The sequence below is a fragment of the Macaca thibetana genome, chromosome 7, assembly GCF_024542745.1.
Source record: "Macaca thibetana thibetana isolate TM-01 chromosome 7, ASM2454274v1, whole genome shotgun sequence".
Classification (NCBI taxonomy): Eukaryota; Metazoa; Chordata; class Mammalia; order Primates; family Cercopithecidae; genus Macaca; species Macaca thibetana.
In genome coordinates this window covers 94905175-95193532 of record NC_065584.1, presented here as the reverse complement: position 1 = coordinate 95193532, position 288358 = coordinate 94905175, and the positions used below count along the sequence as shown (strand labels likewise).

At 37.8% G+C, this 288358-nt stretch overlaps 1 protein-coding gene and 2 long non-coding RNA genes across 5 annotated transcripts; 1 reads left to right on the top strand and 2 right to left on the bottom strand.

Moving 5' to 3' along the window:
* Positions 1–52267: 52267 nt before the first annotated feature.
* On the bottom strand, positions 52268–63685 carry LOC126959368 (uncharacterized). Of its 3 annotated transcripts, none has more exons than XR_007727502.1 (4): positions 63610–63685; positions 60947–61036; positions 55619–60620; positions 52268–54814 (listed from the first exon to the last, which is right to left on the bottom strand). It is a non-coding gene; the product is annotated as an uncharacterized LOC126959368 (long non-coding RNA). The 3 variants fall into 3 exon arrangements; XR_007727503.1 differs by having other exon boundaries at positions 52273–54814; positions 60257–60620; XR_007727501.1 differs by lacking the exon at positions 52268–54814 and having other exon boundaries at positions 57783–60620; positions 60867–61036.
* Positions 63686–121149: 57464 nt separating this feature from the next.
* Positions 121150–257062, bottom strand: LOC126959367 (NF-kappa-B-activating protein-like). The gene is made up of 4 exons (XM_050798303.1): positions 257000–257062; positions 192587–192697; positions 121348–121405; positions 121150–121282 (listed from the first exon to the last, which is right to left on the bottom strand). Exons 1-4 carry the CDS (start codon positions 257039–257041, stop codon positions 121194–121196), a joined length of 300 nt encoding a protein of 99 aa, XP_050654260.1. The 5' UTR covers positions 257042–257062; the 3' UTR covers positions 121150–121193.
* Positions 157301–202230, top strand: LOC126959375 (uncharacterized). The gene is made up of 5 exons (XR_007727510.1): positions 157301–157521; positions 171336–171418; positions 197881–198103; positions 198394–198477; positions 201629–202230. It is a non-coding gene; the product is annotated as an uncharacterized LOC126959375 (long non-coding RNA).
* Positions 257063–288358: the final 31296 nt, after the last annotated feature.

Genomic DNA, 288358 nt, shown 5'->3' with positions numbered 1-288358 from the left:
CAATTTTGCCATTTTTCAGGCTTCAATATATCAGAAATTTATATGAACTTTTTTAAAAATTATAATCTTATTGACATTCTATTGCTGGGAATAGCTATCATTTATTCAGTACCTACTATGTGCCAGGCCCAATGTGTTTTCTCATTGAAGCCTCACGAAAATCGAACAGAGAACTCTCACTACCTCCATTTAACAGATGAGTTAGTTTAAGCTCAACAAGGATAAACAATTCACAGGAGGATTCAAAGCTTGGATGATTTGACCACTTGATTTTGCCCATCGCATTGTCTGTATAAGCTTAGATAACTGGATGTCTGACAAGCTGTGGCAAGTATATCCATACAGAGAAGAAAAGATTAACGTCTTTTTTCCCTTTCTACATACAACAGAAAGTTCACCAAGGATCACACAATCCAGTTAAGCAAGATACTAGATCAAAATGGTGTCCCTCTTACTGAGTGGTCTTATTATCTTCTCACTTACTTAAGATCAATTCTAGGTAGGGTTAGATGGTTTGTATCCATAATCTCTGTAGAAAGAAGCATAATGTTGATGAAACACACTTATGGCCAGGTCAGGTAATTCATAGCAAGAAGAATGGATTCTAAGAGGAACTAAGAGTTTATTCCTTGTTCTCAAATATTTTCTCCCTTCTTCTCCTTCTATAGCTGACTACTGGTACATTCCTGAGAAACCCTGCTCCACTCTATTTCATTATCTGAAATGGACACAAAAGCTATCTTTGGTGTATGATCTGTCACAATTTTCATAGTATAAGTTGTAGAAAATGGCCATTTATGAAGTAAAATCCTTAAATATATCTGGCCTAAGAGTAGAATGTGTGCAAAGAAAACAAAACTCAGGCTCAGCTGGGGATGATCACCATGCTCCGTGCCCTGACTTCTCAACCCTGGATGCCCCTGACATAGTTCTCCGTTGTGATGGATTCTCTGTGTACTGACTCACTAGGCTGGAATTCAGCCTTCTCTTGAAAAATAAAACCAGGGATTGTAAATAAGAAATTTGCACAGCAGTCGACATGCAAGAGAATACTCATTTAATAAGTGCCAACATTTAGTTTTCTAATAGGCCCAGGAAACAAAAACCCAGTGGCCAGCTACCTTTTGATTCACTTGCCTCCAGTGGTTCTGAGAACAATATGATCAAACAGCCAGCAACTGATGGGAAGTGATGGCCTGTGGATCTGTTTGTCCACATATCTATTGATATATTATCTTCAGCAAGGGGAACATCCTGACTATTGGTGGTATTGGACTGCCAGGTCATCAAATTGGAAACTAGCATATGTAAAAGATTGTATCGAAACCAGGACATTTTTACATCTCTTCTTCATATGTTTTTCAAATTAGTGGGCCTGAGGGGATTTCAAAGAGCAGTATTTGATTTATTTAAAGAACTTTCTTGGTTGTAGACATTGTACACTCAAAAATCAAACCAGCTGTGGTCAGACATGGAAGCTCATGCCTATAATCCCAGCAGTCTGGGAGGCTGAGGTGCAAGGATCACTTGAGCCCAGGAGTTTGAGACCAGCCTGGGCACATAGTGAGAATCCCCTCTCTATTATTAAAAATAAATAAATACATAAAATTAAACCAGCTGATTACTATCAACTTCATAACTGCAAGGGTCAAAATTTATAGTGAGGAAAGGAAAGCTCTCAACGTGAACATTTGCCAATGCCAGTTGGAAAAGCATCCTGAGAAGCTAGTATCTGCATAGTGAATTACCCAGGTATATGAATACATCTGTTTAACTCTTAAAGATGAAATTTCTGTAGTTGATTACAAAGTATCTCAGTGAAAACACATTATTTAATCGAGATAAATAACTTGATCATCTATAGTTAACTGATCTAGTCCTAAAGTTTATATTCCTGAATATTAAAGTATTTTCTTTTTTTGTGGGGAGAAGGGAGACACCTATAAGATCGAGAGTCTGGAAATGTCACTTTCTTGTTCTCTGTTTATCACATAACACATGATTATGGTAAGCAGTTTGCCCTCTTTGAATTTTAGTTTCTGATCTGTAAAATGGGTCTGAAATGGTACTAAATGGAAGATCAGAAAATACAGATTATAATGCCAATATAACTAGCAATTCTTATTACGAGTAGATATATATTTTTAAAACTATTAACATTGGATTTTAACATTCTTATTTTTTATTTTTTAGAGACGTGATCTCTAGAGATGTTGCCTAGACTGGTTTTGAACTCCTGAGCTCAGGCAACCCTCCTTATCCCAAAGTGCTGGGATTACAGGCATGAGCTACCACCCCTGGCCCGAAATACATCACGTAACTTCTCTTTGCATTATCTTTTTCGTCTGTAAAATTTAGTTTGTGGTGGGATTGGAGTTCAAGGGCTCTCAGTCTGGAATCTGTGGACACTGAGAAAAATATTAAGAATGTCCTTGAATTCACCACCTAAACCCAGATATGCTATGTCAAAATGATGGCTGATTGTGCCTGCAAACATTTTCTTCTGGGAAGAATATCCCTTGCTTTCATAAAGATCTCAAAGGAATCTGTGTCCCACAAAATGTGTAGACCCACCTGACTAAACATCTCTATAATTTGTTTTCTCAGTAATGCCATTTGATTCTGTGAATGCTAAGTGGTAAGCTCTTCAGATATGGCATTTAAAGGTTGCCATCATTTGTTTCTCTTTCACAATGTTTTGAAAATGAGCTAATAATTATTTTTAGGGTTTATTAACCCAAATTAATACCTAAAGGGACTATGGAATGAGCATCTTTGGGATCTGTGGATTCCTGATAACAGATGTAAAATACTGTATGTGCTTGTTCTAAGAAAATCTATAGCTTTCATCACAGTCTCATATTCACAATTAGATAAAGATCAAGAATCAAGTATTTTTACTAAAAATGAGTGATCAACTAACATTAACAAAGCATTTGACTTTGTTTCTTGATTGGCTATTTTAACTCGTCAGGAAATATGCTGCATCTTACACAGAGAGATTCACTGTAAACTGAGTTGATAAATGTAAATGTTAGAAATTCAAATGGTTTCAGCTTTCTTCATTTTTTTTTCTTTTTCTCCTCAAACTTTCCCTGTTTTTATTAGTCAGAGTTTTAGAGAGTACAACCATTGGTTCAAATATGTTATAATCTCTCCCCCTCAAATAATTATTTCTTACACTGGAAATAATTTTGTTGTTGTTGAAAACAACTTAGCATTGTTAATGAAAAACCTTAAAAATCCCCATACCCTTTGGCCAAATAATTAAAATCTTAGGTGTCTATCATATGGAATGTTTACATTATAGATAGAAGAGATGTTATTTAAAATTATTTTCCTTGTAATATAATTAATGAAATCAAATAACAAAGATACACATATTGATTAAATAAATTATGGTATATCCACATAATGCTATATCATGCAGCAATTAAAATGAAGTGTGTTCAGGGGCTTATGTTGTGATAGTGAGAAATATATTAGGAAACATGTCTTTATAGTTTGTATGAGAAAAGCTAATAGGGTTATATGCAGGTAGTGGGATAAAGAGTAACTTATTGTCTTTATAATTTTCTTTCTTTACACATTTCTGAAACGATAATATATTGATATACATATATTTATGTTTATGTCTTGCATTTTAAATGCTAACATATCACGCATTTTTACAATGATAATTTAATGTTATATATATATATTATTATGCTGTTCTATACTTTAATATAGAAATGTAGGGGTAAAGATATTTATTTCAGTCACTCCGATGTTCAGTGCCTCTATACGTTTAAGTGATGTTGAAATGATTCACATATTTCTAAGTGAGTTTCTGATTGTCCTAAATTCTAAGCTTACTTGATGATAGCATTTTTTGTTTTCTTTTTTCTTTTGTTTCTTAGGCAAAATAAAGTTGTGCCATTACTTATTTTTCTCAAATAGACCACAAATATTCTACGTGAATTTAAATATACATCTTGAGGAGGGAAAAACAAACACATTTATTTAACCTTACCCTGAGATGGCAGGAAGGTCAAAAATGTTATGACTTACCAATTTCCATAAATATATTCTGCTTCAGAACCACCTTGAACATCCAGTCTGACCAGAAAATATCCTTCTAAAGTTGAATTGTTAAAAAAAATAGCTGGTTCAATTTTGCAGACTTGTGGGACAAATGTAGATAGAAGAAGGTCACAGTCAAACTTGCAGCCTCATCTGAGCTATGTACAAACTCAAAATTCTTTAAAGTCACTTCTGCTAAACTCAAGCTCTCTTGAATTATCAACAGCAACTTATTGGCCTTGGACCATCATAGGCTCATGCTGTGAAATTTTGAAAGCCATTATTTTATGCACAGTATTTAGAGGGAAATGAAATCCTGCCTTCGTGATCGTACCACAGATGGCAACTGCAAACACGTGCAGCCTGATGAAGCACACGTTTTGTGGATCTAGTATTTTATTCCTTTGCAGTTGCTACCTTAGATAATGGAATATTTCGTTGTGTTGTCACTGGGGCATTTTCATTTCTCAGTGGCTATTTCATGCCATCCTGAGCATTTAGCGTAACACCAGTACCAGAATGTCAGATTAGGAATGTCTTCCTATCACTGAACATAACCGTTTGAGATCTGTTTGAGCTTAGGACAGGAGAGGGCAGCTGGGAGGCATTTTGGTCAAAGAGCAAAATGACACGTTTCTGAATTGGAATGAAAGATTAGATCTTTGTTCATGATTTCTTCCTGGGAGAAAAAAGGAAATACCAACTAATTGCCACAACTAATTAAAAACGAAGCTGATGGACTGCTCCCCCACACTGAATTTACAGGGCAGTGATAATTCCAGTTAACTGTAAACATGCTTTTAAAAACCCAGTTCCTCTGTTCAAAAGGCTTGAGCGGCTGAGTATCAAAAACTTCCTGATATATAAGTACCAAATATACAGTTGCAATAAAATTCTTGCACTAGGTTAACTACACAATTAGCTAATAACATTGGCTGACACAATCCATGAAAATCACTGGCAGGCTGAATTTTGGCCTGTGCACAAAGGTTTTATTGAACACATGCTGCCAATGAAACATGTCTTGCTTATTCATGACCAGGAAGCCATGCCCTATATATGTATATATCCCCCTAGTTTTCTGCAGTCTTTCTGATAACTATCTCACAAATCATGAAGACGCACATTCTCAGTCTGTTTTTTTTTCAGCCAGATTTTATTTAGTGTCCCCTATTTGTTGAACGAAAACAACATCAAAACTTACTTCATTTTGCTGTGTTAAAACTATGTGTCCTGAACTTGTCAGCTTCTCTAAATGCTTCTGTAATCTCACACCACAAATAGGTTGGGGTCACCACCTCTCCACTACATCAGGAACTGCAGTGTGACACGAGTGTAAACAGCAGTTTTAAACAGCAGCAGAACAAATGCATCTTGAACTTCCCTGTGTGATTGTTCCTCTAGAAATGGAGCTATGGAGGAAGGCATGCACAGAATCATGGAAGATGATGTTTTGCTAGACGAAATTTTTTAAAATTTATTTTGATTTCATAGTTTTAAAATGTATATTAGGTATGTTTTATAATATCCATATATATAACTTACAAGTAAACACATGTGGGTAGTATTTAGAAAACACTTACTGATGAAGCTCAATCAAAAAGTTTAGAGGGCCAGGTGCAGTGGCTCATGCCTGTAATTCCAGCACTTTGGGAGGCCAAGGTGGGTGGATCATGAGGTCAAGAGTTTGAGACCAGCCTGGCCAAGATGGTGAAACCCCGTCTTTACTAAAAAAATAGAAAAATTAGCCAGGCGTGGTGACACACGCCTGTAATCCTAGCTACTCGGGAGGCTGAGGCAGGAGAATCACTTGAACTCAGAAGGCAGAGGTACAGAAGTAGGGAGCAACAGTAAACAGGATCCCTCCTATCTCAAGGTTAACCTCTTAAGGGAATGTCAAGAATAAATAAAATAATCATGTCAATCAACTGAGAAAGAAGTGAGGTAATTCTGTAGGAAAATGTAATAAAAGAACAAGACCCATGACTTTTTGTTGGGGAAAGTACTACCCAATACTATCATTTTAACATCATGAAATTTGCAAAATAGCACCAGCTATTCAAAATTGTGACCCTAATTCATGGTTCCATGTATTCTGTGATTACATAATAATCATGTTGATTTTTCATGTATGAGAAAATAGATATAAAAACAAGAAAGGTCACAAGAACCATTTAGAGAACCAATTCGATATTACTCATTCAACAAATTGAATATAATTCAACATTGAAAAACAGATGCATTTATTATATTTATTCTTCTCAGGAAGCTTATAGTGAGATGGACATAAAGCAAATAAACAATATGATTCTAAATTGTGATGAGACCCTAAGAATAAAAAGCAGAGTGATATTGATAAGTAGACCTGGAGAGTCAGAGGCTGTTTTCAATTGGATGGTCAGGAAGTGCCTCTCCATGGAAGTCATCTTTGACCTGGGACCCAAGAGATAAGAGGGACTGAGGCACCCAAGTATTAGGGGAACAATATTCTAAGTAGGGCATGAACAAGAACAAATGACCACAACATCCTTCAGACAGAAATAATCTTGGCTGAAGAACAGGAATCCACACGATCTATAACCTTCTTCTGTGTCATAGGTCTTGCCCACCACCACCCTTTCTTTCCTATATTTGGAGGTAAGACAAAAGGTCAGAGAGGTACTGACATCGATGCTGATATAATATCAGCCACCAACCTAGGACGTCCTATAGTCTCAGGAATCAGGGGTATGATTGGTCTATGAGTGGGAACATTACTGAAACTGTAAGAATGGGAGATCAACTGGTTTTGCTACTGGAGAGATAGAGAGCTAAGGAAACAACTCATGCTGAAAGTTGTTCTGACCAGTTGGAAGAGCCATCAGTGAAGAACACTCCTGTAGCCTGGACATCATGTCTAGTATGAGTGGGTAGAAGTTGCAACAAGAGTGTGTTTAGAAACTGCCCCTTCCAACAGAGAACAACCCAATGAGGGCATTCGGCCAACCTAAGGGAAGAATAGGCTAAGTGATTCAAGGTGAATGTGCTGATGAAGGCACTCTGATAAATAATGGGCAAGAGTTGGGGGAATTCCATATAAGCAGTTTCGAACCACATGAAATTGTGCTTTCAGTTTTTAAAAAACCCCAATTTATTCCAGCATTTGCTACCTCCACTTGAGTAATTCCAAAGGATATTGCATCCATCACTCTGAGAAATGCTGGGTTTTGATAACTGGAGAACGATTGCTGATTTCTTCAAAGTGCAAGGCTGTGAAACCCCAGGGGTTATATTTATCCCTTTCATATCTCTGCTGACAAGCAACATGGACCATGTAGAAATAGTTTAAAATGTTCACACGAAGAAAACATCGTTCCTGAGTGATAAGCTTCACATACACTATTCAACGGAATGTCATTTTCTCCCAATTCCTCTTCTTTCCCCAACCTCTTACTAATTTGCCATTAATATCTGATCCTTCCCCTTTTCTTTTTTTTCATTTCCTTTGATCTTACCCTACTGCACAAATTTGTAGGGAGATATAACATCTTTCAATTCTAGCTGGCCCTGTTACTTCTCTGTATGTACATGTGTGCGTGGTGTGCATGGATACACAGACCTTGGAATCAGAGAGACACATTCAAATCATTCAAATCCAGATTGGGTCACATACGCATTAGAATTGAATTTACTACTCAATTTTTCTGATTTCCAGTTTCCTTTCAAATAAAACAGTGAAAATGGTACTGTTTCCATTTTGGGGGGACAGATAAATTATGCATTTGAAAAGACTAAAATGAACCAACACCCAACAACAAAGCAAGATATTCTAAGGCTTTGGCTGTGTTGTATGTCTTACAACTAAAGAAGATGTCTAATTTAAAACTTTACATAAATTGGAGGTTTTATTCTTTTACTTTTTCATGTTCCATGGGATCTAACAACCACACACATGCTGAGATGTTGTAGTTTCTCGGTGCCAAGAATCTGAGAAGGTGCTCTCCCTAGGTATGTTTTTCCAGAGCTTTGGTAGACAAATAAGGCTTAGCACTAAATGAAATCTGTGATTCCGGGAATATACAGAAATAGAACATTCTATTACTCTGAGTCATTCAAAATCTTTGCTTATTAATTGTGCAGTTTTTACTCTCAATCTTAATTGTTCTGGAATAAAAAGATGTAATTGTGACAGAGATGGACCCCAGATGGAAATTTGCTGACTTGTAGGGGCCCAACTTAAAAATTGTTTTCTAGGGAGGGAAGAGATGTTAGTATTCATATTCAGGCAAATAAACTTTCTCCAAATGTTCAAAACCTATCTTTAGAACCTCACTGATCCAATGAGAAGGATGTGATCACACCAACTTCCTCTTACAATTTGTAATAATTGAATGGCTATCTGTAGATCTATTTATTTGCATCTATATCCAAATTCCTTTCCCTTCAAAAATGCATTGGACACAGGCAAAACTATATAAATCCAGATTAGCCTGTAGTTGGGGGATGGCCCTAGTGAGAAAGCTGAATAGGCTGCAATTTAATTTGCTTACATTGAATGAGGATACTTAGCATCAGGGCAAATACGAAAGTAGGTAAAATATCAAATGTAAAGCATAGGTCACAACTTTGGGGGTACAGCGCAGTGGAAAAAATACGGTATTGGAGTTCTTAGTCCTGCATTTGAATTATTGATGGGCTGCTCTGCCATTTGATAGCTGAGTAAGCTACATCATCTCTCCATGCCTCAGCTTTCCTATTTTCAAAATGGAAGAATGATAATACCAGCACTATGGAAGAGGGGGAGAGTGGCTCATAAAAGATGACTGTAGGTTCCTGTCACTTGGAATATGCCATGTAACTGAAGCCCCTCCAGAAAGACACTCCTGCCTGGAACTGCCAAACATCTTAGGACAGGCAGCTGGCTGACATGGGTAGAGATGATTGGGGGAAGCTGCTGCTGAGTAATGTATTCAGAGCTCCAAGGCATAAATCCTGTATTCTAAGGACACCACTCGTAGAGGCGATCCTTAGGTGGCCCTTTCCCTGGCAGTGTCTTGGCTGTGCCTTGGCTTCTTTTGATCCTTTCTGAGCTCAACTTTGACACCCTTCCCCTTGAATCTGTGACAAATAAATACCTTTTCAGTAAGCTCCTTTCCACTAGAGTTAACTAATATCAATTTCCATTACTTGAAATCGAGAGCCCTGACTAGTAGTTACAGGTCTACCATTTATTGAATATTCATGGTTTTCCAGGCTGTATTCTAAGTGCTTTAAAATATCATCTGTGTTAGTGACCTTGTGAGAAGGCATCATTATTGCCACCTTTGTCAGATGAGGAAGTCAGAACTCAGAGTTGTTGAACAACTTGAATGATGACAAAGGTAAAATGTGGTAGAGCAAGTCTAGAATCCAGAAATCTGATTCCAAAATCTATGCTCTTATCCAGTACTGTGTCCTCCCATCACTGTGTCAGGTAGAATTATCTGTGAGTCATGAAATACAAAATAGTGGAATCTAGATTTGATACCAGAACTGTCCAACACCAAATCCCATGACTTTTTTCTTTCTATAACAAAGGTCAGCAAGGGAGTTCTGGGTCTTATGAGGTCATAAGAAAGGACTCACTAATTGAATCCTAAATGCTTCTGATTAGAATGTATAAGAATTACATGTTTGAAATTTGTTCTGCAAATAATCATATACATTACAGATCTACTTATTCACTCTGAGAAATAATAATTACAATGATTTGATTTAATGGGAAAAACTATAAATCGTAGCATGATATATTCTCCAGGACATTGTAAGAAACATCAAGATGCCTATCAATAGTTGTTCTTAATAAGCTGAAGTTCCTTTGCAGCTCATGTGGATGAAACAGCATTAGGGAACAAGGGCCTCAGTTCTCCTGTGAGGCGGTGGGATAAAAAGATCTTTCGACTCCCCTCCAGCACCAATGCTTGATTCGTCTACATGATTATCGCTGTCTTCATTTCAGTCTGGCCAGCCCAAGATCACAGTTTTCTCAATTTTAGGGGATGCATTTACAACTAAAAATGCAATTGGGAGAACCAGGAGAAAACCACAGGTCCTGAGGAAATAAATTAATTCAGAATTTGCACTCAGCAGCACCCATTAATTACTTCCACCAGGGAAGAGACAAATTTCATGTTGTTCTCTGTTATTCTCAGTATCTATAACAATCCTTTGTACATAGTAGGTGATCAGTAACTAAAATGAGCATCCAGTGAATGAATTTATAAAGTTTTATTGTTCCTTCTTGTCTTTGAGGCTTAAGCCATGTACTAAAACCTCTCTTTTTACTATTTTTTTTCCTCGACCCCTAGGGAGTATTCAAATCATCTGTTGAGAGTATTCTCAAGTATTCTCATAGGAGAGAGAGAGAAAAAAAAATAATGTATTGGAGAGCATTGTGCACCCAGCTTAGGGTGAGGAATGTAATAACCTAAATTTCTAAAAGAGTCATCCTTCATTCATCTTGCATTTATTTAACAGGTATCTTCTGAGAGTTTATTATGTGCCAAGACTGTGCTGTATTCTGGGGGTGCAGATAGAACTAAACAAGAACCAGAGGGCCTGACCTCTTGCTTAAACTTTAGTTTAGGCAACAAGTACTGAGCCAATAATCTCACAAATGAATGCATAATGACTCAATGTGATAAGTTCCTCGAAGCAAAAGGAAAGGGTAGAATAGGAGATTACAAATGATAACTCATACAAGTTGAAGAGAAGATCTCTCTGGGCAAGCACAATTAGAACTAAGGCCTGAAGGATGAGTTTGAGCTCTTCAGGGAAAGAGGCCAAGAGAGAACATTCCTGGTAGAAACTGAAGAATGTGCAGAGGACCTGGAGTGGAAAAGTAAGGATCACAGTGAATGCCAGGAGGCTGAAGTGTACAGAGGGACGAGGTGAATGGGCTAAGTCGCTGTGAATGTAGCCGGAAATAAGGGTCCCCAAGATTATGTGGACTTGCTTCATTAATTAATTAATCATTCATCCATGTACTTAACTAGCAGTAACTTATCTACTATCAAATATGTAAAAATTACACAAACCAAGGAACACGTATTTATGGTGCAAATCTTTCAAATAATAAGAACGATATGATTTCCATTTCTTAGATTTGTAGTGAAATTGAACAGTGTATATTCACAAACTGGAGGAAAACGTTTTCAGGTCCCATCTGAGGAGACTGGAATCAATAGACTTTCATCATTAGGTCTTTGTGTTCTCCAGAGTGGCTAAGCCTTAAATACTGAGGGGAGAAAAATGCTGTTCCTTTCTGTGTGTGACTGAACTCTCCACATACCTCTGTCTCGCTTATAAATATCACAGGCAGCCACCGAGTTGCTGCCTGCTTGAATGATCCCCTTTACAAGCCTCTTTCTGGGTTTCTGAGTAAAGGTTTCCCTTATTAATTTTACTAGCCAGCATTCACTTAGCATTTGCTTTAAGGCATAATTGACAGGCAGGGTGACACCCGCCTGAGAGAGAGCCATAAATCAAAAATAATTTCCAAAATTGGCTGAGGGGCTGAAGTGTTGAATAGGCAAATACAGGTAAAAATCTCTTTATTAGGGCTGACAGGGACAGCAAATGTCAGTGAAGTGTTTCCTAATGTACCAGGCGAGATTAATTTCAGGGCCCTTCCTGAGTTGATGCTACCTTGTGTGTTCCCCTAACAAGTCTATCGCGCAGGGCTCCCTAGGAGGGGAGAGGAGGGGCTGTAATTGAAGAAAGAACTAACTCCTGAAAGGCTGGGAACTCAGTTTCCTTAGCATTCCTTTGCTCCTGGAAAATCACTCTTCTGCCTTAAACTCTATTTGCATTTTGCATCTTTAGTGGAAAAGAGCTATAAGTCAAGACCCAAAGAAGTTGGCAAGATAATGAAGCCAAACAAGATGTCCAAGAGGAAAGAAATGATCTACTGCACAGAAGCTAGGGAAAACTTTCATGAAAAATGGGGATTTGGGAAGGTGGAAATGAAAATGTGTATAGTCTATTCCATTAAAAAATAATAATAGTATGAATTAAGGTCACTTTTTGAGAAAAAAGAATAATGCCCTTTTCCCTACTAATTCCGTTTTATGGAGATTCAGGCATAAATCTTCAGCAATCCAGTTCCATAGGCCTCTATTAAAAGGATAATGCTTGATGACTTTGTAAACTGTGTAAACAGACACCACAGTTTTTTTAAGCACAATACTTTTTTTGCTCCAATATCTATTTAAAGATATTTTCCAAGTTAGAGTTGACAACAGCAAGATGAAAAAATAGAAAGCAGGATGAAAATTATATGCTGGGAAAAATTACACACCAGCACATTCTTAAAAGTCTACACAGCAGGAAAATATTAATCCCATCCTGATAGATTCTTCTCCTAACAGTTTGTAAAGGAGATAAGGCTACAGAATTTAATACATAGATGACATTGAGAAGGCTTATTTTTAGAAACTTAAGGAATGAAACTATTTACTAGCTAGCACTAGGAATGCAGTCACTTTTGAGAGCTGCTTCATGGGGCAAGCAAAAATATCCAGATAAGAGAATGCTCAACAGCTGCTATAATAGACATCAGTGCTATGCCAGACACTGTGCTGGGTCCTTTGCATATAGAGCCTTCCCAAAACCTGCAATGCAGCCGTTTGCATTACATTCAGCACAAGTAACAGAAGCTCAAAATAATAGTGATTAATTTAATATGTAGAGGTGGGCAACCCCGAATTGCCATGGTAGCTTTGCTCCTCAAAGTCTTGCCAGATTAGGAGCCTTTAATCTGTTTACTCCACTCCCCCTAGGCTATGATCCTCTGCCTCCTAGTCCAAGATGGTGGGTAGAGCTCTAGCATCTTATGCACATTCTAAGCATCAAGATAGAGGAAAAGATGAAGAGGAAGGCAAGATGTCTGTCATCTTTCTTTTCAGAAAGTTTGGGAAGTCACTACGTGACAATTTACATCTCATTCATCTGATATAATGGCAAGAGAGTCTGGGAACTAGTCTGGGAACTGTAGCTTTTATTCTGGGCAGCCACGTGCCCAGCTAAAACCAGGGGTTGTCTTTCTATAGTAGAAGGCAAGAATGAATATTGGAAGATAATTTGCAGACTCTTGCCAAGTATTATTTTCCCTATTTTGCAGGTTAGGAAACAGAATCTCAAGGAGGTAAAATAACATTTCCCAAGTTTTAAAAAATATAGTAAGTAATGCTAAAGCCTGCTGCATTCTTCTCATTTTGCCATAAGGCATAAAAAGGATAAGAACCAACCCAATTAAATTTTTTACACGTTGTCAATTAAATTCAGTCCAATCCAACTAATTCTAAAAGCTCCTATCTTGTGCTTACCATAAGTCAGAAACTATTTTAGGCATAGGGCACTGTGCTGGTTAGGAGACGATTTATGGAACATAAATATGGATGAAAATATAGATTTTTTTAGTATGTGTATAGATGACAATATAGATGAAAACATAGATACAGGCAAAAATCAGAGGCTGATTCATGGGAAACTGATAAAGCTTAAACCTTAGGACCTGTCACTTGTTTAAGCTTTGGAAAGCCCAGAGAGGGGCCTCAGCATGGGTTTGCATCTGATTTTGCAAAATTTGCAAAAGATATGTTAAATGTAGTGAGTTAAGACTTTTGTTGCTTTCCTCTCTGATTGTGCCCTTTTCACATTTTTCCTTATGTAAATAACACACTGGAATATCCTCAGCATTTTTAAGATAGCATAGAAGATTCCTTGGGAATTCATTTAGTCTGGTTTAGTCTGGCTTTATGGGATAAAGTCACATGGTTCACTATTACTTCTATGCCTGGTTAATTTATTGTTAGCAATCCCAGGGAAGGAATGGCTTCAAGTATGCTCTTATAAATAACCAAAAGTTGCGAACTACATCAATACATTGGAAAAAATTCTATATTTGGGGATTTGACATAAAACATTCATGTTGAAAAAGCTATGAATGATGCTTCACTTCCCTTGGAGGCAAACTCCTTGCTAATGAGTGATGTCAAAGAATATTTCACTCCTCCAGAAAAACTGAAATTCCCTGAAATCTCATAGCTCATAAATGAAAAGAAATAAGAAAAGTTTCCCCAAGTTTGATAATAATTCTAAACTTTAATATGAAATTGCTAATCATGCCAATTGGGGAGTTTACAAATATGTTTTAAATGTTCAATAATGGAAAAACACTATTTTTCACCACATTGGAAAGAAAAACTAAATTATTTTTTAACTTTCTCCATAGAAAGAGATGTAAAATTTTCATATGAAGAGACACTAAAGTGTTCTAGAGATGACAGACTCCTAATTTGAAATTTATTATGGTAATTTTTGTTTGTGTTGTTTGTAGCATTTAACTTTATAAGTATACAGTTTGCTGTGACTTATTTTCTCATTAAAAATAAATATTTTACTTCATATCTGATGCTATACTATTTTTTAAGAAGACTCCCCGAATTGTTGAAGCTTCAAGTTTAACAAAACTTGTCCACTTATGGGTATAATTAACGATGAGTCAGAACGAGACTGTCATGGCTTTTGATGACTTCACAGTGAGATGGGGATTTGCACATTTTGAGTAGACAGAACAAGGATAAATTGCTTTGCTTGGGAAATTGAAGGCAGCATCAAGAGAATAAAAGACTGAAGCTTGAAAAATTGAGTTACAGAAATGAGATGAGGAAAACCTGGGTTCTTTGAGGCTGAAGAAGGAAAAAAAGGATTTGGGAAGAGATCATTATTAGGGATGTTATATTTAATTTCAAAATGTAGGAAAGGTAAATGTCATAGGTGCATGTATTTGGAAATGATTATATATGGTACTTGTATTCATCCATTTTTACACTGCTGGTAAAGACATACCCAAGACTGGGCAATTTACAAAAAAAAAAAAAAAAATTACAAAAAAAAAAAAAAAGAGGTTTAATTGGACTTACAGGTCTATGTGGCTGAGGAAGCCTCACAATCATGGCGGAAGGCAAGGAAGAGCAAGTCACGTCTTACATGAATGGCAGCAGGGGATGAGAGAGACCACCTTGTGCAGGGGAATTCCTCCTTTTAAAACCATCATATCTTATGAGACTTTCATGATCATGAGAACAGCAAGGGAAAGCCTTGCCCCCATGATTCAGTTACCTCACACCTGGTCCCTGCCACAACAGGTGGGAATACAAGATGAGATCTGGGTGGGGACATAGACAAACCATGTCATTCTTCCCTTGCTCCTCCCAAATCTCACATCCTCACATTTCAAAACCAATCATACCTTCCCAGCAAACAGTCCCCCAAAGTCTCAACTTATTTTAGCATTAATTTGAAAGTCCACAGTCCAAAGTCTCAATGGAGACAAGGCAAGTCCCTTCCATCTTTGACCCTGTAAAATTAAAAGCAGGTTAGTTGTTTTCTATATACAGTGGGGATACAGGCATTGGGTAAATACAGCCATTCCCAATGGAATAAATTGGCCAAAACAAAGATGCTACTGGCCCCACAAAAGTCTGAAATCCAGCAGGGCAGTCAAATCTTAAAGCTCCCAAATTATCTCCTTTGACTCCATGTTTCACATCCAGGTCATGCTGATGCAAGAGATGGGTTCCCATGGTCTTGGACAGCTCTGCCCCTGTGGCTTTGAGGGTACAGCCTCCCTTTCAGCTGCTTTCACAGGCTGGTGTTGAGTGTCTGCAGCTTTTCCAGGCACACAATGCAAGCTGTCAGTGGATCCAGCATTCTGGGGTCTGGAGGACAGTGGCCCTCTTCTCATGGCTCCACTAGGCAGTGCCCAGTAGGAACTCTGTGTGGGGGCTCCAACCCCACATTTCCCTTCCACACTGCCCTAGCAGAGGTTCTCCATGAAAGCCCTGCCCCTGTAGCAAACTTCTGCCTGGACATCCAGGAATTTCCATACATCTGAAATATAGGCCGAGGTTCCCAAACCTCAAGTCTTGACTTCTGTGTACTCACTGGCTCAACACCACGTGGAAGCTGCCAAGGCTTGAGACTTGCACCCTCAAGTCATGGCCCAAGCTCTATGTTGGCCCTTTCAGCCACCGCTGGAGCAGCTGGGATGCAGGGCACCAAGTCCCTAGGCTGCATACAATACAGGGACACTGGGCCTGACCCATGAAACTACTTTTTCCTCCTAGACCTTTGGGCCTGCATGGGAGGGGCTGCCATGAAGACCTCTGACACGACCTGGAGACATTTTCCCCATTGTCTGGGGTTAACATTGGGATCATCATTACTTATGCAAATTTCTGCAGCAGGCTTGTATTTCTCCTCAGAAAATGGGATTTTCTTTCCTATTGCCTTGTCAAATTTTCTGAACTTTCATGTTCTGTTTCCCTTTTAAAACTGAATGTTTTTAACAGCACCCAAGTGAGCTCTTGAATGCTGTGCTGCTTAGAAATTTCTTCCATCAGATACCATAAATCATCTCTCTCAAGTTCAAAGTTTCACAAGTATCTAGGGCAGGGGCAAAATGCCACCAGTCTCTTTGCTAAAATGTGACAAGAGTCACCTTTCCTCCAGTTTCCAACAAGTTCCTCATCTCATCTGAGACCACCTCAGCCTGGACCTTATTGTTCATATCACTATCAGCGTTTTTGTCAAAGCCATTCAACAAGTCTCTAGGAAGTTCCAAACTTTCCCACATTTTCCTGTCTTCTTCTGAGCCCTGCAAACTGTGCCAACCTCTGCTTTTAACCCAGTTCCAAAGTTGCTGTCATATTTTTGGATATCTTTTTAGTAATGCCCCACTCTACTGGCACCAATTTTCTGTATTCGTTATTTTTCATGCTGCTGATAAAAACTTACCTGAGACTGGGCAATTTGCAAAATAAAGTGGTTTAATTGGACTTACAGTTCTGTGTGGCTTGGGAAACCTCAAAATCATGGTGGAAGAGCAAATCACATCTTACATGGATGGCAGCAGGCAAAGAGAGAGCTTGTGGAGGGGAATTCCTCTTTTTCAAACCATCAGATCTCATGAGACTTATTCACTATCATGAGAATAGCAAGGTAAAGACTAATCCCCTTGATTCAATTTTCTCATACCTGGTCCCTTCCACAACAGGTGGGAATTCAAGATGAGACTTGGTTGGGGACACAGCCAAACTATGTTGGTACTATTTAGTGATTTCATGAGTTGTTACAATAACTAGAAAATGTTATCTAATTTAAAGTACATTTTGATGATATAAAAATGAAAGGAAGTGAAAGTTAAAAACATCTAGTCAACACTCCTGTTAGAAGGACCAAAATTTGAAACACTCATAACACAAAATGCTAGGGAGGTTGTAGAGCAACAAAAACCTGCATTTATTACTGATGGAAATGCAAAATTGTACAGCTACTTTGGAAGATACGTTTACAGTTTCCTACAAAACTAAAGATACTGTTACCATATGATTCAGCAATTGTAATCCTTCATATTTACTCAAATGAATTGAAAACTTATGTCGACAAAAGACCCTGCATATAGATGTTTGTAACAGCTTTATTCATAATTGCCAGAACTTGGAAGCAACCAAAATGTCCTTCAAGAGGTGGATGGATAAATAAATCTTGGCACATCTAAACAATGGAATACTATTCAGTGCTAAAAAGAAATGAACTATCAAGGGATGTAAAGACATGGAGGAGACTTAAGTGCATATTACTAAGTGAAAAAAGTCAATGTGAAAAGGGTACAGACTCTATGATTCCAAGTATCTGACCCTGTGGAAAAGGCAAAACTATGGAGACAGTAGAATGATCAGTGGTTGCTAGAGGCTGGGAGGAGGACTAGATGAATAGGCGTAGCACAGAGGATTTTTATAGTGATAAACTTACTCAGTATGATACTACAATGGTGGATGCATGTCAACGTACATTTGCCAAAATCCATAGAATGTATCTCACCAAGAGTGAGCCCTAATTTCAACTATGGACTTTGGGTAATAGTGATGTGTTAATGTAGATTCATGAATTGAAACAAATATACCACCTGTGTTTGGGTTCTCTAGAGGGACAGAACTAATAGGATAGATAGATAAATAGATAGATAGATAGATATAGATAGATAGATATATACACACACACTACTTAATAAACTCCCATACATACATATATATACACATACACATATGTGTATGCTCTGTGTCTTGATTGGAGTATATATACATACATATATAATAAACTCCCATATATATGTATGTATATGTATATGTATGTATAGAGTATCCTTATGTATGTATTTATGTATGGAGTGTCCTTTTCTACTTTAAACCCATATATATATATATATATATATATCGGAGTTTATTAAGTAGTATTAACTAACATGATCATAAGATCCCACAATAGGCCATCAGCAAGTTGAGGAGCAAGGAAGCCAGTCTGAGTCCCAAAGCTGAAGAACATTGAGTCTGATGTTGGAGGGCAGGAAGCACCCAGCACAGGAGAAAGATGTAGGCTAGGAGGCTAAGCCAGTCTAGTCTTTTAACATTCTTCTGCCTCCTTTTTATTCAGGCTGAGCTGGTAGCTGATTGGATTGTGCCCACCCAGATGAAGAGTGGGTCTGCCTTTCTCAGCCCATTGACTCAAATGTTAATCTCCTTTCGCAACACTCTCACAGACACACCTGGGATCAATAATTTGCATCCTTTAATCCAATGAAGTTGACACTCAGTATTAACCATCACACCACCAAAATGCAGGGTGTAAGTGGCAAGGAAGCTGTGTGTATGGAGAGGCAACTGGGAGGTGAAAAAGATCTGGAAAAAAACAAAAAGTACTTTTGCCTCTAATTTTAAAAAAAATCAACTTGAGGAATGACTTGCATGCAATAAAATGTACATTCATTAAATGTAGACTTACATAATTTTTAACAAGTGTAAGTTTCTATCTGTGTATCCACCACTCCAGTCAAGACACAGAGCATATTAATCCCCACGAAACTTCCCTGGGACCCATCCTAGTCAATTTCCTCCACCACTCAGAGGTAATCAGTAGATATTCGTCACCATAGCTTAATTTTACTTCCTGAGTTTCAAATGAACATATCATACTCTATATAATCCTCTGTTTAGTATCCTTCACTGAACATAATGCAATGATTTTTATGTGTTCCTATAATAGTAATTCATTATTTTTTATTGAGGATAGTATGTCATTGTATGAATAACTACAATTTGCTTATCAATTCTCTTTTTGATGGGTGTTAATTAGGTCTCCCACCTCCCAAGTTTGGCTACTCTAAATAAAGCTACTATGAACATCCATGTATATATGATTTGGTTTTCTTAAGATACCTAGGAAACTTGTTCATGAAGTGTGTATATGTTTAATTCACTTTATTTAATAGTTTTCAAAGTTTCCATATGTACCATTTTACACCCCTACCAGCAATGTATGAGAGCTCCAGGTGTTCCTCATCTTCACCAACTCTTGATGTTGTCAAGCATTTTAATTTTAGCCATTCTGGTGAAACGATACCTCATTATGATTTTAATTTCCATTTCCCTGATGGTCAATGAGGTTAAGACATTTTTACATAAATATTAGCTACATATATGCTCTCATCTGTAAAGTGTGAAGTGAATATATTCTCCCTGTTTCTAGCTTGCCCTTTAATTTAGTTTTTTTAGTGATCTTTTTTGAAGCACATACATTTTTGGCTTTAAAGAAGTCTAACTAATGAACTCTAATTTATATATACATTTTAATTGTTACTGATGTTGTTTCTTGTCTAAGAAATGCTTGCCTACTTCAAGGTCACAAACATACTTTCCTATTTTGTTTTCTAGATGTTTTAAAGTTGTAACATTTCTATTTAGGCCCATGACCCATCCTAAATTATAATAATTTTTATGTTTCATGTGAGGTTTTGAACAAGATTTATTTATTTTCCAATGTACGTGCAATTGCTCTAGCACATTTTGTTGTATAAAGTATCCTTTTCTACTTTAAATGATCTTCGCAAGTTGGTGGAAAATTAGCTGATTGTATAACTGTGGATATATATTCTCTGTTCCGGATTGTCTAATCTATTCCATTGATCTACATGTCTTTTTTTTCTTTTTTTCTTTTTTTCTTTTTTTTCTGAGACAAGATCTCACTCTGTCACCCAGGCTGGAGTGCAATGTCATGATTACGACTCACTGCAGCCTCAACCTTATTGGCTCAGGTGATCCTCCCTCCTCAACCTGCCAAGTACAGGCACATGCCACCACTCCTGGCTAACTTCTGTATTTTTTATAGAGATGAGGGTTTGTCATGTTGCTCGGGCTGGTCTCAAACTCTTGGGCTCAATTGATCCACCAGCCTTGGCCTCCCACTGGGATTACAGATATGGGTCACCATGCCTGGCTGTTTTAATTTTTGTTATACCTTTATACTAAGTCTTGAGATTAAGTTATAAAATTGGAAAAATTTTCTTCATTTTTAAAATATTTTGGCTTTGCATTTTAATAGAAATTTTAGAATCAGCTTGATAATAGTTATTTTTGAATTCTGTGGGACATTGATTCATATTGTATAGCATGTATACTTTAAGTTGGAAGAAATCTGTCATGTTAAAAATATTTCATCGTCCTATCTGTTGACATGAGCTATGTCTCTAGTTATCTCAGTTGATTTCCCATTAAGTTTATTTACATCTTTTTTTAATTCTCTGCAATATTTTACTGTTTTCACTATATAGATCTTGGGCATCTTTCATCAAATTTACCCCTAAATATTTTGGTTTCTTTTTAAGCTATTATACATAGCAGCATCTGAACATTTTACTTCCCAATTATTTGTTACTGTTGTATAGAAAAGTAATTTTTATTTACTGACTTTGTATATTATGACATTGCTATATTCCTTCTCTAATTAATTCTATGTATTGTTTATTGGGGGAGAGGGTAGTTTCCTTAGGATTCCTTGTGGAAAAGTCTTGTTTTTATGTGAATAATGATAGCTTTACTTTAAAAAAATCTATATGCCATTTATTTTTTTCTTACACAGGTGAATTTTTAGAAAAAATAAAATAAAAGTGATGAAATAAAAACTTTCTTATCTTGTTTCTGATCTTAGATGGAAATACTAAACACTAAGTGAATTTTTTTGTAGTTACACAGGTAAATTTTTAGAAAAAATAAAATAAAAGTGATGCAATAAAAACTTTCTTATCTTGTTTCTAATCTTAGATGGAAACACTAAACACTAAGTGAAATGTTTTTGTAGCTATCTTGTTTATTAGATTGAGCATACTCATACTTTTCTGAGAGTTTTTATCATAAATGGGCAAAAATTTGTTTTTTGTCAAATAATGTTTTCTGTCTCTCTTATGATAATCATGTTGTTTTCACCTTTATTTTATTAATGTGGTGAATTTAACTTATGAATGTTGAACCAACCTTGAATTCCTAGGACAAATTATGTGTGGACATAATATATTACCATTTTTATATATTGGTTTATTTTATTTCCTAATATTCTGGAGTTAGGATTATGCTAAACTCACATACCAAATTATTATGTTTTCTTTCTTTCCTATTTTATGAAAGATATTATGTGATATTGGTATTTATTCTCTTTTAAATATTTCAAAGTGCTTGGCTTCACCATTAAAGTCATATGGGCCTGAGAGGATTTTTGTTTGTTTAGTTGGTTGGTTGGTTGATTGGTTGGTTGGTTGGTTGGTTTTCAGGATAGGAGGAACAAGATATATATATGTAGATTAACTGAATATTTGTGTCCTTCCCAAAGTTAACACATTGAAGCTCTAATCCCTTGTGTGACTATCTTTGGAGATGGCACCCCTAAGTTAAATGAGGTCAGAAGGGTGGGCCCTGACCCCATAGGATTATAAGAAGAGAAACTAGAGAGCTCTTTAACCTCTCATCTATCCCCCATATACACACACATGCTGGAGAAAAGTCCATGTGAGGACACAACAAGAAACTAGTCATCCAAGAACGAAGAAGAGAGCCCTCACCATGAACAAAATTGGTTCCTCGAAATATTAAAAATGGAATGATGACTATATCATCCAGCAATTCTACTTCTGGGTGTATATCCAAAGGAAATAAAACTACTACTTCAAAGAGGGATCCACACTCCTATATTCACATTATTTACAATAGGTAAGATATGGAAACAGCCTAAGTGTCCATGAACAGATGAATAGATAAGAATACATAATAAGTATACACAATTAGCTCATGGTATTCTCAGGTTCTGCATCCACAAATTCAATCAACAACAGATCAAAATAATAAAATAACAATATGGCAATAAAAATAATACAAATAAAAATACAATAGGGCAATTATTTACATGGCATTTACATTGTATTAGGTATAATGAGTAATGTAAAGATGACATAAAGTATATGAGAATGTGCACAGGTTTACATCTAAATACCTACATCATTTTATGTAAAGGACTTGTGCATTTGTGGATTTTGGTATCCATAGGGATTCCTAGAACCAATCTTCTGCTGATACCAAGGAATAACTTGGTATCAGCAGACAAACACAAACACACGCCACATAAATAATATGATACACACACATACACACACACACACACACACACAGAGTAAAATATTATTCAGTCTTAAAAAAGAAAAAAATTTCTTCCATTGTGACAACCCAGATGAATCTGGAGAACATTATGCTAAGTGAAATATGCCAGACACAGAGAAACAAATACTGCATCATCCTGTTTATGTGAGGAATCTAAAAAAGTTAAATATATAATAACGGAGTAGAAAGGTGTTTGGAGCTGGGGAATAGGGAAAACGGAGATGTTAGTAAAAGGGTACAAACATTAGTATAAAGATAAATAAGTTCTGGGAAACTAATGTACAGCATGTGGCTATCCATAATAGATAATAATGTATTGTGTAGTTAAAATTTGTTAAGAGGTCAGACGCGGCAGCTTACACCTGTAATCCCAGCACTTTGGGAGGCCAAGGCAGCCAGATCATCTGATGTCAGGAGTTCAAGATCAGCCTGGCCAACATGTTCTGTCACCCAGGCTGGAGTGCAGTGGCACAATCTTGGCTCACTGCAATCTCCGCCTTCCGGGTTCAAATGATTCTCCTGTCTCAGCCTCCTGAGTAGCCAAGATTACAGGCACCCACCAACACAAATGGCTAATTTTTATATTTTTAGTAGAGACGGGGTTTCACCATGTTGGCCAAGCTGGTCTCAAACTCCTGACCTCAAGTGGTCTGGCTGCTTTGACCTCCCAAAGTGCTTGGATTACAGGCTCCATGGTATATTTCTTTCCATTAAAATTTTTTTCAATTTACATGTTGTTTTATATTTAAAGTGCATCTCTCTTATAAAGGATATATCTTTGAGTCTTTAAAAAACATTCATTCTGAAAATCCTCAAATTTTTACATGGAATTTGTTTCACCTATTTACGTTTAATTTACTTATCTAAACGTATGTAAGTATAATATTTTGCTACTGGTTTCTTCTTTGTTCTATATTTTGTTGTGTTTTCTTTTTTCCTCTTGTTTTCTTTTGGGGTTGATAATTTTCAATATTCCATTCTATATCATCTATTGCCTTTTTAACCATACCTTTTTGCATTATTACTTTGGTGGTTGCTCTAGAGATTGCAGTGTAGTGTACATTTCAATTTGTCAGTCTTTCTTGACTTAGCTTAATATTATTCTGTATCCAGTGAAATAACCTTATAATAGTATAATTTCATTTACATTTTCTCCAACCTTTTGTGCTAATTTTATTACTCCATTTATTTATGCATATTATAAGCCCCATAATACTTCATGATTTTTTTCTTTAACCAATCTTTTGAATAACTTTTGACTTTTAATAATTTAAGAAAATAGTATGTGTTTATCATTTCCTTGAGGCCCAGAGGCCTGTGAGACCACAGACAGTGAAGCTGTGTGATGGTGGGATTCCAGAGACATATCAGGACACTGAAATTCTGACAACTCTGGGACTGTGAGGCTGTGAAATCTTCCTCTCTCCACTCCCAGCCTCTGCTTAATCATCTAAATTCCCCTGTAAGTGACTTCACTAGAGGATTCTCTTTGCCTTTGGGGCTCCTGCAGATCCACTGCCAAGGCATCCCATGAATTCATCAGAATGTCTGGTTTGTTTCTTCTAGTTTAAGCACAGATTGTTCTTTTCTGACAGCTTTGCTCATCAGCCCACCTGCCCCCAACTTTTTGCAACTGACCACTGGCTTTGAATGTGTCCTTTATTTTTTACTTACATAGAAAAGGCTTGCCTTTCTGAAGTATAGTTCTTTTGAATTTCATTGTGTCCACAGATTTTGATGGCATTAAAGAAAAGTAAGATTATTGTGTTGTTGTTCAACTGGAGAGATATTTCATTGGAAATTAAAGTCTTCATTTCCTTCTACATCTCAAGTGAAAGGCTCTAATATTCCCCTTCTTTCCTTCCTTCCTTCCTTCCTTCCTTCCTTCCTTCCTTCCTTCCTTCCTTCCTTCCTTCCTTCCTTCCTTCCTTCCTTCCTTCCTTCCTTCCTTCCTTCCTTCCTTCCTTCTTCCCTTCCTTCCTCCCTTCCTTCCATCCTTGCTTCTTTCCTTGGTCCTTTCATCCTTTCTCTTCCTTCCTTCCTTCTTCCCTTCCTTCCTCCCTTCCTTCCATCCTTGCTTCTTTCCTTGGTGCTTGCTTCCTTTCTTTCCTCCCTCCTTCCCTCCCTCCCTCCCTCCCCCTCCCTCCCTCCCTTCCTTCCTTCCTTCCTTCCTTCCTTCCTTCCTTCCTTCCTTCCTTCCTTCCTTCTTTCCTTGGTCCGTCCTTCCTTCCTTCCTTCCTTCCTTCCTTCCTTCCTTCCTTCCTTCCTTCCTTCCTTCCTTCTTTCCTTGGTCCGTCCTTCCTTCCTTCCTTCCTTCCTTCCTTCCTTCCTTCCTTCCTTCCTTCCTTCCTTCCTTCCTTCCTTCCTTCCTTCCTATATATTTCTTTCCCACACCTCATCTTTCCATAGTCCAAAGTCTACCAATCCTCTAAAGACAGCTTTAAGATTCTTCCCTCTGTAAGATTCTTTCTCACAAATACACGCACATGCCCAACTCAGATGTCCTTCTTCTTCTGACATGGTCTCATTTACCACCTCTATCACTCCTTTGGCATTTCAAAGACTGTGTGGTTAGTTGTTCTTTTCTGTTTGAAATACGTGTATATTAAGAGCTTCAGTCTAAGAAGAGTCCTTCCTTGAATGTAAGGACTATAACTTTTGCTTGTTGGTGTTGTTTTATTTTTAAAATTTCATCACAGTTCAAGAACTAGTAGAGTGGCCACCAGTTAGTTTATTGGAAGATAATAGTGGACATAATGATGACAATAATTTTCTTCTTTGAAATGGTAGAAAATAAGAGATAGGAAGTTGTCTTTTCCACATAATCCATCTTCTTTGGTACAATAAATGTAATGAAGCTCTCTCCAAATACACATACACTTACTGTGTATACATTATGTTAACATAAACATCAGTATCTATAAACATAATGTCAGGACGTCAGACTCTGCCAAACATAAATATACTCAAATGTATTGATAACCTTATGTGCTATGACCATTTGTTTTATTCTGTGTTGGGCACAAAGATTTAGTATAGGCTTTAAGAATTTACAGAACATGGTAATTGAGAGCATTCAGTTATCATGAAAGAACTGAATTCAATTCAAGTAACTTAATCATCAATGTAAGACACACTAAGAAAATTTTCAGTGAAGAGAAATTTTTAAAAATATTCAAAACAGAGTTCAATGTGTCTTCCTCTGAAAGAAAATCTCTGCTTCTCAGATGTCCCTCCTTTTAGTATCTGTTAAATTGTAATGATTGTTCTTCCACTTCAGAACTACCATGAACATATTTTTTTGTAAGAATGGATGTTCATGAGTGATGACTACAAACTAGAACAATAACTTACATTTCTAAAATATACAATTATATGAGCATTATTTGAGAAATGTAAAGCATCATTTGTGTAGAAAGAGTACCTAAAGAAAAAGTATATATAAATGCTGAGTAAAAATTATTTATCACAACAGAGGGGGCAGCATGCAGAGAAAATGGCTTCAGTCAACCCACAGGCAAGGTCATGGCCTAGGATGGGCACTCTGGCAAGGTTTCCGACAGAATTTATTATCCAGGCTTCTGCTGATTACTTTCCATGTCCTGAATACAAGTTTTTTTAAACCACCTTAAGTGGTCTCATAACTCGGCTCTGACTCTGAAGATTCACCAGGTTCTGTTTTTGCTCATCCCCCTCTATAGTCCCGTTTCCCCAGCTCTGTTTGGTCCCCATAGAGGCTGCCTTATGTCACCATTCCTTCACCTCCATCTCTCTCCCTTTGGATCTCCAGGTCAACAAGAGCCAAGAGAAAAATAACTACTAAGTAACTTAAAGAAGCAAGCTGTCTTAATTAAACCTTTGGCTTACAGTATCTTCTTCTGAAGAAGGTTAAAGAACTTTAATTAGGGTTTTGCAAGTCAATCTCCCAAAATTAATTCACCTCACTGAAAATAAATAAAAATCATATTTATTGTGTTTGTCCTCCGATTATATTGTGCAATAACGCATAAGGACAATTATTCATAATTGTGTCACCAGCACCTCACACAAGTCATGGGTAAATACTGGCTAAATTAACCACGAGAAAAAGGAGAAGGCAAGAACTTTTTGATAAATCAATTATAAATTAACGACTTGGACTTAAAATTGCTTTAGTCTGAATTCTAGAGCAAAGAAATCATGTATTTTAATTCAAAACATTTCCTGATGTTTTTGGAAGCCTATTACTCAACTTTTCACAAACCTTTTCCAATCTTGGTTGAATCTCTCAGTGAGTTGTCTTGGCTCATATGGGAATTATCCTGTGCTCTTTAAGTACAAATCTGCAGGAATTATGTGGACTGAATACTAACTGGTATTCTGGGATGCCAAAATACATTTGTCTCTAGAAATTTTCTCCTTAGGGGCTGCCAGATGTTGTCTTCCTGTACAGAAATTTATTTTCATCCATAGACCCTGTCAGAAGGGGTAACTTAGTCATTCATGTGTGTTCTCAGAAACACAAAGCCCAATTCAAACTGGTTAAATGATCACAGAAATGTTTAGAAGTGGGTGGGCTTCAAAGTTAGTCAGATTGAATTCTCCAATGATGCTATTAAGCACTTACTTTTCCTCTTACCTTTCTACTCAGATTTCTGTAGAATCAGCTCTATCCATGATTTCAAAATGGCAGTCAGCAACTCTGGGAGAAACATACTTTTTATTTTACACTGAGAAAAAGGCAGAGAGAACACTGCATTTGAATTGATTCAAAAGCAAGAGAGAGGTTAAGAAGTGAAACGGTGAGTATGAATAAATCTTTTGAGGAGTTTGCTGTAATGGGCAAAGAGAAACTCAGTGGTAATTGCAGGAAGATATGAGGCCAAGGAGAAATAAAAGAGGGAGTTAGACATTACAATTATGATGATGATGATAATATTTTTTCCAGTGGGTTGGGAAAGAAATAAAAATGTGTTTGAGTATGATTTCCTATCTATTCACTATTTGTGTCTCTTTTGCTGTGAACTACCTGTTCTTTGCCTATTTTAGTTATTTGTCTTCATACATTCTTGATACTAAATACTTTTTATACATATTATCATTTTTTTCCAAATTGTCACTTGTTTTTAGTTGGTATCTTACTGAAGAAAAAGTTGAGGGATGAAATCAAATGGTTATTCTCAGAGAGGATTTAAATCTGGTCTAAACCCAATAAATTTTTTTAAAAACATTCTAATGCTAAAATTTAAGATTGCAACATGTAGTGCAAAATACCATTCTAATAATATCTTATGTCTTGGAACACTTAAAAATAGCTACTATTTGTCAATGTTGTAACTAGTGCTAGGCATTATGCTTAAAAGCTATATGCATTATATTGTTTAATTCTTACAATCCTGTGAATGAAACATTGTGATCTCAAGTTTACAGATGAAGACAATAAACTTCAGAAAGTTCAAGTACATCACTCAAGGTTAGTCATTAATAACTAGGAATAATGAATAATCATGAATAATCTTGAACTGTCCTTCCTATGCCTGTACTTGCCATTCAATTCATTCCAATTGTTCTTGCCATGTAAGGATTTGTTCAGTTTCTTCTATAGATTACTGTCTTTCTTTTTCCCCTTCCTTTCTTCCTCCTTCATTCTTTTTCTATGAATCTTGGTTTAAGTAAAGTCAGTTTTTGTAGTTAGCATCTGATCGAGGAAAAGTCAAAAGAAAATTGTTGGCACATGACATTGTAAACTCAGTCCAGATTTGAACCCTGGTCTAATTCCAGACCACTACTCTAAACCCTTGAAGTGTGACTTTCAAAATCAGTGATCATTAGAGTTTAAACTGACCCTGGAAGTCTCCCACTGCAACTTCCTTAAGAAGTAATATAGGATGGTTATTAAAAGTTTGAAGTTCAATCCTGTCTGTGTTATTTACTAGCAATTTTCTTGGCTTTATGGTTTGTATCCGTAAGATATGAAGAATATCATCAACCTCAAAGGATGATTGATTATTGGGATAGATGAGACAGTACAGATAGCAGTGCCTGGCATTTAGTAAGTACTCAGCAATTATCAGCTGTTATTTTTCTCTTCCCAACTGATACCCAAACGTCTTTGTCTGTGGGTCTAAGTGATTACCTACAGTAAAGATAAGTATTTCCTGTTAAAGGGAATGCATTATCTGCTATAATGGTCCATTTTATCTTTGGAAAGTTCCAGTTATTTGAACGTTCTTCCAAACAGACAGCTAAAAGTTGTCCTTCTCAAAATAATTGTTAAAAATCCTTTTTAGGATGGCACACAACAGACAACCAACCTTTTGAAGATTATTATTATATTTCTTTAAATTGTCTTCTAACCAAGAAAATATTTACAATGGTTATCTTCTGTGTGCCCAAGCTCATCAATGACCCCCAAAGTTCTGAATAGAACCCTCTTCTACAAATGTGATTGGAAGAGCCCACAGATAGGCAGGATTATACTCCTCCTTCCTCTGGGTCATCTATTATGTGGCCAAGTCCCCTTTGCTTACTTATATAGTCATCCAGCTGACACATACACTACTTAGAAGTCAAATTATGTTATTTTTGTGCAACTGAGGTTTTGAACCCAGATGTAGAATTTATATTTGGCCAAAAACTCAGGCATTTGTAATAAGTGACTATTTCCAAGATGTTATAATTTCCCTATTCTTACAATATAATTACCTCAGAAATAATCAGAAATAAGTGTATGAACTGGCATTTCATAATAGAGACCATAAAAATATTTTTAATAGCTTTTTCAAAAGGATTTTAATTCCAACTATTTCTTGAAGGATCATCAATTGTTCAGATACTACATATAAAATGATATCATCCTTTGATTATATCTACACACTCATGTTTCAGAAAACAGCTTGATTTCACTTCTTATTTCTTCCTATTAGGCCAATGAGTAATCTTGGACTATACTTCTTCCTACGCCTGTACTTGCCATTCAATTCATTCCATTTGGTCTTGCCATGTAAGGATTTGCTCAATTTCTTCTTTTGATTACCGTCTTTTCACTTTTCCTCCCCTCTTCCTTCCCTCCTTCCTTCCTTCCTTCCTTCCTTCCTTCCTTCCTTCCTTCCTTCCTCCCTCCCTCCCTCCCTTCCATCCATCCTTCCTTTCCTTCCTTCTTTTTCTTCTTCCTTCATTTTTTTCTCTAAATCTTTGTTTAAGTAAAGTCTGCTTTTATAGTTATATGGGACAATAAGCATCCGAGAGAGGAAAATTCAAAGAAAGGCGCCGGCACATGACATTGTAAACTCAGCCCAAACCACTGCCTAAATTGATTAAAACTCAACCTCTTGACACCAGTTACCAATAAGCTATATTTCCTCACCTTCTTATTACTTTTTAAAATATTTGCATCCCATTCCTTTCCTACCAAATATAGTTTGAGATGCTCACAATAAAAGAATAATGCAATCAGACTGAACCATTGTTGTCAAGTAAAAATAATATCAAGCAATGGAAAAGGAAGTTATTCAAAGATACACATACCAATGGCACCAATAACATTAATGACTGCCTTTCCTTCTTTCTCAAACATTTCCACTTATCATGCTAGAATTCTCATTTTGTGACCAGAAAATTCTTTATCTTCTGTTTTTCAGAAAATTCTCTTCTTTCCTTCCCTTTCTTCAGTTATTCCCAAATGAGTGTGCTCATTAAGCTCATAGGGAGAGACTGAAAAAAAATGCTAATGTTCTGTAGTTTCCATCCACCCAGTTAAGTAAGTATTTGTAGAAACAGAATGGATCTTGAGGACACTGTCCCCTCTGCATTCTCTTAAAAAAAAAAAAAAGATTTTTTTTTTTTTTTTTTTTTTTTCCCTCATTTTTAAATTCTTCAGTGGCAGAATGGTGGTCACTCTTCTTTTTATCATCATCCCCCCAGGCTCTTCTAAAATTTCCGGAACTGACTCTTCACCTTCTCCTTTTTTTCTTTTTTCTTTTTTCTTTTTTTCCTACAGATATCCTTATCTTGCACCCTAATTCACTAAAAATTTTGGAATCCAGATTATAATTTCACTTTCCACATCCATACTATCATTATAATTCTAGAAAATTCAATGTAGTCAATACAAGAACAGGTTCTGGAGCCTCTGTTTCAGCCCAGCTCTATCATTGCTAATTATGTTGCCATGGAAAAATTATTTAAACTCTCTTTGCTATAAAGTGGAAATGATACTAGGAGTAGCAGCCTTAAATGCTAGGAATCAAAGAATACAGATAAAACTCTCAGAACATTGATGCGTAATAAACACCTTATATATGCTACTTAGGATTCCTGGCAATTTTTATATCCATGAGAATGAACCCATCTAGCTCCAAAGGTTCTTGGTTTCTTGATCTCCTAATCACTAGTTCACCTTTTCCTCCAATTTGTGGCAGTTGGCTAATCCCAGGGTCACACCCTAAGGCTCAGTATCAACAGGTCCTATTCCAGCTCCCAAATCTCAAATTCAAAAATCTTGCTCTCCAAACACAAATTGTGTTTTTCCAATTGACTTTGCTCAGCAACCTCTAGCACTATAATTTTCCCATATCCCTAAGAGCTCTGTTTCTGTGGTCTTGCACTATGAATCTATCAACTCTTCTTGTTTTATTTTATCTTGCATTCCATGACCTTCGAGTGTAATCGCCTCCTTGCAAATATCACTGTTTCCCTCTCTCCTCTCTCCTATTCTCTGAGTCAAGTAGTAGAATCTCGGTTCCAGGTAAACCAACCAGGAAGCCCTTTTTCCTTCTTTCAACCCCTTTAAGGAGATTTTCCCGCAGGAAATTTCATAAACAGCTTGAATGGTTGCCAATTAAGTACACAATCACAAAATTCAATCTGGTACTGGGCACTGCTCAGGCCTTCTCTGCATTTATCTGGCTCTACCTGTTCTCTGAATGATTACTTCATTTCTTTTCTTTCTCCTTAAAACTCCTACTTTGCTGGGCGTGGTGGCTCGCGCCTGTAATCCCAGCACTTTGGGAAGCTGAAGTGGGTGGATCACTTGAGGTCAGGAGTTCAAGACCAGCATGGCCAACATGATGAAACTCCATCTTTACTAAATATACAAAAATTAGTTGGATGTGGTGGTGGGCGCCTGTAATCCCAGCTACTTGGGAGGCTGAAGCAGGAGAATGGCTTGAACCTGGGAGGCAGAGGTTGCAGTAAGCTGATATCGCTCCACCGCACTCCACTCCAGGAGACAGAGGGAGACTTAGTCTCAAAATAAATAAATAAATAAATAAATAAATAAATAAATAAATAAAACTTCCGACCTCTATTCCTCCTGACTCTCAGTTGATGACCTCACCTCGCACTTCATTGAAATATTCTCGTTTTCTGGGCATTCTCTCACCTACTGACAAGCGAGCGCAATTTATGCCTGTCTTCACTCATGCTTTTCTTCTTCTCTCTTATTATGAAGTGTGGGTGAGCATGGGGGCTGTGTCTACGCCTACGAAAGACAAATTCCTCCTCCTGGTAGCAAGAACTTCTCTTCTGATTATCACTCTTCTGTCCTACATTTACATTTCTCCTTTATTTAATCGTTTCCATCAGCATAAAAAGTTGCTTCATTTTCCGCATCTTAAAAAGTAAAGCCTTGCATTGACGCCTTCCTTTTAGTTACTACTTCTCTCTGCACCTACACATGGTCAATCTTGAAATAATTTTTCGTTTCTATCGTCTCCACATTTTTGCCTTCCATTCTCTCATTGGTGTGTTTTGTGTACATTCAGTGTGCAGTGTGTACATGTTATTGGATGCAAGTATTGAACACGTATTGCTTGTCAGGTACTGCAGAAAGAGGCTTGTATGAATCTAATTTAACTCTCACCACAATGTGATATGGTAGGAACCACATTTATCCACATTTTCCAAATAGGAACCCCCAGATTTAGAAAGGTAAGTTGTCCGAAGTTACGTAATTAGTGGCAAAATCAGGCCTCAGCCCAATATTTCCTTAACTCTAAAGGCATATTCTTAAGTGCTTTTTTATTAAGTGTTGTTCTTAATCCTCCTGCCAGCTTAAAACATCTACCATCAAAGCCAAGAGATGGATATAGCAGACGTTAGCTCTTGGAAAGGTCCTGGTAATGGGAGGGACAAAAAAGCATGGTCTTTTCCTTTCTGAGGCTCTCAATTTGGTGAAATATATTCATATGGAGCATGAAATAAATTGTGTCTAAGCCTCAGTACAACTTTATGTTTAAACATTCTCTGTTGTGCATGTCAATTTCTGTAGATAAGTGATGAGAAAAAGATTTGCTGTCTTTGAAACTTGGAAGAAGATAAATAATAATCATCTTAAAAATGCCCAATCTACCTTTGTTTTCCTGAAAAATAAGCCAGAGTGTAGAAATAAAAAGGAAAATATAAATACCCTTATACCTAGAAAGTAGTTGGTTAATTGTATTTTTATAAAAAGTACTATACTCATATTTGTTTAATTTCATAGTCACCACATTTGTTGTTATGGGTTATTCAGTTCATATCACGCTTTGCTTGGCCTATTACCATCAATGACCTATCTGAATTCTCATCCCTTATCAATTACCTTTTACTTTTCACAAATAAAGATCTAATCATATTACTTCCTTGCCAGAAACCTCCCCTATTTTTCTAGCTCTTATAAGATACAATACAGTTCTCTATAAACAGCATATAAAGTGTTTACTGAGCTAGTTTCCAACAAAACTTCCAACTGTATCTCCCTTAGCACCTTTTTTTCCTTCTTTCTCATTCTGGTCATATATGTCATGTAACCTATAGATAATAGTTGCAAGTTTTTAATCCAATCTATCATTATCAAACTTTATAAATATGTGGGCTTGTACTTTTGGATACGTTTTGCAAGCTCTCTAAGCTTTAGAAATATTCTCAGCTATAAAATTGGAATAATAATAATACTTACCTTGAGGGATTCTGTGAGCATTCAACATTTATTGGACCATACATATTTTCACACCTATACACATACACATATATTTACAGATCCATATGCATCCAAACATATTTACAGAAGGCACTTGCCCACGAAGGGGTTTACAAAAATAGCAGCAACTCTTACTAATTTTGTCATAGAAACTGTTACCTTTCTTGTAATTACTACATCATAATACTCATCACTGTATATCTCTTCCATAAAGCTTGTCACATGTCCCCTCTGGATCTTCCCAGCTCTTCCTATTTATGGCCGTGATAAGGCATTTCCTCCTTGGTTGTGATTGCTAGCTTATGTAACTAACTATCCCACTAACATAGCCAGAATCTGATCCCTGGAAGGAAAGTGGCAAGAGTGTTTCCCTCAATCAGATTCGCAGAGTGCTTACACTAAAGAGTTTTGTGTTCCTCAAAGTCATCAGGAAGAGTGTGAATTAGCTGGCCCTAGAGCACCTGAGACACACAAGCTGTCTGCTCTTGCTCAGCTTTCTGTAAAAACAGGAAAACTGCATCGTGGAAAGGTGAGTGACCCCCTCTCCAGGAAGCCCTCTCTCTGCATGCCACCCTCCTTCATTTTGCCACACCCTGAGCTGCTTTTCTCCTGAGTTCCTCCACTTGTGTGTATTTCTCCTTAAGACCCTCTCTCTCCCTCTCTCTCCTTCTCTCACTCTGCCTCCTTTTCTTTTCTTTTTTCTTCTTATATTCCTCCACCCTCCACTCTTTCTGTCAGTCTTATCCATTTCTATACCATTTCCATGGTAAGGTCCTCCCCATCTACTGTCTAGCCTGCACTGGTCTGGCCACCTCCCTCTGCTCACTCACGGTCTCTTGCTAATGGTAGTCTAAGGATGATGATCTAATTTAGAATTCCATGTTTTAGAAAAGAAACAGGATCGCTGGGTGTGGTGGTGCACGCCTGTAGTCCCAGCTACTCAGGAAGCTGAGGCATGAGAATCACTTGAACCTGGGAAGCAGAGGCTACAATGAGCCAAGATCACACCACTGCACTCCAGCCTGGGTGACAGCGAGATTCTGTCTCAAACAAACAAACAAACAAACAAACAAAAAACAGAAAGAAATGGTAAGAAAAGAGTACAAACTTTCTCTCCCAGCACATCGTAATTATAGCAAGTTATTTCTGTTAATCAGCTCATAGAACACACACAAGTGGTTCAGGAGAGGCAAGGTGTGTTTGGTCATAAAAGGCTGGGGTTCACAAGGTATCCAGAGAGGACTTTATCAGGTCACACCATCAGACACATAACAGGGCAGTTGTTTCTCTTTCTTAGCCTTAACCCTCAAATGGGAGTTAGTGTAGGGAAGGCCTTGCTCTTCACAAACACTCCAGGATAAGGTGATAAGAAGATTACAAGTAAAGCCTCTCTTTAGCTATTCCACATCTCCTGTCAGACAGAGCAAGTTAAATTACAGTGCAGGCCACAAATGCATTGATCATCCACTAGGCTTGTACTACCCAGGGTTTTAAAGATCCATGCCAAGGATAAGTGATGTCATTCAGCAAAGTTTATTTTAGCCAGGAGGGTTAACCAAGTTCAAGGAGGTGAGGTTCTGGGAGACAGCCGTAACTCTCCAATGCTGAGTTCAACTAGTATGTAATCTTCATCAGTGAATATTTCCTTACAGCCCATGAGAGGTGTTGAGAGAACACACGGATGATATAGCCTGTGCTCTGAAATGACTTACATATGTCTCTCTCAGCCCCCAGCCCCTCCCTCATCTTATAAATCCAGTCTCAAAATACAGAATACATCCCTAAAAATGGCGTATTTCCTACTTAGAATTACTCTGTGAGTGTTCATGATGAAGCATGGCCTAAGTCATGAAATTTTAGATTCTCTATTTTTTATGCATAAAATGTAAAGTTTCTCTGTTCGGACACAATGTTCTCTTATAATAAGCTTCAGTTATCCTCTTTCAGCCTATAAAACACATCGTGTACTTTAATAAAGATATAAAATTCTTTAAATGATTTTGATAGTCCATTCATACAAAGAAGATAGGCCTTTTTGAGGCTATAACAAGAAAAAAAAAAGATAAATCATTAGAAACACTTAAAAATTCTGTACATGACACTCTTCTTTATTAAAAAGACCCATTGTAAATTGGAAAGTTCCGAAGTCTTTGTGGTGAGGGAGAATGAATTATAATGACATCACTGGGTCGTGAACTAGGCCCACTGGCTACTTTCCAGAATGAAATTGACTAGGAGAGATCAGATGAGCCCATTCCTAGCACAAGACATCTGGGAGGCAGCCAGGGAATCGAGGTTCAAGCCCCCTATTTAGGACACACTTCCTCTTCCTCTTCATCATCAAATACGATTGTGATTTCCCAGGCAAGGCGGCTAGCATAACAATGCATTTCAATTCATATTCTAAAGAACACCCAAAAAGTTCTTTGTACTCATTCCTCAGTGAAAGACCTCATGAAAAATATTAACATGTCAACATCTGGCTGACACCTTTGGTACATTTTCATCATGTTGCTGATGGGAAGCATTTTGCCTTCAAATAAGCATAATTTGCCAGTCTTTTCCATCTCCTTTTTTGTCTCTCTCCCAGCGTAATAAATGGTGTCTGAAGCCCAAGAGAAACTCATTTCTGTTAACAGATCATTTGTAAACCTTTAAGGGCAGCTGGTGAGGAAGGGGCATTTTTTTCTTCTGTCTTAACTTTCCTGGTTGTCTCTCTAAATGCAAAATGACACCTCATTCAACGCTTTCTGGTGTCATCTTAATCTCCCTTATTTTACACTTTCTACCTTTTTGATATTGCTGTAGACTGCATGGAAGCTTTTTACCTAATACTGTAATACCTATTATCTGAGACATTTAGGTACATAGGCTCTTGCCAGCTAAGAATAATGCAGATCAATTGGATGTCAGCAGTCCAATAAAGTCAGATAGTGTGTATATATATATATGTATATATAGTGTATGTGTATATATATATATATGGTGGGAAAAAAGCTACCTACCCACCTGACCTTACAGCCAGCACATTTCAATATTAATATATTTTATGCATGCATATGATAACGTTTTACTTTCCTTATGGTTCTATGGGGAAGTCTCACTTCCCTCTGCAGAGGATTATTACCTATTCTGAGGGGTTATGATTATAGATACTTACTAAGACAAGAATAATTGACCATAAAAAACCTTTTATATTCCCACAATTATTTTTGCATTGACTAAAAGTGTCAAGAAAATCTGATTTTATTAGCAGGCCTCTAATTTTGCCTTCATTTAATTTTTTATCTGGCTTTTTCCCCCCAATATGTTTTTAGTCTGAGATATCTGGCAATTGTACAAAAGAACAATTTGTTACAGAACCTTTACCGAATGGAAGTTCTATAATCCAAGCATAACATCAAGTATCAAATAAAATAAAAATGTATGAGATCAGCAAAGGGGGCATGCTCCAAGGTAAGGAACTGATCTAGGGCCTAGAAAAAAAAAGAAGTTTAAATCAAAATGTGAATGCTCAGCTATGAAGTAAGTCTGTGGAACAAAGGGTCAAATGCAGCTTTGACCTTTCATTCCCCTCCACCCACCAATAGGTCAGATCCCGTCAGCACTGAGCCTATTTCCAGTAAGGCGCAAGGAGCAGAGCTGTGTGTATTAAGAAGCAGTGTGGAAAACTCTAGAGGACACTTGAGGGGAAGAAGGAGAAAATACACTGGCTCTTCCGGAAGTAGGGATGGAGTGGGCACAAGAAGTAGAAGTGACATGGTACCCATTTGACCCTTGAAAACAAAACCAGCTCTGGTAACCTCATTTGCTTGTTTCCCCGCCTCTGTCCCTCAAATATTAGAAACAAGACAAATCCAAGATCACAAATGGATATTGTGGTTAAAGGCATGACTGCAACTGGAAAGAACTCAGGCTAAAACAAGGAGGAAAAGTGTTCCAGTTCTACTACTAATTGGTGGAAGATTGTTGGCAACTCCCTTCTGGCACCAACATTGTGATTTTGGAGATTCTAAATGCATTCACTTTTCAGATGACAGATGATGCAGTGGAAAGGAGAAGTGGGAGTGATATTGTATCCATTTGGCCCCTGCAAACAAAACACATCCTGGTTAGCTCCTGTATATACATAGTGAGTCTTAACATTTTAGATTTCCCTGAAATAAACAATCAGAACCTACAAAAAACAAGAATCACTGGAACCTTATAGTCTGTCTCAAGACACTAATGAGCCACCTGTAGGTGGCTCATTCCCCAAGTGATGTGAATGGAGATCTGTGGCCATTGATCACCCATTCTCAGCTTTATATCTTATTTCTGATCTACCAACAGAGGGTATCATGGTGAAGAAACTATCTCAGCTCTTTGAGGAATGCATGTTCATGGGAAGAGACTAATTCCTCTTCATTCCAAAGTTAACAGAGGGCCAGAATGGGGACTTCAAGAAAATAGCATGTATAGCTTGGGGGCCCCTTTGACAAAAGGAAACTGACTTCTTGCTCCCCCTCTAGGTGCTTGCTGGAGTCAAGAAGCTATAGCACATTCCAGTGTTGCCTTGACAGAGAAGAGGATCATGATGAGGGAGAATTTTGCATGACTTGACAAGTGCCTACTTGAGTTTCTAAGTGAAGTGTCCATTAAGACTGTGCCCAAGATTGGTCAAAAGAGGTCATCAGACATAGGAAGTCCACTAGGAAGCCAATCAGATCAGCCTATGAGGGTGAGACTGCTGGAGCTGTGGTGTGAAATGTACCTGGGAAGATGGTGCAAGAATCTTTTCTCTTTACCCCCCAGTGGTTTCCTTGTCCCTCAGAATGTGCAAAGAGGACTCAGTGGTTCTTTTGTTTCCACCTAAGAAAGTGGGGACATTAAATGGGTCAGAAGGCTGCTAAGCTGATCTAGAGGGGGATAAAACCTTCTGGATGTCAAAGGAATGTGCAGATCTTCAGGAAAAAAGTGCTGGTGGTTAAGCTACACCAACTCAGGGAGAAAGGCTACATCATGAGTGATAGTTGCTGAAGAGAATCAGTGAAGCCAAAGACTCTGCCCCAATCTGACCTAGCAATTCAGATAAATCCTTCCTCTTTCTCTCTCATGCTTGACATCCTCCCTTCAACACTAGAAGGCCATTCAAGGACAGGGGAAGCCAAATGTGCTTTCAATCCTTCCTGGTCCCAGTCAGGTCAGGAGAGCCAGAAGAGCTTGACCAAGAATGGGGAGAAGAATGAGATGACAGAGGAAAACTCTTTTCTCCCATTTCTAACCCAAGCAGCCAGGGTCTAGTCTGTTCTAGAAGCCGTTGGTGGAAAGGAGTAGACAAAATTTAAAATCATTATGAGATGTTAATTTTAAAATAGGCAAATTGGGCCAGGCACAGTGGCTCACGCCTGTAATCCCAGCACTTTGGGAGGCTGAAGAGGGTGGATCACGAGGTCAGGAGATCGAGACCATCCTGGCTAACATGATGAAACCTCATCTCTACTAAAAATACAAAAATTTAGCCAGGTGTGGTGGTGGGCGCCTGTAGTCCCAGCTACTCGGGAGGCTGAGGCAGGAGAATGGCGTGAACCTGGGCGGTGGAGCTTGCAGTGAGCCGAGAACATGCCACTGCACTCCAGCCTGGGCGACAGAGTGAGACTCCATCTCAAAATAAATAAATAAATAAAACAGGCTAAATTAAGTTTTATATCTGTGAGGGACTGGAAAGCTACAGGATAGTGTCAAGGGTTTTTTTGTTTTTGTTTTTGTTTTTTTTTTTTAATGTGAAACGGGATTCTGACATAACATGGTTGAAGGTCAGGTTTGGAAAATGAAATAAAATCACAATCAACACAATAGAACATGTTTTGTTTCATATCCAATTTTAACTTCCTCAATAAACCAGTTACAGGTTTAAGAGTTTAACTACCCTACCTGCCAATCTAACCAAAATAACTGCCTTCTGAACTGTTCAATAATTTAACATAAGCAACAGGAATATATAATTAGATTGATAAGGGATTATTTACTGTATAACCAGTTGTTGATGGTTACGAAGCAAAGCATGACTGCTTTGTCAATTTCAGTTACGTACTTGGGAGGAAAGTCCCTTGCTTCCATACAACCTTATTTATTTAGGAGCACTCATTGTCATTTCTTGCAGGTCCTTCCAATTGTCAGGTTTCATTTAAGAGGGACAATTGTAAGAACAATCTATAAATAAACACACATCACTGGTTTCATCCTCAAAATAGATAAGGAATCATACCTTGCATTATGCATTCTGCTAAGTCTCTTTTGGTACTTCAGGGAATAAAATGATAACTTGACAATTTTATCATGTATAGTCATGGGCTGCATGACAACATTTCAGTCAACAATGAATTGCATAAACAACAGTGGTCATAAAAGATTATAAGACTAGATTTTTACCGTACCTTTTCTGTGTTTAGATATGTTTAGATACACAAATACTTACCATTGTGTTCCAGTTGCCTATAGTGCTATACATGTTTATAGCCTAGGAGCGAAAGGCCATACCATACAGCCTAGGTGTGTAGTCAGCCATGCCATCTACGTCTGTGTGAGGACATCCTATGATGTTCGCACATGGACAAAATAGCCTAATGACGTGCTTTTCAGAATATATCCCTGACGTTAAGCGATGTATGATCATTTAATTGAAGGCAAAAGAAACGTGAGATAGATACTTCAGGTTAATTAGCAGAAGTTTGCTGTGGTCAGCAACTTCGTTAGGCCATTTTCAAAACTCCAAGATATATGGTGGAGTATAAACATGATCACCATCATAACCAGACAAGAAGCTGTCCACTTAGGAGTCCCTAAGCAATGAATTCACTGGTATCAATTCGTTGACACTCATTTATCACACATATCGTATTGAACACAAACCCTGAGGTCATAACCAGGAGCTACCTACATCTCCACCTCCTGCCAAACCCAACTAGGGGTCTAATTGCATACCAACCTTGGTTCTGAACAAGAAGCCATATTTGGTTTCCCTATTCTTCCACTTATATCAATTCAGTGTTCCAAAAGAAGTTCATGCTCTTGCCTACTGCACGCTAGATCTGTACTCCTTTAGAACATTTCCTTCTCAATATTTTACCTGTATTCTTGACCCCTTCTGTCCCTAAATCATAGCCTCAAGAGTGGACCATAACTAAATATGGTAAAGTGACTGATAATGCCCATAGGTACATGGCATATACCATACTTTTATAACCAGAAGGTTTTGAAACCTTAAACAGGAGTAGGGAGCCTAGAGTCGTATTCTTGGGCTTTAGAGTTGGATAGATTGAGCTCTAAATCCTAGTTCTACCATTTTTCTTTTCTTTTCTTATTTTATTATTATTATTTTTTTGAGACGGGGTTTCTTTCTTGTTGCCCAGGCTGGAGGGCAATGGCGTGATCTCAGCTCACTGCAACCTCCACCTACCGGGTTCAAGTGATTCTCCTGTCTCAGTCTCTTGAGTAGCTGGGATTACAGGTGCCCACCACCACGCCTGGCTAATTTTTGGTATTTTTTTAGTAGAGACTGGGTTTCACCATGTTGGCCAGGCTGATCTCAAACTCCTGACCTCAGGTGATCTGCCTCGGCCTCTCAAAGTGCTGGAATTACAGGTGTGAGCCACTGCACCCGGCTTAGTTCTATCAATTTTCGATGTGTGGACTTGGGCAAGTCACTTAAACTCTCTGCACTTTGTTTATAAAATGGGAGCAATGATGTCTTCCAGACTGGGTCATTTCAAGGATTAATGAAATGGCATAAAGAATACATGCCCAGATTTCACAGCAATATCGTTTTTGGTCTGAATTCAGAATCCCTCACTTACCAGGTGTGATCTGTGGGCAAATAACAAATACTTAATTTCTCTCTCCTCCAATTTATCATCTATTAAATGAGAATGCTAATAGTAACCAAGTGATTGAATTACTTTGAGTATTAATTTAGTTAGTATTGACAAAGTATTTACAAAGTGCCTGGCTATAGTAAATGTTCAATAAATGTAAGCCGTTATAAATAATATTCTTGTAATATAGTATTGCTTATATTACTACCCATAATAACCAAGATGATGAGGTGAATATTAACAGTTTCCTTGGCAGGTTTGACTTGAAGCCAACTGTAGTCCATTGATCGAAGGGGGTTAAACCCAAAGGCTGAGGGACAAAATGTCCCTAAATTGGCCACACAACCATAAAGGACCTCAGCCACTCTCCATCCCTGCTGGGAACTTAGCAAATCACAATCTCCTGGAGTTCCTTGTCAGGTCATAGACTCTGCCCAAGGAACTCTAAATTGAATGGGGGGTAAATTGTCTATTCTTGAAAAATCTATGATATTAGGAGAAATCCATTTCTTTGATAGCAAGATCAAAACCTGCTCAGATGGTTTTCATGAATGAAGAAGGAGGTGTTACATACCTACCAATGGTTGGGATGCAATGTGTTGTAACACGAATGGGCTGCATTTCAATATGAAGTTCATATTGAAGTTCAGAAGTATCCAATATGAAGTTCATATCAAAGTATTTCCCAGTATGAAGTTCATAAGTAAACTTCCCCAACATGAATTTCGTAAGTAAAAAGACCAAGAGCCCCACTATAATGAAGGGAATGAGTGTGAAACATATAGGCTTTCTTAAGAAATTACAGGGGTGATTTTATAAATAAAATTTATTTTATATATAAATTTATATACATATAAATTATATATGTATTTATATATATATAAAATTACAGGGGTGAGCCACCATGCCAGGTCTATATAGGCATGGCATGATGGCTCACCCCTGTAATCCTAGCATTTTGAGAGGCCACGGCAGGAGTATCACTGTAGGCCAGGGGGATCAAGACCAACCTGGGCAACGTAGAAAGATGTCATCTCTGAAAAAAGGAAATAATAGAAACAGGGCATGATGGTTCTTACATGTAGTCCTCATTACTCTACTTGGGAGGCTGAGGCAGGAGGATCACTTGATTCCAAGTGTTCAAGTTTACCTTGAGCTATGATTGCACCACTGTTCTCCAGCATGGGTGACAAAGAGAGACTCTGTCTCTAAAAAAATAAAAAAGTAAAATAAAATTTTACTTACTGATTGAAGGGGGTTTAAACCCAAAGGCTGAGGGACAAAGTGTCTACTGTGCCCCCCTAAATGGGGACACTTTGGGAAATTTTAAAATAAATAAATGGAATATATATATATATATAAAAATATATAATATATATATATATATAAAGTTGAAGGTACTACAGGTAATACCAGGATTAAAGGATAAAACAGTCTCTTGTTTCTCTAGTGGTATAATGAAAGTAAAATATGTACACAAATATCTCCAATGCAAAGCAGGAAGTAGTAAATGTCAAAGAAATCCACAGATGTGGCGCAATTAAAGTGCTAAGGCAGTAGAGAGTTTCCTGTATAAGGAACCAGAAAGGGTTCTGCAGAGGAAGCGGCATTTCTTAACAACTTCTAGCTTCTGTTAAACGCCCTTCTGTTGACCACTAACCCTCTCCTCACTACCACAGGGTAAGAGCTATCCCATGCCAAGAATGCTCACTTTCCTTCCCCTGCTTGGCGAGCAAGTGCTCATCTTGTAAGATCTCATCAAGGGTTACTTCCCTGATCCCCTTTCTCCAATAAATTCGGCCCTCCTTTATTTGGGAGCACATGACTTTGTACCAACGTCTCTCTCTCTTGACCTTGTCATTCATGTTAGCTTTCCTGCAGTTTTCACTGGACTGTAATTTCTGTAAGGGCATGGACCATGCTTTGAATTCTTGGTACCAAGAGATTTAAAATTTTTTGGAACGAATGAACTCTGCTTTTTACAATGAAGAAATCTAAAGAAAAGAGAAGAAAAAATCCTGCTCTCGGTGAGCAGAAGGGTGGAAGAAAGGAAGGAGGAAAGAGCTAGTTGTTTGTGATTGCCTGATGCTACGTAATTTGATTTAATTGTCAGGATCCAAAGATTTTTAGTTGGCATTCCTATCCCCTCTTACCCTGTGGATGCCGAGAGGGAGAGAAATTAAAAGTCTTGTCTAAAGCCACAGAGCTGTGAAACTGAGTAACTGGGATTTAAGCCCAGGTGGTTTCCTTCACTGCATGATGCTCCCAAATGGAGAAATCCATCACCATGATGTTACTAGGCTTTCAAAAAGAAAATAGCCACTTGGACACAGTCTAAAAAGAGTCTTTTCTACCTCCCCACAGGACTACCATGGAGTCTGATCTTTTTAAAAATAAAATAAAATAAAATAAAATTTGTCTACCTGGAGAACAGGTATCTGATTCCTGAGGGAAGAAAACCAGTATTTCTTTCTCTCTTATTCTGTCCCCTCTTCCTCAATCTCTCCTTCAACCTCTCTCCCTCCACTCCTCTCTCTGATATGGAAGAGTTTAACTTTCTAAAGTGATGACAATAATTGGGTCAAGCCTCTGCTGGGATATTGGTTTATCCTCTCAGGAATCTGACCTGAGCTTCAGTTCCTAGGATAACATACAATTTAAATTTTGATTTAAATTTTCTGTATAGCGGGAAATAAGCCAAGCTGAAATTTTGTTTAAAAAATTGTTTTTTCAGGAAAAATCAGAGATAAATGATTTATAAGATAACATAGACATTATTTATAATTAAGAAAAACTAGAAATAACATCAACATTCAATAATAGAAGTTTAATAAACTATGGTAACTTATAGGATGCAATATTCTATATTTATTTAAAATGTTTCCAAAGAATATAGAAGACATGGAGTATGGTGGTGATACATTACTAATTCAGACATCAAAATACAAAAAAAGCAAAATTTTAATTTTATAAAACTAATATATACTTGAATATGAATATATTTCAAAAAATATGAAAAGATTGGAAGATGATACACTAGAACATTAACAATAGCAGTTCTGTTTGATTCTACTGCTGGTGATTCTATAGTTTTCTAATTTTCTACAATTAACATGGAATACTTTTGCAATCAGAAAATAATTCAGGTTTGAAAAATGCTTGTTAAGCAGGTGGAATCTCATTTTGAAATTCTTCCTAGAAAAAAAATTGTTTTCACTGCTTCATCCCAACCGTTGTTTCCAGGAAGGAAGTTCTGTCATCCTGAAGCTTGTGTTTATTCACACCTCCTCACTCTTGCTCCTGTCAGTCTGCATTCTAAAAAACATTCTTATACAGTTCAGTGAACCGAAAAGAACGTAAGCTTCAGAATGAGGCAAATCTGAGCTTGAGTCCATCTTTCCATATTTCTTAGCTATGCAATCTTTGGAAAACTGTATATTCTTTGAGTTTCAGCTTCTTCATCTAATGAGAATGGAATGGGACAGCATTTGCAGAACCCACAGAGGTCCTCAGATACAATGTAATAGTAGTCATCAACACGGTTCATTACTTTCTCTTGCTTCTCCTTCTCTGTACCCATCCAAATTTACTCATCCTTAAGGTCTGACTCACATTTTAGTTCCTCTACAAAGTCTTCCATGACTCTCTCTGCCAAATTATGAAGTCTGCAATTTTTAAGAACGTTTTCTGTAGAACTCACTTAGCGCTCATACATAGCTTCATAAATTTAGTGAGTCTATTGGTATGTCCCCGACTAAAACGGACAGGCGCACATCATCCATCTCCTTCATTTATTATAAGCTTGTAATCAGCAGCTAAGGATTGGGAGTTGAATCTTTTGCAGATGAGTTTTGAATATTAAAGTACATTTTTAAATCAGAATACAGAGGAGTAAAACCTAAAGTCTGCAATCACGTTCCCTCTTCATTCACCTAGAGCAGGCTGAAAATCTATCAGTGGCCTGTGTGTGGTACCAGTGACTAGATCTGAATTATCAAGATAGAAGGTCACCATCCCAAGAGACAGGACTGCTCAAAAAGCCCTGGAAGAGTCCTGATTCTTGTCAGACTGTGGAAAAGTGCTAAGAACATAAATTGGTGAGTACGTTTGATAAGCTGAAGCAAAGTGGACGGGTCCTGCAGCTATAATTTCTTCTCCCTTACAAGTCCGTCAGTCAAGTAGATTACTAGGAAACTAGGTTTCTGTGGAATAGAAGCAGGGAAAGAGAGAGAAGGGAAGATACACCCAATAATGCCTCTTTCAGGTGTATTTCTATTAGTATCCTCTTTCTAAAATTATTGACACACCAAATCTAATGACCAAGTTGGATGCTTTCAGGCAAAAAGGTATCAAATGCCTAAAATGTCATTATTTTACTTCTGAGAAGCCACTATTTCTTTTATTCTCATACACTTGCTTATCTTAAAGTGGTGAACCACATAAATACATTTTGATATTTGATCTTTTAAAACTAGACACTTAGCAATATATCTTTAATATAACTTTTTTTTCTAATAGCTTCTTTCAAGATCTTTTTCTTTAAATTAAGAAAAACATAAACTATCATATGTATCCCTTCCTGGTGGTGTCTAGAATATACTAGGAATAAATACATAGGTAGGAATTAAGGGTTAGGGTGTGGGTTGAGATCTGCTTTTTAAAAAAATTTGAAATAAAAAACCCACTAAACAATGCACAGAATAATTTTTTGTTGTTGTTACATTGTTCTCATGAATGAAAGTTTCATTGTTTGGCTTCAGCCAATTTTTTAAGAAACTTACAAATGAAGATGAAGGCAAGCTTTTAAAAAACACCTTTGGTCATAAATATAAATAAGATTTTCATGCCAGAAAGAAATTGGTGCTTTGTTCATCATTTGAATAGCAAAAGAGGGAGATTTGTTGGCTCTTTCTCATTTAATTCTATTGACCTGCCAACATTTTACAGAACTTAGTAACATCCATTATTTCTTTTTTTACATATAGCTATTGCTGTCCCTTTTATGAGATCTTACTTGTGTTATCTCACGTTCTTCCTTCCTTTTCTTTATTTGCATGTCATAAAAATGCTGAATTTGTACAACTTTCAGGTAATTATTTTTATGAGCTCACAGAAGGTTATCTTCAATGCTATCACAAAGCCTTCCAGCGGTCAATGAATCATGCAGATTATTTCATGATCCCTTGTCCAAGATTGCTACAGAGGCATAGGTCTCTTCATGAAAACAGTTTTAAAAATTGGGAGCAAAAGATATTCTTGTAACATTAGTTGTTTCCCCCCCCCCCCCAAATACAAGCAGTAACCATATTGCAAAATATTTAAAATGTAGGAAAAAAGCACAAAGAAGTAATTCCACCATCTCCATAAATGCTGTTAACATTTTAATTCATATCTTTCTATTATATAAAATACATACACACATAAATGTAGAGTTTGTACTCTGATTTATTCCGACTTGCATTAGAAAGGGAACGTTTTCTTTTGTCACCAGTTTTCAAAATCATTTACCAATTATTTATATATTCATTGCCTGAATAAACAATCATTTAAAGTTCTATTGCCTTTTTAGACTATCTTGGATTTTACCTGAAACAAAATTTAATTTGGTCTGGTTATACATATTCTCCTCCAATGCCTGAGTCACACATAATTAAGACTCTCTTCTAAATTCAATCAGTTTAAAAAGTTTAACGAGCCTTTTCTCAAATAACAAAAGATAAGATTCAAATGAAAGAAAAACACCTTTATTCACATGAGATGATAGTTACATGGTAACAGCAGCTGTCACTACACTGAGAGAGAGCCAAGAAGGGCCCTCGGTTCTGTAAAATCTGATTCACGAGCGTGAACTTGAACTTCTGAATTCTAGAGCAAGAGTGAGCAAACTGTGACCGGAGAAGCAAATTCAGCCCATGGCTGCTTTGGTATCACCTGTCAGCTGAGAATGAGTTTTACACTTGGAAACGTCTGGTTAAAAAAAAAAAAAAAAAAATTCTTAAGAATATTATTTTGTGACACATGAAAATTATATGAAATTCATATTTCAAAGTTTTCTTACAACCTGGTCAACACTTATTTTTGTTTACAGATTGTCAGTGGCTCCTTTGTCACACTAGAACAGCGGAGTTGAGTGGATGTGAAGAAAGTGGTATAGCCCACAAAGGATAAAATATTTACCCTCTGGTCTTTTACAGAGAAAGTTTGCTGACCCCTGCTCTGTATAATGAGGTTCTGAGCAGGATAGCGATAGAAAAGTCTATGCTCATTTTCTTTCAGCCTTCAATCCAAATCCCCTTCCTGTTTTCAGCAGGACTATTTGTGCCCATGAGGGAAACACGAAGGATTGTCAGTATTCATTTGCTATCAGAACTGCCTTTGAACTTCAGGGAAGCCGCCATCTTGTTTTTGTTCACTCCTCTAAAGCATAGTGTCTGCAACATGAAACACTAGTAAGTTCTTTAAACTTCTTGTTATCTTGAGACAGGGCAAGACCTTTACCCAATTTATTTAGTTATGGAGGAGGAGGATGAAAGATTGGGTCCTAAGTGTTATTCAATGGCATGACATGGTTTTCCCTGGAAGGCAGCCAGAACTGATGCTTATGAGGTGTTTGTCTGATGAACTGTACCCCTGTGACACTAAGCAGAGCCCGGAGGAGGTGGCAGTCCATCTTTGTAACTCAGGTTTGATTTACAAATCAGAAGAATGTGCAAAGCCCGTAGAAACCAGACCCACCCCTAAGACAGTCTAACAAGGAAATAATGACCCCTGCTTGTGAATAACCACTTGGAAGGTGGGATGATTTGGACTGTTGTTGAAGTATATTATAGCATTTTCATGAAAGCAAAATAGAGCCTGGGCAACTGCTGACTGCTTTAGTAACTGGAAGTCTGGAAAATAATTATTAGCCAGTGTTTGTGGGTTATAGAGAATCCATCTAATTAAAGGAAGCCATTTAGTGAATGTATGGAAGCTTCTAATACAGCTCACATAAACAGAAAAAAAAAAAAAAGTTGGAAGGAAGAAAATACTGTGTCAAAATGTCTCCAGGATTAAATTCCAAATTCAGAAAAATAAGATGAACCCATATATTTGACAATGAAATTCTCTTAAAACAGAATGTCATAATTTCAGAAAATTAGATTTACCATGAGCTATAATACTTCTTGCTATTCTCCTCAACTTCAGTTTTACATCCTGTGTACAATTTCATAAGGCTCTAAGAACTGATTTTAATTTTGTCCAGAAAAATTCTATTAAGATGTCTACAGAATTCTATAGAGTGCTTGGCAGTGTTTACAAAAAGGCAAAATGTGGTCATCTGGGGTCAGTATAAAATGCAATGCATGTACAAAAACATGATTGTCTTATTTGTGTTACTGCATTAATTTTAAGTAATGTTTTATTTTTTCCAATTAAAGAGTGATATGTTTATTACAGAAAATTTTGAGGCTGGGCATGGTGGCTCATGCCTGTAATCCCAGCAATTTGGTAGGCCGAGGTGGGCAGATTACCTGAGGTTGGGAGCTCCAGACCAGCCTGACAAACATGGAGAAACCCCGTCTCTACTAAAAATACAAAATTAGCCAGGCGTGATGGCACATGCCTGTAATTCCAGCCGCTAGGGAGGCTGAGGCAGGAGAATCGCTTGAACCCAGGAAGTGGAGGTTGTGATGAGCTGAGATCATGCCATTGCACTCCAGCCTAGGCAACAACATTGAAAGTTCACCTAAAAAAAAAAGAAAGAAAAAAAGAAAATTTTGAAAATAGGGAAATGGAATGAAACAAAAATAACCTCCATAATCCCTCCACTCTAAGACAACATTACTTGAGGATTTTCTTCAGTCTTTTGCTTTGATATTTTCTTCACAGTGTGACTCTACTCAAAGTTAATTGTAGCTGCTTGGTTTTTTGTTGTTGTTGCTGCTGTTATTGTTCGTTTGTTTTGGCCTTTTTTTTTTTTTTTTTTTTGAGACAGACTCTCAGTTGCCCGGGCTGGAGTGCAGTGGCGTGATCTCGGCTCACTGCAGCCTCCATCTCCCAAGTGATTCTCCTGCCTCAGCCTGCCAAGTAGCTGTGACTACAGGCATGTGCCACCATGCCTGGCTAATTTTTTTTTTTTTTTTTCAGACGGAGTCTCATTCTGTCGCCCAGGCTGGAGTGCAGTGGTGCAATCTCGGCTCACTGCAAGCTCCGCCTCCTGGGTTCACACCATTCTCCTCCCTCAGCCTACTGAATAACTGGTACTACGGGTGCCCACCACCATGCCTGGCTAATTTTTTTGTTAATTTTTAGTAGAGACTGGGTTTCACCGTGTTAGCCAGGATGGTCTCGATCTCCTGACCTTGTGATCCACCTGCCTCGGTCTCCCAAAGTGCTGAAATTACAGGTGTGAGTCACTACACCCGGCCTAATTTTTGTATTTTTAGTGGAGACAGGATTTCGCCATGTTGGCCAGGCTGATCTTGAACTCCTGACCTCAGGTGATCTGCCTGTCTCAGCCTCCCAAAGTGCTGGGATTACAGGCGTGAGCCACTGTGCCTGGGCTGCTTGCTTTTTAAATTAACTATATTACATAATTTTCAGATAAGACATAGCTATCCAGAAAGAGTCCTAGAGATGGATAAGGAACCTGTTAGAATGCTCTGATATTAAGAAAAAAAAAATTAAATTCAAAACCAAAAACAAGTCACAAGGTAAGCAAAACTTTTGTCACTTTCTTTTATATCTTATGACTTCATTTTAGCCATCATTTTATGGCCTGGGAGAGTACTCAAATAAAAGGGAAGGCAGAAGGCTGGGGTGGGAGTACAGGGGGAGAGAAAGAAAGAAAAGTTAAAAAAAAACAAAAAAAGCAAAAAAAAAAACCCCAAAAAAAACGAGGAGAAAAAGTCAGAATTGAAAAGAAAATACATTTCAAAAATACATCTGGTCCTGTTGAAAGTAACGGCACTCGTGTAAACGTGTAGACAAGTCTCTAGGCTGATTTTTTTTTAAGTCCACGTATTTGATATGTATTGCATTCATTCCACAGTACACACATTTGAAATTCAGTAAAGAAAAACAGACCCAGATCACAGTTCATTTTTGAGAGTACAAAATGTCTTTTAACTTAATTTTGCATTTTGCTTTTCATTCCAATGTTGGCAAATTAGATGTAGAGAGAGGGTTAATACAAGAGTGGTGTGGCCACCAGTGAGCAGTGAGAAAGATGTCTCCATCAATGACTTCTTCCCAAGCCAGCTGACGGGCAGCACAGCAAGGCTGTGACCTGTCTTGGAAGCAGTCTAGCCCAGCACAAATATCACAGGCTTTGAAGCCAAAAGGGAACATGTGTTCCTGATGCTTGACCCTCTCCAATTTGTTACAGTGTCCACAATATGTTTTTACCTGGAAGTCTTTTTTTCAGGAAGTCTATGTACTACGGCTGTGTTCAAACATGATACAAAGACCCCAAATGCCACTTGCTTGCTGTCTTCCTGGGAACGGGATGAGGATGTAATCTGAGCTTTTTAGGGTCTGTCTCTACACTGCAACATCATAACACTGAAGTGTAGATTTATAGCATGCTTTATGTATATTTTCTTACTCCCAAGGCCCCCCTTTTTACAGATACATACACAACATGTCATGTAGAAAATATAAATTGTTGATCATACAGGCACTTTCTTCCTTTTTAAACCTTTCCAAAGGTCTTTTTGTTAAATACACCCAGATGCCGTTTGACAGATGAGGGGCTAATTGCTCTGTGAATTACCTCTATCGATTCCTGTTTCATGTTGAGCCAAACAAACAAAAGATATTAATGCTTTGAAAAAAATGAATGATGACCTTTCTCTGCAAACACAGCTTGCGGTCTCTGATTATTGGTGATTCCAGAGAGCAGCGGTCAATCGCAATAGCTGTAACGCTATGATCACTATAATAAGCTTGCCTGACCTTCTCTGCCATGTTAAGTGGTTTAAATTTATTTGCCCAACAACAGAAGAGCTTTCATTTAAAGTCACAGAACATTCAATTCAATTTAAAGATGTAGTGTCTTCTTTCCTCTTCTTCCCCTTCCGTATCTTTCCCTACTTCATACACCTACATGCCAAGCTTACTAATTGTTTTACCATTCTAAAACTAGCCTGATACCTGAAAAGCAAATTCCTTCAGTTCTTAAAGATTCCAATTGCCATTTTCTTTTTTGTTATTTCTTGCTTTAAGACATTTGAAACACTTTGTTTTTTTCTCTATTTAAGTTTTGTCCATGGTTTAGGTTTAATGTGTGCTACATAAAAAGTCAAGAATCCATGAGCTGGGTGGTGCTAAGCACCCCAGCTTGGGAACCAGGGGTATAGTTCCATTTTTGTCCATAATTAATGGGACCTTGAACCAATATATCTTTTTTTTTGCTTAGGGCAGTTTCTTCCAACTTGGTAAATGAGGGGAAAACCGCCAGGTGATCTACCTTAGAACCTCTTTCCATTTGGAACATACTTATGTTTTAGATCTCTCTACTTAATAGTTTCATATAAATGGCAGAGTTATAACTTGGCAGCTAAGATAAAGTGATGATAGGACCTTTAAGGACTTCCTAACTGTTTCTCAACAAAGTTTTATGATGGAGAAAATATGCAAACCACAAATGACTAAAGCCTTAAATGGTTAGGGAGTTGATGCACCTCCCCACCCCCACCCTTGGTTTAAGTGGAAATCTCTTGAAAAGGGTACCCCTGACACTTCCACCAATTTCCTGGTAAGAGGCACGCCAAAAATACCAAGGAAGTAGTTTTCCTTAGAATACTTTAGTTCCTGTGCTATAGGATCAAAGCAGGAAGTGAAGAGAAAAACACCACAAATAATCAAAAGACTTCCTGCCTTAGTTTGACATTCTCAAGCAGTTAGGTCTGAATTCACATAGGATGCTGGGTACCTCTAAGGTGACTTTTCTTAGACATTGTCTCTAGTTTCCACTTAAGACAGTGCCCAATAGTACTGCCAAGCCATCTCTTAACCATACTTGACTCGGCTATGTTAAGTACCATGTTGAGTTAAAAAAAAAAAAATGCAAAGCATCGTTCCTCCTTGTGTCAGACTCCTTACTGCGGCCTCAAAGTACCAGGCTCCTTCTCAGCATGAGGGTATTTGCAAATGCTATGTGCTTTCTCTGCCTAGAATGCCCTTCTACTCTTTTTCTCTTCAAAATCCAATGTCAGTGCCTTCTGAATCCCTATTCACTCTTTAAAATTTTGTGTGGCATTATCCCTCTTCCAGAATGCCTCTTATACCATCCTATTAAGGATTCACCATAGTACCCAAGGCACACTTTTATCTCAGCACTTTGCGCATCTATTTTATTTACTGCTCCATTTTTCTGTTTTCCCTGGAAATTTGCACTTTGTATCTCAGGTCTCTGCCAAAGAACTTGGGGCTTGGGAAGTGTCCAACTGATGTTTGAAAATTAATAAATGAATGGAGGAATACATCTTATTGTAACTGCTATATAACCATTACAAAAGGCAGTGGCTTTAGACAGCTAGGGCTTATGATCACTCATGCATCTGGAGATCAGTTGGGAGATAGCTGATCACAGCTAAGCTTGGCTGGGATGGCTCAGCTGATTGTGTTCTCTGTGTTCTTCGTCTTCCCCTTGGGACAAACGGTGCTGGCCAGGTATGCGCTCGTGGCTAAGCACAATTATAAGAAAGAAAGCAACACCATGCAATGCCTCTTAGGATGTGCTGTCACTTCCACCTTATTCTTTTGGCCACAGCAAGTCATATGGGTAACCCTAAGTCAAGGGACAAGTTTGTATAGTTACCTCCTTAAGTCACACGTGAAAATCACACATCATAGGTCATGGATACAAGGAGAGATAAAAAATTGGTCACAGTAATAAAACCAAACCTGTCAAAAACAAAATACTAACAACCATATTAAGAACAGAAAATTTGAATACTAACAGAGCCATTTGACCAGTCTCCAGTATTAACTACTCTATCTTCATTTCACCAACATATAACCCAGTCACTTTAATGGTATATGTGTCCCATAAATATTTACCAGATTGTGTTAGATCATAGGAAGTAAATAGAGAAATCACAATTGGATGAGTCCTGGTAAATTTAATTTTATGCTTTTTTAAAAAGAAAATATGCACAGCAGACAGATGCAAGTGTTAGGGACACACAATGAAAAGCTAAATGATGTTTATCTTGTATGTATAAAGACGCTTTTACTTTTGTTTACATACGTCACCATGGAAGCTGGTTTAATAATATTTAAGTCACCCTGGTGGTTCCACATCCAATGACTCCCTTTCTCGGGACACCTTCTTATTTTCCTTATAACAAGCTTGGGGAAAGTTCAGGTAGGCATTGCTGGGACATCTTCTTTTCAGAGTTTCTGCTCAATCACAGAGCTGATGTTAAATCTCCAAAGTCGAGGCGTTGATTTACCAGGAAGAACATAGTTAACTTAAAAGCAGAAAAAGTCCTGGTGGTAATCAAGCCCTGTGAATTCCTGGCCCTCTTCCCCAGAGGCCCAGTGAGGCCCACTCAATGGGCCAACCCCACACCACGCATACTGGATTGGTGGTCCTCTTATCATAGAAAATTCCACCAGAGTGGCCAAAACATACAAAAGGAAGCACACAAGAAAAATGTGAATATAATATGCAGGCCCTGGATTGAGTTTTATGAAAAGAAAAAGAAAGAAGGGAATTTTTCTTAGTTCTTTTTCATAGTTCATAGGACAACAAATAACAAGACAGATTGCTTATCAAATGTGAGTAGTTTTACTATTTTTAGTGGCAAATTAGGCACTAAAAGGGCAGGTTTAAAGTCTCTCCTAATTTTGTCCTATAATCAGATAATTTAAATTTGACTATAAATAGAATCATACATTTTCCCACGATCTGCCTTTCATTTCACACAGTAAGAGTTGTATTATTTATTGAAAATATACCAATCCAGGCATTCTCAAAACTTCTTTCTTTCTTGACTTTAGTTTGTGATAATAAAGTATGATATCGGAATCCTGCCCTGTGGCTGCAAAACATTAAGTTCCTTGAGGCAATAAGATGCTTGTTGTTCTCGTTTAATCTACCAGCATTTCAGAATCCTGTACTTCCAATTTCAGAAGGAGTAAAAGATGAGAATGTGCTGTCCTCTCTTGCCTGGCCTGACCCAGTCTCCCTGATTTGTTTCAATATGCAGAGGCTTCCCTATATAAGCCAACTCCAACTCCAGCGTTTGGATTTTTCTGCGTTTTTCCATCTTTACAGTTCCTCTCCATTTCCTTCCAAGAAAAAGTGTGCAAACGACAAATGCATGTTCTGATCATATTTGAGCAACAAAATCTTGACAGCGTTCTCACGACCATCAGGAAAAAAAATTCCTTCCATGAACCTAACCCTAGAAAATGCAAAAATTATTGATAAATATAATGCAGTGGTCAACTTCTTATCTGTAGCCTACAAAACATTAGACATTAGTTTGTTGATGGGAATTAATACGGCCTAAAGTCCTCATTCATTCTTGACAGTTCTATCGTATTACTGCAAAAGATGCTAACATGTTAGTTGCTAGAGGTGGGGGGCAGGGGAGAGGGAATTGACAGAGATGGGAAACCAAGCTGCTTTGCAAATATTCACAGCTGCAGCTTTCTGTAATCATGCTCCTCTTTCCAGTTTCCAGTGGACTTTGAAAAGACAAATTCATAAGAGTTATTTAGCCATAAAAGGGAATCAACTCCTAAGCCCGGCTTCCTGAAGACCTCAGAAACTGAATTACCGCAGCACTCCCTGAGGTCCAGAGCACAGATTTTTGTTCCCCTCCCACATCCCTATCCCGAAGAAAAGAGTTTTCCCACTAGCTAAAATAATTAAAAACATTCTCAGAATAGAACACAAAATGTTCCTGGTTTTAATACGAGCCTATTTTTCAGGGAAAAAAAAAATCAATGTATTGCATATTTACAGTTTGATATTGCAACAGTAGTGAAACTATCCGTGTGAGGACTTAATTGCATATAAAAATAAATAAATAAAATGTGCAAGGGTAGTGTGTTCTTTCTTGATGTTCTTCTGCCTACCTTTTTGACTTGTTAACTAACTTCAGGGGAGAATCCTTAAAAGGAGCAATACACCAGCCCATATAAAGTCACTGGTTATCTCTGAACAGGAACTTAGCTTTTTAAATCCTGTCTAGGTAAATTACCTTTCCAGTGCAGGGTATTTCCTTTTAGGAGATTCCTTGGGAAGAGTCTCCAGGGAACTGACTAACTTTTTAATGGTTCACTCAGATTAAGAGGAAGGAAATGTGAACTCCTTTAGGGGGAGGAGGCACCACTCTAGGCTGTCTGCATCCTGTAATTCTTCCCAAGTCCGTGAATCATACTTTTAAGACTCCTTTTCAAGGGCATTTGTCTTCCTTTAAGAGAAGGCCAAAGCAGAAAAGACGAGTTTTAAAATAGGTCTCAATCAAGCTTTAGCCATAAAAACAATTGCATGATTCTCTCACTGACTACCCAGGAAAGGTTGCACCGAATCCCTTACCTGCATGCCTCCCCTCACCTTGCACAATACTCTTCCTTTCTTTAGTTTCAGAATTAAAATGACTTTTCATATCATCTCAGCATCTTTGAGCTACAATTCTGTACAACTCTTCCGTTTATAGCCAGCCACTGACACTGATTTCATTTATGCCAATGGCATTGGAAGAACTGAGCTACGATAACATTTTTCAAAATCATTTTAGATAGAAATCTGGCTTTGAAAATAATGTCTTCACTTAATAAAATATCTACTATGTAGACAATTATAGACTATTTTTATACCTTTTCCACAAAGTATGAACATTTCTGAGAATAAATTTATCAGTGAATAAAGTTTATCAGAGGTTGAAGCATTTAGATCCTTCCAACTTCTATAGAAGTATGAAGTCACAGGAGCACATTTCTAAAAGGCTACGATGTTACAATACCAGTTACTCAACCAATAAAGTGTATTTATTGAGTATCCGTTAAGTGGTGATTTCTATTATTTTCAAGGTCCTGCAAAGAGTGGAAAAAGCCAGGTATGGTGGCTCACACCTGTAATACCCTCACTTTGGGAGGCTGAGGCAGGAGGATGGCTTGAGCCCAGGGGTTCCAGACTAGCTTGAGCAACATGGCAAGACACCTGTCTCCTATTTAAAAAAAAAAAAAAAAGAGTGGAACAACCCTGTCAGAATGTGCAAATGGACAAATGTATAATGAAATGGAATATCCACAGAAAGTACACCAAGAATGAACACTAACGTAAACTGTGAACTTCGGGTGGTGATGATGTGTCACTGTAGGTTCATCAGTTGTAACAAAGGCACCTGTCTGGTGGAATTGGGAGGACGGCACTACATGTAAGAATGTGAGGGTATATGAGGCCCAGCGTGGTGGCTCATGCCTGTAATCCCAGCACTTTGGGAGGCCGAGATGGATGGATTACCTGAGGTCAGGAGTTCGAGACCAGCCTGGCCAATGTGGTGAAACCTTGTCTCTACTAAAACTACAAAAATCAGCTGGGTGTGGTGGTTCACACCTGTAATCCCAGCTACTCAGGCGGCTGAGGCAGGAGAATTACTTGAACCTGGAACGCGGAGGTTAGAGTAAGCTGAGATTGTGCCAGTGCACTCCAGACTGGGTGACAGAGCGAGACCCTGTCTCAAAATAAAAATTTAAAAGTATATGAGAAATCTCTGTTCCTTCCTCTCAATTTTACTGTAAGACTAAAACTGCTCTAAAAAATTAAAGTCTTTAAAAAAATGTTCAAAATGAATGGATTCAAGGTGAATTTAGATTATATTTAAATTAACAGGATTCTTAGAGTTGGTTTGAACAGTTCAGTAGCAATTCCTTAATCTAAAAGTCTCTACACAACATTTATTTTTGACCTAAATTGATTTCATTTGTAGCAAAATGTGACCCACACCTATGTGGACGATGCAGTCTTTATTTATCCCAGTTAGTGTGTATTCATATGTGCCATTGCATACATATTAATGGATGCCACCCTAGACCCCCTGGTGATGGCAGATAATATTGGGCTTTGTGGCCAAGATATCTTCCAAAATCCTAACAGTTCTGAATTACAGGACACATCTCATCCCAAGAGTTTTGGATATGAGATTGCAGACAAAAATATACTGAAAGAGAGAAAGGAAGGAAGGAAGAAAATAATAGAAAAGAGTTGTGTTCTGTTTTATCCCTTCTCTGATTTCTTGAGAGCTCCTAGTCTTAGATTTCCATGCAGGTCTCCATTATTATAATGGTCCATTTTTTAATTGAAATTTATTTTCAGTACTAAAGTGCAAAAAAACCTAGAAATGTAATTGTGATTTCTACTTAGGAGGACCTCAAAGGTTTTGTATGAATGCCTGTAGCCTGCATTTCGTTTCTATAAGTCTGTTTCAACGGAGCACTCAGAATAGATCTTTCTTTCCTCTCATTCTGGGTAGAAATGTCAGAAATGTGAGGCTAAGGATTTAAAGCATAAATTAGGGGTTTATTGATGAAAAGAAAGAAAGGAGGAAAGGATTGAAAGAAAGAAGAAAGAAGGAAAGAAAGGATGGAAAGAAGGGAGAAAGGAAAAAGAGAAGAAAACAAGAGAAAGGCAAAAAGAAACTTTAGTCTGTAGACTCTACATTAAAATGTTTCTCCATGCTTAAGACATCTTGAAAGAAAAGATGTCAAAGGCAAATTCTAATATTCTAAAACTGCAATCCAATTGCATAAAAACATAAATTTAAATCATTTGGAAGAAAATATTTATATATCCTATATTTTTGTTTAGAGCTGATCTCCATAAAATCTCTTATAATATACAGATCCATATTACAGAGATTATATATACAAATATTTTATTGCTTATGCATAAAACCTGATTTGTTGGGGGATATAAACTATGGCTTTCTCAGGTATCACTGCTACTTGATTGTTCTGAGTATTGGCTTTCTGACAGGGATTGGAATGAAGCCATTTTTATTAATTTAGTTATTTTTGCTGATATAAAAGGCCGTCTATCATGTTAATGATGTATCGGTCTGCGGTCCCACCGAACAATAATTACAGAATGTTCCTAATAGTAAATCATTTGTCACAATCACAGCTCAGTACAACAACCTTTTGTTGAGCAGGGGAAGACATTATCTGAATAGCAATACACCTTTATGCGAACCGATGAGAGGTCTTACACAGACCAGTCCGGCAAATACCTGAGAGTTCCACGTCTGAACTGTCCATCCCCACATTGCAACTTGGGGATGTGCACTGTGATCTGCTGAATTTTCTCCAGTGTTAGCCTATCTAACACAATGAAAACAACACGTTTTGCCCAGGGAAGAACAGATGAGGTTTCACAAGAATGTAAAAGAGACTGCTCTGAAAAGGAGAAGAAATCAAATAATCGAAAAAAGGAAAATATTAAAGGTTTTACTTCCATTTCCCCTTTCAGCAAGAATTGGGCACAGAAACGATATAATACTCAAAAAGAAAAATCGAAGTTAACAAAAAGGCATTGCTATCTAAATTAAATGAAAGCCCCATCATCAGAATGACATAACGGTCAAGTTCTTCTTTGTAAAGATTCACAAATTGCTTTCAGTTATTTTTGAGCACTATTTGTAAATCATAAGAGCCAACATTTTTGGAGTATTTCTACGTGCAGGGAAACTTTTCAAAATAGACTTAATTTTTTTAGAACAGTTTTAGGTTCACAACAAAATTGAGTAGAAGGTACAGAGATTTCTCATACAGCCCCTGCCCCCTGACTGCTGCCCCACCTCCCCTGTTCCACCCAGCCCCCTCCCCCTTGTTACAATTTATAAGCCTACATTGACACACCTTTGTCACCCCAGGTCCACAATTTACATCAGGAACTCTCTTAAGGACTTAATGTGCATTAATTCTTTTCAGGGTTTCAAAAACTTTGATATTAGCTCCATTTTAGAGATAAGGGAACTGAGGCAGAGAAGAGTTAAGTCGCATCAGGGTGATTTCTGAGATTTGGTCAATTTCAAACCCTAACCTGGTTGATTAACTACTTCTCATTATCAAAGTACTCCAGTGAAAATAAATCAACAACATCTGTTGGATACCCATATGCTTGTTGAGATTTTGGTGAGATGATGTCAATCATGCCAGTTTGGCAAGAATATCCCCATTTCATGGACAAAGTAACCCAACTTCAGAGGAGGAAAAGCTAGGATTTCAATACTGGTCTATGACATGAAGCCTGCATCATTATCACATGACCCCTCTGTCCCCATATTCCCATGTTCTGTAGGAAAAGCTGCCCAGTTAATGAGTAATTGTGTCATGCATGGCTTGAGTGACTGTGTTTTTTATAACAATGATACTCAATCTTGAGGTCCATGGATTTTATAAAATCACAGAAACAACTAACTTCACTTTAAGGGTATGTACTTCTATTTTTTATTTTCTACACATATGAATTCTTGATTAGACACTTTATTGAGACAGGAATGAGTGTATGTAAAGGAAGAAATTCTAAAATATTTGTTCATTAAGTCCAGTGACTTGAAAATAACCTCAAGATCAATTAAAATACAGGAAGTAGAGGGAGCCATAAGTTGTGCTATGAATTTAAAAGATCACATCACAGAAAAGAAAAAGATTTTTTTTAAAGCATCAACAACAGAAATTGTTCTAGAAGTTTATGCATGGGCTTCCCAATTTTCTTTGTGTTTTAAAAAACCATGCATAGACCTCTTGCTCTTTGATTGCCCCAAAATGAATTTGGAAGGCTCAAATTAGCATTAAATGGAATAACTTGTAAGTACCCCCTCCCCTCAGACACTTACCCTTTCTTTCATTGTCTAGAATTCTGTTGGAGATACCCTTGGACTCCAACAGGCAAGTCAAATTTGCTTTTCTAGTGTCAAATCCAAAATACCAATTAAGTTGAATAGGGAAATGAATATGCTTATAAATTTTTGACAGCCGCTGATAGCGATAAGGAAGTCCTTGGTCATAACTTGAAATCAGTTATCAGGGGATACCAGAGGAGCAGAAAGTTGTTTCTTGCCAAGCCCTTGCAGCCTCTTTTCCTCACACTGGCCAGATGGCCTGGAGGTGGCACTTCCAGCTGCTTTTGGAAGGAACCTGCTGCAAACACACAGGCATTCTTGACACTGCCACCACACTGCTTTCCAAAGGGAAGAAGTCCTGTTTGAAAAAACAAAAAAAATCAAATGGCTTCCTCTTGCCCCAACCTCGCTGTCCCCTACCCCTATGTTCTGTCCAGAAGAAAAATCCCTCAGCCGCAATGGTTGTTTTTATTAAATTCTCCTCAATAAAAAGCTCAGGCAGGATTTATTAGGTACTCAGGGCGGACGTTTAGTATTTCGCCAGTTATTAAGTGAAAATCAATAGAAAGCAAAGAAAATGGAAGTCACTGCACTGTTAGCGCACCGTTGTCGCCCAGATATTATGTCGGCTGTCTTGTAGATTCATGACAGACGAAAGAGGCCGGGAGAGAACTTTCTGCTTACATTGCACGAGCCAAAGTGGGGTTATTCATTAGAGCAGGCAGCCGGCCAGATGGATTTCCAGTTCAGTTTTACCATTTATCTTTAAAACGCCTGTATCGAGTGAGAAAGAACACTGATATTATGTGATATCAATGGCAGGTTTATGTATCTAAATCAGGATTTATTGTTATTTTGTTCCAAAGACCTTTTTTTCTCAAGAAATACCATTTCACTGGAAGAAAATAATAGCTAAAACCTTGTCAAAGATAACCTTTCATGCTGTCCGTGCACCACTAGCTGTAAAACAAATAGAACCCAGTATATAAATAGTTTTAACCACATCCTTACAAATCATTTCTTCTGAATCTGTTTTCCCCATTTCAATGTATATATTTTTTAATGCCACATACATGATTTTGGGTCATTCAATGTTTTTCTTGCCTGTAGTTTAGCTCTAAATAATGTCAGCAATTGTTTTAATTCCATCTAAAAGCTTTAGCTGTTTTGTGTTCTTCTGTGGAATGCCACATTTCTCAAAAAAATTCTTTGGAAAAGCAAAGTGATCTGCTGTTTTTTTTTTCTTCCCCGCCTTAGAATGAGCTTTAGAGTCAAAAATACTCATCATCTTTTTTCAACTACTTCAGGGCCTTCAAAAGCCAGGACGTGTTTTCTTTTCACTGGAATTGACATTTTTGGTAGCATCCGGGTTTTCTGATTCCCTCTCTTCTAAAGGACAGATTACAGCAGACTTGGGCAGATCGGACCTCCAGTCAATCCTGCTAAGTAAGGAAGGTGGCCAAACACCAGAATGAACCATGGTATCCACTTTATAAGCCGCTCTCAAGAAAATACAGTCAATATATTTGTAAAATGTCATTAGTGACACTTTGTGATTAGGAGAAAAATTACACCTGGGGTTTGACTGAAGTGCTTGCTAATAAAGAACTGTGAATGTATTTTTAAGCTACCTTATTTTTACTTTTTCTCTCCTTTGGGTTTTGGAAAAGAGAAGATATATTTAGCTTTATATGGACCAATATTAGATAGTAGCCAGACAAGGTTATTTAAAGACGAATATGCATTTTTTTCTTTTCTTTCTTTTTTTTTTTTTTTTTTTTTTTTGAGATAGAGTCTCACTCAGTCACCCAGGCTGGAGTACAGTGGCACGATCTCAGCTCACTGCAACCTCTGCCTCCCGGGTTCAAGCGATTCTCCTGCCTCAGCCTCCCAAATAGCTGGGACTACAGCCACCACGCCCAGCTAATTTTTTGTGTTTTTAGTAGAGATGGGGTTTCACTGTGTTAGCCAGGATAGTCTCAGTCTCCTGACCTTTTGATCCGCCCACCTCAGCCTCCCAAAGTGCTGGGATTATAGGCGTGAGCCACCGTGCCCGGCCAATGTGCACTATTAAGTGTCACTAACTTAGAAAAATTATCTAAAAACCAACTGAAACTTTTTGCTACCATTGGACAAAAGTGATATTATACTGAAAAGTAAGAAAATAAAAGTAAACAATAGATTATAAACTATTTGTTCCTTGATAGTCTTCTTTATCTAACTGATAGTCTTATCTAACTAGCTAAATTGCTCAATCAAATTGAAGAGCTCAATTATACCAGAAATCCCTTCTTGTAGTTTTCTATTTAGCAGTTTTTCTCTTTTTAAATCTATGTTGACAATCCAAATGGCATTTTCCTTTTAGAGGGCACCCTCCAATAAAACACAAAAAGTTCTTTATAATTCTCACTTTTTAAGAAAAGTGATTCTAAAGCCCTGTATATATGTATGCATGTGTGTTTGGACCTGTTGATCAGGAGGCAATAAAGAATAGTGGTTAAGAAAATGGGCTCTGAAACTAGATTACACAAGGTCAAATCACAGTGTGTCACTCCCTGGCACTATGATTTGGTGAAGTTATTACAGCGCTGGGCCTCAGCTTTCTCATCTGCATAAAAAAGACGATAACCTTATAGATTTCTTGCCAAGAATACAGGGGTCAATATAGGTGAAGGTCATAGACTATCACTTGCTCAATATTAAGTCCTCAAAGCATCAGGCAGCTATTACTTTGAGTATACCAAATCCAGAACACCAACTCATCCATGTTGATGCTTTGATTTTCCAAGAAGATGGAATATAGTCCCACAGAGATTCAGTTAACCCTCCATTTTCATATTTACTAATGTATTTAGACCCTGCAGAAAGATACAGTCTTAAGCTTCAGCTGTAATGAGAATCTCACTTAAACCAAAATTTTGTATTAAATAAATTTGCCTTAAAGAAGTCTCTTTCTTTGTGGGATCAACATTCAATCTGAAATACTAAAAATAGTCTATGGGCAAAACCACATTATTGATTTACTAACAGCTGTACTGATACAATAGTCATGAGGCTTAATGTCTGATTGGGGACCTATTTATAGACATGTTAATTTGTTGAAAACAATGTCTAGTTATTTCATTCTAACAAATAACATTAGCAACACATGCAGTTATGAGAAAGAAATGATATTACTAATTAATATGACTTGAGCAGTGAGAAAACTAAGACATTAATGCCAAAGAAAATCAAAGTTGATGACTTGGATTCATTGCCCATATGCATCATGTCACTTGAATAGTTGCCAAGGCTATGTCTTACTTTGACTTTATAGTATCAGCCCACTAGCCTTTTATCTTGCTTACCCTCTCTAGACATCAGGATTCTTACTTGTAGAGGGAGTATAATACACCTTCGTTATCACCCTACAGTTGAGGACTGAAAGAGAAAGCATAAAACACTTATTAAAAGAAAATGATACTTTATACAGTCAGGCTGGTGGGAAAATCAGTACAATTAATAAAACAGTGATGTTAGAAAAGAGTGACTACTGTCTACTTTATTGCCTATTCATAGATACTCCTACATGTGTTCAACAAAAATTGTTTGAACGCCAAGGACATGGAGGTTCAGAGCCTAAGTTGACCTCAGCTGCCTAGCCCCACCCTCCCATCTCCCTCTGGGTGTCTGTAAGTGGTTTAAACTCTCTGTGACTCAGATTCCTTGTTTGCAATATTGGAATAACAATAGTGCCAGTTATGTACTAAAGGAGATAAATAGTACTTACTTATGTATTCAGTAAGATCATACATATTAAGTGCTTAGAATAGTGCCTAATAAACACTCCATTATGGTTTCACCATTATTTGCTTTCCAAGTGCACAATATAATGCTGATCAATTCAGAAGACAAGACTCTGACCTCATGAGCTGATCAGAAAATCGGCCTCATCTTAGATCAGAAAATTCAGATAAACATATAGGCAACTTTTATAGGGTGGGATATTAAAAAAGGACATCCTAACTCTTATTGAAGGCGTGAGATGGAGGTAGAAAAGATTTCCTTGTGGAAGTGATAGCTAAGCTGAAAAATTAAAGATGAAGTCAGAAGGTAGAAAAGGTGGCTATAAGCCTGAGGTGTTTAACGAAACCCCTGCAATAAAGGAATGGCCTATAGCTGCACTTTCCAATATGGTGGCCACAGCCACATACAGCTATGGATGGCTTGAAACGTACCTAAGGCATGAGAGGAACTAAATGATGTTCATTCATTTTATTTTTTTTTTCAAATTTAAATTTAAATAGCCACAAGAACTTAGTGGCTAAAGCACTGGGCAGCTCAGCTCTAGACAGAGGGAAAATCATGTGCAAACAGATAAGAGAATTCTTATATTCTGAAGACCTGATAATTTGAAAAATAGCAGATTCCTGAAGGATGCGACTTCTGGAAATTAGCAGAGGTGATGCATGGTTTACTGCAAAGTTCAGGCTTTCACTGAGGCTATGGAAAACCATTGAATAATAATAAGGATAGTGATACAATCAGATTTGAAATTTAGTAAGATCTCTCCAGCTACAGTTGTAATAGTAGCTAGAATTACTAACACTTTATAGTTTACACACTTTTCGGATAACCTGACCTCTCTTAATATTCAAATCCCTTGTATGAGATAAATCTATACTTTCTTTTCTATATCTTATTTATTTTGTCTCCAATCAGCAGCCTATGCTCTTGTCCACACCCCTTGGAAGACAGACCTGATAAAAGGAAAACATTTGTATGATATCAGTGCACAGACTCATTCATTAGGATGTTCATAAATTAATCTGGAAAACAGCAGCAGTTACTTCCAAAGAAATGTTTAAGAATCATTTTCCTCAATGTGACTTGCCTGTAGAGGTACAAATGCATTCAGTCGTGGTCCCATGGGCCGTCCCCCACTCCCAGCACGTTAGTTAACTCCTCTTGCTATTGCCGGTGAGAGCCTGAGCTGCTCTGTGCGCACGGAGTGATGAGGGATGAGCCTGCCTCACCCGGCTTCCTGCGGACTTCCCCTCACTCGCACATCTGTATCCCTCCTTGCCTCGCAGACAAGTTACAGAGAGAATCCGGACTAGGCAGGGGTATCCACTGCAATACGCTGACAGTCTCTGGCTGCTGACCTGAATCTCCATGTCAGGTCTGAGTAGATAAAAGATGGCATTTCTGTGAGTGGAGATGAGGAAGGAGCACAGCCACTCTGCCCTAGAATCAGCGCTTCTTCCCAACACTTGCACACACCTGCAACTTTAACTCAGCATTTCTCTTAGTAAGAAATTTTCAAAAACAAAAGTACGCTAACATTTAATTTGATTACATCGTTATTTTTTCTCTCTTTTTTAAAGGAGGAATATTAATAAAAGCACATTTCCTTAAAAAAAAAAAAAAAAAAAAAAAAACAGGGACTGTAAATGCTGCACTAATTTAATTACACACTGGCACCGTAAGACACTAATGTAAATATTCTGGTGAGTAGGCATAAGACACTTGAAGTAATTACTTAAGGACTCCCTTTCAAAGAATCTCTCCCTTTTTTATTAAATGCCTTTTAACATTAGCACTTTCTTCCTGACAAATTAAATGAAATTTCATTACTCTCCCTGACTTAATGGCATTAGGTTCCCGCCTAGGTGTGAGTTAACCCTCCCAGGACAGCTGACAAGGGCTCCCACACTCAGTCAAAATGGCACTGTCCGAACTCACAAGAGAAAAGAAGCCTCGAAGAATCCTTTGTGTTTTTACCAGAGCTTCCAGAATCCTTCATTTCTTTGATGTTTTTTCAGCTGTGATCCTTGCAAAAATCTAAGAAACCAGAGGTATTGTTGTTTTCCAGTGTTCTTGAGTTCGCCGCAAAAAAAAAAAAAAAAAAAAAAAAAAGAGTATCTTTTACTGAGACTCTAATAATGACAACAAGGATAACAATAATGGCAAACAGTTGCACAGTACTTCTTAAATATCTTCTAAGCAATTTATCTCTTTTAACTCATATTAGCCCCAACAAAACACTATAAGGTAAATACTGTTAATTCCTACTCTCAAATAAGGAAATTAAAATACAACGTGGTTGAGCAATTTAACCAAGGTCACACAGTTAAAAGCAACAGAGCTAGGATTCAACCCAATCAGCCAGCTATTGTCAGACACTTTTATACATATAATGATTGAATCTTCAACCGTGGATTGACATAGACTTATTTCCATATTCCTTTTTACATTTGTGCAAATCAAAACTCGGACATGTTAAGCGACAAGTTCTAGATCATGCAGTTTGTTTCACCCAGGAACTTGTAACCAGCCATTTCTTCTTGACAAATGAGCTTCCAAATTGTTTCCAAAGGGTGGTCTCTGAAAAATGGTGTTTCTATACCTACTTCATTACACTTATTAAGACAAAAAAACAAATGATTTACTTTTAAAAGAGAAAAAAAAGGAAATAGAGATTACTATAAGATTGAATTTATTTATAATACTTTAGGAATTAAATTATAAAGTAACAAGAAAAATTATAGAATAATTGCTCAGGAACTGTGGGTCTGAGGTCATTGTCCTACAAATCTCAGTATGAACTAAAATTAACTATGTGTTAATTTTTGTTAAGACGACAGTTGAGAAAACCTTCACAAAGTGAACACCGCAAGAGTCATTCTGTTTTTAGATAGAACTTGTGCCTGGGAGTATGCCAGAGAGAGACTCCCAAGATACGTGTAACACTGATAAGAATGGCTTGAGTGTGAGTTCCCTAAAGGGTATCCCTGGCATTTTTTATTTAGCTATCTTTTTGGGGATACATGGTCATATTTTCTACCCACCAAGTTTTACCTCTAATAGTTTTAAAGTCTGCTTATTTTCTTCCTTGTTTAGACCTAACTTTCCTTCTTACTCTTATTTGGGACTTAATTTTATTCTATCTTCCAGGGTTACAATACATTTAGAGATCTGAACAACACAGAAGCATAATGAGAGAACATTCTTTCTGGTTAACTTCGAATTTCTGCAGACAGGGCCAACTGTTAATGAGAATGCATTTTTATTTTACTTCCCTTCTCTCTATCTGACCCAGTGATACTTCTCTTTGGCTGAAACTGTTTTCTCTATATAATCCTTTTTCCTGTCTATGTCACCGGTAGCTGGGACTTCCCGATGTCATGTTCCATCTTACCAAAAGGGTGTCCTTTCTAAGACCTCGGGCCATGTGGAAGAAAAATAATCAGCTCAAAGTTCAGAAGACAAATGTTACAAGGGGGAATTTTTTTTTCTCCCCTTGGTTGTTCTTAAACATATGTAGCTTTAAGGATCAGTATGTCAGTGTTTTGAAAGAAGCAAAGACTGAATTTATTTTGGTGGAGCTATCAGATTCTGAGGAGCTGGATCATTTGTTTTCCTCTTGTGAGGTCCAGGTAAAAGTTCATTCCCTCCATGGCCTGGTGCTTCTGACAAACAAAAATCAAGGACCCAAAATAAGTATTTTATCTAAAAAATGTGAACTATCCCAAAACAAACATGAAAAAGCACAGCTGCCAAATTCCACAAGTAAAAAGAGTTGGAGGTTGAGACAGCCCACGATCTCGCTGGGGAGTAATGGGTAAAGTTTGGCCAGCTGCCCTTAAGGCCTTGAGGGACACTCAATCCAATTGCTGTGTCTTAGCGGATGTGAATTTCAAGGTTACACCTGGGTGTTCAAGGGCAGGGCCAAGTGTAATCGGCACTTAGATCATAGATTAATCTTATTTGCCATCTATTAGGTTTGATTCCTTTTCCCTCTCTCCCTCCCTAAAGCCAGGATTATTGTGATAGTTTAAGATAATGGATTCCAACGGAAGAAAGGTCACGCAGGCATGGAGATTTGGAACCTTAAGATAATATGATTAATCTAAAAGCTTCTTTCTCCAAGGGGAGGGCCGCACTTTTCATATGTCTAATTGAGAGAAGAGAGCTGAAAGACCGAGAAAGAGCAACAGCAAAGGAGTGTAAAGGAACTGAGTCCTTGTCAACAACTGCAATTAATTATCATTGTCAGGATGATCTTTCATTAGTTTTCACACTAATAAGATAGATTTGCCTCATGCCTGAGGCTGATAAAACCTTATTGGCAATGTTGATAAGAATATGTCAGTATGGAGAGCAATTCATGGACATCTTTATTTTATTTTTCTAATTTTCCAAAACTAAATGACTACCTGGATATTGCCAAAAGTGACTACATCTAGGTTGTTAAGGCTATGAAATGCAGCAAAAGTCCTTAGCAGAGCAGCATGACTGGCATAATCTAAACAATAGGTAAACGTTAACCATTGTTATAAATGCTATCAATACTTAAGTGCATATTGTATAACCTAAACAATAGGTAAATGTTGACCATTGTTATAAATGCTATAAAAATAAGTACATACATATTATATATTTCGAGGTATATAGTTTAATCTTATCCCTTTCAGATATTTCAAGATAACCCCAACTAACCAACTTGGAGAGACCCATAGAAGGAAATTAAGAGTAATATTTATTTGTTTATTAATCATGATGTGTCAAGATTCTAGGCTTCTGATAAGAAACCATTAGTCTTGGTCCACTTGCAAGAAAATTAGAAATTAAATGCAAATATGGGTTCTCTACTATCATTTTTTTTTCTTTTTTCTAGGACAGAAACTGTTTTACTCTTTATCGTAACTGCTAAAATACATTCATCATTGTGGCTCACTGTTATTTTGGGGTTATTTAAAATGAGTAGAAATATGTATCCCCTTGCTTGAAATACATACATGTATATTTCTTTTCTTATATACATACATATAGTAAAGCCACTTTCATTACATTTAACTTGCCCTGTTGTCCTCATGCTGTTGGATTGTTTAAGACAAACAACAGAGAAGAGGGATGGACCCCTGGGGTTGCCAATTTGCTTCCAAAGGCTCAAATGTGTGGCCTTGGGGAGAGAAATCTGATATTTTAACTTTGATATGTAATTTTTCTAAATCAGATTCTTCCTTTTTAACAAATGGAACTTTCTTGGTTTATTCACTGGATAAGAAAGAGGGCAACGTGTTTTTTTCTTTAACCAAGATGACAGAATAGGAGAGGAGACCATTCCTGAATGTGCAGGACGCAGTGCAAGGACTAAAGAGTGGCAATACAATCAGAATGTGAGATATGCCTGTTTAATATAATCTGTGAGGTAGTAATATATGCCCATCATCATTCAATGAGATTCTCAAGACTCTGAACAGTATTAAAACTATAGGAAATAATTAGTTCTCAGTAAGAACCATGTAGCCTAGCATGAAAACCAGTTGCATCATGAGTGGAAATGCCTGTGTTCAAATCAGGCTAACACACAGTTGCTTCAAGATGAAGTGCAGATAAGGTAGAGCAAATTGACGCTGAGCACGTGCAAAAATAAAACACATTCCTCTGGGTAAAACTTTCCTTTTTGGAAATTTGAAGCTTTTCACTAAATAATGCTATAATTCACTGACTTCCCAACTTGAAAATATACTAGTCAGTCATAAATTTGTTCTGTAACCCAAAGAAGTGAAAAAAATATTTGTAGTTTCTGGGACAGACCATTATTTTCCCATGCTCTAAAACCAAATTTGTATTGAATTTTAAAAGTCTACTTTTTAACATGTGTAAAAATGGGGCACTTGGGAGTATAAGAAGACAAAATATGGGGATTTATACGCCGACCTTTAGTCAATTTCTGGCCAGTTGTTACCAGTGGTTGAGATTGAAATGTTCTGGATCAATGTATAATATCAGCTCTTAAATGTTTTGTTTAATTTCAAAGTTTGATAATGGAAAGGGAAACAAACACTATGTGCTGGAATCTCATTCTGCTCTTCAGAACAACCACCATAAAACACAGCAAAGCAAAAACAAAACAAATACTGGTTTCGCCCATTCAGTTTATTCGGAGCTGGAAAGTTCCAGGAAGGCTGGCGGGGCCCCTGTCTGTCATATTCCTTCCTATCCTAATCTCATTCCCACATTCTGATTTTTCCGGTCCTCAGAAAGAGGTGTTGGCATTCAGCAACCCCCATACATCAAAGCTTTACCTAATATATGATGTGTTTATTCTTCCCAGCCACAGGGCATATCACTCTCAAATGACTGACAACAACTCTAAAATGAAGTGGGCCCAAAGTGAGCTCTAATAGTTATGGGAAGCCTCTCTAGTCAAACATAAAGCAAATTAATGTGAGCCCCCTCCTGCACCTTCAGTCTGGAAATGTCATAAAGGAATAAGCATGGAGACCCTCACAATGTCAAGGACTGGATTTCAATAGATTTACATATTAAAGGCACAGGACACATTTCGTTTGCTCTAACATCAAACTTGCAAGTTTCTAAATTATAACTTCTTTATTTTAAAAATCAGTTCTTATTGTGGGCTGAATGCACAGATGAGTAATGATATAAATGCAATTGTGCATCTATTTCACCCATCATAGTTTAATTTTAAAGGGCGAATTAAGCAAAGACTTAGAAACAACTTGTACGGCTATGAATTACCCGTATTTCTATGGTGTCAGAATGTGTTTGTGTGTATGTATGTGTATCTCAAGACTGCTGTAGAGAAACAAATGGGTGAAGGAAATAGAGAAAAGAACAATATGTATTGACAACAAATTTTTAGTTAATCCTGATTTTGCCTTACTCTAACAGTGCCAGGGAAAGTGCTCAAGAGGAATGCTGTTGATAGACTCCATTGTTGTTTTGCTGTAGGAGACTTAAAACAGCAAACTCAACATTTTTTTTTTCAATCTTTGAACCTCTAATATCCTAAAATATCAAGTCTAAAATATATCACAAAGCCATCTACTCTGTGATTAGACTTCCGGAGAAGAGATAAGCCTTTGTGTCCCTGATCATCGGCTTGCTTGGGTAAATTCCTTTGTTCTCTGGTTATGTTCGAGATGACTTTCCTACCATGTCAGTCATCAGACTAACCAAGTAAGTTACCAGTATGCCGTATGAACACAAGACATGCATATGCACATTTATACACATTTTCTGTTTCTCTCTCTCACGTGTGTGTGTGTGCGTGCGCAAACACACACATGTTTTGCTTGTTTCCTCTGGAAGCAATAAAAAACAACTGAGCACTGTGTATAAAATGGGGAATATACATGAGCACACAAGAAGATTTTGTTTTGTTTTTTAGTTGCTGCCAGGATGTCCTAGCAGAATTATTTCTTTCACATTTCAAGTCAGTTTATGAATAAGGTGCAAGGTAAGCTTTCTTCTGAGTGAATATAAGGCAATTTATCTCTTATTAAAGAAACTGAGTAAGGTTTTCAAATCCTGCTAATTTTAAGGAGGAAAAAGAGCTATGGAAAATACATTGTTTAAAAAAATAATTTAACAGCTTATACCTAGATGGTTTCATTAATTGGATTTTTTTTCTTTTTTCTTTTTTTTTTTTCTGTTCACTCAGAGCTATATCCCTAGTATTAAACAAATTTAAAAAAATGCAATTTCTAAGAAAACTTTTCAAAACCTAAAGACAAACAATTGCATCAAAATATGAAAGCAAAACAGAACTACACCTGGGGTAGGATATATTTTATTAAAGTATTTCTCATATTTTCCTAATTTTTTTTTAATCTTGTGAGCTTTGCTGGTAAAATTAAAAGTTTATAACGCTATTGCTTGGGAAATTCAAAGGAAATCTTTCTTTCCTTTCTGATGTTTTCAGAAACTAAAAAATATACTATTACTTAAGTGTGTTCCTTGTGAAAGAGAGAGAGTGTGTGTGTGAGTGTGCGTGTGTGTTTGGCCAAGCAATCATTTGATTCACTGAACCCAAATACATTCTTTCTTGTGTAGGATGATAATTCAACATCTTGCAAATTACAGGGCAGAGTACAGACCAGAAAAGACACTCTTTAGATAGTGTATTCTATAAAGTCAGTTCTAAATTTCTTTATCTAGTCCCCTTCCATGTGCTATAATAAGCAAACTTTTCTATTGTGACTTGAGTTACATTTTTTCTGTTTTTGTTAATTTTATTAATTTTGTTTTTATTTCAGAGGGCATTTCTGCTCTTAAATAAGAGCTGTTCATGTAAAAAGAGCTTTCGTTTAAATTCTTAATAAAAACTTGGCTTCACAAAGGAAACATGTGTTAAATGTTTATGCCTTTCAAACAAAAATCATCTTGTCTTCTTTGTGAATAATCTTAAAAATTTAGAACACCGTGAAGGCAAAAGAAACAAAATCTTTTCAATATGCCAATTTGTTTAATGCTGCACTACTGAAGCTGCACTACAGTGATATTGTATGACATTCATGGACATGATAAGGTGTTGAGTTATATACCTATAGTTTCAAAATGTTCTAATTAAGTGAAATTCTAGAATCAGTATTAGAAAAGAAGCTGGTAACATCTCACTTATTCATAGAAATAAAAGCCTGGAGCTGCACACTACAGATCCTTACAAGTCAAAAGATCTTTCTCCCTTCAAAGCAAGCAAGAGGAAGAATGATCAAAATCCAAAATGACCTTCTATAAAGGAGAAAACACATGCATATGTTATAAAACATCTTATTTTTAATACATTTTACACTGAAATATATCCGAAAAGGTAATCAGCAAGTGTAGGCGAGTTTGTGTGTATTATATGGGGGGCAGCCACGGGTTTTCTGAGGGGAGGATTATAAATATCATTATTTCTATGAACACACAAATAAAAGATTAGCTCTTAATAAAAAGATGCAACATTTTAAGTGTATATCTCTTTTTAATCAGTCACTCTTTGCAAGTAAGGCTTTATTACTTCTGAGTTCTTGACAGGTACTTGAAAAAAGGTCACATAATAAACTCTGCTTATTTCTCATTGCAGAAAAACAATAAGTCATCTCTGCATCCATTATTTACCAAATTGTCTTCATTTTTCTTCACCTGCTGTGTTTTCAGCAATAAAGATAAATAATATTATAAAACCAGCCTAGATCTTTTCAGAGTGATCCAGAATTTGACAGTGAGCTAGTCTTCTGGAGTTGAGGAGAGTAAAAGAATTAGGAAGAATTTGCTGTCCAAGTTGTTTGCCAAAATATATTAAAGGCTATTTTTCACAAAGAGATCCATCTGGAACAACAAATATATGTATTGGAAAAAATGTTTTAAATAAATCTAAACTGATGCAATAAAATTTTATTATACCATTTCCTTTCAAAGAAATTATATTTTTGTGGGTAAGTAAACACAAACTACTTTCTTTTCCAACTTTTTTTTTTCTCCCTTCACTGCTCTATCATTAATTTCTGGCCTGAGTAAAAGTCCTTGGTGCATAGCAAAGAAATATTTTTAAATGTCTTAGCAAAGAAAATAAAGTATCTAAATGTGTTTCCTTACAATTAGAATAACTTATCAATTAAGAGCCTGTGTTCTAGGGTCAGATTGCAAACCCATGTTCTAACTCATTTATGCACTGAATTGCTTAATGAGTTTCTCTGTGCCTTGGTGGTCTTATCCAAGTAAAATGGTGGTGATGTGGTATATAATATCTGGTTAAGTAAATGGCCCAAGACCATGTAAGAGACAAGTTGAAGCTGGAATTTGAACATAGACAATTTAGATTCAACATCTGTGCTCATAACCAACAGAACCTAGCACATGCTGAGCCCATTAAGGCCCCTTAAAGAGCTTTCAGAAGACAACCTGGTCAGCCCTGGCCAGCCCTGCCATGTGTCACTATTTTATTCGACAGTTCCAGCCTGGTTCTGTCACATTGTTTCATCACAAAATTGGATTGCACAGAACTCAAATGGAGAGGACATGCAAACTCAGGAATGTGGAGCACTCATCATCTGCTGTGGTCAAGGAGACAATCTGTGAAGAAAGTGAACAAGGCAGATGAAGATAAGTGCAAAAACAGAGATCCAAAATGCTCCTAAGAGAGAAAGGAACAGGAATCTCCCAGTTCCTGAGAGCCTCCCAGGTACTCTTCCTTGGTGCTTGTGAGTTTTCCTAACAACTTCATGCACTTGGCCCATAGGAAAAATTTGTGACCTGGATATATGTGTGCATGTGTGTGTGTGCATGTGTGTGTTTAAAGAAAGGTCAGGAGATTTATGTCAGTTTAAGTTAGTTTCTATTCTTTATACATATGAAATGTCTTAAAACATATTGGTAATACTTCACTATTTTAATTTAACTTTGGTGCTTTTTTTCTTGTTTGATAACTTTCTAACACACATGGCATTTTCTCGACTCTTCTTTCAGATCCATTATTACCCAGATCAAGAACACACCAACCCCAAGTCCTCTCTCACTCTCCTTTTTGAGCTCCAGCATCTCTGCCTTTGCTCAACTCTTTCAAACACCTACATTGCCTGCTCCCAGAGCTTCCAGTTAGTCTCCTACTGAAGTTCAAACTCAATAGTCCCTCCTCTGCAATGTCTTCCAAATCATTCAGGAAGAGTTGATAATTTTCTTATTTGTACTCACACTGGCATTGTATACACTGCCTTATACTATATTATGTTTTTGTTAGTGGCTAAAGTGTTTCCCTCCCAAGGTCAGAGACTAGGCAGTCTGTGTACTATTTGTCCTTTTAACCCGATTACTTAGGCTTGTGCCTGGGACATAATAAGTGCTCAAAAACATCAAAATATGTTTCTGTGTGACTGAACTCAGCAATATCACTGGGAGTTCATTTACGTGTATGTGAGATTTTGTGAACTCTCTACATAAATGAACTATGTTATTTTAAAGTAGCATATATGTGTGAAGAACTATATATAGCATATGGTGTTCAACACAATCAGCAAATATAGTGTTTAATGAAAATGGAGGGATATATTTTTAAAAAGTTTTCTGATAACAATAAGATTAGGGTTTTCTGTTCTTTTTTCTAATAAAACTAAAATATTAATTCAAAATAAAGAGTCTGAAGAATTAACTTTTTGAATTAGACTTACTTATTCAAATTGGAAGATTGTTTCATTATTCAAACTATTAAGAAATATATATAAAGAAATATATATTTGTGTGTGTATGCATACAAAGATTTAAAAATGTGAAGTATACATTATTTTCTTTAGTTCTGCCACAAATGTACACATTTACCTCCAATTCTTTATTATTCTGAACACTCTACATTTGGCAGTATATTATTGTTATTTTTGAATCATTGTATCAACATCCTAGCAAGAAAGTCTTTCTTGTTAAAGAGATAATGGTCAAAAGATACAAATTTTTCATTACACAGAAGGAATAAGTTCAAGAGAGCTATTGTGCAACATGGTGACTATAGCTAATAATAATATTCTTGTATTTTTGAAAAAATAAAAAAAGACTTGTGGATGAATTGAATAATCATATATTTGGGGAAACATAGACTTTGTAGACTTGTAGATTCTGGCATGAATAAAAAAAAATTATCTGGGAAAAAGCAAAAGAAACTCTTTCTCCATTAGCCCTTTTTCTATCTGCCTAGAGTAACACTGAATATTCTGGTACTAGCAGCCAGGAAGCCTAGCTTTGGCCCATGAACTCACTTGTGAATAGTCATTTAATGTGTTGCTTCTTCAGTTTACAGCACAAGCCTTCTCCTACATCTTCTCTACTTCAGTCTGAAGGTTGTTGTGGAGATAAAAATAGGACAATGTGCGTGGTAGTGCTTTGAAAAGTATAAAGTATGATATAACTGTAAGATGTTATTGTAAAATGGGATTTAAAACTATAGCATAAAAAGACTTGTTATAAAAATAAAATAAAAGTGACTCTAGTCACTTATTTTTATGAGGCACTTTTCTCTCTTTGGAAAAATATAATTTACTAATTCAAGAGAGAGCTATTAATTTCTAAGTCCTTCACAGCCATTAAAGCAGTCATGATGACTTCAATTCAGTTTACAAATGGAGTGGGCATACTGCAGGGGAATGCTACTCTCAGGTTACATATAAATGGAATTAAATTAAATTAATGAAAAGAGAAGAAAAGCATGTGTAGATAAATAACTAACTCATCTCCTAAGAGGCTCAATGTCTGAAATAAGACATGAGTTAAAATATATTAAATTTCTCACATCTCCTTCCCAGGCTCCCTCAAATATCATTTGAAAGTTATTCCTAAAATACTAAATATTGATAAAAATCATATCTGTGTGACACTTCTGACACTCTTATGTGTAAAATTATCATTGGGTTTTAGATTCAATGGAGTGTGATGTGCTTCTGATGCACCTACAATGATATATCAGTGAGGAAACCCAGTAACTTTGATGGTGTTTCCAAAACTCACTCTGCAAAATCACACAATCTCAGAAAGTCATCTTGGTAAATGCTGAAAAACTGAACACACTGCAATAGGCATTTCTAATTAGATGACAATATTATTTACACTTTGATTTCAGACTATTCTGTTAAACTGCTTTGAATTTTTTATAATTTCAAAATATGATGCCAGACTGAAAGCACGGAAACTAAGAAACGGAAAGTGATTCTCTTAAGGGCAGCCTCATTGGTTGTTTTATTTATTATCTGATGTTTAGTGATATTTTGGTCCTAGCAACAAATCCCACTGAGTTAGAGAAAAGGGAGATATCTGAGTGATCATCGGAACATTTGTGGACCTCTCTGTGACTCAGTTTCTTTAGGAGACAAATAGGGACAATGATGTTTAATTTTCAAGATCTTTGTAATGCTTGAAAGAGTTAATGTTTGTAAACCGAATTATACAATGTCACAAATGTACCTTTTGTTTTCATGTCATGATGTTGTGTAAATACACATTAAATGACAGATTCTAGGTGGGGGAGTAATTTTGACATGCCACAGGACTCTCTAGACATAGTTATCTCTGTTAATATTTTTATAGATAACATAGGAAGATAAAGGAAACATTGAGTTTTCCGATGCATGAAGTTAAATGATATGAAAAATTCAGTAGCTGAATTGATATCCAAAATGAATGAAATCTAAGAAGAGGAAATTTCAAAGTATAAGGCCTTGTACTTGGATTTTGAAATCCAAATTCTGAAAAATAGATTGGGGAAATATGGCTTAGCAATAGTGAGTGTATCTATTTGTCTATCTTTTTTTCTATAGGTAAAAGAGAAAAATGCCTTATGACTTAAATTAGAAGCAAAAATTTAAGTCTTCAGACAGATGAAATTATACAAATGGTACCATTTTTTTCGGGACTCAACAAAGCATTATATCTGAAATGCTCCCACTGGACTCTAAAGTGATGAGGCAAAACTGGAAATATTTTGTACAGCTCTGGGTACCAGTTTTTGGTAGGAACAGAGATAAACTAGAACATTAGAAAAGAGGAAGGAGAACATTGGTAACAATCACTATTAATTATGTGTTAGATCTGTGTTAAGCTTTCATTACAGATTATTTTATTCCTCCTTTACATCAGCCTACCATGGAATATATCATATTTACCCTCAGGCTTGGAGAAGACTCAAGGGAAAGGCAGATGAACACCATCCTAAACGTGATGGCCTATAAAGGTCAATGGGATAAAGCTGCAGGTGGGTTTCTGTTAAATATATACTAGCCAGTCATAGGTCAGAAAGAGAGAGAGAAAGAAGAGAGAAATATTCCAGGGGGAAGTGGGGAGAGATTGAGCATTGGATCTGCAGCATAATTTAAAGACTATCAGATTGGGCTATGGCATCAAACAGCTATCTGTCTGTTTATTGTATACAGATGTACTAGGAAGTTTCTCTTATTGTCATGACATGCTGACAACCAGCACCATTAGTTGACAACCAGCACCAAACTGATATTACCTCTAACTTCTGCTGTGGTATCAGCTGGCATTAAGTTCACCTTGTCTTTTCTGAAGATAAACCTGATTTCCTGAAATGGACAGCTTTCAGCTATCTTTCACATAATCTGCCTCTAATATTTACTGAAAACAATCTCTAAGCAAAAGTTGCTGGATACAGTCTTAGAAATCATTTTAAAAACTAAAAATGAGTAAGCCTTTACCTTCCCATCAACTTCATGTACCTTTAGTTGCTCATGTCTGTTTTATCCCTAATATCTTTAATTACAGAAATATAGATGTTCCCTTTAATAAAAACATGTAGGCACGTCAACAGGGAAGCCTGTCAGTCTCAAATTGCTTAGGTTGAGCCTGAGTAAAATCTATTGATTTCATTTTCAAATCTGGACACCGTTTCAAACTATTATAACTTATTTTTGTTTTATTTGATTTAATGTTTAGGCTATTCCACCAATATTTCTAAGGTTTTCAGCAATTTGGCAATATGAAAATGCATATAAAGAACAAAATGGTAGACTAAGACTTGCCAAACTTTTGTTCTTCAAAAACAATTTTTTTTTAAATGCAGAAACTAAACCAATATTTTCAGAGCTCTGAAAAACAATAAAAGGTTTATAGCAAATAAGTGAGCACCCAATCAAGAAAAACCCATCTTAAAAGAATAGAAAAATGTTGTGGCATTCTAAATTGCTCTCCTCCTGCCTCTCCCGGGCATGACAGTGGTCTTCAGTTTGAGATAGCAGCTGCCTGGTTTCCAGTTCCTTCCCTTCAACTAGAGGAAGCAGAGCAGACCTTATTTGAAAATTATTGTGCCCATCTGTTTCAACCTGCCTGGTAAATGCATGAAGGATTGCCACAAAGTGCTCATCTTTGTTTTGTCTAATTCACAACTCAGGTGAAAAAGTGGCAGATACTGCTCATAAAATGTGCAAGGTGACGACAGATCTGCAGGCACCTGGGCCAAGAGTTTATAGGTAGAACATACAATAGGCCAACTAAACTCTAGAGAAGAAACCAGGCTGAGATTCTTTGGAGAATTAGGACATTCAGAAGCAGCCATATTTACAGGGACATTTAGAAGGCCAAGAACCTGTTCAGGTACACGCATGCTCAAAAAAATCCTGTGAAAACCTTACTCTTCCACCTCAGACTGATCTCTAGGCTCAGAATAGGCCTTTATTGAAGTGTTGGCTCTTACAGAACAGAACCAGTTTGCAAAGACTGGGAGAGCTCCCGGAATTGAAGACAATTTTATCAAAATATAAGCTGAACACAGATCAAAAGAACAGAGACTTCCATCATCACATGCAGTAAGGAATAGCCTTTGCAAAAATAATTTGGAAAATTCTCAAAATAAATTGACCATTATAGCCTTCAACCATTAAAAACAAACAAACAAACAAAACAGGGAAAATCCTGGGGAAAAAGAGATTTTAGTTTCCAGACTTACCACAGTATAATAATCAAATTTCTAATTTTCAACAACAACAAAAAATAAGATATACGAAGAAATAAAAAAACTTGGCCCATTCCAAGGAGCATAATTAACTAACAGAAATCACCTTCTAGGAAGTCCAGACATGAAATTACTAGACAAAGTGTTTAAAACAATTGTCTAAAATATGTTCAAAGAGTTAAAGGAAGGCATGGACATGGGTAATAAAATAAATGAGAAAAAGGGTATATGAACAAAATGAGAATGTCAACAAAAAGATAGAACATCTTCTTTAAAGAAACAAAAAAATCTGGAGCTGAAAAGTTCAATAGTTGTAATTTAAAAATTTACTATGGAAGTACAATAGCAGATTTGAACAGGAAGAGAAAGAACTTGTGAGTTTGAAAAGAGAAAAACTAAAATTATTGTGTCCTAGAAGCAGAAAGACAAAGAAATAAAGAAAAGTGAACAGAACTTAATGGACTTGCAAGACACCCACAAGCTGATCAACATATGCATTTTGGGATTCTGAGAAGGGGAAGAGAGAAATAAAAGAACAAAAAAGATTATTTGAAGAAATAATGGTTGAATATTTCTCAAACTTTATAAAATTAATGAATCTACAGATCTAATAATTTCAATAAACTCCAAGTAGGTAAACTTCATAAGCCCACATAGAGATACATTATAATCAAACCTGTAAAAGACAAAGAATCTTGAAAGCAGCAAGAGATATGTGACTCCTTCACACACCAGATCCAGAAAATCTGTCCTTCAAGATTTGGGGAGAAGTTAAGATATTCCATAATATGCTAAAGCTGTGAGAGTTTATTACTACTAGACCTGCCCTACAACAAATGCCAAAGGGAGTCTTTAAGGTTGAAATTTTAAAAGGCTACACGGTAACTCAAAGCTTCATGAACATATAGTGATCTCCAATAAATGTGAATATAATATATGGAGAAACAGAAAAAGAGCCACTAGTATAGTAACTTTGGTTTGTAACTCTACGTTGTATTTACTATAGGATTTAAAGGACAAATACATTATTATAAATCAATGTTATTGGTCACATAATGTGTAAAGATACACTTTGTGACATCAGAAACATAAAAGAGCAGAAAGAGTAAAGTTGTTGTAGAGTTACTACTTGCAATAATAGTTAATTTGGCATCAATTGAAATGAGAGTGTAACAATTTTAAGATGTTATATATAATCCCAGGGTAACTGCAAATGAAATATCTATAGTCTATATACAAAAGAAAATGAGAAGAGAAGCAAAACATGTCATTACACACACAAAATTTCAACTGAACACAAAATAAGCTAGTAATGGAGGAAATGATGGCAAATAACAAAAAGGCAGAAGTCTTCCCTTATCAGGAATTACCTTAAATATAAATGGGTTAAACTATCCAATCAAAAGGCAGAGATAGGCAAAATGGATAACAGCACAATTAAGCAAACCATTATCCAACTATATGCTGCCTACAAAATACTCACTTTAGACCTAAAGTAATAAATAGGATAGAATTGAAAGAATGAAAAAACACACTTCACATAAATAGTAACCAGAGGAGAGCTGAGGGGGGCGATACTATGGGATAAAATAGATTTTAAGTCAAAAACTATTCTAAGAGACAAAATAAAATCATATACTGATAAAAGGATAAGGTAATATGAAGACACCAATTGTAAGTATATATGCACCAAATAACAGAGCCCCAAATCTATCAAGCAAACATTAATCGAACTGTAAGGAGAAATAGTTCTACAACAATAGTTGGAGACTTCTATACTTCACTTTCAATGACTTTCCTCTTCCCTACTGCCAATCATATAAATCTACCTATATTTTCATCCTTATCCATCCCTTGTTCTTCCTGCTATCATACACAAATGCTCTCTCTCTTATCACATATGTGTGAATTTTCCAGTTTTCCTTCTGTTATTTTTAGTTTCATTCCATAGTGATTTTAAAAAGTTGTACAATTTCAATCTTTTAAAATTGATTACGACTTGTTTTGTAGCCTAAGATACGGTCTACACTGGAGACTATTCCATGTGTACTTGAGAAAAATATGTATTCTGGTCTTGTTGGGTAGAGTGTTCTATGTTTGTCTGTTAAATCTAATTTGTTTAAAGTGTTGTTCAAGTTCTCTTTTCTGCTATGCATTGCTAGTATAAAATATAATAAAATAAAAATTGAATTTAGCTCCACATCCCTTGCCAGATCCCCATTCTTTCAAACTCAATTCTTGAAAGAATAGGGATGGAAGATATATGTGGGTTTGTATGATTGGCAATGGGGCAAAGATAACATTTCTTTGTAAAGCTTTCTGTTCTGAGAAGGAGGATACGATGTCATTTACTTCAGATGAGAAGGAAGTTCAAGTGGTGTATGTGTTAGAGGAAAGAGGGAAAAGCCTTCAAAGCTGTGAAGTTTGAGGGTAAGATTTGACTAGTTTTGATAGTAATTGGAATTTAGAAGCTGTTGCTTTGATTTTAGTAAGCCAGAACTCAATCTAATGTGCTTTAGGTTTCCAAACATTACTTAGAGGTCATTCTCCTAGATAAACTGTGGGACCCTACTCAATTCATGTTTTATTATTTACTTATTACATAAACTTAGATGCTTATAAAAAACTTTAGGCAGCTTAAAATGTTGATTTTATTTATTTTAATTGACTATTTCTATAAAAGCCTAAGGTCAAATGTAAAAAATAAGACAGGTTTAAAACAGCATAAAGAATATACAAATATATGTTTAACATATCTGGAATCATTTAGTTAATTAATATATTTAGCTAGGGGCTTCCTGGCAAACAAAGCAAAAAGGATACACATTGAAACATAGATTTTATATCACCATATAAAGGAAATCTCCTGGGGAAAAATTATTTTTCTGGTACTAAATGTTTAGCACCAACAGTGTCATATAGATCTTCATCTATGGGACATTAGGCAATATGGTGGGAAATGTCTTCAACTCTGATCTTCTGAAAATACAGAACATTCTTCAAAAGGCCATTTCTTGTAATACCCTCCTACGAAGGCTGAGAATATAATGTTAAATCTCAACTCAAAGAAGACATTGCTTTGAAAAGTTAAGATTTTATTGTCCTGGTAGTTGTGGTTTGATGATTTACTTTAATCTGAAGATAAAACTTTGGGTTCTTAGAGGGGAGGACAGATGACTAATTTGTGCCTCCATCCACCACTCTGAAATATTTCCTGTCTCAAGCTGGTCTTTGGCAGGAGTGAATGTAAGATCAATTTCTTGTTGAATATTCAGACAGGAGTCTATAAATGTTAGATAGTCTTCCAGCTCACTAAATGCATTTTTCAGTTGTGCTTCCTGTGTTATTCATTCACAGGATTGAAATTTTATTACTATTTTTATCAGTATTATTGTTAATATTTTTATAATCATAATTTTATTTCTGAACTCTTTAATTGCCTTTGTGGTGGACTACCTAGCTTCTTACATCCCTCTTAGGGTTTTAACTGTGATATTTATTTATTTAAAAGACAGAGTCTCACTCAGTCGCCCAGGCTGGAGTGCAGTGGTGTGATCTCAGCTCACTGAAACCTCCGCCTCCTCAATTCAAGTGATTCTCCTGCCTCAGTCTCCTGAGTAGCTGGGACTACAGGCATGTGGCACCATGACCGGGTTATTTTTGCATTTTAGTAGAGACGGGGTTTCACCATGTTGCCCCGGCTGGTCTCAAATGCCTGACCTCAGGTGATCAACTGGCTTCAACCTCCCAAAGTGTTGGGACTACAGGCATGAGCCACTACCCCTGGCCACCTGTGCTTATTTTCATATATTGATCTGTTTTCTCTGTTTCCCAAAGTTGTGGAGATAGATATCTTTCTTGTCTTTGACCAACTGTGTGTGTTTCTTGGTCATATGCGCTAGTTTATGCATCTAATTATAGAGGCCTTCCTCAGCAATGAAGAGAAAATACTTTTTAAGTATGAAAGTTTTATTTCCAGCCTGGGAATCACCATACTCTGTTTCCTGATCCCTTCAGAAAGTTTAGAGTTGTAAAGGGCTTCATTGCCTAGACCCTCCAGATATGGCATTCAAAGTGTCATTCCATGGGGTACCCTTTCTGCTCTCTCTCTTTGGAGCACCCCAGGACATAATTCTACCCTCCATGAAAGTTCTCTCCTGATAGATTTCTGGCTCTTGTCCCCTTCTTAAGTTCAATTTCACATGCCTTCTATCTTTAAGATAATCTTTTTAATTTCTGATTCAATAGAATTTTTTTCAGGTAAAATAAATTAAAAAAAAAAATCTGTAATCACTAGGTATTTGAGGCAAGGGAGGATGAGGACATTGCCAGATATGTTACATCTGTCATCTTGTTTAAATTCTTGATGGTTTCTGTGGGGTTGAGAATATTAAAGAAATAAACAGTTAATTAAATGGCTCCATGAAAAGGTACTTCTGATGAGTAGAAGTCCCAAAATCTGATTTTAAACATGACCAGATTTTACTTACAGAATAATATAAAGGATTTACTCTATTGATTCATGAAGCTGAAAAATGAACAAACCTAACATTTAAATTATGATTTTCTGTGGCTGAGATGTCTTTTTCATAGCTCATTGAGTATTTTGTAGAGTATAACTGCCTGCACAGAAAATACTCATCCACTGATTTTTATATGGATCTTTTTATTTAGAAAAATAGTCGTCAACTGCTTTTACATTCAAACACTCTGACAATTAAGTTTTATTTTTCAGATAATCTAAATTCTTTTTCTCTTCTACAGTACTTCTCATAACAATAATGCTTACAGCAACTTAAGAGAGATTTTACATTTGTAAACTATAAAATGCTGTTGAGAGGACATACTGTTTTAGTTTCACAGCCGGCAATCTCAATATTTGATAAAGTTGTTGTTTGATCAATACCTGAGCTTAAGAAAAAAACAAATACTTTTCTTTCACAGATAATATGGAAATGCTTATTTAAGGCATCCGTAGTTTTCAAGCATTTCCAATAGCATCTGGGTCGCCACCTCCACAGTATGAAACAAGAGGCAATAGTGTTACTGTTTGTGTCCACTATTCTGGGGATAAGTGACTTAGTTGCATTCATTTTTTCCTCTTGAATCTTTCTCTACTAAGTCCATTTGAAACATACAAACATGCACACGCACATTAAGAAAAATGATGTCAATCACTTTAATACTTTTCCGTTTCTTTTATTTCTTGGTACAAAGGATCACAACCTAAATGTGGATTATTCATAAGACAGATACCATGTTAAACAGGAATGTATGCTTTCAATATGAATAATGGTCTCTAAAGAATAAAAAAAGTGCCTGCTTTCAAACACAGGTGACCTAGTCAGCACTTTCTAAATGACTAGGGGAACTCAGTTTTTTCTTCTGGAAAATGGAATTGATAATATTAAATATTTGGTGAAGGGCTATTTGGATGTGGAAACGCATAAATTATATTCATGATATTGGTATCTGATAATTGCATTTCCAATAGGAATTACAATTAAGACTCTTGCAATATGACATACTTTTGATCATTTTAATTTCCTTTGTGATTGCAGAGAATGATAATTCTTTGGGGGACTTGACTCCAATTTTCACATTAAAAAAGAAAAGTTTGGATAATGGAATAATGCAGAGATGAAGGAAGTCTTGATCTCCAATCTCTTATTTCCCTCTTTTCCATTTCTGCAGTGGGGATGCCACCTGTGTTCTGCTCATTATAAAACTTTTAGCAAGAGGCTAATGAAATGCAAAGCTTTCTATAAGACCAGCACCAGCCTTCCTATCAAATCATCTGAAATATTTATTTGCCCTCTTGAATAATTGATAGGGGCATCAGCTCTCCCGGTCAATTGATTTATTAAGGGACTGTTTGGAATTAAACAGCTTAAAGATATTAGATTTAGCAGTGATCTTGCTTGTTAGCATATTCATTTACCTACGGGAGCTCCCATTAGATATTGTTAATACATGACGTCTCTAGTCACGGCCTGTATCTCCTCAAATTGCATTAACGCCAGGCTGTTTAGCCACAGAATAACAGGTTTGATTGAGTGCTTGGGTTTGATGTAATTAGATTTTCCTAGAAAAGGGGGGACTACTTTAATGCCATATGCATTAAACTAGATATGTCATCAGCATTACTGTAATTGGTGAACAGGAACGCTGGAGACCTGGCTGTATGTGTGAATGTTTGTGTTTATGGCTCACCCGTCCATTCTTATAGATGGCACATAATAGCTATGCTTACTTACATATGCATGACCCTGAGGGGAAAAAAAAAAAAACCTGACCTCTTTAATAAGCATCTCTTTTGAAAAAGGTGGAAAATTCTATCCTGAGTAATGGGATCAATTTTTCGTCTGTTAAAACTGCCAATTATTTCTCTTACTGAAAAGGTCATGTGGCTGGTTAATCAATGATGAAAATAGTATGGGAATATATGTGGGTATATTCATGTGTTTGATTTGCATTTCACTCTAAGACTATCTGCTACAGTTTCCAATTGTTATCCTGATTGGGGGCCACAAACACACCAGCAGAACTCTCTTTCACCAGTGTTTTCTCTGAGGAATTACACCTTTTTATTAACAGAGATGCATAGAGAAAATGAAATAGTTTCTGGTCACTTTTCCCTTTTGGAGCTAATTCATTGTGTGCAAACAAGCACTAACTTTGCACATTAAGGAACAACGTGTCCCCCTGTAACAATCTGTGTACTGGGAGAATCTGGGAGTAAGAATGAAAGTAGTGCTAGACCAATTGAAAGGTAAGCCAATTTTTCTTTCCGATTTCCATGCTCATTTACTCTCTGTCTTCCCTAAGCTGTAAGATACCTTTGGATTACATCTCAAGTATCCACAACTTAAACCGAGAATCCCACTTGAAACTTGCCTTTCTCTTTCTGTGAATCGCCTTTTATACATTAAAGTTATGAAAATGTAATATATTTGGCTGGGCGTGGTGGCTCATGCCTGTAATTCCAGCACTTTGTGAGGCCAAAGTGGGAGGATCACTTGAGGTCAGGAGTTCGAGACCAGCCTGGCCAACGTGGTGAAACTCCATCTCTATTAAAAATACAAAAATTAGCCAGGCATGGTGGTGGGCACCTGTAATCCCAGCTACTCAGGAGGCTGAGGCAGGAGAATCACTTGAACCCTAGAGGTGCATGTTGCAGTGAGCCAAGATCACACCACTAAACGCCAGCCTGGAGAGATATATATACACACAAACATATATACACACACACACACACATATATACACACACACACACACATATATACACACACACATATGTATATACATATATACACACACACATAGAAAGCTTTTATGTGTATATGTGTATATATATAAAGCTTGCATATACATATATATGTATGTATGTACATATATATACGTATATATACACACATATGTATATATATGTCTTCTTCCCCAGTTCCTTAAGATCTTGATTACACACAAAAAATGAAAAGATTATTTCATTTTATGTTACATATATATCAATAAGTAATAATCAAACTTATAAGTAACCTTGTTATCTACAAGGCAGGGACACATAGGTTGTCCTGTTTATGGTGATCATGTCTACGTTTGGTTAAAGACGCTGAGGCTCCGGGAGATGAAGCTACTTCTCTGAGTTCACAAAGCTAATAAAAGCCGATTCAAAATTTGAATCACTTTAATGTCCATGCCCTTTCCACTATAACATGCTGCCTACTTAATGACATTGACAGTGATCAGGTATTTTTTTTGAAGTTGACTTCTTAATGCAAAGGAGGAACCTAGATTGGTTTAATTTTGGTGATCAGATAGGCTAATTTAAATGGCCATCACCTTGGCAGGTGTGTAAGATTGATTTTTAGGGTAAGGAGGAGTTTAGGGAAGGGATAATCACAGTTCACAGACTGATGTCTGATATTTGAGGGAGATGGTGAAAGGGGAATTAGAAAGCTTAGTAAGTGGCTTGGTGTCCTTTAAACTCTGTATAGGTGACTTTGACTCTCTTAACACCAGAAGTATTTTCCTGGAGTTGAAGAGCAGTGGCAGCTCCAATTCTTATATAGAAGGGGATTAGGGTAGCAATCATTGGAAGGAACCTTTTTTAAAACTATTTCTACATAGCCAATACCATGCTTTTACTAGGATTGGAGACCCACGCAAATTATATGTCAGAGTTTAAAGAATGGCCCCAACCCCCACTTCTGATCGTACCCATCTGATGAGAGAGGAGGAAGGCTGGCAAAAAAGCAAGAGTTGCCTGAAATTCAATTCCACTGACAATTTGTAGGACTGACGTGATCCTGCTTGGCTGTAAACAAAATTAGTGTAAAGATAATTATGAAAGAAGTCTGCTCTAAATTTGAGATGACTTTCTAGATCTCCAAGTGAACGTCTCATAGCAAAATGATTCCTCAATTTTTAGAAAAGCTTATGAACAATGAATTACATCAGTGATTACCCATGAGTAAAGGTGAAATTAAATGGGAGTAAAGAGGTGTTTGAAACTATTTTATTCCATCAAATTACCACCTTAGGATAGTTTCAACATTATTTGTCATTTCTCAAACAGATTCATAACGGGACACATTTTCCCTAATAATAGCTGTGTATTGGGTTTGTCTATGAATATAAAGACTAATGAAAATGCCACTTCCTTGAAAGGCAGTTTGTTGGAAATTAGAACTTAGCATTGACATAAATTTATTTCTCTTACTGGAAAAAATATACACACATATGTGCTTATTTGTATATATCTAATACTATATAATATAATATATAAAATAACAGATAGCATCTGGGTGCGGTGGCTCATGCCTATAATCCAAGCACTTCGGGAGGCGGAGGCAGGCGGATCACAAGGTCAGGAGATCAAGATCATCCTGGTTAACACAGTGAAACCCCGTCTCTACTAAAAATACAAAAAATTAGCCAGACGTAGTGGCAGGCGCCTGTAATCCCAGCTACTCAGGAGGCTGAGCAGGAGAATGGTGTGAACCCTGGAGGTAGAGTTTGCAGGGAGCCAAGATTGTGCCACTGTACTCCAGCCTGGGTGACAGAGCGAGACTCCGGCTCAAAAAAATAAATAAATAAATAAAATAAAAAATAACAACAACAACAAAAAAAAACAGATCGATCAATCGATACTATAATTGGATGTAAGGGAAAGTGATGACTCTCAGTGATGAGACTATAAACTGGTTCCCAGATTTGGACAAAAAGAGAGCCATGAATTAGCTTGGCACAGTAGCACCAGCTACTAGGGAGGCTGAGGCAGGATGATCAATTGAGCACAAGATTTTTGAGGCTGTAAATTCTATGATTGTGTCCGTGAATAGCGACAGCATTCCAGGTTGGTCAACATAGTGAGACCACATTTCTAAAAAACAATAAATAAACAAATAAAAATGAGAAGGGCAGCTGTGAATTATTCTGTGTTGTTGGAAATTGTTCATGGCCTCATAAGGGGGATAACTTTCAAAATAGCATTTGTTTGGGACAATCTTGCATGTTTATATTAATTAAATGTGAAAATATTTTTTAAAATTCCCTAGAAAGGTTATTGTTATTTTTGAGGCACACACAGTGGGTTTCATGGACATGCAACTAGAGCAAGTTTCTATTCAGTATAGTCTTTGGCCACCTGCAAGTCCTAGGTGCAGGCTTGGGGAAGGTCAGGATAGGTGTGTGCTGTGCTGTCTTGGGGCAGGGGAAGGTGGATACCAGCCCTGCCCAGCTCCTGCAGCATTAGGGTACATTCAGAATGCCAGTTGGCAGGTACCAATTCAGATACCTAGCACATCCTGAAAGGGAAGTTGCAATCTATTGGGAGTGAGGGTTGGCTGCTCTCCCTGTGTTAGAGTTCAGTCCTTGGGTAGGGGATGTCTGGGTCCTTGTCGAAGTCCCACATTTTAATTTTTCACTGGGCCCTGCAAGTTAAGTAGCCACTCCTTCACAGACACACTCACACAAAGGCTCGCCACGATGATCACTGACAAACATTAACCAGAATCACTACCTCAAGACACTTCAATAACTTTGAATGCTATTAGCACAACTCCCATAAACAAATGCAAACACAATTTAGACTGAGAAATAATAAACTTTATAATGGATTAATGATTTGCCTACGTTTACAGAATTTCCTTAATACATTTGTTGTTAAGAGGGAAACAATTAAATGCTAGTCAAAATCCCTGGAGATAGTGGGCTGGCAAATAAAATAAGTTAAACACCTTTATAGGGCTCAGTTTCCTAAAAACAGCAGCTAGTGAAAAGCAACTCAATTTATCAATGGAGAAACTGTCAAAATCTGTGTCCTCGCCAAATCTCCTGTTGAGATCTAATCCCCTGTGTTGGAGTTGACCAAATTAGAGATTCTTAATGGCCAACAAAGATTTTGATACCTCTGTGAATATTATTTATTACTGTCATTTCTACTGTTATTATTACATTCTGCATTTGAAAAAAAAAAATATCAGGGTCCATGGATTAATTTCTACCTCTACTGCCCACATGGTTGTATATCCATAACTGCACTTACACTCTTCCTTTTCTCTTTCTTCTTCGTCTTGGGCTTTTCCTCAAGTCTTTATTTCCTCTTCCCTTTGCCGTGTCTTGTTTCCAACACCCAGTGTCATCTATGAATACTGATCAGCATTGCTGCAGGGACTACACTTGGTGAAGATGCCCTGTGCCCCTGTGTTAGGCCATTCTTCATTGCTATAAAGAAATACCTGAAGCTGCGTAATTTATAAAGGAAAGATATTTAATTGGCTCACAGTTCTCCAGGCTATACAGGAAGCATGGCTCTGGCATCCACTTGGTCTCTGGTGAAGCCTCAGGAAACTTACAGCCATGGCAGGGGGGTTTCGAAAGGAGGAACAGTCATCTCACATGGCCAGACCAGGGGCATGAGTGAAGGGGGTAGATATCACACACTTTTAAACGACCAGATCTCCCGTGAACTCACTCCTCATCAAGAGGCTGGCTCCTTAAGCCATTCATGAGAGATCCGCCCCCATGATCCAAACACTTCCCTCAGGCCCCACCTCCAACACAGGGGATTACATTTTACCAGGAGATTTGGTGGGGGCACAGACTTTGAGTTTCTCCAACGATAAATTGAGTTGATTTTTACTAGCTGCTGTTTTTAAAGGTGTTTGAGAAATAATCCATACAATATTTGGCAAGTTCCTTTGAGGACTATCATCTATATATGTGTGGACATTAAGTCTTTGAGGGTTGGCCTTTTTTCCTTTTGATTAAAATGTCCTGCTCGGACTCCTCTTCATTCACTTTGAATCATTCCATTTTGAACCAGGATCGAGTTGGGTGGGCTAAGGCTACATGCAGTTTCGTATCGGGGCCTGACAGGGTGCAGCGGCTGCTCAGGAGTCCGCTAGTTCACACAGTCCATACTTCTGATTCACAGTCAGCCTGGGAGTTGCTGCCAGCCCTAGATCCCCATTTGTGGAGTTCATTGGTCTTTTTCCTTGTCTGTTGTGTGACCCTGCACTCAGAAGACCTCATTCTGCTTGTTTCTGACCATTTCTCCAAGTTGTCAGGGTCTTTTTGAATTATACTCCTGTATTCTAGAGTTCCAGTCAACGTTCTCTGCTGGGTTCGAAGCACAGGCACAATGCCTACGCTCCATGTAAACACATTTTCATGGTGAAAGCTACAACATATTTTAAATTATTATGGTTGTAGCATTATATAAAAAAATTAAAAGCATGAAATTATGTAATTGTATTTACATATGACATCTGTCTATATCTATACATAGGAAGATCAAAGGGTACATATATATGTATACTTGTGTATGTAGGATTTATTCTTCTAACTCAAGAAAGCAATCTGATGACGTGACATGTTTCTACTAAACAGCACACATCAAGACATGCTATGCTGCTTCTGTTTATCCCACCTATTGGAGGGTTTAGATTATGTTCTGCACATTGCTGAATCAGACAAATAAGGAATAGATGTTAAATTGAACAACCTACTGCCTACATTCATTGCTTGATGTTTTATTTAGAAAGCCAATTCTCAATGCAAGTCCAAAAAAAAAAAAACTGAGAGAAATGAATATCCAGAAATATTCATTTCATTTTTCAGGAAAACAGCATCTCCCCTTCAAGGAACATGAATTGTTCTTTCTCCTTAACTCTTCAGCCAACTCCCTCTGGATCTCAAGTTTGGCTCTATTGCTTGGTGTTTCTTTTTCTTTTTTTTTTTTTTTTTTTTTTCTGTGTGTGCGTGTGTGTAGGGAGGAGAAGCATGTGTCTGAGGTGGCGACAACAGTCGCAGAGCCAGAGCCTTAATCACTGTTTGCTGATTTAGTCCATTTTACTAGCAGGCAGTGCTTTTCCAGAGAGCTGTTTTCCTGGCGGGGTGCAACGACTGCTTTCAGGGGCAAAAGTATGTGTCTTGAAGTTGTCTGGCTCACTCTCCCTGGCACTCACTACCTTGTCACCCTTGGCAGGGCCGCTGCACCCAGGCAATGGGCGGGCGTGTCCGCCTCTGCCTCTGACGGTGCTCATCTGGTGGTAGTGTTAATGAGAGCTGGATGAAAGCAGGAGGCAGGGCACAGAGGACCCACCGGGGCGACCAAACAATACCAGAGCCAGCACGTTTCACACTGTGCCTCTGCTCCTGTGGTGAAAAGAATTGAAAATGACAGATCGAGGATTTTGCCTTCCCCTCTGATAGGCTTTTTTGTTTGGTTTGTTTACACTGCTTTGGGGTTGGGTGGCTGCTATTGTTGTTGCTGTCTTTCCTCTCTGCTTTTTCCTTACAATTGTGTACTTGTTACACTTAAAATGGTGGCTTAGAGATGAACAAGAAAAAGGGCCAGTTAGGAATTGTTTGTATTTCTTGAATAGTTTGTCACTTTTAAAAATCTCCATCTCTCTACTCCCATGTGTCATGGTCAACACCTGAACTCCTCCAGTGACTTGCAAATTCAGAGAATTGTGGAGGGGGGCTGACCTGTGAAATTAGGTTTGCCGGACAAAAGATAAGTGGGTGATGTGAGTGTTGGAAAAACTCTGTGGGTATTAGTGTAAGTGTGTGAACATCAAAGGTGTCACATGGCTCTTCTAGGTAACTACTCCCAGGACCAATCAAACGGCTGTAATGCATCCCCATTGGCATATCTCATATTAGAGTCCATTCAGGGCAAGAGGAACATTCATTAGACATAGGGGTCTTCGTTGGTCCCAGGCCTGAGAAAATTCGAGGGCGTGGCTGTAAGCTCGGGGTGGAAGCCAGAACTTTGTCTAAAGGGAAACTTGCCAGCAACATGAATTGCTGACATCACGATAATCCCCAAAATAACAAACTCCCTTCCCTCTCACGCTTCTTACTCTTCTGCTGTCCAGTCCAGATGTTTTGGAGGGTGATTTCCAGTCTTGCGCTTTCTGTATTTTTTTTTTTAATTGAAGGAGTTATGTGTGCATCCCAAAAAAAATGTTCAACATTAGATTGAAAAACCATCATTCCATCATTATAACCATTGCAGTCAACTGTAGTGACTGCCATGAGACGCCAAGTGCTTTGAAACTTCCTACACTGGCATCCTCATTCCCCTACAGTCCAGGCTACCCTCCTGCCTGACGATTCACTGAAACTCTCAGTGGTGCCCAGTGGGCCATCATCGTCCTCTTCCTGTCACCTGCATTACCTACCAGAGACTCAATGCAGTTGAGCCATTTCTCCTTTCCAACACTCTCTTTTCCCATTTAATAATTATTCCTATACTCTCCCAGTCTCCCATAAACTCACAGGACTCAGTGAGATTGGGGAATTATATGAATGTCCATGGAGCATCTTGAAAACATTCGTTGTAAACTGTGCTTGCTATCTTAAAACACTCTCTACATACTTCAAGCATCAGTTTAAGAAAGCGTGCTGCTTTTAATTCAGTAGTATTTATCAGGGCCTATGCTAGAGAAAGATTCCTTTCCAACTTCAATAAAAACCCTCTGATTGCTATATAATCATCATTATTAATATTAATAATAATGCAAATAAAGTGTCCCTAATGCCTTTATAAGTAGCCATCAAATGATGACATTTCTAAGGACTAAGATTTGGAAAATCAGAGAAATGTCTGGTAAAGTGAAGTCTCCAGTTTTGCTTTTAACCCTACTTGTCACCGTCCTTACCTGTGTGAAAGGGAATTGATTTCACGTGTGTTGATATTATGTGCAGTTGACAATCCCCCAGGTGTACATAGTCAGAACCTTTAGTGGCACAGAGACAGATACAGAACTGCATTTTCTACTCTCTGTAATTGTGTAGGTAAGGGATACCACAAAAAGGACTCTGCCCTGCCTGGGATGTTGTTACAGAGATTAACATCTTTGCTGGAAAATTCAAAGCAACGTGGATCTAAAACAAACTGTAAACATATCTCAAAAGTAGACACCTCTAAGTGAAGCATAACAGTCATGTGTGACACTGGTCTGGATTTTTGCAGAAGGACTGAATTATCACAAGAGCGCTCTAGTCTTTACAAATCTCAACAACATCGTCTCAACTTCAAAGTTGTGATTTTCTGTTTTTCAACTCAAAGTAGATAATATCTGAAATGAGGGAGAGAGAGTGGGAGAGAGAGAGACAGAAATGAAGTGAGAAAAGGAAAGGAGGAGAGATCACCTTTAAAGCTTTTCTTTTCTCTTTCTTTCAAATGACACAATAGAATTTTTTTTTTTTTTTTCCTAAAGTTGTATTAGGGATTCACTTAAGCAGAAATGAACTGTAATATGCAAATAGTTCTAATTGGACTGCTAATAGAGCGTGTCTCTGTTGTTTTTTTGTAGGGAGTTTTATGCCTATGTAATCAGTGCAGACAGCCGTTAAGTAAATGAAGAGGCAACTAACAATGTCAGAAAAGAGACCGGGCGGTTCCGGCTGACACTACCCTAATCTTCCAGGACCCATTAAATGGCAGTTTCAACGCATTACCTACCATAACATCCTTGAATATCACTGATTTTATTTGCAGTATCAAACATTCCATTTCATGCCCCATTAACAGTGGGAGCCTGAGCTTTTTGACGCAGCTAAACATTTTACTAACTACCTGGACTAAGTAACCAATTAACTTTTGGAGACAATACGGCCAATTAAGCGCAAAAAGGTAAGGCTGTCATCCCCCACGAAAATTGAATTTCCTTTTCCTGATGGCACTTATTGTCGCCGTTCAATTGTTAATGGAGATTCGGTCCCTATTAAAGTATGGAGGCAAAGCGGAATGGAAAAGTTCAGAGGACTTGGTTCCTAAAGAGTAGGTCACAAAGTGTCCCAACTGGCCACTAATTCAGTTAACTTTTCTTCATGCCAGATTACTTATTGGATGCGACTGGAACAGGGCTCTAATATGACATTCTGTGAGAGTACATTGTGCAATCTGGTAGCTTGAGAGGAACCCATAGGCCCAGGGCGGTAGTTTGGGACCCTGTATGGGAGGTTTTTGGGGGAAAAAAAAAGTTATCCATTTTTATTTTTGTTTTTGTTTTTTTTTTGACAGCAGAAATATCAGTGCCCGACAAGATATTGCCCTGGTTATCACTGGCTTGGACTCTTCAGAGAAAAAAACAAATCCATGTATGGAGAGGTGGGCTACAAATTAACCCTCTGTGGTTTGGGAAGTCATTTTCTAAATGGCAGACAAGGTCTCGGGTGGTGATTCTGCTATGTGGATTTGACTCCAGTTGACTGGAATGGAGCACAAGTAATGAACTTGGATATCACATTTTTGAAAGCTTGAGGCAAATTTTATCCCTTTGGTAGACGTCTTTCATCTTTGAAGGTACAGAAGAAAATTTGTCCTGGAGGGCATCTTCCACAGGCCTTGTATAAGTGAGAAACATGAAGCTGATATAGAGTCAGAAACTAAACACTGAACTCAGATTTATCTATCTGTTAAACACACACACACACACACAATCAAACAGCTTTGTGAAAATGCAACTGTTCTCAATAGGAAGAGAAATCAAGAATTTTGAAAAGCAGGTAAAGAATAGACTTCCAATGATGGTCATTTGAATCTGACTTTAATACAAAAATGTTAACGCTTACATATGTAATGTTGTCAAATTATTCCTAGAGCAATACAATTGTTTAACATTTATTTGAAACCTGCTCACATACACTTAAAATCTGATTTGGGCCTGAAAACTCATAAGTAAAGCAGTGATCTAAGTTGTGCTTGAAATTATTAATTTCCTGTATTGTTTAATGGTAGAGGTATTTGATCCCCATAGAACAGCTGTTGAATTGTCATAGGAAAAAAAAATTCATGTATTCCATTGCTATGTTAGTATTCTTGGTTCATAACTTTTTTATGTTGTTTCTGCCAGATTCTGTGATGATGGAAAGCAGGAACAAAAAGAATTAATGTTATATACTCTCAGGTTTAGATATTTTTTGAAGAATTTGATGAGGATTGTTACTTCCAAAGAAGATTTGAATAAGAAATAGTTCTATGTTAATATGGACCAATTAATAACATTGATTGAAATTTCCTTTTGAAATTTTTCTTGGATTTTAATATCTTTTCTCAAGAGACACAGTTTTCTTTATAGAAGTGATTGCTGTGGGCTATTTATTTTAGCCATTTTCCCATGGCAGTGGATGATTTAAAAATGATTACAATAGTTTGAACTTCCTGTTATTTAAGATAGAGGAGTAAAGCCAGATCTCAAATGCTTCCCACTCCCTCCCCCTGACATCCCTACAAGAGAATAATTAAAACAAACAAGCAATGATAAAACTACATCAGAAGTACTCAAACTGTGGAAAGGGCTGGTGGCCAGAAGCTTCCAATCATCCACATCACTAAGTAAAGATGGCGGGAGATATTACACCAAGCGCCAAGCGGGGAGGTGCCACAAAGCCTTAGGGTCAGCTGAGGTGGGCAGAGAGGCATATAGTTTTAGAGAGACCCACATGCGGTTCCTCCCAGCCTTTTGCACAATCAGGGGAGAAGCCAAAAGTCTTTTGCCACTTGAGTTAATAGAAGTGAAAATGAAGAGGAAAGTAAACAATCAGTGCTATCGCTGGTACAAAGTTTCCAGGGGCCCACACTGTACCGCCTACTAGAGTCAAGTAGGTCCCTGAGAAGCCAATCTTGAAAACAGACATTTAACAAGAGGAAAGGGCAGATACTCGTTGTAACCACTGAGGTTGCAGCAAATTCTCAGGCTACCGAAAATTCATCACTCAAGTGTGGCTCTTAGAAGGGGATACAGGAGGGGAGAGGGGAAAGTGACTAATTATATAGCAAAACAAAATAAAACAAAAATCCGGATCAATCAACCAAACTATAAACCATTTAGAAAAAAAATAATGAATTGTTTTTAATCATCTGGGGATGAGTAGATCTTTTTAATAAACACGAAATTCACATACTAGAAAATGCTAGATATATGTGACTAAAAATATTCTGGATAACAAGTACACACCGTCATGTTTAGAAGTCTAAGGAGAGTCAATCCAGGGAAAAAATAATTCATCTTTTCACAAAGGTCTATTATTTTAACTAATAAAAGCTCAAACAAATCAATAAAAAAGATAGAAAACTAGCAATTTACAAAGAAGTAAATACAAATGGCCAATAAATATATTTCGATTCTCAGTTTTACTCAGAATTTTTTAAATTGCAAATTAAAATAACAGCAGGTTACCATTTTTTATCTCTCTGATGAAACAAATGCTAAGGTTGGTTTCTCCCCAGTGCTGAAGTGGGTGGAGCCAGGCTGCCACTTTCTATATAAACTTTCTGAGTGGCAATTTACTAATGCATTTCCATATTTAAAAAGAGTCCTCTACTAGGAGTGCTATAAGTTACACAAACAGAAATACACAGTTATACATATACATACATATACATATATTTAACTTTCATATATAATTTAAATATGTGTTATATGTATTATATACATATCAACTTTATTTATCTAAGACTCACATATATTAATTGTATATATATATTTTACAAAAGCATTAAAAATAATTTTGGCAATAATCAAAGTATCTGCCAATAAAGGGGTGTTATATTATAATAAAGTCCACTGAATAGAAAGATTGCTAGATACATTAAATAAAAAAATAAAGTGCACAATGATACACTTTTCTGAAAAGAAAGATTGCTGATATGTTAAATTAAAAAAAATCAAGCGCAACAGGATTGTTTTCTGATGTGTACATAATATTTTTCATTGAGTATATATATATTTAGATATGTACACACATATTTTTCATATAGACACAAATTTTTCATGTATATTTATTTCTACTATTATAAATAATATAAACAAATCTATGTATATCTCCATGTGTTTTGCATAATCTAATACATTCACGAATGTTTAGGGCCTCTGGAATAAATCATAAGAAATTATGTATGCTAGTTGCAGTTAAAGTCTGGTGGGGGTTGTTATAAAAAAAGGATGTTACTTTTTACTTTGGATATTCTGAGTTTTTAAGTTATGCACATGTATTGTTTCATATTATAAATTAATATCCACATTGTTAATAAGAGGGCTCAGCTTCTGGGCACATTTTGCTTATTTGACTGTTTTCCTCTTGATATTTTTCACTAGAAACAATCAAAATCACTTTTAAAATAGTTTTTTTCTTGCTCCCGATGTGATTGTAGAAAATTTAGAAAACAGGCTTTTCCTATCAGGCTGAGCACAGATAATTTGTGTCTATGGACATTCTGTGAAGGCCCATTGTGTCCAGCAGTGTATTAAAACATAAACATGGCTCTTTCCCCAAGAAACTTACATTTTAGTGAGGGGTATATATATTCCATTGAAGTGTACAAATGATTATAAAAGGGTGTGTTTAATGATCCTTTAAGGGCACTTACAAGATTTCTATGACAAGATATAAATGAAATGCCTCATCGTGTTTGGGCTTGAATTAATATTTAGCTTTTTGAAATAATATTTTCTGACTAATAAACTAATATAGTGCCCATTTACTAAACTTAGAAAAAATGCAGACAAGTCAAAAAATTCCCAGTTTGAACAGTGTTGTATCTTGCTTTTGCAGTGAACATTTAAAAAAGAAAATTAGGTAAACAGCTAAGCATTCAATGAAGGCTCAGAACTAATATAACTACCACAATTATATCTTTCTCGAGACATTGTATCATAAGCATTTCTTTATGGCAATAAATTATCTTTGAAAGCATAACATATATGATTCAGTGATACAATATAACTTATTTGAACAGTTCGTGGTTGTTGGACAATCATTTTGAACTTTATTTTTTCCCATACATATTTTTAGCTGTGACTTACACAGGCCCTTTAATGACACCCTATGTATATATTGCCATCCTAATGAAGTTGTACCTTTTCTGAGAAGGGAAATTATGAGATGGAGGTGGCCATATGGTGGAACTGGAAGAGGCAATACACTCACAGGCCCCCAGTTACCATCCATACATTACCTTTGGCTTCCCAAACAAGCCTCCTCCACTTGGGACATTCTGAATCTCCTGAATACACATTCAGGTGGGAAAACCTGCATTATAAAAATAGTGTAAGAACGTGCTCTGAAACCTGAATGTATTAAATCATTAGTTGGATTTTTGTTTGTTTGTTTGTTTGTCTTAAGACACTTTGGACTGGCAACCATGCACAACGAGGAGAAAGGAGATGAGTTTGCAGGGCCATTCCAGAAATGAGCAGTTAAATAGACATACAGTGGCACGGGCTTGAAGTGAAGTGAACACCATAGGCATAAAAGGGCAGTGAGAGATGTGAACGAGCACTAGGTGGGACCTGTGATTGGCTGGATTGGTCCTAAAGCACAGGGCATGAAGGAAACGATCTAATGGGACTGCTAAGTGTTAGGGCTGCAAACCTTTATAAGATGATCTTAACAAATAGGGATAAATGAGAAGGGTAAGAGAAGTTAAGAAAGCATTTAATGACAAACACGAAGTCACCAATTATTCAGGTAAGTTGAGTTACAATTTGATATAAGAGGCAGGTGAGTCTCTTAACCATTTTCAGCATCCAAGGTAAATAAATATGACCGTTGTAGTTGAAGCAACTAGAGAGCCAAGGTCTGACATCCCAGATGCCTGCCAGCAGACTTCTAATCTCCATCCAGAGAAAGATGACTGGGCTTAACACAAGTCAATACCTGTGGACAAAGATAGAAAAGAGTCTACATGAATGAAGAGAGCTGTGAACATACTGAAAATTGAGTGAGCCAAGGTCTTTACAGTGAAGTATACTTTACAAGATCCCTCAAAGTTCTGAATATGGGGGTAGGGTTATAGAACCATAGAAAAATGGGAGACATGGAAGGGGAGGTTTAGACATTTTTCTGTTATGAGATTGAATTCATTCAAAGTCACTTAGATTGTAATAATGAGGTTCATTTAAGACCTAGGACTTGCTGAAATAATATGGTTAAAGCCATGAGACATTAAGATTGTACTTGCCATAACAGAACCCGTTTGGGCTATTATTAATCTAATCTCATAAGTGCACATAATACCCAAGCAAGCAAACCAAAGCTTTGAATTCAGTTTACACTAATAGTAAGAATATCTCATGGGCTTTTCACCGGGATTCTCTGTACCATTAAGCAATTACTAGTGGCTAGAACACTACTAGCCCACATGTCGCTATTCTGGTTAGGGGATTTTCTTGCCTGCCTGACTAAATCTTCCAATTAAATGCAATGGTAGTACATTCATTTCAGTTCTTCACTCACAATGCACAGTGGAAAGTATTGTTACTTCAAGTAAACAGCTTTAGGAGCTGTTGAACCACAGACATAGCATTTCTGGTTTTTATCATTCCCGCCAGCGGTAGGATATCATTGTGTAACAAGCAAAGGTGAGGCCTGGAGACAAAGACAGTCTTTTTTATTGATATAGCAACATCTTTTATCAACAAAGTTGCTATATCCAATGACTCCTTTCTTTTTCTCTATCTGTAAGTCAGAGACAGAGTTATATTTAAATTTGCTCTATTTAAAGTTTGACTGAAATTTAAAGCCCAAGGAAGGTCAAACTAGCATAAAGTCTCTCCTACAGTGTTCCTTAGAAATAAATTAAAATTTATTTTAATTTTTAAATAAAATATTATAATTAACAGTTATTTCAGTTCTAAATACAATCATATGGTAATAATTATTATATTATGTATATGGATTTTTTCAAAAACATGATAGATTTATGCCTAAAAATTAATACATTTAGTGGTGGAACCAATTCTTGAATTAGTTTTAATTATTTACAGTAAAGATTTTTTCATGATGATATATAGGATCAGCGTACAACCTTTCTGTAAATCTTATAAAACAGTAGAGAATGACTATCTCTGAAACATAGTGTAGTGATTAAGCATGCAGGCTATTAAAATAATAATTTCTGAATTCACACCATAATTCTAGCATCAACTAGCTTTGATTAAATTTACTTATCTTGTCAATGCCTCAGATTTATCTGTTTAAAAAAAGCAATAATAGTACTTACCACACAGAGTTATTGTGAGAATTAAATGAAATCCTAAATTATAGAACGTACCATATTAGTTTAATCATTTATAACCAAGTGCACGTTTTTGAACCCTAGGGACTATAGTAATGGTACAAGATAATGAACACATAAATATTCCAGAGGATTTAGATAAAATCATAGATAATGGTAGCTCCTCCTCTTTTTTTTTTTTTAAAAAAAAAAAAAAAACTAGAGTCAAGGATATATGGGCTATATTTATAGATTTTCATGATATAATCACAGAACTTACTAGAATCCCTGAGAAAGTTCCTCATGGTGCTACAACCTGAGGTGGACAATGAATTTGAAGCCCCATTGATACAACAAAAGACCTCAGTTACTATAGAAAGATTTACTAATCAAAACGTGAATTGGATAAGTGCATAATCCATTTATATGTGAAAACTTCCTCCTGGTCCCCACCTCCATACAACTCGTAGAATATTAGATGTCTCCAAAACTCTTTTATAAATGGATGGTAATATTTTTCTCTGTCTGATGTTTAACTTGATAATTTAAGACTAGTAGGAGTGTCAGAGTCAAATTTGTGTTATTTTCAGCTTCTTGATAATGTAAGTGCTATCCTACTCATAAAAAATCAAATACAGGCCAAGCGCAGTGGCTCACTCCTGTAATCCCAACACTTTGGGAGGCCGAGGTGGGCAGATCACAAGGTCAGGCGTTTGAGACCAGCCTAACCAACATGCTGAAACCCTGTCTCTGCTAAAAAATACAAAAATTTGCCAGGCGTGGTGGCACGTGCGTGTAATCCCAGCTACTCAAGAAGCCGAAGCAGGAGAATTGCTTGAACCCAAGAGGCAGAGGTTACAGTGAGCTGAGATCGTGCCGCTGAGATCCAGCCTGGGCAACAGAGCAAGATTCCGTCTCAAAAAAAAGAAATCAGATATAATACTAATTCTTTATTGTTGCACACACAAATCCTCCAGAATTGCATATTAGACTCCCCTTTCTCTATTACTTTAGGCATGCATAAGGTCCCAGGGTCTCATTGGGGTGGGGCAGGCACAGGTAGAAAAACTAAGAAACAAAAATTCTTCAGCAGTATGATCGTTTTTTAGATTTACCTAACTATTCAGACATACCAAACTAATACAATTAACTCAAACTTTTGCTTCTTTTTTCCTAGGGAGACATTAGTATTACACAGTGTAAATTATTGGAGGGTTTCCTTCTGTTCTGCAACTTTTTTTTTTTTCTTGGTTGAATCTTTAACTTTAAAAAAGAAGCACCAAATAATTATTTCAATCTTGCTGTTCGAAGCCAAGAGTGATGTTCAGTGGTAAAAGTTTTGGGGGCCTAATAGGAGAAACACTATCTCCCATTATGAAATTTTATAACTGTTCCTTCGTACTTATTTCCCAAACTAAAAGCCTTATTCTTTCCCTTAGAGCCTGGCCAGAATGGAAAACTGCAAGGTTCAAATCCTGGAGTGCAGAAGAAGCATTAGGCATTGACCCTGTGTCTTCCTAATAGATCTGCAAAGTGCTTTGTTCCTGGAAATCATCCGATGAGTAGTTCAGTGCTATTGTATATCTTGTTAGAGCAGCAGAAGTGCCACAAAATGAACTAAAATCTCCCTGCAGAGTTGCTGTATCATATGCTGAGAACATTCTGAACTTTCAACAAATTCATGTTACGATCCTGGGTAGCCATGGTTAAATCTGTACAGGGGTTAAATGAGAAATATGAGTCTGCTGTTAAGTGTCTTCTGAGAGTGACAAAGCTCTGGCCATAAGGGATGGGAGAGGAGGGATTTCTTCTCAGCCCTTCCACCTCTTTCCAGCTATATCACAGACAGGAGACATAATGCAAAGGGGCTCAGACATTGACTTCCTGGATCCTTACAGCCCCAGGCATTGACACCCCTCTACCTGACTTTTCCCACACTGTAAAATGAGGATCCTCCTATATTATGGAGTTTATTGTGATAGCTAAATAGCTGAGAGGAAGGACATCTCATTTGTTTTAACTATGCGGTTTCCTGTCTATCTATCCCGTCAATCTATCAATCAATCAATCTATCAATCTATCTGTCTATCCCTGTCTATCTATCTATCTATCTATCTATCTATCTATCTATCTATCTATCTATATCTGTCTATATCTATCATGTATCTATTCATCTATCAGCTATCATCTGTGTATCCCTATCAATTAATCTATCTATCTACCTGTCCATCCATCCATCTCTATCATCTATCATCTATTCATCTATCACTTATCATCTGTCAATCTCTCACTTATCATCTGTCAATCCATCTACCTACCTATCAAAAGCAACACATTTTCTTCCTGACTTTAAAAATATTTAAGTGGACCAGGCGCGGTGGCTCACACTTGTAATCCCAGCACTTTGGGAGGCCAAGGTGGGCAGATCACGAGGTTAGGAGATGGAGACCATCCTGGCTAACATGCTGAAACCCTGTCTCTACTAAAAACACAAAAAACAAGAAAAAAAGTTAGCCAGGCGTGGTGGCAGGCGCCTGTAATCCCAGCTACTCGGGAGGCTGAGGCAGAATGACGTGAACCTGGGAGGCGGAGCTTGCAGTGAGCCGAGATTGCCACTGCACTCCAGCCTGGGCGACAGAGTGAAACTCCGTCTCAAAAAAAAAAAAAAAAAAAAAAAAAAAAAAAAAAAAATTAATTAATTAAAATAAAAATAAAAATTTAGTGATACTCTCTCCACTCTTTTGATTAAGGAAGTCTGATTTTTAGGCTTTGGATTTTATTAGGTCTTCAATATAATAGTTTTTCCACATATCTCTCCTAAATTGCCATTTAAAAAACTGCTTTACTGAAGTTTAAAGTGCACATTTTGATACATTTTGACACACATATACACCCATGAAATCATCACCACAATCAGGATAGTAAATCTATCCACTACCACCAAGATTTACTTGCACTCCTTTGAACTTTCTTCCCAGTCCCCACCCCCTTCCTATCCCCAATCCCCAATCCTCAAGCAATCACTGATTTGCTTTCTGTCGCTATCAGTTAATTCAAATTTTTTAGAACTGTATATAAATAAAATCATTCGATGTGTATGTACTTTCTCTGTTCACTCAGTACAATTTGAGATTTAGCTATGTTTTTGCATGTGTCAATAGTTTATTTTTTTATTGCTCAGTACTAGTCCATTTTATGGATACGTTGAAATGTATTAATGCAATCCCATATTGATAGGCATTTGGGTAGTTTCCAGGTTTGGACTATTACAAATAAAGCTCCTATGAACATTTATGTGCAAGTCTTTTTATGAGTATATACTTTTATTTCTTTTGGGTAAATACCTAGAAGTGGAATGGGTGTATCACATGGTACGAAATATTTAAATTTTTAAGAGAATGCCAAACTGTTTTTCAAAGTAATTGCACCATTTTATATTCCCACCAGGAATATATGAGAATTCCAGTTCCTCTACATCCTCACAGACATATTGTATAGTCAGCTTCCCCACCTTCAACCTGTCTCACCTCATTTCAGGCATTTGAATAGGTATTAAATGGTATTTTATTGTGATTTAAATATCATTTCCCTAATGACTAATCAAATATATTTATACGTTTATTTTACTTTCTTTAAAGTATTTGTTAAACTCTTTTGTACGTTTTTAATGAGTTATATTCTTAATGAAGATTGAAAATTCTTCATACAGTCTAGAAACAAGTCCTTTGTTTTGCAAGTATTCACTTTCCAATCTGAGAAAAGAAGAGGGAAAGAGAGAGAGAGAGAGAGAGAGAGAGAGAGAGAGAAATCTTTGTGGCCTTAAAGATTTCTAAGGAATAATAAAAAAAAAAATCGTGATCTTTAAAGGAAAAAAAAATTAGCTTAAAACATGTTTTCTTCAAAATACAGTCTACAGATCTCTCCTCTCCTCCCCTCTCCTCTCCTCCTCCTCCTCCTCTCTCCTTCTTTCCCCTTCTCCTCCCCTCTCCTCTCTCTTCTCGTGCCCCCTGGCATCTCTGGCCCACTTATGACCATTACTTGCCCCAGAGTTTCTGATACAAAAAATTTCCCCTTGTGACTTCATGCAATATTCCATTAAAACAACAGCTGCTGCCTACCTATTGGGCTCTCCTGGAAACAGAGGCTTTCACAATCTCCAAGCCTGTGACTGTATGCCAAGTTTCCCGTCATGCTTTTGGTAATGAAAACTGCACTCCACGAGCTCAGTACAGCTACTGAGGCTTCCCTAGGACATGATGGAGCCAAACTTAGGCCCCCTGGCATATTTTACCTGCAAGAGTGGGTAGCTTTGTCTATCCTCAGACTTGTGGCACATGCCAGAGTGCCGGAGGAGGTCACCCCTCTTACAGAGCCCTTGGCTATCTGGAAGCCCTTGGGATTCCCCAAGTGAACAGTAATGGGAGTTCGCAGACTGTGTGGATGACACTGCTGACCATCCTACATGGTAGAGCTCAGTGAAATGTTGCTGTTTTTCATCCCTTAACCAGGAGATCCCTGGTAAAGGACAGTACCCAAGGAACAGACTTGGCCAAGCTTCAGGCAGTCATCTTAGCCCTGGATGCCCTGGCCAACAAAAGGTCTCATCTTCACATTGATTAGAAACTATTGGGCCAGTGTGTAGAAATTGTCCCATTCAGGTAAAAACATCTGGAAATTTCTTGCCTCACAGATAACCAAAATATAACTCAAAACCATGTCTGCATATATACTATGGCCACAATAAAAGTTCTTATCCCAACACTTTATCCTTTTTGGAGTTAAAAACATTACTCATAATAAACAAGACACATTTTATTTTTCAAAACACTTAATCTGGGTTCTTGGAGGAAGCATTCAATAGAAGTTTCATATCCCTAATATGTCCCAGAGAGCCAATTTATCTGAGAGATATCATGGTCTCCTCATAAACCCCTTTTCAAATTACTGTCCGATAGATCTCCTACCAAATGAGCCTCTATGTTGCCCCAAACCTTAACCTGGCTTGATAAGTGTTCACTCTTACCACCATCCCACAAGGGCTAGAGGCCAGATTGAGGTACATGCTGTCTTGGGATGCATTGACTATAGATTGTCCCATAGGCCAGATAGCCACTCATCTGATATGAGACCAATTTCAACTTAAACTTCCATCAATAAACAAAAACCAAAACCATGTGAAATGCAGCTGCACCCCTATCTGTTGACTGTCTTATTACAAATGTTCTGAGTGCCTTAATTTGTTTACAATTGGGAGGCCCAAATCCTCCAAATAAGCCATTGTTTCAACCAAGCACAGAAAATGCTGAGACCCACCTCAACCTGAGTGGGTATCCACTTGAGAAAGGGTATCTCAAGCTCTACATTCCAGATGGTGTCACCCTGACCCAGGAGAGCTCACTGCTGGAGATGCCATAATGTCAGATGACATGGCCCCAACCAACAACCCAACCAATGCAGATGGCTTCACTTCCTGCACCAGAGATGACTTCACCTGAACAGTAAAATCTCCACCTCTGTGATACCCATCAACTGTCTCTTGAAAGGCACCAACTGGACATAGGAGACTTTTGCTTTTCTTCCTTTAACTTAGACATTCCATTATGTTTCTGAGCTTGCTGTCTGCTCAGTCCATGATCCTAGCATACTGCTTGCTCTCTGCCAAGCATATACACTACACTCCCGTGCCTAAAGAGAAACCTGGTAGAGATTACTACTAACAGTGCCATTCTAAAAAATAACAGAGATTATTGCTTTCCCCAGAAGGTACCTGCCTTATATCAGTCAATTTCTTGACCCTTAAGGACAGGAGTAGTGCCTTCTCCGACTACACTCCTCCATTGTGAATTCCTGCCTTGCATCACCAGCCATTACCATTCATTCCCTTGGATTACACATAAATATCACTAATCTTTATTAAATTAGGAGTCCATGCTCTCCAACAACATAACTGATGGACCTGCCACCTTGATCTTAGCATATTTCTAACATGTTTTACAACTCCATCAAAATATTTTTAGAGACTCCCCAAAATTTCAGCTCTATTTTCCTGGATAATGCCATAAAAATGGGAAACTTAGTTATGGGGTGAACAACAAAGACTCTTTGTACTCCTACTTGTATTCCTTCTTTCCATTTTCATGATAAAATATTTTCTATACTGTTTAAAGAAACAAATGTCCTGCTTTCTAAATGTCTCTATAATCATCACCCCAAAGCTTCCTTAATCTGTTGTCAAAATTTCAGAGGACCAACTGCATTATTCATGTTTTTTATTTTCTATGTTTTATGTTGTTTTGACATCCTTAGGAGTCCTTGCTGGCTGGGGAGAGAATGTCCCTCCTAGGGCTAGCAGATTCCTAGAGAAGGGAAACAACTTGTCAGTGAGCCTGCCTTTTATATACAAACTACACAATCCAGAATCAATACCACAACCACCTTCTTCCTCTAACTCTCACACATCAGGCCAATAGTTCCCCTACCTTATGTCAACCCAGGGTCAGGTACCAGACAACCTGGGGTAACCCCTACTTCCCAAAGCCTGCTGGAATTATTCAAACTGGCCAATCTTAAACTGTTGACTCTGCCTTGCCCTGCCTTTCCTGCAGAATATACCAAAACACTGTGGCCTATGACTTTTCTGCCTCCTAACCGACACTAGTGCTTACCCCTGTGAATTAATTCTGGAATGTTTCTATTGCTGTATCTTAAAATCCATTAATTGTTTTCTCTACGATATCTAATCTGCTGTCAATCCCACTGCTATGGGCTGAATATTTTTCTTTCCCCTCAAAATTGTACGTTGAAACCATAACCTTTAATGGGTTCTTTCTAATCCAATGAGATGGTACTTAAAGGTAGGGCCTTTGGGAGGTAATTAGGTTTCAAGTCACAAAGGTAGAGTCCTCATGATGGGATTAGTCCCCTTATAAGACAAGACCAGAGGGTTAGCTCCTTCTCTCCTCCATGTGAGGATACAGCAAGACGATAGATGTCTGCAAACCACAGAGAGATCCTTCACCAGATACCAAATCTTCTGGCTCCTATATCTCAGATTCTCAGTCTCTAGAACTGTCAGAAACAAATGTCTGTTGTTTAAGTCCCCCAGTCTATGGCAATTTGTTATAGTAGACTGCACTGACTAATATACCCAGCCAGTGTATATTTTATCTTAGACATCGTAAAATTGTTCTTAGAATTTAAATTTGGTTCATTTTTATATCTCCATGTTTCTACTTACCATCTGAACATATGGAATACAGTATAATTGTTTTAATGTCTATGTCTGCCAATTCTAAAATCTGTGTTAGTTCTCGGCTGGTTTTAATTGATTGGTTTTTCTCATGATGATACTTTATGTTTTTCTGCTTCTTTGCATTCCTGGTAATTTTTGATTAGATGCCAGACATTGTGAATTTTACCTTGTTGGGTGTTGAGTCATTTTGTGTCACTATAAATATTCTTGAGCTCCATTTTAGGATGCAGTTAAGTTACTCAGAAGTAGCTTTTGTGTGTGTGTGTGTGGTTGTCTTGTTTTTAATATTTGTCAGACAAGGCCAGAGCAGTGTTTAGAGCCAATCATCCCCCACTAATGCCCTTTTTAAATACTATATTCAACAATTTCTTAATTATGAAATTTCCAACCTGGCAATAAAGGACAGACACTCTCCTCAATCCTGTTCAAACACTGGGTACTATTTCTTCTGGTCCTTTTTTGTAGTTCCTTTCCTGGCTTTGAGTGGCTTCCTCACACACATGCACTGAAGAAGAGTCCTCTGCAGATCTCTGGAATTCCCTCATGGTTCAGCTCTCTACGGCTCTTGCCAAATTACTCTCTCTGGGCGTTCATCTCTGTCTCAGCTCAGGAAGTAGGCCATGGTCTGCCTGGCCATGGTCTGCCTGGTTTATGCCCCCTATGCCACAGCCACAAAACTCTCTCAAGAAAGTAAACTGAGGCTGTCACAGGACTTATCCTCTTTGTTATTTGTCTCCTACTAATTACTGTACTTCATTGTCTTGCATCTGATACCATAAAAAACATTGTTTTTGCCTATTTTATCTAATTGTTCTGGGTTTCTTTTCCAAGGAAGAAAGTAAATCTGTTTCCTGTTACTCTCTCTTACCTTCCTTCTAACATAACTCAACAATATTTCTATTTAAATATTATTACCCCACTTATTTTCTTTCCTTGGCTTTAATTATATCATAACCTTCTTTTATAAAGTCCCATCAAATACAATATTCTGTCTTTAATTTCCATGTGTTTGGACTGATTTTCTCCTCCATTTGTCTCTTTAATTATAGAGTAAAATTATTTTTAATAAATTTATTTAAATTTACATTTATTTAATTTAAAATTATTTTTTACTTGCCTAATTCTAATTCTCCACTTTTCCTATTACTTACCCAACCGGCAAGTTAATACATCAGTTAAGGCAATCCCTTTCTCCTTTATTCCCTGTGTGTATATACAAACTAAGATAAATATGTTTGTACTCAATTTGAAGTTAGGTGATCAGCCATCAATACTACTGATTCTACTCTGTGCATTGCACTAGTACAGAGCATGGCTAGCATATAGATACCATTTTCTAGGAACTTAGAATCAAACAAGGAGCTTAGACTCAAACATAATAGCTATGACAAAATATTAATTTTCTGTCACTACTACAGTAACTAATTAGACGCATGAAGTGGGAAAGTTACTTTTAAAATGGAAAATTGCTGGAATTAAAGGAGACAAGAAAAGTACCTAGTAGATTAGTTAAATAAATAATGGCATAACCATAAAGGGGGATATTTCTGAGATTTAAAATGATATTACAGAAAAAAATGTCATGACATGGAAAAGTATTCATGATGTGTGAAGCAAAAATTCAGTCTAATTGTTTATATGATGTAATTAATATGTAGTGATATGCCACTAGCACAGGAAATTCTGAAAGAAATGCCTCATGTTCAATGTTAATGTTGGCTGATGTTTAACTCTAGATAGTGAATTCACAGATTGGATTTCCTTTATTCTCATATGTATTTTCTCAATTTTAAGAAATGTAATAAAATTATTTTTTATTGTGTAATTAAAAATATTTTTAAGTTAAATTTGCCCAACACAGAATCTGCCACTAAGTATGCATCATATAATTTTGGTCATTTTCATCTCTTTTATATCTCCTTCCTTCTATTCTATATATTATTGCTTTATTACATGATGCCTTTATTTTTAAATGTTTCTTATGTATACATCTTAAGTAACTAGCAAGACTATAAACTACTTGAGGACAGGGTCATAGTATTCTTACTACTCTTGATTTTAATTAGTGTAGTACTGGACTTCATAAAGAGATTAAATATATCTACACACACACTGTGTGTGTGTGTGTGTATATATATATATATATATATAGAGAGAGAGAGAGAGAGAGAGAGAGAGATTATTTGGAGAACTTTTTCTTATTTTGTCCTTAAATTATTTTACATTAGGTATTAAGAAGAATCCAACAAGAAACAGGATTTTCTTCAATATTCTGTAAGCTTTGTAGAGATGGAAAAATTTCTACTGATTCCTTTTCTAAACTTTTCAGAAACTTGCCACATTTCAGAAACTTGCTTCTATGTGAATATGTTTTTTACTTATAATATTAGTTATAAATACTTATTTTTCCTTACTTTTCTATACAAGTCATTAGATTTAGGTTTGAAGTTGTCCTAGGCATAAGGCTTTTAAAAATCTATTGACAAGATTCCACTTCTGCCTGCCCTAATCCAGATGAAGGAAGTGAAAATACAGGAGGAACTTGCCACTTCATGAAATAATTTCATTCTGCAGCCTAAACTCGTTACTAACGTCTGTAACCCTTAATTAATTAAAATGACTCCAGCCATGGGATTCTGTGGTGAAGAGGTTCCTAGTAGTTACATGTATTCAACCTGAAATTCAGTTAAATGTGAAAGATGCTTAAACACACATCAATGAATAAAAAATGAAAACCTTGTTGAATTCACTCAACCATTTGCCTCTTTGTCTCCTATATCTCGTTTCTTCCTTTGGGATTTAACAATATTTTTTCCTAAATAAAACTTTAAAAATACATTTGTTAGGTAGATTTAAAGAAGGTGTCAAATGTTGATGAATTTTTGTCCTGAGATAATTTTTTTTTTTTTTTTTTTGAGATGGAGTCTCGCTCTGTCACCAGGCTAGAGTGCAGTGGTGTGATCTTGACTCACTGTAAACTCTGCCTCCCGGGTTCAAGAGATTACCCTGCCTCAGCCTCCTGAGTAGCTGGGACTACAGGCACCCACCACCACACCCAGCTAATTTTTGTACTTTTAGTAGAGATGGGGTTTCACCATGTTGGCCAGGATGGTCTCAATCTCTGGACCTTGTAATCCACTCACCTCGGCCTCCCGAAGTGCTGGGATTACAGGCATGAGCCACTGCGCCTGGCTGAGATAATTTTTTTAGTTAAAAATTTCAAAAGGGCAATTCCAATTTATTTCATCAAAATGACATCATTTGGAACAATATCACGCTAGTCTGATAAATGTGGCTATTGAGAGGAGCAACCATATCACTGATATGAGATTCTTGCTTAAGTAGCGCAGTTCACCAAAGAGTAAACTCATTTATATCTAGCTCCTGATGAGCTAGATCATCAGGACCTCTAGAACTTAGACAAGATCTAGTGCAACAAATGTTAACAAGGTAGCCTTAGCCCTTGAAATCTACCACAGCATCTGAAAAGAAGTGACTGATATTTAAAGATGGAGGCAACACCACAGTAGTATTTTGATATACCTTTGGTAAGTTCTCATCCATCGCCTCTTGAATTTTTATTCCCTCATCTGTAGCTGTGGTTGAGGCCCTGTTAACTCATGTTAGTGTCCTGGCTTCTTTCTCCTTCAGGACTTACACTTCTTTCCCCCTGATTAATCTTCCTAAAACTTCACTTACATCATCCTCAATAAACATTTAGTGCATTGGGATGAAGTCTGGTGAATTTAACCATCATTTAAGGTCTTCTCTCATCTTTTTCAATCTTTAATTTATACCAAACACTTTTCATTCCAATCAATTTGATTAACTGTCTTCTCAAAAGACTTCACACAAATATTCCACAAGTGCCTAAAATCATCTGGAAACCATGCTGAGTCCTGGAATTGTATACTGTAGGTGGGAAAACAGTCCCCAACTTCAAGAAACTTACAAAGTAAAGTAATGGAGAGGTAAATCAGTAGACTGTTTCAGCACAAGGTGATAGGTTAGTTCTACGACTGAGGTATACATGAAGCCTGCAGTTATAGATAGGACAAATAAGTAAGATTTGGCAGTGACAGCACAAATAAAATCTCTGGTGAGATTTTGTCATTTTTCTCAATCAATGAAAGCAATTATAACAAGTACATGAAGATGGGTGTAAACCCTTAATAATGTAATGGGGAAAATGGCAGTAATGGGGAAAAGAGCAGTGTAGATAAAACAAAGTTCTATATTCTTTAATTCAATAAGAAAAGTGACTTCTTACACTTTCCACTATGATCTCAAGTGAACACACAAAACAGGCGAGGCTTTATAATCATTTTCTTAACATGAAGAAATAGAGTAGTTGAGGTTTGACCACGGCCATCCAGCTTTGTACATGTGTAGCCAAATAGGCTTCACACTAAAATCTTCCTGCTATGAACCCATTATTTTTCGATCATACCAGTAGATGCAATTCTCATCCATTGCCTCTTGAATCTGGAGACACTTGATTGGACAGTGGCAGCTGTAGATTTCCAAGATTTAGTGGTTATACTTTTATTCATGTTTTGATCAATCCACATTTGAGATGCAAAATAAAAGATATGTGGAACTTGAGTATTAAGATTTATATTGTTGATTGAATATAAATAATTAGTGTGATCTTGATTTGAGACATAGATTTGGTTGCCTAGAATGATGATCTGGATATAAACATTGATTGTATCAGTGAGTTTTGGATCTTATCTATGTATATACGTCTACGTGTATATATTTCATAATGCTCAATGGAAAGTACAGCTGTGTTCCATTTTATTCAGTCTCTACTATGCAGTTTTATTAGGACCACTGAACAGAAGCTGAAGCCATTAGCAGTGGCAAGTTTTCCCAAAGTCCTCCTGCACAAATGGAATCAAAGAAAGGCACACGTTGCAGGCAGTGCTAGTACCATTCAGTGTCTGAGCTGCACAGAAGGAGCGACACTGTGGAAGGGAACTGGCAACAAGATACTTGGAAAACCTGGAAGAGCAGCCAGGTGCCTCTAAAAGAGCTCGGAGTCGGTTTTCTTTTTTTTTTAATTTCTCTTTTAATCCAAATAATATTCACAGATTATACATAATAAAGTGATGAATAAATATAATGAAAAGAAGATGATCAATATATTTCACCCATCATTCTGACACTAGCATCAATTAGAATGCTTTAAATAATTTTATTAAAATTATAAATTAATATAACGGTATTACAGAAACTTTAAGAGAAATCAAGAAAAATTGTTCATTATACAATTAACCTACGAATACACTTAATCTGTGTTTATTACCTCATATTTTCTTATCCTAGGCATATATATTTTATAATTGTAATTATAGTGTATTGAGAATTTCATATTATGCTTTTTTCACATTTAATTATATGGAAGTACTTTTACAAGATGCTAAAGTGTTTTCATAATTACATATTTAAACAGTTGTATGATGCTCAGTTAATTCTTTCCATTTTGCTAAGTTTAGGATTTAAGCTGTAGTTTTTGTTTTTATCACTTTTTTGGTTTTGAAAATCATAATGTCTTGTTTTACACACAGTTTCTATCCAAATTCATGGGTATTGCTTCAGGATAGACCCTCAGAAATGTATCTGCTTTGCCAAAGGGTGTAAATATTCTACAAACAATTTAAATATGTGCTGCCAAAATGATACCTAAAAAGAGTTGTTGGTTTATAGTGTATGCATATATATGTGTTTATTTACAGTACAGATGTTTTACAACATAATCGCCTTCAAATTAAAATTCAAACCATTATTAAAAGCTAAATCACAATAAGTAGCAAAGATAGAGAAGAAAAGGAAAGTTATATATTGTTTTATTACAAAAAAAATGGCTTAGTGAAAAGCAAGGAAATTAACAACGATGACTGTGATTCTATCACAAGAACTCAAGGATTTGTCCTGAAGAGGCCAAAGACAATTTGTGAATTAATAAAACAAGTACAAAGTGGTTGTTCTGTCCTTCCCTGGACCAAGATCTAATCCAGGACCACTCATGTATCCTTGTAACCTCTGATAATTTTGAAGAGTCCTAATCAATGGTTGCATGACTTATTTTTAAAATTTAAAAAATGTTGATTAAGAATTCTCTTGGGAATTTAGAATTTAGTGTACAAAAGTCACTTTAGAAATTTGAAAATGCAAGTCCGGGCAATAGCTCTTTGGCAAAACAAGAGTTTTTTATTGCTCTGAGATAAACATCATTGGTTGTCTATTTGGACTGCTCTGCCATTTAACCCAATCTACATATGGCTTTATGATGTTGCATCTTATAATGAATAATTATGCTTAAATGCATGACATCAAAATGTCATCTCCTAAGGAACCCAAATTGCTCTGACTTTGTTCTAGTGGCATTGGAGACAGGGACAGTAGTCCTGGTGTTGAGATCTTTCCAGGCCTCCTACTGTGTGCTGTCCTGCTAGCTGAAACATCTGGATTCCAGAGTGATTCTGAGGACTATAGGACATGCAGCGCTGGCCTCTGATAATGTGTGTAAATTAGTATGTGCAGAAAAAGCCGAGGGTCTTATGAAAGCACAGATTGTTGGCCCCCATGCCCAAGGATTCTGATTCAGTAGATCTGTGATGACCTAGAAACTTGCTGGGGAGAGTATAGATCCCTGAAATGATGAGTCCAGTCATTTGTACTTACTTGTGCAAAGCCTTCCATGCAAGAATTGGCATTTCTAACAAGATGCCAGGGAATGCCAATGCTGTCAGTCTAGGGACGACAGTCTAAGAGACAACAATGGAGGGGAACAGAGTCTCTAAATCAAATGAACCTGAGTTCAAATCCTTATTCTGCCTCCTACAACTTACATAATTTGGCTTTCCAATTTCTGTGTGTGAAGAGGAAATCCTAGTACATACTTTGTTGAGAATATTATGAAGCGTCAATGGAATGAAGTTTCTAAATCTCATGGCTCTCTGAAAGCAACTGGTGCGTCTACCTGGCAGTCACCCTGGGGCTGCGGTGGGCATGACCTGCTGAATTTGGTATGAAATCTGAATATTTGTCATGATCTCAGGTCATCATCTATGTTCAATTCCTGTTTTCAAAACACAGCCCAGAAATAGTTCAGGAAAATTAGCTCACTTACACCAAGATACAGTGCCACCTCAGCTCATTCCAGGGCCTCATCTCCAGAAACTCAGCTAATATTTCTGTTTCTAGGGGCCTCTCGAGGGTCCCAGAATACCCTACTGATGCAGAGGCATGAGCTCAAGGATCCCACACGGACACTGGCAGGACCACTAATTGAGCAGAGGCGAGCTGATATTTGACCCATGCATTACAATCAAAGGTAAGCACTGGCCAAGTCTTTCCTTACCATTTGGTATTTAAACCAACTGCAATGAAACCGTTGTCTCTCCTACATGCTTTCTGTGTCTTTCAGTTCGTCTTAGAGTTTTAGGACCAATCGTGCCTTTCTATTTTTTTTTAATGTTGTTGAATTATCCACTAAGCTCAAACAATAACATGTTTGCAATAACATAACATCCTTCTCCACTTTCAAAAACCTCCTCATACCCACCTGTTCTTCAAAGCACTTCCTTTTGCAGTAATCACCTAACCCTCTGTGTATGACTACCCTGCATCCGTCCCCATTGTTTTGGCCTGTGCAGTCCTATGTCTTTCATCTGGAAGTTCCCCGTTGAGAGCTTTTGTTGTTTGGACACATTATAATACCTCTTACATAGCTTGGGGCACATTGCTGCTGTGGATAATAACAGTGATCTTAATAAGGACCAACAGTAAATAACAAACACGACAATAGATACAATATCATATGACAACTCAGATCACAAAATTGGCCTTGCAACCAGAGTCCTTTGGGAGTGGTCCAAACCACTTTGTGAGAAATGGCAGCGGTGGGCTGTCTCCAGGCTTTTAATCCGGCCTGCACCAGAGGTCTCCGACCTATCTGTGATGTGGCAGAAATGCTTGGCTCTGCCGAAGACAAATGCAAGGCCACACTCTGTGTTAGGAAACGCTCTTGGCTTGGTGCTATAAATAATAATAAAGATAAATAATAAAAAAAGTGAAATGTTTTAAATGAAAGGTGATGCACTGTGAACTTAACACACTGACCCTCTAGCCTTTCTGTTAACAAGGTAATCTGATTGCCATTGATTTTTTTCACCTCTGTTACTAAGAAGGTGATGAAATGGTGTCTACACAGATGTATTGAATCAGATACTAAACAAAGAGCAACAATTATCAGCAACCTTGCTTTCAGCCTGCTGATTATGACGTTACTGAAAAGACAAGGTCTGGGTGACTTAAAAAATAAAGCAGCAGGGAGGGGTGTGCAGATAAAAGGAACGAATGCAGGTAAGTTTCTTCCCAGTACTTACATGTTCATTTCAGAAGAATTTCACAAGGAGGCTTTTATCTGCTCCATAGCTTTAAAAGGGGCCATTGGTACTTCTGCAGTTTACTGACAGGCATTCTAGTGTGATCTAATTAACTACTTTTATTATGCCATGGAGAAAATAGCACGGTGGAGATGAGTCACTAATGCACATGTTTTTGTGGTATAGATTGTGGCAGGGCATTGTGCAGAAAGAATTGTTTATTGGTCTATTGGGGCTTTCCAAGTAGCCCCCATGAGTGAGGTAAGACCTTAAATTATTCTGAAAGGAAGGCCACACTTCTGACCTGTCAAAGAACTTTCTAGATGGTGTGTGATGAATGATTAGGAAAATTGTTTTGAAATGTATGATAAAGATGGAATTAACCTATGAATACTGACTTTGTGGACTATGCCAGATTAACTTTCTAATCTCAAATATTTCCAGGTTTTATTGTTTATTTCCTTTTCATTAGCCCAGTTGCTAAAAGGCCATGGTAAAGATATGTATGCCTAAGCAATTTTCATATCTTTGAGCCTGTGCTTTTGCCTAAATACGGATGCCTCAGTTATCTTACGACCTTTGATGACACAAGCTTCTATGGCAATATCTCATCATGGCATTTTCTCAAGGGCGGTGCTCCAACTCTTCTGCCTTGCCCCACATTGGCAGCCATTACTAATTGACTGTGAAAGGGGAAAACGAAATAGTGTGACAAGATCTCTTTTTAGAAACTTCAATGTAGTTTGGGGAAGGTAGTCAACTAGAGTGAAACAAGCTCAACAGTGTTATTCATATGATGAATCTAAAACACTGTAAGAAAACCTGTAAAGGAAACAACTAGTCACCACGATCGATGACTATAATTTCAAATAAGTATTGAATGTGTCAAAAACAATATCAGAATTAGGATTAATCCAGAGATTTGCTAAGTATAAATTATTTATTCAAGTTCAGAAGTGAGAAAATGGCAACACTGACATTTTTGACCAAACCTGTACTGTCTGAACAAATGTGATGAATGATTAGGAAAGCTGCTTTGAAATGTATGATAAAGATGGAATTAGCCTTTCCATAGAACTTTGTTTATTCCCCAAGACCTAGACACCTGCAGTTCCATCAAGGAGGTGATCATAAAGGAAGCTTAGTGTATTATGCATACCATAATACACTATTCCCTTCAGCCTCTGTCAGGTAAAAGTCTTGTACAAATCAAACTTAACAATATGAAGAAATACAGAAAGAGGTATAAGACCTCAGAGGTCAATGAACAAGGGAATGAGTGCCAATAATTACAGAGTTTCTTCGCAGGTGACAGAAATGTACTAAAAATGATTATTGTACAATTCTGTGAATATCCTAAAAACCATGGTGTTGTACACCTTAACTGGGTAAATTGTATGTCATGTAAGTTATATCTCAAATAAAAACATTGTTTTAAAAAAGAAGAAATAAGAGGAAAATTGGAGAAATTCTTAAAAATATTATCTAAAGTCAGGTTAGAAGCAAGATAACCTTACATTTGACACGAAAAAATGATAAAAACACTTTGCCCTTACTCAAAATGAATACAGATATGCACATCACCACATTACTGGCTGAGGTTGAGGGAGGTGAAGTGGAGGAAGTTTTTTGGGAGACCATTGGTTCTCAATCTTAAGCATACCTCAGAATCACTGCAGGATTTGTAAATGGAATTGCTATATCCTACTCTCAGAGACTTGCATCTGTATTTGTAACAGCTTCTCAGGTGTGATCAAAGCTGATGGTAGTAGAACAATCTTTGCAGTATCTGTAAATTTTAAGGCTCTTGCCAGAGGAAATATCTTTGAAGTCCATTAATGTGATGCAAGTTCAAACAGTACAGGTTTGGTCAAAAATGTCAGTGTTGCCATTTTCTTGCTTCTGAACTTGAATAACTTATACTTAGCAAATCTCAGTGTACTCATCTGCAAAATGCAAGTAATACTTTCCATGCAGATTAAATGAGATAACTTATGTACAGCCCTGCACTCTGATTCTAGTAAGTGCATAATACACAAAGCTTCCTTTATGATCACCTCCTTGATGGAACTGCAGGTGTCTAGGTCTTGAGGAAGAAACAAAGTTCTATGGAAAGAACCAATACTAGTAGATTGGTACACAATTCAGAAGATGATAACTCATTTCACAAGTATTAATAAAAATTGTTTTCTCGGCCAGAGCTTTCCCTGGAAAACTGAGAGTGGCCACTGGAATCCAAAGGTCATGGAACCCCAGTAATTATTAGTAGGCTAAATACAGTTGGGGTTAATTGTTGTATTGTACTTAAAACTTATTACACTAATGACATTAGTGGTAACACATGTACTTTTATTTCTCATGGGGCATTTTTAACCATCTTGATCACCTGAGCCCAAGAGTTTGAAACCAGCCTGGGATACATATGGAGACTCCATATCTACAAATAATAATAATAATAATAATAATAATAATAATAATTAGCCTGGTGTGATGTTGCACACCCATGGTCAGAGCTACTCAGGAGCTGAGATGGGAGGATCACTTGAGCCTGGGGGTCAAGGCTGCAGTGAGTTGTGATTGTGCCAGTCCTCTCCAGCCTGAGTGACAGAGCAAGACCCTGTCTCAAAGAAAAAAGAAAAAAAGGAAGAAGAAGAAGAATGTTTAAGCCAATGATACTAGGATTGAAATGGGAAAGACAAGATATAATTTGGAGTAAGATCACAACTATCAAGAAAGATGGAATAGGCTTGGATTCCTGCCCCTATCACTAACCAGGAGTGTGACTTAGAACCGATGGTTCACAACTGGGGCTTGATTTTGCTGCACAGGGGACAGCTGAAAATGTCTAAAGACATTCTTGATGGTCACAACTAAGGAAGGAGTGCCACTGGCATTTAGTGGGCTAGAGATCTTGCTAAACTTCTTACAATGCACAGGACACTCCCCATAGCACAGAATTACTTAGCCAAAAGAGCAGCAGTGCTGAGCCTTAAACAAATTCTGTAACTCCTCTAAATACGGGATTTTTTTCCAATCTAAAAATCGAAAATAGCAATACCTACAGAATACAATTGATGGGGAACTCAATGACATCATTCATATAGAAAACCTAGTTTGACTTTTAGTCAATTCCGTAAGTTAGTTAATATCTTTCTATCTCTCTCTCTTTTTTTTTTTTTCCTGAGACAAAATCTCACTCTGTCACCCAGGCTTGAGTGCAATGGCGTGATCTCAGCTCACTGCAACCTGTGCCTCCAGGTTCAAGTGATTCTCCTGCCTCAGTCTCCCAAGTAGCTGGGATTACAAGCACCCACTACAATGCCCAGCTAATTTTTTGTAATTTTAGTAGAGATGGGGTTTCACCATGTTGCCCAGGCTGGTCTCGAACTCCTGACCTCAGGTGATCCATCTGCTTCAGCCTCCAAAACTGCTGGGATTACAGGCATGAGCCACTTTGCCCGGTCGTTGGTTAATATCATTTATCTATTAGTACTCATTACCATTTTTAGAAATAGGAAAAGGAATGGCGGCTGCTAAGTTACTTTTAGACTTCCTTCAATTTTTTAATTCTTTCCCAAATTTCTCCAAAGAACATGATGAATTATATAAAGGAAAAATATGTAAAATGCTATTTTTTAAAAAGATTGTTTTGAAGTTAATAAATAAAAGTTAATTTTTCTTTTTACTAAGAAGGTGGTATATTTGAGGTCTCATAATATATGGCAAACTTAGCAGTTCTTATTTTCATTTGGAAATTATTCAGATGTCACAACATGCCCAGTGAAGACTGCTAGCATCCCAGACCCAACTAAAATTATTTGTTTTTGAGTTAAACTCTGAGAGAATGAAGAGTCTGGGCATGACAAACAGCTACTTTGAGGCACCATTTTACGAAAGATTATCCTTATTATGAGAATAGCAATTGGCTAATAGTTCTAAAAAAAGTAATGGTCATTTTATTGAGGGCTTACAATGGTCTTGGGGGCCTGCCCTGAAAAGGAAGAAAACAGGGCTGTGGCTGCTGCTGCTTTAGGTTTTCCTCCTCCTCCTCCTCCTCCTTTTTTTTTTGTGAGATAAGGTCTCACTGTCACCCAGCCTGGAGTACAGTGACATGATCTCAGCTCACTGCAACCTCCACCTCCTGAGTTCAAGCAATTCTCCTGCCTCAGCCTCCTGAGTAGCTGGGATTACAAGCACCCGTCACCAGGTCTGGCTAATTTTTTGTATTTTTATTAAAGATGAGATTTCACCATGTTGGCCAGGCTGGTCTTGAGCTCCTGACTTCAAAAGATCTACCCACCTCGGCCTTCCAAAGTGCTGGGATTATAGGTGTGAGCCACTACGCCTGTCCTCCTCCTTCTCCTCCTCCTTCCTCTTCCTTCCTCCTCCTTCCTCTTCCTCCTCCTTCCTCTTCATCCTCTTCCTCCTCCTCCTCTTCTTCCTCTTCCTCTTCTTCCTCCTCCTCTTCTTCCTCCTCCTCTTCTTCCTCCTAGTCTTTTTGTTCCTCCTCCTCCTTGTATTCTTCCTCCTCCTTCTCTTCTACATCCTCCTCCTTCTCTTCTTTTTCTCATCTTCTTCATCTTCTTGTTTTTCTTGTTCTTGTTTTCGTGTTCTTTTTCTTCCTCCCCCCCTTCCTCCCCCTCTTCCTCCTCTTCTTCCTGTTCCTCTTCCTCCTCTTTTTTCCTCCTCCTCCTCTTCCTCCTCCTCCTCTTTCTTCTTTTTCTGCTTCTGCTGCTTCTTTTCTTCTTCTTCTGAACAGAAAGAAAAAAAATACTTGAAACGTTGACTTTGATGCCACAGAGTCTAATTTAATTAAGAATGTAATATAGACTGGTCTCGGTGGCTCATGCCTTTAATCCCAGCATTTTGGGAGGCCGAGGTGGGCAGATCACCTGAAGTCAGGAGTTCGAGGCCAGCCTGACCAACATGAAGAAACTCTGTCTCTACTAAAAACACAAAATTAGCTGGGGGTGGTGGAACATCCTGTAATCCCACCTACTCGGGAGGCTGAGGCAGGAGAATCACTGAACCCCGAAGGCAGAGGTTGCAGTGAGCAGAGATCGTGCCATTGAACTCCAGCCTGGGCAACAAGAGCGAAACTCCATCTAAAAAAAAAAAAAGAAAGAAAAGAAAAAGAGAATGAAATATAAACATAAGCCTTTGTATTAGTCTGTTTTCACACTGCTGATAAAGGCATACCCAAGACTGCGCAATTTACAAAAGAAAGACGTTTAATGAACTTACAGTTCTACATGGCTGGGGAGGTCTCACAATCATGTTGAAAGGCAAGGAGGAGTAAGTCATATGTTTCATGGATGGCAGCAGGCAAAGACAGAGAGAGCTTGTGCAGGAAAACTCCCATTTTAAAAACCATCAGATCTTGTGAGATTTATTGACTATCATGAAGAGCATGGGAAAGACCTGCCACAAGATTCAACTACCTTCCACCAGGACCCTCCCACAACACAGGAAAATTCAGGATGAGATTTGGGTGGGAACACAACCAAACCATGTCATTCTGCCTCTGGCCCCTTTCAAATCTCATGTCCTCACATTTCAAAACCAAGCATGAATTCTCAACAGTCCCCCAAAGTCTTAATTCATTTAAGCATTAACTCACAAGTCCACAGCCCAAAGTCTCACTGAAGACAAGGCAAGGCCCTTCCACCTATGAGCCTAAAAATAAAAAGCAATTAGTTAATTCCTAGATGCAATGGGGGTACAGGCATTGGGAAAATACAACTATTCCAAATGGGAGAAATCTGCCAAAACAAAGGGGCTACAGGCCCCATACAAGTCTGAAATCCAGCGGGGCAGTCAAATCTTAAAGCTCCAAAATAATTTCCTTTGACACCACGTCTCATATCCAGGTCATGCTGATGCAAGAGGTGGGTTCCCATGGTCTTGAGCAGCTCTACCCTGTGGCTTTGCAGGGTACAGCCTCCCTCCCAGCTGCTTTCATGGGCTGATGTTGAGTGCCTGTGGCCTTTCTAGGCACATGGTGCAAGCTGTCAGTGGATCTACCATTCTGGGGTCTGGAGAATGGTGGCCCTCTTCTCATAGCTCCACTAGGTGGTGCTCCAGTAGGGACAATGTGTGGGGGCTCTGACCCCACATTTCCCTTCTCCACTGCCCTAGCAAACGTTCTTCATGAGAGCCCTGCCACTGCAACAAACTTCTGCCTGGACATCAGGTATTTTCATACACCTTCTGAAATCTAGGCAGAGGTTCCCAAACCTCCAATTCTTGACTTCTGTGCACTCATAGGCTGAACACATGGAAGCTGCCAAGGCTTAGGGCTCCCATCCTCTGAAGCCACAGTCTGAGCTGTACCTTGCCCCTTTTAGTCATGACTGGAGTGGCTCGGATGCAGGACATCAAGTCTCTAGGCTGCACACAGCACAGGGACCTTGGACCCAATGCACAAAACCACTTTTTCCTCTTAGGCCTCCAGGCCTGTGATGGGAGGGGCTGCCATGAAGACCTCTGACATGTGCTGGAGACATTTTCCCCATAGTAGCTAGGATTAACATTGGGGTCCTTGTTACTTATGCAAATTGCTACAGCTGGCTTGAATTTCTCCTCAGAAAATTGAATTTTCTTTTTTCTATTACGTTGTCAGGCTGTACATTTTCTGAACTTTTATGCTCTGTCTCCCTTTTAAAACTGAGTGCTTTTAACAGCACCCAAGTCAGCTGTTGAATGCTTTGCTGCTTAGAAATTTCTTCTGCCCGTTACCCTAAATCATCTCTCTCAAGTTCAAAGTTCCATAAATCTCTAGGGCAGGGGCAAAAAAATGCTGCCAGTCTTTGCTAAAACATAACAAGAATCATCTTTGCTCCAGTTTCCGACAAGTTCCTCGTCTCACCTGAGACCACCTCAGTCTGGACCTTATTGTTGATATCACTATCAGCATTTTTGTCAAAGCCATTTAAAAGTCTCTAGGAAGTTCCAAACATTCCCACATTTTCCTGTTTTCTTCTGATCCCTCCAAACAGTTCCAACCTCTGTCTTTTACTGTGTTCCAAAGTTGCTTCTACATTTTTGGGTATTTTTTCAGTAATGTCTCACTCTACTGGTATCAATTTACTGTATTAGTCCATGACGCTGCTTATAAAGACATACCCAAGACTGCACAATTTACAAAAGAAAGAGGTTTAATGGACTTACAGTTCTACATGACTGGGGAGGCCTCACAATCATGGTGGAAGGCAAGGAGGAGTAAGTCACATGTTTCATGGATGGCAAGAAGCAGAGAGAGAGAGAGAGCTTGTGCAGGAACAGTCCCATTTTTAAAACAATCAGATCTTGTGAGACTTACTCTCAGGCGAATAGCATAAGAAAGACCTTCCCTGATTATTTAATTACCTCCCACCAGGTCCCTCCCATAACACGTGGGAATTCAGATGAGATTTGGATGGGGACACAGCCAAACCATAGCAGCTGCTGTCATAGTCCATTTCTGCTGCTATGATACATTACCACACACTGGGCAATTTGTAAGTAATAGAAACTGAATTTTCACAGTTCTGAAGGCTGAGAAGTCCAAAATCTAAGTGCTGGAAAGTTCCATATCTGGTGAAAGGTCACTCTCTACTTCCAAGCTGGCACCTTGAATGCTGACAGGTGAAAGAGCAAAAATGGCCTAGGGCGCTCCCTTTAACCTCTTTTATAAGGTCACTAATTCCAGAGCCCTCATGACTTAATCACCTCTCAAAGGCCCCATCTCTTAATACGATCACATTGCCAATTACGTTTCAGCACATGAATTCAGGGGGCTCATTCGGCCCTCAGCACCCTCCACTTGTCTGGTTGCTGTGCTGTTGCTGAAGCTCCATGAGGCCAATGGGAAGCAGCTGTGCCTAGGATTTGGGCTATGAAATAACACCTCTGATAAGTCAGTGCAAGTCCTGGAAAACAGGTAGGCAGAGTAACAGAAAGGTCTGGGAATTATCTCAAGGAAAGAATGTCTCAAATATAAACCCATGGGCTTGACAGGTACATGGAATAAGCAAGTATGTACTAGACCAGACTCTCCTCTCTCTTCTCTTTCTCCTCAATCCCCATAAAATTGTGCATACCTTCTATGCATCTTTTTTTATTATTCTATCTCCTAAGCTTGCAAATATTTCTAAGTAACAACTATATTGATGGGAAAAATCAAGCCTTTTAATCATTCACTCAGTCTGCTTTTGAAGCTGCCATCTTAATTTTATCCTCAAATTAGCCACATTTACCAAAGGCTTCCTCTTCCTTAGCATAGATTTAAACTCTTACAAGATAAAAATCAAAAGGAAGATTGCCAAAGCCAGTGGTCTTTCCTCAGTCCTCACCCCTTCTGATTTCTCAATAATATACCACACTATTGTCTACACCTTGCCTCATTATATTTTTCATCAGAATTTCATAGTAGACCACCATTCTGTTGTTCAATTACCTGGTGGAATTACCTCTCCGTGTCCTTAGGTGGAAACTCTTGATTGTGTCATTTTTGACTTTCTATAACTTTTATTGTTGTGTCTTGACAATTTCTGTAACATTTGATTTATATGATGAGACACCCAATCTATGTCTACAGTCCTGGTTGTTCCATGTTTCCAATTTGTACCTAGGGATTTTACTCTTTAAGGCCATATTTTCGTTTACTTAACTTGCCAATACCTGCTCATCATCATTCTCTAATTCTCTGTGCTATGATTTTTCTAAAACATCTCTAGGTCTTCTCTCTTTTTTTAAATTTTTTTTTTGAGATGGAGTCTCGCTTTGTTGCCGAGGCTGGAGTGGCAGCATCTCAGCTCACTGCAAACCGAGTTCAAGTGATTCTCCTGCCTCAGTCTCCCAAGTAGCTGGTACTACAAGCGCGTGCCACCATGCCTGGCCAATTTTTGTATTTTTAGTAGAGAAGGGGTTTCACTATGTTGGCCAGGTTAGTCTCGAACTCCTGACCCATGATCTACCCACCTCGGCCTCCCAACGTGCTGGGATTACAGGTGTGAGCCACAGCACCCAGCCTGTTCTTCTCTTTTTCAGTCTCCACAAAAAAGGTAGCATTTGTTCTTTCCGTAATGATTTATCAAGTCTGCCTTCTTCTCTGTATTCTTTCTGCTTTTTATTTTCTTTACTTTTCTCTTGTGCATCTATAATGATCTCCTAACTGATCTGCTGCCTCCAATCTCACTCCTTTCAATCAAATGTATAAACTGCTGTTTGAGGAGGAAAGCAGCTTCATGTTTTGTTGCATAAGAAACAAGTCCAGAATTTCATACCTTAAAATAACAGAGGCATATTTCTTACTTAAGCAACAGGCTTGCAGCTGGGCCCTGCTCATCTTAGTCAATCAGGAACCCCAGTAGATGAAGCACCCACCATCTTAAACATTGTCAGTTGCTGTGAAGGAGATAAAAGCAGGCACTATTGGGTCTTGCATTGGCAACTGAAAGCTCCAGTACGGAAGTTCCATGAATCAGTTCCACTCACAACTCATTGGTTCAAACTGATCATACGACTCATTTAAGCTAATGCCAGGAAGGGCAACAGTGCTGTGGGCCCAAGACATAAAGCTGGAGATATCTGGTAAGCCTGGTAAATGATTCTTCCACCCTATATACTCTACATCTGTGGCTTTCACAGGATATCAAAATAATAGATCATATATTCAATAAGGCACAGATGTTGTGACACGTGTTTAGGGTGGGTGATTCCACATAGGAGTGAAGTATTCAAAATTAGCGTCTTAGGGATCAGAATTGAGATGCTGACCTCATTAGATCTAACCATATCACTATGGCTAATCAGAATATTGATATAGTTTTCTCGTCAGGGCATAATAAACAGATATCTCATTAGTAAAATAAGAACTCGAAGGTGAGGGTTATTATATAAGAAATATTATAATGTTTTTTTACAAGAATATCTTAGCTAACAATTTAAATTAATCTATAGAGTATCTTTGTATATTTCTAATATATGTTTACTACATAGTAATTACTCCCTCATTTATAATCAACTTTAGACATCTACACTGTCATTCTCACTAAAATGATGGTTCATGAAGTTTGTCCTGTTTACCTTTGTATTCCTAGCAAATATCATAGTGCCTGGCACATAAGTAGGTATTTTCATTTGCTTAATGTTAAATAAATCTGTCAGGGACATTAAAGAAAAAGTTGACACAATATATTAAATATTGATACCTCCCGAATAGCTGAAATTACAGGTGCCTGCCACTATGCCCGGCTAATTTTTAGTAGAGATGGGGTTTCGCCATGTTGCCCAGGCTGGTCTTGAACTGCTGAGCTCAGGCAATCTGCCCACTTCGGCCTCCCAAAGTGTTAGGATTACAGGTGTGAGTCACTACACCCGGCAAAAATGTTAGTGTATTAAACATTACATTTTTAAAGACATACACACAAGCACATATTCATACCCCTACAACAAATGGGTCTATGCAAAGACGATAGAAGTATATGCAGTTAGTTTTACTAATTCTCATTTTTAGAATAACAAAAACAATTTTTTTCATGAAGTTTTATTTTAATATTTTGTGACTTATCATCAACTTTTTTCATCAACCAACAAGAAAGTTGGATCATGAGAAAACACCGAATTGGTGTGGAGCATAAAAAGAAGCAATAATTGATTTGAAATCTGCAATTAGTTCCCAGGAGAAACATACCTATATGTGTGTGTGTATATATATACATATATATATATACACATATATACACACACACATATGTATATGTAGTACATGTACACATATTCATACACATTCCTTGGCATCCATGGTTCTAATTGGCTACTGAAAAAGGTGATGATAAAATATGAAAATATAACTTTGATATAAAATTTATTTTTCTAAAAATGTAAATTAAGAAGACAGGTGAGAAAATAGGGAAACAAAATATTTTCACATTTATTTTCAAGAACATCACTTTCTTTTACATAAGTGTTTTATGCCTACACGTATTCTTATATTATTTTTTCTGTATTAGTTGTAGAAGAGATGTGAAGAAATATTCCAGATTATTTATTCTCTTGGCATTTTAAAGTGGACAAAAAACCTAGCAAATACCAGAGCTGAAGAGAAATGGTGCTTGTGGGAGTTTCAGATCACTTTGCTAAGCTAATTAAGCCTGATATTTTGGACCAAGCTAAAGTACTTGAACTTTGGGGTGGTTATTCACACCAAACCTTCAGCCTCATGAAGCGCCTTACTAAATATTAGTGTTAGAAACTGCAGTGTCTTACAGTGGCATTTGATAGAGCAGCTCTGGAAAAATGCCAGTCTAAACTGGGAAAAGCTTTTTATTTTATTTTATTTTTTTAAGTAAATTAAACCCCAGAATGGATTTTCTTCCCAAGATGTGTTTTTGTTTTATCACAATGACCTTTCTAAGAAAAGATGAAGCCAGCCTCAGGTAAAAAGAAATGGCCACATTTCATCTACAGTTAGCCTCCGTGACCCTTGAACTTGGTTTTTCTATCTGAACCTCTTTTCATGCACCATTTCTCCTGGTGTCTGATAAGGGACACTCAAGTGCTTGAGCAAGGCCAGACTGGAACTTTGACTTTCATAAAATAGCCAGTAAACAAATTCTGTCCCACTTTAATTGGTGAGGTTATTCTTCTATGTATTTTTTTTCCAACACCACAGGAGGTTGATAAACTGCAGAATTCAGGGCAGTAAAATGGAGACATTAAATCAGGCTCATTACTAGTTGGAGATCGCCGGTTCTCCTCTATGTTATGTTATATAAGTGTGTGTGTGTGTGTCTGTGTATGCACATCCTAACATACACGCAACCACACACTTCTGTGTGTTTATACACACAAGTGATACCGTCTCATCTTTTTTTTCCCCCTATCTCTAACACAAAAGTCAAGGGGTTTGGGAGCACGCACAAAAAAAGAGATTTCTAAGAGAGCAGGCGATTGGGCCAGGGTCATTCGAAAGGGTAATTATTGTTAAATGTCAGGTTAACTCTGAAGGCCTCAGCTCATCCAACTGAGAGCAGATTAGCCCAGATGGAGACATTTTCAACACGGTGCTGTCTGGCCAATCAGAGACAGCTGGGATTAGCCAAATACCTTCTCTCATCTGCTTGCTCACAGAAAGGTCAGTTTCTGCTCATTGCTTCTCTTTTAAGATGTGCTTTTTTTTTTTTTTTTTTTTCCTTATTTATGGCAGCCGTGTGCAGGAAATCAGGTTCCTTTTATCAGTGAATTAAATATTCAACATCTAAAACCCACTTTTTGAGAGTCAACTTCATTCACTTTCAAGACCACTTTTATCTTTTTTTAAGTGCTGAGGATATACTGGGCACATGTACACACTGCATATTTTACCCCCAGCCCTCCCACCAGGCTGGAGGTCTGCCTGTCATGTTTTGCGTATTTTTGAAAGCTTACTTGTTTCATTTCATGCATTTTCTTCTTTAAGGGCGACGGTTTATGTTTCCTATCATTTTCTTCATAAAAAGAAGAGGGGAAAATGAAACTAACCCTGGAGTGCTCTAAAAGATAATCTGTTTTTATGTATAGCTCTTTCTCCCCCTAAGCAACGTAAATGAGCACATGCATAAAAATCAGTGACAAAATGAACAGTAAGGGAAACAAAAATCAGGGACTTGTGATTCTTCAGACTGTGTGTGTGCCTATAGGTGTGTGCTTACACACACAAACACACATACCCATACACTGTAAATTATCCAGAGGAGGTACGTCAATATTTGCTGAATATAATAATTCATAATTTGTAAATGAATATGTGTGTGTCCGTAGGATAAATATGTCATATCTTTTCTATATGCCTCTTAAAATGTAGTTATTTTCCTATTTTAGAATGCAATCAATGTGAGACACTAGAACATATCTTCTGAAGAGTTTATCATAAAAGCTGGGTAAGGACCTTGTGAGGAAACCCTTGCCTTGCTGTTAATATGAACCCGTTTTTGTTATTCTGCTTCAATCCTGTGAGGTTTAATTCACTCCTGCTCCATCTCCTCCCACTGTTTTTATGAAGGTGAAGGTATTTTGGACGCTAAGATAAAAATGATAGCTAAAACGAAGTCTCTTCTCTAGAAAATTAACTACAGTTTTATAAAACAGTTGCTTTGAACAAAGAATAAGACACATGGGGCAATCATTAATAATGATTATTTCCTTTTAAGAATATGTGTTATGGTTAAGCTTCATTAGCCATGTATTCTATAGTAATAAACAAGGAAATATTTTTAAAACTCTAGAACCTAGCACCCAGATCTTGGTTTTTGATATCATTCTCCAATAAAAAGAATCAGGTTTCCTTGGAGAAATGGCTGTTTCAAGGACTAGGGCACATACAAGATCAGCCTGTAATGCTAGAAAGGAAATACCAAAATACAACCCACATTGGTGGAGGCAGGTCAAAGGGGCACAGAAGCCGACTGATAGAGACAAACAGCCAAAGCTGAAATAATCTGCGAAACGAAAGACATAAAGTAAAACTGGATTAGAACTCAAAGCATAAAATAAATATCCATGACTCTACTGATATAAATAAACAAATAGGAGAGAATAGACCAATCTTCCATGAGGAAGAATGTATGTAGATACTTCACCCTCAGGAAGGGGAGCGTACGTGTAGGTGTGCATAGCAACCTCCTTTCATAAGTGTAGTACAAACATGATGAAAAACAGTAACTTTACAGTGAAGAAGCTTGACAAACTCTAGCCTGGTGAACAAAGTTAACATGAGCAGTTACTAAGTTATACTGACAGTACATACCCTTGATACAATATGATGAGGATGGCAATTTACATCTGTGTTCTTCCTACCAAATTCACACAACTCCACTTTAATGATGAGAAAAAGAACCCAAAACAAAACATTAGAAAAATCCCAATTGAGGACAATTCTATGAAACATTTGACCAGTATTCCTAAAAACTTTCAGGGTCATCAAAAGCAAGGGAAGTGGAGAAATTGGCCTAATTTGAAGGAGTCTGTGGAAAAATGATGGTTAACTGTAAGTAGAACCCTAGAACACAACAAGAACGTTAGGAAAAAAACTGGGAAAACCTGAATAAAGTATAGACTTTAGTTAATAATAATGGCTCACTGTTGGTTCATTGACTATGACAGATGTACTTATATACATAGTCATTCATATAAGATGACAATAACAAGGAACCTGGGAATGAAGTGCATGGGAACCTTATGTAGTAGTTCTTAATTATTCTGTAAGTCTAAAACTGTTAGGAAATAAAACAATTATTAAGTGAAATCTATTTTAATATCTTGATAAATGAATTCAAATCACATCACATGCCTATATTTTCCAGTATTTTCAAAAACACTTAAATATTCACATTGCATTGGAAGGAAACAAAGTATTAGGTTCCTTGGAATAAAAACGGAGGGCTGAAGAGCTATCCTGAGATTTCAAAGGAGGAAATATGGCAAAGATTTAAAAAAAAATCAAATCATAAATCTCTTCATAGATAAACTGACTCAAGCTCCAAACAACTTGTTTCCTCAGAAATGTTGATTCCAGCTAAGACAATCCACTCTCGCCCTACTCCCATGAAATGAGTTTCCCTCCTCCAGTCCACTCTGGGTTTGAACCTGAAGTTTTACCTCCATGGGACTTCAGTCCAAAAAGCTAGACCTAGGAAATGCAGAAGGAGTTAATATAACACAAACATTACCATTAAATACTGGCTGATCAGCCTTTTAAATGTTGGTACTAATAGTACAAAATACATAATGCCAGGAGACCATACAGATAATGCAGAAACGTGCCAATAAACATAAGAAGGGATCTCGATTATTGAAGTAGTACAGTAAAAGCACGTTAGATTCAGAGGACATTAATATCTCAAGGCTTTATTTTATTTTATTTTATTTTATTTTATTTTATTTTTTGAGATGAAGTCTTGCTCTTGTCGCCTAGGTTGTAGTGCCATGGCACGATCTCAGTGCATGCAACCTCCACCTCCCAGGTTCAAGGGATTCTTCTGCCTCAGTCTCCTGAGTAGCTGGGATTACAGGCGCCTGCCACCATGTCTGGCTAATATTTGTATTTTTAGTAGAGATGGGGTTTCACCACGTTGGTCAGGCTGGTCTTGAACTTCTGACTTCAGGTGATCTGCCTGCCTTGGCCTCCCAAAGTGCTGGGATTACAGGGATGAGCCACCACGCTCAGCCTATCTCAATGCTTTACACATTTATGGGTATACGTAATTTTCATGACAAATTTCAACAAAGTATTTCTCATTTCATTAATTTGAGTTGTGCTTCCAATTGTTATACTTGCTTAATTACTAAGTATGTGTTTTCTATGAACTCCACATTTTCTAAATATCTTTAGGTAGTTGATTCTCAAGAATTGTCAAATGTGAATAAATGCTAATGTCTGTAAGACAAATTTATTTCTGACTCTAAATTGTAGTGGATATAATGGTCCTTTCAGTTACCTTTAGTTTTCAGACCTAAAAATGCATTTGGCTGTTTTTGATTTTTTTTGGAAGGGGATGACCTTCCTTGCCAAATTAACATACAGAGATTGAAGCACATAATAACCATGAGGTTACAAAACTTGAAGTCTTTAAGACCTTTATCTTACTGGCATTTGAGTAACAGTAGAAATTCAAAATCTCAGAATAGGAGTTTACTTAGACAATGTCTATAAGAGAGCTGGGTAGGAAGTTCACACAAGAAATAGAAAATTCCTGAGTTTGCCCATTGCTCTTTTGTAGCAAAAGAAAACCACAGAGAAATATCTTTTAAGGCAATAAAAGGAAGGTGTCTTCTAGTAGAGACATATTTCAATTGTTATTGTTTTCTGAACTGACTGGATGATGCCGGATAATAATGGCGATATTTTTCACAGCGTCTTATTTATGTGTCTCTGAGTTTGCGTGTAAGTGTGGGTAAGTGTAGGTACTGCACAAATCAGAGTAACATTTAAGGTTAATATGGTCGAAATGAATTTGTTTACTCCCCAGTTGCATTGATTTCTAGATTCCTCTAAAATGACTAAATTGTTCACCCATTACAGAGCTTATTTACAGAGGCAGCTGGATACAAATAAAAAAAAAAAAAAAGAGGATTACAAAAATGAGAATCTCAAGGAAGAATTGAGGTCAGTTTTATTTTTTGAACCTCTCAAATTTTGCTCGAAGTTGTTGAACAAAATTTACATTAATTTATTGGAGAAATGATTTAATATATAAAAGTATTCAAGCAGTTAGCCTTTGTAATGCTAGTATGTATATCAGAGGAGTTGAATTCACTTAATATGGGAGTCAAATTTCTGCAAGACTTTACTTAAGATTGTATTGGTTTGCAATTTGAGCTTGAAGTAATAATCTGTGAAACTAAAAGGCAGTGGAAACTGACTAGCTTTGACTGGCATAGCTATGCTATTATTTTGATTTCAGAAATTCATATGAAGGCTAATTTATGTAAGTGTCGGAAGCAGCCTGATGGGTCCCAGAGCAAACAGTGCATCTGTCCCCCCAGATTTACTGAACACATAGTATATAGCAAACCACTTACAGCAGCCATCCCTAACCTTTTTGGCACCAGGAATGGTTTCATGGAAGACAATTTTTCCACGGACAAGGAGGGGGAAATGTTTTCTGGATGAAACTCTTCCACCTTAGATCATCCGGCAGTAGATGGAGCGGATAGCCTAGATCCCTGGCATGTGCAGTTCACAATAGGGTTCTATGAGAATCTAATGCACTGCTGCTGATCTGACAGGAGGCGGAGCTCGGGTGGTAATGCTCGCTGGCACACCGCTCACCTCCTGCTGTGTAGCCTGGTTCCTTTGGGTCTGTGAATTGGTACTGATCGGTGGCCCAGGGATTTGGGACCCCTGACTTATAGGTATTGAAAAAACAGAAAAATTCATTTTGCCTCCAAGAGACTTAAAGTGTGCTCTGTGTTTTTGTGCCATTCATAAAACTTGCCATTTATGCTTTAGTTGCTTAATTAATCATGTCATACTTGCCCATCTCTGTAGGTTATATGCCCCCAGATAGCAAAGTTCATTCTCTCCTTATTTCCAGTTCTAGCAGCATCTAGCACATAGTAAATATTTAAGAAATAGTTACCTGAATTAGAAGAAGAATAAATGAATGGGAGATTGCTAGTTGTAAACACAATATATGTTCTCTTTTTTTTTCTTTGCTATTGAAACATTTCACAGTAGTTCACTGGAAATACATTTCCTAGCCTTTCTTCTAGCTTCTAGTTGGTTTGGGAGCTTCTGAGAATCTTCCCTTTGCTCCTTTTTGCCCTACCAATCCTGGTTCTTGCTTCCAGTTTGATGCTTTAGCAACCCAGCTGGCATTCCACAGATACCCGGGAGCTGGATCATGAAAGCCAAGTTCTATGGATGTTGAAATAAAAAGATGAGGCCCATGACCCTGACAGTACCATGGAGCCCTCAACCAACAGGGAAGGCCTCTTTCCAGACTTCTCTAGAATAATAGACAAATAAGCTTCTCTCTTATTTAAACTACTAGTATTTTCTGTCTCTGTTACCAGTAGCTCACCACCAATTCTTCTAGTTCATTCAGACCACCATAAGCTTCTATCGCCAATAACTGGATATGTGTGGCAGATAAATTAATCCAAGTAAGAATAGTGTGTTATATTGTTCACAATAGCAAAGACACGGAATCAACACAAATGCCCATCGATGATAGACTGGATAAAGAAAATGTGATACATATAACCATGGAATATTACGCAGTCATAAAAATGAATGAGATCATGTCCTTTGCAGGGACATGGATGAAGCTGGAAGCGATTATTCTCAGCAAACTAACGCAGGAACAGAAAACCAAATACCGTATGTCCTCACTCATAAGTGCGAGCTAATCATGAGAACACATGAACACAAGGAAGGGAACAACACACACTGGGGCCGGTGGAGCAGAGCAAGGAGAGCATCAGGAAAAACAGCTAATGCATGCTGGGCTTAATACTTAGGTGATGGGTTGATAGGTGCAGCAAACAACCATGGCACATGTTTACCTATGTAACAAACCTACACATGTACCCTGGAACTTTGGAACTTAAAAAAAAAAAAAAAAGGAGAGTGTGTAATAGTGTATTATTTATTTCCCCCACTATTAAAGACCTTTTCTGCTTGGGTTCAATCAGTGGCTTTCAACTGGGAGTAATATGCCCCCAGCCCCCAGGATACCTGGTAATGTCTAGAGATGTGTCATTATCACAACCTGAGGCTGATGTGGGGGTTGCTACTGTCATCGAATGGGTCTCTACCCAGACATGCTGCTAATGTCTTACAGTGCATAGGACAGAGCTTTACAACAAAAAAATCATCTGAACCAAAATGTTAATAGTGCCAGGATTTAGAAACGCTGGGTGAAATATCATGTTAAATAAGTTGCCTAGTTGCCTACACAGTTCATCTAACCATTAACTTTTAATTATTATTTTTTAATTGTAAGTCTTTGTTGACTTTGTCTACACAGAAAATGTAGATTTTTCTCCTCAAATCATGAAATAATGTTTATTAAATAAAGGTATATTTTACTTTGGGTGATTAGATAGGGGGTGGGGATAACAGGCAAAGTATTGGCAGATGAATTCTCTTACATAAAAATAGTGATATGAGGAAACATGACAAAGTGCCAAATAATGTAAATGGATCAATGGTACACAGACCCAGCAGTTGAGAAAATGGTGTTGCAGAGTGAACTAAAGATGGTTATGCAGCTTAGAAAACTTTTGATTGGAAATGAAGCTACAGTTGAATTGGAAATGGACACATTGGAGTAGTATCTCCTCTATGGGAAAGTGAGTGAAGTTGATCCCCTTGGATCCAAAGATGGAAAAGAGAAACAAAGAAAGGGAAGGAAGGGAGGAAGGAAGGAAAGAAACGAAGGAGGGAGGGAGGGAGGAAGGAAGGACATAAAGAAGAAAGGAAGGAAGGGAGGGAAAGAAGGAAGAAACAATTACCTGTTATTAAAAAGTAACTGAACCTATGAGCAATAAAACAAACCAAAATTAAACTAAATAAGAAAAAAATGCACAAAACCAACTTCAAGTATAGAATGACTCTGTACTTTCCAGCAAAATAAAACCTAACCTAGCATTAAACAGTTAATATTTATAGGTAAGTTTATAATCATTGCTATCAGCAGAAAATGCCAAGATAATCCGATTGCCATCACTTTAACCAAAGCCTGTGTCCTAAACCTTGTAATTTTCTGCTGTCATGCTTAGCCACTTTCAACACATTTAAATTAGAAAGGACTATGCTAATTTTGCTTCATAGCCAGGGTAATTGTTGTAAGACATAATTATCTTTTTTTTCCCCCAGTCGTTTTATTCTCTAGTTTTGTTTAAATTCAGTCTCAGTTACCTCATGTCCTTTTAAGCCTGAGCCATCTCCGGCCCCCACCCTTTTGGAAATATTCCTTTCATCTTCCTTAGCTGTAAAGAGCTTAGATGTCCTTTTCCAATAACTGTGTTATTCTTCTGTGATCTTCCTGAGGAATAGTGTGAGTCTAACTTGGTGAGTTAACTCTATATTTAATTTTAAAAGACTGCCCTTTATTTTTCTTATATTAATGCTTAACATACCACAGAATTGACTTAAGAAAAAGTAGTGAATGGATGACATTTGAAACATTTGAAAAGAGATATGGGAAGTGGGGCGGGATTATTGCTGCTTTAAAATACTTGGAAGTTAGATTTCTATAGCTTCAGTGGACTAGACTGGGCAAATGAGTGGAACGAACAGGGAAGAATATTTGGTCTCCAAGTAAGAAAAGAATTCCAGCCGCTGAAGCTGGAGTGGGTTTCCTTATGAAGCAGTGAAGTTCACCACTAGCAATATTAACCCACTGGTTAGGGACTGCCAAACTTAGAGGGAAAAGAGACTGGCAAGCTTCCCGCTTTGTATAGGCCAAGAATAAGGAACTGTACAAAAGTAATGTTGATATTGATTAGATAGAACCAAAACTGACCAAAAGGGGAAAATAGATTCGTGAGGACTAAATAATATTTTACCAGTTCAGTGGGTAGTGTATTAGTCAGGGTTCTCTAGAGGGACAGAGCTAAAAGGATAGATGTATAGATGAAGAAAAGTTTTTAAAGGAGAACTGACTCCTGTAATCCCAGCACTTTAGGAGGCCGAGGCAGGCGGATTATGAGGTCAGGAGATCAAGACCATCCTGGTTAACACAGGAAACCCCGTCTCTACTAAAGAATACAAAAAATTAGCTGGGGGTAGTGGCGAGCGCCCATAGTCCCAGCTACTCAGGAGGCTGAGGCAGGAGAATGGTGTGAACCCAGGAGGCGGAGGTTGCAGTGAGCCGAGATCGCACCACTGCACTCCAGCCTGGGCGACAGAGCTAGACTCCGTCTCAAAAAAAGAAAAAAAGGAGAACTGACTCACAGGATCACAAGGTGAAGTTCCACAATAGGCCATCTGCAAGCTGAGGAGCGAGGAAGCCAGTCTGAGTCCCAAACCTCAACAGTACAGTAGTAGACAGTGCACTCTTCAGTCTGTGTCTGAAGGCCTGAGAGCCCCTCGCAAACCACTGGTGTAAGTCCAACAGTCCAAAAGCTGAAGAACTTGGAGTCTGATGTTCAAGGGCAGGAAGCATCCAGCACGGGAGAAACATGGAGGCCAGAAGACTCAGCAAGTCAGCCTCACCTACCTTTTTCTGCCTGATTTATTCTAGCAGTGCTGGCAATGGATTAGATGGGGTGCCCACTCAGATTGAGGGTGTGTCTGCCTCTCCCAGCCCACTGACTCAAATGTTGATCTCCTAGGCAACACCCTGACAGACACACCCAGGAACAATACTTTGAATCCTTCATTCCTATCAAGTTGACACTTAATATTAACCATCACAGGTGGGTATCTTCTGTGTTAGCACTGGATGTAAGAGAAAAGAGGAGTCTTTAAATGCTCAATCATCTGTGAAATCTATATCAGCTGAATTCACCTCTATTTTTCCAGTGACTACCTTCAAATTCTTGCTAGTGATCTGCGGTGTCCCTAGCCTAAAGCATCCTAGCTCCCTGTCTCCTGGCAAGTAAGCCACCCTCACTCCCATCAGGAAGAAGAGTGTCACTGTTTGCGTTGCTTTAAGATCCTCAATGGGTTGACTCATGGCATGTCATAAATGTATCATTTACATTAATGTTTAAAATAATCACCTGGGCACGGTGGCTTATGCCTGTAATCCCAGCACTTTGGGAGCCCGAGGTGGTTGGATCACCTGACGTCAGGAATTCCAGACCATTCTGGCCAGCATGGCGAAACCCCATCTCTACTAAAACTACAAAAAATTAGCCAGGCGTGGTGGTAGGCACCTGTAATCCCAGCTACCTGGGAGGCTGAGGCAGCAGAATTGCTTGAACCAAGGAGGCGGAGGTGGCAGTGAGCCGAGATCGTGCCACTGCATTCCAGCCTGGGCCACAGAGCGAGACTCTCTCCAAAAAATAAAATAAAATAAAAATCACCAAGCTTTGAGCCTAATCATGAGGAGTCCAAGTCCAAGTGTTAAGTTTCCTGCTATTTATACGTCCAGCATCAAAGGAGGGGCGGACATGTACATGGCATTACTGCTGAGAGCCTCTGCTCCTCAGTGAGCTTTGCCCGTCTCTCTAGTGTTCCTTTGAATGCTGCTGGAGTTTGAGTTGGAGTGAAGGGTACAAATGCAAGGACAGAGGGTCACTGATTAGTCATTGAAGCCCCAAATCAATCACTAGATGGCTCTGAATATGCTAACATATGCCGTTTGTTGTCTCATGGATTTAAGAGAGAACTGGACAAAGGAATTCAGTTCAGTCTGGAGACCTTCAGATTTGAGTAGGTTCTTGTCTTTGCAAAACACATTTAAAAACTGTGTTCAAGTTAAGTTCCACAACCTAAAATCATGTTCATTATACATATGCAGCCAGCAAGCACACATGCACATTCACATGCATTTATTTAAGGCCATGTACATTGTTGGCTCACTATTTAGATAAATACATTGTAGTGAATGTATTTTTTTAAAAAGTGGAGGCATTTTCTGGATCTCTTGAAGTTAGTACTTTATCCCTGTAGATATTGGCAAATAGGATGCAGGCATAAACTGACTTGGAAAAGAGAAAATCTGCTTTTTTAAAAACTGTATGATTAAAGGCCCTGGCACGTTATTCTTCCTCCACTGCTGTACCTCAGTCTCCTCACCTGTATAATGGGGGTGAAACGGTTGCTTTCTAGCTCTCAAGAGTGTCTCGAAGATTTATGAGACCAGTTTTCTAAAGCATCGTGAACTTCTTGAGAAATGGTACTGTGAAAAATAAAGCGTCATTATTCATTTTGTTCTGGGACAGGACCCTGGAGGGGGATCCCTGAAAAAGAACAAATAGAGTCATTCTTACGGGAGACAAGAGAGAAATGCTGTCTTCTGAAATCTCAAATTCAGCAGAAAACAAGATTGCTGAAGACCCTGGTTAAGTTTTGTCTTTAAAACACTCTTTGCATGCACTTTTCCCTGTGTTTGACATCCTGGTTTATTATAATATCAACTCTGTAGGTAACAGAGCACATGCTGGGGGTGTGTGTGTGTGTGTGTCTATGTGTACGTGTGTGTGTGTGTGTAAAGGAGTGAGAAGGAGAGAAAGAATTAAAGGGTTTTGTAAGCAAACATGTTTGAGGAAATCCATCTTGGTTTATCTGAATTCCTGTGGAGTACCCATTTATAACAGCTTCTGGTGCTGCCTAGCTGTCTACTTGAAATTCAGAAAAGGTGCTTTGCTTTGGATGGCTTAATTTTTTATTTTTCTTTCAGTAGAGGAAATAAAAGTTATATGGACCACCAGGAAAACATCGGTATTAAATATATTTCCATTCATGGTAATAGGCAACAACTGCACGAAAATAAACCTTTTTCTTCCTTTTTGATTCTATGATTATAGGGCACTGATAGCAGGCACTTCGGAAAGTAAATACAGCTTTGTGAAGAAATAGTTTGGCAGGATTTTAAACTCCCTATTATTCTTATGCTCGCCCCCTCCCCTGAGGAAGTACCCAAAGGCTGCTGTGGGTTTCCTGGGGTCTTCTGTGGTGGCCTGGTGCATTCTCTTTTTCTCTTTACTTCACTAACTGCTGAACTCTGAAGACTCAATTGTAACTCACCTTTGACCTGAAGTGAGAAAAAGAACCATTAAGCCTCCTTTATATTTGACATTACAAGTACTGTAATGCCCCTTGGTTATTATCCAATCATGTAATAGAACCTTCAACGTTTGGTTTTCTTTCTTAATTTAAAGGCTCCTAACACTGGACAGCTTGACAGTTCTGAGCCTGGAACTGCCCTGTTTAACAGTAGGGCTGTCTGATCTCCAGCTCCCTCTTCCCATGGATGGCCATCGGTACAGCTGTTTATAGGCTTTGAACTCTACATGGGGCTTTATAGGTTATTGATAGCAGAGAGCCTGATTCTACCTACTCCCCGCTCCTCCCCACCCTTCAAGAAAGGAGCTCGCCTGCATAACTCAGTTGGCAGCCTCAGGCAAGGACCCAGCTGCCCTGAGTGGGCCACTTGTCTTTCCTCCTCCCCGGGACATGCCAAATTTGTCATCACTCCACTGCACTTTCTCCTCTCGCAGCACTACACTATTGTGAGCATGCCAGGCTGCAGACATCCTGCCCAGTTCTAGAATCATATAAAGATCAGAATCAACCTCAGGGATCATCTAATGTCTTGCTATTCAAACCATGGTCCTTAGACCTGCAGCATTGGCCTAACCTGGGAGCTCACTGGAAATGCTGATTCCTAGGACCCTTGCAAACCTAGTAAATTACTCTCTGCTTTTTCTCAAGATCCCCAGGTGATTCATAAGCACATTACAGTTTGAAAAGCACTGACCTAATTTAACATGCCTTTTGATTTAATAATTGTATTGAATTCTGGCCTGTGCAAAGAAATAATCTGGAACTCTGAAAATTCTGGTTTAATTTTTTTGCCGGGAAATAAATATATTGGGCATCACTTCCTCATGTGATTACGATGTGCCCCTGGAATTTGGAAACATGGATAGATCTAAAGCAGTGGCTCTCAAAGTCTGGTCCCAGGACCACTAATAACAGTACCTCTTGTTAAAATGCGCATTCTTAGGCCACCCCCTAGACATAGGAAATCAGAAACTCCAGGCTTGGGGCCCAGGAATCTGTGTTTTGACAAGTCTTCCAGGTTATCCTGAAGCCAGTTCCGTAACCACAGGTTTAAGGAGTAAGAATGCCCCAACCCTCACCTGAGAAAAATAGGCCAAGACCTGCACTGTCCTATAGCTATTTTAATGGACATTCATTTAAATTAAATAAAATTAAAGACTTAGTTACTTAGGTGAACTGGCCACGTTTGAACTACTCAATAACCACAGGCCTACTGGCTGTCTGTGGAGCATACAGAGTGGCTAGTGATTACACATGGGAAAATACAGATATAGAACATCTTCATCATCATAGAAAGTTCCGCTGGACAGTACTGATTTAGAATTTGGATTAGAGGAAGACAGATATTAATAACAATAATAACCATAACATAAACAAGAATAGTAAAAATAGCAATTCCCAAATATGGAGTGGTTAGTACAGGTCAGATATTGAACCAAGACAACAGATGACATGTCCCTTTTCCTTACTGATGTCCAAATTATGATCTAATTGTTGTTTTTGAGTCTATGAAGGATATTGTTGGCATTGAAGAACAAAAAAAGAAGAGCAGAAACAAGAGAAGCAAGAAAAAGACTTGCTTTCTCCATCAATAAAAAGACTTATTTTGAGGCATTGGGTTGGCTTTCAAGCGAGAGAACCGTTGATGGAATACAAAGAAAATGTCAAACCAGGATTGAGTTAAACCAGAAAAATATCACTTCTAGAACCTTTCCTTCTCTCCAAGACTAGAAAGTGCTATGGAGTGCTAGACCCCAAGAGTAATTAGTTAAATTGTCCATTTGGAGATCTCTTGGCTGGACCCTTTTGGAGTTTTGCATCTGGGGTTGAATCTTTCCTCAGTTAATCTCCTATAATAGCTGTATATCCACCTGTGACTAGGAAATACAGTTGCTCTCCTTTTGTGCTCAATGTGGTACCACACAAGTCCACCTACATTAACTCCCCTCCACTTGTCCCTTAGTTCCTTCTGCAGGCTTCCACGTTACTGACTCACCATGCCATGTGGCAAGTCCACTCTGCCACCTCATTTTGTTGCAAAGCTTTGCCAACTCCTGGCATGCAGGCAGTCAGTTCATGCTCTCTGAGACCTTTGAGAGCTAAACATGCAACTGTCAACATGGCAGCCCCTTCTCTGTGCTTGTGACCCCTATGCTCTGCTGATGACCCTTACCAACAAAATTCCTTGGGCACAATGGCTGTCTTCTCTGGACTCTGGGAAGGCATGCATACCACTTTTCATAATCCTTCATATCACTTTTGAGACTTGATCAGGCATTTACAAGCACCTTACCAAGACCCTGGGGTGAAGGATGAGGATGGAAATGGTGATATCAATCTAGAAGCCACAACTGTTATAGAAGTGGTGATCCACTTGGGCTTTTTCTGAGACACAGCTTTACCAACCCTCCTGATTTTCATTACTAGTCAGGGAGCTTAATATCTCCTTTGTAGAACTGAGGCTTCTCCAAAGATCAAAAGGTTAACTCAAAGGTCTCATGAAAGCAGCGCCTTCCATTATAAGCAGCAGGTCTGTCAGAAAGGCAAATTCCAGTCTCCTCCTAGAAGGCACAAACTTCTGGAAAGCCCCCAGGGTAGTTTCCCAGCCTCCAAAAATTAAGGTTTGGTTTTAATTACACTGGCGTTTTACCTTTTACCTTCCACTCATCCACTTTTCCTGCTCCATTTTATTTTGCCTTTTCACAGTGAGAAGTGAAGACGAGTACACAGGGGAAGTGTGGGGGCAAGGCAGCTTCCAGGCTCCCAGGAGAAACTAACAATTGCTCCTACCTGTGAATAGGAGAGTATGTGTCAACCCTCCCACCCATTTTTATATATATATATATATATATATATATATTTTTTTTTTTTTTTTTTTGGAGACGGAGACTCGCTCTGTCGCCCAGACTGGAGTGCGGTGGTGAGATCTCGGCTCACTGCAAGCTCCGCCTCCCGGGTTTATGCCATTCTCCTGCCTCAGCCTCCAGAGTAGCTGGGGCTGCAGGCCCCGCCACCCAGCCCGGGGAATTTTTTGTATTTTTAGTAGAGACGGGGTTTCACCGTGTTAGCCAGGATGGTCTCCATCTACTGACCTCGTGATCCGCCCACCTCGGCCTCCTAAAGTGCTGGGATTACAGGTGTGAGCCACCGCGCCCGGTCATATATACATTTTATCTTCTGTTCCATGTGCCCATTTCCTGGGCGCCTAGTAATAGACTCATAGAAGTTTCAAGCTGAAAGAAAGGGTTCTTGTAGCCCAGTGGATTTTCAGATGTGCTTTAGTGGCAAAAGTCTCCCTTCAAACAAAACTTTACACAGACACATATAAAGCAGAATAAAAAATAAAATAAGCATTGTTTAATGCTTATCTATGTAATAAATGCCATGTACTCTGTTAGGTGTTTTGCATGCATGATCTCATTTGTTCCTCCCTACAATAGTAAGAGAAGGTTGAAACAAGGAGGGTCGGGGAAGCCCTCCCCCTACTCACTCTCCCCGGGACAGACTGTTAGGCTCTGTTTAAATCATTGATCTGGCCCAGCCCTCATATCACACATGGGAACTCTAAGGCTAAGAGAGGTTAATCCACTTGTAGAAAGTAAGTTTTTGACAAGCCTAAAACTAAGGCTCAGGCCTTTCAGTTACCCATCCTACTTTCTTTGGGTTGCCTCACAATGCTTTTAATAGAGAGGTTGTTCATGTCCTCAATTAGGAGGTCTCATGAATAAACAGTTCCTTAGCTATGAAACTGGAAAACTCTTGACAAGATCACCCAAAATCAACTACTTACCTAGTGCTGACTTTCTTTTCTTTCTTCACCCCATAAGATAGGTTGCCATAGAGTCTTTAAGCTTTAGGATCAGAGGAAAATTTGTAGGTGATTGTTCCTGTAACTTGGGGTAAATGTCATTTTTTTTTTTTTTTTTTTTTCCGAGACAGAGTGTCGCTCTGTAACCCAGGCTGGAGTGCAGTGGCACGATCTTGACTCACTGCAACCTCCACCTCCTGGATTCAAGCGATTCTTGTGCCTCAGCCTCCAGAGTAGCTGGGGCTACAGGCACACAGCACCATGCCTGGCTACTTTTTATACTTTTAGTAAAGACGGGGTTTCACCATGTTGCCCAGCCTGGTCTCAAACTCCTGGCCTCAAGCGATCCACCTACCTCAGTCTCCCAAAGTGCTGGGATTGCAGGCTTGAGCCACCACACCCAACCAATGTCAAAATTTTTGACTGAAAATTTTGCCTTGAGCTACAGAAAGACTTTGGGAACCCTGTAAGTCTCATCAAATGCTTTCACCTATTAATGAAATGGTAATACTTTCCTTATATACACTAAATCGTATACTCTATGGAAAACATTCTGTATGCATTTACTATGTTAAGTGTCTTGCACGCACTATCTAATTTGTTCCTTACTACAACACTATGAGAAGGTAGAATTATTTTCCCCATCTTACTGATGAAATAATAGAGGTTCAAAGAGACATTCATGGTCAAAGGCATGTGGCCAGTAAGTGAGATGGATATAGAGATATAGATTGTCTGGCTCCAGAGGCTGGGCTGTTGCTAACTTTGATATGCTGAAAATTGGGATACACAGCTTCTGAAATGTTATCTGTATGATCCTCATTTAAAGCAGTGGCATAGGGGGGAGCTTCCTTGTTCCCTCCATCTTTACCCATGCCATCAGTTCTGCAGAATCAACCCACTGGTACCGTGGATAGATAGTCTACATTGCTTCAATAAGGAGCAGCAACTTCTGCTGTTTCTCTTTTCTATGACCTAGACTTGCAGCTTCAAGTTGGATGAGGAATAGTGAGACTACTCTGTCCTCAGACTGAATGTCAAGCTGAGCCTCTTTGTCATCAAGGATATCATTTCTATCACCAGGACTGGCTCATTAACAGGTTTAGAAAAAGAGAAACCATAGGCATTGGTAGGGAACTATATATAGCCAAAGAATTGGAGAAAGCCACTGGTTATAACAAAGCTTGTAGACAGATGTTCAAATAATGCATGGCAACAGGTAAGGAAGAGACTCAGTAACTTTAATAACTCTTTTAGAGCACATTTTGATATATGTCCCCACTCTTGATCCCACATCTCTTTGTAGTTTTAACAGTTTTTCTGCTCCCCTGACTACAAAATACTCGGAAAGAGTAGACTATGCTCACTGACTACAATTCTTTTCCTCCTTATCTCTCAAGAGAGTTCAAAAACACACTTTAATCAGATTTTCATTATCTACTGCAGCTCTTGTCAAGGTCATCAGTGACTTTTACACTGCTAACCCAAACATCAGTTCTCAGTCCTCAACTCGAGCAGATCTCACAGACTGGTCATTCCCACTTCGAGACGCTCTCTTTACTTGGCTTCCAAAACATCATTCCCTCCTGGTTTTCTTCCTACCTCCTTGGCCACTCTTACATGATGCTCCTTTACTCATTCTGACTAATGTTTTCAGCCTCTAAACCTTAGCATGTACTAGGAATCAAATCTCAAAACTTTTCTCTACCTACACTAACTCTAGGTAGTCTCAAGAAATTCACCAATATACTGATATCTCCAAAATGTGTATCTCTGGTTTGGAATTGGTATTCATTTTTCATTGAGTATGTAATAGAAACTTCAAACTTAACAGAAACCAAACTCCTGGTGCCCACTCCATCCAAAGTGTAACCTTCCCCTTCTTAAAAAAATGGCAACTCTGTTCTGCAAGTTGCTCAGGAAAGAAAAAGAAAGAAGCAGCCTGACACCATCTTTAATTCCTCTCATTCTGTCATAGACTACAGTCAGCACATCGAGAAAGTCTAAAGGTCCTATCTTGAAGATAAAATTGGAATCTGACTACAGTTGCTCCTTGGTATACGTGGAGGATTGGTTCCAGGACCCCTGTAGATACCAAAATCCATGCATAACCAAGTCCTGCAATTGGCCCTGCCGACCCCTGTATGGGAAAATTTAGCTCTCTGTATGTGTGGGTTTTGCATTCCATGAAAACTGCCTTTTGTTGAAAAAAAAAAATCTGTGTATAAGTAGACCCAGTGTCCACCTCTCCTGCAATCATTTCTCAAAGGACTTGATAATTTTTCTTTACTGCACAAACATTTGTGAAATACTTGTTCCCTCTCAGGCATCACAAGTACAGATATGAAAGGATGTTTTCTCTTCTTTCAGTGCAGGGAGATTGAAGACAGACAAGAGAATGGAGAAAAACACTTGGGTTGAAAATCAAACTTTGATATAGAATGTTTAAGGTAATTAAAAAGTTTACAAACAGTAAAGTTTTTCTTACTGTTGTTTGTTTGTTTTTGAGATGGAGTTTCGCTCTTGTTGCCCAGGCTGGAGTGCAATGGCATGATCTCGGCTTACTGCAACTCGGCTTACTGTACAAGCGATTCTCCTGCCTCAGTCTCCCAGGCAGCTGGGATTACAGGCATGTGCCACCACGCCCGGCTAATATTTGTATTTTTAGTATATATGGGGTTTCACCATGTTGGCCAGGCTGGTCTCAAACTCCTGACCTCAAGTGATCCACCCGCCTCGTCCTCCCAAAGGACTGGGATTACAGGCATGAGCCATCGTGCCCAGCCTATTTTTTAAAAATATAGTTTAAGCTGTATTTTTAAAAATATAGCTTAAAACATTTCAAAAACAATGAAGTTAGCTTTGTTTGCCTTTTTTTCTGTCATGACTTGTGGAGAAAGGAGAAACTGACAACGTGTGCATCTTCAAGTGGAAGAAATTTTGGTCCACGGGTGGTATGGACCAAAAGTAATAAAACTTCCCTGGCTTGACCCAAAGATAGACCCATGAAAATTTATGAGGAAGTATAATGATATCACTAGCACATAAAATAACTCCACATTTCTGTGGCAATCCTCCATTTGTGATCCTAATCTCTCACCAGTTAAGAATGACATGATTTATCAATAATGCCTTCCACTTCCTCTTATCCAGAACAGGATATATCCACTTTTTTCACACCAATTATACCCTGAGCTCAAGAACAGCCATAACTGCACAGGTGTTTTTACCTCTTCCTAGGACTGACAAGGTTGAATATATAACAAAGTTTTGTAATTCTCTCTCTCGAGATCCTATGGTAACTAGTAGACCAAATCACCCATGAAAGGGAGATGTATACAGTCTGAAATTTGCCCCCTTCCATATAGGAATGAAAACAGGTGACAGTCCATCAACACCAGGCACAACCTCTTCTGGCTGTGCGTTACCATTGCACACTCCTCGGTAGCATGGATGGTGTGGATTGGTAATACACGTGCTGTACAAAGGAATCTGCCTGTGGTCTGGAGACAACCATGAACAGAGCTCTGGAGTCTCAGAGGAAAATTTACAGCATACAAGTCAGGGCCCAGATGAGCTCTTACCAGCAGGTGCAAATGCAGAATGAAGGGACACTGGAGTCACATTTTGGTGACACACACCACCCTAAGCTCTCTACTCTTTACTCTGAAGTTTTTTATGCAGGTTTGCATCATTAATTGATTGATTGATTGATTTCTGGAGATGCTTATGATTCCTAATCCATGGAGAAAGGGAGAGAGAGAGAGAGAAAACAGGAGAGAAAGAGTGAAACAGAGGGGCTGTCCAGAGACACAGCAGGGGAATTTTTATTGCTTAAAATAGGAAGGTGGTGATTATTTTTATCTTAACTTCATGTGGTGCTTGCTTCACCTGGGGCTGTCTTCCCCGAATGTTTGAGAGAGACGGCTGGAGGGATTCTGTCCTCCTGGCACTGCTGCCCCACCAGCCGGAGCTTCCTGCTTGCTTTTAACCTTAATGGGTTAACTTCATAAAACGGCAGCTCTTTATTCCAGCCTGAGATTTCCCATCATACTTTAGGACCAGCGAACCGTCCCTTCTTTGATGGCACCTTTTGGCTCCACAATAGAAGCCAATTTGTTAGACTTCTTTACAGGTCAGGGGCTGCGTGAAGATGTGGAGGGCGCAGCAGTGGGCACTGGAAAATGAAGTTGTATTCGCTTGGCAAATTATACGTCTGCTGCACTTTATGGGCCCTGATTTCCTTCCGTCTCCTTTCGCCTCACTCTCTCTGCCCCCTCCCCATTCCCTTGCCTTTCCTTTAAACTGAGGAAGCGTGTATGTGAGATATCGTCACATATCCAGTTAATGTAGGTTAATAGATTGATTCCAGTGACACGGATCATAATGAACAGTAAATTGTTTTATCTCTTAAGTCTTATTTGGTCAGCCAGGAAAACATATGAGGTAATATGGCTTGGACTAAATGGACCGTATAATAGATCTCCTTCTAAAGAATCAGGACAGGGTGACAGCACCTCTTATGATTAATGAAAATAATAATGGTCCTGAAATTGAAATTTTTCTAATTTTTTTTCCCTTCTCCTCTCTTGACTGCCACCAAAAACTTCAGCCAGGAGATGATTTGTGTACAATAACTGCCTCTGACTTCTTCTTCAGCTAAGAATATACATTTAGGGAGGGGGGAAAGGGAGGGAGGGAAGCAAAGGAATGAATTGGTTTATAGAATTCAAAATGTGCCACTCAGAGGGCCAGGAGAGCCTTGGTGCCAATTTGTTTTCCATAGAGTTTCACTGGAAAGCCTTCATATACAGCATGAGAATTTGGGTAAATATCTTTGGCATCAGATATGGTAGAGGTCAGTCGATTATTTACCTGGATTAAAATCTATTCTGTCTTTAGATGTTTTCTGAAACCACGTCATCTTCCCCCTTCTACCTCCATTTCTCTTTGGGCAAAAGAGTTTTGTTTTCTTCCATATCTCTACATCAAGGCCTCTGTCTTCTCACTTTCTCAGAGAAAACAAGTGCATTTCTCAGTTTCTCATGGAGTATTACTTTGAAAGTCTTTGGGAAGAAAAGGGAAGGAGAGAAATTTGATTAATTGTTTTATCAACAGACACAAAGGCATTACCCCTTTTGAAGGAAAAAATGACAGCAAGTTATCCTGATACGTTCTGTACCAAGAGACTTGCTCCAGTTACAGATAATGAGGATCTTAATGAAATTTGAGAAGGTTCCTGTTCTTTGGTAAGAGAAAAAATAAGGAGATCCAGTGAAAGGAGTAGGACCTTCAGCTTCCACTTGAATAAAGACCATTACCTTCGAGTCATTTCTTCCACACTGCAGGTCACATATCATTTGGACAGCAGCCTGAGAAATGTGTTCAGGCTGTTTGAGGTGGAAGTGGCATACAAAACTGAGACTACCCATCTTTCTCTCAGACTCTGTTCAAATTCTGTTCAAATTGATTTCCTAAGATTTTGTCTTGCACAATCTTAAGTAGTTGCTTGTAGAAATTCTTCATGGCAATGTGATCTATTCTATTAGGTTTTACCACAGCAAAATAGACAATCATGGAATCAGGCAATTCCAACAGGTATAATCTTTCAATGCAGATCTTTGAGGAAGTGTTGCTTTGGCAAAACACTTGCTTACCTATAGAGAATACAATTAAGACAGTGATGTAAATCCTATATAGACAATTATTTAGTGTCTCTTTGAAATAAATCCTTCTTCAAATAACTCCCCAAATTACTTCATTGAAATTTTTACTTTTCTACCAGTTATGATTGCAAGATGCAAAACTAATGTCTCCATTCATTTATAAATAAAAAATGAATAAAAAATTAAATCTAAAGATATCAAAAAATATGTTTTTAGTATATTTATAATTCAAAAAAGCAGATTGCAAAATAACATATGACATGATTCTCTTTGTTTATGGTTACAAGCTTATGGTTATATATCTTTATATATAATTCATATATGTATACTTATATTTAAATTAGATATACATGCTTCTGTATGTCACATCATGAAAAAATGAATGATCAAACATTTAACTGTTGTCACTTTCTAACAGATGAAATGTTGGAAGTGGAATGAGAAATTGTAAATTTTCTCTGTAATTTTTAGCATATCACCATAAGTAATTATTACTTTTGAAATAAAATAGAAAATCAACAGACAAGGCTTGGTGGCTCATGCCTCTAATCCCAGGGCTTTAGGAGAAGGCTTTAGGAGAAGGAGATCACTTGAGGCCAGGACTTTGAGAACAGTCTGCATCACATAGCAAGCCTCCACCTCTACAAAAAAAATTATATGTGTGTGTGTGTGTATATATAATATATGTATATATGTGTGTGTGTATATATATAATATATGTATATGTGTGTGTGTATATATATAATACATGTATATATGTGTGTATATATAGTGTGTGTGTATATATATAGATATGTGTGTGTATATACACCAGGCATGGTGGTACATACCTATAATCCTGACTACTCAAGAGGCTAAGGCACCAAGATCACTTGAGCCTAGGATTTCCAGGCTGCAGTGAGCTATGATTGCCCCACTATACTCCAGCCTGGGTGACAGAGCAACACCCTGTCAGAAAGAAAAGAAGGAAAGAAAGAAAGAATTGATTTAGAAAAGTGGACAATATTCTTTTAAGAAAAGAGCCTTTTGAAATGTGTTTGAAAAATGCCTAATTTTTTGGACCCATTTGGTATATTTCCCTTTCCAGGGTATTTCTTGAAATTAAATGAGAGTATACTGTTACAAAATAAATTTGATCTGCACTTAATAAATGAAATGACCTATTATGCGTTCTATTGTGCTGTTTTTATATCTATTATTGCATTTTATATGTTTAGTCTGTCTCTGTAAATATATTTGGGATATTTATTCCTAACCCTTTTTTAACAAAAAAGTATTTTTTAAAAAATTTATTATTTTGTAGACAAAATCTATACTACTAGAAGTTGGAAAAACCTAAATTGCACTGGGAATGCAAAGTATACTTAATAGGAAGGGACTCTTGGGCCTAAAATAAATGCTGTGAATATTTTGTAGATGGTTTGGAGCTGGAACTAATTCATATTGGTCTGAAGTGCTCACTGTTCAGCCTTCATGAAACCACAAGGAGAGCTACCCTATTTGAGAAATCAAGTTGAAGCCTGGAAACCAAAAAGAAGTTCTTAAGTTAAAGGCTGAAATCTTCAAACTAAAATTAAGTGTCATATATATTCTTAATTTCAAGTAGAGATGATAGAATTATTTATGATCCATGATGCTTGATTGCATTAAACAGCTTGGAAACTATCTCATCCCAGAAGTCATTTCACAACATGGTGGAAAATGTCAATAAGTGCCATAACATCCAAGTAGTTTGTTGGAGGGGCAGAATCTATTCATTTTAGTTCATGCTTCTAGATGTCATCAATAGAGCTTCCAAATGATCCCAAATATTGTTTATTCAGCTGAAATGTTTCTTTCCTTCATTTTTTGTTACCAAATCAAAACATCCATCCTGATTTTTAATTAAGCTCCTACCTGTTAATGTGTACAAATCTTTCTCACTTTGACTTTCAATCATTTATTTGGTGCGTACTGAAAAATCTTGAGGATTAATTTTTGAGAAAGTGATAAAGAGGAATTGATAGATACCTTGGATATCTATTTGAAATTGATACCCTAAATTTGAAAAATCTCAAGGGATTAAACTTTTGCTGCGTCCTTGATATCAAATTTTAAAATATTTAATGACCATTGTCTTTTGTCTTGGCATTCCCTGTGGAGTAGTCCAATATTTATTTTTAACCATCCAAAGTACATAGGTAGGAAAAACAGGAATGAGATTTTATTTGTAATGGCATACATTTGTAAACATCCAGAGGATTTGATTCACTAAATTTGTGTGTGTGTAACCAAGTTCAGTTAACCAAGTCCTCTGGACACGTGTCTGTGCGTGTGTGTGTGTGTGTGTGTGTGTGTGTGTGTGTGTGTGTGTGTGTATGCCACTTAATGAGAAAGAGGATAAAATCAATCAATAAAAGTATATATATACTAATCACGATTTTGTAAAAAACCAAACACACACATAGAATAGGAATTAGGAAAGACAGTAATCATCCCCAACTGTTAGGATTAAGGATTAGATTTAGGGGTAAGAATTTTTTTCTTTTTAAATATATTTCTGCATCCTGCAAAATTTTAGCATGGTCATATTACTTGCATGACTGAGAAAACAATAATAGCTAACTGTTCTTATGTGTTAGGGACTGGTATCAATACCTTACATAAAATAACACTTAATTTTCAAAACCACTCTTTGAGATAGTATTATTTTTACCTTGATTTAGAAATTAGGAAGTCTAGTGTCACAGAGGTTGAGTAACTTGCTCAAGGTCAGATAGCTGGCACATGCTGGAGCCAGGTACATACTGGTACGTGACAGAGCCAGGATTTGAACCAGCTTGCCTGGGTACAAAGCATGAGCTTTCAGGACACTTTCTAAATAAAACAGGTTGTCCGAACAGCATTTTTGTGATCATATAGTCACTTAAATGATATTACCAAGGAAGATAACCTCTGGCAAACCCAAGTGTAAGATATCTAAATCTGAATAAAAACAAGTACATTAACATGTTTCTGATGTCAAGGTTCAGAGTTGTTTAATTTTATATAATTTAATTTTCTTTATTCTAATTGTAGACTTTGCTAACATGTCTATGATGGGCAGTTTTGACCTTCTGGTTTCATGCTCAAAGGGGACATGCTATTAAAACTGGGCTCTTATAGCTGTGTCTATCTGGCATCAAATCAAGTAGTGGTCTTCTGGTTAGAAGATCAATGTGGATAGACTAAATATTCCAAACGCCCAAAGGAAACAATTTCTTACTTAATGCCGTCAAATTAATTATACAGTTGTTGAATCTTTACTTCAGTTCAAAATGTGCATGGTCATTAAATAAAACAAATACCTGCTTTATATATGTTTGCTCTGATGAAAAGAGCTTAGTTCAAAGAACAAAAGCTCTAGCCATATAAGAAAGTTAATTGCATGAGCCTATTGGCGCCTAGTTTTCTTGGCAGAGTCCCTTCAAACTCTAAAATTCTAAATTTAAATAAGCCCCCATCTTCTAAAATATCTATCTATCTATCTACATATAGATAATCATCCTCTATCTACATTACTATCTGGAATTTAATACACACACACACACACACACACACACGCACGCACACACACACACACACTCCACTATTTGGAATTCTAAGCAAATAGAATAAGCAGTAGTTGCAAACCATGCTCTCACCTCCTACATAACCCAAGGTTATGCTCTTGCCTGCTCCTCTGCCCTACCCACGAGGTACACAGTACCTCCCGTCGTGCCTCCTTCTGAGTCGTAGGAGCTTTAGGGTAATTATCAGGGCATGTTCTTAGACCCAGTCTTCTTCTCTACCTGCCCAGAGGATGTAGAAGACCAGAAAACTCAGCCTGTTCTTTTGTGTTTCTGTTGTCTCACACTGCTCAGTTCTTTCTACCCTTGGCTATTTTGTTCTGACCTCTGCTCTACCTGGTATTATTTCTTCTGTATTTTCTTCCAGATCTTGCCCATTTATACTTTTCTGTCCCCCTTATCCTTCTGCTCTTGGAGAAAATAAATAAATTTTATTTTTAAAAAAGCTAGTTATGCTTGATTATCATATGTAGTCCTTATCTGTATCTGGGAAAAGGCAAGCTATACATTTTTTAAGTTAAGCTAATCATAATGAAAAATAGCATCAACAACCATTGAAGCTCTTCTTGTAAGTGTACTAAAAGAGCTCTGGAAATTTTCTATAAAACATTTGTCGTCATTCTTCTCTAATTCTAGTTATTTTCTTTAAATACCAAAAGCATAAATAGCTTCACAGATATCTCTTATTACGTATATCTATCGATGTTGCAACAGAATTGCTCAGATTTTCATCCATATTGTAGGTTTTTGTGTTTTTTGTTTTTAGTTAGCCTGGGAGCCTATGTGCATTTAAGCATTCCTCTAAGGAATTCTCTGTTCTAGATTTCAAGATGCCAATATATTCTTTTAGCATTCCCTAAATTTTCAACAGTAAACTCACAGCTTTGCAGATTCTCATTCTGCTTCTTGGAGAGAATGTACGTCTTTACATATTTGCAGATTCATGTGTGAAACTTTAGATTAGCCTTCGGGAACCTTGTGTTAATTAAAAAAGGGAAATCAATGGGCCTGTGAATCCACCTTTTCCTGGGGTTGATTAAAATCCACGAAGAAATTAAGACCAATCTAAACAGAAAAACTACATGGGTGGGAGAAATATTTACCATGTAAACACAACTCTCTCTCAAGCACACATAAAATACATTATTTTTTTATTGAAGAAAAAAGATATTAAAAAATCCAGTGACTGATTTTGCTTCCTGAACCAAATCAAATATTTTTTTGTCAGAGCTCTCATAACTGCAGCCTGCAGAGGTCACGGCCTTAACTTTCTCCTTCAGATGGTCTGTGAGTGGAATGTCCTTACCATTAAGGCTCCTTTTTGTTTTCCTTGGGAGGGTTTTGCTTACACTGGCAAGCAGCTGAGACGAACCAAGGTTCTCTAGACTCTGTTTATTAGGTTTTTATCTTCTTATCAGAGTCTTCCTTCTTAAATCATGTCAGCATTTTACCACTCTTCAGGGATTCCTGGTGTTTTATTGTCTATGAACTGCTTGGGGGGTGGTCAGGCAGGGAGCTCGCCTAACAAATATAACATTTATATAATAGTAGAACCAGAGAGGATGCTGCGTTCACTTATTATTCCCACACTCACCCGACGCTTCCTCTCCCCCTGCTGGTGAGGAGCCCCCGGGAAGCCCCTTGCCAGCTCAGCCCACGCTTATTTGTCAACGAAGTGACATGGCTTCTCTGTGGACAACCTGCTTTTCAGTTATTTTGAGTGGCTCTTTAAGCCCATATGTACTTGCTTAAGCCATTTTCAATCATCCGAAGAGACCATTGGGTGAGTGGGCGATTGCTTTGAACTTGAGAACATTATTGGGTTTCGTTCACAGATGTCATCTGGATGTAGGGGGTCCATTTCTATACCTGCTTTTCCTACCACATCGGATTCAGACTTTAAAATAACCTCACGGCAAAGTATCCAAACTTCGTAGTCTAAGTACAAGGTTTGGAGGGAAGGTGAGAAAAATTGCCTAGCTTTAGCTAAGGCAGGGGTTTTATGGGGCAGTGGAGGGAGGTGGCCGGAAACCAGGAAGGCAAGAGGAACGCTCACTGCTGGGAAAGTGAATCATCTCTTTTCCCTTTCATTGCTACCCACATGACTCATAATAGTATTATGTTTTTAACCATAGGCTGATTATGTCTAGTCACATGTGTTTAAAACAAGTTCTAAAAATAAGGTTAATTAAGAAAAAACACCTCGTCAGAAAAAAAAAAAAAAAGATCCACATCTTTTCACTGAGGTCATAAAGTGACTTTACTGTATTGTTATTAATACATATTGGTTTCAAAATTGGTAAAAACAACAAGACAATGGCAACAAAACAACTTCTAAAGAGCATGAGGTTCTAAGGCAGTAGGTTATGCTGATAAACAAATTCTTTTAGATATAAATTAATCTATTTATTAGGTTGGTGAAAAAGTAATTGTGGTTTCTGCCATAAGCTCATATAAGATGTGAGTTTGATCTACAAGGGGGGACTATAGTTATTAAAGAGCATTCAACTGCTTTCTAATGTTCATCTATCTTTTCAAAAAATATTTGTTGAGTGCTTACCTATGTAAGGCATTGTTTATCTGGGAATCTCCAGTCTACTGGGACATGGGAATAACTGCCTGGTGTACATACTGGTCTGTGTACTCTTGTCTTAGTGCACTGTCCCAGAGAATATAAAATTCTCTTTCTAGTGGTGAGTAACTGTTTACTCCTACTCTTTGTTAAGACCTCAGGGTATGTTCAGTATTCCACAGTAAGGAAGTGTAAATTCGATGGAGAATCACGTGGGTTTCTTTTTTATTTTTTTCCCTCTAATGAATCTTGAATGACATTTTTTTTCTTTAAGAGCATTTTCCCTACTTATTAAAGCAATAAGTTCTTGTAGAAAAGTGCTTAACATAACAGTTTCATGGCCAGTTTTCCCTTCCAGCTGATAACATCGCAGAGAAAGACGAACACAAGGCTTGGAAATTTGGGACTAAATACTACCATGATTTTTCAGATAAAAATGAATAGAATAAAAGATGTTTGAAATTTTATCATGAAGACTTAAGTGCATTTTTCAACTGAGTTTCTACTTAGTTTTTTTTTTTCCCCTCAGTTCTCTTATCACAGCAACTCAAATTTGAGAGACTTACCATCTTCACTAATCCATCACTTGAGCTTCATTTTCATGATTTTCTATGACTTGAGTACTCCAACTATTTAGGGTTCCCTGTACTGCCTCAGCATCAACATAATTTTGCCTTCATAATTGATTTATTGTACCCTTCACAGAAAAAAAATATGAATAAAGTCCTGGATTTTACTAGAATATAAATGATAATTGCTGATATAAATAAAACACTTGGTAGGACTACTGCTCTCATGAAGTTTAAACTTCCAAGGCTTTCTAAACTTAGTAAAATGATATTAGACATCTCCTTGTTGTTATTATTATAATAATTTCTTAAAGATACCATGGTTGACTCAGGGTTATTCATTTTTTCATCATTCATTCAGCTAGCATTTATTTATTAGCTACTGTCTTCCAGACCTAGTGTTAGGTATTAAAAGAAAGAAGAATTAAACATAATACTTATTTTTGTTACGAGCTCCTACTTGAGTTTCCTAGAGTTTTGTTAGCTTGTAAAGAAATATTTACAATACAGTAGATAAGAGCTATATGACATCACAATGGGGAGAGCCATGGATTTTTTGGAGAAGACCCAGTCAAGTGGAGAGTTAGGTCCCAAAGAAAAAGGAATTTAGGGGAAGAGTTCATATTTCAGACAGAGAAGTGTTAGGTTTGGGCATAAGGAAAAGAATATAAGGAAAATAATTGCCCTGGGGAAGGCACAATTTCCCAGTAGCTGGCAGGTATTGGAGGAAGAGATTGGGGGGATATTAAGGGTTAGGATATGGTTTAGTTATGAAGGGCCCCTGTGCCCTGCAAGGAGACTTGTGAGGTTTACCCCATCCCTCTGCATCCACCCCAATGCAAAGGAAATTAATTTTCAGACTCTTATGTGGTCAATTAGCCTTATTAATTACAAACATTTTAGTACTTTTTGAGTTTAGCCAGGCACATGATCATATCCATTTTATCTGTTACTGTTTTGTTAAGCCATTGCTTTTTATCTAGGTAATAAGAATAAGACAGTGAAAACTACCCTTCTATAATACAACCAATTGCTGCAGTCCCCCTTAACCATAGTTTTGTTTTCTGCAATTTCACTTACCTGTGGTCAATGGGGGTCCAAAAATATGACATCACTACTTGTATGCTTTGGGGCCATTATTAAGTCAAAGAAAGGTTAATTGAACACAAGCACTGCAACAACATGACAGTCAATCTGATAACAGATCACTACTAAGTGAGTCACGGGCAGAGAGTGCAGACAGTCTGGATCTGCCTCTCCGAGAAATGATTCATGTCCCACGTGCGAAGGACCAAGATGGCCCAAGATTTCATCACACTACTCAGAATATGGCACAATTTAGAATTTATGAATTCTTTATTTCTGAAATTGCTCATTTACATCACAATGCCTATAACTATGCATCCCTTTATCTCATGACATAGACATTGTATCGTTTCACATCATCACAAGGAAAAGGGTGAGTACAGTACAGCAAGATATTTTGAAAATAAGAGAAAGAGAGACCACATCCATATACCTTTTATTATGTTATATTATTGTCATTGTTCTATTTTACTGTTAGTTATTGTTGTTAATTTCTTACTGTGCCTAATTTATAAATTACACTTTATTATAGGTATGCATGTATAGGAAAAAATGTAGTATATATAGGAATAGTGTATATATGTAGATAGTGTATAACTATCTATAGTTACAGGCATCCACTGAGCGTCTTGAAATTTATATGTATCCCTATATTATAGATATATCTATATAGATATATAGATATATAGATATTATACATATATAGATATACATATAACTACATATTAAACAAATATAATATACAACGTATTTATTATGTTATATATGTAATATATAATGTTCTACTATGTATTATATAAATATATTATATATAATGTATATAATAAAACATATATAACTCATATTCACCACAAAATGAGGTGTGTTTAAGGTTTACCTATGATAATAGTACTAGTCCCAATTAAAAATAAGATTTAATATTTTAGTTGGTATAAAAGTAAACTTGAAGATAGAGGCAAATTTACGACTCAGGAAACAATGCAGAATGTAGAGCACTGAGGAAATGGAACTCGATGAAAAAAGTTTCAGGTGTGATTATCCAGATTCTTATTTGGATACTAAAATATCAGGTAGATTTCACCCATGCCTGAAAGTCACAGAAATGCTCCGATAACATGAAATTTTTCACATGTGCTACAAATGCAACTAACCAAAGGATTATGATTCTAAGTGAGAATAAAAATAATTTAAATGTATAGAGAACTAGAATAATTTTTAGATTATAGGACAAAAAGTCAACTGCTCTTTTAGATACTAAATTCAAGGGAAACTTAAGCTTATTTTGTTTCTCAAGGTGAACAACTTAGAAATCTTCTAAGCTGCAACTCTCTCTCTCATATATATATATACACACACACACACACACATATGAATATATATACATATGAATATGTGTAAACCAATGAGCATTAACACACTGTCAAATGTTCTTTTGTGACTTTTCTCTTAAAATCCTCAAACAACCATATGTTTCTCTATTTCCTGCACAGGTGATTTTGTAAACTTGGTGAAATGACACTTATCAAAAACACAACCTATTTGGAGAAAAGGCAAATGTAGTAGGTACTATCATTGCATGAGATCTACTGCAGTTCAGATGAAAATGTGAAGAAATTCCTAGTAAAGAATCATGTCAAAAGTTTACATTTGAACTGTTTCCAAAAGATCATGTGCTTTAACTTCAAGTTAAATGGTGTATGGGCCATATCTCATCTTTTTTCCTCCTCCCCTATTTCAGCCTTGTCCCAAGTAATGCCACATCTCCCATACTCACTCCTTCACACAAACACATAAACACACACATACCACCCCTTCACATTCCTTCTCTCACACACACTCCACACACATATACACAAGAACACACACATTCCATTCATTCACACGCATACATACGCAAATAGACAAACACTACTCCACACTCACATACACATACACAGACATACACCCACACCATGCTTTCAGATGTGCAAACATAAACACAGACCTTTTGGACCTACTATTTATTATATTATGCATTCCTGTAGGGTTATGGCTTGGCTATCACAAGAGAGTTTTATTTTATTTTTATTTTTTATTTATTTACAGACAGAGTCTCACTCTGTCCCCTAGGCTGAAGTACAGTTGTGTGATCATAGCTCACTGTAGCCTGAAACTCCTGGGCTCAAGCAATCCTCCTGACTCAGCTTACCAAGTAGCTGGGACTACAACACCCAGCTAAAAGTGTTTGGAATTGAAAGTATGCAGAGCAGAGAATCATGAGACAAAAAGAGAAAAGTTAAAGAATAAAATTATTGACAATAGGTGCCCATCAAATTCTCATTCCTTCCTCCATGCTTGACAATTTCACATAGGCTGGCAAAGATCGGTTCTTACTTAAAAGTATATTGGAGAGATTCATGCCAAAGACTCCCTTACCCCAACCTTGAAATTAAAGCAAATGCTGTCTGCTGATGAAAGAAGACACATGGGGTATGGATCATGTAGAAACCAGTTTAATTTCAGCCTCTTCACTAAATAGCAGTTTGGAATTTTCCTAGGAAGAGTTTGTATTTGCTTTGCTTTGTTACATTTTGTTTTCTAATTATAGACTTAAAAATCAAAACTTAGAGACTAAAGGAGATAGACGGCTAGCATGAATGTAAACTAACAACTACTTTTTATATAGAGCAAATGGACAACATATATCAGAAGGCTTTATAATATAAAGCCCACTGATTTAGTAAGTCAGGTCTTTCAAATACAGACCAAGGAAGTTAATCTAAGTAAAGAAATAAAGTTTTGTGTCTGATGCTCTCATAGTGATCAATATTATGCTGTTTACAGTGGCAAAAACTTGGATATAAGAAAATATCCAACAACAGGGAAAAGATTAGTAAATAATGACGCATCCTCATAGTGGAAAAATAAATAGTCATTACATTTCTGTCAAAAAAAAAATTTTTTTTTGAGATGGAGTCTCGCTCTGTCGCCCAGGCTGGGGTGCAGTGGCGAGATCTCAGCTCACTGCAAGCTCCGCCTCCTGGGTTTATGCCATTCTCCTGCCTCAGCCTCCCAAGTAGCTGGGACTACAGGCGCCCGCCACCTCGCCTGGCTAGTGTCTTGTATTTTTTTTTTAGTAGAGACGGAGTTTCACTGTGTTAGCCAGGATGGTCTCGATCTCCTGACCTCGTGATCCGCCCGTCTCAGCCTCCCAAAGTGCTGGGATTACAGGCTTGAGCTGCTGCACCTGGCCCAAATTTTTTTCTAGTAACAAAAAAATGCATGTAATAAAATTCAAAGTGTACGGCCAAATTTAAAATCCTATATACAGACTGATCTCGATGAGACAAAGGCAAAATAAATAAATAAATAAAAATAAAAGATTGAAACCAAAATACTAGTGGAAGTCACCTGTAGGAAATATGATTGTGGATGTTTTCTTTTATACTTTAGAGTACTTCCCAAATTTTACACAATAAAAATGAAATTTTTATAACAAAAATGAATTAAATAAACTTTATTCCAGAAACACAATGGGATTGATTAGCTCTATTTATTCAGCTACATTGGTTTCCATTTTCCCAGTGGTTTTATTATTTAAATTACATTATGAATAGTGTGAAACGCTTAGAGACAACACAAGTGCTCTTGATATGCTGAAAACATATTTCCTAGAAAAGTCTAGATGTTAGGAGAAAGTACATTAAATGCAACTTCAGACTTGTAAAATCTAGCTTAATACCAGTTTCTCATAGCTGGCGTCTAGTTCCTAGAAAATGTGGGATGTTTTTATTATTGTTTGCAAGTTTTGAATACTCTTAAATATTACCAAAGTTATACCAAAAATTCTAATAGTAGAAAAAAACTATTACATTTATTTTTATATCAAATGCAAAGTATGCATATGAAATGGATTAATCACTTCTTCATTTACAAATCACTAGAGCTAACAAAATTATTTATAAATCACTAAGGCTAATAAAATTATTTTCTTTTTAGGATGAAGGAGACAAATATTAATTAAGGGCTTACTGTTCCAGAATGTGTTAGAGGTGCTTTAAATTCAGAGGTTATAACCCAGAGGTAAAGATCTCATCCCCTGTCAATTACACAAAGCTGGGTTTAGTTCTCAGCTCCAGTACTCAGTGTGACCCTGGGCAAGTAATGTATCAGGTGCCGAATTCCTTATTTACAAAACTGGTATAACAATGGCAGTGATTTCATTTGAGCCAAAGACAGAAGAAGCCATTTGTGCAAAGCCTCCCCAGAAACGCAGCCTAGGGCCCATTCCTGTGAGTCATCCAGGGAGGCTGGAGGTTAGGGTACAGGGGGAAACAGAAGAGGCAGAAGGTGAGGTTAGGCAGGAGGGCACTGGATTGAATGTCACTAGGTTTCACTTTTATCCTCAGGGCACTAGGGCACCATTGACTGGATGAAGTGAGAGGGATATGCTCTGTAAACATTTCTGGAATTATGGTGCGGGGTGCTAAAAACTACTCTGCTTAAATGGCTAAGAACACACGTATCTTTGGTGTAGGTCACAATTGTATAGCATGACATTGCTATAAAAGGTACAGAAAGTCTTTAGGGCAGCCTTTTTGACCTCCTGAGTATTGGGGAAATGAGGAAGGGTCCCGTCCCTGGCTTCATGTTTTCCTGTGGATGGAGGTCCCGTGGCAAAGCTATCTAGTCCTTTCCCTCACTCCTTCCTCCCCAGGGGTGGAGCTAACTTACCTGATGAATGATGAGCCTGGCAGGAGGAACTGAGCCCACCTGGCTCAGCTGCTTCCTGATCAACCACTCCTGAAAAGGATTTACATTCTCTTGACCTTGTAGTTGACTTAGCAGAGAAGGCCTTGTCCTGACCAGGAACTCCCTGGTTTCCAGTGCTGTCTGTCACAGAGTGGTGAGTTGAATTCAGAGAAGAACCACTTGGCTACCAGACCTAAGGTAACCTTCTCCCACCCAACCTGAATAAAGGTAATATTTTGATCTCCAGCTATGCAATTCCTATCTTTCTAAGTTAGCTCAGAATTAGCCCTCCACAAACCCCCACAACGGTTCTAAGAGCAAACTCTGTATCAGGAACTTCGGTTTTGAAGGTGCTTAGCACAGAATGAATATATGCTGCCAGTAGAATAGAACAGCTTTTGTTTGTTTGTTTGTCTTGTTTTGAGACGGAGTCTCGCTCTGTCACCCAGTCTGGAGTGCAATGGCATGATCTCAGCTCACTGCAACCTCCACCTGTCAGGTTCAAGTGATTCTCTTGCCTTAGCCTCCTGAGCAGCTGGGATTACAGGCACCCACCATCATACCTGGCTAAATTTTGCATTTTTATAGAGACGGGGTTTCACCATGTTGGACAGGCTGGTCTTGAACTTCTGATCTCAAGTGTTCTGCCCACCTTGGCCTCCCAAAATACTGGGATTCCAGCCATGAGCTACCGCGCCTGGCCAAGAACAGCTTTATAATACCCGTTAGAGAGCACATAATAGCTGCCTTATATGCTAGGCATATTACAGTATGGTCACATAATTCTCTTTCAAGAGATGAGATAGGATTTATTTTCCATCTAAATCTATGTAATGATGAGCTGTGAGAGCAGACGGTCCTTCTGAATATAGGAAAATACCACTGGGGAGAACTGTCTTGTTCTTGCATGCTATTAAAACGCTGTCAATTTGCAACAACAGGATGGCTAAACACCCCTGATGTCATCATACATTATGCTAGCATCAGCCAAGGAATCTCGGTCAATTTTGTTCATAATGACCACAGTGTGTTCACTGCTCTAGAAAGATATGTTAGGGCTGATGGAATTTTCACTAATATAATTATGCTGTTTGCTATGCATTAATACCCAGTGGATGAACAAAAGATCAAGTTATTTTGCCAAATTCATAATCGACAATTAAAAAGTAACCACTGTTTTGCAACTGGTACCAAAGCTGATTCAGCAAAGCATGACCTTAGTTCTTAAGGGTTTTTTTAAATCTTATTATGCGGCATTTCACCCATGGAGAAACACTATCGACATTTTACAAAGTTAGGCTGCAATCAGCATAATACGGAATTTGGGGTGTCATTTAGAGAATTGGGACTCACTCAAGGGAGTTTGTTCCGTAGAATTAGTTTAGTAGCATTATAGGAATAAATGGACTGAACAAATCACTTTGAAAACAGGATACTTATACCAAATTTCCAAACTATTTTAAGTTGTCACATTGAATTTCTATGCTAAACAACAAACAACCAAACTGACCAGTAAGATTTCAGTGACTAAAGAATGTGTGTTTTCCAGTTCTCTAACCTGACACTGGAGATTCCTTCTCTTTCCACATTAACAGGTTTTATATTTCTAAGTGACATGATGAAGCACATTAAATTGTCATTATGCTCCTGGCTTCAATCCACCAAATTTGGGGAGAACAAATTATATTCTTTATTTTATCTGTCTTGCTGACGGATTACTTAAAATATCAATTGGTCCTCTATCTAGAATAACAAGAATACACATACACATAAAAAAGACACAGTTTTAAAGAAACAGCCAGAAAAGTTACCTTTTCTCCAAATTTTCATCACTTCTTTAATTTTGCCATTACAAGGCTATGACATTTCATAATAAAAACAGTCTTAAACAGTTGCAAAGAATTTGGACACCTACAATAGCATAACACCGTGTTTCAGTAATTTAGCAAGGGCATGATTAATTCAATAGTGGCACTACCAAAAAAAGGAACAACAATTACTCTTTTATTGCAAATACAAATGGTTGTCTATCATCCTTATTAATTATTGTTATTATATTATAATAAGAGTATTTGATGGATTCTGGATGGTTAGGCGGTGAGCTGTGTTCTTTCCCTCATTCAAATACAGCTGCTTTCTTTCTTCCACGGAGGTTGTCTCTACACAATGTTTTTGGTATACCTCTTTTGCAATGAATGAATTAGCTTACAGGTAGAAAATCCTTCTTTACTACACATAAGGTCTACAGATTTTGGACAGACTCATATTACACTCCTTATATTTCTTCGAAGTTATGACCACTCTTACTTATAATTGTGTATATTGTGTTCCCTCGCCCTAAAACACTCTTCCCTCTCTCCTCTATCTAGTCTCTTTTTGTCTAGATAACTCCTATCTCATCTGCAGGCATTAACTCAGATATCGTCTTCCTTCCTTCTGCTCACCGTGTTAATTTGCCCTCATAGGCAGTCTCACAGCATCACTTGTGAAACTTACAGAGCAATTGCTGGTACTCATGTGGAGTCATTACCCTCTTCGGGAGGAGAAAGCCATTATGACAGTTATCTTAGCATATGTATCGGGTCTTCTCAGCTTCACCTGTGTTCAGAAACTTTGGCTACTTATCTCAGCTAACACTGGAGAGACCATTTGTGGGAGGACTCTTCCAGGCATTACAGAGGCACAGGCTCACTTCAAACCTATCCTTCACCAAGTCTTCATAACTGAGGCTGATACATATCAAAAAATACAGGAGAATTAGCACTCTGTGTGGCCAAATTTTGTCCAGTGGAAAACTTGAGCCAATGGATAAAGTCTTCTTCTTTCCTCCTCTAGATGTAACTATTCTGAGGCACAACCATTTAAGTGATTTCTTGGAAAGCAGTTATACAACATCAGTGATAATAGCTAGCTCCATAAGAAACCCTAATATGGGTTCTTCTTCTTTTCCCCTCTGTTCTCTTTTTCTCTCACTTTTGCTTTCCTAGGATTGTACTTCATGACAAAGGGAGCACATTAAGCCATTGTCTGAGGCTCTGTCTCCTGAGGAACCCAGGTTATGACAGGCAGTAACTAGAATATAGTAGTTGTTTAACAAAGGGTTGTTAACTAAATTAATAAATACTTCTAAAATCAAATATACCTTCTTAAATATTTATTGATAGTTCAGTATCTCATACAGTGAATGCAGGGGAAGAAATGACTTGGTCTGTTGGGCACAGTGGCTCATGCCTGTAATCCTAGCACCTTGGGAGACTGAGGCAGGCAGATAACTTGAACCCAGCAGTTCGAGATCAGCCTGGGCAACATGGCGAAATCTCGTCTCTAAAAAATAAAATACAAAAATTAGCCAGGTGTGGTGGCGGGTGTCTGTAGTCCCCGCTGCTCGGTAGGCTGAGGTGAGAGGATCACTTAAGTCTGGGAGGTCAAGGCTGCAGGGAGCCGTGATTATGCCATGGCACTCCATCCTGTGTGAGTAATAGAGTGAGACCCTGTCTCAAACAAACAAACAAGGAACTAGACTTAGTCTTAGAATTAGCTAACGTCAAATGTATAATTGCCAGCATGAAATTTCATATAGGTATACTAGATACCCGCAGATAGTGCTTTATGCCTTGAAAATTTACAAAAGTAAAACAACTGGTAATTCTAAACTTCCACTGATACTTTCCTTAGGATACCCAAAGGGTTGGAGGAGCAATTTGTCATAACACTTGGATATCAAACATATGATAGAGAGTAGGTTACTGGCAAGAAAAAACACTGGGAGACACTAGTGTGGTTTTAGTCACTTGCTTACCCACTAACACCAGGGACTTGGTCATGTCAGTTAAATATTTTGAGATATGGTATCCTCACCTATAAAGTGAGAAACCAGATGAAATTTGTCTTTCTCAACCTAAACTATACTGTGTCCTTACAAACTAGATCCATTACCAAAATTCCAAGTCTGGGGTGAGAATGTGAGAAAAACAGAATACAAATGACTAAGATATAAATTTCTAAGGGGACTAGTCAGAGTGGAGAATAGTCATAGAGCAGTACAGTTTTGTGAATCTTTGCCTGGAAATATCAGAGAGGATAATGACACCCATTCCTTTCGGATTCAAAATTCCACAAGTTGTTGGAATACTGGCAGACGGCAGAGATGTTGCCGGTTCAGTTCCAGACCACCACCATAAAGTGAATATTGCAATAAAGCAAATCACACAAAGTTTTTGGTGCATATAAATGTTTTACATGTAAAAGTTATGTTTATACTGTACTGTGATCTAGTAAATGTACAGTTGCATTATGTTTAGAAAACAATGTGCACACCTGAATTAAAAATCCTTTATTGCTAAAAAATCCTAACAATTATCTAAGCCTTCAGCAAGTCATAATCTTTTTGTTAGAAGAGAGTCTTTCCTTCATGTTGATGGCTGCTGACTGATCAGGATGTAGTGGCTGAAGGTTGGGTGGTTGTGGCAATTTCTTAAAATAAGACAACAATGAAGTTTGCTACATTGATTGACTCTGCCTTTCATGAAATAGGACTCTGTAGCATGTGACACTGTTTCACAGCATTTTACCCAAAATAGAATTTCTTTCAAAATTAGAGTCAGTCCTCTCAAATCCTGCCACTGCTTTATCAACTACGTTTGTGTAATATTCTATATCTTCTGTTTTTATTTCAAAAATGTTCATAACATCTTCACCATAAGCAGACCCATCTCAAGAAACCACATTTTTTGCTCATTCATAGGAAACAACATCTTATCCCTTTCTGTTTTATTATGAGATTGCAGCAATTCAATCACATCTTCATGCTCCACTTCTAATTTTAGTGCTCTTCCTATTACCACCACATCTGCAGTTACTTTTTCCACTGACGTCTTGAACTCATCAACATCATCTGTGAGGGTTGGAATCCACTTCTTGCAAACTTCTGTTAATGTTGGTATTTTGACCTCTCCCCATGAATCAGTAATGTTTTTGATGGAATCTAGAATTGTTAATCCATTTCAGAAGATTTTCAATGTACTTTGCCCAGATCCATCAGAGAAATCACAATCTATGACAGCAATAGCCTTACAAAACATAATTCTTAAATAAGAAGACTTGAAAGTCAGAATTACTCCATGATCCACGAGCTGCAGAATGGACATTGTGTAGCAGGCCTGAAAACATCAATTTCCTTGAACATCTCCATCAGAGCCCTTGGGTAACAAGGTATACTGTCAATGAGCAGTAACATTTTTAAAGGAATCTTTTCTTCCGAACAGTATGTTTCAACAGTGGGCTTAAAATACTCACTAAACCGTGTTCTAAACGGATGTGCTGTCATCCAGAGTTTGTTGTTTTATTTATAAGAGCACTATAAGCAGAGTAGACTTAGCATAATTCTTAAAGGCCCTAGGATTTTGGGAATGGTAAATAAGCATTGGCTTCAACTTAAAGTCACCAGTGGCACTAGACCCTAACAAGAGAGTCAGCCTGTCCTTTGAAGCTTTAAATCCAGGCATTGGCATCTCCTCTCTAACTATGTAAGTCCTAGAAGGCAAGGGTCTTCTTCCAATATAAGGCTGTTTTATTTACATTGAAAATCAGTTGTTTGGTGTTTAGCCACCTTCATCAATGATCTTATCACTTCATTGATCAATGATCAATGATGAGTTTAACCACTTTGATCAATGATCATAGCTAGATCTTCTGAATAACTTGTTGCAACACCTGTATCAGTACTTGCTGCTTCACCTTGCACTTTTATGGTATGAAGACAGTACCTTTCCTTAAACCTCATGGACCAACCTCTGCTAGCCTCAAACTTCTCTTTTGCAGTTTCCTCACCTCTCTCAGTCTTCATAGAATTAAAGAGAGTTAGGGTTTTGCTCTGGACTAGGCTTTGGCTAAGGATGATGTTATGTCAGGTTTGATCTTCTATCCAAACCATTCAAACTTTCACCATATTCACAATAAAGATGTTTCATTTTCTTATCATTAATGTGTTCACTGGAGTAGCACTTTTCATTTCCTGCACAGACTTTTCCTTTGCATTCACAACTTGGCTGTTTGGTGCAAGCAGCTTAGGTTTTGCCCTATCTTGACTTTTGACATGCCTTCTTCACTAAGCTTAATCATTTCTCTCTTTTAGCTAAAAGTGAAAGATGTGGGAATCTTCCTTTACTTGAACACTTAGAAGCCATTGTAGAGTTATTAGTTGACCTAATTTCAGTATTGGTGTATCTCAAGGAATAGGGAGGCCCAAGGAGAAGGAGAAAGACGGGAGAACAACCAGTTGATGGATCAACCAGAACACACAAAACATTTATCAGTTAAGTTCATCTTCTTACATGGTTGCAGTTCTTGGTGCCGCAAATAATTAAAATAGTGTCATTAAATGTCACTGATCACAGATCACCACACTAGATATAATAATAAAAATGGTTTGAAATACTGTGAGAATTAACAAAATGTGACATAAAGCCACAAAAAAGCGTATGCTTTTGGAGAGATGGCACCAGCAGACGTGATCAATACAGAGTTGCCCCAAACTTTCAATTTGTAAAAACTGCACTACCTGTGAAGCACAATAAAGCAAAGCAAAGTTAAGTGAGGCTTGCCTGTACTTCAAAAAATGTCCTATCTAATTGGAAAGAGTGAATTTACATAAGTAAGAATAATTTAAAATTTTTGTACTAATAAATGCTGAAAGAAAATATTCAGAATGAAGAGAATGCAAGCCAAAGAAGACTAATAAGTCACAAAGCCTTTTTCAAATGTTTAGCATATTATCAAACACACACACACACACACACACACACACACACACACAGGCATTCTAATAAAAGTTGGCATTCTTACTAAGTCTTTGTAAGAGATAAAGCAGCTGTTGTTTACAGTTCAAATCAATATTGGGCCAATACCTCAATAAAGGATGAAGGATGTGTTTAGGCTGTTTTACTAAATCTACATTTTAGATCATTGTAACTTATTCTCTTTTACACCCACTTTAAGCGATCATAGATTGATTAAATACCCTAGACAAAAATTAGAGTCAAGTTATTTGAAGGCAAGAGGAAGACTCATATATAAGTATTAGTTGAAAAAGAATTCATGTCAAGATGGCAGCTGAGCACAGGCTAAAGCTTCCCCACTCCTACTTCAAACAATAGAGAGGCTAAATAAAATATTTTAACATATAACATTGAAATCCATGACAGAGCTGAACCATAAAGATGGGAAATCTTCACAGGCTAGAAACAGAAAGAAAACCTATTGGTGGGGAGTATATAAACCAGCAAAGTCTACAGTGCAGAAATGGGGTATTTTTAGTCTGGCTATAGGAAATGAGGCTAGAGTTCTAATATCAAGGCAGGAAAAACTAGATTTGAGGATTTGGGCTTCATGCATATAAGGAATCTAAAATTGAGTTTTCTACGGACAGTTAGTGCTGGTCCTACAACACAGGTTCACAATCTGTGATGAGGAACTTCAATATTCCTACCTTCCAGTTAGAGGGTTAGCCCAGATATATGCAACACATATATGACTATGGTAGAAAAAGATTCACTAAAATGAGATTGGGACATTTAGCCTGCATTGCAGGAGGATTGATATTTTGAATTTCAAGACTGTAATTTAAAACTAGATTAGAGATGATATGTTTTGGGATAGGGCAGAAGCATTCTCAAAACTGCATTATAGAGAGCACCTGCAATTCTACCTGAGATAACTAGTGGAAGATAACCTCACCTATCAAGAATTACAAAATTTGAGGAGATGCAATGCCTTTTAAAATAATATGCATACATCCCAAATGGGTGAATTCACTCAGAGAAACTAAAGAAAGGAAAACAGCAACCATAAAGGTTTTACTTAAGTTACAAAATTAAAGATGAAACACATCTTTTTTTTACTTGTGTCAAAGATGCAATAGAAGGGCTAACACTCACAAAACAAGAATAAGGTATTATAAAACAAAATCTGATATATTTAAAAATTAAGTACAATTCTGAAAAAAGTCTACTCATTAAAATGAAAAATACTGAAAAAATGGTTGGAAAAGATTAGACACCATAGAAAATAAAATTAGAGAACTGGAAGACAGAAAAAAATTACAGAGACATAAAGTGATAGAAATTATGGATAAAGGACTAAGAGCTTTGGAGGATAGAAACAGCAGCTCTAATATATATGTGAGGGAAGTCCCACAAGTAGAAACTAAAGAGACTTGTGGAAAGTCAATATTCTAAGAGACAAAGAGTGAAAAATTTTCAGAAAAAAGAAATAAGTCAAGTAGTCAAAAGTTATGTCAAGTACTAATTAGGATACATGTAATTAAGTCAGCACCTAGGTATTGCTATCACAACACCTCAAGGATAAAGAAAAAGAAAGATTGCCTATAAAAACATGACAATTAGATCAATCACAGACTTTAGACACATCCTTGGGTGTTACTGTGGGTTCAAATTATTAAGCATCAGATTGAAAAACGTAGGAATACAGCTTTATACAAATTCCTACATTAGGATTAGAAACCCTGTGGCCTAGTTACCATTCACTCCTTAATTGGGATCAGAAATTCCCAGTGAGAGGTTGAGGGTCATGAATCCTGTAGCTTGGTAGTTTCCTAGACTATTCTCTTGATGAGCCTCCTGCTTAGGTCACACCCTCACATCCCCCGATCCTCTTCGACTGCATCTTGCTGGTCTAGTGTCTTCTTCCATCTACATCCTCAAAGGGCTCTAGGTTCTTCACTGTGCTTTTTCCCGGGCCTGGGCCACAGATGAATGAAGTGAACCTTTGGTATTTCAGGGCAACTACTGGTTTTAAAATCAATTCCAAAGATTGTGCATCCCTTCCCATCATCACTGCCAAAAAAAAAAAAAAAAAAAAAAAATGGCATTTAACACTACATGAACAAGACCGTTTTTTATTCACAGACTGGGCTTCATAGGGCATGCAGAGTTCAGAGTTCAGTGTCTCAGATACTCATTATAGAAAGGACTAAACACACACATACACAGAGAGAAAAAAAATGCATGTCGTTAAAATTCGTTCTAAAGAAAAAAAAGCTCATTCTAAAGAACCTTGGTGTAAGAATGTAAGAATGAATGTTAATTATGGATTTTTTCCTTTTAATGTAGCAATAGATTTCATCAGTCAGTCAAGGCAATCTGTAGGTTATATCTAAACATAGTTGACCCTTGAACAACATAAGGTTAGTGTTGCCAACATCCTGTGGAGTTGAAAATCCTCATATAACTTTTGACTCCCCGAAGACTTAACTACTAATAATATAAATGGTCAATTAACACATATTTTGTAGGTTATATGTATTATGTACTGTACTCTTACAATAAAGTAAGCTAGAGAAAAATGTTATTAAGAAAATCATAAGGAAGAGAATATATATTTACTATTTAGTAAGTGGAAGTGGGTCATCACAAAGGTCTTCATAATTTTTGTCTTCAGGTCAAGTAAGCTGAGTAAAAGGAGGAAGAGGAAAAGTTGGTTTTCCTGTCTCAGGCATGGCAGAGTTGAACAAAAATTTGCATGTAAGTGAACCCTCACAGGTCCAACCTGTGTTGTTTAAGTAGCAACTCTACATACAATATCTAAGTATCTATATTTGTGTAACTAATGGATAATTTTGCAATTGCTTTTTATAATTATTATATAATACCTTCTAAATGGAATCAGAAGGTACAGTTTCCTACATGTTTTGTTACAGCAAGAATATTATCTCAATTTCAGTATTATTGAAAAAGTCACCCTGAGTAAGAAATGGTTCACACTTTTCCTTTTTACCTACACTAGAAATCTAAAGCCTTAGAAAAGAAGCTTTAAATAAAAGGAGCTGTTAGTTAGCATCATACAATGACAGTCATTACAATTTCAAAAAATATCCAACTATTACAATTTTCCAACTAAATGAATGAGGATGCTTTGGGTTAAGTAAGATATTATTGTCAGGAATTTAAAAGTTCTTACATATGATAAAAATCTGTGAAGATTGCAGAACCATACATATATTTTTGCTCCAGAAAAGTCAGGTAAAAATCAATCAGATATTTTGGACAGCAGTGAGCAAACAGCTGCCATGAGTCTTACAACCTCCAGACAAGGACTCCGTGACCCACCTCCAAGTCATAGGCTTCTTGTTTCCCAAGCAGCATGTGTGTAAGGAAAGTAGGAAAATCAGACTTCTCAAAGATGTAGTAGACTGTTAGCTGTTTGTTTAAACCTGCTTTCTGGGATTAGCTCTATCTTACTTTGTGCATTTGGGGCTGAAGGTTAGACAAGGGTCAAGTAGGAGATTTCAACACATCTGATAAAGGTTTGTTCTTCATGAGAAGAGGAGAACTTTTCACCAGTTAGGCCTAATGCCCTCATCTTAACCTCTTCCTATTATTCGCCTGTGTAAGGAGGCTCAGGACAGCATAGGGCAATTTTAAATCTCAATGCACAAATCCATAACATTCATTATTATCTAACTTCGGAACTACTCTCTAGCTTGAAAGCTCACTGTTCAATTATGGCCTTGCATTAGCACCGGCCAGTTCATCCTGGACTGTGTTTGTGGATTAGGGACAAAGTGAAGACATTTTTTTCCCCTTTCAAACAGAAATTATCACAACTAAATATTTGTGAAAGCCAAACAAAGGAATATTCTTAGATATTTAAATGCAATATGTACTCCCTATTCTTCAAAAACAAGTCTACAATGATCTTAAATTTTTTTCTAAGATGATTGTTCATTCTTTAAACATATTACTGTTTGTGGGGGTAGATTCTAGTCTTAAAGACTTATAAATCCCTCTGATTGGTACTAAAAGTTCCCCCGTCTCAATGACATTGTTTTCACAGTTATATTTTGGGAGAGAGAGGAAAAAAGTATAAATAGGAAGAAAAGTTGTAGAGAGACAGGAGAGCTGATTCGTGTCTCACATTCTCAGTGTTTGCTTTGTAAACTGCTGCCACACAAAACTATGGTCATGTCTAGCTTACGACAGGCATACAGTCTCAGAAATGCATCATTAGGTAATTTTTTTTTTTTTTTTTTTTTTTTTGGCTCACTGCAATTTCCGCCCCCTGGGTTCAAGGGATTCTCCTGCCTCAACCTTCCAAGTAGCTGGGATTACAGATATGTGCCACCATGCCCGGCTAATTTTTGTATTTTTAGTAAAGACGGGGTTTCACCATGTTGGCCAGGCTGGTCTTGAACTCCTGACCTCAGGTGATCCGCCCACCTCAACCTCCCAAAGTGCTGGAATTACAGGCATGAGCCACTGCGCCCAACCTCATCAAGTAATTTCACTCCATGGTAACTTCATAGAGTGTGCTTACACAAACCTAGATGCTATAGCATAGTATATACTTAGGCTATATGGCATAGGCTACAAACCTGTACAGCATATTGCTGTACTGAATGCTGTAGGCAGCTGTAACACAATGCTATTTGTGTATCTAGCCATATCGGAACATAGAAAATGTAATGTGCTCTGTTTATACTGTTAAGATGTTACAAAAGCTACACCACCACCAGGCAATAGGAATTTTTCAGCTTCCTTATAACCTTAGGGGAACTACGTGGCACACAACTGTACTTGCTATGCCCCAAGGGGATTAACAGAGGGGGAATAGGGAAGGGAGATGTTCTCATATTGGCGTTCCCAAGTCTTTGCAATGATTTGCACTCCTGCCTCCAGGTCTTAGTTAGTAGACATTTTCTGCAAGTCTACTGACTGATGAGTTTTAACATTACACTTATCACTCTGTATTTCATCTTCTGATTCCTTGTCTATCTTTCTCGATAGACTATGAACAACTTGAGTACAGAGTCTCTGTCTCATTTGCCTCTGTATCTTTAGTGCTTGACACAGTTCTGAGAACAGAGCACGTGCTCAATATTTAACCAGAGAATCAATGAACACTGAAGTTACTCCACTTCCCTTCACCCTCTGCATACACTTAGATACACATAATATTTAGAGTTCATTCAACTGAATTCCACATACTTAATTAGCTGCATTTCCTTTTGCACATAACTATTCTGTCTTTCCATTGTGTCCTGGGTTAGTGCACCCCAGCTCTGCTTTCAAAACTTTTCTGTTACTTCTCTGTTCCTGAGTTATGCAAGGCATCTTAAACACCTGGAAATAAAATATTTATGTGCTTCTTTCCATTCTTCACACCATAACCATAAGTGAAAGAGGTAACTATTTTAAAATAATGCAATAATATTATAAAGTCAAATAGCCTTCTGTGGGGAAAAAAAACAGATAGTAAATAAAAGTCAAGATGGCCATTGAAGTTGTCCAAACTCCAATACTGAAAGGAAATAAGACAAATGTTTGAATTACATGACAAATCAAATTGAATGCAACGATATCATAATTTCATAATTATTTTCTTTTGCATTACTTTCTAGTTAAATACCAAAGCTAATCGCATTTTAAAATACTTCTCCAATATACTGCGGTTTAGAGGCCTGAGCTAGTAAACAACTCATAATGTTCTTTACTTCCTGTATCCTTTGTTTTATTTTAAACTGGAAATAGCCAGGTGTAAAACTGTGCATTGCGTTTTTCTCATGCGGTGTGATTTTATTAGATCATTGTTTGGAATTAACCATATAATTAAAATTATAGCCTTTACCTCATCCTATTAAACAATGGTTACAGAAAAATGACCCAAATGCAATATAAAACATGGTGGATATGCTCCTATGGTTTTTACCTTAGGATCCTACCACCTTCTTAGCTTATTTTATATGTAAATAAGATCCTCCTTGCTCATGATGCTTCTCTGTTTCTTGTCAGTTATTTGTCATCTTTTGAAACAGGATTAACTGTTTCAATGACATAGAGCATATGTCTTTAATTCCCCAGCCTAACTTCCCTTGAACTTGATTTTACTTTTAAATTTTACATTTTCTTTTCTCAGTGATTCACCCTCTATTCCTAAATATCACAATCAGAACAGAAGACAACTCATTTACCCTTGATATTTTAAATAACCTAGACTTCTCGCTCTCATTGTAGATCACAAACATCTTTTCCTGGAGCCTCACTCCTGCCATGCCAGATCTCATTTTTGCTCTGTCTAGCCACCCTGAAACGTCTTTCCTGCCACTCTCTATCAACTCAAAACTTACTATTTCTTAAAATTGGCTCCTGTCCTCTTTTGCTTCTTGACAGCTTTTCCAAACAAAAGCAATCTCAGAGACATATATGCTTCTCAGTTAAAATGGCAATTTTCCACCATCTTCCCATTTAACAATTAGGAACATACTGTCTTCCATTGCTCATTTATTGTTTTACGGTTATTAGTAGTGGCTCTTCCATGAGATTATAACAGGGGTTGCAAACTCTTTCTGTAATGGGCCAGGCAGTAAATATTTTAGGTGTTTCATGCCTTACAACATCTGTCACAACTACCGAACTCTGCCATTTTATATGTGGACAGCAGCCGTACGCCATATGTACATGAATGGAATGACTGTGTTCCAACACAACTTCATGTATGAACTCTGAAATTTAAATTGTATGTAATTTTCACGTGACATGAAATAATATTCTTTTGAAAAATTTCCCAACTATTTAAAAATGTGAGAACCTTTCTTAATTCACAGATCACACAAAAAGAGATGGCAGACTGGGTTTGGTCTCTGAGCCATAGTTTATTGACCACTGGATTATAAACTTCTTGAAGGCAGAAACAGATATTACAGGGTTTGAGAGTCCAACAGTTGTTCATCATTTACCTAGCCTAAGGCAAGGGACCAATGATTCTAGCCATCCAATCTGGGAATGTTTGGAGGGCCTGAAAAACATTTTAGAAAACAGATAAAAGAGGTTGAAATCTCAAGGAAGAGGGAAGAAGAGGCTCCACTTCTCTTTCCACTTCCTAAGTTCTCGGGACGTCTGTGTTCAAACACAGTATTTCTTTAAACTAAGCAGAACTCTTTGAAAGGGCAGAAGGCAGGCTCAAAGCCGCAGATGCCATTTTGAATACAAGCTTCATATGGTCTCCGTGGGAGTCTGTAAAACCCAGCGCTCTCCTCTGTGGGAGTTCTTCACTTTTAGCGTGATGGCTCTGTATTTAATTACACTGTATATTTTCTTCTTTAGTGCTGTGATACAGAAAGACAGAGACACAGAGAGTGCAGGAGAGAGAGAGAGAGAGAGAGAGAGAGAGAGAGAGAGAGAGAGTGAGAGCTGTACTCCAGCCCTGCAGATTAGGAATGTCCTCAACATTCAACCCATGAAGCACACGAAGATACTCCCCCTTGACATTATTTATCTAGAATGTTCTCTTTGAGTTATAGTACCAAAGGGGGGAAATACTCATTTAATGAAGAGAGAGTTTCGTCCAGTTTAAAAGCCATAATTTTGTATGCATGTCAGAAAAACACATAATCTGAACAATAAATTCACCCAGCCAGACTGAGGGCCCACTTGCCACTGGAATCTGTTTTTCTTTTTACCATAATGAGGCGACATCCCTTTCCTTGGAGAGGAGAGTTCAATAGTTTAATTTTTGTTAACTGAGATCCCTTGTATGAAGGTAAATTACATTGCCTTTTCTATTACTAGCTCTGTTAATTGTCAAGCAATCAGAGTTTATGCACTCATCCAAGACAGCGGAGAATTTCCCATAATGTTACAAAATAAAACCTGACAAAGCACAATAATCTTTAGTTTATTGATGTGCTACCAGGCTGTTGAAAGCATCAGATCAGTAATGTGCTTTGGTTAGGAAATTGGGGTCTAGGGAGAAATATTGGGAGTTAGAGAGAGAACATCAGGGCTTGCAGAAAAAATATATTAGGAGTTAAAAGGGAAAAAAGATGTTTGTGGTGGGATTTTAGATTTTATGAAAAAAACACTGAGATCTTGTAAGGATTCTGAAGAAAAACACATCTAGGGTGGACAGATGAACTTTGGCCCCAGTGGCCAAAAAAAGATTTATTTTTATTTTTTTGTTGGGAGAGGTGCTGCATATCATAATATAAATAACACACACAATTTTCAGAGTTCCAGGAAAGGCACATTCTGAAGATAGTCATTGCATGGTTTAATAAAAATTGTAGGTAGCCAGGATGGCAAAACGAAATCTAGATTTGGTTTTAAAAAAAGCTAAAAATAGGAGCTCAATAAAATATCCCAGCTGCTTTTCTAGTTTCCTTCAAATTCTACCTGCAGTGATGAGAAAAATAACTCAACATTTGCTTGGAGCCTTGGGAACTTTTAAGATTTGCAAAATTTATTTGTGGAGAGTTAAAGCCCTCTCTTCATGCTCCTTCCTGTGCTGTTCTCTTCTTTCCCCTGTTCGCTATCTGATAAGGGATTCTGCCTTGGACTTGTCATGCCGGACACCCCTCAGGACTTCCAGGTATAACTTATGATGACAATATTCTGGCTGTTGATGCTGAGAGAAATGAGAGTGTATGGTCACGAGTGCTTCCTTCTGAGTGCTTGAAGGGTTTACGTTTCCATTTTTAAAGTTTGACTTTAGTAGTCCTATTGACCCTAGGAATTAAGATTTGAGCCGCATTATTAAATTGTCCCCATAGATTGGGATTTTGAGCTCTAAGAAGCTAAAGACTTTGCTTGCTGACAGAGAGCTTATTTGGGAGCCAGCTTTACATTAATATTGTAATCGTACTCAAACTTATTTTAGGAGTCAAAGGGAAACCATGTAAAAAAAAAAAAAACCTCCCATATATCAAAGGAAAATGCTGATTAAACAACTATCTTCACAACCCCAAATTCAAACTATCTAAAAGCATAAAAGAAAATAAATTTCTTATTTGGTAGTTTGATATTTTAAAAAATGAGATATATTAAGTGTAAGAGTGTGTAAGTGTGTATAGGAGGTAAGTGTGTATACGTGCAGAGGTGTGTGTGTGTGAGAGAGAGAGCAAGTGAACAAGAGATTGAGATTCTCTACCTTGCAATAAAAGATGGCAAGGTGATAAATTAGTGCTCTCGACTGAAATTGATTACACTGTGTTCCCATCCAGTTCATGTGGCAGCCACACAGATGCTCTGAAACACCTTAATGACACATTGGAGAAAACTTCTCAAGCGGGCCCCTTGTAGTGTTCTTTCCCTTCCTCCCCTCATTGGCTCCCAGAGTGAACATTGTGGATGCTGTGTACATTAGGGAAAGGGGCATGCAAACATTCCTCCACTCCCTCTTGCACAGAAATGTCTTTATTTTATATCTCAGGAATCCTTTAGACAATCCTAGGAGCCTAAATGCTAAAATGACAAATGTAAGTGATTTTGTCTTCTCAATGCTCAGATTTATCTATTCCCAGCTCTCTGGAGAGGCAGCACATATAGCAAAAAGATGAAGCAGCATCGAGCCACCTAGAGGCAATCTTATCCAAGCCTGCCCAGCAAAACAAAGTTAGGAGGCTTATTGCCATAATTGTAGATTAAATGGAATTGCCTACTTTATGCTCAAGGATTGAAAGGAAGAAGTTACCAATATACTTGAATTAAAGGAGTACTAGGGAAGATGGACCATTACAATGAAGCCCTCAGTTTTAAACAATTCAAGAAGTCTTATGGTAAAATCCCTAATGGGATATATTGATAACTGCTGAAATGTAATCAATTCCCTTCCATTGAAATTATGAGAATAACTGATAACTTAAGAAATTTCAAAAATCTGTGTGTGTATATATATATATGAACATTTTTATATATTTGTATATTTATAATACATAAATACTCCAGAAATTTTAATAAATATTAAATGCTAAGTTAATTTTGATCAGTACAAAAATAATTTAAAAATAGTATTTTTCCACTTAAGAGTATTACAGCTTTGAAAGGAGACCCAGATTTCAATGTCTATGTAAGTCTGTAAATGGCTTTATTGAGCCCTGCAAAGATTAATCAAAAGTTCTATGAGTTATTTATACATTGTTTTCTATATGATTAACAATCTATATCTATGTGTTGAATTATTATTTGTGCTTAATAATTTTGAACCTGTATTAACTACTTTTTAAATATTCTGTAGGATTTAAACTGCATTTACTGATCATTTCCATTTGGTGGCCTTAAACACTGAAAAGTTGTCACAAGAGTGATGGTGATTTCATTGACTGTGGTCAATGCAGGACATTCTAGTGGTCAATAGGCACAGGCAATGGTACAAGCTCCTTTAATACAGGTAAAGCCTACAGCTTATTACCCAAATGAAGACAAAAGCCCTCAAGCCCCTTCCAAGGAAAGTGCCTCCCTCAAACGAGATCCTTCAATTTCCTGAAGACATTCAATCTTCTCACCCTCAGAAAGTTCCTTTCCTCTCTTGGCACCTTCTCCAACTTTTCTGAGCCCTACCTCTATCCCTTCATGCTTGCCTGCTGCAAGAATCATTCCCCCTGTTACATTCCTGAATGTGAGACTAGGTGATACAAAGATCAGAGTTCTTATGGCCCCATCTTCTAGCAAGGCTGGGTGACAGGCATCCTTTAGTCCTGCTACTGCAAAAATACTGCAGTATTTACCTTATTGAGGTCCACATAAACAAATGTTCCAGAAATGTATATATTTCTTTCTTTCTTTCTTTTTCTTTTCTTTCTTTCCTTTTTTTTTTTTTTTTTTTTTTTTTGAGACAAGAGTCTTACTCTGTCGCCCAGGCTGGAATGCAATGACTTTGATCTCGGCTCACTGTAACTTCTACCTCCCGGGTTCAGGTGATTCTCCTGCCTGAGCCTCATGAGTACCTGGGATTATAGGCATGAGCCACCGTGCCTGGCTATTTTTTGTGTTTTTAGTAGACACAGGGTTTCACCATGTTGGCCAGACTGGTCTCAAACTCCTGACCTCAGGCGATCTACTCACCTCAGCCTCCCAAAGTGCTGGGATTATAGGCGTAAGCCACCGCGCCCGACCAGAAATGTATGTATTTTTTAAAGAAAATCTTAAAGCATATGTTGTTGACAAAAACATTTGTTGCCTGTAAAGTAGTAGTCTCTTATTAAATCGAGCAGCATCAAAACTTTCCCACCCTTATTCCTCATCAGTTAAATAAATAATCCCTCAGTTTTGTAAGTTTAAAAAACTGCATTGTTAATATCTTCTACTTGAGCAGATCTTCAAGTTTAAAAGACCCACGTAACTTTTTTAAAAACCGCCCAAAATGTTAAAGGATTTTTGTCTGAGTTTATGTACCAAAGAGATTAGACTAGTTTACCAAAAGCAACAGTGGCAAATATAATAATAACTGTATATCTTGCTTCTCAGAATAGTTCCTCAGACATTAGCTTAGTGGCTAGTATATTCTGTATTCACAGATGAAGATACTGAACTGTCAAGAGCTCAAATGAGTTGTCCAAACTGGCTGGTGACTGTGCTCAGCCAGGTATAGTTAGACTATAATACAGGGGAGAGATGGCGAGAAATTGGCGGTGGTGTCACCAGTGTGTCTGTGACAGTTTTTTAACCCTACACATTTGGCACTGTGACAGAAAAAATAAAACTATGACCTGCATAACATAACTTGCATAGAACTGTTTTCATGTAATTCTAACAGTGTTATTGCATTTATGAAGTTCTGTCCTTTCTTCTTTGTGATGGGAGTCACATGGCCCCTCCAAGCCCCTTGATTTACCTCCTAGCACCAGAATAAAGCCTAAGCCTTTGTATCCTAGTATGTCACTGCAGCTAAAAAAGCACACATTTGGAGATTTTTGAGGGAGGATGGAAACAAGATTGAGGGAAAAGGAAAGCACATATCTTTGCACCTTGCCTCTCATTATGTTGATCATTACCAGTGTGTTCGATTTTGCCCAAGAGAACTACAATATTCTGAACAAATGGTTTTAAAACATGTATTTTTTTTTTTTTTACCAGTAGGACCTTTTTGTAAATGAAATCTTATGTTGAACCCCTTTTTTATAAAGAGACAAATACCAAGCTTCCCTGGATGTAGATAACTCCTTGCTCTATTTTAAGGCTTCTTGAGATCCCCGCTTAGAACCCTACAACTCAGGAGGGTCTAATTTGAAAATAATTCTCCTAAACAATTGAATTAGAAACATCCTGCCTTGAGCAGAGGCCTTTTCTTAACTATATGTTATTGAGGGGTTGATTCAATCTTCCTCACCTCATTCGTTCCCCTCTTGGCATTTCTCCCCTTGAGCCCAAACTGAAACTGTCTTTTTTGTGTGATCTGATTAAATATTTCCTCATGACACTGACGGAATTCTCTAGAAAAACTCCCCTTACCTTCACTGTTGTTCAGCCTTGAAGAATACTCTTCCTATTCAATAATAACTTATTGAGTATTTTCTCTATGCCAGGTACTGAGAAACCTGCAGATTTGTGTTTGTAGTCAGGAGATTCAATTCCACTTTGTATAAATCTGCCTTACTTTGCTTCTTACTTAAAGAAACCTTGGAGATTTTTTTTTCCCAGAGATTTTTAGCCAAAAATTAAAAAAAAAAAAAATCAAGAAGATAAGAATTGTCATTTCCATGGGAATCTTCAATGTAATGGTACATACGCAATTGAAATAAATGGGAAGTCACATACAATTATACTCAGAGAAGTGTAAGCAGACTTTGTAAAATAGTTGTTGCATTTCTTCATATTGAATAAAATAATAAATTATTTGAATAGTTCCATTATCTATCCTTAACTGAAACATACAGTGCCTGTCCTATTTCTTCAAAAAGCTTGTTAATATGCAATCACCTAGTACAACTGCTAAGTTTTGAAAGGTCACCCATGTTTTATTCATAAAGGGTGGTTTTCTGGAGGGGAAAAAGGTTACAATGTCATGTAATACCATATTCTGATGGAGGCTTTGCTTTCCAAGGTAGGTTCTAATGGATTGGATGGGGAAAGAGCGAGATTTGGGGACAGGGAAATAGCTTGTTTCAGAGCTTCAGTAAAACTGCATTTAGAACAGGAAAACTTTGAAATGGGGGCAGGGTGGGGGGAATTTATTCTACTTTTAACCATCAAGTAAGCATGACAGCCTCTGTTACTTACGCTCACAAATACTTGACTTTCCCCTATGGCCAGCTACCTGGAAGGAAATATTTCCAGCCCCCTTGAAGTTAAAACTGTAGCCATGTGACCAGTTCTGTCCAGTGAAATATGAGTAGACGTGATTGTGTCACCTGAAACTGAAGCATTTTATTGACATTATTTGAACCACCCGCAGCTCCTCCTTCTGTCATGGTCATGAGGAGGGCAACGTTCTAGATGAAGAGATTAGTATCGGGGGTCTGCTTAAAGGACCACTGCCCCAGTAATTTGCACAAATGCAAATTTGCTCAGAATGATTCTGCATGGGAAGGAAATAAACATTTACTGTGTTGAGTCACTAAAATTCTGAGGTTGTTTACATAGAACATTATTGCCTTTTCCTGGCTAATATATGGACCTAGTCATATCTTTTACACATATAAAAAGTCAAGTCTCATCTTTTCATGGCTAAGCATAGTTAGCAAAAAAGGCCCTTATATTTACCTAGTTCATCACCCTTTGATGGCTGTTAATCCAACTTTCCAAGGTCGTATATATTTACTGGAAACAGAATAGAAAATAATTTAGCTAATCCTAATCCAAAGCCCTTTGTATAGCATCTAGTCTGTATTTCAAGATGAAATTATAGCAGTTGCTGTTTCCATCCTTGGGTAATCTTATCCTTTCCATTATTTTAAACTGCTCTTCTATGTAGAAGACAACAAAATTATCACCTCTAAGAATTTCTCCTTAAATTCCTCAAGGTATCTCACACTCAACCACCGAAACAACATCACACTCACCTTCTAGGTGCCATGATTTATGCATCACTTGACTCTGGACAATGTCAAATATATTTCTTTGTAGTAGGGCTCAATAAATGTTTCAATTTAATTGAATGAAAAATTAATTTCTATTTTTTTCACCTTGATTCATTTGCACTGCATCTTTCTATCTGATCAGAAATCATCTGATTTCATTGCACTGGACTTAAGAACCTCAAAGTCATCTTTGATTTCTTCTTCTTCCTCAACACTAAAGGCCAAATGACTGCCAAGACCTTTCATGATATTTTTACTACATCTCCAAAAATCTATGTTCTTCTTTTCTGACTATTATTTCAGGCCTTCATCTCTCAAATGCAACATATCTTTTCCATTTTAATTTCTGATTATTCCAATTTTTGTATTGGTTCTGGAACTAAATCATATTTTCTTCCTTTTATTTTATTTATGTATCATTCTTAAAATTTTCCTTCTGGTCAGAAAGAGCAATTTTTGTAGAAAGGAAGAGAGAGTTTGCAGTGTATAGGTTAAGGAGAGAGGTTTTAGAGCCCAACTCATCTGGGTTTGCATCTTGAAATCTGACTTTTCAGTTGAATGGCTGCATATCCTTGATCTCTTCAGTTAGAATTTCTGTACTTCACTTTAGTCATGTAGACAACTGTGGCCTGATCTTGGCACTTACCATTTTCATGATTTTCGAAATCTCCTAATAAAACCTACTTATACACAAATACAATTACAGACACCCCCCTCACACACACACACACACATACATTGGTAAGCAATGTGAAAATTATGAAAGATTTCTTAGAGAAGGTGAAGGAAAGGCCCTACAACGCATAGCTCCCAGCAGAACCCTTTTTTCTCTACCACTGTCTACTCACTTCTATTTGTTCTCTTATTTATTCTCTTCTGGACTTTTTCCTTCTGGTATCTCAAATTTCTTGTGATTTTCCTTATGCAGAGCAAATTAGCAACCATAATTTTCTTGTGGTCTCACCCTTACTTTTAAACAGCTTCTAGAAGTGTATGTTCCAAACATATGCATTGTTTACCCTATAGTGATTTTCATTTAAGGTGTTCTCTCCATCTTTAACCTGGGATGATATCACTGTCCATATGTTTTGTGAGTATCCAATAGTTTAATGTATGTAAAAGCTTGGGAAAGAACCAATCAAATCCAAGTATTCAATAAAGGTTGGGTATCAGCATTATTATTATAGAAATATGAGTGTCTTATTTGGTGAGATATTTGTACATGACAATCACTACTAGCACTTCTGGGGTCTAAATAGATCAGGATAAATATCAGGGGACAAAATACAGATAATTGCTAGATCAAGTCGTATCCTGTTTTGTTTTGTTTGGTTTCTGGAGATGGAGTCTCACTCTGTTGCCCAGGCTGGAGTGCACTGGTGCCATCTTGGCTCACTGCAACCTCCACCTCCTGGGTTCAAGTGATTGATTCTCCTGCCTCAGCCTCTCAAGTAGCTGGGACTGTAGGCACACACCACCATACCTAGGTAATTTTTGTATTTTTTTAGTAGAGATGGGGTTTTGCTATGTGGGCCAGACTGGTCTTGAACTCCTGACCTCAAATGATCTGCCTGCCTCGGCCTCCCAAAGTGCTGGGATTACAGGCCTGAGCCACGGTGCTCAGCCTCAAGTCATATTCTGATGCAGGTCACACAGGTCTTTTGGGGGCTCTCATCTGAGCAATAACGAGGGACCCAGGCTTTTTCCATCTTGTGTTGCCATGGGTGGAAAGGAGCACAAAAGATACACGGCCAGGCTGGAATAACCAAACATCATTTCTGCTTACATTCCATTGGCTAGAACCAGTCATTTCCATGCAAAGTAGGCTGAGAAACAGTTGTTTTCTACTGGAAGAGGAAATGGGATTGGTGATCCAATCCTTGATGTAAGGTCTGTGTTATTACAAAAGTAAAAACTGTGGCTAAGAAAATCTCAAGGTAATACGCATGAGTAAAATTTTTGTAAAACTTTTGTACAAGATTAAGTTAAAATAAGATTTATTGACAAGGAGATATGAGGCATACCTTTTGCTCTACCATTTTCTTACCCACACATTTGAGGCAGGCTGAACTGAAATGTACCCCATCCCCCTTGTGGATGATTCTCACCTTCTGGTATTCACTCCCTTGTGTAGCCCTCTCCCCTTGAGCGAGAGCTGGGCTGGTGATTGCTTCTAACCAATTGAATATGATAAATGTAATGGGATTTCACTTCCATGATTAAATTACAAAAGATGAGATCTTCCTTTTGTTATCAGACTCTTTCTGTTGCCTTCTGGATTTATATGCTCTAATAAAATAAGTGATCATGTTGCAAAGGCCAGGTTGGCAAGGAATGGAGGTCCTCAGTCAAACAGCTCTCCAGATACTAGGTTCTGCTAACACCCTGAATGAGCTTACAAGTAGATCATTTCCCTGAAGTGGGACTTTCAGACAAGGCCCCAGCCCCAGCTGACGTCTCAGTGGAAGCCTAGTCAGAGACCCTGAAATACAGGACCTAGTGAAACCATGCCTGAGCTCTTTACCCACAGAAACTGGGAAATAATAAATGTATCATTTTGAATTGCTAAGTTTGCTCTAATTTGTTACACAGAAATAGACAACTAATGTACTGTTCTAGTTGGTGTTAAGATTGCCTAACACATATATGTATACACGTGTGTGTATACATGTATGTATGTATTAACATACACAAATGTATATATGTATACATATACATATATGTGTATCTCCAGTTTGAATTCAACTAAATTGTTTTAGAATGCATCCATATTTTATATAGAGAAATTGATGCTTCCAAATCATCAGAGAGCATGCATTAGTACGTTTCAACCAATATGAGCCAACATAGAAGATGAAAAATACAAATTTATGGTAAAGTGCAGAAACAGACAAAGTTAGGGTTACAAAAAAGGGAAACCTTAAGATATGCAAATATTAGTTGTGCTAAATAAGAAAGGTGAATCTGAATCAAAGTTTAGGAAGCGTGTGAAATACTAGCACAGACTCTGAAGGTTGATGTGCCTGTTTGTTTCTTTTCCCTTAAAGCAGCTTAAACAGTTTGATAAGGGGTTTTTAAATCTATATTCATTTCCTTTTTTAAAAAAGCCAAAGTCATACATTGTCTCAATTTGTGTTCACAAAAACCAGATGCATTTTTCTGAAAAGGATGCCTGCACTCCTGGCTCCCTTCCTCACTCCTCTCATAGGTTCAGATAGAGCCCCAGTATTATATCATAGGCCATGAGGTAAAACCTAAACTGTAACGAAGCTGCACAAGGTAAAGCCTCCAGTTGAAGTAATAACATAAAATGCATTGGTTTAGAGGTGAGGTTTTTATTTGTTACTATGGTTTCTGTTATATTTTAAGAATATATTGTAATGAATGATTTAATTATACTTCTACCCAGAGGCTTTGCAAAAAGGATGCAATTTTAAAATGCAACAAATGGATTAAATGGCTTCTGCGTGTGTATAACACACACTTTATGTGACTCTGTGTGAAGAGGACAGTGGGATCAGTGATTTGATGGTTGATAGTAGAATGTTCAATTCAACCTCATTCCATGTTTTTTCCCCTTGGACCCAGAAGACAGTGCCAAAAAATTTAAGTTCACCCTTAAGTAGTTTCAGGATTTTTCTTTTAACTTATTAATAAAAGACAGGTGGCAAATTAGCTATTTTTGAGTTTAATAGCAGAGTTCACCAACAAATTTATCCATGTTTCCTCAACTCTTACTCCATGCAGATAAAACTAAAAGGACCATTTTAACTTGAACTTTCGATTCTGTGACAAATAGATACTCTTAAGGTGCTTTTACATACACTTTTATGTATCAAGGCCTTTTCCTGTGTAAATGGATAAAAGGAAGAAGGTATCCAACCCACCTGTTCTCAAATGACTGTATCCAGGATCCTTGCTTTGATTAGCTCAATCTCCAATTTAAAAATGCAAACGTGCCTGTGAGAGTTAATGTGTCAATACAGCCATACTTAAATATGGATGAGTTTAGTCTAAGATGCACTTCTGAACAATTTAAGTGAGATACATAGGGTTGGGGAGAATGGGACTTAGGATAAAAAAGAACAGGAAGACCATGATAACTTGGAGGAGGAAAGTGCCATTCAATGCACAGTGCAGTGAGTGGGGTAAGTGGTACGGAACAGCTTTCAAACACTAGGACAGGAAAGAAGGGCTAAGAACAGGACCACCGGTGTATATGTTTATATACTGGAGCCTGTAATTGCAATCTTCCCAGGAAAAGAAACAAAAATGAATGGTGATTTGGGGTGTGCAAATTCAACTTCCCCAGGTTTTCAGATAAACATTTTTAAGTATTCTTTTTCAAAACTATTTTAAATTATTATTATGTGTGTGTGCATGCACATGTGAAATCCTAAAATTCAAATTATTACTGCCTTGATGGATTTTCTGATTGCAAAATTCTTGATAAGCTCTGCTAAGCTGATCTTTCTCTCCTGCTTCACTGGTGCCCCAAACATGTGCTTTGGCCACCTCTGGCTACAAATATATTATTGTTTCAAGTTCTTACAAACAGAACACCAAAAACAAATTTTTCTGACCATTGACTATGTCTTCAAAACTACCATTTTTGTCGTCTTCACCTGACATGTTCTTTAAAATATAGTCTGTTGAGAGTGATTTAATTTCTTCACCAAATACTAACTTGCTCAATCCTTGCAACTTTTCTACTACATAGGGTTAGCAGATAAATAGTATGCCTAGTTAAAATCAAATTGCAGATAAACAAATACCATGTTAATATAAGTATGTGCCAAATAGTTGCTAAATCTGGCACCTACAACCTCAAACTTGGAAGTGTCCATTACAAGTCTTTATGGACCATTACATGCAATGGTGGGACCATGCGTGGACCAGACACACAACGTAGAATCTGAAGGACCATCTGCCCCATTTACTCAGTGACTTTGGACACATCAAATATTTCAGAACTAATTGGAGGCACATCTTCTATGTATACAGTGTGTGCTCTGAGTGTCAGTTTAGGTGCTGGCCATAGCAAGATAAAGCAACAGCCCAGTAGAAAAGCAGTGCTTTTGGACTCTGAAAATATAGTATTCAAGTTTTACTATTTTCAGGAGGCATTTATTTTTCTCAACAAAAGTTTAAAGTGGAGGTCTAATGTATGCAGTATACAAAAACAGAACTTCTGTGTTTGAGAGCAGAGACCGACTTTGCAAATTCTTGGCTCCTCCTTCATTGAAGACCATGGCAATCTCCAGTGACTTCTATGGAACATCTAGGGCTCTAGCTGACACAGCATGTAAGCCATGCTTTTAATCCACTAGCTTGAGTGTAATGCAGAGAAGACACTGAAGAGAAAAGAAGAGGTAAGAGATACCTCTTGCGGGTGTTCTGGCCTCTTTTGCCACATTCTCTGTTAAAAGCCTGCATCGTTCACTTTGGCATGAATGCCATCAAAATAAAGGTTTTTTATTTTTTGCTGTTTTTTTCTTCCTGTTTGGCAATATAAGGAATTCTCTTGGCCGTTTAATGATTTACTATGTACAAATTCCCATGTCCAGATTTGGTGAAACAGCCCATCTGAATCTGCCCTAAGCAAAGAAATAATATCTCTGGCTAGATATAACATCAGTGTAAAATATCTTAATATGGTTGGCCAGATATGCAAATTCCCTGAAGGTATATGACCTAAGGGTCATATAAGAAAGAAGGCAACTAATGGGCCACCGGGAGAAAGATTTTGTTTTGGCCAGGCTTCATTCAGGACAATTTTTCAACCTCACTTAGCTAAAGGCAATGCTAAAAGCCACTTAACTCAAAGATCTGACTGTGTTGGTGTAAGTGTTTTATTATTACCACTTTATCCAAGTCTAAGAAACGTGACTCTGAATCGTAAGTGAATGAAGCAACTCTTTACCCTTTACAACCAGTCAGGTCTTTGGAGTTATCAAACCAGCAAAAAGAAACAGTTTAGATGGCAAGTGTGCTCACTAAATAAATCTCAACATAAATAAGGTTCTAAATCTATGCATTTATTAGGACTCTTTACCAGTGGTGACATTTCTTTGGCCTCTCTTGGAGTTTCTACTTTACTCTTTTAGTTGAGACAATCACACTAGGAGGAAATACAGCATTGGTCATCTCCAATCTTCAGAACATGCCCTTCTTACAGAAGTATAATTCAGTGAGTCTCGGAAACATTTCTATCAGAACAAAGGGGTTGAGTAGGCACAAGCTGAGAACATTCTGGGGAGGAACTACTTTATTGTGTTAAGTGTTTACCTGGCATTCTATGGCATCTTCATGTTGGCTATAGACACACTTCAGCCACAAAGCTAAAAAGAGCAAATGTGCTTGTCTGGCTGCCTTTCCAGGTCTCATTATCTTAAACCCATCAAAGGTACATTTGTTTTACTGAAAACTTAGTAAGTCAGTGTCAGAGCTACTCTTCCCATTTTTACAAATGGAATCATACATCAACTTTCAATTACCAGGGATATCTGGTAGAACAAAAAAAATTCACAGATTAATTCTGAATCTTAATTTGGCAGTTGATTTCAGCCTTCCCTTCTTCAGGACAATTCTCAGTGAGCAGCCAGATGATCTAGAAAGTGACTGAATTGAGTAATAATAGTATCAATATTAATTATATGACTATGATTTTCAAAGTGTTTTCACATTCATCATCTCATTTAGTTTTCACAAACTCTCTGTGATGGAGATAGAAAGTGTGAGCTTTATTTCTCTTTCAGTGTAAGAAAGCAGAGAATGAAAGTTCAGATCACTTGCCTAGGTATTTGGCCTGATCCTCTCTCTATAATACTATACCTACATAATCCAAGATTTAGCAACCATAGTACCACTTTGTTATCTGTACATTTATATTTGGTGAGCTGACAATGAGCTCATGAATTGAGGACATAAATACAGCAAACCTGGTTTTTAACAAAATGTTAAAAACTTTCACAGGATTCCTTCCCAAGATCCTGGGAACTCAATTTTGTGAATTTCCTAAGTACTGTATGAATTTACTAAGCCCACCTTTCTCTTCTTTCTTTTGTTCATGGTTGTTTTATTCTAGTGAGTAGTCTAGTCTATAGAACAATGTAAATCTTAAATGGTTTATACGTTTTATACTGTTAACTGGCCAAAATACAAGGCATCATTTACAATGGAAAATGGAATAACAAAGCTTTGTTCAAATGAAAATGTCCTAACCTATGCTGTTTATATTCTAGATTCAAACACATGATCTAGAAATTTAGAAGTTTGCAGAGAGTCAGATATCCTGCCTAAGGCCTTTTCACTTCTTCTTACCACGTATAAATAAAAGAAGACATTTTTGAGGCATGAAACACCGAATCTAACACACCGAATCTAACACTCATTTGTCCTCTTATCATCTCCCTGTCTCTTCTGGCTCAACAGTATTCCATTCCTAGGTTTGGCAGAACATGAGAAGCAGAGAAAAATGAAATGGAAATATCAATCAGAGAATACTTGCCTTTATTGTATTTTCTTTCCTAAAACTAATTATTCTGGCTTGAGAAGGAAAAGAATAATAAAACACTGTGAATCCTTACTTGATTTCAAGATTTGCTTAGAGCCAAAATATTGGGTAGGGCTTAGTTTTCCTTATGTTAGCTACAAGTTCAAACCCTTTCATGGGTCATTTTTCCATTATTTCATAACATATTTCCCCCCTTTCAACCAAAAAGTAAATACTCTGGTTTAGAAATGACAAATTTGGTTTTCACTTTCAAAATAGAGCTAGAATGTAATTTGAAGGGTCAGGTAAAATGATATTGTCAAAAATGCTAGCGGCCAAACTCACAAATTTACACCTCAGCCATTTCCAATATATTAGGAATTCTAAGTGTCTTGTCACCTCTTACATATTCTACTGAGTCCACAGTCCTGGAAGGGGAAGCCTTCCTGTGTCGTTTCCACAGCTTCTCCTCCTCAATAAATGTTATTTATCTTTCAAGATTCAGTTGACGCATCAACTTCTCCTAGCCCTCCCTGACTTCTCAATTGTGTTGTTAGCCTCTTGTGGGTATCTCGAAATCCTAGACACTTTTCTTGGTGCTGTTTGCACATGATTAAACCTGCAAGGTGGACCTCATTTTTGCCACTTGACACATACAGAAGCCAAGGTTCAGTGAGGCACAAGAACCTGCCCAAGGTCATGGTTGATTCAGGGTTTATTTGTGGTTTGAATTCAGAGCTCATCTGTAGACTGTGTGCTCAAGGACTCTACCTGGGAAGGCAAGTTGGTTTATGTTACATGTACATGAAGAATCCTATCAGGGTTATTGGTCAGTTTGGAAATGCTCACTAGGGAAATGTTCTAGGCTAAAATGCTAACCAATGTGCTACAGGACTCTGCCATAGAAAGCTAGTTCAGTAAGCTACTTCATGGAAACAGGAACCCTTAATTGAATCAGTATTGGAAAGCCATACTATTCTTGGATATTTGCAGCTCACATTAGCCTCGTTAAGGCTTTAAGAAATCCTGCAAGAAAACAACTGGTTGAACCTTGTTTTATTCATTGGCTCTCAAACTTATTTATCATAGAGTATCCATATCATCCTTTAGAAATAATGCTTCCTGGAGAAAACTGTGTTGCAAGGTAGACCCTGGGGGCCTTGAGGAACAATTTCTCCATCTGGAGCAGACTAGGAACAGTTTCTGAGGAAGACTCTTACTCCTCTAGGCTGAGGTGGAGGACATAGCCATCATACGATTAAGTAACTTTCCCACCGCTCAGCACAGGATTAGTTGTCAAGGCATTAAGATGTTCCTTTAATCAGCTCCACATGGTATGTGTACTTCAGGTCTTTACCCAGGATGGCCTCCTGAAATTCTCTGCTCTCTTTTATGCTTATCCAATATCTTAATGTGAGGTGCACTACTCGGAAGTCTCATGTGTAACACGAATGAAAAACAACAGTCCCTGTGTTGGGAATAGGAGTGTGGATATCTACTCCCTAGAGTCATTTTCCACCACCTCCCACATGCACCAGAATGATCACTTCCATGGGGTTTGGTTTAAATGCACTTTTCTAAATTTTATAGTAGGTTCAGGCAAGATGAAAAGAGAGTTAGATTTTTTTTCCTGCAATATTTTACCTATTCACACACTTGCTTTTACTGTATTTTACCTGGATGTTAGGTCACTGGAATACTTTAAGGACCATACAATGAATGGTCACATCAAAGTGAATATTTTAATTATTGTGTAGATGTTGGCAAGCCTCCCACCTATCATATAGCACAGTGTTTTCAAATTGAGAATTCATGGGACAATTTTCCCTCTCATCTCAATAACTGCAAAATCTCTTCCACTTGGTTTTAGCCAATAGCCTGTTATCTTACAAATCTTTGTAACTGATCACATTTCCTACTTTGCTTGGATGTCTCAAAAGTAAATTTAATGTCAAAATTTTGTTTATTTTCAGCAACTTTGTAATATCCCTATGGAAGTTATACCTTGCATATTGGTCTTATTCTGTCCTAACTTTTTTCTTATCTAAGTTTTTCTTTTACCAGAAGTCCTTCCATTATTTGTATTCATCCTATATTCACACACACATACATATATACATACATACATGTACACCTATGTGCACATATTTATGAACAAATTTAAATCCTTTGTGGAATGGGCTGGGGCATAAAGAATTAGTGTGTGTGCATATCTCTCTCAGTGTCTAGCTTAGTGCCTTATGATAGAAGGTACTAGATAAACATTTCCAAATTAATAAGTGGGGAGATGAAATTTATTTGAAACATCTTCTATGTCAAATTCTCCAGTAGCTTTATTAATGCTAACCTTTCTATTACATGCACGCTGGAAAATGTTTCTAAAGCATTTGCCTTATTATCACTTACCAAAGGAACTTCACAAAAGACCCTGCTGGTGTATAACTGTGCGTCGCTGATGACGGCTGCCAGGGTGCAGTGCTGAGAAGTGCTGAGAAGGAACTGGGGCTGACTCCAGGCCTGGAAAGAGCAGGGTTGGTTAATGTTGTCTCCATTTGATACAGAAGGCGAGAGTTGTGCACTGCCACCAACTCACCATTCCTACCTAACAGGAATGTTGTCCACAAAAGAACTTCTTTGCCTATATTTAATCCATGACATAGAAAAGAAACCAGTGTTCTCTTAAACAAAGACGTATTTGGCCACTTAATAATTTCCAAATTTTCATTTGTTTCTGCAGTTATTCCTCCAATTGGTGTCAAAATCAATTAAAGAAAGAATCTTCAGCTTGGCATAGTTTTAATTCTGTTAGCACATTAATCTTCTATTGCCCTAAAGGTTTAGGATATCACTAAAACTCTCTCCCATTGATTCCCACATGTATTTTTCACACAAGCAAGATTAAAATATATGTAAGCATGTTTCCGAACACGCTGGTATAAAAACAGGGATTAAATTTTACTCACCACACTGCTAACTAAATTTCACAGATGTTTTATGTGAATTAAGGATTGTAAAACACTTAGAACAAAAGAGCAAGTGCAGTGATTACCTTAAACTCAGTTTTAATGCCAGACAAGTTATTGCATCTGTTACCAAATGGAATTTCAAATTAACAAATCTCTACAACCTGTTCATACCATTAAATGGAACCCTGGTATTTAAATGTCTAAATTGTAAAAATTTCAACTCATAGGCATGAATTAATTTGTTTTGAAATTTAATACTTTATGGAACATGCACAACGGAAGGAAAATCGTTTCGTGTAAGACAAATTATTTTCCAGAATTCTAGCCTGCCCTAGTCTTTAACAAAATCATGTGACCTTTCTAACTGATTTTAATATTTTGGTTCAGTGCCCATAGAATAACCTGCCCACTGCTGTTTCACATAGAGTTACTTCATTATCACCAAGAATCTGTATTAAAAACCTTCTAAAATTCTAATCTTGGGGACAAAATTAAAGCATAGCTAGGTAGTAATCATTTTCCATGGAATGGTTGTATTTCTGAGTGTTCATAGCATTACTTTATCCAAATAAATCTCACATAACTATATTCCCTGAAAGGTATAAAATAAAGTGGATTGAGATGGATTAGACTAATTAATGGATATGAACTGGCCTTTCACCCCAAGAGTTGTGGACAAGTTAACTCTAGGAACTTAAATCAGGGTCTGCTGTTCTAAGCCCTAGCAGACATCAATTCACATCATATAATTTGGCAGAGCTGGCCCAGAAATGAACTTGCCGTGGATTTGATCCTCCCAGTCATAGTTGGGGCAGCACAGGGAAAGAAAATAAAAGCATGTACAGACACACACATCCAAACCATTACAACTGTCTGAATTTTGTGAAAAAGATCAAAGGCTCCACTTTAAAAGGTTCTACTTGAATGTACTGGCTACCAATGAAAATCTTATAAAATAACATTATATTATAGTTCATCACTCCACTCTTCATTCAGTTGAAGACTGAGAAGTAATCTATTTATTTATACCCTCATTTAAGCCTACTGGGTATTCATCCTGTAAAACAAATAGAATTTGAGGCATATAAGCATCATCAACTTTTACCTGAGTTTCTCTGTAGCCTGATTAAAAATAAATTCCATAAAGAAATAGCATTTTCCCAAAGAACATACCTTTTCTGAAAAATACATATCTCATTGCATTTACATCAAACTCATTGTAAATATAAATAAATGTACATATGTGTGTTTGTATTAGTCTTATTTATAACTAGCCTATGAGACAGCTTTTCTGTGAGTCCCCTACTTTCTGTCCTAAAAAAAAAAAATCATGGACAGCAATCCCAATGGTGAGAGTCACCAGTCAAGCCAGGACAGAAGGTCCCAGAGGAACCCCCTGCCAACTGAGTACTGCAGGGCTTGGGGCCACGGGTCAGACAGCCAGTGAGGGCACTGGGCTGGTTTGAATAAGAAAGCTGTGAATGACAGAGGGGCTGATGGATTTCAGGGAAGCCTTCTGTCACGGTGACCATGCTAGCATGATGAAGCACTGCTCGGGGCCTTGGAGAATAGGATTGCTGTTAGTGAATATTTGTACACTTGGCAGTAAGAATATTATTTTACTGTTAATGCAATTTTCTCAATACTTGGTGGCTGAAATACACAGCACGACCTTTCGTTAAAGGTCACATATCCAAAAAAAAAAAAAGAAAAGTACTCCTATTTTCTAAAAACAAAATATTCTTTCGTTAAAAAGAAAGAAAGAAAAAAAAAAGCTATGTGAAGTTCATACCGGATCTGAAGAGTTTTAGCTGAAACACTTATTTGTGTGTAGTCAATGCAAAATTTGTTATGTGTTTTTAAGTTCTAAATACAGAATCTATTTGAATAGATGTTAGAGGCCTCTACCTGAAACATCCACATCTAGTAGTAACAAGTGTGATTAGAATACATTACAGCAGCCTCCTAGCGGATTTAGCTTAAATCAGCTCTGCCTCATCTCTGCATTTCCGTTTTTAGGGCATTTGAAAATATGTTCCATAAAGTCACAAATAAGTTGATACCAAGATATTTATAGGTCTTATTAATAAAATTAAAACATTGTACATAGGGAATACTAGTTAACACTCCTTAGCAGTAACTTTTGGGCTGTTCCTTAGATTTATAGCTGACGATTGACTGATTTAGGAAGGGTGAAATAAAAATTATTATGTGATTTTGTAAGTATGAAATTTTATGAAAAATCAAACCGTGCACACAGAGCAATGGAATTTGGCAAGTAACTTACAGTGCAGCATTCTATTGTAATTATCAGATAACTATGCTTTCTGTTTCTGATCTGTAAAGGGGCCAGAATAAATTGTTCTAGTTTACAAGCTCTTTCCTATTATCTGTCTTAGCACCTCCCAACCCACTGTTTTTTCTCCCCTAAGCTTCAGTGGGATGTAAGCCATCTTTGTGTTCCTAATATTAAGACAGAGAATAAGAAGTCATAAAGAGTCTACACATTTATAAAGATCAATCATGTGTGTTCTTTTTCCTTTAATGCATTGTTAAAAAGACTTTCTGCATCAAAGTCTATGATAAGTTCATTCTGATGAGAAAATTAGAAAGTTGGACGTGTTTATACCAGTCATGGGGAATGTGCATGTAGTTAAATAGGTCATTTCCAATTTTAACAATTCCACCCCCAATTTCATTCAGCATCTTTGACACAGAAACCCAGTTTAACTCCTCCTGGGAGGGGTAAAGCCCTGGAGCAGCAATTCCCCGAGTGGGGCCGGCGCATCCCTGGGATAGCTCTTTACTTAAGGAGACTTTCTCCAACGTGCCTGCTGCTCCCGGCAGATGTGCTGGTGAGACACTAGGGAAGGAAAAATTATTTAAAACATAAAAGGAAATTCACAAAATGTATTAACTGCTATGGCTGAAGGAGACCAAAGAAACACCAGTTGTTAAAAAAAAAAAAAAAAAAAAAGTAAAATAAGGGGCCCAGATTTGAGCTCATGTATGTTTATTCATCTGTAAAAACATTTAGTGTGCTACCCATACCTTTATTTCCTTTCTAATTTTATATGGCGTGTTTAAGCTCCGGGATTTGTTTGTAGAACAATTAGTTTACAATTGGCAAAGATGCCAATGACTAGTTTCTTCTCATTGGAGAAAGTTAATTAATTTCTTCCTCGTTGGCTTCTGCTAATGGAGGCAAAGATTGCATTCAATACCATTTTTGCTGTGTTTACCAAAAGCCAGAGAAGCCAAAACCTCTTGCCAAGTTTCTTCAGTCGCAATCTGGAATCACCTTTAACTGCCCGCATAATTTGTTGAGACTACACACAGAAGAAGTAATGTATGTAGTAAAAGTCTTGCAAGGCATAACAATGGTTACTGATACAGAGGCGGATGGCAGAGTAAATTGGGTCATTGACCTTGAACCTCTAAAGGCCCGAGGTTAGATCTGGATTAAATCACGAGTGAAATGATCACAGAGGTTTTGCTTCAAAAATTAGCACTCAGGTTGATTCACTTTGACAGGAAAAGGCGAGGGTGCCAGTGACTAAATTAAATAGAATTAGATTGTTCTGCCTAAGTGGGGCATCTGCTGAGGATGAAGCTTTATTCTCACACATCTTAACCTACTGAATACCCAAGTTGGATTTTTTTTAATAATATATGGTATAAAAATAGTTTTGAGATGGCATAAAGGATATCAAGATAGCACAAGAGGCTAAAAATGTACAGTGGCTGCACTAATTTGGCAAAAATAGCTTAGAAATTAATTACAGTTGAGTGCCAGTCCTTGGAACAGAAAGTATTCTGTTAAGTTTATATTCAGTTTCCCCCGTTACCAAGTCTCTCACCAGTATTTGGGAAAATATCTCCAGTCATCTGATGAATGCTGTGATTGTGTAGGACCTAAAAATCTCAAAAGGAAGACCTATTTTAAAAAAGAAGTAAACCTATATCTGATAAAGAGGTACCATTTTTAATGAGTATTTTGAAAGTTCTGGAAACTATGTAAAATATTTTACTATTATAATTATTTCAATTGCTTTCCAGAGTATAGCATAAGAAAATTTCAAGTAATAGAAAAACAGAAATTATGCAGTTATAAAGTCATTCTTTAATTTTAATTATTTCACTTCAAGAAAATTGCATTTTATTTACTTTTTGAATAAGTATCACATTCACTTTTTAAAAAGTAAGTATCACATTCATTTGATTCACATTTCAAAAGCTAGTACAATAACAATTACCCTTTTACCCTGTGTTCATTTCATTCTTTTCTTATCCTATAAATATTTTTGTGAATCCTCTAGAGATATTTTTACTCAGATGCAATAATCAAATGTATATATGTATATGAAGACTATGTGTGTGTATATGTATATTGGATACATTGTTTTGCTTTAACAATACATATTTAAAGTTATTTCATATCAGTAACAAACGGCCTTATTATGCTCTTAATTAGCCATGTAATAGTTTACCTAGTTTTCTTTCAATCCTCAGTTGTATAAAGGGGAAAGTATTGGTGTGGTGTCAGTATTTCTGAAGTGACTTTTTAACATGTCCCAATCTCTCTTTCTTTTATACAAAAATAAAGATAAAAAGAAAAGAAAATAGATGGCAGGGATGTACATAATCTTAAGAAAATTAAGGCAAAGCTCTGCCGTAGTGAGATAAGTAGGAGCCATGAAATTCAGTAACATAAGATGTGGGGTTATGTTACAGGGAGGATGTTGAAGAGACCTGGGCCAGCATGCACAGTGATTGAGCCAGGAAGTCTCAGAGTGTCACCACGGGATTCCAGTCCACCCACGTTCCACATGCACTTTGGTACCACCTGATTGCACTTGCCTACTCTGACTTAAATATCAATGAGGATCCTCCATCCTTCAGCTGGCTGGAATTTCCAAGACAGTGGCCATGATTCCAGGACCCTCCCACTTAAATGGTATCCATGTTGTTCACCTGATCCAAAGAGATTCAGTCAGAAGACTCCTAGGAGAGCTGCTATCTGTGCCTTAGCTTCCCAAGACCAGATAATTTACTATTTATCTTCCCTATCTTGTCCTTGGCATCGTATTTCACTACCCCCATCTTTGAGATAAGAACTCTTCAAAGTGCATAGGTCCACCATGAACATCAGCCCTGCACAAAACTATATTCTCCATACAAATTGATTGTGCACGCTCTGTTGATCAAATATTCTGGTGTAACTATCTGTGTTATTACCTTCCTCAGGTCTGTCTATAAGACATCTTGAATGAGGACTAAAAGACATGGAGATGCGGTGGTCTTTACAGATGAGATGCTACTAGATTCACGGTACCCAGACTCCCAGTGCCATTGCCTTTCAATCCCCATATTTTTTAACAGTGTCAGGTGTCTTTCCTCACCCAGATGAGGGGCTCAATGTGATTATATCTTCTATTTCTTCTGTAACCACATCCCAATGAGCTTGACCTAAACATATTTTTAAAATGCTTATCTAATGCTTCACGTATAGTTGGTACCAAATAAATGTGTGCCTCCTGTGTGACTTTCTCCCTTCCTTCAAAGCATAGGTTCTGAAGCTAAAATCGCTCTTACTAGATAAACAATCACCTTGTTGGCAGGCACCAGTGCCTGACACATAACAAGCACACAATACATGTTTGTGGAACCCAGTGATTTTGAAAGTGAATCCACAGTTTACTGTTCTTTACTAAAACTCCGAATCTCAACCTCTCACCCTATGAAAGGGGTATTATAAGTACTTACTTTGGGAAGGGATACAGGGAAGGGAAAGGGAGGGAAAAGGAAGACACAGGAGTGGAGGGGAGGGGAGGAGAGGGGAGGGGATACAAGGGGAGAGGAGGGAAGGTAAGAGGAAGAAGAAAATCTCTTATAGTTACTGTATATAGTAGGTGCTATATAGTACCTGATGTATATAGTAGGTGCTTAACTAAATGGGATTCACATTTTCACTTTCTTCAATATCCCCTCTATGTGTTAAGCCATCTCCCTTTTTTCTCTACTCTTTTATTCATAAGTATGAATGATTATCCCAAGAAAGCCCCAGGGGCTCATGAAGTCCTACAGTTAACTAAATTCAGCATTTAGTAAGCTCAAATATGTTCCTAGGTAGCAACAGACAGTCAACCAAAAAGTCCCAAGCTCAGGGAAAACTACATTTTTAGTAGTACCCATGAACCCCATTTATAGCTTCACTACTACTCAAGGGATCCCAAAATCTGGCATAACATTTTGGTTTGTAATAGTCAACAACACCGAAACTCATAATCACCAACAGTAGAACATCTTTTTGCCTAGTCTGTCTTCTATAAATTAGAATTTTAAAACTGTTATTGTCAACATTGATTATAAATGAAGACATAGGAAAGTCAGGAGTTAGGAAAGTTGATGCCCTGGGTCACAGTGAGTGGACTAGAATTTTCTGTTATCCACAATGAACAAAAGTTTCCCCTACCCTTAGCTTTTTATTTTGGAAATGTTCAAGTCTATGAAAGTTGTGGAAGATTAGCACAATGAACACCTAAATACCTAACAGCTGGATTCACCAATGATTAATATTGTGCTGAATCATGTGAAAGTAAGCTGTAGATATCAAATTCTGCACATCTAAACCCTTCATGGAGCATCTCTTCAAGTGCAGGGGCATTCACTACATTAAGTAGTTATCCCACCCAAGAAAGTTAACATTGATTGAAAATGCCTTCCAACTGCATTTTAAACCACATTCCAGTGTGTGCTTGCCCTGGGGGATTTTACTCTTGGAGAATTCTGCTCTATTAACTATGATGATAGATGCTCAGAATACCACCCCTTAATAGAAACAGAAGGGCAGGGAATTCAGAGGAAAGAACAGTCTTTGAAGGTGCATAAACTTTGATTTGAAATCTAGCTTTGCCATATGGTATCCATGAACTTGAACAAATTTAACCACAACTAGCCTCCCTTTTCCCATAATAAAAGACAGGGATAAGAACACCTATGTCACTTGACTGCTAGGAGATTACATGAGACAAGGGATATGAAGAAGCTGACCCATCGTTGATCCTCAATAAATGTTGGTTGTTTTCTTATGTGGTCCATACCAACAACAACAGCAAAAATGACCACACCTTGGAACTTTCATAGAAAAAGATATCAAAAAGACAAAGGCAAAAACAGAACAAACAAACAAACAACAACAACAATAAAGCAAACTTTTCCTGAAGTTTCACTTAGACCACAGAAAAGGGGCTGAATGAGAGAGAATACTTGGAACTTCTCCACTGATGTTCTCCAGCTTGCCTGAAACAAAATGACAGCAATTGTGCCAGATCTCCCCAGTTGGAGAATGTGTCAGGATTTCAGGAATAACTATATGTGTGTGTATATATATATATACACACACATATCCTCTCTCTTCTCCCACCCTCCACCCCCCAATAGGCCTCAGTGTCTGTTGCTGTCCTCTTTGTATCCATGAGTTCTCAACTTTAGCTTCCACTTATAAGTAAGAACATGTGGTATTTGGTTTTCTGTTCCTGCATTCGGTTTTTTAAGGATGAGGACCACAAGCTCCACCATGTTCCTGCAAAGGACACGATCTCATTCTTTTTTATGCCTGCAGAGTATTCCAAGGTGATTATGTACCACGTTTTCTTTATCCAGTCTACCACTGATGGGTGTTCAGGTTGATTCCATGTCTTTGCTATTGTGGATAGTGCCACAATGAACCTATGTGTGCATCTAAATTTAATAAAACATTAATAATGTAAGTAGTGGTGGTAGAAATTAGCAGGAAAACCTACCTTCTACCTATTCTATTTCAATCTGAATCTTGCCAGACAACAGAATGAGCTGCAGCTTAGGTAAAGTGTTTTATTGATGTCTCTAAAAATCCCAGTTTGTTAAAAGTATCAGGTCTACATTCTAAGGTGAGTAACCAAAAAGAAAAGGGCATCAGTGAAGTGGTTCACATTTTCTAACGCATTTTAGGGACGAGTTACCATCTAAACGCTCCATACACATTTTCAATTAATCCTAATTAGACAACCTGTATGCAAAGGTACCACAAACAAGCAAAGTGAAGCTGAGAAGTATTTATTTTAGAATGGTTTTAAAAAAATGTCAATAATTCATCTTTAAGCTTTTTGAGAAGACTGAGTTATCTATTTCTTCCTTCTTCCTTTGTTTAAATACATTATGTTCATCAGAGAAGTTATAAGACATTATGTTTTATATGAGCACAAGAAGTAACTGAAGCCAGTGATAATGCCTAATGTTGTTTTAATTAAGCCCTCAATTAAGAATTTTTAAAGTTCCAACCTCAGGTCTCTCTGTGGCTGGGTACCTGACCTTGGGCAATCTTTTCCCACATAACAAGGACTCCATTCTTTTAAATAAAAATGTCTCTTGATTAAGGAACTCTAGTAGTAGCATAGTTTTAAGTAGATAATAGCTGACATGGACTTTTTTTCCCCTTTAGGACCACCAGAAAATTAAATATTTTTGAAAGTCAAAACAATGTTGCTATGACTTTCAATGAGTTTCCATTTCCATGCTGCCTCCAAACTTCCTGATTCCAGCTGGGATTGTGATCAAAAATGCAAAAACATATGTAGAGAAGTTATTCTTCTGGAACATCTGACCGGAAGCAGGAAATGCAAGATATCTCATGGGACTGCCTGTTATCAAAATATACCCAGTCCAGCACTGCAAAGACAAGAGAAGTTTGTTTGTTCAACACCCAGATAAAGAGAATTATAGGACATTCTGGTATAGATGTAGCACTGGGAAATGATATGGGACAGAAATGCCCCTTGTAAGTTCTAGTCCCTGACTCACCCTGTATCATTATGTGACCTTGCAAAGTCCACCTTAACCTCTGCCTGCCTCATTAAACACTTCTACACAACAGACTTTTACAATAATAACTTTAAAGCACATCTCCCTTAACAAATCTTCTAAATGGGAAAATCCTTTTATTATCCATGGGTAAAATGGAGATTTATACTCATAGTAACTGCTAAAGGTTACCATACACTCCATCCTAATGCTCAAAAACAAAACTGACTTTGTTATTTGAATTTAAAATTATACATTTTGTTTTTCCTGTAAGTCCTGGAAGTATTTACTTGAACTTTTTCAATAAAATCAAATTTCACGAAAACATGTATTTTAATTACATAATAATTAAGTTTTATCCACTTTAAAAAAAATAGAAGAAATTGAAGGGAAATATTCTTCAAGAATTCTAGCCAGGTATTTTAAACTCATCCATCATAAAATCATTGGCACACAGCAGGCAACTGGAAAAAGGATACCTTTTAACCTCAACTGGCATAAACGTGTGTATTTATTTTTAAGAAGTGAAATATAAACAGACATGCTGAGAGCCAAGTGTTTTATGAATAAAAAAAAAAGATTTCATACACACACACACACACACACACACACACACACACACACACATACATATAAAACTTTCCCCAGTGGGCCACCGAGGATTTATGTGGATGTGAACTCTATTTACTGTTAGTATTAAAGAAATAGTGGCTTTTTAACAAGTTACTCATGCCTGGAAAAAATCCCAGTTTTGCAAGTTATCCAGGATTCTTTGCCAACTGTCCGTGGGAATCACTGGGATGGGAAAAGTTCAAATTTGTTTTAAAAGAATTTGCTTAATGGAAAATTTTTTAAAAAGTAGAAGAAAACCAGTAACCCACTGTGCTAATCTTTTGGTTAAATAGGAATAAAATATGGTCTAGTTACTTTATTTTTCTTCGATATTATTTTAAGAAAAGGAAAAAACCCCCAAATTTTCCATTTTTATGTTATCGCATAAAGTCACATTTAGGACTTTATTTCAGTTATCCAAGGGTCTGATGACTCGCTGGCTTTGATTAGCCTAAGATTATACCAAAAGGGGCTTGGGGACTTTGGTCAGAGGCATTAAATCAGATGACTTGACATGGCTTATCTTATGTCATTTTCTTTAAGATCTTTTTTTTTTTTTTTTTCTGTTTCGATCAAACAGCACAGTCTAGCTACATTATTGCTGTCAATTTCAAAACTACAAAAGACTAAAAAAGCCAAGATTAAAAGTTGTGTCATTTACAGTTAGAAAGCCGGAATAATTGTATATTTTCTGGAACCTAAAAGGTGCCCAGCAGTGTTCCAAGTTCTTTTATATATATTAACGCCTTTCAAGTTTCCTTACAACCGTATGGTTTTACTCTCCTTTCACAGGTTTGGAAACTGAGGCCCAGGGAGGTTAAATAATTTCCCCATGCTACACAAACAGTAAATGGCAAAGCAAGGGCGGAAACCCAGGTAGTCACGTTCCAGAGTGCTTGCTTTAACCTCATAAATTATACTGCTTCTAAGAAAATACAATGCACAATTCTTTTGACCAAGAGATTTTATTAGAATATATCACAAGTTAATGTGATTTTAATTTGAAATGACAGAACCCACTTTTTATAGAGTAAGAAATCATAAAATGGAAACCTTGCTTTTCCACTTATGATATAATAGATGTGAAATAGATTCTCTTGCAGCCATCCATGCAATGGGTGTGCTTGTTCTAGTTTTATTCTGCAAAAGGACCCTCGGGCAAAAGCATCACATATAACTGGGCTCGTATATAGAGAGTTCTCAACTAAGTAAACAAACAAACAAACAAACCCTTCTTCCTCCCAAAAATAAATCCATAGATTCCTGTCCAGAAAAGCAAAATAGTAAAAGGAAAAATTCTACATATTTTGTATTTAAAAAATATTGTTAAGAAAAGTGGTTCTCCTGGGTAGACATTTGATTAAAAAGAGTTTTTCACTCTCTTAATATTTATATTTTTCAAAGATACAGTTGAGCATATTCTAGAGATTCTGTTCATCAATTATTTTTAGCATTCATACTCTTAGAAAGAAATAGTGCTTCAGGTTCTTTTTTTCTGTGCATTTATATTCTTTGATTTTTTCAGAATTTAATATCTAGGTGATTGCTTTTACTTGGCACGATTGGGAAACACTGCCAGTCTAGATCTAAATATTTTCACATACAATAATAACAACAAAACTGTACTCTGCTAAGCTCCGCTGATTTATAGAGCTTCAAAAAATGGGTTTCAGATGTGATTTTGCCAAGTTGTAAACCAAGAAGTCTTAATTTAAATTTTTCCTGACAGGAAGCTAATTCTTCATCTGAGATAAAGTATTTTAGTATTTTCACACACACAAAATAAGGTTTATAAATTGCATTCAAGCTGGTATTATTCGCACGATGGCTTTTTTAATACCTTGATATGCAACATAAGTGTACAATATTTTCACTGGGTAGAGTCCCATTGGAATGACTAGGACAAGGTTTATGCTACTGATTCTAGTTATAATTTTTACAGTAAAATACTAGTCAGCATTATTTTATATTATTCGGTTGAAATTTACATACACTTGAGAGTTGAGATTGCAACTTAAGTTATAAAAGGAAGCCTAAGTTTCTAATTAATATCCATGAACTTCTCTAAGAACCATACTATTAATGGAAGTAATAAACATGTATGCTTATTTTTAAAAATTAAAATTAACAATATTAGCTTCACAGCTCACAGAAGAATGTCATGTATGCCATGATTATTTTGCATGTTGCTGTTAAAATATGCATAATAAAGGTGGCATTTCAAATTCAATTTTGAAAAATTGAATTATTCACCAAATCCTGTTTTATTGGCTATCAGTGGGCAAAAAATAAAGTTAGATTCCTTCTTTATATAATTTACCGAAATAAACTCCAGAGATATTAAAATCTAACTAAAAAGAAGAAAGTGAAGAAAAAAATGAATAATTATTTTCACTCAGTGAACATGTCTCTGAGCACATAGTAAGCTTTCAGTAAATGTTCGTTATAATTATTGCAAGAGTAAACTCTTTCTAAGCAGAAAACCAAAGGAACAATGACTGATAGATTTCACTATACTAGCAAAACAAAGTTTGAATTAAAACATCACTGTAAGAAAATGTAAGGCAAATAAAAATCTAGGTACAATGTTCAAAATATTTGACCCACCAAAAGATAATATCCTTTATAAATAAAATGGTCTTACAATTTAATAAGAAAATGATCAGCATTTGGTCAGTACAAGTCCTGTTCAGTACTAGGCAAGTACTTGGTCAGTACATTTGTGACTATAGATAAAATGTCATAAGTCAAAAAAGATAAACTAATTTGTTACAATTTCTACTTTTTCAGATTGGAGTTAGTGTAAGACAGTGAGGTTTTGTGTGTGATGATACAAAGTGATAGAAACTTTTCAGAGCACAACATTCTTTAACCTAGAAATTTCACTTTTAGGAATGTATCCTATAGGAAAAAAATGGGGGATATTCACTAAAACATAGGTTGAAGAATTCAGAGCACAACATTCTTTAACCTAGAAATTTCACTTTTAGGAATGTATTCTATAGGAAAAAAATGGGGGATATTCACTAAAACATAGGTTGAAGAATGATCATTGCAATATTATGTACAACAGCAAAAGTTTGAAAACAACTTAGGTTTACAAAAATATTAGATTACATGCAGAAAGTACAGAAAGCATACAATGAAGTCTTATCTAAACAAAAATAATATCTGTAAGTTTATTAAATGGCATAAACATTTATTCACGTAAATAATATAAACTGAAAGATCTAGTTGCAAAACAATATGAACATGATTTTATGTACAGGTGTATAGGTGTGTGTAAAAGATAATCCCTCCTTTAACCACACACAAATTTGTAGGAGAAACAAAGTAGAATGGCTGAATTCTCTTCCTCTTCTTTCTCCTTTGTTCTTTCATGTTTCTGCATTTTCAATTTTTCCTCAATTGATCATATATTGCCTTTGTGATTTTAATGCAAGATTTTAAGGCTATTGCTTTATTAACTCAGAGTTTAAAACACTCTCCAATTGTTTACTATTTTATAAAAATGAGTGCCTGAATACTGTGAAAACTCAACAGGTATGAAAAGTTTTAATCATATTTTTTATCATAATTCAAAAGACTAGTGGGACCCACATTGATTCCTATGCAGATATTTAGTGTCCTTATGGTCAGAGTCTTAAAAAAAACTTTATATTACATGAATTAACAATTTAAGATACATGAAGGTGGAAATCCAGGAGTCTACCCTTAGTCTTCTTGTTTCTCAGCTCTTAGAAATTAGAAGCCAATGGTGTTTTTAAAGTTAAAAGCGACATGTTTATGGAAACCCAGGGTAGCCATTAAGTTATCAACTACTACTTTTTTGTGTTTTCTTTAGAGGGTCACAGTATTATTTTAACCAAGGTTAGTTGGGTTTTTGTTTTTGTTTTTAGTATTTTTTTTCCTGGTCTTACTTTGTTGATGTGGAAAGTAATTTAAACTTTATGGCCCATTTGAAACAAGATTATTTATATCTGTGTGGCAGTGTCTGCGTGTGCATGTAATTTATACACCACTGCTATTGCTTCTCAAATTCCTCCTACTTGGTTGAATTTATTTCCATTGTAAGCTTGTTATTTTTCACTTTAGTTAGTTAGAAATTAGAAAGTCGGAAGAAAAGTTTCCTTAACTAAGGATGAACAATTGTGTTGTGTGTGTGTGTGTGTGTGTGTGTGTGTGTACTTGTTTCCTGCTTGACTTTTCTCTTTTTGTTTAGTGTTTGAAACTTAGCTTTTCTTAGGTAAGAACTGAAAACTCCAGAGTGAGTGCTATGATGTTAAAGATGGCTTTAATTCATCTATTTAAACATTAGTTTAGAAAATTATGCCAAGAATATTATGATGGAGAATACACCAGCAAAATATTTCTTTGAAAAATTGTATATTTAATTAACAAGGCAGCAGAATATTTATAAATCAAATTGAAGTTTTATATCTTTAGTACAAATGAGAAGTCCTTCATATTAATTTCAATTCCAGAACTTTGAGTTCTACGATTCTAACTTATCATACTACAACATAGAGACATTTTCCCTCAGGAATTAAAATGTCATGCTTAAATAGAGTCATATTTCCAAACATAAAATCATTAAAGATGGTCTGATACTATATTTGAGAAAAGAGAGGTTTGTGATGAAATGTTCACTGTAATCACTGCATTTTTCGATGCTTCCTCACAAAATTGTTTGTCGTTTCCTTTGAGTTGGTATGCGTAATCATGAACCATTTTTTAAATGTTTTCTGTTTTTGGTGTCTGTTATTATACAACACGGTTGTCTGAGGAAGAAATTTAACTGAGCCTCTAGGTCTTTAGGGATGTGCACCATGACCTAAAACCCTTTTCACCCTTTCTTCCTCCCTACATCCTAAGTGTATTAAGCCAAATGTCTCCAAATGATATCTCCAAATGGTGGCCTCAATATGGGAAACATGAACATTGGTAAGGGTAGGCCTTTATTTCTTTAATTTCATGTCTCCAAATGGTGGCCTCAATAGAGGAAACATGAATATTGATCAGGGTAGGCCTTTATTTCTTTAGTTTTCACATTCTCAACTTTTCCATAATTTGAAAATTTCATGATACTCTCTTTCTCCATGCCCCTCTCTGATCAGGCCTGAGATTCCAATTTCACTGAATAATAAAGTTTCCATTACAAGCGCCCTCTAATCTTTTTTGTTCATGAAAGATAAACAAAGAAAAAGGGTTAGCTGTTCAAAAGGAAAATTGAGATAAATTCCAATATTCAAAGAAATGTGAGAGGAACAACAGAAAAGAATAAATGACTTTTTCTCCTCCCACATCCCCCACTAAACCTTGAAGAAAATGGGATTATTCAAAGGTCTAGTGATTTCCATCTGAAGACATCACTCCTCCCATTAGGAAGAAGAACATGAGTTTCAGTGGCTTGTAGAGAAGAACAACTCCAGGAGTAGGATGTAGCGTGGGGTATTGGTAAAAACATTCCTTCTGCAGAAATACTAAAGGGCCCCACTGTGTGGTTTTAAATCAAACTTATTATAGAAGAAATCTCTTTTGTTCTTCTAAGTGGCACCTGATCCAGATAAGAGAACAGCTTGATCTAAACAAGTTCATTGAGAGTAGCATTAATTATCGGCCTTCTTTTTTCTATAAACTTATATAAAACTTGTAGCTTTATGTGTTTTGTTCCTATTGACAACTGAATCAGGCTAAACTTCTAAAGAAAAGATGAAGAACAAAAATAGAACAGAGAATATAAAACAGTGAACATTCATCTTTTTGCTGTGGAGAAGCTGTTGCTTCCAAGTTCTGTGGATGCATTTTATACAAGTGTTTACGGTTTAGGGTTGTAAACTTGGATTTCAAATGAGAAAATTTCTTCCTAAATCTGATTCAGCCCCTCAACTGTTTTAATTATTATTATTTTCTACAAATCTGAACACTTGACTTCTCCTCCTCCCTATTGCTTAGAACTGTGCAATAACATTTCCATAGGATGAATTAATTAATAAAACCGTACAGTATTCTGTTTTCCAGAATAAGGTATAGCAGCCATTTTAGTATTTAGAGAGAGACAGGTTCCCAAAATAAACTCCATGGGGGAGAAAAAAAGCTATCACTCTACAAATGCATTTGCAAGGCATTATGATTAATATTGATATAATGCCTCTATATATCTACTTGGCACCTGTTGAATTGTTGTACTTACCCATTAGCACTCCATTTAATACCAGAAGGCAGTTAATAAATTCTTCCTTCCTGTGCAGGAAATTGACTAAAAGACACAAAATTAGCTTTTAAATTTTAAAGAATTAAGATCTCTACTGCTGACTTTTTCCTTTATTCAGTTACCTTGAGAAGGAGCGTTCAACCTTATTCTTTGTGTAGCTAGAACCTGTTAGATCCTCAGACCTCAGACTTTGCTTCTAAAAGGCACAATCTGTGTCCTTTCTCAGATCTTCCCTGCATCAGTTCACAGGAAAGATCTAGGTTTGGATGATTGTCTGGGCCTTAGGCCCCAGAGGCCACAGAGTTCAGGCTTTTGTACTGAGAAGTTGCCTGGATTTCTTTACATTCTTTGTCTGATAAAAGATAGCAATGGCTTTTTGTACCACGCACACTCCACCCCCAACTGTAAGCACAATGGCATGCCAACCAAAAAGGGGATAAGCCAAAGAGGTACATCTTTATGGCTTCCATGGAGATTTTATATGGCTATTTTAAATTTCAGAAACAAAAAGGCAAACTGTCAAAAAAACTCGAATGCAAGAGTTTTGATTCTTTGCAACAAAGTCTCAATATAAGAAAAATGCATATTTTGAAGTGTAAAAGTAGCCCCTTCTAGTTGATAAAATTCTTGTAGAGAACAACTTATAAATCTTTTTTAAAATACAAGATTCACATAAATCTCACGAAATGGTATTAGACACTAACAGGAAAAACTGCTGGTATCCGGAAGGATGATGTTAGAATAGTAGTGGGTTCTCTTGTTTGTTGTTGAACAGTTTAAGTGTTTATTTGTTTATGATGTCTGTTTAGTTAGCAAGAAGAGATATTTATTATTCTTTTATGCATTTAGAGGAAAATCTGAATTATTTTCCTCCACCATCTCAACATTCTTCAAAACTTTGGAAAACATGCATATAGTTAGAAAATCCAAAATAATTCATCACTTTTTTCCTCGAACATCAAGAGTCGTATCATCTTTCCCAGGGTCCTTCAATGTAGTAAAAATCTACAGGGGAAAAAAAAAAAAAAAAAAAAAAAAAAAAAAAAAAAAAACAAACAACAACAAAAAAACGGCCTCTACTTTAGAACGGGAGAATTTATATCTCCCAAACAAGAATGCTCCCATTATTATCAGAAACACACATAAATTGTGAGGGCACCACAGAAAAGAAGGGCAGGTGTTTACATTAAAACTTCCTTAAAGCTGCCTTTGCCCATCTGTTGAGTATTTGTATACTTGGTTTTTGAAAAAAAAAAAAATCTGTGTAGAGACTAGAGATAGATGGGGGTAAAATAACAAATAAATCCATTTTTATTCTTATATTTTAGCTTCATCTATCCTTTCTATTTTAAAAGTACTATAACAGAAAACCAATTCTCTTTTTAAGACTATCTCCCAGAAATTACCCATTGCTACCTCTATGACTCTTCGGAAATTTCCTTTCACATCACAGTGATGCATACATTAAAAAATAAATTTCTCTTCAGTAGTGATAACAGATTTTTCAAATATTTAAAAATGATGAATTACCATTAATTGCCCTAAAATTCTTGGGCTTATTGCATTAGATGAGATTTGAGCATTCAGTCATTCCTTGCATCTTATTTCTTTAGCTTGTTTTTTTGTTTTGTTTTGTTTTAGTTTATTATTTATTTATTTAGAGATGGAGTCTCACTCTGTTGCCCAGGCTGGAGTGCAGTGGGGCAATCTTGACTTACTGCAGCCACTGTCTCCCAGGTTCAAGCGATTCTCCTGCCTCATCCTCCCGAATGGCTGGGACCACAGGCGTGCACTACCATGCCTGGCTAATTTTTGTATTTTAGTAGAAACAGTGTTTCACTATTTTGGCCAGGTTGGTCTCGAATTGCTGGCCTCAAGTGGTCCACCCACCTCGGCCTCCCAAAGTGCTGGGATTACAGGCATGAGCCATAGCACCAGCCAAGCTTGGTTTTAAAATCCCATTCCTCCAAACTGATTTTTTTATAAGGCAAGCACTGTTTTCCAAAGCTAGAACCACTCAACGACTCTGTAGCAAGCACACGCTACAAGAATTTTCCTGAAGATTTTGGGGAAGCTTACCAAGGTGCCTATGCCATTGGGCAGCATTTCCCAAGTAACTATCTGAGCAGGAACGAACAAAGGTGGGGCAAAACCAAATCTTCAAGGATGGCCCTTCAGAGGGTAGTGCAGAGCTTTCAGCGGCTGCCACAAATGCCTGGCATTTGCCAATAGCACTGAACTCTCTGTTGACTTTCTGTCTGAGGCCTTAAAGCAAATGGACTGTCCAACACTGAAATATTGCCTTGTAGTGGTCCTAACCACAGCCAGGGAGTTGTCACATAACGCATACCATGCCATCTAAAGGAAATTCTGGTCTTTTCTTGGGCAACAGCCTAAATGTTTCTGGGTCATGTCCACAACTGCTCATATGCATCCATCATCAGGGTTTCCAATGTGCCATGGCTCTTTTGCCCTGGCCTGAGGAATCTCAATCATTCACCCATTTGATAAACATAGTAAGTTCCTACTTTATTCCAGGTACTGTGCTAAATGATAAACCTACAGTACTTAACAAAACTGATGTGTGTGTTACACCAATACATAAGTAATACATATCAATCATATGCCTCGGAGTGTGATAGATACAAGAGAATCCAAAGGATTCCCCTGCCTTTGCGGATTTTATAGTCTGATTGAGAAAAAAATGATGTTTACATTAGAAACCATTATGAGACAATACAGGATGGTATTATTTTCCCCATTCTACAAATTTTCTCTTCCTTCCACATGTTACAAGAAAAATCCTATTCCATTTTTGTGAAGTTATTCATTTCTAGGACAATGCAGAAAATTAATGTGTCATAGATCCAGGGAGATTTTAGAACATTGTCTTTTCTCTGAATCTCAAGCTTTCTTGTGCAGCTAAGAGACCGAAAAACCTGCTCTTACTCCTGCTGTTTATTGCCTAAATGTTAAGCCAAGAGTGTAAATTACCATCTTCCTAATTCACGAATGTGTTTTCAGATTCTTTTAAAAAGCATAGCTTTTGTGGATTTAGCGAGTTTTAGAAGAGCCATCAAAATTCAGATTAGCTTAGTTTGTGGCCAAGAAAGAGGACAAGTAGTATGAGTTCTAAGTAGTACGAGTTCTTTGCTAACAGACAAGTTTTGGCTTGCCACTGGACTAAAGGCAGCATTTGTATTTTTATGAAATGTTTTATGTTGTCCTCAGATTTAACAGACGTACTATTTTTGGGCTTATCTTGGACTTGTTTTCACTGTTTCCTCAGAACCTGCCCCTTACTTTCATCTATGCATCTCACAGGAGTTTCATATTCTCTTCAATTCCCATGCATTTTGGAAATAGTTACTATGGCCAGTCTACAATGAAAAGCTGGAAGCTCCAACTCCCAAGGCCTCTTTAAGTCAAAGCTTATTGGACAATGTTATTCTACTTGATCATCATTTTCCTGGGCATGGAGGAGAGGAACTCAGGAATGTTCATCTGGCTACCATACACACACACACACACACACACACACACACACACACACGTACATACACATACACATACATATATATACACACACACATATATATACACATATGTATATATATCCCTAGATATATGTGTGTGTGTATATATATACCTATATATATGTGTGCATGTGTATGTGTGTGTGTATATATATATCCCCTTCTATATATATAGGTAGATAGATGGGGATTTCTTGCTTTCTTGTTTTTAACCACTGAACTGCTGCCCACAGTCCACTCTGAGACTTAGGGCAAATTTGAATCCAGAAAACATTGATTTCCTCACTGTCATGTTGTTGAAATCATAAAACTACATAACAAGAGTGCAGAAAGCCATATTTTATAAACACCCTAATGTATGGCACATGACTAAAGTGATAAATCTTGACACGTTTACCAAACAAAGTAAAAATCTTCATTTGTCTTACAGAAAGAGAAGTACTCCCATGTGTTTGGACATCTGCACAGTCAACATGTGGCAATTATTGTGCGAAAAATAGAATCACTGTAATTGCTGTTGCAAATTACGGCCTCATTGATTAGTATCTTACTCCCTCTCAAACTCTCCACCTCATCACAAATAAGGAGACACACACACTCAAGGCCTTTTAGGAGATTTTCCCCAAACCGTTTTAGAATAGATTTACTCTCAGCAGGCTCTCCTACACCATTACACAGTCTTTGCTTTTTGTTTAAGGATATCTTCAGAATTTCTTACATACCCTTCCTGTATGTTTACTTAGGCACTAAAATAAAGTACACATAATGAAGCCATCTGCAGCAAACAGAATTAATAAATGGAATACCATATTGCTGTGAAGATGTATATTCAACAAATATGTAACATACACCGTTCTCTGCGGAACTTGGCATTTCTCATGTGTTACTGAGAATATTTGAATGGGTCCCAAGTTATTTTAGTGTCTGGGGATTGCATACTGAGGCTGGAAACCTCACCAATAAGTTCATCCTATAAAATGTTTCTGACTCCTCGTACCAGACTTTCTATCAGGAAACTAATGTGATATACACATATCATAAAGTTTGGGGGATTGATCAAATGAATATTATAAAATGCCAATCATTACTTAGTCTAAAGATGTTTCTTCTTAGATTTCCATGCTGTTTTTTCTTCATATTCACCAGACCTAATTTGGGACTGATTATTTTTCAAGACATATGCGAGGGACACGCCCAGATGATGTCAAACTGCCCCACTACGTTTATCAGAATTTCTTGGAAAAGCAAAGAAATAAAGTATGAAGCAATCATCCATGAGCTGCACTTGGCTTCTATATAAATATACCAAGGATTGATTATGCCATTTCTGTCAAGCTTGTGTTTGTCTTTATTTTACAAGCAAATTCGTATTGTGCTGGAGATGCTACAAGACCTAGCTAAGGTAGGGAAATGGAATTTAGTCTTTGAACCAATTGCAGAGGGGAGTCAACATGAAGTCCAGATTCATTTCCTTCATACCACCCTTAGATAAAAGAGGACACAAGCTGATATGTGTTCAACAGTGCTCCTGGTTTGGGAAAGGGAGGATATCTCTGACAAGGAAGATGCACTCTATGGACCAGCTCTTAATAAGCAAATGTGTGCTAACCAGGACTGACTTTCTCTCTGCTTGCACAGCACAGCCGTCCTGTCATGGCAGCTCCACCAGAAGATTTGGCTGGGGGAGAAGGGGAGATGTCACTAGGACATTTGCCATCGTTGTGCAAATTTTTTCATCAAGCCATCCTTTGATTTGTATAGCAGATTCCTTAAGTCCATAAATACAGATTCCACAAATAGCACACAAAAGGGAAACCCTGGGCTAAACATCTGCCACCTTCACCAGAATATGGCACACTTATTTTCTAAATTGCATAAGGATCTAGACCAAGGTCAGCATTTCCTCGGGACAAGGCTTCAGGTTATGTTTTTGTTGTTGTTGTTGTTGTTGTTGTTGTTGTTGTTTTTATAGATCTATCTTCTTTCAACACGTGGGTAAAAATCCCAGCCTGCAGCCACTTGCTTTTTCCGCTCACAGAAGGATTCCCATGGACACAACAAATGACACCAATTGAAAGGCAAGCCTGCTCTGGAAACTGACCTCACCTGCCTTCCTTCCCCTCCCACCCTTGAAGCTTCAGCTCAGCTGGCCCAAGTTCCAGGGGAAGTTTCCCAATGGCTTCTTAACAGTGTGGATCTCACTACAGGACACAGTGGAAGACGGTTTCTCTCTAGAGATGACTGAGGTGAAGAACTTAGCCTTCATACTTACCATCTATTATTACAAGAGGGAAGGAGAAAGAAGAGGGAGCAATCACTTGTTAAGCACTCACTCGTACTACACTGAGCTAGGCACTTAGACAGAGTCCTCATTTAATTCCCTATTACCCTGTGGGGAGAATGTTAAATTTACAGATGTTAAAACTGAGGCTCATAGAGACAGCCAGTGAAAGATCTTGAACTTGATTTTATGTTTTTCTAAATCCAAAGCTTATATGTGTGTGTGTGTGTGTTTGTGTTTTCTTTTTTCTTTTTGCTTCAGATTGCTTCTTATTGTTTTTAATTATTTTTTAAATAGCCCCACCTATACCTCATCATTGGAGAGTCTTACCAGGACAGTTGAAGGTTAATTATGTGAAAAATCTGCTGCGTTATGACAAAATGCCCTAATGCCAGAAGAGAAGTTGGCATTCAACACGCTAGTGAAAGAGCAACCCAGCTGGCAAAGAGGTATCTAAATTGCTCCATAATTGACCTTCTCCATGGCTTGCTCTTGTATGACCTAAATGTGATAAACTGTATAAAGGGCTTAGCTCAGTGCTTGGCAACCAGAAGACATTTCCCTATAGTTGGGGTCCCAGATGTAGCAAATGAAAATTCAGGCCAGCCAGTGAAATTGTAATTTCAGATTAAAAAGTGAGTAACATTTTATTATAAGTATGTTCCATGCAACCTCTGGGATAGGCTTATACTAAAATCTCATTTAATGTTTTAAATCTGAGATTCAATTTGAATGAGGCATCCTCTAGTTTACTGTCAAGCCATTCTATAGTTTACCATACCGGTAGCGAGATGAGTATTAAAGCCCAGTGTGGTAATCATACTCTCTCTAGAGAAAGATAATTTCCTTAAGTAATGGAGATAATAGTGCCTACTTCACAGGTAAATGGAAAGATTATAGGTGTACCTATACATAAAACACTTAATATATAGTTGGGATTTAGTGTAGAAAACTAAATTGTTTATTCACCCTTCGTTCAAAGAGTTTAAAGCTCTGAGGTCATCTGAAGCCACACCTAATTTGGGATTCCTAGGGGAGAAAAAGGAGAGCTGACTACTCCCCCAAGAGTCATCTCTGGTATACTCTGTAAATCTCAGAATCTCTGCAGCAGTCAAGACCACAACTTTTAATAACGAAAACCTAGTAAAATCTGTGTCAGATGCTGTTCTAAATGACTAACCTGAATCAAATTATTTAATCATCTCAACAACCCTGTACGCTTACCATCTTTAGTTTTACAAATTGTGCTTGAGGCACAGAGTGGTAAAGTAACTGGCCTAGGGAATCTCTGACGGTACAGAACCAAGGCAGCCTGGTTCCAGAGTACAAACTCTTACGCCTACACTAAGACCCAGGACAATGACTGATGCACACGAATTGGGACTTTCTCATGCTTGATTGCCTGGGGTTCTGTGGTGGTCTGGCATCTGCTGCTTCCCACAGCATCTGAAGACAAGGGTTGAAAAAAGGTGAATGGAGTGTGCGCAATTGTGGAATTGCCCGTGGATGACATATTAAATCTCCTCTTGTAGAGACTTATCTTAAGGGATTAGCTGGAGACCTATTTTCTGTGTGCTGAAGAGAATACTGGTCGTGTGCCTGGGAAACCTGTTCTTGAACATGGGACACCATGTGTGGTGGTACAGCCAGCACCACTACTGGTGATTTGCTACATCTCGTGCTGAAACATGTATGTTTCAGTTGGTTCTTCCTGCTGCTGAGAACATCCTGACATAGAGAGGGCCACAGCGTTGCCAAGTGGGCATTTGCTCAATGAGACATAGCCATTCAGAGGCTACTCTGCAAGAGAGCAGTCCCAATCCACTGTGCCAATGATCGGCTGATTAGCTAGGCATTAGGGGTCTGAAGGGCCTCCCTGAATCCAAGTGGATTTCAATTAGGCCCCTTTTTCAATACTATTAAAAAATGTTTACTTAAAACCACCATTAAACTACAAATGCTGCAAGAAAATCACATCAACTCTTAATACAACCACAATAGCCAGAGGATAGTTGATGGATCACTGAGGCAGTGTGCTAGGCACTAGGGGAAACATCCTATATATATTTCTCAGGTAACCTTCCAGTTACACTTCAGGGTGGAAGGGTGATGTTAAGTGCTTTCCTTGCCATGGGACCAAAGGTAAATCAGGAAGGAATGGGAACTAATGAGTGCCAAAGTGACTACATCATGAGCCCGCAATAGAGTTTACACTTCCTGATGAAAAGATTCCAAGACTTTTAGTTGGAATAACTGCATTTAGAAAACAAATATGCATAAGCTACCACCTAGATTTATCTTGAGTACACTGTCATTTAACAATCATGGAAAGTCCATCGGGGAATGTTTAGAGAACACACAGCTTGTCCATTTCTCCCCAAATTCTATATTATATCTATCCTCTGATCAGGCCAAATCAGGTGACCATTGATAATTAAATTATACCATATTTCTCTCTTCACTAAGATAATTTCTCCCAACCACCAGTGCACACTGGGAATCTCGGAGAAAATAGCCCAGCATTGCTCTTGTCTCATCCGTCAAAAGATTGCCTTGAATATTGTTCACTCAAGTGTACGGCTTTCCCCCTATGAGACTCCCAGGGAGAAATACTTGTCTGGAATTAGTACCAATAATAGTTGAAAATCCCAAAAGCTACTGGTGATTACTTATTTCATGGATGCTATAAACTATGTATCTGAAAATATTTCTCTTCACTTTGGCTTCTAGGAAGCTGAAAGCTAACTCTTAAATCTGCCCAGAGAATCAGTAAATACATTGTGGCCAGTCTTATTGGTATCACTTTTCCACTATACTTTTTTTTCATGTTAATTTTAATTCATTTACTCATATTATTTTAAGTGCCCTTTAAGGCAGCCACAATACTTTTCAAAAGACAATAAAAAAGGTAGGAAGGGAAAGGAAGAATAGGCAATATTCTTGAGAATGGCGACGTGTGTGAGAGCATGGTGTCAATTGTAGATTGTTGTGCAAAAGTAATACATTTACACTATTAGTAGTAGCACTCATATCTAATAATTGTGTTAATACTATTACTGGCATTAGTATCCCTAATTTGGTAAGACAGTGATGAGTGACAGGAAAGAGAAGAAGAGAACTGGCATTAAACCAAACTTGGTGCTAGCTGCTGAAGGCAGGTGATGACATCCATTCTTCAAGAACAACCCATGAGAGTAGGGTGTTCACATGCTCACTGTGTAACTGAGGAAATGGAGACTAATGAAGCAAGCTGGTGGAGCACCAGCATTAGTGGTGCTCAGGTCTCACCGCTAATGCTGGGGTTGGTGTTGCTGTCAAGTCTATCTGCCTCCGCCTTTGCACTCTTTATAGCACTCTATGGACAATGAGGCCAATATTCAGTCCTGTTTATTTGCATACCTCATTTGTCTCAGAAAATATTTAAGAGGGTAGCACCTGTTACTTATTTTACGCTTAAAGCTCCAGAAAAGATTTCCTTCCTTGCAGAAGTCTTTCCTGGCTCAGTCACTTCCCTTCCACGTTCTCCCACTATCACCGCACACATCATGGTATGTTCTTACCTCGACTGCCCACTGGCTGGGAGCCTCCCGAGGACAGGACGGCTCTCCTCTCCAGCACTGTATTTGTGGGCCCCTAGCAGACTACCTGGCTGATGGCTAGTGCTACTCAATAAATGTTGAATAAATGAGTGAGTGACGACTGGAAAGTCTGAGGCTGCCAAGGGCTGTGTGTCTCATAATTTCTTCTTTGTGTCATCTTCTCCTCCATTGCAGATGAAGAGCCAACTTCTTTCTTTTTATGACTAGACCACCCACCTTCCCATTGACTGACTGTTATGTCGTCTGCCTCTTTAAATATCTTGTTACTTTCCCACCAACATTTTCAACTTCTCACCCCTTTATACTAAGTCCTCTACCAGTGACAAAGTATTCCTGGGTATCTTGTGTCCAGTTGTCCCTCACCCTAGCTGATCATCCAAACTATCTGGAGAAATGTTGAAATCTGAGCCTCACCTTGGATTACTAAACTGGGATTTCCAGGATTGGGCCTAGATATTACTCTTTAAAAAAAAAAAAAAAAAAAAAAAAAAAGAAGAAGAAGAAGAAAAAGAAGGAGAAGGAGAAGGGAAAGGAGAAGGAGAAAAAATAAACCCCACCAACAATCCTTTACTCCCATAAATAAGCCTCCTTTGTGGATGTAGAATCAATACTCGACAGCAATAGCTCACTCCAGATAACTCTACTCATGTTCTGCTTTGAGTAATTTTCTCTTGCTATTATTTCCTTCCAGATTGAAGTTTGAAGACACAATTTTTCTTTTTCACATAAACAGTGAGTTTATCATCTGGTCCCATCCCATTCTTCTGAATGTGCATAGACAAAGGTGTCTAAAAAGGTATAGTGCTGAATGCTTTCTCAACTGGCAATCTGGGAGAAAGAGAAATAGGCAAAAAGGGAGAAAGGGCAAAGCAGAGGAGCTCATAATATATAGATGAGCCCATTTATGCCCCATATTTCCCAGCCTCTTCAGGGAAGGTTGAAGAATGAGATTCTTGCCAATATTGAGAAAAAATAACAGTTTCACTTTCAGTTGAAGGTTTATAAGCAAGGGTGTGAGTTCTCCACACTCATCCTTCTCTCACCACAGAGACCTTGAAAGATGTGTGTCCCAAAAGCTATATAACAAGGTAAAAGCCCCATGAATCCCTCAGTCCTCCTGGAGAGCTGCTTCTCCTCTACAGGACTTTGAACAAGCAAGAAGCTGTCTTTCATGTGATAGGCCACTGAGAGCTGGAAGTTTATTATCACAGTACAGCCTTTCTTATTCTTATTAATATAGAAATTGGAAACAGAAGTGAGAATCGCTCACAACAAAACCTAAGAATAATTGCCATTGGCTGAGCAGTGGGGCAAGGTGGTGAGAAAATGAATATCATATTTGGGAAATAATTGAAAATATGGAGCTGCTTATCATGCAATGCTCAATATATTATATATTTCAAAACTGCTTAAAGAGTGAATTTTAAGTGTTTTTGGCACAAAAAATAAGTGAAGTGATTGATACATTAATTTGTTTGATTTAATAATTTCTAAATGTACACATATATCAAAATATCACATCATACCTTAAAATATATACAATTATTGTCAGTTAAAAATAAAATAATAAAAAAGAAGTAACTTTAAACATTTCAAAACATATGTACAGAAAGCCTGTTACCCATGTTCATTTGGGAGATGGACGCTACCTACTGAAATAGGAGAAGACTTTGGAAAACAGAATATTTAGCTGCTCTTAATTGAATCTGGCAAGATATTGTAAGAATGAGATGAGCTCAAGTGAAAAAGCTCACTTTGAAGGCACCAATGCAAAGGAATAGGGTGATTTAAGATATTCCAGGACCTATAAGATTGGAGAATATGAGGACTTGTAGAGATGAGGTTAACAAGATTGGAAGGACAAGTGCTAGGCGAACATTTCATTTGTTAAAAAATACTTCCAGGGCAAAGGTCAAATTAGGTGTATAGAACCCTCTTCATTGATTACAGTACCTGATGGCAAAAGTCATACTATAGTTATGTCCTCCTCTGTGAAATCAAAAAGCCACCAAGTAGCTACCATAGAATAGAAAGAGGAAGGCCTAGGAGAGAGGCAGATGAACAGGAAAAGAAATAAAACTGTGAAGATGCTCTGGAGAAAATCTTGGGTATGATTTGGGCACAGAAAACAGTGAAGGCAGGCCAGGCACAGTGGCTCATGCCAGTAATCCCAGTGCTTTGGGAGGCCAAAACAGGTGGATCACCTGAGGTCAAGAGTTCAAAACCAGCCTGGCCAACACGGTGAAACTCCATCTCTACTAAAAATACAAAATTAACTGGGCATGGTGGTACATCCCTGTAATCCCAGCTACTTGGGAGGCTGAGGCAGGAGAATCACTTGAACCTGGGAGGCAGAGATTGCAGTGAGCTGAGATCGTGCCATTGCACTCCAGCCTGGGTAACAAGAGAGAAACTCTGTCTCAAAAAAAAAAAAGAAAAGAAAAGAAAAAAGAAAGCAGTGAAGGCACCATTGGGTACCTTGGCAGGCCAGGAACTCAGCAATGAGAGACACAGTAGAATAAAACACATGGTAGATCCCTTGGGATCCACCCAGACATGGACATAGAATACTGAGAATTGCTATAGCGTATGAAGGGCTTACGAAGTCCCAGCACCTGGAATAACTATTTGTATTTATCCTCATTTTATCCCTGTGAGGTAAATATAATTATTCTCATTTTAGAGGTGGACAAAATGAAGGCTTAGAGGAGTTAATTTCCTGAAGACCTGTTACCTATGAAGCAGCAGACCTAAGATTCCAATGTTGTTGAAGAGAAAGAGCACCAGTCATGAATTAAAGGAAGCAAGACAGGTTTTATCCAGACTACTGCAATGGGAGAGAGAGACTCCAGTATAAGCTGAACTCAATGTCAACTAAGATAAAGATGATTATGGTTATTAAAGGGAAAACAAAGAGAAAACAAACAAGGGTTATGAGGAAATTTTAAAAAGAGAAACAAAAAAGAGACTGGGAGCCAGGTGTCGGGGGAATGGAAAATGATGGAAGATGTGCTTTGCATGGTTTGGCAGCACATATTTCCTTAAGCAAAGACTCAGCATAAGGTTTGGGAATCCCTGTTAGGGACAGAGCCTAGTACAGGTGGAAGCCAGGATAAATTTGGTCCAGTCTCTTAGAACAGTGTTAGGGCAAGACCTTTGTGCCATGTGGGAGTGCACAGTTCACACTCTTGCCTGGATGACTTCAAAAACCATGCTTTTAACCTTAATTACATACCATCTGTGGACAAATGGATAGTTGCCAAACAATTTCAAAAATGATGCAATGCTACAGTAAGGTAACACTGGATTGCAGGAGGGCATCAGAGGGCGAGGCATGGAAGTAGAATCTAAAAAAATGCATAGTTGGTGTCAAATGGTTTAATATGTGGCTCAAGATGAGTTTGGCATGATAAGCAGAAACTAGAGCTCAAAGGTATTTGAAAGTCAGGCCACAACATTTGAGTTTTCTCCTCAAGATCATGGAAACTGCTGTTCTCTAAAATGAGTGAAGATTAATTAATTACATCAGCCAAAATTAGGTACCATGTTGATCTAAAATTGCCAGCCCAAAGTAGAAGTGGCCACTGACCAGAGGCCATAAATAACTCACACCACTATAGGAATCTTAGATAACTGTAGAGGTTAAGTTAGAGGGGAAGGCAGAATTCTGTTGAGAACAATTTTAGCACACCCCAAAAGATTTGCCCATGAATGTCACGTATACATTTTAGACTGGAAAGTGATTTTCTTTTTAGACCCATTCATCACACCAATTAATCAAGTCAAAGAATATGAGATTGATCATTATTGGTCCCTTTGTCTCAAATCCAGAGGTTGGCTCTCATTTTATTCCTCAGGCCACCCATCAAGCCAGAGAGGAAGCAGGAATCACAATGCTCAGGATCTCCTGATGCTAACCTCTATCCTGAGACCACCAGGCTAGGCTGCCTCACCCTGAAAGAGCTATTTTATCCAGAGAAAGCCAAGCCCCCAAAAATTCTATGCTGGTCTGTTTTCTATGAAGTTCCCAACATTGCGGATGCTTATCTGAATGCTATCTGAACTATTCACATCTCCAGGGACAGCATAATTGGACTGGAAATTTCCTAAAAACAAACTTTCTGGTAAACGTTTCAGGCTGCCCTGGGTTGGGTCAGGCCAGAAATATCCCTTCTCTAGCCCTCTGGCCTGAATTCTGCACCTCTGAGGATGAGGACAGTTGAGACAGAAGAAGTAAGGCCCTGGTGAAAAATGACAGGGTGGCCTCAAGTCTCTCAACACTCCCACAACGTTTTGATACTGGGTCCTATCAAGATCTGGAAGTTTTCTCATCACCTGAAAAAGAAGTCCCAGGTCCTTTGGGCACATCTCCAGGTGGCCTCATTAGTGGTAAATTAAATAAAAGCATTTTCTTACTTTTCCCCGTAGAAAGTAATGATATTTTAATAATGCTATGCCATTACTTTCTTGGGATAACAACAGAGAGGAGAATAGCAAGGAACATTAGGCCTGGAAAACTGCCCAGAATATAGTATTAGGTGGTTAAGCCACAGAAGAACTGAAGAAGGAAAAAGAAGGCAAAGAAATACTTAAAACATCAAGACAGGAGCTGAAGAACAGCTATGCGTATGTCACAATGTTAAGTCATTATTTCTTAACATTGGCTACTTGATGAATGATTGCTGTTTGGCCATTACAAACACACGCCTAAGATACCTTCACTTCATTTTTTTTTTTTCTTTTTCTTATTTGGATTTAACTACAGACAAACAGAAATGGCTTCTCAGGGAGCCATTCTCCTCTTAAAATGTAGACGTCAATTTTTGTTTTTTTACAAGGTTTATTGATCACTTTCTAAACAAAGATAATTCAGAGAAAATTGAGTCAGCCTCGTTTCGCTAATAGTTGGTATTTTCTTTGCGGTGGTGGCATGCAGCTGGAAAGTGTGTGGAGGTATGAATTTTCACATTATTGCATCTGACTGTTGAGTGAAGTCTGCTGGGATTGTTGGTGATTTGTGACAAGCTAAGGAATTCCTTTCTCAGCCTGCAGTAAGCGTGAAGCACATTATTTAAAACCAACCCAGATCATTGATATATTGTCATCTTCTGCTTTTAAGAGGGTCCTTTCCCCCAGAACATATAATTTTCTGTATGGCCTTTAGCTTTTCTGTTTCAAATCTTACTCTTTGGTGTTATGTTGCTGTTATCAAGATAAAGGGCCTATTTAAAATAGCTATCTATTTAATAATTTGATTATAGGTGACTTTTTGCTTTCTGTTGTCTAATTTATTTCAATAAGCATTTACTTAACTTTAATAATGAAAGTAACAAGTATATAAGTATTGTAAATGACTCTTTCATCTCTTTTGCCTTGTCTTATAGGTGATGACTTCTAAAGCTGGAGCTCACACTGATTCTATTCTTCTTTGAACTGCTACAGTCCTTATTTGTGTTTTTTCATTTTAACTATTTTATATACTAGCTGTTAGTTGCCAGTGATGCCCCCTGAGTAATCATGGTTTCAAGTGTTTCTGGCCTTGTACAGTAGCCTCCTGCACCAAATGAAAGCTGAGCCTTCAATTAGTGTTAATCAGTAGAGAGAGGTGCTTAACCAGTCTTGAGTCAGTGGACAAAGCCAGGCAGATTTGGCTGCTGCAATTCTGGGAGACTTGAGAGTTGAAATCTGGCTACGCTGTGGCTATTTTAAAATACTAAGTTTTGAGATTACTGCTCATGTAGCAATAGAAGCACTCATAGATACCGAACTTTCATTTCCTTATGTTTTGTCAGAAGGAGAGTGACTTTTTTGTCGGTTTCTGTATGTTAGTACACGGCTGAGTACCACACACATAGTAAGTTGTAAATAAATATCAAAAGAACAGATGAACTAATGAGCATATAAATGATGGAATACTATTAGAAAAAGAAGTCAATCACAGAGTGACAGGGGATTTTATCTGAAATATCTAAACACATCATTCAAGTTCAAGTCTTATTGTGTCATTGTGAACTCAATCCAATAAGAATAATGTAACTTTTACCTACAATGTATCAGTCGCAACTCCTATTATTCTCACTATGGTAGGGGATTCAAAGCTTCCACATCATCTGGGACCTGACGAACAATGCAGAATCTCAGGCCCCACCCCAGATCTGCTGAGTCAGAATCTGCATTTTAGTAAGACCCCAGGTAACGTGTGTGCTCACTGAAGTCTGAGAAGTGGGACTCTAAGGCACCTACTTTTCTATGTTCTTTGTGAGTCTATCAAATGCACATGCTGAATAAATGCTTAAAAACATATGACAATAAATAGGATTCTTTGAGGAAGATATCATTTGTGATTGACTGTGTTTTACAAACAAGTACATTCTGATGTCAACAACATCCACATTCTCTAAAGGCTCCCAGCGCAGCCACAGTGTCACCCAGCTGTGACAGCCTGAGTGATTTCAAACACTACTGATTGACATCTTAAACGTTGCCTGGAAATGCCGCGCTCTGCAAAATCCTTCATCAGAAGAACACATCTGCCTTAAAGTCGGCTGTCCAAATGGAGGGGCATTTCCTCCAGAAAGCAAAACACCAGCCTTTCATCTCTTCAAAGCAAATCCTCGTTTTGGGTACAAAGAGGAGTTTTCCCACCTCCTTCCAGTCAGTCGAGTGCCCCTCCCGGGTGAGCACCAGCCCTTTGCTTTGGGCCCTGACTTAAGAACAGCTCCACCATGCAGATGATAAATCTCAGCGCTACCAAGCAGTTGCCATATTTCCCGGGATCATGTTGTGTGAATGGCTGACGGGAAAAACCCAGGGGTATCGCGTTACAGGAAAGAGCTGCAATTTATTTATTTATTTTCTTCCTTCTGTAACTAATTCCAAAAACAGATCCCTGCTTGGGAGCCGGAGTACCAGAGAACAAGATAAATTCTGCAAAATTCTAATTGGGGAACAGTTGACTTAATTGGTGTCCGTTTGGCAGACAATGGGAAAGGCTCTCCGGCTGGGCTGGGAAAAGACTCTGGGGGAATATAGCCTTGCAAGAAGCCCCAAAGCTCTGGGGACCAATTGTTTCCTGAGGTGAAACCTGGAGACCAGAGCTTGGATTAACTCTACAACTGTCAAGCTCCATTAGGGGCAATCAGAGGAGACAGAGCATGGGTTAAACACAGGAAACGGAGCTGACAATAGAGGCATATGTCTCTGAGAGCAGGGAAGGGAGGCAGGCATATCTACATCTAATAACAAACATAAACATTTTTCTTTCAGGTTCAGATGTAGTACTGATGGGTCAAAGATATTCCTCAGTACGGGGTGTTAAATGTCAAATATTCAGAACCTAAGCAGTTCAGTTGCACATGCTTATTTTGTGCAATCTGATGGTGGTGAAGACCTTTCCTGAGCATCTCAAGTCTATGGAGAATTAGAGCGGGTGGCTGAGTGTTAAGAGCTGAGGGTTGCCTGGAGGAGGACACAAGATGACCCCAGGTTCCACTCCCTGCATTGTTTTTTTTTTTTTTTAAATTATTATTATACTTTAAGTTCTAGGGTACATGTGCATAACGTGCAGGTTTGTTACATATGTATACATGTGCCATGTTGGTGTGCTGCACCCATCAACTCGTCAGCACCCATCAACTCGTCATTTACATCAGGTATAACTCCCAATGCAATCCTTCCCCCTTCCCCCCTCCCCATGATAGGCCCCGGTGTGTGATGTCCCCCTTCCCGAGTCCAAGTGATCTCATTGTTCAGTTCCCACCTATGAGTGAGAACTTGCGGTGTTTGGTTTTCTGTTCTTGTGATAGTTTGCTAAGAATGATGGTTTCCAGCTGCATCCATGTCCCTACAAAGGACACAAACTCATCCTTTTTTATGGCTGCATAGTATTCCATGGTGTATATGTGCCACATTTTCTTAATCCAATAATAAGAGCTATTTATGACAAACCCACAGCCAATATCATACTGAATGGGCAAAAACTGGAAAAATTCCCTTTGAAAACTGGCACAAGACAGGGATGCCCTCTCTCACCACTCCTATTCAACATAGTGTTGGAAGTTTTGGCTAGGGCAATCAGGCAAGAGAAAGAAATCAAGGGTATTCAGTTAGGAAAAGAAGAAGTCAAATTGTCCCTCTTTGCAGATGACATGATTGTATATTTAGAAAACCCCATTGTCTCAGCCCAAAATCTCCTTAAGCTGATAAGCAACTTCAGCAAAGTCTCAGGATACAAAATTAATGTGCAAAAATCACAAGCATTCTTATACACCAGTAACAGACAAACAGAGAGCCAAATCAGGAATGAACTTCCATTCACGATTGCTTCAAAGAGAATAAAATACCTAGGAATCCAACTTACAAGGGATGTAAAGGACCTCTTCAAGGAGAACTACAAACCACTGCTCAGTGAAACAAAAGAGGACACAAACAAATGGAAGAACATACCATGCTCATGGATAGGAAGAATCAATATCGTGAAAATGGCCATACTGCCCAAGGTAATTTATAGATTCAATGCCATCCCCATCAAGCTACCAATGAGTTTCTTCACAGAATTGGAAAAAACTGCTTTAAAGTTCATATGGAACCAAAAAAGAGCCCGCATCTCCAAGACAATCCTAAGTCAAAAGAACAAAGCTGGAAGCATCACGCTACCTGACTTCAAACTATACTACAAGGCTACAGTAACCAAAACAGCATGGTACTGGTACCAAAACAGAGATATAGACCAATGGAACAGAACAGAGTCCCTGCATTGTTTTTATCCTTCTGTCTGCCACTGGATGACTTCTCTGAGTACTCTAATCCTGGTTTGGTCATTTTAAAAATCGGGAGACTATTATCAATCATGTCTAAGGACCCTTCCACCAGTAACATTTCATTAATTTATATCTTGCTTGATTTCAAGAAATACAGAATCATTTTCTCTTTGTGTGTGGGGGGGGTGTGGTTATGTAACCAGCATGTACGGTGTGTTTTTCAATATATTGCATATTGATAACATAGCACAAAAGTTTGTTTATTGTTATTCCATAATATTTTTTAAGTATTATGAATAATTATAATACATTACCAAAAAATCACAAAATATGCCATACCAATGGCATATTATTAAATGCTTAAATATGTAATTATATTTTGTAAATGCTTAAAACATCATAACTAAGAGTTAAAATCACATTAAATGCTAGCATAAAGAGAGCATCTATAGAACAATTAGCTCAAAATTCAAACAACCCTTATCTATGAAGGATCTGAATGTACTTAGATTCTGTGCTTATGAAAGGTGTACTTTTCATAACTTTACACAAATGATTCATCTCCCCCAAAGACAGAGACCTAAAACCATCTTTTTGCAAGGAATCCTTCTACTTGGCCATGCACTCCTCAAGAGCAAGTACTGTACAGAATTCTCATTGTATGGCCAGGATGCAGGATGTGAACAGAACCAGGCCAGATATGTGCACATCGGTTCAAGATGGCAGAGGCAATACCTTGGTTCGTGAGACAACACAGAAACTTTTAACTTGATCTTTAAAGCACTCCAAGAACAAACTCCAGAGTGAGTACATGATCTGACAGGTGAAAGCAAGAAGGTGGGAGCTGAATTTCACCAGAGGGTGAATGTATAATCACTGAATGCAATTGACATTGCAACCCAGAGCAACATAGAATGGAAGGAAAGGGCACCATTTTTTTTTCAGAATTGTCCAAAATTCATGGATTAAACTAAACATCTTTGCTCCACCTCTAGAATAATAGAACACATGATAGAAAGTCATTTGACTGTCCTGCACTCAAGGCATCGATCCATGTATAGTTGAAGTCCCAGAGAAAGCAAGGGAAGAATTCTCTTCTTTTTTTTTTTCTCATGGGCATTTCCTGAATGTTGGAAATGAAGTCAGGAGATTTAGACTGAAGACATAACGCTAGTCTGCAACAACCTTGGTCTTTAAAATGGAAGGTTGGCAAAATCCATTTTGATCTCAGTTCACCTGTCTGCCTTCCCTCCTCTTCTGAAATGTCAATCTTACAGAAGAATTTGGTTTTGAGAGCTATGAAAAAATCTTTATAGGCAAAACGGATATTTAAATGCAAGACTTCTTTCCCCTCTCCTATTAGATTGACCAGTAAAAGACAGCTGCGAGATTGTTTTGTTTTTCTTTTTGTTTTTGCTTTTCTTTTTATCCTGCAAGTCTAACTTCGAATTAAGGAAAGTACCTTCACTGTCCCATGAGGAGTAATTAATTCAAAACAGGCTTTTCTTATTTGGGTCAGGATATTTTTAAAACAGGTGAGCTGTTACTGGTGATGATACGAGATGAAGAAACAGGAAGAAAACCTTTGTGACTGAAGATGAATTAAACTGAAACATAAAAGCAACAGTAAAGTGAAAGTATAGCATTCTGTGGTCCAATTAAGTCTTGATTATGCAATAGAATCATTTGGATTTTCCTCCTAATATTAGAAGGAAAGGCTGTTTTCTTGTTCCCTCCAGTTTAAGCACTTTTTTCTTGCCATTTTGTATTTTGATTTTGCATTCTAAGTACAGCATTCTGCCTCACTCCTCTTATTCAACAGCTACTTCTGTTTATCTTTTATTCTCTCTGTCCCGCATACCTGTTGTGCACCTTTATCTTTGTCCATTGCATCTCTTAGACCAGACCCATGCTAGCCCCAGGGCTTGTCAATTTTATGATTCATAGCTATATTTTTTCCCAGCCTCCTACAAAGAAGGTCTTGGAGTAATTTAAAAACAGATATTTCCACTGGCAAGCTGGATTGGGGAAAAAAAAAATCCCTTATTGACTGATCTTATCTCGTATAATGTAATCTAATAATAAAACCTGTTCTCAGAGGAAATATTCAATAGATATTATACTGTTAAAGCAGATTTTAGACAGTGTGCTCAAACACATTAAATACAACAGAGCTGTCCAGTTCGTTTCTATTTATCAAACTGCTTAAAAATAAAAGTTGTGATAATATTTTTCTCAAAGTCTAAGGGAGTCCCCCGTATGTTAACATTCCACAAGTCTGTAATCCTAGGACGTGCATTATCTTTACACACACCTTTAGACCATAATTAAATGGTCACTCATATAGAAAGTTCTTGGCAGTTGTTCTGGTAGTTAAATGCAGAATAGCAAGCCAATTTATTTGTAGCAAATGGGTAAGAGCAGCTTCTTTCATCTGCCAGTAAGTTCTTTCATCAGCACCATTTTCTGAGTGCTTAACATTTTGGAAAACACCATGCAGGCATGATTTCCTTCAACCATGCCACCCTATGAACTGGTACCATGGTTATCTCCATGTTACTGGGGATAATAGAAAGGAAAGCATGTAGTTGATGCAATTAAATGGTTGATAGGTAACAAGAGTCAGATTAGGTTTTATGCATTCAGCCTCCATAGTTTATGCTCTTAACACCACACTATCCTGGCAAGAATTTTAGACCTTCAGTCTTTCATTAAAGTCTTTTTTTGTTGTTGTTATTGTTGCTTTTTAAAAATTTTTTAAATTGTTTTATTTTATGGGTACATAGCAGGTATATGTATTTGTGGGATACATAAGATATTTTGATACAGGCATACAATGTGTAATAATCACATCAGAGTACATGGGGTATCAAGCATTAATCATTTATTTGTGTTACAAACAATCCAATCATACTCTTCCTGTTATTTGAAAATGTTCACTAAATTATTTTTGACTGTAGTCACTCTGTTGTACTATCAAATACTACATCTCATTCTAACTATAGTTTTGTACCCATTAACCATCCCTACTTTCCCCTCCCCTCCCCACTACCTTTCTCAGCGTCTAGTAACCATCATTCTGCTCTCTAGCTCCATGAGTTAATTGTCTTAATTTTTAGCTCTCACAAATGAGTGAGACATGTAAAGATTATCTTTGTGTTTTCACTTAACATAATGGCCTCCACCTCCATTCATGTTGTTGCAAATGACAGGATCTCATTCTTTTTCATGGTTGACTAGTAATCCATTGTGTATATGTACCACATCTTCTTCATTGATTTATCTGTTGATGAACACTTACATTGATTTCACAGCTCGACTATTGTGAGTAGTGCTGCAATACACATAAGAGTGTAGATATCTTTTCAATATATTGATTTTCATTCTTTGGGGTATATACCTAGCAGTAGGATTGCTGGACATATGGTAGTTTTACTTTTAGTTCTTTGAGAAACCTTCATACTGTTCTCCATAGTAGTTGTACTAATAATTTACATTCCACCAAAGTGTACGAAGGTCTCATTTTATCCACATCTTCCACTCACATATGTTATTGTCTATCTTTTGGATAAAAGCCATTTTAATTGGAGTAAGATGATATCTAATTGTAGTTTTGATCCACATTTCTCTGATGAATAATGATGTTGAGCACCTTTTCATACACCTGTTTGCCATTCGTATGTCTTCTTTTGAGAAATGTCTCTTCAGAGATGTGCCCATATTTTAATCAAATTGATTTGTTTTCCTATTGCGTTGTTTGATCTACTTATATATTCTGGATATTAATCCTCTGCCAAATAAATAGCTTGCAGATATTTTCTCCTATTCAGCAGGTTGTCTCTTCAGTTTTTTTGTATAATTTCCTTTGCTATAGAGCAGGTTTTCAACTTGACATGATCCCTTTTGTCTATTTTTGCTTCGATTGGCTATGCTTTTGGGGTATTACTCAAGAAATCTTTGCCCAAATCAATGTTCTGCAGGGTTTTCCCAATGTTTTCTTATACTAGTTTTACAATTTGAGGTCATTGAATTCAGTCTTTAATCCATTTTGATTTGATTTTTGTATAGGGTGAGAGATAGGGGTCTAGTTTTATTCTTCGGCTATGGATATCCAGTTTTGCTAGCACTATTCATTGAAGAGACTGTCTTTTCTTCAATGTATGTTCTTGGCACCTTTGTAAAAAATTAGTTCACTGTAGATGTATAGATTTATTTCTGGGTTCTCTGTTCAGTTCCATTGGTCCATGTGCCTGTTTTTATGACAGTACTATGCTGTTCTGGTTACTGTAGCTCTGTAGTATAATTTAAAGTCCAGTAGTGTGAATCTTCCAGTTTTGTTCTTTTGGCTCAGGATGGCTTTGGCTACTTCTTTTCTGGTTCAATATAAATTTTAGGACTATTTTTTCTATTTCTGTGAAGAATGTCATTGGTATTTTGATAGGAATTGCATTGCATCTGTGAATTGCTTTGGGTAGTATGAACATTTATAACAATATTGATTCTTTCAATCCATAACAAGGACTTTTTTCCCATTTATTTATATCCTTTTCAATTTCCTACATCGGTGTTTTATAGTTTATTTTTAAGAGATCTTTCATTTCTATGGTCAAGTTTATTCCTAGGTATTTTATTTTATTTGGAGCTATTGTAAATTAAATTACTTTCTTAATGTTTTTGATTATTTGTTGTTGACATACGGAAATGCTACTGATTTTTGTATATTGATTTTGTATCCTGTGACTCTACTAAATTTGTTTGTTAGTTCTTTTAGTTTCTTGGCTGAATCTTTTGGATTTTCCAAATATAAAGTCATATTACCTGTAAACAGGATAATTTGACATTTTCCTTTCCAATTTGGATGTCCTTTATATCCTTCCCTTGTCTGATTGTTCTAGCTAGGACTTCCAGACTATGTTGAATAACTGTAATGAAAGTGGGCATCCGGGCTTGTACCAGATCTTAGAGGAAAGGTTTTTGCTTTTTCCCCATTTAGTATGATACTAGCTGTGAATGTGTTGTGTATGGCTTTCATACACCCAGTTTTTTTGAGGATTTTAATAATGAAAGGATATTGAATTTTACCTAATCCATTTTCAGCATCAATTGAAATAATCATGTGGTTTTTGCTCTCCATTCTATTGATATGATGTATCACATTTAATTGACTTGCATATGTTGAATCATCCTTTCATCCTTGAAATAAATCCTACTTGGTCATGATGAAAATTTTTCAAGGTATAGTCAAATTCAGTTTGCTAGTATTTCTGTTGAAGATTTCTGTTATCAATGTTCTTCAAAGGTACTGATCTGTAGTGTTCTTTTTTTGACATGTCTTTGTTTGGTTTCAGTATCAGGATAATTCTGGTCTTGTAGAATGAGTTTAGAAGCATTCCTTCCTCCTCTATTTTTTTCAGAACATTTTGAGTAGGATTGGTATTAGTTCTTCTGTAAATGTTTGGTAAGATTCAGGAATGAAGTTGTCGAGTCCTGGGCTTTCCTTTGCTAGAAGACTTTTTATTCAGCTTTGATCACACTACTTGTTATTGGTCTATTCAGGTTTTGGATTTCTTCACTGTTCAATCTCATTAAATTCTAAACCTGAATATTTTATCCTGGAACTAGTACTTGGAACTAAAAGAGAGAAGTGTGGCAGGATGTAGCGTTTACTAAATATGCACCATATACCTGACACTGTGCTCAGCACTTTATGTGTTACCTTGTTTAATTCGTACACAAAATGCCTAATTACATATACTTCACAAGCAACAAAACTGAGACAAGAAGAGCTAAAGAATTTGCTCCAAATAAAACAATATCATTTATTAATTGTAAGATTTAAACCTAGAAATAGTTGTCTCTAGATCTCATTCTGTGTCCATGAGATCCTCATGTGCCCACTGCTTTAGTCTTCTCCAATTTGATTTCATGAAATAAACCCTTGTTTGCAGGGATATTCTCTTACTCTGTGACCAATATTCTTAACTGGCTCTCTTGATTTTATTATTTCTTTCCTTCATTCAGTATGTCTTTCCTTGGTCCACTTACTGTGAACCACACATATGTTTGCCAAAACAGAGATGGTGGCCATTTTCAGAAATCCAAGAAAACTATTCTGTGCTGTTGATGAAAGATAAGACATTTTTGAGTTCATTACCTCCCACCATACTGAAAGGTAGTCCTTTTGTAAATATTAATCAAGACCCCACAGTGTATGAAATGCTGTGCACAGACCTTTCATTAGTTATAAACAGAGGTTGTTCTCATTCTCCCAGACATACATGTTTTCTAGACACTGTGTGCCTGCCATAATGATCTTTAAAGAAGTCCCAAAAGCTGATACATACTTGTGTCAGGGGATGTATGGTAATCTTCTTCCCATTCCCTTATAGACCATGATCCAGGTACATTAGTAACTACTCAGTAAATGTGGCATTGAGCTGAATTCCCAGCCTCCCAATCTAGAAACCTTGAGGTATTTAAACCTTGAAACTTTAAACTACCATTTTTCATACTTTAATTGTCCAGTCCTAAAATGTTCCTCTCCTTGAAAACTAGTTAAATCCATCCCTCCTTTTTCTTTCCTTACACTACTGCTTAGTCCCTACCATCACTGAGTTCACACTCCAGCTTTATAACTTATCTTCTGATGAAGGTGGTACCCTCCATTATCCATCCCTCGAGATAGATCAAGCTGTATCTTTCGATGATATATATTGTACCAATATATATTTTCGATATATTGGTACAATTCCCCACTGGCGAACTTGTGAGGATACCTCTATTTCCCCACAGCACAAATGGCGGTCGTACAATGGTAGTTACTGAAGAATCACTTATGATTCTAAAATAATGGAAACAAAGCATAACACCAATCAACAAGAGACTGTTGAATAAATTATGGTACATTCTTACAACGAAATAGTGTCCAGCAATTAAAAAGAATGAGGTTGTATCATAAATGAAGAATTTCCAAGATTTCTTTTATGAAGAAAGCAAGAAAAACTACCATTTGTGTTAAAGGGAAAAAAATACTTGTTTAAATACTTGAACCTCTTGGAAAGCTCTACCAAAAACTGCTAATGATGCTGCCTCCAATGAAGAGAGAACTGGGAAGAGAGAGAAGCTTAGGTTTCACCATGTACCCTGTGGGAAAATTTGCATTTTTTATTATATTCCTGTATTAGCCATTCAAAAATAAAGCATTTTTTTTTCTGTAAAAAAGAAATATTTTGCATAGCTTTTAAAACTTTTCTTGCTTTGCCTCTATCCTAACTTGTTCCTTTTGTTGTTGTTGTTGTTGTTGTTGTTGTTGTTGAGACGGAGTCTCGCTCTCTCGCCCAGGCTGGAGTGCAGTGGCGCTATCTCGGCTCACTGCAAGCTCCGCCTTCCAGGGTTTATGCCATTCTCCTGCCTCAGCTTCCGGAGTAGCTGGGACTACAGGCGCCCGCCACCTCGCCCGGCTAGTTTTTTTGTATTTTTTAGTAGAGATGGGGCTTCACCGTGTTAGCCAGGATGGTCTCGATTTCCTGACCTCGTGATCCGCCCGTCTCGGCCTCCCAAAGTGCTGGGATTACAGGCTTGAGCCACCGCGCCCGGCCCTAACTTGTTCTTAAAAGCGAATGTATCAGTGAAGACTTTACCAGAGCATAAATTTCTTCAGCTGAAAATTAGCTATTTTTTATTGTGATAAAATATATAACACAAATGTTATCATTTTAATCTTTTTTAAGTGTACTGTTCTATGGCATTAAGTATGTTAACATTGTTGTGCAGTCATCATTCGTAGCTACCTCCCGAAATGTTTCATCTTCCCCAACTGAAGCTCTGCACTCATTAAACAACATTCCACATTCTCCCCACGCCCCAGTTCTAGGCAATCATCACCAGTCTACTTTCTGTCTACAAATTTGACCACTCTAGGTATCTTATATGAATAGAATCATACAGCATTTGTCCTTTTGTGTCTGGCTTATTTCATTTAGCATCATGTTTTCCAGTTTCATCCATGTCATAGCCTGTGTCATAATTCTCTTCAGGGTTGAATAGCATTCCATTCTATGTATATGCCACATTTTGTTTATGCATTTATCCATCAATGAACATTTGTGTTGAGCATCTATATTACCATAGAGCATCTTTTTGATTAACTATGTTTCTAGGTGGAGCCCTTTTAAAAAGTTGGAAGGTTATGAGGTCCAGATAGGTGTCAATGTTGTGCTGGTGTGATTCTTTCCTGGCCACATTCAAAACATCAGTTAGCATTGTGTGAGTGAACACCCTGAGAATGATTATTTTTAAAGTTGTTCCTAATTAACATTATCATCAAATTAATAAATCCTTTCTGAATGTGAACACTAACTACAATAGTTAAAAACATTAGCTTAAAATATTTAACACAAAATATGAAATATAATTGAAACAGTGCTCTAAATTCACAATTTAGATATCTTATGGGCCTTGTAAGCAGAAGTATCTTAACCTGTGAAATATTTAAGTACCAATCTTAACAACTTACCAAGAGTTTAATGTGAAAAAGTGGCTCTTCCAACATAAACATATTTTTATTATATTGTACTTTTGAATTGCCAAAATTTAGTTACTGCATTTTATAAATGTACTGTGCGTATAAAAATTATGCCATTAATTTAAATGAAGCTCCTTTTGGAAACTTACTTTCTTCATTACCATAATTATTATCACGATTATACATATTTTACCTGGAAAAATTCTGACACGTCTAACCTACTTGGGTCAAACAATTTAAACAGAATAGGTCTTGACATTTTAAAAATATGTATTAGGAGACTGAGTAACTAAATTACAGAGTCATTGGACATCAGAAAGAATCCAGCCTTAGGCCAGACACTGCTATTGGATATGATATGAACGAGGAATTATTTAGCTATTTTGTTTGTCCACCAAATTCTATTAATCATTTCAGTCCGCATTTATCACTCCTGGTTTTAATAATTAGTTACATGTCATATACGTGTCATTGCATACATGTAGCTTCTTGAATAGTAGCTCTGTTGGCTAATTTTACATTTTTAAATTGCTGCACGTGTGAAATGAAATCAGCTTTAAGTGAAATCTTGGTATAGAAGAAAAAGCACAAGCTCTTGAATCAGAGAAATTGGTATTTCAAGCACAGCTCTAATACTGATCAGCTATGTGCTTGGGAAAATTACATAAACTCTGATTCTCTGTAAGCTGGGAATAAAGTCAGAAAAAGTAAAATGAGTCCACACAGAATGGTTGTAAAATAAGATGAGGCATGCAATGTGCCTAGCACCCAGTGAAGCTAAGGACACAGTAGGCATTCAATAAATGTTGGTTCTCTTTACTTGCCTATTATTATTTTCATGTAATTCTATAGTAGATCCCCTTAAAGAGTTACTTTTATTAAAATCCAGGATATTCAGAAGCCCAGAAGTGCCCCTTGTTTCACCAAATTCAGTTGTTTGCAATGGAAGTTTCTGAAATTTTCTACATTGATTTATAACCTTAGAGGGGGAAAAAAAATCTTAATTCTCCATGGTTTCTGATCACTTAGACTTTTCTGGACTGGGGTAACACAGCATGCCACATGTTTTCCTAACAAATTGCATTCGGACACTTTCCGACACTTTCATTATTTTAACTCAGGTAATAATTAGTCACTGTCAGAGGAAGGACTTAGGTTGTGCAAATCAGAATAAATTTACCTTGCCGTAGCAGCAGTCACAAATGAAGCAATAAATTAGAAATAGCAAATTGTTACGGACTTAAGAGATCACAAATCAAAATTGCTCCCTGAAATCCAGGAAAAGGTAGAAGACTGCCAAGATTTCTTTGAAAGCTTAATTTTTTCAGATAAACTTTTGAGTTGGATCAGTTTGTGATAAATCCCAGAGTGGTTTCCAACACTGATCACAGAGACAACATCCTGGGATTCCACCATGTCACATAAGCTATATTATAATGTTGCTAATTTAAAAAATAAAGATTTTTTTTAAATTTTATAATATTAGGAAATTATTAATTCTTTATATAAACATATATGTGTATATATATAAATATAAGTATACACATACATACACACACAGCCCTATACACATGTGCAAACACTAACACACACGCAGACTTACAGAAAAATGAAGAACTCTTCTCGAAAGTCCCTTTGAGGACACAAAGCCTTTTCTGGTTTGCCCGTGATCAAAATGACAAAATTTGAGATCATGAGAGAGTTCTGGACTTAGCAGAACATCTGTTACCAGAGGTGGCTAATTAGTGAATTGAGGCCATTGAGGGGATACAGTTCTCGGGGATGTCATGCATATTGTGTGCTCAGCCTTGTCTTGCTTCACATTTTTATCCAGGATCAGAAAAACAGTATAGAGGGTGTATTGATGAAATTTTCTTACATGGAACCAGAAAGGAGCTGGAGTGAGTGCAGTGAATGATAGAACATGAGTGGATATGAATGATGAGCAGAAATAACGTAAGTGGAGCAAATGTAAGGCCTTGCACTTTCATTCAAAGAAGTAAAAGCTCTAAAATTGTTGGAAGATAAACCTGCAGTTTAATGAAAGTCTCTCTGAAAAAGAATAGTGGATTAGGTTTTGAAAAAAGAGCAGTATGTGGGCCAGGCATCATGGCTCACGCCTGTAATCCCAGCACTTTGGGAGGCTGAGGTGGGCGGATCATGAGGTCAGGAGATCGAGATCATCCTGGCATAGAACCTGGCATAACATGGTGAAACTCCGTCTCTACTAAAAATGCAAAAAAAGAAAAAAAAATTAGCCGGGCATGGTGGCGGGCACCTGTAGTCCCAGCTATTCAGGAGGCTGAAGCAAAAGAATGGTGTGAACCCGGGAGACAGAGCTTGCAATGAGCCAAGATCCTGCCGCTGCACTCCAGCCTGGGCAACAGAGCGAGACTCCGTCTCAAAAAAAAAGGAGCAGCATGTGTTAACTATATGATGTGACAAGCTAATATACATCTTTAAGGAGGTGATTATCTTACGTAAGCCCTGGTCAGGTAATGAACAGAGTATTGTAGTCATTTATGAGTGTTACTTCCCAAGAAACCCACATAGAAATACTGGAACAAGATACTAAATGGGAGAAAATTCCAGTTCATGCCATGAGCACAGCATAAGGCTGTATCACACAAAGAAGTTCTGGGTCAGTGTAGAAATACATGAAGGTTATCTTCCATTGCTGAAAGATTTGCCATGTAAAAGAAAGAATGGGTTTGTTCTCCATGGAACAAAGATGAAGAACAGGTACTGGCCCAGAACATTGTAACTAAAGCCAAAGGTTATATGTCTGGTTAAAATGGCCACTTGATGTTGAACATCTAATTATTTCCCGGGCCTACCGCCCACTAAGGTTATTAGTAAAATTATCCAAAGTTTTTTCTGACTGGGAAAAGCCTTCATCATCCATGGAAACAGAGGCAGCCATAACAGAAATTTTGAGGAATCCCTGCTATACAAGATGACGCACGTATGAAAAGGAGGACGTTAAGAGTCAACTCATGGGCCGGGCGCGGTGGCTCAAGCCTGTAATCCCAGCACTTTGGGAGGCCGAGACGGGCGGATCACGAGGTCAGGAGATCGAGAGACGATCCCGGCTAACACGGTGAAACCCCGTCTCTACTAAAAAATACAAAAAACTAGCCGGGCGAGGTGGCGGGCGCCTGTAGTCCCAGCTACTCGGGAGGCTGAGGCAGGAGAATGGCGTAAACCCGGGAGGCGGAGCTTGCAGTGAGCTGAGATCCTGCCACTGCACTCCAGCCTGGGTGACAGAGCAAGACTCCGTCTCAAAAAAAAAAAAAAAAAAAAAAAAAAGAGTCAACTCATGGTTCTCCTTCCCGAGAGGGTAGCACAGCATCATGATGAGTAAATAGATAAGCCTGCAGATAATCCCACTAACACTTCTTTGTAGGAGATAGGCTAAATGAACTCTCAGAAGCTTGGGTGAACCCAGGAATCCACTCAGTGCTGCTGCTATTGTGAGAGGGTCTAGATAGCTGCATAGGAAAAGCTGGCAGGGTCTGCAGCTGGCAATCTGATGTGATTGATGGCTCCTTCCTGGTGCAATGGGAAGCAGCATCAGGGAGAAAGTTCCCATATGCACATTGCATAGCTGGCACAGAGGGTAAGTTTATAGGAAATGCAGACGTGGTTTTCTGTTCCCCAGATGCTGTTTTACCAATATTGAGTCCATTTGGGCTGATATAAAAAAACACCACAAACTGGGCAACTTATAAATAATGAAAGTGTATATTTCATAGTTCTGGAGGCTGGGAAGTCCAAGATCAAGTCACCAGCAGATTTGGTGACTTGTGAGAATCCTTATCCTGATCTATAGATGACTCTCTTCTCACTCAACCCTCACAAGACTCTGCCCTCATGAACAAATCACTTCCCAAAGCCTTACCATCCCCCTAGTATCATTGCCATGGGCATTAGGATACCAACATATGAATTTTGGGGAGACTATAGCATTATCAAATAATAACTTCCGGAATTTCCCAGAGTTCTAACTCTTAGCATGTTGTTCCCAGATTTCTGGATCAGGGAGCAGGTAATGCAAAGTAACATTAACCTGCCCACTGGCCTACAATATGACAGGATAATTCTAGATGAAAGTGGCTGGACATTATGAAATGAAAGGAGAACTCACCTGCCAGATTCATGGCTGATGTGGGCTTCTCATTGTAAGTTACAAAATCAAAAGTCTATATTTTTTTAATTAGTAAAACATGACCATGGAGAGATTTAGTAAGATATAAGAAGGGAAACAAAGCACTCACAGGGAGTATTAAAATCATATTTGAGGGGAAAAGTTATTATAAGAAAAATAATTTTATATAATATACATTTTACGTTAAAAAAAAATAGAGCTATGAAATTGAAGGCTATACAGAAAACAAACTGCCCAGAAAAGTAAGCTGTCTAAAAAAAAAGAGCAGATATAAAATGAGAAAAACTCTAAGGGGACAAAAATAATGCAATATAAATACAAAAATTTTCACTAGATCAATTAAAGTGAAACATTCATCACCAAGAAAATTGATCCTGTAGTGAAATTTTCACTCAGAATGCAGAAGACAGGTATGAAGAGTTGGAATTTATAAAAGAGGCCATCAGAGATCCAATCCCCTAATAATCAGCATTTATAAAAAAAAAAGATTATAAAAATTGAATTAAAACAACAAAATAAAAGTTGTATAGAAAAAATAGAGATAACTATGGAAACAGTAAAATTTGAAAGATAGAAGAAAGCTTTGAATAGAGTCAAAGGAGAGCTTGCATAGAAAGGTGCTGATAAAAAGAGATCAATATCTATGTAATTTGGCTAAAACATTAATGCAGAAGGATAAAGAAAGAATCCTACAAATATCCAGAAAGAAAATATAAATTAAATATTTTGGTATGTAATCCCCCAAAATCACTTTGGCATCATACTTCTTTTCTGCAACTTTAAAAGCCAGAAGACAGTGGCACAGTTTATAAGATTTGAGAATAAAAGAACTGTCACAAGAACCCTAAGTCAAGTTGTCACTCCTGTTAGAAGGCAAAACAACCAGTGTATAGAAACACATTTTAAAAATTCAAAACAGATAATGATTAGAAATACATTTTAAAACTCATTTTAAATACATTTTAAAGCCGCTTCCTACTTATCTTATTCTACAACTTTACATTTCACGTCTCAGATCAGTAAAATGCCTAACAAACTTATTGAGCAAACACAAAAAAGTCCAAGTATGATTTAAAAGGAAATTGTCAATGTTGTTACTCATTCTTAAATGAAGATTTCTGAGGTAAAACTTTCTAATTCAATCATTGTAACTAGGATCTAGAGTCATACTTTATATTTTTAGACAAAGTGATTTCTTAGTTGCTTCAAGGCGTTCATGAACATGCTGAAGGGGGATTTGATCTCACAGATAGGATTCAAGGAAAATGGCTTGGGAGGTCATGGCCACTCCAGTCTTCCCAACTGTATTTGATATTTTTTTGCCTAGACCACTGTAAAATTGCATTAAGAGTTTTCTTTTATAGCGATGAATATGTTTTGGCTTATATTTGTTTTACTTACTCTCAGTTACTTCGTAAAACTTCTACAAGCATTTAAGCTCCATGAAAGTAAAGTCTATATTCTGTTATCGTTTTGTTTTGTCTTTTCTGTATTCTAACCCCCCTTATCCAACATCTAAACGGCTCTAACATCTAGAAATTATGGATAAATACTCATTGATTTGTGTTCAACTATAGGCCTATGGAATATCCAGCAATGTGCCACTTATAGGAATACAAACTTCAGGAGGAGAGTTACATGGCATAATGAGAGAACAATATAATGTAACACAAAAGGAAATACGAATTTGAATATAGATAATTGTCTTATTGTACAGAAAAGTTATAGTGTAACATGGGTGCAATTCGACAGCATGGGATGATACTGTAGCTGGCTGAAGTTTTGTTGGAAGGCATCACTGAGGAAGTAAAATTTGAGATAGAACTCAGAAAGTTAGTAAAGTTTCCCTGACAAAGAGATATGAAAATAATCTTTTAAGGGAGAGCTTTAAAATTTGAAGGCTCTCTAGGGGAAACAAAAATTCACACTTCTAGCCATGCACGGTAATAAAAACCACACATATTAGAAAAGGGAGGATAGATTCAAGGGGGAAGAAGTAGATAAGAATACTAGCCACACTAAAGTCGTTAAGGATACTCACAGGCTCTCAGCGGAGACAGAGCTCCCTTCCATTCTCATTTGCTTTCTTTGAAAATAAAAATACTCCACTCTATCCTCCTCCTACTTATGTCAGCCCAGCTTACTCAGAATCCTATTGGATGTGTTTCACCCCAGAAAGTTCCCTTTATAAATGCTATTTTTGGGCTGGGCATGGTGGCTCACGCCTGTAATCCCAGAACTTTGGGAGGCCAAGGCGGGGGGATCACGAGTTCATGAGATCTACACCATCCTGGCTAACAGGGTAAAACTCCATCTCTACTAAAAGTACAAAAGATTACCCGGGCGTAGTGGTGGGCGCCTGTAGTCCCAGCTACTCGGGAGGATGAGGCAGGAGAATGGTGTGAACCCGGGAGGCGGAGCTTGCAGTGAGTGGAGATCAAGCCACCGCAGGCCAGCCTTGGCAACAGAGCAAGACTCCGTCTCAAAAAAAAAAAAAAAGTTATTTTTAATATTATATTTAATTTTTATTTTCTGATAGAGTCTCACTCTGTCACCCAGGCTGGAGTACAGTGGTGCCATCACAGCTCACTACAACCTCCAACCCCTGGCCTCAAGCAATCCTTCCACCTCAGCCTCCAGAGTAGCTGGGACTACAGGCACACCACCACACAGGGCTATAAATGGTTAATTTTTTGACTCTCCATGTTAATTGACTAAATTATACCTATACATAAAGCATTCTTAAATAACCTGTGGTGTTTCCCTAGGTACAAAGTTACTGTTCTATTTTTTGTTCTTATATACTTTATATTTAATTAGCATCGAAGCCTTGTTTGTCCCTTCCATCTTAGCTCAGACTGTCATGATTTTCCATATAGATCTGCTGCCACAATCTCCAGCTCCCAGTGTCCACCTATCTAATCTATCCTATGTGTCATTGTTGGGTTATCTGCTTTCTAAAACATACTCTAAGACACAATAATTAAATTTTAAAGCTGCTAGAGACTGTGGACATCTACTCCACGGTTTTCTAAATTTTCACCCTTACAAGACAACACTGGTTGCTATAAATATTCTGCAGTAAAATGTTTCCCATAACGTTTGGGAGCTACTCTTCTCTAGAGCTTCCGTTCGAGATTCATAATGCCTATTAGCACTCTACAGACCAACATGTGCTTTGCTAAAAAAAGTCAGCTGAACTTTGTGTAATCCAGGTGACTTCCAAGTATGTTAAACCACACTCTGTGGAGAATCCTTTGGTAAATATTGCTATGGTCCAGTCACCTCATTTTGCAAGTGTTCTCAGATCAAGTGAACTTGAGAAACTCAGTGTAACTTTTCCTGACTAACACCATTACAGAATATTGTTGGACCTCTTTTGCTGCCTTCCCATAGCTCTTGGCAATTGCCTTTCTTCCCTAGTGGATTCCCATTTCCTTTGAGGGCAGAGTCCATGCCTCCGTTTTACACTTCTCTCCAGCAGGCAGTAGGTGATCTATAATGTTGAACGACAGCTTGACCAATGCTGTTCGAGTGAGAGTTTGTGGGCAGGGTCTACATGATACCAAGCTACTCCTTCACCTTTGCAGAATTATAGAAGAGCTTTCCTCATCCAATTTGGATACATTTGTTTTAGAATGAGGTGACCTCCCATTGTGAGTGTTATATAGCCATAGGGAGTCCTCAGCTTAGAAAAGTCTCATTGTCATCTCAGCTATGGGGAGATGTAGCTATATCCAGGCTGGGCAGACCCTAGGATTAAATTCCTATGTGTTTCTGGAATAAACAAAAAAATGAACAAACAAATAAGGACCCTTAGACCACCAGCTCCATCTCACTTGGTAATGACTCCAGGTAATGAGAAAGAGAAGGTATAATTTTCACTGAGTGTTTTCATTCACCTGTTGAATCATTTGTTAGGCAGCACTGGTCCCGTTGTGTCCCTTGTTTGATGACAAACAGCCTTCCAAGATTTCACATAGGGGTCTCTTTCCACTGATTTTTCCTCCGTCTTCTTAAACCCATTACCTTGAGCCTCTCACTCACTTCTTGCACCTGTTGTCCCCTTCCTCCCACTCCTTTTAGCTATGGAAGTGATGCTATTTGTGTACAGTAGGAAAATCCCTGCACATGGAGGCAGAGAATTTGCATGTAAGTCTCAGTTCTTTCTCTTAGGAAATCTGTGACAAGGCACCAGCTCCTCTGAGCCTTTGTTTCCTTCTGTTAAAATGTTCACACTAATGTTTGCCTTACCCACAGCATGAAATCCTTGAGGGGACCCACTGAAGCAATGTGTATCAAATTACATTGTTAGCTAAACAGCCCTCTGTATATGAAAGTTTTCCAAAATTGTCCCTAATCGTTGTCTCTATTCATGGGAGAAGCTCTATAAAAGTCTCCAATATGCTCAAGAAACCACACATATTCTATCCTTGTTTAACATATCCATGATGCTCATGAGGAATTAGAGGTTTGAATGTCTGCAGAAAAAAAACCTGTTTGACCCAGAGATTCCCCCAAGTAATTTCATCAAGAATTCCTTCTTTTCCTTTTTTTTTGGGGGGGGGGGGAGGGGAGGACAGAGTCTTGCTCTGTCGCCCAGACCAGAGTGCAGTGGCACGATCTCGGCTCACTACAAGCTCTGCCTTCCAGGTTCATGCCATTCTCCTGCCTCAGTCTCCCGAGTAGCTGGGAATACGGGCGCCCACCACCACGCCCAGCTAATTTTTTGTATTTTTAGTAGAGACAGGGTTTCACTGTATTAGCCTGGATGGTCTTGATCTCCTGACCTCATGATCCACCCACCTCGGCCTCCCAAAGTGCTGGGATTACAGGGTGAACCACTGTGCCCGGCCAAGAATTCCTTCTTCATTTGGTTAGTGTAATAAATATTAACCTCTGGTAGACACTAGGGTTCCACAGAACACACTTTGAGAAATGTTGTCCCTGGCTGATGTAAGGTAATCTCATTGACAGTGTGTGCTATGCCTCAAAAAAACTCGTTTTTGTTTTGTTTTAAGAACCGTTGCTTCTTAATTAATTTGAGTGAGAAGCAATGGGCTTGTCAGGTGTACTGGCAAAGGAGATGCTTGGGAAGAAGAAACCTTCTGGTCCATTGGAGAAGGCAGACGACTGACACCCTGTCTTGTCTAAAGGACCACTCCTGCAGAACCCAGCGCATGTCTGTTGGCTCCTTTCTATCCCTTCAATACAGCCTAAGCCCTCATTCCCTCTCCCACAGACGAGCTTAACAGCCTTCTTTCCAGCTTCTATGTCATCTGTGTTGCCCTTAGCTGTTATAGGTCATCCTTAAAACTTTGACCTTGTCCCTCACTTGATTAAGAATCCTGTGACCCACCTTCTTTGTTTTTGTTTTTGTTGTATGGAATGACGCCTAAACTCCTTAGCAAAGGAGTTATGACCTTTCATGATCTGACTCTAACCTATCGTTGCAGGAGTGTCACCCCTGGTATGACCACACCTATACCTCAACTACTTTGACAGTCAACTATTCTTAAATGTGACAATGGTACCAGGCCTTTGCAAAGGCTGCATCTTCTGCCCAGAATACAACCCACCAAATTTCTCTTTTTAGTGCAAAACCTAACATAAATATTCACTAATTTATGACAGCTCCAGACAGTTAGCCTCTCTCCTCTCTGGGGTTATTGTACTTACTACAGTGAATATGGCTCATATTATGGATCAGCCCCTGGCATTGAGATGAAGAGCACTTTAGAGTTTGTCCTTAGTCTGCTCAGGCTGCCATTACAAAACACCAAAGGCTGAGTGGTTTAAATAATAGAAATGCTTTCCTCACAGCTCTGGAGTTTGGAAATCCAACATCAGGCATCAGTGTGATTGGTCCCTGGTGAGGACTCTCTTCCTGGTCTGCAGATGGCTGCCTTTCTGTAGTGTCCTCACATGGCAGGGAAAGAGAGTGAGCTCCCTAGTGCCTCTTCTTATAAGAACACTTATCAGGCCAGGTGAGGTGGCTGACGCCTGTAATCTCAGGACTTTCAGAGGCCGAGAGGGGCTGATCACCTGAGGTCAGGAGTTCGAGACCAGCCTGGCCAACATGGGGAAACCCCTGTATTTTCTCGACTAAAAGTACAAAAATTAGCCAGGCATGGCAGCGAGCACCTGTAGTTCCAGCTACTCAGGAGGTTGATGTAGGAGAATTGCTTAAACCTGGGAGGCGGAGGTTGCAGTGAGCTGAGATCATGCCTTTGCACTCCAGCCTGGGCAACAAGAGCAAAACTCTGTTTAAAAACAAGCAAACAACAAAAACAATCCCACCAAATCACAAAGGCCTCACACTCCTGTAGCCCTAATTGTCTTCCAAAAGGTTCTAGCTCCAATCCCATCACACTGAAGGTTAGGTTAGGAATTTTTGAACATATGAATTTTTAAGGGGACGGGAGGCACAAACATCCAGTCCATAACAGTGTTATTGACATTTGTACCCCAGTATGCAGCACAAAGTACAGTGGCTGACACATGGCAGACATCTGGTAACTTATCATGGATAAACATAGGGACAAGTAAATAAGCAACATAATTCTAATGAAGAAGGTGAAGTAACAGAATCCTACAAAGGGGAGGGAAATGTCCCTATCATCCCAGTAGGCAATAGCATGGAGTATTAAATTGGCAAATAAATCCATTTAAGAGGTCTGGAGCAGAAGGAGGTTCGAAGACCAAGTGCTGGGGAACCTGAAAGTGACCAGAAATATGTCTCTCTTGGATGTCAGAAGCGATGACAAAAAATGGCTTTATTGGACATCATGGATTTATCTATCAGTGCAGTGGGGTTGATATACTGTGTTGACTTTATATACTTTTAGAATATCAGTGCAAATATTTTTGGCTTTCTCTCTCTTAAAAGGAAACAAAAAGATGTTAGGCAGTGAGCAAATGTCTTCAAGGAAGACACTTTCTACCAATCCAGTTTTAGGACTGAAATTTACTAAGTCTACCTACTGGATAAATTCTTTCGAAAGAATTATTTGGGCTTGACAAATTCAAGAGATGTAGAAAATGAATTCCTTTAAAATCATTGGAGAAAAATATGTCTCCATAGGGCATCTAGAGAATGTGAGTTAAATGTCATTCATTTAATACATATTAGTTGAGTGTTTAAAATGTGACACTCTCTTTGATACTAGGCACTGGGAACAGGGCAATGAGCAAAGTCTCTGCTGCAGAATAAGCTGTTTGTCTCTCAGTAACTCCAGAGATGATCCTTACCAATTAAAGAGGCTGGCGTCCATTTGTTACCTCCTTAAATGGCTGAAGGAGCTGTTGATTGCAGGCTACTTTGCTCAGGGAACCACCATATTTGCAAACACAAATGCATATTTACACTCTGATGAATAATGAAGGTTATGTATTGCATGTGCTTGAAATAATGGTTGATTTTAGAGTGCCATTCATAAAACCCACATCAAGAAGTGTGTTATGGACTGACGTTTTCATTGCAGTTCAAGTAAAATAGTCCTTGGAAATTGTCTTGCTACCAAATTGCAATCATAAAGGCAGGGGTTCAGACTGGGAGAATCACGTTATAGTATTGCGAACTTCTGATAATATATACCATAACGAGTTTAATTGAATCATTCAGTTGGGTTTTTGCCCAGAAAAGTGAGAATTTAAATGCTGATACAGCTTCAGCTTCCAATGACACCAGTCAGCACTCCTTAGATTGGATGTAAATAATCCTATTTGCGGGTATGCAATATGGTAAGGGGATGGTTGTCTGTAAACTTGCTAGCAAAGGTAATTAAATAATTCCATCATGTCTTAATACATATGAAAAAAAATCATTGGTCTCAAAGATTTGAAATGCATTTTCCTTCTAACTACTACAAGAAGGAACACTGAAATTTTAGCAACCATTATCTTACCTTGGAACTGCAGAAGCAAGATAGAGAACATACCACATACACACATGCACACACACACACACACACACACACAGACTAAAAGCTCAGAAGTTACCATAGCAACAGTAGCATCTGCTCCTGACCCATGTTTGGAAAAGTTTGCAACAAACACAGTCCAATCTGATTGGGCTCTGTAATTCTTCTTTCCTGGGATTAGAGATTCAAATTTGGTTCAAATTATACACTTTAATAAAGTTCATCTTGATTTAAATTTTGAACTTCTCAAGTCCTATTTCCTGGGCTCCAGCCTTATCATAGCATTCACAGGAAAATAAATCAGCTACAGGGTCACTTAGACCATTGCAATGGAGTCCCACACAACAGGAATGAAATGCATCTCCAAACAAGGAGATTTTTGGTTAGCTATTTTTGGTTAGCTTGTGGAAAATAAGAGTTCTTGATGTGTTCACAATGGGCCCTGTACATGTGGCTAAACACAAAATCAATTTACAGACAAAAAAATTCTCATGGAAAGAAAAGAAGAGTACCCTTTCCTCTGGAAATTCACCTCCCTGCTATGATACAGGATAGTAATATGAAGCATTGTATTTTGGTATCACAGCTGACCCTCACTCTTGATTCTTCACCTTCTCTTTGATTATTCCTTCTCAGTCTCTGTTTTTTCCTTCCTCATCTTTTCAAAATTTGTACATTGGTGTTCAAAGGAGCCCTATCCAGCCCCTTTCTCTTCTCACTGAGTATTCTTTTTCCCAAGTGAGGTTAGTCACTGTACAACTTACAATTCCCTGCCATCCATCTCACCCAAGACCTTATCTCTAGCCAAGACGTTATCATCTCTAGAGCATTCTCCCAAACCCCACACTGTTTCAGAGTTGATTACCTCCACCCAATGTCTGCTCAATACCTAAAACTTACCATTGTTCTCCTCAGATGGGCTTCTCCATCTCTATTAGTTGCTCCTCGTTCATTTCTGCAGTTCAGCTAAGATATTTGAAGTTACATAAAACTTTTCCTTAACCGCCAGGTTTTCCTTACAGTGCAGTAGAAATTTGTATTTGTTCTACTTCAATAACATGTTCAGAACCCAGAACCTCTTCATTATCCCCTGATACTGCCTTTAGTCTATTCTTCATCACCCTTGAGGCTATTTTGAATGGTTTCTTAGCCAGACACCCTGTCCCCTCTGCTATGCTATTCCCGAGTTGTATCATGCTTAGTCCTTTAGGAGTTCCCTTTACCGGCACCGTGAGGGCTTTTACCTTGATCTGTCATCCACTCAACCCCCTCACTCAGCTGTATACTACCCTCAAACATGGGGTCTCCCTGTCCTTCCTTACCCCATGTCTTATAGCAAGGATCATAACCTAGACTGTCTCCTGGGTACTTGAGCAGTTTTAAGCTGATAGAGAGTCCTGGGGACTGTGATAAGCTAGAGAGCATGTACAATCTGAAGCAACTAAACATTGTTTTAAATACATTGTGCTAGGCAATTAGAACTCTTCTCTGGGCTGGATGCAGCTTTTGGGAAGCTGTGGCAACCTCTGTATGTACTCTGACCCCACTCAAATATTCTGTGAATGAACAAAGATCTCTCAAGGCTCTGAGCTTTTTCACATGCAATTTCCTCTAGAGTCTTTGCTGAGTGTCTATAAAGGTACAATCTCCCTCCTATACAGGACTATTTCTCTCACCCTGTCCTTTAGATAAATTCATTAATACAGGGGGCCAACCAAACTCTTTCCTACCCAAAGCCTCTGTCACTCTGGGGCCCTGACTATGCCAAGACAGAGATTAAGCAAGGTGGCGAAGGCAGTGTTTTGTTTCTTTATGAACTTGTAAATCATAACAATGAAGTTTAACATATGTATGGAACTTGGCAGCCTCCTAAGCACTTTCATACTTTTGATATGTCTGGAAAGAAGAACTTTAAAAGGCATGAAGAAAGCAACAAGGAGGGGAAGAAAACTTATTTCCAAGCCAGGGATGGATCATTGTGGTGTTGGTATGATTTTTCGAAAACAAAACTAAACAGAAATTAAACCATCGGTCTCTGTTATGGAGGCTTCTAGAATCACTTCCAACTTTCAAACATGTGAATGATTACCCAAAATCCACTTTATAGATCGACTGCAGGTACAATGTGCCCTCCATTTGGTTTTTCAAAAGCACATACTAAGTTTTCTTTAATTATAGCTATATCATGCTTCCATGAAGGTTTCATATTTGAATTTATGGAATGGTTATATTGAAACGGAATTGTGCTACACCTTTAAACCTCAAGTGGCTACTAATATTTTATTAAATACAGCTGCCACTAGGCAATAAAAATCTCTAAGGGGCAAAAAAAAAAAAAAAAAGAGTACAGTGTTTTTCATATCTGCTTTCTTCTTGCAGAAGCCATATGCTAGTAATACATATATGCTGTCTGGTATTCAATATATACTCCAGCTTTGTATATAGTTAGCCTAGAGCATTACACACCACCTGCATAATTTCAAAACACTGAACACTAGATGTCACAAAACAAAAGCCCTGTGCTGTGCTCTCAAGCACAAATGCATTTACAGTTGGTTAATGATATATACAGAAAGCTGCTGCAAAGCCAAAGAAGTTAATTTCATTATACAAGTTTAGGAAATAATGGTGAACTTTTGAGGACAGATATTCCACAGTCATAATTAGCTTTAAGATAAATCCATTTGGTATGCATTTGATTTTTCATTAGGACATGCCTTTTCCCTCCCATGTGCAATGTTTGAAAGGTTTACATTACATAAAATTAGGGCTGTATAAACTGTGTGCTTCATCTCTTTCTCTAATGTGATTGCGCCTTCCCTTGAACACAGTAGCCTGAGTGATAGCCCCCATTGTATGCAATGCACGTCAATAAATACCGAACATGAATGTGAATCAATATTGTGTTAGTATTGGGATTAAGCAAGCTCTTTTCTCCTCCTTTTTTTTTTTTCTTCTGGGGAGATGAATATGAGTAAATAAAATGAGTGTTTGTCTGAAACTGTGTTGGGGGATTAGGCTTTGTGTTTTCCTTTTGAGGAGCAGCATGCCAACTGGCAAGCCTTGGCTGGCTACCTGGGCCGAGCACAGAAAAAGAGATGCTCACCCTTGTGGCAGCGAGGCCTGCTGCTTTGAAGGACGCAGGGAGGCGAGCCTCCTCTCACCCCGAAAAGCCAGGTGCAGTTTCTGCTGCAGAGAAAGGTTATGCTTCATATGACTTCGTTTTCTCTCTGCAAATTAAGGGACAATTTATGAGTGTCTAGACAGGAATTAATCGGAATAATATTGGCTGCTTTTGACCCGAGAGTGCTATTACAATAAAGTATATACAACACAAATATAGGACAAAATCATTTATATAGCCTATTATCATGCCAGCATCCAGAGGCACCTTACGATAATAAAATGATTTACAAAAGAAAACACTAACAAAAACATATCTCAGATGATAAATGGCTTTGAAAAGCAAACTTAATCTGTTCCTGAAGTTATAGTTAAGAGAGAGAGAGTCTCTGTAAGTGCTTATGCGATAAGGAGATTTTAAATGATGGTAAAATAATAAAACAGACGGCTGGTGGAGAACCACAGATCTAAGACAAGTAGTTTCTATGATTTATACGAAGTGAGTAAGTGAGAATCTTCCAAAATCCCTGTAAGTACTAAACCTGGAGAATATATGTTCAAATCTAAATGTACTAAATGCCTGTCAAATGGAAACAGAAATCTTGTACATAAAACAAAAACCAAGAAAATGCTAGCTTTCTCTGTGAAAAAATATGAAATTCAGAAAAATTTAAAAGTTGCCATATCAATACAAATAAAAAGTATTATTTTTCAAAAATTTTTTAAAATCTTGTTTGTAAATTTGCTGACTGAACGTAGGAAACATTTACAGAATTAATTCTTAAAGACAACAATTTAAACTGTCTGATTCATGATACATCACCTGATCTCATTGTCTGTTTTCTGAATTTGGGTAGTTTATGGAATAAAAACAAACGGGTTTTCTTTAACCTTTTATTTGGTAGAATATAACTGTTTTTATTCAATATGAAAAAAATACTATGTTGTACATTTTGTTATTTTAAAATAACTTTTCTCAATTATCAGTTGTTTAACACAAATTCATTGCACAAAACTTTTAAAATACGTAAAAGTATCAAGAAGAAAACAAAAATCACACATAATCTCCATTTCCAGAAGTAACCACAGTTAATGTCTTGCTATATCTTTCCTAAAATGATAGTTTTTCCAAATTAACTTGAAATTGATGCTAGTCACATTTTAAACTGGAAAAATGAGCTATTTCTATAAAAACACAACCACATCAAGTAGAGGTAAGAATTACGGCCACTCATGGACCAGTTTCATTCTCCCCAATGTTTTCTCTACCTTGATAATTGTTGCATGGCTATTTCAACTGGATTATCATAGTTTCCACATTGCAATTTAAAAAAGAAAACAAAGCTACCTTTTAAAAATCAAATGCCAGTATTATTTATATTTATAAAAAACTGTAACTCTTAATTTGAAGCAGTAAAATATTTATCCTGCTACTTTCTTTTTTGCTTTAGTAATAAGTAAATTAATACATTTAATCTCTTATTGATGCAAATATACATACATCTATACAGGTACATATTACAGGGATCACACATATAAATTGGCTTCTTCCTATTTCTTTTCCTTATGGTAAGAGCAGGAGTGTTTCTACTTTATCAAAAAAGACAAAACAGAACAGAAGACAGGGGGCTACATTTCTGTCTTTGTTCAGGTGGTCCAGCTCTGAATGGGTTTAATCAGTTCAGAGCATGATGTAAAGGCAGGGTGCCCTGGCTCGTGCCACTGAGGGTTGGCTCTCTGGCCTGGGTAGTGACACCCTGGGCCTTATTTTGATGTGGATTATTTCAAACAGTTCAACTGTGAATTGCTGTTCTAGCAAAAGAAATATCCAGGGCAAAATCTTCACAAAGAACATACAGCGCAAACATAATGTGACTACCGTCAGATAAAGGGCTCTTAATTTGAACTTTTATCTATCCCTTATTGTTTCCTTGCCCCTTAAACTTGTGAATCCATCCTTCATGATTGGACAAAATCTCATCTCTCCACCCCCAGCACAGTTTTCCCTCTGTCTCATCTCCTTGACTATATGACTGCCAGATTGAATTCAATAGGCCCTCAAAATCATCTTGCTTTTTCTTTTCCTGTCCCATACAGCCACAAACCCAAATTTAAGGGCAGTTTTATTTTATCATATATATTTTTGTTTATTTATTTCTTAATTTATTTTACTATTTCATTTCTCCTGATGGTGTTGATTTCCATTCCATGGGCCTTTTAAGAAAATTAAATATAGAATTTGGATCAGCATTTAAAGTCGTATTGGACAAATAGACATATTCACTCTTGTGATCATCTGAACCTTGATCTGGTTTTTTGAGGACTTTAGGACTAGAAAGAAAACCTCACATTAGCTCATTCTGCCGGTAATGTCAGCAGTTGTTCCACTTGAAGGAACTTCTAGCACTTCCTAGTGACTTGGAAAAAGTCATTTTATTTCTTCTTCCTGCAAACATGGCTAACCTTTCTTAAGTTTATGAATTATTGTAAGTTCCTTGTTACAGCATCCTTGCCCCTCCCCAAATACAGCTAGAAATTACAGGAAGGGCCAGGCGTGGTGGCTCACGCTTATAATCCCGAAACTTTTGGAAGCCTGGACAGGAGAATAGCTTGAGGCCAGGAGTTGGAGAACAGACTGGTCAACACAGTGATATTCCCATCTGTACAAAAAATAGTAATTAAAGAAATTAGCTGACTGTAAACTAGTTCAACCATTGTGGAAGACAGTGTGGCGATTCCTCAAGGATCTAGAACTAGAAATGCCATTTGACCCAGCCATCCCATTACTGGGTATATACCCAAAGGGTTATAAATCATGCTGCTATAAAGACACATGCACATGTATGTTTATTGTGGCACTATTCACAACAGCAACCCAAATGTCCATCAATGACAGACTGGATTAAGAAAATGTGGCATATACACACCATGGAATACTATGCAGTCATAAAGAAGGATGAGTTCATGTCCTTTGTAGGGACATGGATGCAGCTGGAAACCATCATTCTCAGCAAACTATTGCAAGAACAGAAAACCAAACACCGCATGTTCTCACTCATAGGTGGGAATTGAACAATGAGAACACTTGGACACAGGAAGGGGAACATCACACACCGAGGCCTGTTGTGGGGTTGTGGGATGGAGGGAGGGATAGCATTAGGAGATATACCTAATGCAAATGACGAGTTAATGGGTGCAGCACACCAACATAGCACATGTATACATATGTAACAAACCTGCATGTTGTGCACATGTACCCTAGAACTTAAAGTATAATAAAAAGGATGAAAGAAATTAGCTGGGTATAGTGGCACACCAGTGGCTGGTGGTCCTAGCTACTTCGGAGGCTGAGTTGGGAGGATTGCTCTCATCCAGGGGTTCGAGGCTGCAGCGAGCTATGATCACACCATTGCATTCTAGCCTGAGTGACAGAGTGAGACCTTGTCTCCAAAAACAAGGAAAGAAAAGAAATATACCAGCTTCACACAGAATCCCAAAGAGTAATTGTGAGGAGACAGTTCTAGTTAAAAGCTCTTGGAACTGAACTTCAGTGAGAACCCTTAATACATCAAAACTAAAAAAAAAAAAAAAGTGTCATTCTCTTCTTCCAACAGTTCTGGCTGTTGGCAATGAATTTTGAAAATGTATAAGTGATTATGTTTCCTACTAGATGAGATAATTTAATTGAAAGAATTCTGTGTTTGCTTATTTGTTTGTTCTAATGAACTATTAAATTGTTGGGGTTTTATGTAGTATTTTTCCCCCTCACTAACTTTTGTCTTTCTCAGCTCTTACTGATATGGGTTCTCATTTCCTAATATGGGTTCTTTGCCAAAGGAGAGAGGCCGTCCTGCCCACATGCAGGTGCTATGGAGTCACTGTACACATGCTGGGGGTATATTCTAAATGGGCTCCCAGAACAGGTAGTTGAAGAGAACAGCCCAGAGCTCACAGTGATGACTCTTCAGAGGCAACATTGCATGCTGGTTAATGGGCTGAGCCCTAGAGTCAGATGGTAACCACTGAGTGGAGTGCACCAGCTATGTGAGCTTGGGCACATGGTTTAATGGTGCCTTAACCCATAAAATAGGGACGATGTATAGTAGCATCTATTATTAAGATGTCTACCTGTATTTAAGGAACTTCAGATTGCACCTGTAGTTTGGTGCTCAACAAATCCTAGTACATATTAGTAATTGTACCTCAAGTTCATACTGGTTTAATTCTTTTTAAGTCACGTTCACACATTTCTTTACACAGGTTTTTCTATCATTGGGAAAAAGTGACTCTTTTCAGAAAAAAAAAAAAAAGAAAAAAGGAAAAAGGCCAGGGGCAGTGGCTCATGCCTGTAATCCCAGCACTTTGGGAGGCTGAGGCAGGTGGCTCACCTGAGGTCAGGAGTTGGAGACTAGCCTGGCCAAATTGGTGAAACCTCGTCTCTACTAAAAATACAAAAAAATTAACCAGGCATAGTGGTGCACTCCTGTAGTTCCAGCTACTCGGGAAGCTGAAGCAGGAGAATGGCTTGTACCTGGGAGGCAGAGATTGCAGTGAGCTGAGATCATGCCACTGCACTCCAGCCTGGACAAGAGCAAAACTCCATCTCAAACAAACAAACAAAACCCTGGAATTATTGTCAGAACTACATAAATTGGAATTCCAATTATGCCCTTGACTGAATATGATGTGACCTTGAACCCAGGAACTTAGCTCTTTGAGACTAGGAGTTGGAGACTAGCATGGTCATCATAGTCACACCCCATCTCTACAAAAAATAACAAAAATTAGCTGGGCAGGGTGGCACACACATATGGTCCTAGTTACTTGGAAGACTGATGCAGGAGGATTACTTGAGCTAAGTTTTCTTGGAGCTAAGTTTTCTGATGTGTAGCAAAGCCTAATGCCTCCCTATCCAGGATTTTGAGAATTAAATGAGATGATATAAGAAAAGCTCCTGGTAATTAACAAATGTTGATTTGAATTGAAATCTGCTTCATGTTTGTCTGTATGTAAAGCTAAACGCTGTACTCGCTATTTACATGCACAGTTTTTTCAGGTTTATTTTTTGTTAACCTAGAAAATCAACCAAACATTGTGTCCTCAAATTATCTCTAAGCCATTGTTATACACATTGCTAATTACACAAGCAACATCCAACATTCACTTCCTCTCCTGATCACCTTTTCCAGTATTATGGCCATGGTACGTAGGCCATTGACAAGTTAACCTGACTGTATCACAACAATCTTGTTAATTTCTTTAATGTCACTTGCAACTAGAGGTGGGCAAGTATTAATACACAAGGGAAACTCTGTTACAGTACTCATGGGAAAGATTTTGCCAACTGATAAAAGAAAAAGAAACTCTTTATATGTGGCCCTCACATTCTGCCTTGAATACACTTGGAAAAGGTTGAGCTGCCTGGATCTGCGGTAGCGACATTGCAAGCAAGAGGCAATACTGAGAAAGGTGGAACAAAGTACTGGAAAGTCCTTAATAACATCACAGAGCCACTGCACTAACAATAGAATCATTTCTCTAGACTTTCTGGATGGAAAGATTATTAAGTATTTTTATTGTTCAAACCACTGTTAACCGACTCCTGTTTGCTTAATCTAGCTCTCTGACTTCTTATTCCTGCTGGCTAAATGATGCCACAAACATAGATATAGACATAGATACGGATATGGATACAAATATGGATATAGGTATACATATCTGCTGTGTATATATTTGCACAGGGATTCTACACAACCAGCAAAAGGAAATAAGAGGAATTAAGATATAGGAGGATGTTTCCAGGGTCGGGTGAGAGATTACATTTACATAAATATTCCTTCAGCTTCCTGGGTGAGTAGGAATAATGTTAATAACAATAAAAATGAAAGTTACCAGTTATTGCACTTTCTGTCTTGCCATACTTGTTATTAAACATTATATGCATTATTTCACTTCACCCTCAAATTAGTCCTCAGAGGTAGACATTTTTATCTCCATTTTACAGATGAAAACCCTGAGCTTTAAAAAATCAAAGCTGTCCAACTTATCCTACTAAATTCATATATACCATTTCACCCTCTAACCTTCTTCATGTCAGCCTCACGAATCCTTTCCCATCCTGCAGGTCTGAACTGAAACCTCACTTTCTTGGAAAAGCCTTTCATGACCCCAGGCTAGATTAGATTATTGGAGATAAACATGCTGTTAGCATCGTGTACATCTTCCTCACAGTTTTTCACACATTTGCAATCATTTAATTGCCTGTAGTTATTACCTTCTTTTCCCCCTGCTTATGTTTCTTGGGAGGAGTGTCCATGTCTATCCTGTTCGTCACTGTAGCCGCGGGGTTTGGCCCTCTGCTTAGCTTATAAAACAAGTCGTTCACAATGTTTTTGTGCCCTTGGTACTGTTTAGAATTTTAGAACTTTTCACAGAACTTAAAAAGGAAAACAAAAGATTCAAAGACTCGTGAGAATGTCTGATCATATCCATAAAGCATTCAGCATCATCCCTGTAGTTGCTTGCGTAACCTTCCGTCTGTGTACTTAGCTGCTCCAGGAAGCTCCCATTGCTCCACTTACGGATTCACGAGGCGAAGTTCCACCATCAGCCTGACACATTAGTCCAAAGGTGGAGCAATTGTGCCCAGCACACCTTGCACCACATCAGCCATTCAGCTCAGTACTACACCCTGTAGGCATCACCGTAACAGTATTGTGATTAAGGCTGCTAATTGCCATCCAGTCACTAGGCTTCCATTTTTCTTTTTAATAATAGAACCCTGCCCCCTAGACCCTGAGCTTTAGCTAGGAAGTAGCCATCCAACTGAAAGCTGCATTTCTCAGAGTTGCTTGCATCTTGTTTTGCTCATGTGCACCTTCTTGTCAATGCAATGGAAGCAAAATAATGTGATGTGTGTAATTCCCTCTTTACTTCCTTGCTCTCCACGACTTTGATTTCCTCCTTCCTGTGGAAAATGTGTAACACAGGCATGAATCTTGTGGGTCAAGTTTGGTCATGTATCCAACAAAGTTCAACTTTAGGGAATTGCTGAGTTGCAAGAGTTCACTGCAGAAGCAGCTAGGGTTCTACAGCCACTTGTAGCAGAGTTGACTACTGCCCCAGGCCTCCCACATACTTTGGACTATTCTGTGGCTGATAGTAACTTGTATCTCGTCATTGTGTTTTTGTTTTCTTTTTATTAGTAAAGCTTAGACCAAACACCAACAAATGCAGATATGTATATGCGGTTATAAAGAAGAGAAACTTTACAAATCTAAAAAGCCTGATGGAACTTCCTGAGAGTTTACAGTGTATCAGTGTGCTGTATGTCATGGCCTAGGGGTCTAGAGCCAGTACTTTGCATTACCTAATATCGTAGAATATGTTGATCTTATCAGCTGTCCCTTGGAACTGTAACCCTCAAGGGACATGCCCACAGCTACTCCCAACCCTCCAAGGTAGTTGGATGAGAAAGCAACACAGTTGAGCAAAGAGAGAGTTGAGGCATCCCCTCTAGCATTGGGCTGTCTAAACATTGGTGAGAATGGGTGAATTTGACTGTCAATTCTGCAATGATGTTCATTTTGTCTTGTGTCTGGATTTTCTGATAGATTCTGCCAACTCCCAGGGAAAGGTGGCAGCATTCACTGAAAAAAAAATTGTAAAATAAATCTGTTTTAAAGTAACAAAGAGACAAGGTCCCTGATTGTTCTACCTAATAGTAAAGGTTGTATTTTGCTTGGTATTTTTCTCTGCCAAAATGGTGATGGTCATATGGGTGACCAAGTGCATGAAGATGACAGTAATGAAAGAAATGATCTCATGAGACCATGACTAGCCTTAGATTCAACCATGTCCTCAGCAGAGACCAGGAGCAAATAGAAAGTGGGGGAGCAAAGTAGATAATATAGAGAACAAATGTGGCCCCTGGAAATGAAAGAGGGATGAACAGAACTAACCTGTAATAGACGAACGATTCCAATCATTATGGTTAAGGATTCTGAACCTGGCTAGGCCTCTGCCTGAATCAGGGAAGTGCTTGAATTAGGGGTGAGAAGCCCATACCGGTTGCTTTTGAGAGTCTTTCATTGACATTTTTATTGTTATCCTCACCCATTTGATTATATTTCATGCAGAATAGTATGAGCTGAGAAACCTGGACCACATTTCTAAAATATAAATATCTACATGCAAAGCGAGTCTTCTTTATTTATCATAGAGGTCTGCCTGGGAATCATAATAAACAATTATATAGTTTGCAGTGGGGGCAGGCTCAAGACTGTCCCCCTCCAGCAATGAAGAAAAACACTCTGGGGTCAGGTCAAGCTCCTCTGGGGATCTTTTTCAGAGAATAACTAACTAGACAGACATACTTTAGTCTCAAAGTGTATTTCAGAATTACACGACGGTCCAAGTCAATGTTTAGGGATTTCAAGTTGATACAAATATTCTGATGTTTGTGTTTCCAACCTAGCATATGTGGAGCATCAAGAGCTGGCTGTTTACCAAAGAAATAATTCAAATTGGTGGACAAAAAATTGGGGAAAATGTCTCAGAATATGCAACGCTATTAACCAAATCTGAGTGTGAAGCAAATAAAAATCACTAAGTCTAAGGAATTTGGAGAGATAGGAACAGCTAGTCACAACGTTCCTTCAAAAGGCAAATTGAGTGAGGAACACACATACAATAGTTATTTTTAAAGTATGGAAAACAATGTTACGCCCATTTGTGTTCCTTTACTTGTGGTTTTATGCGTATGTTATCTTTATGTAAGTATCTTGTAAGCTCTTTGGAGACAGAGACATGACTTACACGTCTTTCACAGTTCATGGCCACTAGTAAGTGAAGCAGCATCTCAGAAGTGAGATGGACACCTAGAGGAACGTGTGGGGCATAAATGTGTATATGAGTTACACAGGAGAGTGAAGTAAGGCTGAAGGGTGAGGGATGGTGGTCAATTATGAGAGACTCAAAGCATCTTTTTTGTATAATTTTCTCAGTTTGTAGTTTGAGGATAGAAGGTTTGGCATGTCAGAATACTGAATGCATTGTTGTTTGTGTCCACTGTTCCTTAAATACTTGCCAATGGAGGTGTTTAATCATGATATGGGTAGCAACCAGGTGCAGTGGCTCATGCCTATAATCCCAGCACTTTGAGAGGTCAAGGCGGGCAGATCATCTGAGGTCAGGAGTTCAAGACCAGCCTGGTCAACGTGGTGAAACCCCGTCTCTACCAAAAATACAAAAATTAGCTGAGCTTGGCAGCGGGCACCTGTAATCCCAGCTACTTGGGAGGCTGAGGCAGGAGAATCTCTTGAACCCAGGAGGCAGAGGTTGCAGTGAGAAAAGATCGTGCCACTGCACTTCGGCCTGGGCAACAAGAGCGAAACTCCATCTCAAAAAAAAAAAAAATATATATGGGTAGCTTTTCCATGGAAATATGAAATATATACTTGGTTATGAAGAACAGAGTAAGGGTACATATAGTTTGTTACATATTAGGGGCTCAATAACTAGTAATAAAGAGAACCTACAGCCTTGGAATATAGTGGGCCTACCATCTGCCAGAGAACATTTACACATTGTCACAAGTTATCTCTGTTAGCCTTCACAATTATGCTGGGCGATAAAAGCTATATTAACCCCTGTCACAGATGAAGAAACTAACACACAGAGACTTGCCCAAGGTCACATGGATCATTAAGGGTCGGGCTGGAATTCAAACCAAGTCCAGTTCCAGAGTGTGGAACAGGATTCTATGTAGAGCAGCATCTGCCTAGACTCTTTCAGTGATCTTCTGAAATGTTAGCAGGCTTCAAACACAAATGATGAATAAATAATTTAAATTTAACGAAAGGCTAACATTCCAATAATATTCAACAATACTACAAAGTTTATTTATTTTAAAAAAATTTAAAAATCTTATTTTCTCATCTGAAAACAGAAGCTCATGCCATCTTTCAAAATTTTTCATGAGATGACTATAAATTTTGATGTCACATAAGGTGAAATGTTGAATTATTGAAAGAAATTCAGAAGCTTAGACTAACTTCCACAGTTTATAACAGTGAAAGGGAAGTTGAACTGTGGTTTAGTCATCCAGTTGATCTTAACTCGAAGGTGTAAAGGAAACACATCATTCAAACTCACGATGCATGAATTAACATCTCTCTGTCACCAACCTCTTCTTCCCTATTCATTGGGTCAAGGGCCCCATGGCTTCTCCTTTCCTCTCAGGGGAACATTGAAAAATACTTTTTTTGAAACATGGCTCCTGTGCTGCTAGTACCTGTATTTTGTCTCAATCAAAATACTGTTTGTTCAGAAAACAAATTTCTGTTTGTTCAGAAAATATTTCTTTAAGAAGTTGACTCAAGCCTGTAATCCCAGCACTTTGGGAGGCCGAGACGGGTGGATCACGAGGTCAGGAGATCGAGACCATCCTGGCTAACACGGTGAAACCCCGTCTCTACTAAAAAATACACACACACAAAAAAAGGTGGCGTGCACCTGTAGTCCCAGTTACTCGGGAGGCTGAGACAGGAGAATGGCGTAAACCCGGGAGGCGGAGCTTAGAGTGAGGTGAGATCCGGCCACTGCACTCCAGCCTGGGCGACAGAGTGAGACTCAAAAAAAAAAAAAAAAAAAGAAGTTGAGAATAATTTTGGTGCTCACCAGTTAAGAATCTAAACTTGATCAGGAGAAAACTGATCAGGTAATTTATTGTCCAAACCTAGATTCTTTTGAGAATGAAATGGGGTGCTAATAAGAATTACACTGGGACAACAGGCATAAACCTGTTGCTGGAAAGTGAAAACTATAAGTCTTATGGGCCAAGTTAGGAATTTTTATCCTTATGTTCAGAACAATTGGAAGCCACTATAATTTTTAAGTGAAGTGAAATAATGAAACATGTGTTTGAAAATATGGAACAGAGACATCCCTAATGTGTGGAGAAGAGATATGAGAGGCCACGAGTGACTACAGATGAAAACAGGTAGGCCATAAGATATGATGATAGCCAAGACTGCAGGGGATAATGGAAATGGATAAAAGAGTTAAGATCTGAGGGATCCATTGAGAATATCAATCCAGTGAATATAGAGATGGTTTGAATGGGGCTAGTGGATCAGGACGAGAGATGACTCAAGGATCACTTTTTTTATGATTTATCAAACTAGGTTGGATAATAATGCCATTCATTGAATGCCAAGGGTTCAAGAGTGGCAGAGGGCTAAGATGGTGGGTGGGAATCTGCAAGACTGGCTCCTTCATTTTCTTCAGTTCTTTATGCAAATAACACCTTCTTAGGAAGCTTTTCCGGAGCACCCTTTGAAAATATTACCACTTCCTGCACCCTTTCTCACTCCCTTCCAACACCCCCTACCCGCATTCCCTATCATCTTATCAAAGTGTTTTTTTAACACTTGCATCATCTAGTACACTTTACATCACACACACACACTCATGACCTGTATATACATATATAGATATTGACTTTAAAATGATCTTGCTTATACTCCTCACTAGAATATAAACTCCATTAGAAAGAGTTTTATTGTCATTCCTGTCAGAATCCCAGATTCTTTGAACTGCACCTCTACCTATAGTAGGAGCCTGGTAAGTATTTAATAAAATGAAAAAAATGTGGAGTGAATCAATAATCAACTAAAATACACCCTATTACCATGTCAGACATTTCAAGAATTTGTGTAATGCAGCTTTATGTTAAAAAACAAACCTGTTTAGTATTCCCAGATTGAGGGTTGGGCAGGGAATGGTGTTATAAACTTTCTCTGGTGGACCAATTTGAACCTACCCATGCATTATGGCTAAGAACTGATGTTGGATTCTCTTGGCCACTTAGTTTTCCAGGCTGTGTGCACTCTGCCTACCCCACTCATGTCTGGACACTCGCCTTGTACCACCATCCCTGTCCTGTGCTAGGTCTCACTAGTGATCACCATCCACAAATGTAATTTGGATGTGCAGCACACAGTAGACATCCCCTAGAGACATAGCTTAACCCAACAAGAACAGAAGGAGGGAAAAGAGAGAGAGACAACACAGGAACCATGGCTACTGAGAGTTCAAGCTTGAAAGAGGGAAGAGAGGATAACCACCAAAAGAGTGAAAGCAACCTCTGTCTCCTGGATTTTCCTCCAGGGAGTGTTACATACTCCTGTGGTCTCTATGAGTCTCTAAAAAACCCAACAAGAGTCTCCCCTGGGTAGGTTTTCTCCATGTGACTTCCTCTCTAGGTATTTTTAGTTACTCCACTTCTTTGGCAGAAATATTTTAAAAATTGAGACACCAGAGTTCAATCTGCTTATTCATTTATTTATAATTTCAGAAGTATATATGCAGCCCATACCACATAGTACCTATATGATTGGCGTGGTGGATTCACCAGTGAAAAACCTGGACGTGATGCTGTGGGCTTAGAGTTTATAGAGGTTTACATATGACCCGTAAGGAAGATGCCATCATTTTGAGCAAGACCCAAATGCTCCTTGCCTGATAGTCCCTTCACAGCTCAGCCTCCTCACTTTAAAGCAAAGAAGAAAGTTTCCCCCATTCCTCCCTGCCTTTTCAGGGACACCTTTTCCTCTCTGTCTAGACAAAGTATCTGCCTATTAAGAATACGGATGTTTCACACACACCCAAATTATTCGGGACAGTGGCCAAGCCAGAACATCATTTGTGAACTTGCTTGAAAGGGCATAAACCCTTTTAAGCTGCTTAGGATATTATCTCTTTCTCTTAAGTGGTAACCAGGTGACCTGAAAAGGCACATTGAGCTTCCAAAAGGTGCTTAACAAAGAATGAGGAAAGTACTTTGGCCCTTAGAAACTCTGGATCATTAAATAATACTTGCCTTAAATGCATCAATAAAACATTGTACATTAAGGTTTGGCAATCGGAGGGCTGAGCCCAAAGACGGCTTCTTAAATTCCTTTTAGAGGAATTGGAACAGAGATTTACTTTGCTCATCTTCCTATCACAGGGGGTGATCTCCCCGAAGACTTTATTGGCAGCGCAGTTCTGCCAAAAGTGCTCACTGCCCTTGCTCTCCTCCCTGAGAACCAATGTCCCGTGAGAAAGCACGTTCCCACTGCTCCGCTGTGGGAAACACCAGGAGAAGGACTTTTCCCAAATCTGTGCGAATTGAGCAACTGGAAGCAACACTCACAAGCTTCCTTGTTTATGTTATTCTCTGTAAAAACATTGAAAACCCAAAACAAGTCAGAAGCGTGTTGGCACTGAATTATGTCAGCACAAACATTCAATTCAAAAGAATGGCTGGATTTATTTTAATAGCTGAGAAACCTGGAGGCATGTGCAGTCTATTCTGGCTGTCAATTTATGATCTTTAAAAACATTTTTTTAATTGACTGGTCCTTAAATATATCCCACCTCATCTTGTTCGAGCCAAGTTTTACAGATGCCATCTTAAAAATCAATTCAAAGAGCAGCCATAAACTCAAAAGCTTCCTCCTTGAAATGTATATGGCAGAATGCAATTTTGTTTAATTTTAATTGACAGAGATGTCAGCTTAGGAGAATATTTTAGAATATTAGTAAGAACAGTAAACTTGTGCCTTGACATTTTTATGGTATAATGGTATAATTCCCTGAAAAAAAAAATCACCACTGTCAGGATTTACACTAAAGCAATGCATGGGTTATTCCCTGCCCCACTCCCCACCCCCGCCACTCAGTAAAGGAGTGACAAATGTATTACTAATTACACAATTGCTTTATTATGTGGAGCTGTAACTAAAATCTTTTCTGGATTTTCCAACAAAATTGAGCTTCTTCCAAAACAATTAATTCTAGCAAATGGACTTGGGTAGAAAAAATTGATTCCAGCTGAAAGAAAGACTAGCTCCTTCCTCCCCTCTAGTTGGAGGGTTAGGCATGGGTGACACAGACACTACTTAGGACAGACTTCCAAGACTGAAGACATACGGAATTTTGTCAGGGTAGAAGGCTTTCAACTAGACATGTGAGAAGCCAAACAATGATTTCCCCTAACTTTAGATAGGCCCATAGAAAAGAATTATTGGCTGTAAGTCCAAAAAATGTTAGAAACTAGTATTAATTGGGGCTTTTAAACCTTTATCTTAGGGCACATGCCCCTTTTAGGACTTCTATCACACCCAGAGCATATGTCAACCTTAGAAATTAATACATTCTGTTAAAATAAAGTCTTATCAATGTGTGTTACCCAGTAATGCACACTGAGATGTCTTAATTAACTTTGTATCCACAATGTCTTGCACAAGTCTTGGCACACAATAGGTACTCAGGAAAAGTGTACTGAATGGAAGTAGGAATCTTAATTCAGCTAATATAAGCCAAGAGATGACATCTCTGCTCCTTTTGGATGGAACAAATAATGCCACTTTTTCAAAAACACGTTCATGTAGCCCCAGGAATAGCCCTTGGTCCAAAGAAAAAAAAATTATCCATGCTAGATTATGGGATATTATCAGTCAGCATTTCATGATTTCTAAGGACTAAGAAAGTGTCGAAGACAAAACAAAATGTCATCAAACATAGCAAACATAGCAACATACTAATGCAGGACATCTTTTGGCCGTTGACCAAGGCAAAAGAAACTTGGAAAAATGGCATACTTTCATCTGAGACATTTAGTCTTAGTCACCCAATTGAAATCAATTTTAGCACAATTCAGGGATTTCAAAAGAACTTCACTAAGTCCCCATCATTGTTAAAGAGATAGTGATTACATGGCGATGTGGGTAGAATACCTGTGTGGGGACAGATAGGTACTTATCATTGCATAGATTATACATTAATAAGATCATGTATGCAAAACTTAGCCCTATAACTGGCTCGGAATAAATGCATAGAGTGGGAATTAAAATAATAATAAGAGCTAAATATAATAGGAGGAAATGTGTGCCCAGTAACTAGCAGTAGTACAAATTGCTAAGTAAGAACTGAAGAAGAAAAGATTAGTTACAGGCAGATCAAAGGAAGCTTCTTAGGATTTGATGTGGTTCTTCAAGGATACAAAGAATTTAAAAAGTGGCCATGAGGGTGAAAGGATTTTTAGGTAGGAAACACTGTCTGAACCAAGGCAGGAGGGAAGAAAGTACGCGGTGGGCTTGATGTTACTAAAATTATATCACTTCGTCTCTGTGTAATGGGTGATCTTGTTTAAATGGCATATTGGGGTTTCCTTATAGCAGGCTATGAATACCACGTGGTGGCTCATGCTTGTAATCCCAGCACTTTGGGAGGTCGAGGCGGGCAGATCATGAGGTCAGGAGATCGAGACCATCCTGGCTAATACGGTGAAACCCTGTTTCTACTAAAAATACAAAAAATTAGCCGGGTGTGGTAGAGGGGGCCTGTAGTCCCAGCTACTCGGGAGGCTGAGGCAGGAGAATGGCATGAACCTGGGAGGCGGAGCTTGCAGTGAGCTGAGATCGCGTCACTGCACTCCAGTCTGGGTAACAAAGTGAAACTCCATGTCCAAAAAAGGAAAAAAGAAAGAAAATTAAAAATTTTTTAAATTTAAGTCAAATAGCTAATAATGCATGCATCATCTTTACTTACCCCTTAAAACGGCTTATTAGTGAGGTTTTGGTCCTTTTCTACCAGGAAAGACAAGGATATGTAAAAGTAAGTAAGAGTAACCTAATAATCATTGTCCAAAATTTGTAAATGTTGTCTATTTAAAGTTATGTCTAGGAGTTACTGTTGAATCTCTACTTCTGTTTGTTTCCAACAGATTGGATTTATATCAGTGTTTAACAAATTGTGTTCTGAGATGCACTGGTTTAGTAAGGTATTAACTGGTATTTTCCTCCAGAGAGTTCTGTGGTCCTATAGGTTGTAAAGACAAATATGAAGGCCGTCTTTCTCTAGGAGATTCATGGTGCGCGTTTGCAGATAAAACGCTCAGCATCCTGCCATTGAAAAACCAGTTTAACTGTATTTCAGCCCAAATCTTACAAACTTTTTAATCATGAAAACTAACTCTGTGTGTGTAGACTAACCATTGACCTCTCACTGACATAGTGTTGGGGAAACAGGTAACACATTTTGGGAAATTTCCAGATCAATTCCTGAGCTGTCACAATTGTAAAATCTAGGTTGAACCGATCGACTTTGAACTCCCTGGAAAGCTTCATACAACAAGATACTTCTGAGTCTTTGATGATCATTTTATCCTTGAAGTGTACTGAAACAGATTGCTCCCACACAAATTACATTTAAAATAATTCTAGAATATTACTACTGAGTTTATCCAACCTTATCATCTAAAATATTTTAATGAGTTACATAGATTTTCTCTGCCCAAGTATTTCTACGTACTAACTCGACAAGAAATATCTTGTCATGTCCTGTTCTCAAGACTTTGTCAGATAAAATTAGTAAATCTTCCAGCCTCTTCATAATGTCTTCAGCTCAGTACTGCCTGGCTTGCTTACAGTCTTGATAATAGGATGTAAATGAATTATTATACGGGAGTTTAATAGCAGAACTCCCCAAAGGTAAGAGCGGTGAAGGTGAAGACTGCCTTAATCACTCCAAAGTTGCATATGGAGAGAGTGAGCTCGCAGTGAAGTTAAACGTCTTGCACAAGTCCTGCAGCTATAATATTCATGATAAAACACTGCACTGGAATCCATTCCAGTTTGCCTGTTTCCTTTCATACCGTACTTTCCCAGTACTGAAGGTCTTCTCACTCCCAGCAAGAAGAAATTTCCATTGACTTAGAGACGAACGCTTGAGCAAAACCATAGATGCTCCCTGTAAAAAATGTGCCTAAGAGGAATAATGAGGTCATAGCCAAGTCAGATTGTGATAAAGGCAACTTTGGAGAAGAGAGACAAGGTCTGTCTTCACTTAACATGCCCATCAGTGAATAGGTTTGCAGATGTGATAGTCAGGGAATGTAGCCAAACAGCAAGGTAGAGATGGACTATATACAAAGTGACTCAGTGTCGACGTGAAAAATTCAATGCCTTTTAAGGTTTATGTCTGATTTCGGAAGACATCAATGGTCTTTCTCTCTACATTCATTCTCTAGATTCCTCATTCATCATCAGCACATTTTCAATTGTTTTATCCAGCAAGAGAAATGTGGTGGAGGTGGGGGAGGGGCAGGGGTGAGTTGAGGGCCAAGAAGGGGAAACCAAGGGCAGTGCAGCCGATGCTCTGTGATCTGGGAGTGCATGAATTTTAGGTCAGCTAAATCAGGACACAAAGCTACAGCTGCAAAACCACAAAGGCCCACATATAGCTTCCCTGGCTCAGTTGCTTCCCAGCCTCCAATCTGCGGAAGAGAGACTTCCATAGGGGAACCTTCTTCTTCCCCAATTAGTGCCTTTTCACAGTGGCAGGATAGAAAAGGTTTTACTCGGCAACATTACTCAGTATCAGTAATATGCAAAAGATCTGTGAAATCAATTCCCATTATTTCAAAGGACGCTGCATAGTAAAAATAATGCATAGTAAAAACACTGTAATGAAACTACTGCTTAATCTGCTGTGATTATCTAAAACGAACCAGCAACTGTTTCATCCTTATTTTGCAGCATCTGCTCATTGGTACATAAACTGTGTGTGCTACAGCGAAGCTTCATGTGATGGCAGTTTAAACTGTGAATCTTGAGGTGTCATTGAGATAGAATTTTAGGGGATTGAATATCTGGCTTAAGATCATTAAAGCTTTTCCAATCTCACCTCTCCTGTCTTATTTGTTTTCTGAATTCTTAGGTCTCTGAACTACCTTCTTCTTTTTTTTTTTTTTTTTTTTTTTTTTTTTTTTTTTTTTTTTACATGAACATATAACTTTAAAAAAGCACAACAGAAACAAGCAAAGTTTTTTTTTTTTTAAAGCTAGTTCGATCATTATGCAAATAGCATACTGCCCACATTCTCTCCCTCACCCCACTTTGCCCTTCTGCCCCTTGCTAATAACAGTCAGCCTTGTTTGGCTGCAGCTTGGCAAAACTCTCCAACAATTTTGCCGCTCTATATTTCAGCCATGACTTTTGTCATATTTTGGAGAGAACCTTGCACCTGGCCAACCAACTTGCATGCCAAGTTCTAGCCCACTGAGATTTAAAATGGATTTGAATCGATTGCCCTATGAAATTGAGAATGTATAACAAAGACAGCAGTAAAAAGTCACAGTAGTTTTCTTGCAGAGTTGAAAATAAAATAAAGGGTACTGTGATAGGTAGCATTCACCTTCCAGTACCTTCAAAAACACAAGTAGTATTTTTTTGCCCCATGCACAGATAAGGAAAGAAAAGGCAGCTTACAAAATGCATGAAAAGAATAGAATGCATTTTTTCTCTTGACATAGCTAATGTACAAAAAAAGAATACCCATTTTTATTATTGTCATTGCAACTTAAAATTAACTTAGTGCACAGGTATTTGCTATTGGATGATCTATTATTGGTTACCTTTTGAGTCATACTTTTAGTGGGAAATGGAGACCTCCTTTTCTCTAGGGATTTCTGCTTCCACAAGAACTATCTTCCGACTTCTCTTTGATGCTTTCTGCTCAGCCAGGGGGAAGACAAGTAGAGAAAGGTTATGTGTTTGTTAACTCACCAAGGAAAACTATACTGTAGAGGTAGCAGGCATCTGAAATTGCCATGTAATTGAGAGCAGACTTGCCCTCTGCTAAGGTACATGAAGCCCAAGAAAATGCCAAACTGCTTCTAGTTCAGTCCAGCTGGAATGTGCATAGGAATGACTTCAGATCTTGTGAAAATGCAGTTTTTGAGTGAGTGGGTCTGGGCTAAGACCAGAGCATCTGCACCAAGCTCCTGGTGTGCTGCTGGTCTGCCAGGGGACAGATGCTTCTGGTCCCGGGACCACAGCTTGAATACCAAGGTTTAAGTAGACTGAGTCCCTTCCATTCATGCAAGTGTTACCAATATTTTAGGATAATTTTCTGAATGTTATATAAAACTTGGTGGAAATCTAGACAAATTGAATATCATGGCCCTAGAACCACAGACATAATCTTATCACAGGAATGTATTGAAGTCACACAACAAACTCCAAACATGAGGCAGTGAAGGCAAGGAAGTAGAGAGCTGAGGCAGGTAATAAAGATCAGATGGCCAGTAGGGAGCAATCCAGGGGCCGGTCTCACACTGTTAAAGTCACCAGCTCTAATGGCATCACTTTCAATATCTTCAATTCTATTTATAAATTTTTAAATCGAATTATACGTAATAAGTTTACATCTTTTATTGGGAGCAGATTCAAACCTATTTTTTAAAGAAGAAACGCAAAGATTTTAAAGAAGCAAAGTAAAAAATATAAAATTTCATTATCACACATTGTATCACAAAAAGGTAGTTATTATTTGTAATATTCTGCATAGTTTAGATGTGACAGGGCAGTTGATGATATACTATGTCATTGGAAAATCCATCCTTAGGTCCGACAGACATCTTGGCCAATTATACAGATGCGTCTGGACAAAGGAGCTAGTGGGAAGCTGAACTTTGACTTTTTAAAGATTTGTTTGAATGAGACATGGATTTAATATTTTCTGATCAATATTGTGTAAAATACATTCCAAATGATACCCATACTTTAGCCTACAAATAATCGAAAGGATGATGTTTATTTAAAATTATCAAAAATAATTGTGCAATGATATTCCTATGGGCTCATCTCTCAGCACTTGTTCCAGCCTATGTGAAAAGTCAGCGTTGGTGCATCCAGGCATGTCAGCCACACTAGCAATAAGAGGCTCCCTCTCTCTCACTTTCTTCCTAGCTTCCGGGTCAAGAGAGTCTAAGCCAGAGTGTCTAATCAATTTTAAACCTATCTTGTCTTCTGACGAAAAAAGGAAAATGAAAACAAAAAATAAAGAAAAAGGAAAAATAAGAAATGCATGCTTGAGCGTAATATCTCTGGTGAACACTCTTTTACTGTATGTCCCAATGCTATTTTTATAGCAGGAGTCCAATTTTTAAACAATCAATATGAATATGAGCATGATAGAAAGGTAGTGATTTTATCTCAACTACACAGGGAGACACATGGGAGGTAAAAGCACAGATGTGATCTTCAAATGTATATGGCAAAAGAGATGGGTCAGTTAAGTTATAATATATATACTGCATTTTTACTTCTATGTGGAATTGAGAAACGAAAATGGAATTTTTTCTTAGTTTATATGTGGCTTATCTGTTTGGGATAATGTTTCTGTGCATATGAGTTAGTAGACGGGACAGCAAGAAGCTTACGGAGATAAACTTTAAGAACCTGAGGAAAGTATAAAAAATGTCCTAGCAAATAAAAGAATATAAATCCAGGTTGAATACCATCCACTCGAATAGAAGTCTGCACATTTGGTAATAAGTCCATCTTACAGTGTCATGTTGACAATCAGGTTTTACTCCTTAAAAGAGAAATAAGCAAAATAAATATGAGGGGCATTATATAACATTTTCTTTCTTTCCAGATTTTAGAGAATTCCTTTCCAGGAAGGTAAAATTCTTAACTGATTTTGAGAACGTTTTTCTTATTCCACAGGTAAATTATTTTCAGTCTTCATTTTGCCAAGATTTTGTTTCTGTGCAATTTCAAATATATCTTCAACTTTACAAGTTGATAATTTTGTAAATGCTACGTTTTTCACGTTATAGTACTGCCAAAGAGTCAAAATCTGAAGAATGCTCCTTTTACAAACAGGGATAAACAACTAGATTTGGAAGTGTCGCTAGAAGCCTGCCTTGTAGCTTGTGAATTTTTCCAGTGTTATTTTTACAAGTGATATGTTTATTTTTGTGATCAGTTAGAGATTTGGTCTATGAGTCCCAGCTGAGAATCCCAAGTACTTCCTCAATTCCCAAGAAATGGAGAACACCTGGAAAAGGATTCGTCAAATGAAAAATTCAAACTCCCCACCCCCCGACCGCCACGCCACACACACACACACACACACACACACACACACACACACGAACTAGATGCATGAGAATGGCCGCTCCATTCTCAGTTCAAAAACAAACAAAAATACATAACAAATAGAAAAAAAAATCTGTCTGATTATCCTTCACCTTGAGTCTTTGGTTTAAAGCAGGCAGATAAAGAAATAAACATTCCCCAAAAGCAGCCCTCACCCCATGCCATTAGGATCTCCAAAGTAAATAAAAAGTGGTACTGCCGAGAGTGAATTGCTGTGGCAATTCCAGGGAGAATCCTGATTTTAGCACCACTGTACCAAATTTGTCATTTAGGGAAGCTCTTGTTCCCTTTATTGAGTTTCACTGTAGCGAACAATTTCTGCCTGCATCCCTCGTGTGTCCTTTTGGTTTATTATCTTTCACTGTGAATTGAGCCTCTACAATCAGTTTCACGGGAAGCCTAATTTCACTCACTGCTTATACATATGAGGAGACACCCCTCCCTGCCTCCCTCTCTCCCAATGTTCTTATCAAATGAAGAATTGTGGATAAGGGTTAGGTGCAGATAAACATGAGTGTAGCACTTTCAGAAAGGTCGTGACCCCCCCCATAAGGTGCTTCTTGTTATGCCTGACCTTCAGATTTTCATCATCAGCCCGCCTGACAACTTAATAATGCAGAGGAGCAGGATTCATTTCGCCCCTCTGAGAAAGCCAGCACGGGACGCCCTTTTCCCTGATTATTTCCCTGCACTCCCGGCTGCCCTTTATAAGCCAACCAGAACTCCATCAATCATGCCCCTCTCTTCCCTCGCCTCCTCAGCCCCCAGTTCTGAAGACTCTAAAGCTGCCCTGTTCCTTTTGTCTGGGGCTGGATTGTGTATACAAAGATCCCCAAAACGGGGGTGGAGAGGCACACCTTTAGCAAATAACTGCTCCCCTTCCCAATCCCTGCATCTGGGTCTGAGGATGGTGCATTTAATTTTCTTTCTTTTTTTCTGCTTGTTTAAAGAAATGCTTTTAAAAGTTCTCATCCTTATTCGTTGGTAGCGTTGTCATGCACCATCTCTCTTAATGAGCTCCTGTAAATGCTGGGGTTTAAACAACCTGAATGTGAGTTAGAGGTTTTCTAGGTTTTTTTGGCCCCGTTTCTTCGTTATGGTGAATATTGTTATTAGTGGTTTAGCATTCTAGAAGCAGCTAAAGGCAATGAAACCTGTTTCACATCTTCTTCCTCAGTCCTTTTTTCCTTCGGAATGTGAGGAAAGAGGGAGAGAAGGGGCAGAAAAACAGAGACAGGGATGAAAGCATACAGACAGATGATAGGGAGGGAGAAGACTCAGACTTGTGGGAGTAATCGGGCATTTATTTCACCCTGGTCAGAATAAAAGCGGCATGCGAAAGTTTTGAGGGAAAAACATGAGTGCTTTTTTAGAAGGTGATGATATAGATTGGAATTGAATTCTGATAGCTGTAATAAACCTGTTCTATAAAATATGCTTGGACTTCACTTTTTACCTTGCAAGTGCTTTCCTGCAAATAACAAAGTGGTTTTAGGGTACAGTATAGACAGGGTGCCACCAAGGGTGTCCATGTGTGCTCTTCTCCAGGCCCAGGTCTGTGGCCTCCAGCAGCTGCCTTTGCTGTCTTGAAAAAGGATAGCATCTTCCCTGGCTAGCAACTCAGCTGGCTGAGGGAACATGAGCCCAGCCAGCTAGTAGACTTGTATCCCAGGTTTCTGGGTGAGCAGAATGGAAATCTGTGCCCAATCGGATTGGATAGCAGGTCAGGCCAGCGCACATGAGGCTACTGCACTGATGTTGTTTTGTTTGGTTTGGTTTTTAAGAAAAAGAAAGGAAAAGACTACCGTGGAAAATACAATAGATTCATTTTATTGCCAAACAGTTGTTAAACAAATAAAACAGATCTCAAATCATCTTCGACAATAACAAAGCCAAGAGGTAAGGGCAGACAATGCCTCACGTAATGTTTAATCAAAGATATATGCATATCCTTTACTTCGCAGCACAAATTCAAAACCTTTTGTTAAAATAGAAAACAAATTACTCAGTTTCATTTTCATTCTCATTGTTTTGTTTCATTCTCAGTGACTGGCCAGCAGCAGCCTCAAGACACAGGGTCTCTAAGCAAACACAAGAGATAACAGACACATGTTTATTAAGGGACTAGTGCAGTCCTAGTTTTTAGTGAGATGCCATGATGTTCAGAGCCTGATATTAACTGGAAACTTGTAACACAGATGTGTGGGGAAATAGAAATCAAGATTTCTGATGTTAATGTCTTATTGTACCTACCTATTTCCGGAAATGAATGGAATTAGTTGGGAACACCAGACTTAAACTTGACTTCCAAGGATTTTCATTGTGCATGCATGTCCCTGAGGTTGCATTTATTTATCTACAAATTTTAGAATAAAGAAGTCACTGTACTTATAATCTGGATTGTTCTGGAAGACCAGAGATGAAAATCAGTACTTGATTTTGGTACTCTGGGAGATTAGACATAGGAATGATGATCAATGGTTTGCATTTTCCATGAGTATATAGTAGGTTTTAGGCTAGGGTAGACTTTTCATCTGAGAAGATCCCTCCTGAAGAAGCAAATTGAAAGAAGATAACAAATTTATCTTGACATTTCTTGAATTTGATGCTTGCCAGACAGCCAGGTGGAGATATCGGTGGATGGACAGTTGTATACATGAGTTCTGGGTGAGATCAAAACTAAACAGATTTGTTGAAACCATGAGAAAGGATAGAAAAGTGTGCATAATGAGAAGAGACAGTAAGAGGGAACCCCAAGAAACACTAAGATGAAATGATTGCTGCAAGAAAGAAGCCTATGTATGAAGTAGAGAAAGGTTAAGAAGCCTAAAATAAAATTGCTTTGTTTATGTATTTATCTGTTTCTTTAATATTCCTTTCACCACCCCCAACATGGAGGTTCATTCAGGGCAAGGACTTTACCGATCTTGCTCACAGGTGAATCTGGAATATAATAGGAAGCCAAATAAATATTTATTTACAAATAAAAAGGAGTGGATAGACAGAGAGGAAGACGGAGAGAGTGTAGTACACTTTCCTATTCAACAGGAATATGGAAGTAAACCCTAACAAAGGAGAATATTAAAAATGCAATATAGCAGAGAGAAGTCATAATTCAAGGACGGGAAAAATATAAGTAGGCTTACCAATTAAAAGGTCATTGGTGATTGACTAAGGGATCTTTAGACCCAACATTGGGAGCAGAAACTGGATTGCTAAACACAGAACAATGAAAGAAGGTGATAAATTTGGGCTGCTGAATGTAGAATTTATTATCAAGGAGTGTTTGGATAACAAGAGCTTAGGCCAGGCATGGTGGCTCATGCCTGTAATCCCAGCACTTTGGGAGGCTTAGTCAAGTGGATCACTTGAGGTCAGGAATTCAAGACCAGCCTGGCCAACATGGTGAAACCCCATCTCCACTAAAACTACAAAAATTAGCCAGACGTGGGCACATGAGCCTGTAATCCCAGTTACTCGGAATGCTGAGACAGGAGAATAGCTTGAACCCGGGAGGTAGAAGTTGCAGTGAGCCGAGATCGTGCCACTACATACTCTAGCCTGAGCCACAGAGCAAGAGTCTGTCTCAAAACAAAAACAAAAACAATAACAAAAAACAAGGGCTCGCCAGGTTGGCATGTGGGTAGACCACAACGGACAGTTTCCTTCCTTTTTGGCTATTTACTGGTTATGGATGGAGTTGAGCACCCCAGGTGATCCAACATCTGAGCACCTAAGATGCCTTGACAGGCAAAGCACAGCAAATTACATTAAACTCATGGAATGATAACTTATTAATATCTATAATCCAACACATAAGAAATTAGGATTTTAATAGATACTCCCTATTATAACATGTGTGGTAATGATACAAAATACAGAAACATTAAAGAAGATAAAAACTACACCTTTTATCCACGTTTAATATTTTATGTTAACTTTGAAGTTCTTTTGCCCCACATGTCTTTAGAAAACAGAACCATTCTTTATAGTTTTGTATGTGTATATTGTCATATATATTTTTCTCATGTGCCACACTAGTAAATGTTCTTAAAGTAGGATTTTTAGTTGACCCCATACTAAACCATTCTTTGGATATAAATTTATGTAACTATTCTCCAATTTGGGTTTTTCATTCTTTCACTGACCTGCCACTTATTAACATTCTTCCTCTATCAGAGGAATTTCCCATACTCATGTCCTAGCTCCCCAGGTAAGAAACCTTAACTTCCTCTCCCAGCCTCCCTCGCAGTGAAGGTGGAGTCATGTGATTAGGCTCTATCAATCAGACACCCCCATAGGACCCTTCACCTAGAAAGAAAATGTGCTGGGAATGGGCAGATCCATATTTGTTAACAACAGCAAGGCTGGTGTCTGGGTTTTGGGGATTGTGATGGCTGAAGTAACGGCAGTTAGAATCCAACCTAGGTGGTGTCAGCGGTGGGTTCTGTGACAAAAAATAGCAGCATAGGAGTCTTCACTGGAGTGGCCCCATCATATGCCTGTAGAGCCCCTAAGCCTGACTCTACGATCCCTGGAATTCTGTGAGCACTTGCAGTGCATTTCTTTTGTTGTTGTTAAATCAGTTAAAGTGAGTTCTGTTTTTGTTTGTTGTTTGTTTAATCTAAGAACCCTAAAGATTTAAAGTTGTTTTTCATGTTTGGCTGGAATGAATATCTTTGTATATCACTTTCTTCTTGCTTTCAAATTCCTTATATGATTTCTGAGTCAAATAATGTAAACACTTTTAAGTTTCTGATATAATTTAGCAGATTCTTGAAAGGCTTAGAATCAGAGTGGCACTATATGAAGAGTCATCTGAATGTTTTCTCACTAGCATTGAATATTAACTCTAAAATGTTTTAATTATGTAGTCAAAAAAGCCTTTTGTTATGGTTAAAAATTTGTCCTTTTTTATTACTGAGGATAGTTTCCTGTGTTTATCTGTTTTTTTTTAAATTTTTTGTGATATACCTGTCGATTACCTCATTTCTATTAGAATGATGTAATTTTCTTATTGCTGTATGAATGTACTTCATAATTTATGATATACGACCTTTTCATATATGTTGTCTTTTTTTTTTTCTTTTTTTTTCAAGACTGGGTCTCACTCTGTCATGCAGGCTGGAGTGCAGTGGCACAATCATGCTCACTGTAGCCTCAACCTCCTGAGCTCAAGCAGTCCTCCCACCTCAGCCTCCCGAGTTAGGTGGGACTACAGGAGTAACTGGGACTACAGGCACACACCACCATGCCTGGCTAATTTTTGTATTTTTTGTAGAGTAAGGTATCACCATGTTGCTCAGGCTGGTCTTGAACTCCTGAGCTCAAGCAATCCACCCACCTTGGCCTCCCAAAGTGCTGGGATTACAGGCATGAGCTGCTGCATCTGACCCTGTTGCCAAATATTTAATAATTTATTTTGGAATTTAACTCCACTTATATTGGTTTCTGATGTGTAAAACTTGAAACACTTATGTGAGCAAATCTATTGAATTTTCAACTATTTTTTTTTCATATTCTTGGACTTGCAAAGTTTTTCCTACCCAGAGACCAATTAGACATGTGTCTACATTTTCTTTTATATCGATTATTTACTTTATTCTTCCTTTATAAGAAAGATGTGTAAGAACATGTATGCAGAAGTTGTTGGATGCGGGGAAGGCCACCAGTGGGGCCTGGGGTCACTGAGTGTTAAAAAGATCATTCATTAGGACCTAGAAATGCTTTTATAGCCTTAAGTTAATCATAAAAAGAAACCTGTCAGCTTTGATATCCCTTCATTGAATTTCACTCCCAAGTATGTTTTCCAAAAACACCATTTTTTCATGCCCTTGACTTTCTCAAACACCTTCGGTCTTTCCCAAAACTCTTGCAGATAAGAAGGGCCCCTAAATCTCAAGCATAGAGTAAAAAATCCTTCCATGATGACCCTATTTCATCTTCTCAACCTTCCATCCATTCCAACCTTCCTCAGCCCTCAGCAACGTTATTAAGCTATTGGTTGAGTCATATGAAATTGCTGGTATTAGGCCATTTTTTTAACCTAAAAATAGTCATTTCATTTGGTTCAATCTAAACATCTGAGGAAAACGCATTCATCTCCCAATGTGATTTCCTACATAGACTCAACACTGGAAAAGCTGTCTTTTTCTTCTTCATTCAGATAACTTACAGCTGTATTCCCACTCCTGTAAACGAACTTTGCTGATCAGTACTACCCTTGGCTCTTTCTTCACAAACCACCTCTTTAACATTGGATGTTAACTATTTTTTGACACCACTTGCATTGATGGATGTTATGGTTCCTGAAATCCTATAAAGAAACACCTTACTTTGTAATTACATATGTGAAAAGCCACCACTCTCCACTGCCCCCTCTGAAGTCCCTGTTATTGTTGCCAGATGAGCATTTTCCACTTTCCAGTGATGTGCTCCTACAAGCATGGGACTGATGAAAGGCATTTGGGTGAATGCCCTTAAGCTGTCATCTCTCTGGACCTATCCTGAGGCCAATTTCTACAAGGGAGAACTCAGGCAGGCTGTGGGGCAGGTATTGAGCACGACAGTTCTCTGAGAGCTCTCAAAAGTAAACAGATTTTAGAAAACAAGATAAAATATCTGTGGAATGAAATACAGAAAACTACATTGTGAGGCAGAATCTTTTGCCAAACCAGTGGCCTTAGGCTAGGGCACAAGTAAAGGCCAAGAAGCAGAAAGAAGAGCCAGGGAGTGCTAGGAATTAGAGGAGAAGGCCGTGCATGTGAGAGAGGGGATTCAGAACAAGGTAGTCTTTGAACACTAGGCACGATGTGCAAAGGTGCTTGTGGACAGAGCCCAGAGTAGACTTTTAGGGTTAGGACTGGGGATGTGGATAGGGGAGGTGGAGCACACACCAGGTATACCAGGTGTGCCAGATGGGCTGGGGATGCTAAGGGATTAATAGAGAAGCAAAATGGAAGATGATAACAAAAACAACAGCAGCAATAAAATGAGCATCATACTTTAATGGAAATTGTGGATTTAGAAGACAAAAGGAAAACTAACAATGAAAAGAAGAAATTTTCTCAAGAGTCAATACCAGTGGCCAGTTTCTAGTAAGAGTTCATGTAACACTGACACTGTTCTTTTTTATTTTTATAACATTCCCCCACATAACCCATTTTTTAAAAACTAACTCAGTTAGCATGTTAATAATTCTATTATCTGCAGAATCATTATATTAACAAGAAGTCACTTGAAACAATTAAAGAATGTGCTACTATTGACTATCAGTCATTCACACCTTTATGGTTTAAGGAAATGCTTTTCTTCTCACATATATATGATTTTAAGCATTTAGGGTAATCTGTGCTGTTTTGGGGGATCCCTGGAAAGAAATGGCATATAGAAAGGAGATGAAACTCTGGTCAAATTTTAGAGCTTCATGAGAACTTCATCTTTCTGGGGAAAAAAATTACTGGAATTTTGAAAGAGAGGGCATAGAATGGGACCAAAGTGTTCAGTTCAACTTAGTTTCTCATATTTCTTTTTTTTTAATTTTGTGTTTATTTTGTTACTTGAAACTTAAAGCATTTTATTTTTTAATTTATTTTATAATTTTATTTTTCCATAAGTTATTGGCGTACAGAGGTATTTGGTTACATAAGTAAATTCTTTAGTGGTGATTTGTGAGATTTTGGTGCACCTATCACCCAAGCAGTATACACTGCACCATATTTGTAGTATGTTATCCTTCGCCATCCTCCCAGTCTTCTGCCAAGCCCCCAAAGCCCATTGTATCATTCTTATCCCTTTGTGTCCTCATAGCTTAGCTCCCACATATCAGTGAGAACATATGATGTTTGGTTTTCCGTTCCTGAGTTACTTCACTTAGAATAATAGTCTCCAGTCTCATCCAGGTCACTGCAAATGCTGTTAATTCATTCTTTTTTTGTGGCTGAGTAGTATCCCATCACATGGAATACACAGTTTCTTTATCCACTTGTTGATTGATGGGCATTTCGGTTGGTTCCATGATTTTGCAATTGCAAATTGTGCTGCTATAAACATGCGTGTGCAAGTATCTTTTTCAAATAATGACTTCTTCTCCTCTGGGTAGATACTCAGTAGTGGGACTGCTGGATCAAATGGTAGTTCTACTTTTAGTTCTTTAAGGAATCTCCACACTGTTCTCCATAGCAGCTGTAGCAGTTTACATTCCCACCGACAGTGTACAAGTGTTCCCTGACCAGTGCATCCATGACAACATCTACTGTTTTTATTTTTTTATTATGGCCATTCTTGCAGGAGTAATGTAGTATCACATTGTGGTTTTGATTTGCACTTCCCTGATCATTAGTGATGTTGAGCATTTTTTCATATGTTTGTTGGCCATTTGTATATCTTCTTTTAAAAATTGTTTATTCATGTACTTAGCCCACTTTTTGATGGGATCGTTTGTTTTTTTCTTACTGATTTGTTTGAGTTCATTGTAGATTCTGGATACTAGTCCTTTGTCGGATGTATAGATTGTGAAGATTTTTCTCCCACTCTGTGGGTTGTCTGTTTACTCTGCTGACTATTCCATTTGCCATGAAAAAGCTCTTTGGTTTAATTAAGTCAAGGATTTCATGAGCAAGAACCCAAAAGCAAATGCAATAAAAACAAAGATAAATAGCTGGGACCTCGTTTCTCATATTTCCTTAGGCTCAGTTTGACCAATTTAGGGAATATATGGATAGAGACCAGGGAAGGATTTGTAAATTTTTTTCTTTATCAATCTTTCTCCAGAAAGAACTTAATCGCATTTGAGATGGGGAAGGAATTACAAAGTATTTTGGGAGTGAAATAGGACTTAGGACTTTATGGCCTAGCCAGGCAAATTAACCATGTCAGGAGCAGAGGATCTCAATAAGGAAGCTGCAACCTCCATGAGGCGTCCTTTGAAGGGGGTCTTCAATCTGGCTATTACCATTGTCCCTTCCCACATTTATTTTTGAGTCAAGCTCTCAGTCTTTTACCAGTGCTGGAGTGCTCATCACGCACTACAGCCTTGACCTCCTAGGCTCAAGTGATCCTTCTGCCTCAGCCTCCCACCTTCTCACACTTTTACTTACCTCTAATCTTCTTGAATCCCTCCACTTATCTTTCTCTCTCCCCACACAGAGAACATATTCTCAATAGTTTACAATCTAATCAGATTATTAGAGATGAGATATATACTTTCCTGGAAACAAGACAGGAAGGTTGTATCCAAACAAAGAAGGCATCATACTCCAGCAGCCTAGATGTCCTGAGAGGACAAAGATTGAGAAAACATATTGAGAATATATTCTGTGTGTTTACAATCTAATCAGATTATTGGAGATGAGATATATACTTTCCTGGAAACAAGACAGGAAAAGATCCTCAAAAACACTTCTGACATCTAAGAAATTTACTTCCAGCACCCTCCAGCATCCTCATGGCTCTGTTTCAAGGAAGAAGTCTTAACTCCAGCAAAGCTTAGGAACTCTTAACCATTGTTTCCGTGAAAAACACATTTTCTTTTTTTGTTTGTTTGTTTGTTTTTTGAGGAGTCTCCCTCTGTTGCCCAGGCTGGAGGGCAGTGGCGTGATCTCTCTTCACAGTAACCTCCACTTCTCGGGTTCAAGCAATTCTCTGCCTCAGCCTCCCGAGTAGCTGGGATTCCAGGCACCCGCCACCACACCCAGCTAATTTTCATATTTTTAGTAGAGACAGGGTTTCCCCATCTTGGTCAGGCTGGTCTTGAACTCCTGACCTCATGATCCACCCACCTCAGCCTCCCAAAGTGCTGGAATTACAGGTGTGAGCCACCGCACCCAGCTGAAAAAACACACTTTCAAGGTAAAATTGTTGACTTACGTCTAGGCTGCTGGAGTATGATGCCTTCTTTGTTTGGATACAGCCTTCTTGTCTTGTTTCCAGGAAAGTATATATCTCATCTCCAACAATCTGATTAGACTGTAAACTATTGAGAATATGTTTTCTGTGTGAGGACACAAATCCATCCCCTCCCTGGCTCCCTCGTGTATGAACTGCTCCTTGCACATAAATATGGAATCAGTAAATACCTGTGTGTATCTCTGAAGTGACTAGGATGGACCTAAAATCATGTGCAAATTGTACCTTAGCATTTTGGAAAGTATCATGAGCATTCCTTCTCTGAGTTTGCCTTGGTAAGGATAAGAAGTTAAAAAAAAAAACACAAACAAAAAAACAAACAAAAAACCCTCCATGAGGATAAAAAGCATCGTAACAACAAAGTATTAGTATAACTCAAAACTACTTCCTCCTGCCATTCTCAAAATTTGATTAAACCAAAAATCCCAAGCTTCAAAAAAATCCACTTGCTCTGCAAAGGCCTATTCCGTAAAAAAGGAAATCAAGGGTCAGGCGCAGTGGCTCAAGTCTGTAATCCCAGCACTTTGGGAGGCCAAAGCTGGCAGATCACCTGAGGTCGGGAATTTGAGACCAGTCTGACCAACATGGTGAAACCCCATCTCTACTAAAAATACAAAATTAGCCGGGCATGGAGGTGCATGCCTGTAATCCCAGCTACTCGGGAAGCTGAGGGAGGAGAATCACTTGAACCTGGGAGGCGGAGGTTGCAGTGAGCCAAGACTGCGCCTTTGCACTCCAGCCTGGGCAACAAGAGTGAAACTCTGCCCCCCACTACCACCCCCCAAAAAGGAAATCAAAAATCTTCATCCTCTCATTTTGAGAAACACAGGGCTTGTGTAGCTCTTACTTTTGGATGCTGCCAAAAGTAAAACAGTGTTGAGGGTTTGTCCCCTTCCTATCTGATTGGATCTTGGCTAGAGGGAGAATTACAAGGAAGGAGAAGGTTGATCTCACTCTAGTTCCCCAAAGACTGGGTTACCAGTACTCTCTTGGGTGTGCAGGGGAGCCCTGACCCCAATATCTCCATTCCTTGCCTTGGCAGCAGCTTTTCTTGGCAAAGAATCAATCAGTAAGCCTGACTAGATTAGGATGCAAAATATCTAACTTGCATATATTACAGAGAAGAGTTCTTTCATATTCTGAAATCTAGAGATGAGCCATTGATATTCATTTCTAAATAAATCCCATTCTCATTATTGGGGAGAGTAGGTTATTTTGGTAACTCAAGCAGGATGACCTAATTAAAACTTGCTATAAAAATTCAGCATGCCATACAGTACTTTACCTGCCTAAAGTAAACACAGACAAGCACAATTTATTTTACTGGAGCATCCCTCATGCAAAATTACTGGTGAGTATATCACAACCAATTACAGGCCACTGTATATGCAAATTATTACTCTTTCAATTATTTATAAGAACTATGAGTGTACACAGCCCTTTACAGAGCATCAAACACAGAAGATAAGGGCTCTGAATGAGGAAATCGGAATAGCAGGGACTTTTCATTGAATGACATGGTTGGGTGACAGAAAAATCAAATGAAATTCATTCACAAACAGTTGAAAAAGCAAATGGAAAAAATATATATACTACAAATTTTGCTTTTCAGGAAAGTGAGTGGAAGCTAGTCACCAGAACAAGCATCAGCCCTATACAAATCTGGGACCCTAGCAAATGTTTTTATTATGTCCTCTAGCTACCATCCCCTACACTTATCCTCCTACATCATTTTACTGTAAGTGATGTTCTGGACTTTGTTTTTAATTTTATTTTCTTTTACTCAAACTTATATTCAATAAACACCCCATAAGCAAAGTTAAGAGAAATGAAACAAACTGAAATAGAGTATTTGCAACACAGCTGGCAGTCAAGGATAAATGTCTAGAATTTTGGAAACCCTGAAAATCAATGAGAAAATGACAAACTACCCACTTCCAACTCATAGACAAGTTATCTGAAAAAGCAGTTACCATAAAAAGAAACACAAATGGTCAGTTCAGTCACACACATGAAGAGATGTTCACCATCATCAGTAGCTGGTGGGAATGCCAATTGAAGTATGATATCCTTTTTAAATTTCAAAATTTGGTTACATGTTGGCAGTGGCAAAGGAAATTAGAAACTCTCAAGCAACTAAGTGTATATTGGTGTGGCCATTTTAGAGAAAATTGGCAGGTTTTATTTAAATCGTTTTTTGTTTACATGCATCTCCAGTGTCCCAGTCATTACATTTCTTGTTTACCACCCAAGAATTACACTTATACTTTACTCAGGAGATAGGTTTAACAATGCTTTTAAAAAGATATTTAGAGGCCGGGCAACACCTGTATTCCCAGCACTTTGGTCAGGCAAGATGGTTCATGCCTGTAATCTTAGCACTGGAGGTCATGAGTTTGAGATCAGCCTGGGCAACACAGGGAGGCCACATCGCTACCAAAATTTTAAAAATTAGCCAGGCATGGTGGGGTGCGAGATACTAGTAATTGGAAGAAGGAGAAAATGTTGTATATGGTAACTCTGTACTTTCTGCTCAGAGAGTACAGAGATTGCTTTCTCATCATGTGATGCCTGCTTCCCCTTCCCCTTCCACTGTGACTGGACATTCCCTCAAGCCCTCCCCAGATGCAGATGCTGGGGTCATACTTCTTGTGCAGCCTGCAGAACTGTGAGCCAAATAAACCTCTTTTCCATATAAATTATCCAGCGTCAGGTGTCCTTCATGGCAATGCAAATGGACTAAGAAAGTCATCGTAGGCCAGGCGCAGTGGCTCACACCTGTAATCCCAGGATTTTGGGAGACTGAGACGGGCAGATTGCCTGAGGTCAGGAGTTCAAAACCAGCCTGGGCAACATGGTGAACCCCCATCTCTACTAAAAATACAAAAAAAAAATTAGCCAGGTGTGGTGGCATGCACCTGTAATCCCAGCTACTCAGGAGGCTGAGGCAGAGGAATTGCTTGAACTGGGGAGGTGGGGGTTGCAGTGAGCCAAGCACTCCAGCCTGGGTGACAGAGTGAGACTCCATCTCAAAAAGAAAGGAAGGAAGGAAGGAAGAAAGAAAAATCACCCTAAACAGAGAAATATTAATGCCATTAATGTTGTTATTATCCAGACAAATATTATAACTTACAATCAATTTCATTTTTATGTAGAATAAACGAAATGTCTGTCAGAAAAAATAAAAATGACAGTAGCAAAGATTAACATAAAGATATTTTTCATTTGGGTTTCCCTAAAAAGAACTTACATGTTAAAAAAGAAAAATTAAAGACAGAGAAAAGACTTTTATAATTTATGAATTTTCTATAATAAATTTCTATTTTCTGTATTCCTAGAACCACTTCCTTCTGGTCTCCACATTTTGCTGCCCCACACACCACCACATGCACACATTTATAACCAACTCTTCTACATTCATTTAACAGTTGAACTACAACAAGAGATGTGTTTCACTGCTGTTGTGTCTCTTGTTTGTTTGTTGTTTTTTGTTCCTGGCATCATACCTCTCTTGCTTTCACCTCTTTCCTGCCTTCTCACTTATAAATCTTAATTGGACGTAGTAGCATTGCCAGCTCTCTTCTGCCTCTCAGCTTCCAAGTCCTTGTGTCTATAAGCTACAGGGCTATAAGCCAAAGCTTCCAGACAAATTGGATGGTACATTAGCAAGTTACCAAGTAATCCTTCCATGGAATCAAAGGATAGTAAGCAGACCCCCAAGATTAAAGTTCAAAAACTGAAAAACCTTCTTGGGTTTTAGGTTGAGTCTTTGAGATATTGACGTTTACACAAAGAGGTCATCATCATCTGATATTTGAGAAGGACTCTGGAGTCAGACCAAAGGACTATTGAAAGATCCAAGCCATTGCAAATTGACTTGGCACAGGAAGATCCTCCTGAATGGTAAAGAAAACCAGCGCAGTGTCACTTACAGCAGCAAACACCATATGCTTGACTCAGCATCCATTACTGGGGAGGTGACAGAGCCAGAGAAACACAAATCTGACAAGTAGGGCAATCCTTTGTCAATCGGAGCACAACATTTCTTTCTCTCAAATCAGTTTAAAGGACATATTCTTTGCCAAGAAGCTCCACAGAAACCTGAAAATGAATTCTTTTATTATGATGGGTTTTCATTTCAATTTTGAAATTCTGGGACAACTGCTTAAAAAAGAAAAGAAAAGACGTGATGGAAGGGAAAGTACATTCAGCTAAGACAGGTTTCTTGTCAAGATCTAAAATATGTCAAGACACACTTCTGTCTTTCTTGAGGATAGAAAGTAATTGGGAGGGGAAGGAATACACAGAACCCTTGAATGAGACTTGCTGTCCCTGGCTGCTTAGACTTTAGAGAATAATGAAAAATAAACTTACTGTTAGCTAAAATGTTTGTGAAAATGGGCATTGTATTTCAGGGGATTTCAAAGCTGTGATGAACAAATAAGATTAGTTTCATCATGAAAGCAGTAGTTTTTAAGGGGATTTTGAATAAATCACATGAGTAAGAAAATAGAAGTATGATTTGAGAATTTAATTCAGTTTATACATTTTTTGAATGAGTGCAGTAACAGAATAACACTGAAAAGGAGGAGAAAATTTCTCCTCCTTTTCATAGCCCCTGAACCAAATGATACAATAATAAATTAAAGTATACAGAAATAAAGTTAATAAGTGGAAGTGGTTTTATAAAGATAAGGGTATTTTAGAAAATGCAAGACACATTTATCAAGAGAATATATGCTGTATATGACTATAACATTGTATTTGGTACTTTTTTGATTGATTACATTTGTTAAGTTACAAAATACCTTTTCATTGAAATAAATCAAAGTTGTATATAGGAAAATGACCATATTCCCCTCCTCACCTTTAATCCTACCCCTCTGGTAATCCGTACTAAAAACATGGAGTGCATCCCTTCACATTTCATCTTGATAACCAATAAAAATGTTTTAATTATTCTTAGACCAAACTTGGAATTCATTGCAAACATGAATCATGTATGATTGAACTATGTACCTCAGTAAATAAATAATAATCAAAATAAACAGATGAATTAATGAATGTTTACCACTGTTTGACAGTTAAATGTCTTGAGGCAGGATATTGCATCTTATTCATCTCTATATGCTAATTAACTGTAACATCACCATGCAGTAGTATGGAGTCTACTCGTTTTTCTTGAACTGTTGAATAAATGCATGAAGAGAGATCTTCAATCCTAAATTGGCTAATTACAAGGGGAAGTAAAGAAGAAAAAGAAACAATAAAATGAGTAAAGCGGCATAAGGAAAAGAGAAAAAGAAAGTATGAGAGAAATAGTGAGGAAAAAAGAAAGATGGAGGAGGGAGAAAAGAGAAGTAAATGAAGATAAAGAACAAAAGAGACCTGAATCTAAGCCCCAAGGTTAGAAAATGCACATGGTAGCAGGAAAGAGAGGAGAGCCCCGAAACAGAGTGCATTTTCCAAGTCTCAGTAATCTACTATCAAGAGCCATTGTTAACTCTTCTTACTTCCTTTTCCTCCAAATCTAACTAATCACTGAGAATATCTCTGATGTTTGGCCCATATTTTTCCTTTCTTAACCAGCCTTTTCACTCCATTTTCCTACTTAACCACAATTTATTATGTATATAGGCATTGAATTAATTCTCACTGCAATGCTATTTAAATCATAACATTTACTGCTAAAACTAGTTTTATGTATTTATCATGATTAATAAATTCAAACCCATTATCCCCAAGTTTAAGACACTCTATAAGTTGCCCTATTTACCTTCTGAGTCTTTTCACGGGTCCAGCCAACATAGCTAGATTGTCATGTGTCTAACATGGTATATAAGTTCCCATTTCAACTGCATCTTACCCAACACAGACTGTTCTTGCTGCAATCCATTCAATGCAATGCCACCCATTATTCTGCAGCTGTTAGTGAGTGCTTCTTTTGAATGCCAAGAATGTTAATAACATAAATTTTGAAGTACAATGACATGTAGCTAGCTATTACGGATGCATTTTCTTAAAACTTCATGAGTGTGTGATTGCTCCCTTCATTACTTCAAAGATTATATGATGCACCTACACTGTGCCAAGGAATAATGTTTTTTTTTTTTTTTTTGAGACGGAGTCTCACGCTGTTGCCCAGGCTGGAGTGCAGTGGCGCGATCTCGGCTCACTGCAAGCTCCGCCTCCCGGGTTCCCGCCATTCTCCTGCCTCAGCCTCCTGAGTAGCTGGGACTACAGGCGCCCGCCACCGCGCCCGGCTAATTTTTTGTATTTTTAGTAGAGACGGGGTTTCACTGTGGTCTCGATCTCCTGACCTTGTGATCCGCCCGCCTCGGCCTCCCAAAGTGCTGGGATTACAGGCTTGAGCCACCGCGCCCGGCCAGGAATAATGTTTTTTAAAAAAAAAAGTTCCTACCTTCACAGAGCCTCAAGTCTAGCGAAAATGATGAGTAAATACAATAATGCATTATGATGACTAACAACAAGAGAAAAAAGGTGTCCCCAGAGAGAGACCAATACATATGGCATAATGGTAATAAACTAAAACAAACTTTACAAATTTTATGATATTTTGAGAGGAATTTCTATTTGACTGTAAACCTAATTGAGTTGTATTGGGAAATATAACCAGTGACTAATTCATGTTATGTCTTATGATAGAGGTCTTGAAAGAGGTCAAAGAGATTTTTTATTATGCCACACCATCTACTTCTTATCTCAGGAAC

What these genes read in the sequence shown, in the direction of transcription:
- LOC126959367 (XM_050798303.1), bottom strand. Translation starts at nt 257,041, where the DNA reads ATGGACACTCCTCCCAAGAAACATAAGCAGGGGGAAAAGAAG. An exon ending in ATAAGCAGGGGGAAAAGAAG is followed by an intron (nt 192,698 to 256,999) that starts GTAATAACTACA and finishes TGCTCTTTCCAG; the next exon opens with GCCTGGAGTCAGCCCCAGTT. An exon ending in TCTTTTGTGAAGTTCCTTTG is followed by an intron (nt 121,406 to 192,586) that starts GTAAGTGATAAT and finishes CTTTCTGTTCAG; the next exon opens with AAGAAGAAGAAAAGAAGCAG.